The sequence below is a fragment of the Hyperolius riggenbachi genome, chromosome 2, assembly GCF_040937935.1.
Source record: "Hyperolius riggenbachi isolate aHypRig1 chromosome 2, aHypRig1.pri, whole genome shotgun sequence".
In the NCBI taxonomy this organism is placed as follows: domain Eukaryota; kingdom Metazoa; phylum Chordata; class Amphibia; order Anura; family Hyperoliidae; genus Hyperolius; species Hyperolius riggenbachi.
Genome location: NC_090647.1, coordinates 156764599 through 157052956, shown reverse-complemented (window position 1 = coordinate 157052956; position 288358 = coordinate 156764599). Strand labels below are relative to the sequence as shown.

General features: G+C 45.6%; 1 protein-coding gene across 3 annotated transcripts; it reads right to left on the bottom strand.

The window, feature by feature from the left end:
• Nucleotides 1-90481: 90481 nt before the first annotated feature.
• HTR2A (5-hydroxytryptamine receptor 2A) lies at nt 90482-288016 on the bottom strand. 3 transcript variants are annotated; one of them, XM_068265209.1, is made up of 8 exons: nt 287762-288016; nt 232516-232544; nt 232347-232426; nt 175247-175326; nt 170159-170386; nt 169046-169813; nt 130886-131086; nt 90482-91964 (listed from the first exon to the last, which is right to left on the bottom strand). In XM_068265209.1, the coding sequence occupies exons 6-8, from the start codon at nt 169497-169499 to the stop codon at nt 91165-91167; spliced, it is 1455 nt and encodes a 484-aa protein (XP_068121310.1). In that variant the 5' UTR covers nt 169500-169813; nt 170159-170386; nt 175247-175326; nt 232347-232426; nt 232516-232544; nt 287762-288016; the 3' UTR covers nt 90482-91164. The 3 variants fall into 3 exon arrangements, with proteins under 3 accessions (XP_068121310.1, XP_068121312.1, XP_068121311.1); XM_068265211.1 differs by having other exon boundaries at nt 170159-170344; XM_068265210.1 differs by lacking the exon at nt 232347-232426.
• Between the last annotated feature and the right edge of the window lie 342 nt (nt 288017-288358).

Here is a 288358-nt window from a genome sequence, read left to right as displayed (position 1 = left end):
GGGGGACTACAACGGCAAGATGACCATCTGGGGACTACAACGGCAAGATGACCATCTGGGGACTACAACGGCAAGATGACCATCGAGGGACTACAACGGCAAGAGGACCATGGAGGGACTACAAGGCCAAGATGACCATTGGGAGACTACTATGCCAAGATGACCATTGGGTGACTACAATGGCAAGATGACCATCGGGGGACTACAACAGCAAGATGACCGTTGAGGGACTACAACGGAAAGATCACCATCGGGGTCTACAACGGTAAGATGACCACCGAGGGACTACAACAGGAAGAGGCCAATCGAGGGACTACAATGGCAAGATGACCATTAGGGGACTACAATGGCAAGATGACCACCGGGGGACTACAAAGGTAAGATGACCATCGGGGACTACAACAGGAAGAGGCCCATCGAGGGACTACAATGGCAAGATTACCATTGGGGGACTACAATGTCAAGATGACCATCGGAACTACAATGGCAAGATGACCATCGAGGGACTACAACAGAAAGAGGTTCATCGAGGGTCTACAATGGCAAGATGACCATTGGGGGACTACAATGGCAAGATGACCATCGGAGGACTACAATTGCAAGATGACCATAGGGGGACTACCATGGCAAGATGACCATCGAGGGACTACAACGGCAAGATGACCATCGGAAGAATACAATGGTAAGATGACTATCGGGGACCACAATGGTAAAATGACCATCGAGGACTACAATGTCAAGATGACCATCGAGGGACAACAACAGGAAGAGTCCCATCGAGGGACTACAATGGCAAGATGACCATCAGCGACTACAACAGCAAGATGACCATTAAGGGGCTACAACGGCAAGATGATCACTGGGGGACTACAGCGGTAAAATGACCATCGGGGACTACAATGTCAAGATGACCATCGAGGGACAACAACAGGAAGAGTCCCATCGAGGGACTACAATGGCAAGATGACCATCAGCGACTACAACAGCAAGATGACCATTAAGGGGCTACAACGGCAAGATGATCACTGGGGGACTACAATGGTAAGATGACCATCAGGGAATAAAACGGGAAGATGACCATCGAAGGACTACAACAGGAAGAGGCCCATCGAGGGACTACAATGGCAAGATGACCATCAGGGGACTAGAATCGCAAGATGACAACTAGGGGACTAAAACGGTAAGATGACCATCGGGGGACTAAAATGGCAAAATGACCATCAGGGAACTACAACGGCAGGATGACCATCGGGGGACTACAACGGCAAGATGACTATCCAGGGACTACAATGGCAAGGTGACCACAGGGGACTATAACGGCAAGATGACCAGTGGGGGACTACAATGGCAAGATTACCATCAAGAGACTGCAATAGCAAGTGGCCCATCAAAGGAATACAACGGCAAGAGGCCAATCAGGGACTACAACGGCAAGATGACCATCGCGGGACTACAACAGCAAGAAGATGATCGAGGGACTACAATGGCAAGAGGTTCATCGAGGGAATACAATTGCAAGATGACCATCGAGGGACTACAACAGCAAAATGACCATCGAGGGACTACAACGGCAAGAGGCCCTTCGAGATACTACAATGGCAAAAGGCCCATTGGGGGACAACAACGGCAAGATGAACACTGGGAGACTACAACGGCAAGTTGACTATCGGGGACTACAACGTCAAGATGACCATCGAGGGACTACAACAGGAAGAGACCCATTGAGGGACTACAATGGCAAGATGACCATCGGGGACTACAACAGCAAGATGACCATCAAGGGACTACAATGACAAGATGACCACTGGGGGACTACAATGGTAAGATGAACATCAGTGACTAAAACGGCAAGATGACTATCGAAGGACTACAACAGTAATAGGCCCATCGAGGGACTACAATGGCAAGATGACCATCGGGGGACTACAATCGCAAGATGACAACTAGAACAGTAAGATGACCATCAGGGACTGCAACGGCAAGATGACCATCGAGGGACTACAACAGGAAGAGGTGCATCGAGGGACTAAAATGGCAAGATGACCATCGGGGGACTACAACTGCAAGATGACCAGCGGGGGACTACAATGGCAAGATGACCATCGAGAGACTACAATGGCAAGTGGCCCATCAAAGGAATACAACGGTAAGAGGCCCATCAGGGACTACAATGGCGAGATGACCATCGCGGGATTACAACAGCTAAATGATGATCGAGGGACTACAACGGCATGAGGTCAGTTGAGGGACTAAAATTGCAAGATGACCATCGGGGGACTACAACAGCAAAATGACCATCAATGAACTACAACGGCAAGAGACCCATCAAGAGACTACAATGGCAAGAGGCCCATTGGGGGACAACAACGGCAAGATGAAGACTGGGGGACTACAGCGGCAAGATTACCATCGGCGACTACAATGGCAAGATGACCTTCGAGGGACTACCACAGCAAGAGGCCCATCGAGGGACTACAATGGCAAGATGACCATCGGGGGACTAAAATGGCAAGATGACCATCGGGGGACTACAACTGCAAGATGACCAGCGGGGGACTACAATGGCAAGATGACCATCGAGAGACTACAATGGCAAGTGGCCCATCAAAGGAATACAACGGGAAGAGGCCCATCAGGGACTACAATGGCAAGATGACCATCGCGGGATTACAACAGCTAAATGATGATCGAGGGACTACAACGGCAAGAGGTCCGTTGAGGGACTAAAATTGCAAGATGACCATTGGGGGACTACAACAGCAAAATGACCATCAATGAACTACAACGGCAAGAGGCCCTTCAAGAGACTACAATGGCAAGAGGCCCATTGGGGGACAACAACGGCAAGATGAACACTGGGGGACTACAACGGCAAGATGGCCACCGGGGGACTACAGCGGTAAGATGACCATCTGGGACTACAATGTCAAGATGACCATCGAGGGACAACAACAGGAATAGGTCAATCGAGGGACTACAATGGCAAGATGACCATCAAGGGACTACAACGACAAGATGACCATTGGGGACTACAGCGGCAAGATGACCATTGAGGGACTACAACAGCAAGATGATGATCGATGGACTACAACGGCAAAATGACAACCAGGGACTACAACGGCAAGATGAACATCGGGGGACTACAACGGCAAGAATACAATTGAGGGACTACAACAGCAAGAGGCCCATTAAGGGACTACAACAGCAAGATAACTATTGGGGGACTACAACGGCAAGAATACCATTGAGGGACTACAACAGCAAGAGGCCCATCAAGGGACTACAATGGTAAGATGACAATTGGGGGACTACAACTGCAAGATGACCATCGAGGGACTACAACAGGAAGAGGCCCATTGAAAGACTACAATGGCAAGTGTAACGATCGGTGGGCACAGAGAGTGTCTGATTACCGGTGATCTGCAGTATCACCGGAAATACAGATATATACCAGATTATAAGTGATCTGCAGTCTCACCGATAATCCGATATACTAACTAACCTCTGTTCACCTGAGTAGAGTGTAGTGTTTGGTGTAACAGTAACACTTTGAGGACTAGGCCTCAGTGCAGCAAGGAGTACTGCACAGATTCCTTCCGCAGACCTGAGCTCTCCAAGGTGGGAGGAGTCAGACTGACAGTGGGAAGGATGTCTGAAAGTGACCCACAGGAGGAAGGGTCGCTAACAGAGCGAGGAACCGCCTCTAACGGTAAGGTCAGTTCTCGAGGTCGGACAAGCCAGGTCGTAAACACACGGACAGATAAAGTACAAGATCAGGAGACAAAGGTGGAGTCTAAGTACAGGCAGGGTTCGGCAACAGTGTATCAAATATCGAGGTACAGAATCAGGAGGCTAAGGCGGAGTCTAGGAACGAGCCGGGGGTCGGCAACAGAGTATCAGAAATATCGAGGTACAAGATCAGAGTTCAGAAGAGTAGTCAAAGCAGGCAAAAGTCATAACAGATAATCACAATCAAACTAGTACTATAGTGTGATGATTTGCTCAGCTGCCTGTGCAGGCAGCCAGCCTTTTGACCATTGTGTAGGTTTGCATGCTGCAGGACTCTGGAAAGAAGAGCTTCTGTCAGTTTTGCAGCTTGTGCTTGCAGAGGAATTTGCATACGTTGTCATGCAAATTGCCTGGCCACATTCATTGGAGGCGTGTACTATAAGTACTATGTCTTTCCCACAATGCTTCGCTGTTCATAAGGATTTCGTCCTATGTAACACTCCTGGTGGGGTGTCAGCCTTGCTCTCTGTTGAACATCAGCTTAGAGTAATTCCTGAATCTGCGCTAGGCAGATTTCCCTAGTGCAGTTAGGATTGTATTATCTGTATTGCCTGTTCTGTCTTGTCTTGCCTGTTGCCATTGTCCAGTCCCTATGGTGGTCGACAGGAAATGGTTCTGATCTCTGTTCTTGGAGTATAGCTGGTGCAGCGGTTGCTACCAGCTATCTCCTCTGTTCTGTCTCCTGGGATCGCGCTAGCTACTTTTCGCTAGCGCTGGGGATCCTTCTGTTCTGTCTCCTGGGATCGCACTAGCTACTTTTCGCTAGCGCTGGGGATCCTTCTGTTCTGTCTTCTGGGATCGCGCTAGCCACTTTTCGCTAGCGCTGGTGATCCTTCTGTTCTGCTACTCTGTACTTGGATCGCGCTAGCCACTTTTCGCTAGTGCTGTGGATCCTATCTCTTGCTTGTCCCTGTTTTCGTGTGTCTGTCTGCTACGCTTGCTGGAGGCTCGGTGAGATAACCGTTAAGCAAGCGCTCGCGTCCTCTGTTTCATGTTTGTCTGTTAATGGTTAGTTAGGCGTGCTTGTCTCTATTGTGCTTATCACGTGGAGACCGCGCATAACCACGTGCACTGTTGCGAATGAGTGCGGTGTTCGCGGTTAGCTAGCGTTTGTTATTTTCCGTATCTCCTCATTGTATTATTTGCTGTGCCTTTGCTAACCTCGTATTCTGTCCTGATCTGCCTTGTGTCTCGTCTGGCGATCGCACCTCTCGCGATCGCGTTCCTATTTCATATCTGCTGTTGTGTGTGTGTGTGCGGTCGCGGGGTGGCGACTGGATTGGCGCACACACATACAACCTGTCCCTTTGCTCATTCTCATTCGCAATCGCCTCTCTTGCGATTGCGTTCTGCGTTTCGTACAATTCCTGTCTGGCATTTGTGGAGGTACAGAGGATTGGTTCCTCTGCACTCCCCAGCGCCATCTGCCGACAGGAATTTTCCCTCTACGGGTGCGTAGCACCTTTTGCTGGGTTCCTGCAAATTATACGCTTGTGGAGGATTTCCGCCGTGTCAGCGCACGTGTTGTGCGCTGATCACGGGGAAAGTTCCACAATCGTTACATTTAGCTATCAACAGAATCTAGCTAAGTGTAGGATTACAGCTCCAGCTGGTCCCGGCACACTTGCGGATCTGACTACGGATCTGGGTGCTCCCACATATGTGATCGCACCCTAGACAAAGAGCAAGTGAACAACCAGCAGTATCTATACTCTAGGACCTTTCCAGGACCTCCCTAATTGCTGGTCCAATGAGAGCAGTGGAATTTGTCAGCTGACCCAGCTGGTCAGCCGACTCCCTTCTAACTGCTATTTAAACTCTGCCTCTGTGCTCGCGCGCGTGTAAGTCTGAATCTTGGTGGACTATCAGTCCCAGCCACACCAGTACTGTCATGCAATGTATCTAGAGCGGGGGCCGCCTCTGATCCGGATTCCGCCGTTACCAATGCGGACTCCGCCGTTACCAATGCGGATTCCGCCGCACTGCCTATGCGGCATGCGGCGTTTTTTCCGCGTTGTGACGCCATGCTGGACGCGGAAACAGCCGCCTCACCTCGAGAGACGGCGGCCTTTCCGCGTTTCCTTACAGTACCCCCCCCCCCCCCCCCCCGAGGAGTGGACTCCGGACAACCCCTACCAGGTTTCTCGGGATGTAAGGTATGAAACTCCCTCCTTAACTCGTCTGCATGCGTGCATGAACCCGGTACCCATTGTCTCTCCTCAATGCCGTACCCTTTCCAATGTACGAGGTACTGAACCGAGTTTTGTACCGTGCGGGAATCTAAAATCTTTTCCACTTCATATTCAGGTTAGGCATCTACTAACACAGGAGGAGGAGGAGTGGGACCCACCTGGACTGCGGGTTTAAGAAGTGATACGTGGAAGGACCTCACTCCCCGCATGCTGGTGGGAAGATCAACGGTATATGTGACCTCGTTGATCTTCCTAGCAACCGGGAATGGACCCACGAACCTGGGACCAAGTTTGTCAGAAGGTTGTCTCAGGGTCAAGTGACGTGTGGATACCCAGACCAAGTCCCCTGGTCGGAACCTCCACTCTACTGAGCGCTTTTTGTCAGCTTGACCCTTCTGACTCAGAAATGCCTTTTCTAGGTTACTTTTTACCGTCCCCCAAAGGTCCCTAAATGACTTTTGCCAGACCTCCAGGGCTGGGAACGGAGTGGAGGCCACAGGAAGTGGGGAGAACTTAGGTGATCTCCCCGTTACTACCTGGAAGGGAGAAAATTCAGAGGATGAGTTTTTTAAATTGTTCTGAGCAAACTCTGCGAAGGGCAAGAACCTGACCCAATCGTCTTGCGCCTCTGCAACATAGCACCTCAAGAACTGCTCTAAGGACTGGTTTATCCTCTCGGTCTGGCCATTAGTCTGAGGATGATATCCTGATGAAAATGATAGCTTTATTCCCATAAGCTGACAAAAAGCCTTCCAAAATCGGGAGACAAATTGGACTCCCCTATCAGAGACTATGTCTTCAGGAATGCCGTGCAACCGAAAGACATGCGTAATGAATAACTCGGCCAATTCCTGAGCCGAGGGGAGTCCTTTCAATGGCACAAAGTGGGCCATTTTGCTAAAGCGGTCAACTATGACCCAAATGACCGCCATGCCTTCGGATCTGGGAAGTTCACCCACAAAATCCATAGACAGGTGGGTCCATGGCTCACTCGGGGTGGGCAAAGGCTGCAGAGTGCCGACAGGTGCCAGCCGGGAGGGTTTGCTCCTGGCACATATCGCACACTCCCTCACATACTCCTTACAATCTGCTGCCAGAGAGGGCCACCAGGCACATCTGGCCACCAGATCCTGTGTTCTGGATGCCCAACGTTCTTATGCATATGAAACATCTCCAGTACCTGGAGACGAAAAGGCAGAGGGATAAATAGAACCCCTGCGGGCTTCCCTTCCGGGATGTCCTGCTGAAAGGGGATCAAAGTCTCCTTCCAATCCTCCCAAGTTCCAGTTGCTGCCAATATGAACCTCTGGGGAACAATGGTCTCGGGAACGGAGGGCTGTGCTGTCTCTGCCTCAAAACACCTGGATAACGCATCCGCCTTAACGTTCTTGCTACCTGGAGTGTACGTAATAATGAAACTAAACCTAGAGAAAAATAGCGACCATCGAGCCTGACGAGGGCTCTACCTCTTAGCCCCCTCAATGTACTCTAAGTTTTTGTGATCGGTGTAAACCGTGATGGTATGCTCAGCTCCCTCTAACCAATGTCGCCATTCCTCGAAAGCCAATTTAATAGCCAAAAGCTCCCTGTTGCCAATATCATAGTTCCTTTCTGCAGGGGAGAACCTCCGAGAAAAGTAAGCACACGGATGCATTCTACCCTGCAAACCTGACCGCTGAGACAGCACAGCCCCCACCCCAGCCTCCGAAGCATCCACCTCAACAATAAACGGAAAGGACGTATCCACATGTCTGAGGATGGGTGCTGAACAGAATAGGCTCTTCAGGGTGGCAAACGCCCGTACAGCCTCAGGAGACCAGTGAGTGGTATCTGCTCCTTTTTTAGTAAGACTGGTAAGGGGAGAGATGACCGTGGAGTACCCCTTAATAAATCTCCTATAATAATTGGCAAAACCGAGGAAACGTTGGAGGGACTTTAACCCAATGGCTAAGGCCACTCTAGAACTGCGGAGACCTTGGCGGGATCCATAGCCAGGCCCGTGGTGGAAATTATGTACCCCAGGAAGGAGACAGAAGTTACCTCAAAAATACATTTTTCAAGTTTGGCATACAAAGAGTTCTGCCTAAGCTGATTTAACACAAACCTCACATGGGTTCTATGTTCGGAGAGGTTGTTGGAGAAGATAAGAATGTCGTCAAGGTAGACTAGAACGAATCTCCCCAACACCTCTCTGAAGACCTCATTGATGAGTTCCTGGAAAACGGCCGGGGCATTACAAAGCCCGAAGGGCATTACCAGGTACTCATACTGCCCATCTGGAGTATTAAAGGCCGTTTTCCACTCATCGCCCTTTCTTATGCGTATGAGGTTGTACGCGCCCCGCAAATCCAGTTTGGAAAAGATCTTGGCACCAGTGATTTGAGTGAACAAATCGTCTATCAGAGGCAGCGGATAGCGATTTTTCACTGTAATTTTGTTAAGGCCGCGATAATCAATGCAGGGTCGCAGGCCTCCATCTTTCTTTTTAACAAAAAAGAACCCAGCACCAGCAGGAGACCGGGACGGGCGAATGAAACCTTTGGCCAAATTCTCACGGATATAATCCTGCATGGCCAATTTCTCGGGTCCCGACAAATTATACAAATGGCCCCGAGGGGGTACACAACCTGAACGGAGATCGATGGGACAGTCGAAAGGGCGATGTGGGGGCAGTTTGTCAGCTGCCTTGGGACAAAATACATCGGAAAATTCTGAGTACTGGTCTGGCACACCTCCCACCTGTATTCTTGTTTGCCCCAATGTTACCTTTCCCAAACACCATCGGGAACAATGAGGTGACCAGGAAGTTAGCTGACCCGTGGCCCAGTCTATTTGAGGTGAATGAGTTTGCAACCACGGCATACCTAGGATAATAGTGGAGGTGGACATCTGTAACACAAAAAACCGTAACTGTTCCCCATGTAATACCCCTATGGCGACTTTCACCTCCGGGGTCTGTGACAGTGGGCGCTCTCGTTGCAAAGGAGAATCGTCCACCGCTGTGACCAGAATGGGGAGACTTACTGGAGTGAGGGGAATACCCAACTCCTGAGCAAATTCAAGATTCATAAAGTTAGCCGCTGAGCCAGAATCAATAAATGCTTCAGTGGCTACTGACTTATTCTCCCATGTAATGGTACAGGGGAGAAGCAATTTCTTCTGTTTGAGGGGTGAACATTGTGTGCCTAGGGTGTCACCCCCCACTACTCCTAGGCAAAGTCGTTTCCCGACTTGTTAGGACAATTACGCACCCTATGCCCTGCCTCTGCACAGTATAGGCACAGTCGTTCCGTCATCCTCCGCCTTCGCTCCACCTGGGTCAGTCTTGATCGACCAATTTGTATTGGCTCAGGTGGAGGCAAGGCCGGAGAGGGCGAGACAGGCGGAGATGCTGTTACTGAGGATGCAGCGGATGTTGCTGCGTACGAAGTCACTCTGACACGGTGACTGCCCCTAGCCTGCCTCTGATGGCGTAGCCTGCGATCAACTCGAATGGCCGATGATATGGCCTCATCAACTGTCTTGGGCTTGGGTATGGTTAACATTAGATCGGAGACCTCCTCCGACAACCCAGACAAGAAGTAATCCATCAGGGCAAAGTTGTCAAATCTAGCGGTGACTGACCACCTACGGAATTCTGCCGCATAATCCTCGACCTAACCTCTGCCTTGCTGCAAAAGTTTGAGCTTCCGCTCCGAAGACGCAGCAAGGTCAGGGTCGTCATAAATTACGGCCATGGCCCTAAAGAATTCCTCTACCGAGGTCAGAGCAGTATCGGTAGGAGGCAGGTTATATGCCCATGACTGGTAGTCACCAGTCAGCAAAGTTTTGATAAAGGTGAACCGTTGGGTCTCAGTCCCCGAGGATCGGGGTCTCAACTCGAAGTACGATAACACTCTACTCCTAAAATTCCGGAAGTCAGACTTGTGGCCGGAAAATTTATCAGGTACAGGCATGCGAATGTCGTCACTAGGAGGGGATCGCACTGAATCAACTGACGTCTGGAGGGTACGCACTGAGCCTGATAGAGCATCGATTAAGGCTTTGTGCTGGCCCAGTGCTTGATGGATACTGTCTACCGAAGTGGCAAGCGCAGTCAGAGGATCAGCGCGTTCCATCTGTCTTTTGGTCTGGCGTTCTGTAACGATCGGTGGGCACAGAGAGTGTCCGATTACCGGTGATCTGCAGTATCACCGGAAATACAGATCTATACCAGATTATAAGTGATCTGCAGTCTCACCGATAATCCGATATACTAACTAACCTCTGTTCACCTGAGTAGAGTGTAGTGTTTGGTGTAACAGTAACACTTTGAGGACTAGGCCTCAGTGCAGCAAGGAGTACTGCACATATTCCTTCCGCAGACCTGAGCTCTCCAAGGCAGGAGGAGTCAGACTGACAGTGGGAAGGATGTCTGAAAGTAACCCACAGGAGGAAGGGTCGCTAACAGAGCGAGGAACCGCCTCTAACGGTAAGGTCGGTTCTCGAGGTCGGACAAGCCAGGTCGTAAACACACGGACAGATAAAGTACAAGATCAGGAGACAAAGGTGGAGTCTAAGTACAGGCAGGGTTCGGCAACAGGGTATCAGAAATATCGAGGTACAGAATCAGGAGGGTAAGGCGGAGTCTAGGAACGAGCCGGGGGTTGGCAACAGAGTATCAGAAATATCGAGGTACAAGATCAGAGTTCAGAAGAGTAGTCAAAGCAGGCAAAAGTCATAACAGATAATCACAATCAAACTAGTACTTTAGCTATCAACAGAATCTAGCTAAGTGTAGGATTACAGCTCCAGCTGGTCCCGGCACACTTACGGATCTGGGTGCTCCCACATATGTGATCGCACGCCAGACAAAGAGCAAGTGAACAACCAGCAGTATATATACTCTAGGACCTTTCCAGGACCTCCCTAATTGCTGGTCCAATGAGAGCAGTGGAATTTGTCAGCTGACCCAGCCGACTCCCTTCTAACTGCTATTTAAACTCTGCCTCTGTGCTCGCGCGCGTGTAAGTCTGAATCTTGGTGGACTATCAGTCCCAGCCACACCAGTATTGTCATGCAATGTATCTAGAGCGGGGGCCGCCTCTGATCCGGATTCCGCCGTTACCAATGCGGACTCCGCCGTTACCAATGCGGATTCCGCCGCACTGCCTATGCGGCATGCGGCGTTTTTTCCGCGTTGTGACGCCATGCTGGACGCGGAAACAGCCGCCTCACCTCGAAAGACGGCGGCCTTTCCGCGTTTCCTTACAGCAAGATAACCATCGGGGGACTACAACGGCAAGATGACCATTGGGAGACTACAACGGCAAGATTACCATCAAGGGACTACAATGTCAAGAGGCTTATTGGGAGACTACAATGGCAAGATGACAATCGGAGGACTACAACAGTAAGATGACCATCGGGGACTACAGTGGAAAGATGACCATCGTGTGACTACAACAGGAAGAGGCCCATCGAGGGATTACAAAGGCAAGATGACCATCGGGGGACTACAACGGCAAGATGACTACCTGGGGACTACAACGGCAAGATGACCATCGAAGGACTACAACAGGAAGAGGCCCGTCGAGGGACTTCAACGGCAAGATGACCATCGGGGGACTACAATGGCAAGATGACCACTGGGGGACTACAACAGCAAGATGACCGTTGAGGGACTACAACGGAAAGTTCACCATCGGGGACTGCAACTTTAAGATGACCATCGAGGGACTAACACAGGAAGAGGCCAATCGAAGGACTACAATGGCAAGATGACCATTAGGGGACTACAATGGCAAGATGACCACTGGGGGACTACAAAGGTAAGATTACCATCGGGGACTACAACGGCAAGATGACCATCGAGGGACTACAACAGGAAGAGGCCCATCGAGGGACTACAATGGCAAGATGACCATCGGGGACCACAATGGCAAGATGACCATCAGTGAACTACAATGGCAAGATGACCATCGAGGGACTACAACAGGAAGAGGCCCATCGAGGGTCTACAATGGCAAGATGACCATTGGGGGACTACAATGGCAAGATGACCATCGGGGGACTACAATTGCAAGATAACCATAGGGGGACTACCATGGCAAGATGACCATCGAGGGACTACAATGGCAAGATGATCATCGAGGGACTACAACAGGAAGAGGCCCATCGAGGGTCTACAATGGCAAGATGACCATTGGGGGACTACAATGGAAAGAGGCCCATCGAGAGACTACAATGGCAAAAGGCCCATCGTGGGACTACAACAGCAAGAGGCCCATCGAGAGACTACAATGGCAAGATGACCACTGGGGGACTGCAACGGCACGAGGCCCATCAGAGGACTGACACTGCAAGAGGCCAAACAGGGACTACAGTGACAAGAGACCCAACAGGGACTACAACGGCAAGAGGCCCACTGGAAGAATACAATGGTAAGAGGACCATGGAGGGACTACAACGGCAATATGACCATTTGGGGACTAAGACGGCAACAGTGTGTGGTTTCCTGGAGTTTGTACTCCATTCAACTAGTTAGGGTATTGTGATTGTAGATCTTTCAACTATTATAGGCAATAAAATGGGTGGGGGTAGGTTCCATAGAGAAGATTGGGTTTCTGTATTGGAAGATTCTTCTCTTGTTCAGTTCAGTTAGCATGGGGTGAATTATGCCAACATATACTAGGTTGGTGGGATGAAATGGCTCCCGTGGAGAGGGGTTTTAGCTGACAATTCAGCAGGGTAGGGACGATGCATCTAAGCTATTTGTCTACTACACCTTTCATTTGTCACACAAATCAATTACAATATATCTGCACCCAGAAGTGGTACTTTTGGTATATTTGTCAGGGGAAGTAGAAGATGTTGTGTGGGTCCAAGTCAGAAGTGAAATTGAGACCACATCTATAGCATACTGGTGGGTTGGGAGGTTTCCCTTAGGAGGGCAGATTTTTCCTAGAGTTTGTGTGCCTTTCAACTAGTTAGGGTATTGTCATAGTAGACCTTTCAACTATTATAGGCAATAAAAGGGGTGGGGGTAGGTTCCTTAGAGAAGATTATCTTTTACATTGGAAGATTCTTCTCATGTTCAGTTAGCATGGGGTGGGTTGACTACAACGGCAAGAGGACCATCGAGGGACTACAATGGCAAGAGGACCATCGGGAGACTACAACTGGAAGATGACCATTGAGGAACTACAATGGTAAGATGACCATCGGGGACTACAATGGCAAGATGACCATCGAGTGACTACAACAGGAAGAGGCCCATCCAGGGAATACAATGGCAAGATGACCATCGGGGGACTACAACGTCAAGAGGACCATCGACGGACTACAACATCAAGATGACCATCGAGAGACTACAATGGCAAGAGGCCCATTAGGGGACTACAACGGCAAGATGACCACTGGGGGACTACAACGGCAAGATGACCATCAAGGGACTACAATGGTAAGATGCCAATCGGGGGACTACAACAGCAAGATGACCATCGAGGTACTACAACAGGAAGAGGCCCATTTAAAGACTACAATGGCAAGATGACCATCGGGGGACTACAACAGCAAGATGACCATCAAGGGACTACAATGACAAGATGACCACTGGGGGACTACAATGGTAAGATGACCATCAGGGACTAAAACGGCAAGATGACCATCGAAGGACTACAACAGGAATAGGCCCATAGAGGGACTGCAATGGCAAGATGACCATCGGGGGATTACAATCGCAAGATGACAACCGGGGGACTACAACAGTAAGATGACCATCGGGGACTGCAACGGCAAGATGACCATCGAGGGACTACAACAGGAAGAGGTGCATCGAGGGACTACAATGGCAAGATGACCATCGGGGGACTAAAATGGCAAGATGACCATCGGGGGACTACAATGGCAAGATGACCAGCGGGGGACTACAACGGCAAGAATACCATCTGGGGTCTACAACAGCAAGATGCCCATCAAGGGACTACAATGGTAAGATGACAATCGGGGGACTACAACAGCAAGATGACCATCGGGGTCTACAATGGCAAGGTGACCACAGGGGACTATAACGGCAAGATGACCAGCGGGGGACTACAATGGCAAGATGACCATCAAGAGACTACAATGGCAAGTGGCCCATCAAAGGAATACAACGGCAAGAGGCCAATCGGGGACTACAATGGCAAGATGACCATCGCGGGACTGCAACAGCAAGAAGATGATCGAGGGACTATAACGGCAAGAGGTCCATCGAGGGAATACAATTGCAAGATGACCATCGGGGGACTACAACAGCAAAATGACCATCGAGGGACTACAACGGCAAGAGGCCCATTGAGAGACTACAAAGGCAAGAGGCCCATTGGGGGACAACAACGGCAAGATGAACACTGGGAGACTGCATTGGCAAGTTGACCATTGGGGACTACAACGTCAAGATGACCATCGAGGGACTACAAAAGGAGGAGACCCATCAAGGGACTACAATGGCAAGATGACCATCGGGGACTACAACAGCAAGATGACCATCAAGGGACTACAACGACAAGATGACCAATGGGGGACTACTACTGGGTAAGATGACCATCAGGGACTAAAACGGCAAGATGAACATCGAAGGACTACAACAGGAATAGGCCCATCTTGGGACTACAATGGCAAGATGACCATCGGGGGACTACAATCGCAAGATGACAACCGGGGGACTACAACAGTAAGATGACCATCGTGGACTACAACGACAAGATGACCATCGAGGGACTACAACAGGAAGAGGTGCATCGAGGGACTACAATGGCAAGATGACCATCGGGGGACTAAAATGGCAAGATGACCATCGGGGGACTACAACGGCAAGATGACCAGCGGGGGACTACAATGGCCAGGTGACCACAGGGAACTACAACAGCAAGATGACCAGCGGGGGACAACAATGGCAAGATGACCATCGAGAGACTACAATGGCAAGTGGCCAATCAAAGCAATACAACGGCAAGAGGCCCATCGGGGACTACAACGGCAAGATGACCATCGTGGGACTACAACAGCTACATGATGATCGAGGGACTACAACAGCAAGAGGTCTGTTGAGGGACTAAAATTGCAAGATGACCATCGGGGGACTACAACAGCAAAATGACCATCAAGGAACTACAACGGCAAGAGCATCAAGAGACTACAATGGAAAGAGGCCCATTGGGGGACAACAACGGCAAGATGAAGACTGGGGGACTACAGCAGCAAGATTACCATCGGCGACTACAATGGCAAGATGACCTTCGAGGGACTACCACAGCAAGAGGCCCATCGAGGGACTACAATGGCAAGATGACCATCGGGGGACTACAACGGCAAGATAACCATCGAGGGACTACAACAGGAAGAGGCACATCAAGGGACTACAATGGCAAGATGACCATCGGGGGACTACAATGTCAAGATGACCATCGGGGGACTACAATGGCAAGATGACTATTGGGGGACTACAATGGCAAGATGCCCATGGAAGGACTACAATAGCGAGAGGCCCATCGAGGGGCTACAATGGCATGAGGCCCATCGGGGACTACAATGGCAAGAAGTCCATCGAGGGACTACAACAGCAAGATGATCATCGAGGGACTACAACGGCAAGAGGCCCATCGAGGGACTACAATGGCAAGAGGCCCATTGAGAGACTACAATGGCAAGAGGCCCATTGGGGGACAACAACGGCAAGATGAACACTGGGAGACTACAATGGCAAGTTGACCATTGGGGACTACAACGTCAAGATGACCATCGAGGGACTACAAAAGGAAGAGACTCATCGAGGGACTACAATGGCAAGATGACCATCGGGGACTACAACAGCAAGACGACCATCAAGGGACTACAACGACAAGATGACCAATGGGGGACTACAATGGTAAGATGACCATCAGGGACTAAAACTGCAAGATGACCATCGAAGGACTACAACAGGAATAGGCCCATCGAGGGACTACAATGGCAAGATGACCATCGGGGGAGTACAATCGCAAGATGACAACCGGGGGACTACAACAGTAAGATGACCATCGGGGACTACAACGGCAAGATGACCATCGAGGGACTACAACAGGAAGAGGTGCATCGAGGGACTACAATGGCAAGATGACCATCTGGGGACTAAAATGGCAAGATGACCATCGGGGGACTACAACGGCAAGATGACCAGCGGGGGACTACAATGGCCAGGTGACCACAGGGAACTACAACAGCAAGATGACCAGCGGGGGACAACAATGGCAAGATGACCATCGAGAGACTACAATGGCAAGTGGCCAATCAAAGGAATACAACGGCAAGAGGCCCATCGGGGACTACAACGGCAAGATGACCATCGCGGGACTACAACAGCTAAATGATGATCGAGGGACTACAACGGCAAGAGGTCTGTTGAGGGACTAAAATTGCAAGATGACCATCGGGGGACTACAACAGCAAAATGACCATCAAGGAACTACAACGGCAAGAGGCCCATCAAGAGACTACAAGGGCAAGAGGCCCATTGGGGACAACAACGGCAAGATGAAGACTGGGGGACTACAGCGGCAAGATTACCATCGGCGACTACAATGGCAAGATGACCTTCGAGGGACTACCACAGCAAGAGGCCCATCGAGGGACTACAATGGCAAGATGAACATCGGGGGACTACAACGGCAAGATAACCATGGAGGGACTACAACAGGAAGAGGCACATCAAGGGACTACAACGTCAAGATGACCATCAAGGGACTACAAAAGGAAGAGACCCATCGAGGGACTACAATGGCAAGATGACCATCGGGGACTACAACTGCAAGATGACCATCAAGGGACTACAACGACAAGATGACCAATGGGGGACTACAATGGTAAGATGACCATCAGGGACTAAAACTGCAAGATGACCATCGAAGGACTACAACAGGAATAGGCCCATCGAGGGACTACAATGGCAAGATGACCATCGGGGGACTACAATCGCAAGATGACAACCGGGGGACTACAACAGTAAGATGACCATCGGGGACTACAACGGCAAGATGACCTTCGAGGGACTACAACAGGAAGAGGTGCATCGAGGGACTACAATGGCAAGATGACCATCGAGAGACTACAATGGCAAGTGGCCAATCAAAGAGTACAACGGCAAGAGGCCTATCGGGGACTACAACGGCAAGGTGACCATCACGGGACTACAACAGCTACATGATGATCGAGGGACTACAACAGCAAGAGGTCTGTTGAGGGACTACAATTGCAAGATGACCATCGGGGGACTACAACAGCAAAATGACCATCAAGGAACTACAATGGCAAGAGGCCCATCAAGAGACTACAATGGAAAGAGGCCCATTGGGGGACAACAATGGCAAGATGAAGACTGGGCGACTACAGCAGCAAGATTACCATCGGCGACTACAATGGCAAGATGACCTTCGAGGGACTACCACAGCAAGAGGCCCATCGAGGGACTACAATGGCAAGATGACCATCGGGGGACTACAACGGCAAGATAACCATCGAGGGACTACAACAGGAAGAGGCACATCGAGAGACTACAATGGCAAGAGGCCCATTGAGAGACTACAATGGCAAGAGGCCCATTGGGGGACAACAACGGCAAGATGAACACTGGGAGACTACAATGGCAAGTTGACCATTGGGGACTACAACGTCAAGATGACCATCGAGGGACTACAAAAGGAAGAGACCCATCGAGGGACTACAATGGCAAGATGACCATCGGGGACTACAACGACAAGATGACCAATGGGGGACTACAAGGGTAAGATGACCATCAGGGACTAAAACTGCAAGATGACCATCGAAGGACTACAACAGGAATAGGCCCATCGAGGGACTACAATGGCAAGATGACCATCGGGGGAGTACAATCGCAAGATGACAACCGGGGGACTACAACAGTAAGATGACCATCGGGGACTACAACGGCAAGATGACCATCGAGGGACTACAACAGGAAGAGGTGCATCGAGGGACTACAATGGCAAGATGACCATCGGGGGACTAAAATGGCAAGATGACCATCGGGGGACTACAACGGCAAGAGGCCCATCGGGGACTACAATGGCCAGGTGACCACAGGGAACTACAACAGCAAGATGACCAGCGGGGGACAACAATGGCAAGATGACCATCGAGAGACTACAATGGCAAGTGGCCAATCAAAGGAATACAACGGCAAGAGGCCCATCGGGGACTACAACGGCAAGATGACCATCGCGGGACTACAACAGCTAAATAATGATCGAGGGACTACAACGGCAAGAGGTCTGTTGAGGGACTAAAATTGCAAGATGACCATCAGGGGACTACAACAGCAAAATGACCATCAAGGAACTACAACGGCAAGAGGCCCATCAAGAGACTACAATGGCAAGAGGCCCATTGGGGACAACAACGGCAAGATGAAGACTGGGGGACTACAGCGGCAAGATTACCATCGGCGACTACAATGGCAAGATGACCTTCGAGGGACTACCACAGCAAGAGGCCCATCGAGGGACTACAATGGCAAGATGAACATCGGGGGACTACAACGGCAAGATAACCATGGAGGGACTACAACAGGAAGAGGCACATCAAGGGACTACAACGTCAAGATGACCATCGAGGGACTACAAAAGGAAGAGACCCATCGAGGGACTACAATGGCAAGATGACCATCGGGGACTACAACTGCAAGATGACCATCAAGGGACTACAACGACAAGATGACCAACGGGGGACTACAATGGTAAGATGACCATCAGGGACTAAAACTGCAAGATGACCATCGAAGGACTACAACAGGAATAGGCCCATCGAGGGTCTACAATGGCAAGATGACCATCGGGGGACTACAATCGCAAGATGACAACCGGGGGACTACAACAGTAAGATGACCATCGGGGACTACAACGGCAAGATGACCTTCGAGGGACTACAACAGGAAGAGGTGCATCGAGGGACTACAATGGCAAGATGACCATCGAGAGACTACAATGGCAAGTGGCCAATCAAAGGAATACAACGGCAAGAGGACCAACGTGGGACTACAACAGCTACATGATGATCGAGGGACTACAACAGCAAGAGGTCTGTTGAGGGACTAAAATTGCAAGATGACCATCGGGGGACTACAACAGCAAAATGACCATCAAGGAACTACAACGGCAAGAGGCCCATCAAGAGACTACAATGGAAAGAGGCCCATTGGGGGACAACAATGGCAAGATGAAGACTGGGGGACTACAGCAGCAAGATTACCATCGGCGACTACAATGGCAAGATGACCTTCGAGGGACTACCACAGCAAGAGGCCCATCGAGGGACTACAATGGCAAGATGACCATCGGGGGACTACAACGGCAAGATAACCATCGAGGGACTACAACAGGAAGAGGCACATCAAGGGACTACAATGGCAAGATGACCATCGGGGGACTACAATGTCAAGATGACCATCGGGGGACTACAATGGCAAGATGACTATTGGGGGACTACAATGGCAAGAGGCCCATGGAAGGACTACAATAGCGAGAGGCCCATCGAGGGGCTACAACGGCATGAGGCCCATCTGGGACTACAATGGCAAGAAGTCCATCGAGGGACTACAACAGCAAGATGACCATCGAGGGACTACAACGGCAAGAGGCCCATCGAGAGACTGCAATGGCAAGAGGCCCATTGAGAGACTACAATGGCAAGAGGCCCATTGGGGGACAACAACGGCAAGATGAACACTGGGAGACTACAATGGCAAGTTGACCATTGGGGACTACAACGTCAAGATGACCATCGAGGGACTACAAAAGGAAGAGACCCATCGAGGGACTACAATGGCAAGATGACCATCGGGGACTACAACAGCAAGATGACCATCAAGGGACTACAACGACAAGATGACCAATGGGGGACTACAATGGTAAGATGACCATCAGGGACTAAAACTGCAAGATGACCATCGAAGGACTACAACAGGAATAGGCCCATCGAGGGACTACAATGGCAAGATGACCATCGGGGGACTACAATCGCAAGATGTCAACCGGGGGACTACAATGGTAAGATGACCATCGGGGACTACAACGGCAAGATGACCATCAAGGGACTACAACAGGAAGAGGTGCATCGAGGGACTACAATGGCAAGATGACCATCGGGGGACTAAAATGGCAAGATGACCATCGGGGGACTACAACGGCAAGATGACCAGCGGGGGACTACAATGGCCAGGTGACCACAGGGAACTACAACAGCAAGATGACCAGCGGGGGACAACAATGGCAAGATGACCATCGAGAGACTACAATGGCAAGTGCCCAATCAAAGGAATACAACGGCAAGAGGCCCATCGGGGACTACAACGGCAAGATGACCATCGCGGGACTACAACAGCTAAATGATGATCGAGGGACTACAACGGCAAGAGGTCTGTTGAGGGACTAAAATTGCAAGATGACCATCGGGGACTACAACAGCAAAATGACCATCAAGGAACTACAACGGCAAGAGGCCCATTTAAGAGACTACAATGGCAAGAGGCCCATTGGGGACAACAATGGCAAGATGAAGACTGGGGGACTACAGCGGCAAGATTACCATCGGCGACTACAATGGCAAGATGACCTTCGAGGGACTACCACAGCAAGAGGCCCATCGAGGGACTACAATGGCAAGATGAACATCGGGGGACTACAACGGCAAGATAACCATCGAGGGACTACAACAGGAAGAGGCACATCAAGGGACTACAATGGCAAGATGACCATCGGGGGACTACAATGTCAAGATGACCATCGGGGGACTACAATGGCAAGATCACTATTGGGGGACTACAATGGCAAGAGGCCCATCGAAGGACTACAATAGCGAGAGGCCCATCGAGGGACTACAATGGCATGAGGCCCATCGGGGACTACAATGGCAAGAAGTCCATCGAGGGACTACAACAGCAAGATGACCATCAAAGGGACTACAACGGCAAGAGGCCCATCGAGAGACTACAATGGCAAGAGGCCCATTGGGGGACCACAACGGAAGGATGACCACTGGGGAACTACAATGGCAAGATGACCATCAGGGGAGGGACTACAATGGCAAGAGGCCCATCAGAGGACTGACACTGCAAGAGTTCCAACAGGGACTACAATGGCATGAGGCCCAACGGGGACTACAACGGCAAGAGGCCCACTGGTAGACTACAATGGTAAGAGGACCATCGAGGGACTACAATGGCAAGATGACTATTTTGGGACTAAGACGGCAAGAGTGTGTGGAGTTTGTACTCCATTCAACTAGTTAGGGTATTGCGATTGTAGATCTTTCAACTATTACAGGCAATAAAAGGGGGGGGAGGTAGGTTCCTTAGAGAAGATTGGGTTTCTGTATTGGAAGATTCTTCTCTTGTTCAGTTCAGTTAGCATGGGGTGAATTGTGCCAACATATACTAGGTTGGTGGGATGAAATGGCTCCTGGGGAGAGGGGTTTTAGCTGACAATTCAGCAGGGTAGGGACCATGCATCTAAGCTATTTGTCTACTGCACCTTTCATTTGTCACACAAATCAATTACAATATATCTGCAGCCAGAAGTGGTACTTTTGGTATATTTGTCAGGTCCATCGAGGGACTACAATGGCAAGAGGACCATCGAGGGACTACAATGCCAAGATGACTATCGGGGGACTTCAACGGTAAGATGACCATCGAGGAACTACAACGGCAAGATGACCATCGAGGGACTACAACAGGAAGAGGCCCATTGAGGGACTACAATGCCAAGATGACCATCGGGGGACTACAACGGTAAGATGACCATCAGGGACTACAATGGCAAGATGACCATTGAGTGATTACAACAGGAAGAGGCCCATCCAGGGACTACAATGGCAAGAGGACCATCGAGGGACTACAACGGCAATAGGCCCATCAGGGACTACAACGGCAAGATGACCATCAGGGGACTACAACAGCAAGATCATGATCAAGAGACTACAACGGCAAGAGGCCCATTGAGGGACTACAATGGCAAGATGACCATCGGAGGAATACAATGGCAAGATGACCATCGGAGGAATACAATGGCAAGATGACCATCGGGGGACTACAACGGCAAGATGACCACTGGGGGACTACAACGGTAAGATGACCATTGGGGACTACAACGGCAAGATGACTATCAAGGGACTACAACAGCAAGATGATGAACGATGGACTACAACGGCAAAATGACAACCGGGGTACATTCCTTAGAGAAGATTAGGGTTTTTTATTGGAAGATTCTTCTCTTGTTCAGTTAGCATGGAGGGGGTTGTGCCAACATATACTAGGTTGTTGGGATGAAATGGTTCCCGGGAAGGGTTTTTTTAGCTGACAATTCAGCAGGGTTGTACCATGCATCTATGCTATTTCTCTACTGCACCTTTCATTTGTCACACAAATCAATTACAATATATCTGCAGCCAGAAGTGGTACTCTTCTTGGTATGTTTGTCAGGGGAAGTAGAAGGCGTTGTGTGGGTCCAAGTCAGAAGTGAAATTGAGACCACATCTATAGCATACTGGTGGGGTGGGAAGTTTCCCTTAGGAGGGCACATTTTTCCTAGAGTTTGTATGCCTATCAACTAGTTAGGGTATTGTCGCAGTAGACCTTTTAACTATTATAGGCAATAAAAGGGGTGGGGGTAGGTTCCTTAGAGAAGATTATGTTTTACATAGGAAGATTCTTCTCTTGTTCAGTTAGCATGGGGTGGGTTGACTACAACGGCAAGATGACCATCGAGGGACTACAACGGCAAGATGATCATCGGGGGACTACAATTGCAAGAAGACCATCGAGGGACTACAACAGCAAGATGACCATCGAGGGACTACAATGGCAAGAGGCCCATTGGGGGACTACAACGGCAAGATGACCACTGGGGGACTACAACAGCAAGATGACCATCGGGGAGGGACTACAATGGCAAGAGGCCCATCAGAGGACTTACACGGCAAGAGGCACAGCAGGGACTACAATGGCAAGAGGCCCAACAGCGACTACAACGGCAAGAGGCTCACTGGAAGACTACAATGGTAAGAGGACCATCGAGGGACTACAATGTTTGGGGACTAAGACGGCAAGAGTGTGTGGTTTCCTGGAGTTAGTACTCCATTCAACTAGTTAAGGTATTGTGATTGTAGATCTTTCAACTATTATAAGCAATAAAGGGGTGGGGGTAGGTTCCTTAGAGAAGATTAGGTTTTTTATTGGAAGATTGTTCTCTTGTTCAGTTAGCATGGGGTGGGTTTTGCCAACATATACTAGGTTGGTGGGATGAAATGGTTCCCGGGAAGGGGATTTTTAGCTGACAATTCAGCAGGGTAGGGACCATGCATCTATGCTATTTTTCTACTGCACCTTTCATTTGTCACACAAATCAATTACAATATATGTAAACGAAAATAGAAATGAGAATTGGCTCTTGGGTGCATGAAAAGGACAGAAACTTTATTCATATATCAAACAATGTCAACCAGCATGAAAAATGTATATATACAATACAAATATCCCATAAAAATTCAAAACACCCCCATAAAAATTACTCCTCACAAACCCCGTAACATCTCAGGGGCTGCAGTCCCCCGTAAATGATATGTACATATTTTGTAATAACCTGCACCATGGAGATTTGGTAATAGTGCCACTCATGTAAATGAAACGGCCAGAGATTCAGCCCCGGCCTGTAATGAGCAATTCATAGCCAGCATCTACAAGCACAGCTCATGGATGATATTCCTGAAGCATGTAAAGGACACAAGGGAGCAAGTTGAGCAGCAGCATCCAGAAAAGCACATGTAAGCACAAGACCACACACTGAAGCTTGAAGCAGATGAACAGCATCTAAGCAAAGAAATGGCAAACAGTAAACATAGCCAATGATGTAGCCTAGTAATAGGCAGTAATCCCTGTAGGCAGACAGTCCTCCAGTTGCAACCTATGCATAGGTGAAGCAAAGCTGAGAAATCTCACAGGTGAAAGCAAGGCATGTGTGGCAGATGCAGTTAACAGTCCCCCAATCGCAGGGCATGTGCAGCCAGGCAAACGTGTGTGTGCTTAGAATGGTGTCCACCTCATAGTTACCATACTTCAGAAGCAAAGTTCATGTGGCAATCCAGGTACATGTTGAGCATCCCTTGTGCTGACAATCGGCTGGCTTGAGTGGCCTGTATATGCAAAGTCCATGGGACCAAAGAGGTGCAGGCTGGAGGGGATGTGGGAGTAAAAAGAACGCTGTCAGGAGAAGCCTGACATGTTTCGCCGCATCTAGCGGCCTTTTCAAAGGCAGACAGCGTGGAATCTACATGGACGCCATAATGGCGTCCATAAATGCTGAATGCGGCTGCGCAGCCGCATTCAGCATTTATGGACGCCATTATGGCGTCCATGTAGATTCCACGCTGTCTGCCTTTGAAAAGGCCGCTAGATGCGGCGAAACATGTCAGGCTTCTCCTGACAGCGTTCTTTTTACTCCCACATCCCCTCCAGCCTGCACCTCTTTGGTCCCATGGACTTTGCATATACAGGCCACTCAAGCCAGCCGATTGTCAGCACAAGGGATGCTCAACATGTACCTGGATTGCCACATGAACTTTGCTTCTGAAGTATGGTAACTATGAGGTGGACACCATTCTAAGCACACACACGTTTGCCTGGCTGCACATGCCCTGCGATTGGGGGACTGTTAACTGCATCTGCCACACATGCCTTGCTTTCACCTGTGAGATTTCTCAGCTTTGCTTCACCTATGCATAGGTTGCAACTGGAGGACTGTCTGCCTACAGGGATTACTGCCTATTACTAGGCTACATCATTGGCTATGTTTACTGTTTGCCATTTCTTTGCTTAGATGCTGTTCATCTGCTTCAAGCTTCAGTGTGTGGTCTTGTGCTTACATGTGCTTTTCTGGATGCTGCTGCTCAACTTGCTCCCTTGTGTCCTTTACATGCTTCAGGAATATCATCCATGAGCTGTGCTTGTAGATGCTGGCTATGAATTGCTCATTACAGGCCGGGGCTGAATCTCTGGCCGTTTCATTTACATGAGTGGCACTATTACCAAATCTCCATGGTGCAGGTTATTACAAAATATGTACATATCATTTACGGGGGACTGCAGCCCCTGAGATGTTACGGGGTTTGTGAGGAGTAATTTTTATGGGGGTGTTTTGAATTTTTATGGGATATTTGTATTGTATATATACATTTTTCATGCTGGTTGACATTGTTTGATATATGAATAAAGTTTCTGTCCTTTTCATGCACCCAAGAGCCAATTCTCATTTCTATTTTCGTTTACATGTATTTTGTTGGCATGTGCATGACGAGGACATTTATTATATCTTTTATGTCCATGGTATCACCATTTCATTTTTAGATCTATCATATCCCCATTTGACACTGCCCTACAATTGAGGCATTTGTTATATACCAATTACAATATATCTGCAGCCAGAAGTGGTACTCTTCTTGGTATGTTTGTCAGGTGAAGTAGAAGGCATTGTGTGGGTCCAAGTCAGAAGTGAAATTGAGACCACATCTATAGCATTCTGGTGGGGTGGGAGGTTTCCCTTAGGAGGGCAAATTTGTCTTAGAGTTTGTATGCCTATCAACTAGTTAGGGTATTGTCATAGTAGACCTTTCAACTATTATAGGCAATAAAAGGGGTGGGGGTAGGTTCCTTAGAGAAGATTGTGTTTTACATTGGAATATTCTTCTCTTGTTCAGTTAGCATGGGGTGAGTTGACTACAACAGCAAGATGACCATCGAGGGACTACAATGGCAAGAAGACCATCGAGGGACTACAACGGCAAGATGATCATCGGGGGACTACAATTGCAAGAAGACCATCGAGGGACTACAACAGCAAGATGACCATCGAGGGACTACAATGGCAAGAGGCCCATTGGGGGACTACAACGGCAAGATGACCACTGGGGGACTACAACGGCAATATGACAATTGGGGGCCTACAACGGCAAGAATATCATTGAGGGACTACAACAGCAAGAGGCTCATCAAGGGACTACAACGGTAAGATGACAATTGGAGGACTACAACAGCAAGATGACCATCGAGGGACTACAACAGCAAGAGGCCCATTGAAAGACTACAATGGCAAGATAACCATCGGGGGACTACAACGGTAAGCTGACCATCGAGGGACTACAACGGCAAGAGGACCATCGAGAGATTACAACGCCAAGATGACCATTGGGAGACTACAATGCCAAGATGACCATTGGTGGACTAGAATGGCAAGATGACCATCAGGGGACTACAACAGCAAGATGACCATTGAGGGTCTACAACAGCAGGAGGCCCATCAATAGACGACAATGGCAAGATGAACATCGGGGGACTACAACGGCAAGATTACCATTGGGGGACTACAACGGCAAGATGATTATCGAGGGACTACAAAGGCAAGAGGCCCGTCGAGGGACTACAATGGCTAGATTACCATTGGGGGACAACAATGGCAAGATGACCACCGGGGGACTACAACAGTAAGATAACCATCGGGGACTACAACGGCAAGATGACCATTGAGGGTCTACAACAGCTGGAGGCCCATCAATAGACGACAATGGCAAGATGAACATCGGGGGACTACAACGGCAAGATTACCATTGGGGGACTACAACGGCAAGATGATTATCGAGGGACTACAAAGGCAAGAGGCCCGTCGAGGGACTACAATGGCAAGATTACCACCGGGGTACTAAAACTGCAAGATGACCACCGGGGGACTAAAACTGTAAGAGTACCATCAGGGGACTACAATGCAAGATGACCATCGAGATACTACAACAGGAAGAGGCCCATTGAGGGACTACAATGGCAAGATGACCATCGGGGACTACAACAGCAAGATGATCATTGGGGGACTACAATGGCAAGATGACCATCGGGGGGCTACAACGGCAAGATGACCATCGGGGGACTACAACGGCAAGATGATCACCGGAGGACTACAACTGCAAAGAGGCCCATTGGTGGAATAAAATTTCAAGAGGCCGATCGGGGACTAACATGGCAAGATAACCTTCGGGGGACTACAACGGCAAGAGGCCCATCAGAGGACTGACATGGCAAGAAGCCCACTGGAGGACTACCATGGTAAGAGGACCATCAAGGGACTACAACGGCAAGAGGCCCATCGAGGGAATACAATGGCAAGATGACTATCGGCGGACTACAACGGCAAGATGACCACCAGGGGACTACAACGGCAAAATTACCATTGGAGGACTTCAACTGCAAGATGACCATCGAGGGACTACAGCGGCAAGAGGTCCATCAAGGGACTACAACGGTAAGATAACCATTTGGGGACTACAATGGCAAGATGACCATTGGAGGACTACAATGGTAAGATGACCATCGGGGGACTACAGTGGCAAGAGGACCATCGAGGGACTACAATGCCAAGGTGACCATTGGGAGACTACATTGGCAAGATGACCATTGGGGGACTACAATGACAAGATGACCACGGGAGGACTACAACAGTAAGATGACCATCAGGGACTACAATGACAAGATGACCATCGAGGGACTACAACAGGAAGAGGCCCATCAAGGGACTACAATGGCAAGATGACCATCGGGACTACAATGGCAAGATGACCATCGGGGAACTACAAAGGCAAGATGACCATTGATGGACTACAACAGCAAGAGGCCCATCAATGGACTACAATGGCAAGATGACCATCAGGGGACTACAATGCAAGATGACCATCGAGATACTACAACAGGAAGAGGCCCATTGAGGGTCTACAATGGCAAGATGACCATTGGGGACTACAACGGCAAGATGACCAATGGGGGACGACAATGGCAAGATGACCATCGAGGGACTACAACGGCAAGAGGCCCATCGAGGGACTACAATGGCAAGAGGTCTATCGGGGGACTGCAACGGCAAGATGACCACCGGGGGACTACAACTGCAAAGAGGCCCATCGGTGGATTAAAATTTCAAGAGGCCGAACGGGGACTAACATGGCAAGATAACCATCGGGGGACTACAACGGCAAGAGTCCCATCAGAGGACTGACATGGCAAGAGGCCCACAACGGCAAGAGGCCCACTGGAGGACTACAATGGTAAGAGGACCATCGAGAGACTACAATGGCAAGATGACCATTTGGGGACTAAGACGACAAGAGTGTGTGGTTTCCTGGAGTTTGTACTCCATTCAACTAGTTAGGGTATTGGGATTGTAGATCTTTCAACTATTATAGGCAATAAAAGGGGTGGGGGTAGGTTCCTTAGAGAAGATCGTTTTTTTTATTGGAAGATTCTTTTCTTCTTCAGTTAGCATGGAGTGGGTTGTGCCAACATATACTAGGTTAGTGGGATGAAATGGTTCCCAGGAAGGGGGGGGGGATTTAGCTGACAATTCAGCAGGGTAGGGACCATGCATCTATGCTATTTCTCTACTGCACCTTTCATTTGTCACACAAATCAATGACAATATATCTGCAGCCAGAAGTGATACTCTTCTTGGTATGTTTGTCAGGGGAAGTAGAAGGCGTTGTGTGGGTCCAAGTCAGAAGTGAAATTGAGACCACATCTATAGCATACTGGTGGGGTGGGAGGTTTCCCTTAGGAGGGCAAATTTTTCCTAGAGTTTGTATGCCTATCAACTAGTTAGGGTATTGTCACAGTAGACCTTTCAACTATTATAGGCAATTAAAGGGGTGGGGGTAGGTTCCTTAGAGAAGATTGTGTTTTACATTGGAAGATTCTTCTCTTGTTCAGTTAGCATGGGGTGGGTTGACTACAATGGCAAGATGACCATCGAGGGACTACAACGGTAAGAGGACCATCGGGGGACTACAATGGCAAGATGACCATCGAGGGACTACAACGGTAAGATGACCATCGGGGACTACAACAGCAAGATGACCATCGAGGGACTACAACGGTAAGAGGACCATCGGGGGACTACAATGGCAAGATGACCATCGAGGGACTACAACGGTAAGATGACCATCGGGGACTACAACAGCAAGATGACCATCGAGGGACTACAACGGTAAGAGGACCATCGGGGGACTACAATGGCAAGATGACCATCGAGGGACTACAACGGTAAGATGACCATCGGGGACTACAACAGCAAGATGACCATCGAGGGACTACAACGGTAAGATGACCATCAGGGACTCCAACAGCAAGGTGACCATCGAGGGACTTCAACAGCAAGATGACCATCGAGGGACTACAACAGGAAACGGCCAATCGGTGGATTAAAATTTCAAGAGGCTGATCGGGGACTAACATGGCAAGATAACCATTTGGGGACTACAATGGCAAGAGCCCCATCAGCGGACTGACATGGCAAGAGGCCCACAACGGCAAGAGGCCCACTGGAGGACTACAATGGCAAGATGACCATTTGGGGACTAAGACGGCAAGAGTGTGTGGTTTCCTGGAGTTTGTACTCCATTCAACTAGTTAGGGTATTGTGATTGTAGATCTTTCAACTATTATAGACAATAAAAGTGGTGGGGGTAGGTTCCTTAGAGAAGATCATTTTTTTTATTGGAAGAGTCTTCTCTTCTTCAGTTAGCATGGAGTGGGTTGAACCAACATATACTAGGTTGGTGGGATGAAATGGTTCCCGGGAAGGGGGGTTTTAGCTGACAATTCAGCAGGGTAGGGACCATGCATCTATGCTGTTTATCTACTGCACCTTTCATTTGTCACACAAATCAATGACAATATATCTGCAGCTAGAAGTGGTACTCTTCTTGGTATATTTGTCAGGGGAAGTAGAAGGCATTGTGTGGGTCCAAGTCAGAAGTGAAATTGAGACCACATCTATAGCATTCTGGTGGGGTGGGAGGTTTCCCTTAGGAGGGCAAATTTTTCCTAGAGTTTGTATGCCTATCAACTAGTTAGGGTATTGTCGCAGTAGACCTTTCAACTATTATAGGCAATTAAAGGGGTGGGGGTAGGTTCCTTAGAGAAGATTGTGTTTTACATTGGAAGATTCTTCTCTTGTTCAGTTAGCATGGGGTGGGTTGACTACAACGGCAAGATGACCATCGAGGGACTACAACGGTAAGAGGACAATCGGGGGACTACAATGGCAAGATGACCATCGAGGGACTACAACGGTAAGAGGACCATCGGGGGACTACAATGGCAAGATGACCATCGAGGGACTACAACGGTAAGATGACCATCGGGGACTACAACAGCAAGATGACCATCGAGGGACTACAACAGGAAAAGGCCAATCGAGGGACTACAATGGCAAGATGACCACCGGGGGACTACATTGGTAAGATGATCATTGGGGACTAAAACGGCAAGATGACCATCGAGGGACTACAACAGCAAGATGATGATCAATGGACTACAACGGCAAAATGACAACCGGGGACTACAACAGCAAGATGTTTTTCGTGAGACTACAACGGCAAGAGGCACATTGAGGGACTACGATGGCAAGATTACCATCAGAGGAATACAATGGCAAGATGATTATCGGGGACTACAACATCAAGATGACCATCGAGGGACTACAATGTGAAGAGGCCCATCGAGAGACTACAATGGCAAGAGGCCCATTGGGGACTACAATGGCAAGATGACCACTGGGGGACTACAACGGCAAGATGACCATCGGGGGACTACAGTAGTGATGGGCGAACACCTGGATGTTCGGGTTCGGGAAAGTTCGCCGAACATGGCCGAGATGTTCGGCATGTTCGGGCCGAACCCCGAACTTTCCGAACATCCAGCTTTTGGGGGCCATATGGGGTCGCAGGCATAAGGGGGGAGCATGCCCCGATCGCGGGGGGGGTCGGAAATTCCCCCCACCCCCTCCGCTAGCGCTCCCCCCTCTGCCCGCTTCCCCATTCAAAAGTTTAAGCAAAGTACCTGTAGTGGATGGCCTGGCAGTGGGCGGCACTGTGGAGTGAAGAGGAGGAGTCCGGAGAGTGACGAGTTGAGGGAGGCCGGGCAGCGGGCGTGAGGTCAGAGAAAGGGCGGAAGTACCACAAGGGTACTTCTGCTGAACCGCCCGCTGCCCGGCCTCCCTCAACTCGTCACTCTCCGGACTCCTCCTCCTCACTCCACAGTGCCGCCCACTGCCAGGCCATCCACTACAGGTACTTTGCTTAAACTTTTGAATGGGGAAGCGGGCAGAGGGGGGAGCGCTAGCGGAGGGGGTGGGGGGAATTTCCGACCCCCCCCGCGATCGGGACATGCTCCCCCCTTATGCCTGCGACCCCATAGGGGGGCAGTATTCGGCCGAACAGGGCCCTGTTCGGCCGAACAGGGGCCCTGTTCGGCCCTGTTCGGCGGCCATTAGAAGTTCGGGGCGAACCCGAACTTAAAAGGCCGAACACCATCAGGTGTTCGGCCGAACGCGAACATCACCCGAACAGGGTGATGTTCTGCAGAACCCGAACAGTGGCGAACACTGTTCGCCCAACACTAGACTACAGCGGCAAGAATACCATTGAGGGACTACAACAGCAAGAGGCCCATCAAGGGACTACAATGGTAATATGACAAGTGGGGGACTACAAAAGCAAGGTGACCATCGAGGTATTACAACAGGAAGAGGCCCATTGAAAGACTGCAATGGCAAGATGACCATCAGGGGACTACAACGGCAAGATGACCATCGAGGGACTACAACGGCAAGAGGACCATCGATGGACTACAATGCCAAGATGACCATTGGGGAACTACAACAGAAAGATGAGCATTGAGGGACTACAATGGTAAGATCACCATCAGGGACTACAATGGTAAGATGACCATCAGTGAGTACAACGGCAAGATGACCATCGAGGGACTACAACAGGAAAAGGTCCATCGAGGGACTACAATGGCAAGATGACCATCGGGGGACTACAATGGCAAGATGACCATCTGGGGACTACAATGGCAAGAGACCCATCAGAGGACTGACACGGCAAGAGGCCCAACCAGGACTACAATGGCAAGAGGCCCAACAGGGACTACAACAGCAAGGCCCACTGGAAGACAACAGTGGTAAGAGGACCATCGAGGGACTACAATGGCAAGATGATTATTTGGGGACTAAGACAGCAAGAGTGTGGTTTCCTGGAGTTTGTAGTCCATTCAACTAGTTAGGGTATTGTGATTGTAGAACTTTCAACTATTATAGGTAGAGATGACCCGAACGATTCCCCCGCGAACGGTTCCTGGCGAACTTTACGTGGTTCGTGTTCGCCGGCGAAGGCGAACTTTCGCGGAAGTTAGATTCGCCCCATAATGCTTCATTGAGCAAAACTTTGACCCTTTACAACACAGTCTGCAGGCACATTGTCACCAATCAGACTGCACTCACTCCTGGAGACTCCTGGAGACCCCCCCCCCTTATAAAAGGCAAGGTTCTCCTGTCGTTTTACTCAGACATCTGCCTACAGTAATTAGTTAAGGGACAGCTGCTGACAGACTCTGCTAGGGAGAGTTTAGTTAGGCTCTTGTAGCCTTTTTCCTAGCTGATTGTTATTCCTTATATTACCCTCACTCCCTTCTCCCGCTATCCCGAGGAGGGTATCGTCTTCCAGGGAATTGTAGCATTTCAAAAGCCAGCTTACATACCGTGGCTGGGAATAGAACCCAGGTCTGAGTGTGTGGTAGGTAACTCACTTAACCACTATACCCCCACCAACACTACATGCTGAAGCCAGCCTAGCATGTGCCATTATGATCAATCCTCGATAAAAATTAGCTTGCTTAAGGATTTGTAGCATGTCAAAAGCCAACTCACATTGGCTGGGAATAGAACCCAGGCCTACCGCTCTGTAGGTTGCTATCCTAACCAGGAGGGAGAGAGAGAGGAGGGGGGGAGGAGAGAGAGGGAGTGAGGAAGAGAGGGAGGTGAGAGAGGGAGTGAGGGAGGAGAGAGAGGGAGTGAGAGAGGGAGGAGGGAGAGAGGGAGTTAGGGAGAGGGAGAGAGGGAGGAGAGAGAGTGAGGGAGAGAGGGTGTTAGGGAGGAGGGAGAGAGGGAGGAGAGAGAATGAGGGAGTGAGTGAGGGAGAGAGGGTGTTAGGGAGGAGGGAGGAGAGAGAGTGAGAGAGAGAGAGAGAGAGGGAATTATGGAGGGAGAGAGGGAGGGAGAGAGGGAGTGAGAGAGGGAGAGATCTGCCAAAAAACTGTTTAGCAAGCAGGGATAGATGGCCAGCATCATTATTTAAATCCTTTTTACGGAATATCTTTATAGAGAATAAAAGCCTTGCTGAGAATCCCCTATGAAGAGATGGACTAGTCCAAAACCTGTCACTTCTGTCAGATTTCTACTACCTACTGTAAGTGACAGCAACATAGGAGAAAAGTAATTTATGGCTCATTTTACTCTGGGAATAAACATACTTCTTACTTGTCTATGTTTGCACATATTTTAAATTTTTTTCGCCATAGTGCCTCTTTAATATAGAACAGTGCCATTCAATTTATTTACATAAATACCTGATCGATGCAAATCTGCCACATTTCCAATCGGCAGGGGCACCCGTCAAGGCTTCCCCCTATCCCCGCTGCTATTTGCTCTCATCATGGAGCCATTGGCCCTTTTAATAAACCAACATGAAAACATATATGGGATTGAATTGGCAGGCAGGCAGCATAAGTTATGCATGTGTTAGGCTTGGTGGTATATTCTCCACAGTCAGTACGTGGTGTATATCCTGACGTGAAGGAGGTACGCACGCTAGCACAAGGAACCAGGATATCCCCAGTTTAGTGGAGGAGAGGACTGACTCCAACAGGAGATGTGGCGCACAGAGCAGGTGTAGATCCGAACAGCCACAAACAATCCTTCCACTATAGTGGCTCAGCGCAAGGTAGCGCTGAGCTCATAAACCAGAACTCAGAAAATCAGGACAGGAAACAGAATGAACGCTTGCTTAACTAGTCACTGCTTAAGTGACAGCAAGCGTCCATAACAAGACAGACTGGAATGAGGCAGCCAATGTGATTGCAGCGGTGGCGTGCCTCACAAGGACAGGACAGAATAGTCGGGAAATAGAGTCAAAGAAGGCAGACGTAATACACACAAATATACAATAGGTATGATTTCCTAGCGTATTACTATTACAGCTATCAATGAACTACAAATGACTAACTGACATATGTATATATCGGCGATAAACCGATATATGACATAAGCAAGGAACACTAACTAAGAACTGGAGCAGGACTAGGAAGGATTCGCTACTTCTACACAGAAGCGAGCGCAATCCACACAAGGCAACAGGAACAGGACTGACTAGCTAAGCACGGGTGATCATGATACGCGCAACCTACCAAAACGTGCTGAAAGCTGACTGACTGAACACAGGATATAAACAGTTCCTTTACGTATATATCAGTGACACTGATGTATTAACGTAACACGCATACAAGGAAAATAACAAACGTGCTAGTATGCATATATATCGGCGATTAACCAATATATGATGCAAGACCAGCAAAGTAACAAATACTGAAAAGCAGGAACGGAAACTAGAAGGACTCACTGCCTCTTACGCAGGAGAGCAGTGCAGTCCACAAACTAACATTAGAACTAGAAACACGATCTGGGGCCAAAGTGACAACAAGACAGGCTGGTGCTGCTGAGACTATGATAGCCCATGGAGCCCTGCAGGAAGCAGTCCTTTATACTGAGGTCATCCAATGGGAGCAGACATGCAGATTCCCACACAGGTGAATGAAAATCAATCACAGGCTGACAGCAGGAAAGGGCAGACAATGATATGCAGCCTGCCAGAAAAGGATTGCAGAAGGAATCAACACTCAGTGTGTTTGCCAGCAAAACTATGCGAGCAAAAGCATGCAAAGAAGTCAAAAACTGCTTGTCTTCAGTAAAACTGCAGCCAGCAGTACATGCTGCAGACGTCATCATAACAGTACCAACCCTTAAAGGCGGATATTAGACGCCTTTCAAAACTGACATTCCCAGCAAAACAATCTGACTGATAATTCATGATGGCCGGGACAGCCCGACAAGACCAAATTCCAGAATCAGTCACCACAAGACTGGACCCATCAGAACCAGAACCCACAAAACCATGCCCGTCAGTACTACAAGCCTCAGTGTGATACCCATCAGAACCGCGATTTCCAGAAAAAAGCCCCCCGAAACTCTCTGAGCGATACCCACCGCCTTCCAGGGACTGTCCAAAAATGCCAAAGCCTTTGCAATGCCCACCGGAACTGTCTTTACCAACACAAAACCCACTGTTGAACCAGTCCAAGGCACCAGGACAAGTTTCCTCAGAGATCTCCCAGAACACTTTGAAGTTCCATAGAGATCCCAAAAGGTCAGAACGCCCTTTAGGCTCACATGGAGAACTATCAAGAACCCCTATGGAACCTAGGGCAATTCCAGAGTCAGGGTTACAAGGACAAATATCAAGATCATGGCTTTCAGGGACCAAAACCATCTCTGGACATGCAGGCAGACTGGCAATATCAGAACATGTCTCCACTAGGGAAGCATCTGAGCATGCTAACACGTTAGACACACTTGGGCATTCTGGCACACGGAGCACATCTGGGCACACTGGCACAAGAGAAACTTCTGGGCATGTCAAGGAACTGCGGACCTCAGAGTCAGACAAGATAGTACCGAAACCAGGACTGGGCAAAAAAAAATCATCATGACTAGACTTCACAGTTACTGGATTCTCACTAAAAAATGCAGGATCAGCCTTAGATGTCACTGATTCTAGCAAAGTTATTAACAAATCATGTTCAGGGGCATTTGCAAGACAAGCCAAATCTTCTGATGTATGCACCGAACTAGACAGGTTTTCCATAGCTTCTTCTGGACTGGACTGGACAGAGACTCAACCAATACACTAGATTGGAGCTCATGAAGGGCTGCAGTATTGCAGCAACCCCCACTGAACTAGGCAAAACTGAGGAACTCACTGGACGGGAAGGGAACTCTGGAACTTCTGCCACACCGGCCAGAGAACCAGAATTTTCCAGGATACAGGGCTGGGTTTCAGGAACACTCATTAAACCGGACTGAAATTCTGAGATTTCTATTATTTTTTCCAGAGAGTTAGAATTATCCATGTTACAGGGCAAGACTTCTGAAACATTCAGAGGACAGGGCTGAAATTCCCTGGCTACTGTGATATCAGAGAGGGACTCAACATCAATAGCAAAATCAGACTGTGTACAGGGCAAGGTATCTAAAACGCTTGCTGACAAGGACAATGCTTCAATGGCTTCGGCTTCACTAAGCAGGGATTCATCAAGTTTTACTAGAGCAGACTGTAATTCCAAAACAGCTGCTAAACAAGTGAATATTACTGTAACACCCACTGAAGTAAGCAGAGCCTCTGAGTCTTCTGCTCGAGATCTTGAAGCATCTACAATACTGAGTGAAGCATAATACTCTGTAATTTCAGCTTCACTGGACAGAATCACTGAACAGTCCATATTGCAGGGCAGAACCATGGAAGCACCTGCAGGACAGCATAATGATTCTGTGAGCTGAGTTTCATTGGAAAGAATTGAACAATTCATGGTACAGGGTGAATTCACAGGAATATTTTCTGAACAAGGCAATAATTCTGTGATTTTAGGTTCACATGATAGATGCTCAGAACCATTCGTGGAACTAGAGCAAGGTACAGAAACAGGAGGATCAGGACACAGGGCTTGTGAATCTGAACCATAGCTTTTCAACTGTGAGATTGGAAAATTTAGATGCTGGGGTTCCAAGGCTAACAAACATGATTGCTGAGACTCAGGAACTGATGTAGTGCATCTATTGGTGTCTGCTGGATCAGATAGGAATTGATCTTTATCAACACAGGTAAAATCTACAGAAGTATTGGTTGAAGCAGACAATAATTCTTTGATTTCTGTTTCACTAAACAAAGACTCATGAGTATTGGCTAGACTGGACTCAGAAGCCAGCAAGACCTCTGGATCCTCTGCTGAGAAATTTGTGCAGGGCAAGGTTAAGGAAGTATCAGTAGCTTCTGTCTTACTGGCAAGTAACACTGAGTTATCCATGGTACAGGGTGGAATTACAGGAACATTTACTGGACAAGGCAGGAATTCAGGAACTTCAATTTCACACAAAAGGAGCTCTGAATCACTCGCTGAATCTGCCAGAGGTGCTGAAGCAGGTGGGTCAGAACGCCAAATTTGCGACTCTGGAGTCAAGTTCAATTGTGAAACTGGAAAACTCAGAGACAGAGGTTCTGAGGTCACCTGACTGGATTGCGGAGCCTCAGGAACCGAGGAAGTGGAACAATCTCCAACTGACAGTGTGCTTTTCCTGGTATCAACCGATTGAATCGCATAAAAATCATCCAAAATCTTTTCCCACACATCGATCAATGGAGCCACAAAGTCATACCCACACACACCAGTTTTTATTAGATTATAGGCAGACTTAATGCATACATTCAATACTGCTTCACTTTTAGCACTGAAGAAATGACAGAATAAACTTAAATCACTGTTCAGTTCACAGACAAGAGCTTCAATCTCCCATTTCTCAAATGGAGGATCCCATGCACACTTAACGACAGCTGAACATTCAGGCGGAACACAGTTCACAGGTGTGGTTGTGGCAGGTACATGTATTGGGTTATTTAGCAGGCGATTGGCAGATTTCTTATTCCAAAGAATCTCCAAAACCTGTAACAAGTGTTGAACTGTAGTATATGCAAATTTTCCTTGATGCACAAATAAGTTGATTTGCTCTATACTCTCTAATATGTCTTCATAATCATATTCAGACAATTCATTTAAACAAGAATTTTTATTCTCCCTGGCTAACAACGAAAGTTCATTCGTAGTTTCATAGGTCCATTTGACTCCCCTGAATGGTAACTGAATTTCATCATCTGCTAATGGCGGAGTCTCATTACAGATCTGATGCGCAGTCGCTAAGGGCAACGACTCTTCTGGTTGTGAACGTTTCCTGGAACGTTTACGCTTATTTCTATGTGAGACTTTAGACTTTGCTGCCTTAGGCGATTTATTCACAGATGAAGGAAAGTTATCAGTACAACTATCTGCTTGCTGATCATTTTTGCAAGCAGTTAAAGGAACAGCTGATTGACAAGCTGCCAGGAGTTCATTAAAAGGGTAAGGCAAATTAGTTTTGTGCAGCCAGTTATGGATCACAAACGCTAAAAATTCCAGCGGCCTCTCTTTCAAATTGGTATGATCCAGGACATCATAAGCCCACTGAAACATTTTCCCCTTAAACAAGATATAAACTAGCTGGGGTGCCCACGTTGAAACAGGAGTAGCTTGGAGCTTGGGATTGGCCAGAAACCTGGTACATTCAGAAAAAAACTAATTTTCTGTTTCAGAGTTAAGTTTCTCAAATTTCTTAAAGAAACGGGAACGATAACAAACAGTGTCATATTTGCTGAAGGTCTCCCCCACAATGGGGATTTGTAATGGGGCTATCATAATGTTAGGCTTGGTGGTATATTCTCCACAGTCAGTACATGGTGTATATCCTGACGTGAAGGAGGTACACACGCTAGCACAAGGAACCAGGATATCCCCAGTTTAGTGGAGGAGAGAACTGACTCCAACAGGAGATGTGGCGCACAGAGCAGGCGTAGATCCGAACAGCCACAAACAATTCTTCCACTATAGTGGCTCAGCGCAAGGTAGCGCTGAGCGCATAAACCAGAACTCAGAAGATCAGGACAGGTAACAGAATGAACGCTTGCTTAACTAGTCACTGCTTAAGTGACAGCAAGCATCCATAACAAGACAGACTGGAATGAGGAAGCCAATGCGATTGCAGCGGTAACGTGCCTCATAAGGACAGGACAGAATAGTCGGGAAATAGAGTCAAAGAAGGCAGACGTAATACACACAAATATACAATAGGTATAATTTCCTAGCGTATTACGATTACAGCTATCAATGAACTACAAATGACTAACTGACATATGTATATATCGGCGATAAACCGATATATGACATAAGCAAGGAACACTAACTAAGAACTGGAGCAGGACTAGGAAGGATTCGCTACTTCTACGCAGAAGCGAGCGCAATCCACACAAGGCAACAGGAACAGGACTGACTAGCTAAGCACGGGTGATCACGATACGCGCAACCTACCAAAACGTGCTGAAAGCTGACTGACTGAACACAGGATATAAACAGTTTGTGTACGTATATATCAGCGACACTGATGTATTAATGTAACACGAATACAAGGAAAATAACAAACGTGCTAGTATGCATATATATCGGCGATGAACCAATATATGATGCAAGACCAGCAAAGTAACAAATACTGAAAAGCAGGAACGGAAACTAGAAGGACTCACTGCCTCCTACGCAGGAGAGCAGTGCAGTCCACAAACTAACATTAGAACTAGAAACACGATCTGGGGCCAAAGTGACAACAAGACAGGCTGGTGCTGCTGAGACTATGATAGCCCATGGAGCCCTGCAGGAAGCAGTCCTTTATATTGAGGTCATCCAATGGGAGCAGACATGCAGATTCCCACACAGGTGAATGAAAATCAATCACAAGCTGACAGCAGGAAAGGGCAGACAATGATATGCAGCCTGCCAGAAAAGGATTGCAGAAGGAATCAACACTCAGTGTGTTTGCCAGCAAAACTATGCGAGCAAAAGCATGCAAGGAAGTCAAAAACTGCTTGTTTTCAGTAAAACTGCAGCCAGCAGTACATGCTGCAGACGTGATCATAACAGCATGTATGCCGACGACGGTATCCTAACTCTTACACACCCACATCCTTATCCAATTTAGCAGACATAGTTCTGACCTTTGAAGACATATCCAGACTAAAGATAAATAGCCTTAAATCCAAAGCACTAAATATTACTTTGCCCTTGGAAGTTGTGCATGACCTACAAAGCTCCTTTGAATTTAAATGGGAACCACATAAGTTGAAATACCTGGGTATTTTTCTGACTAATTCCTACAATACCCTTTTTGGGGCTAATTACCCCGCGCTGTTGGCAGGAATAACACAATCACTGGAATGCTGGAAGCGTTACGTGATTTCATGGCTGGGTCGGATAACAGCGATCAAAATGACCATACTACCAAAGCTCCTGTATGCATTCAGAGTATTGCCAATCCCTATACCCCGCCCTTTCCTCAAAAAAGTGCAAACAATTTTGCTTTCTTTTATCTGGGGAAGTTCTGGCCCCCGAGTTCCTCGGGAGACTCTATATAGATTGCGTTCGGATGGCGGTCTGGGGGTACCCAATTTATTAGCTTATTACAAGTCAGCCCAAATCGCACAATTAACTTTATGGCATGAAGAAAGGCATGTTCCATTATGTTGTGAAATAGAGAACTCTCTATGTACGCCAGTATCAACCCGCAACCTACTCTGGCTCACATCCGCCCAGTACAAAAATATCAAGAATTCAATATTAACGCACTCCTTACGGGTGTGGAGCCAGACTAAAACTAGGGATAAACTAATCTCTCCTCACCTACCACTCTTATCATTTTTAGGTCATCCAGATTTCCTTCCCAGATTACTCAGTGCATCCGCCTTTAACTGGTGGCAGTTAAATGGTCTAACAACAACTTACAGTTTAGTAAATGACGCAGCCCTTAAGTCTTTCTCCTCCCTCAAAGAACATAAACAAATACCAAATACAGAGCTCTTCCGCTTCCTTCAGATTTCTCACTTCATTAATAAGCACATTAGATCTTGCAAATCACTTCTTACTAGAACATGCTTTGAATATGTCTGCGCCATGAGCCCAGGTTCCCCATGTCTTATTTCACTACTATATAAAAATGCAATCTCACCCTCAAATTTGTCTAAACCACAATATATCTTAAGATGGGAGAAAGTACTTTTGAAATAGAAGAATTGCGGCACGTGTGGAGAGATACCCCTAGCCTTTCTATAAGCTCTTCTCTAGTGGAGACCCAGTATAAAGTACTCTTGCGATTGGTATCTGACTCCGGACTGTATCGAGAAATTTTGCCCAACAAATAAAGGGTTATGTTTTAGAGAATGCAGCCAACAGGGTACTTTTTTACACGTGTGGTGGTCTTGTCCAAGAGTGCGCAGATTCTGGATCAGAGTCTACCAAGTAATTTACACCACCATCCGAACGCAAGTGCTTAAGCTCCCAGAAGTAGCCCTCCTGGGAATAAAGCCCCCTGAACTCACAATATCCCAGCATAAACTATTATTGCATATATGCTTAGCCGCCCAAAAAGTGATAGCGGCCTCCTGGAAAACTCCATGGCTTCTTTTTGTTTCAAAATTTGTTATTGAATTTTTAAATTTTCATATTAAAGACAATACAAGAGATCATCAGTAGGAACCAGATGGAGCATACAAAAACACATAAGAGTGTACATTAACATTAAAGAGACTCCGTAACAAAAATTGCATCCTGTTTTTTATCATCCTACAAGTTCCAAAAGCTATTCTAATGTGTTCTTGCTTACTGCAGCACTTTCTACTATAACAGTCTCTGTAATAAATCAACCTATCTCTCTCTTGTCAGACTTGTCAGCCTGTGTCTGGAAGGCTGCCAAGTTCTTCAATGTTGTGGTTCTGTGATGCATCTGCCCCCTCTAAGCCCCTCTCTGCACACTGCCTGTGTATTATTTAGATTAGGACAGCTTCTCTCTTCTCTCTTATCTTTTACAAGCTGGATAAATCGTCCTCTGAGCTGGCTGGGCTTTCACATACTGAGGAATTACATACAGGCAGAGCTGTCTGCACTCTGCAGAAAGAAACAGCCTGACACTTCAGTGGAAGATAGCTGCAGGGGGAAAGAAAAACACAAATGATCTCTTGAGATTCAAAAGGAAGGCTGTATACAGCCTGCTTGTGTATGGATGTATTTTCTATGTGTGGACATACTGTACATCAACCTACTTCCTGTTTTGGTGGCCATTTTGTTTGTTTATAAACACATTTTTTAAAACTGTTTTTAACCACTTTTAATGCGGCGAGGAGCGGAGAAATTGTGACAGAGGGTAATAGGAGATGTCCCCTAACACACTGGTATGTTTACTTTTGTGCGATTTTAACAATACAGATTCTCTTTAACAGCAATACTCAACGGGGTAGGGATTGCAGAAAACAATGTAGGATGTGTCCCAAAGGGTTAAACCCAGCTTTCTGAGACATGCTTATTGGGTATCTGAGGGGGAAGACCTGGCAAGAGACCAGGAACACTTAGGGCCTCTGGGGCTCGTCATCCAGCGATGGACGAGCCACCGAGGAGGTCTCATATATTAGCTCTACAGGTAGAGAGAGGAGTAGGAACAAGAACCGAGAGAGAAAGGGAAAGAATCGAAGAGTAGAGAAGAAGGAGAAAAAAAAGGGGGAAGAAGAAAGAAAAAGTGAGTAGTGGGTAGTCCCGTCCTATAGCCTCGTTATCAAAGAACCATCCATTGATGCATGTTCGAGTTGAATCCAGGGGTCCCAAATCCGTTTGAATTTTTTAAGGGAGTCCTTTAGGATGCTAGTTAATTTTTCATTAATCATGAAGGAATTAAGTCTAGACTTTACTTCACTAATGCTGACTGAAGGTTTTTTCCAATTAGCGGCAATGGACATAGCCGCCGCGGAAAAGACAAAAGAAGCTAGCTTATTTTGAAGCAAAGTCAAAGATCCCACTTTCTCGTGGAGAAGAGCTTGCCAAGGGTCTTTTGGGATGGGTTTATGAAACATGGAAGAGAGAAGTCAGTAAACCTGACACCAAAATCTAGTGAGCCGTGGACAGGTCCACCAAATACAGTGGTGTGAAAAACGATTTGCCCCTTCCTGATTTCTTATTCTTTTGCATGTTTGTCACACTTAAATGTTTCTGCTCATCAAAAACCGTTAACTATTAGTCAAAGATAACATAGTTGAACACAAAATGCAGTTTTAAATGATGGTTTTTATTATTTAGTGAGAAAAAAACCTCCAAATCTGCATGGCCCTGTGTGAAAAAGTGATTGCCCCCCTTGTTAAAAAATAACTTAACTGTGGTTTATCACACCTGAGTTCAATTTCTGTAGTCACCCCCAGGCCTGATTACTGCCACACCTGTTTCAATCAAGAAATCACTTAAATAGGAACTATCTGACACAGAGAAGTAGACCAAAAGCACCTCAAAAGCTAGACATCATGCCAAGATCCAAAGAAATTCAAGAGCAAATGAGAACAAAAGTACTGTAATTGAGATCTATCAGTCTGGTAAAGGTTATAAAGCCATTTCTAAAGCTTTGGGACTCCAGCGAACCACAGTGAGTGCCATTATCCAAAATGGCAAAAACATGGAACAGTGATGAACCTTCCCAGGAGTGGCCGGCTGACCAATATTACCCCAAGAGCGCAGAGAAAACTCATCCGAGAGGCCACAAAAGACTCCAGGACAACATCTAAAGAACTGCAGGCCTCACTTGCCTCAAATAAGGTCAGTGTTCATGACTCCACTATAAGAAAGAGACTGGGCAAAAACGGCCTGCATGGCAGATATCCAAGGTGCAAACCACTTTTAAGCAAAAAGAACATCAAGGCTCGTCTCAATATTGCTAAAAAAACATCTCAATTATTGCCAAGACTTTTGGGAAAATACCTTATGGACCGACGAGACAAAAAGTTGAAGTTTTTGCAAGGTGCGTGTCCCGTTACATCTGGCGTAGAAGTAACACAGCATTTCAGCAAAAGAACATCATACCAACAGTAAAATATGGTGGTGGTAGTGTGATGGTCTGGGGTTGTTTTGCTGCTTCAGGACCTGGAAGGCTTGCTGTGATAGATGAAACCATGAATTCTACTGTCTACCAAAAAATCCTGAAGGAGAATGTCCGGCTATCTGTTTGTCAACTCAAGCTGAAGCGATCTTGGGTGCTGCAGCAGGACAATGACCCAAAACACACCAGCAAATCCACCTCTGAATGGCTGAAGAAAAACAAAATGAAGACTTTGGAGTGGCCTAGTCAAAGTCCTGACCTGAATCTTATTGATGTTGTGGCATGACCTTAAAAAGGCGGTTCATGCTAGAAAACCCTCAAATAAAGCTGAATTACAACAATTCTGCAAAGATGAGTGGGCCAAAATTCCTCCAGAGCGCTGTAAAAGACTTGTTGCAAGTTATCGCAAATGCTTGATTGCAGTTATTGCTGCTAAGGCTGGCCCAACCAGTTATTAGGTTCAGGGGGCAATTTCTTTTTCACACAGCTCCATGTAGGTTTTGAGTTTTTTTCCTCACTAAATAATAAAAACCATCATTTAAAACTGCATTTTGTGTTCAATTATGTTATCTTTGACTAATAGTTAACGTTTTTTGATGAGCAGAAACATTCAAGTGTGACAAACATGCAAAAGAATAAGAAATCAGGAAGGGGGCAAATACTTTTTCACACCACTGTATGTAACATGTCGCCTAAAGCCCTACAGCTACGGAAGCAGAAAGGGTTCGCGGAGGGGAACACTTTAGCTACTCTAGCAGGAACTAGATACCCCCGGGTCATCACTTTGTATGCTGCCTCGATTGTGTGTAGATTAGAGGAGCAGCTGGGCACTCTGCTCCAGATGCCCCAGCCAGTCCTCTCTATCCTTTGTGCCTGGCAGGTCTGCCTCCCATTTGGTAACATATGCATGGATGCAAGGGCGTTTAGGGTGGGTTAAGAAAGAGTAAAGTGTGGATATTAGTCCTTTGCAGTTGGGTCGATGTAGGCAGATGTTTTCAAATGGTGTAGTGTTGTATGGAGGGTCTATATTATGGATTAAAGAATGTATCCAGTGTTTAATCTGTAGATAGCGGAAAAATCCTTTGGCAGGGGCCTGGAAAGTTTCCTGTAGTGCAGGCCAGGAATAGATCCCCCTAGGGGTGAGAAGGTGCGTAACCTTATTAAGGCCCTTTTCGTCCCACCATTTGAATGCCAATGGGTTCTCAAGTCCCGGAGCAAAGAGAGGGTTGTTAGTAAGTGGTAGTAGAGGGAGATGAGATGATAGAAGATTAGCAGAGTGTCAGATCGAGTCCCAAACCTGCAAGCTATGTAGTAAGGGGGGGGGGAGGGAGGGGGGTCTCAGTTTGTGCGGTAACCAAAGGAGAGTGCTTGGGAGCTGAGGGGCGCTGTCAGGAATCTCGAGAAATTCCCACAGGGGGGTGTCCCGAGTTTGGAAAAGCTTAGTAAGCTGAGTAATGGTTGCTGCGCGATAGTAAGAGCTAACCTGAGGAACTCCGAGACCGCCATCTAATTTGTGGGCAAAGAGGGTGGATTTGTTAACTCTTGGGTGTTTGTGGCCCCAAATAAAGGATTGTATCCTGTTTTGAAAAATACGGAGGTAGTGGTTAGGGACTTTAACGGGGAGGGTGCGGAAGTAGTAAAGGAGCTTGGGTATAAAGGACATTTTAATTGAGTTAATCCTTCCTAACCAAGAGAGAGGGAATGTAGACCATTTGTCAGTAAGCGTAGTGAGGGATCTGAGTAGCTGGAGGTAATTAGCTGCAAAAAGTAAAGCATAGTTGGAAGTCAAAGTGATGCCTAAATACGGTAAGGACTGAACCCATTTCATGGGACAGGAGTCTCTGAGCTGCGTAGAGAGGTGCAGGGATAGAAATATACCCAAAGCTTTGGATTTGGTTATATTAATGCTCAAGCCAGAGACCCGAGCAAACGATTCAAAGGCTTGTAGGGCATTCAGGATGGAGATATGGGGCTGTGTCAGGAAAAGTAGGGTGTCATCAGCCAACATTAGTAATTTATGGGAGATGCCTGCTCTTTCGACCCCTCATATGTTAACATTGTCACGGAGGAGGCATGCAAAGGGTTCCAAGGCCAGGATAAACAATAAAGGGGAAAGTGGACACCCCTGACGCGTTCCCCGCTGTATCTGGAAAGGCGCCAAGCTGTGTTCCCAGAACCGCACCGAGGCAGTAGGGGAGGAATATAGGCCTCCGATCCAGTTCAGAAAAAAGGGGTCTAGACCTCCACTTACCCAGGGCATGTTTTAGGTAGTCCCATGAGAGGGTATCAAAAGCCTTGAAGATATCCAAGGAGAGGGCTATGCTTGGGATTTTCCGGGAATGTAGATAGTGGGTTAGGAGGACTGCACGTCTGGTGCTGTCCTCTGCCTGCCTGCCTGGGACAAATCCCACTTGGTCTCGATGGACCAAGTCTGGAAGGACTCTATTGAGGCTTGGCGCTAGTATTTTCCCCAGAAGTTTTAAGGTCAACATTAATGAGTGATATGGGACGGAATTGGTGAGTTTCATGACAGTCCTGATCCTCTTTAGGTATTATGGAGATATGTGCCGTCAACATGGAGCTAGGGGGGAGTGTGCCTTCCCGAATTTCATTATAACATTTGGTCAAGGTGGGGGCCAGGAGAGGTGCTAATTTTTCGTAATACTGAGCCGAAAAGCCGTCCGGGCCCGGTGTTTTGCTTGATTTCAGAGTCTTTATGGCGAGAAGGACCTCAGGAGTGGAAATAGGAGCACTAAGGACTGTCGCTGTGGATTGGTCCAACTTAGGTAAGGATATTTGGTCTAGGAACTCAGCTATCTGTCTATCAGTGGTAGCAAAAGGTTTAGCGTAAAGCTTGGAGAGGAATGTGGCAAACAAGAAGTCCACTATTTTACTGGGGTTCGCTGTGGCCTGGCCAGAGTTATCACGCACCTTTAGAATGGATGAGTGGAGAGGTTTATTTTTAAGCCGTTTGGCTAAAAGAGTCAGGGGCCTATTGGCATTATAATAGTAGAGCTGATTCCTCCAGCGTAATTGTTGCTCCACTTTATCCGTGAGGAGTAAGTCCAATTCGGTGCGGAGTTTATCTTTAATTATTCTGTTTATGCGAGAGGGAGATTACTTCCAGGTGAGTACTGCGCTCCCGAATTTGGCTGTAAGTTCAGAGATTTTATGGTTGCGTTTGCATTTTAATGTGCTGGTCATGCTAATTAGAGAACCCCTAATAGTGGCCTTGTGGACTCCCATAAAGTCAGGGAAGAGGAGACAGAGCCAGTGTTATCAGAAAAGTAATCAGAAATGTTGTCTTTTAGCTGATTGACAAGCTCTTCTTTAGAAAGCATGGAGTCATTGAGTCGCCAGTGGAATGTTTTAGAGCTTGGGAATGATAGTGAGCAGCAGAAGATTGAAATTGGTGAGTGGTCGGACCAGGGGGTGGCGTGTATTTTAGCTGCTGGCGCTAGATGTAAGAACTGCTGCTGGACAAAAATATGATCAATTCGACTAAAGCTGTCGTGGGCGTTTCAGTCAACGGTGAAATCCTTGGCAGTAGGGTGAAGTTCCCTACAAACATCCACGTAGCCATGCTTTTCAAGTAATGCCTTAATTCTTGCGCCATGTGGATCCGTGGCCTCCGGGGTGGAGCTGGGAGCAGTCTTCCTCTGTCTGTCTAGCTTGGGGTTAAGAGTGACGTTGGTGTCCCCAGCGATTACGATCTGTCCAGCTCCATGTTGTGTGAGGACTTGAAGAAAGTGTGAATAGAAATTAGATTGGTGGGCATTGGGGGCGTAATAAGATGCAAATGTTATTTCCCTGTCATATATCGAACCTGTCAGGATAAGGTACCTACCTGTGGGGTCCGCAATCTGTTTAGCGCATATGAATGGGAATTGTATCCTGAAGGCAATAAGAACACCTCTGACCAGTGTTGCTCGGATACCTCATTATCCTATTCGAGTTTGGTCGAATTCGGATAGTAAACTATCCGAATTCACTCGAAGTTCAATATCCGATGTAATCAAATATCCGATTTGACCTCGAATATCCGACGTCACTATCCGAGTCTGTATTCGAGTAAAATATTCGAGCTGGCCTTAAATAGCTTGTAAAACTTGTATTGGAGGTCAATGATGCATGAAACCACCTTTTTTTATAAAGAAAAACATCAAGTGATTATGTGGTGATGTAGTAGTTATAAAAAAGGTCTCAAAAATAGTAGATTAACTTCATGAAAAGTGTTTGCATAAGAAGGTGTGTCCAAAATGGTTGTTGTAACAGTCTTCATTTATGTCATCTTCATCTTCTTCTTCTATATCTTCTTCTTCTTCTTCTTCTTCTTCTATATCTTCTTCTTCTTCTTCTTCTTCTATATCTTCTTCTTCTTCTTCTTCTATATCTTCTTCTTCTTCTTCTTCTATATCTTCTTCTTCTTCTTCTTCTTCTATATCTTCTTCTTCTTCTTCTTCTTCTATATCTTCTTCTTCTTCTATATCTTCTTCTTCTATATCTTCTTCTTCTTCATCTTCTTCTATATCTTCTTCTTCTATATCTTCTTCATCTTCTTCTATATCTTCTTCTTCTATATATCTTCTTCTTCTTCATCTTTTTCTTCTTCTTCTATATCTTCTTCTTCTATATCTTCTTCTTCTATATCATCTTCTTCATCTTCTTCTATATCTTCTTCTTCTATATCTTCTTCATCTTCTTCTATATCTTCTTCTTCTTCTTCTTTTATATCTTCTTCTTCTATATCTTCTTCATCTTCTTCATCTTCTTCTTCTATATCTTCTTCATCTTCTTCATCTTCTTCTATATCTTCTTCTTCTTCTTCTTCTTCTTCTTCTATATCTTCTTCTTCTATATCTTCTTCTTCTTCCTCTTCTTCTATATCTTCTTTTTCTATATCTTCTTCATCTTCTTCTATATCTTCTTCTTCTATATCTTCTTCTTCTTCCTCTTCTTCTCTATCATTATATTATGTGTCTTGGTTTTCCTTTCTTTTGTAATATTTGTTTTTACTTCATTTGTGGAAATATTTTATTTTAATAACACCATAGTTATATTTGTGTTGATGGCATAATAGGTAGGTAGTGGCACATTGCAGGCCACAGCGCCTTTTTCTGTGTACCCTGGCGGTGGTAAAACACAGACATCAGCAGGAGGAGGAAGTAGTTGCAGGCTTGCAGCTATTCGTAGTGTGTGGTAATAGTCGGTCGGTACTTGGTAGGAGAGTGGGTGGGCAGGTGGCAGCAGAAAATAGTTCTTCTTTTGTTTTCCCTGGCAGTGGTAGCAGCACACAGACAGCAGAAGCTCAATGCAGCTACAGGAGGAGGAGTAATGTGTGTCAGGCAGTGTGATGTGACTGACATAATAGGCCCTGGTTCCTAGCAGTGGTACCAGGGCCGTAAATGAACATCATGCGGTTCCAGACAGCGGTCGTGAAGCCCACATTGTGTCCAATACACAATTGGGACAGCACAGTTTTCAACCCTGACACCTCTAAAATAATTTTAATTTTTTTTTCTTTTAAAATAATGCAGCTATTTGTGAGCGTAAATAGCTGGTGGCGCATGGGCAGCAGCACCTTGTAATGTGTTCCCTGGCAGTGGAAACACACAGACAGCAGGAGGCAATACAGCAGCAGGAAGCGTGAGGAGGATGAGTGTGTGTGGCAGACTGGCATTTGGCAGCAGGCAGGAGGGCAGGCAGCGAGACATAGTAGGCCCTGGGTCCTAGCGGTGGTTCCAGGGCCGTAAATACACAGCATGAGGTTCCAGACAGCGGTCGTGAAGCCCACATTGTGTTACAATTTTTTTTTTCAAATGGATGCAGCTATTTTTGAGCGTAATAGCTGTTGGCGCATGGGCAGCAGCACCTTGTAATGTGTTCCCTGGCAGTGGAGACACAGACAGCAGGAGGAAATACAGCAGCAGGCAGCGTGAGGAGGTTGAGTGTGTGGCAGACTGGCAGCAGGCAGGAGGGCAGGCAGCGAGACATAATAGGCCCGGGTTCCTAGCGGTGGTTCCAGGGCCGTAAATACACAGCATGAGGTTCCAGACAGCGGTCGTGAATCCCACATTGTATCCAATACACAATTGGGACAGCACAGTTTTCAACCCGGACACCTCTTAAATAATTACAATTTAAATTTTTATTTTTTTTTTCAAATTAATGCAGCTATTGTTGAGCGTAATAGCTTGTGGAGCAAGGGCAGCAGCACCTTGTAATGTGTTCCCTGGCAGTGGAGAGGAGACACAGACAGCAGGAGGAAATATAACAGCAGGCAGCGTGAGGAGGATAAGTGTGTGGCAGACTGGCATTTGGCAGCAGGCAGGAGGGCAGGCAGCGAGACATAGTAGGCCCTGGGTCCTAGCGGTGGTTCCAGGGCCTTAAATACACAGCATGAGGTTCCAGACAGTGGTCGTGAAGCCCACATTGTGTCCAATACACAATTGGGACAGCACAGTTTTTAACCCGGACACCTCTTAAATAATTACAATTTATTTATTTATTTATTTATTTTCAAATTAATGCAGCTATTGTTGAGCGTAATAGCTGGTGGCGCATGGGCAGCAGCACCTTGTAATGTGTTCCCTGGCAGTGGAGAGGAGACACAGACAGCAGTAGGAAATATAACAGCAGGCAGCGTGAGGAGGATAAGTGTGTGGCAGACTGGCATTTAGCAGCAGGCAGGAGGGCAGGCAGCGAGACATAGTAGGCCCTGGGTCCTAGCGGTGGATCCAGGGCCTTAAATACACAGCATGAGGTTCCAGACAGCGGTCGTGAAGCCCACATTGTGTCCAATACACAATTGGAATAGCACAGTTTTCAACCCGGACACCTCTTAAATAATTACAATTTTTTTTTTCAAATAAATGCAGCTATTGTTGAGCGTAATAGCTGGTGGCGCATGGGCAGCAGCACCTTGTAATGTGTTCCCTGGCAGTGGAGAGGAGACACAGACAGCAGGAGGAAATATAACAGCAGGCAGCGTGAGGAGGATAAGTGTGTGGCAGACTGGCATTTGGCAGCAGGCAGGAGGGCAGGCAGCGAGACATAGTAGGCCCTGGGACCTAGCGGTGGTTCCAGGGCCGTAAATACACAGCATGAGGTTCCAGACAGCGGTCGTGAAGCCCACATTGTGTCCAATACACAATTGGGACAGCACAGTTTTCAACCCGGACACCTCTAAATGAATTACAATTTTTTTTTTCAAATGGATGCAGCTATTTTTGAGCGTAATAGCTGTTGGCGCATGGGCAGCAGCACCTTGTAATGTGTTCCCTGGCAGTGGAGACACAGACAGCAGGAGGAAATACAGCAGCAGGCAGCGTGAGGAGGTTGAGTGTGTGGCAGACTGGCAGCAGGCAGGAGGGCAGGCAGCGAGACATAATAGGCCCGGGTTCCTAGCGGTGGTTCCAGGGCCGTAAATACACAGCATGAGGTTCCAGACAGCGGTCGTGAATCCCACATTGTATCCAATACACAATTGGGACAGCACAGTTTTCAACCCGGACACCTCTTAAATAATTACAATTTAAATTTTTATTTTTTTTTTCAAATTAATGCAGCTATTGTTGAGCGTAATAGCTTGTGGAGCAAGGGCAGCAGCACCTTGTAATGTGTTCCCTGGCAGTGGAGAGGAGACACAGACAGCAGGAGGAAATATAACAGCAGGCAGCGTGAGGAGGATAAGTGTGTGGCAGACTGGCATTTGGCAGCAGGCAGGAGGGCAGGCAGCGAGACATAGTAGGCCCTGGGTCCTAGCGGTGGTTCCAGGGCCTTAAATATACAGCATGAGGTTCCAGACAGTGGTCGTGAAACCCACATTGTGTCCAATACACAATTGGGACAGCACAGTTTTCAACCCGGACACCTCTTAAATAATTACAATTTATTTATTTATTTATTTATTTTCAAATTAATGCAGCTATTGTTGAGCGTAATAGCTGGTGGCGCATGGGCAGCAGCACCTTGTAATGTGTTCCCTGGCAGTGGAGAGGAGACACAGACAGCAGTAGGAAATATAACAGCAGGCAGCGTGAGGAGGATAAGTGTGTGGCAGACTGGCATTTAGCAGCAGGCAGGAGGGCAGGCAGCGAGACATAGTAGGCCCTGGGTCCTAGCGGTGGATCCAGGGCCTTAAATACACAGCATGAGGTTCCAGACAGTGGTCGTGAAACCCACATTGTGTCCAATACACAATTGGGACAGCACAGTTTTCAACCCGGACACCTCTTAAATAATTACAATTTATTTATTTATTTATTTATTTTCAAATTAATGCAGCTATTGTTGAGCGTAATAGCTGGTGGCGCATGGGCAGCAGCACCTTGTAATGTGTTCCCTGGCAGTGGAGAGGAGACACAGACAGCAGTAGGAAATATAACAGCAGGCAGCGTGAGGAGGATAAGTGTGTGGCAGACTGGCATTTAGCAGCAGGCAGGAGGGCAGGCAGCGAGACATAGTAGGCCCTGGGTCCTAGCGGTGGATCCAGGGCCTTAAATACACAGCATGAGGTTCCAGACAGCGGTCGTGAAGCCCACATTGTGTCCAATACACAATTGGAATAGCACAGTTTTCAACCCGGACACCTCTTAAATAATTAAAAAAAATTTTTTCAAATAAATGCAGCTATTGTTGAGCGTAATAGCTGGTGGCGCATGGGCAGCAGCACCTTGTAATGTGTTCCCTGGCAGTGGAGAGGAGACACAGACAGCAGGAGGAAATATAACAGCAGGCAGCGTGAGGAGGATAAGTGTGTGGCAGACTGGCATTTGGCAGCAGGCAGGAGGGCAGGCAGCGAGACATAGTAGGCCCTGGGACCTAGCGGTGGTTCCAGGGCCGTAAATACACAGCATGAGGTTCCAGACAGCGGTCGTGAAGCCCACATTGTGTCCAATACACAATTGGGACAGCAGTTTTCAACCCGGACACCTCTTAAATAATTACAATTTTTTTTTTCCAAAATTTATGCAGCTATTGTTGAGCGTAATAGCTGGTGGCGCATGAGCAGCAGCACCTTGTAATGTGTTCCCTGGCAGTGGAGACACAGACAGCAGGAGGAAATACAACAGCAGCAGCAGCAGCAGGTGTATGTGTGTGTGCCAGTCGTCACTTCATGTCCCCCTCTCGTCGACAACAGGGGCCATGAATTCGCCTTCCACCCAAGCCTGGTTCATTTTGAGAAACGTCAGTCTGTCCACAGACTTGTGAGACAGACGAGATCGCTTCTCAGTGACGACTCCACTGCCTGCACTGAAGCAACGCTCTGACAGTACGCTGGAAGGGGGGCAGGAGAGCACTTCCAGGGCGTACTGCGCAAGCTCGCTCCAGATCGACAGGTGCTGGACCCAATACTCCATGGGATCAACAGTGGCCACGCTGTCAAGCCCGCTGAAGGACCCCATGTAGTCAGCCACCATGCGGGTCAAGCGCTGCCTGTGACTGGAGAAGGATGCTGCTGCAGGCACCTCCTCTCTAGTCCTTGGCAGCTCTACACTCATGTAGAGCTCTTGGGTCAGAGACAGCAGGTCTGTGGTGCGCGTGCGCTTGCTGCTGGTGGATGCAGGCACCTGCTTCTGCCTCTGTGCTGGCTGGACAGTGGGGGTGGATGTCTGAGGGAAGGCTTCCTCCAAGCGCTCAACAAGGGACAGCTGCAAATCCCTCATTTGTTGCTCACGGTCTCCTCCTGCAGGCAGGAACTTGCTGAGCTTCCCCTTCAGACGTGGGTCTAGCATAATGCAGATCTAGATGTCCTCCCTCTTCATCTGGATCACCCTTGGGTCCTTGCGCAGGCACCTCAGCATGTGCGCTGCCATTGGGAAGAGTCTGGCCACGTCTGTTGGCACATCATCGGCATCCCCAGAGCCGAGAGTGCTGTACTCCTCTTCCTCTGCCCCCTCCACCTCATCCTCTCTCCACCCCCGCACCAGTCCAGCTGCGCTCTGCTTCTCCCCCTCATCAGCAGCAAGGTCAGGGACCTCCACCAACTCCAAGCCCTCCTCCTCAGAGGTGGCCTGTGAAGCTGCCTGCAGCTCCTGCTGGTCCAAGGATGCCGCTCCCTCTTCCACCAGTGCATACGGGGCCCTGTCCAGCACACACACCAAGGGGACCCACTCGCACACCATTGCATGGTCCCTGCTGACCATGTTGGTGGCCTGCAGGAAGGGTGCCAGGACTGAGCACACCTGCTGCATGTGCCCCCAGTCCTCTGTGGAGATGATGGATGGGAGGTTGGTGGCAGCACGCCCAGTTGCAGTGATGGAGGCAACTGTTGCACGTGCAAGGTACTGGCTGACAGCCTGCCTCTGTTCAACCAGACGCTTCAACATCGCCAGGGTGGAGTTCCAGCGAGTTGGAACATCGATCATGAGCCGGTGCTGTGGCAGGTGCAGCTCCTTCTGCACCTCTTCCAGGCTCGCTATGGCTGCAGGCGAGAGCCGGAAATGACGCACGACCTTCCTTGCTGCCTCAAGGAGTCAGTCCATCCCCTGGTAGGTCCACAGCAACTTTTGGACTACCAGGTTCAGAACGTGCGCTAGGCAGGGGATGTGGGTCAGGTCTCCCCTGCTGATGGCAGCAACCAGGTTTGCTCCATTGTCGGACACCACCTCTCCGACTCTGAGGCCTCTGGGGGTCAGCCAATTCCTCTCCTGCTCTCGGAGTTTGGCCAGGACGTGGTTCACCATCAGTTTGGTCTTCCCCAGGCTGACCAATTCCAGCAGCGCTTGGCAGTGGCGGGGCTTCACGCTGCTGCTGAGGCGCGGGGTTTGGGCTGGTGTGCCGGAGGATGGAAGCGGATCAGAGGAACCTGCTGCTGTTCCGCTGACCCTGCATAGTGGCACCACCCACTGCGTTGTTGGTGCTGCTGCTCTGACAGTGCCCAATGCTGCTCCCCCCTCCTCACCCCCTTCCACCAAGCTGACCCAATGCGCGGTGAAGGACAGATAGCGGCCTGTCCCAAACCGGCTGCTCCACGAGTCCATGGTGACATGGACCCGTTGACCCACCGCGTGCTCCAGCCCTCTCCCGACATTGGCCATCACAGAGCGGTGAAGTGCAGGGATTGCCGTGCGTGCAAAATAATGTCGGCTGGGGATTGGCCAATCGGGGGCTGCACACATCAGGAGCGCACGCATGTCGCTCCCCTCCTGCACAAGGGAATAAGGCAGGAGTTGGGAGCACATGGCCCGTGCCAGCAAGCCGTTCAGCTGACACACGTGACAGCTGCTGGGAGGCAGAACCCTGACTACCCCCTGGAAGGTGTTGCTGAGCAGGGTCTGGTGAGGCCTTTTGCTGGCACGGGAAGCAGTGGAGGGAGCAGAGGAGGCCACTGAGGACTGGTTGCCAGAACAGGCCTCAGTGTCGGCGGCAGGAGTTGCAGAGGGAGGAGGAGCAGTGTGTTGCTGACGCACTCCTGCTGCCGACGGCTTCGCAGTGGTGGTGGGTCTGCCACTGCCAGCTTCCTTCAACTTCACGAACTCCTCATGCTCGTGAAAGTGTTTCCCTGCAAGATGGTTGACCAGAGAGGTGGTGCCAAACGCAGAGGGCTCCTTCCCTCTGCTGAGCTGCTTGCGGCACTGGTTGCAGGTGGCATACTTGCACTCCAAATATGGAAGGGTGAAAAAATTCCATATTGGGGAGGTGAAGTTGCCCCTTCGGCTGGAAGGTGCTGCTGCCGCTGGTCTCCCTGTGGTGGTTGGGGGGGGGGTTCTTGGTTCGGCTGGTGGTGGCACTGGCAGAACTCGTCTCCTGATCAGCACGCTGTGTGGCCTGCATACCACGCCCACTTGTGATCCTGCCCATGCCCGCGATGCTGATCCTTGTAGCAAGGCCCGCAGACGCATCCTCCTCCTCAGAGCTGATGACATCCCCACTCCCAGGACCTGGCAACCAGTCTTTGTCCTTCACAGTGTCATCATCATCCTCCCCCCCCCACAAACATGTCCTGCTGGGATCCCCCAAACTCCCCTTCTGCATGCATGGGCGGATGGACAGTCACCACTGTCTGACTGTCCAAAGCATCATCCCCCAAAGTGCCCATGAGCATTCCTTCCTCCGCCAATTCTTCCGCAACAGCATTCCATAACCCCACTGCGCTTGGGGATAACAAGGTGCTGAGTGACAGGGTGCTGATGTCGCCCGCTGGGGCTGGAGAACTGCACTCCACCTCCTCCTCCTGCTCCCCAGGCAGTGCTGGTCGGCTGCTGCTGCTCTTGCGAACAGGAGTGGTGGCGGGGGTGAAGGACTCGGTTCCGGAGCTAATGGTGGCCTGCTCATCCACCATCAGTTCCACCACAGCGTCTGCGTCCTTCTCCTCAATAGGACGGCTATGACCTGGCGGTGGGAGGAACATCTGGGCCACACGCTGCTGCTGCTGCTGCTGTGTCTCTGCAGCGTGACTCCCAGCTGTTGGGTGGCCAAGGCGTCCACGGCCAGTGGCTAATGGCGGAATAGCCACTGGTGCAGACGCAGAACTGCGCATGGTGGTGGTGGCGCGGCTGCCACGCCCACGACCTCCTCTCTTGGCGCTGCCCTTGCTGCCCCTGCCCAAACCGCGGCTGCCAGTGCCAGACATCGTATATTTTTAATATTACACAGACGAGAAACAAAAAACTTATGTATGTAAACTGTAAAGGCGGATGGGACAAGTGGGGTACTTTAATGGGGTGGGACTGGTGGTGGTGGGTGTGTGAGGTGACGGACAGGTGTTGTACTCTACAGCAGAGATCGGTGTAGCGCTAACGAGAGAGTGCCCAGTGCGCACACAAAGACCCTAGCTGACGCTGACTGACGGTGTCCCTATACACAGACTACAGTACAGTATAGTCAGCTAATACACAATAGAAGTAATATAAACAATAGGACGGTTGTAGCACTAACGAGAGGGTGCGGACAGCGCAGATGTGCACTGCGCACACAAAGACCCTAGGTAACGCGGTGACGGACGGTCTCTATACACAGACTAGAGTACACTACAGTACTACTAACTAAACAATAGAAGAATCTAGCTAAATAATACAACAGGTGTGACTAGATTACAGAGAGCAGATACAGCAGGACAGGTATAGCAGTAAAGCTGGGCCTTGCTAACTACAAAATATGATAGTACAATAATCTATCTAACACAGAAGTAGTAGTACAGGAGTAGAGTAGGACAGGTGAGAGCATAGGTAAGGTAGAGACTAGAGCACAGAGCAGGGCAGGCTGCCTTGCCTAGGCACAGGGCTTAGCTGCTGGCTGCAGGCCTGCAGCAGCACCAGTGACAGTCTCTCTCCCTCCCTAGTCCCTAGTAATCACACAAACTAAACCGCCTAAAATACAATCTATCTACAATACAAAGCAATACAGTTGAATATCAAGTGTTGGAGTGTAAAAACGCTAGGTTTAGAACAATAGCAATGCACTTGCACACAGACAAAAAGCACTGGAGCAGTCTCTCAGTACTATCAGTCAGTAAATCGCAAGCAGGACGAGTGAGGCAAGATGGCGCCCACTATTTATAGAGGGGGGCTTGGCCAGGCTCCCCCTCTGTGATTGGCTGCAGTCAGAGGGCTGGGAGCCCTCTGATTTGCTTGTGAGGACTTGAGGTGACGTCTGTTGTGACGCTATCCGAGCTCGTGATGCTATCCGAGCTCGGATAGCTAGGATATCTCCGGATAGCTGCTTGCTATCCGAGTCCGCTCGGATAGCACAGCCCAGATAGCTAATACTATTCGAGCTCGGTATTCGAGCTCGAATAGTGAAAAAAGAGCTAGGATATCCGAGTAACTCGGATATCCTAGCTCAGATGAGCATCACTACCTCTGACTTTAGTGCGGGCACAGGCGAGGAAGACATTGGGAAAGTGTCTACTTAAATATTTGGGGCAGGTAGTTTGATCTAATCTAGTTTCCTGTAGACATATTACATCAGCTTGGCAAGATTTATAGTCGGTAAAAGCTTTAGAGCATTTGTGGGGTGATCCAAAACCCTGGACATTATGCGAAAATTGGAGGTTTAATATAGAGGAGGTGAATCAAATGAGAGGCCACAGGACAGGAGACCCACTGAGAAAGGAGGAAAGAAGGAAGGGAGGATAGAGAGCAAGAGGTAGAGTGGAAAAAGAGCAATGTATAGATAGGGAAGGGTCCTAGGACCCTAGATGTCAATACAACTGACCAGAAGTAGGACAGGTACCGAGTGGTTTCGATGAGAGATGAGTTCCAGATGGTGGGGAACCTTAGTAAGTACATCAGGGGAGCGTGCGTTGACCGACTGCTCTGCTGGCTAAATGGAAATTTAGAAATGCTATAGAAGCCGAGCAACTTTTCACCCAACAGGGGAGGGGGGGGGGGGGAGGAGAAGGAAAAGAAAAAAAAAGGAGGGGAGGGGGCTGAATCTGAGGTTGCCTCAGGGTTGCAAAGATTGTGACTCTCAAACTTAGCCAGCAAAGGAGTGGGAAAGATATATGTTGCTAAGAATAGTGATTATGCACACAATAAGTGGGGGCTTATCTGCTGCTCGGCCACGGCGAGTCACAAACTGGGCCCATAATGCCAAAATGTAAGAAAGAAGTCGAGTTCCGGGCATTGCGGATCACGTAATGAGGTGGCCCTGATCTGGGGCCAAAAAAAGCGTTCAGATAAGTGTCTCTAGCCAGGCAGCAGACATCCCGCACATTGACACCAAACAAAATGCTTCGTCAAAAATACACCCCTCAGTGAAATCAAAGCACATGTTTTGAAAATTGATATCTTAATGGAGGAACACCGTCAGTGAGGCGCTAGAGGAATATTAGTAAGGGAGGTCCACCTGCCCCACGGGGGCTGCAGTTATGGAAGATTCATGGGTTTATTCTAAGAAGCTCTCATGAAATCATAAGAGCTTGGCTGCAGGAGTTTAAGGTATGAGGCGCCTTGGTTCCACCTAGTGGAGATGAAAGGCCATGTCCTAGCTAAAAAGCCAATAGACTGGGCTGAGTTAAGCGCTGGATACAGGAGGAATTTGCATAGCACCAGAGGGCCGGTGGACCACCCACATTCCAGACATAGCACGACCTTAAAACATATGCTGGTCAGAGAAGTCGAGCCCGGGCAGTTGTATGATCCAGCATTATAGTTACACCCAAAAGGCGGAGTTTAAAAAAAGGGGAAGAAGGGGAGGGGGGTAGGATGGCTCGGGGGAGAGGGATAGGAGTGCCCAGTGACGGAAGGCCACGTGAGGTGGCCTTGGGGTATAGGCAGCAAATGGACCGGTAGAGGGGGGGGAGGGAAAGAGAGAGGGGACAGGTTTAGGATAGGTGCTAAATATATTAGTAAATATACATACAGTAGGGCAATATCAAAACCATACATTGAATCAATTAAGAGTTGAAAACAACTGAACAGTTAGAAATGGTGTATTGCAGTAAACAGCAATAAAAAGCGTGGTAGTCATGACCGGGGCTATGTTGGAGGAGCAAAGTCCGTTGTGCTCTCTGAACGGATGCTGATGCTTTTAGAGTTCCCATGTGGTCGTGAGTCGGGGCATACAGAGCAAGGGCGAGCCCATATAATAATGCTGGGTAGTTAGAGAGCCCACTGTGACGCAGCGTCTTGAGCTGAGGAAGCGCGCCAAAAGGGGAGTGTTCAGGTGGGAAAGGGGGAGCTCAAGGTATAATTCAAAATAAACTATCAAAATATGAAGGGAATAAACTGTTTGTGAAACTACAAGTGTCGTACAGTAATAAAACAAAGTCTTACCCAACGAGGTCAAAACGGCAAAGGGGGACCGCTGCTCCATGGTGGAAGCTGACAGTGTGTCGTAAGAGTAAAAAACTTTAACTTGGGGGAGACAAGTAGCTTAACCTTTGGCAAGGGTGATAACAGTGTAGGCGGTAGCAATAAACCTAGAACCTGAACCTGACAAGGAAGATCAGGGATCCGGTCCTGAAGATCGAAAGGTGGATCATGGGAGGTAGAAGCAGAGTGGTGGGATGAAGCCTCATGGTGGGCGCACATTGCGGGGACTTGAGCTGGGGTTCGATGGACTCCGAGTTGGTTGCGTTTGGCGCCAGGCTTCTTGCAGGGATGGAGATCTACGCGAAGCTTCGGCAGGGTGGGATCCACTGTTGTTGTTAGCCGGCAGAAGAAGATGGAGTTGCTCAAAGAGGATCTGTGCTTCTTCCGGAGTCGAGGCAGCATAAGTTTTCCCGGACACCGAAAAGATTAATTTGAAGGGGAACCCCCATTTATATTTAATGTCTTCATCGCTCTTCGTTTCTGAATGGTTACCGGGGCAAGATCCGCAAAGACCTGGTAAGAATGGCCTTGAAAGGTGAGCGGTTCCTTCTCTCTGGCGGGCCATCGGGTCGCTTAGGGCCAAGGGCCCGGTGGATCCTGTCAAATTCCAAGCGTTCTATTGGAATCTGTGGGGTCAGTTCCTGAAACAGCCCAGTAGCAGTGGAGGTGAGGTCCTCTATGGACTCTGGGAGACCACAGAGCCGCAAGTTGCCGCGCCGTGAGCAGTTTTCCGAATCTTCTAAACGGAGCTTAGCCTCAGCAAGTTCAGATTTGACCTCAGTAAGCTCTTTCTCATGAGCATTCACGATCGTGGTGTTCTTGTCCAGTTTATCCTCTAGGTCGCCAGTGCGGGAAGTGAGGTCCTTGATTTCCTTCCTCAGGTGGCTGGTAAGCTTGACCATGGCCGCGTACAATTCCTTATGTAGCAGGGCCTTAAAACGGTCCAACATCAAAGAATCTTTGGGGGTCCAGTGTTGCATCGGAGGATCTGTGGCCAGATTTTCTGGAGCGGGTGGATGGGCGGGAGGCAACTGTCGCATCAGAGCGAGAAGAAGCCGAGGACGCTATGGTTGATGGGCTGTGACGGCGCTTAGACTTCGTGGCTGGAGGGACGGGAGAACTCTCCCTGGAGGGTTGCGAGCTTTGACCCATCGGGGCACAGAGGTATCGGGGTGCTGTAGGTGGTAAAGAGAAGCCGAGTGAGTTGCCGGGGCAGCTGTGCTGGGTTAGCAAAAGCAGTCGGTCATGTGGACGGAGCTAAGAAGCGGCCATCTCCTTAGCGCGCCAGCCACGCCCCCCTCCCCTTTACTTCTTTTTAGCTCATTTAAAACTAAACTTAGCCATGCTCTCTGTTTCGAGAAGATGAAAGCCATTTTAGACGATTCCCTCCAACAATTTTAATAAGTGTGGAAACCGTATTTTACCTACTATTCACACTGGCTTCCAGCTTCACTTACCAATGTTTAATCCAATACACATACACTCCTGGGGCGGGGGGGGGGGGGACAATGGAGTAGCGAACGGCTCTTCTTTCCCTAATTCCCTTCTTTTCTATTCTTCCTTCCTTTAAATGGTTCTGTTCCATTTACCTAGCTACTCCTGCAGCTTTCAGCTAGGGGACTATACGAGTCTGGGTATACTTCTCCCCGGAATGAGCTAGTAATTTAGCTACTCCCAGACTATCTTATTGGAAATAGGGTACTTTTAGTGGAGAGCTATTGGGCCGCCAAACTGTGTGGTGGCTATCATTATATTGTTTTACTATTAGCTATCCGTTGACTTTTCGGAGGTGTCGGTGAATGATGCCTTGAGCCGCCGACACCCATGTTAATTTTATGTTAAATCTCTGGTGTTGCAGATTTCGATGTACCTTATGTATTGCACATTCTACTGCAGTTTTATATTTCATATATGTTTTGTATGGATTTGTTCACTTTCATATTGAAAACAATAAAACGATTGATAAAAAAAAATACCAGATCGATGCGACTTTATAACAATCAGTATTATATACGCAACCTTGCTTATGTAACAGCGATGCAAATAAATCAAATGTCACCTACAAAATAATCAGAATGCTAATGTAAACATGTGTCACACACAAAAGACCGAATCCGAAATATCCAACATATCACTTGTCACAACAATCAGTGATAAGTGCCTTACTACAACATTACACCAAAAAATAAACCAACAAGACTTTGCTTCAGTATATATCCAGATGCCACAAAGTACTGTACATACAGTATATGGTCAATTTTTAAGATCCTATATTTCAAAGAAGCAAACATAGTGATCCTAAATACAGTACACGTGCCACTATAAATCATATACAGTGCTTTGTGATTTGTAAACATTCCTCAAGTGTTATATACATTATACTTATTTGTGCATGTTTACCGTTACGTGCATGCACAAAGTGCTGGTGTGCTACACCTTATACTTATATGAGACTAGAGGCAATATGCTAAAGTGCATCTTACTAGTAAACATCAATTAAATTGATGTATGAAACAAACATCAAATAAGTGAAACATGCAAAATTGTGTACATATATTTCCATGTCTCAGTGTAATATACATTGAATAGATTTTAGTCACTGTAAAGTCTCAGTCACTGGATAATGATCAAGCAGCAATAACCTTGAACATGAGCTGTTCAGTATACCAATTATCATATAGTTTACCATAAATAAGCTCTATTGACCTTTCATCAATTGTTTTTGTCCTTACTCCTTAATTAATTGTATACAAACCACAAAGTAAGTCTCTCTGGATGTAGTTGGGTTGCTGCTCTTTTACACATTACAGCGGTTTAAAACCCCGGACATAATATTCAATAAAAACATGTTTTCCTACTTTTTATATGCCATATGGTTATCATATTTGCATTTGTGCATACGTATTAATATTCATTTATAAGTTATAGGTTCCCAAAAGTACAGTTTTTTGCTTTGTGAGCTGACTTTGCATTTTATTAAAAGGGAACTCCAGCCTAAACAAACATACTGTCATTAAGTTACATTGGTTATGTTAATTAAAATAGACAGGTAATATAATCTCTTACCAACCCTGTTTTAAAAGAACAGGCAAATGTTTGATTTCATGGTGGCAGCCATCTGCTGATTGGAGGGAAGGGACGGGGGCAGGGACCGGAGCTATGCAGGAGGCGGGGGAGCAGCTGAGACTGACACTACAGATGTAAACACAGCCTCACAGCATGGCTGTGATTTATGAGGGATTGCAGAGTGCAGGGGGACCTTAGTGGGGTTTGGGATAGCAACAGAGGCTGGGCTGTATAGGCAGATCCAGCCTCTGTATGCAGATAACATTCTTTAAACACACCTCGGGTTCTCTTTAAAAAGCACCTGAAGTGTACTTATAGTTAATGCTTACATTGCTATCTTTACTTACTAGCTGAAGGGCCTCCCCTCTACATTTCTGGGCCCAGACTGAGCAAACCTACTGCCCTCCCTGCATTGGAATCAGGTGAGTTACACAGACAGGCCGCCCTGATCTGCAGGTCTGCAATGTAATGCATAGTAAGAAATAGAGAGTTGACAGGCAAGATAGTGCCTGTGGATATAGTCCTTGTAACAATTTGCTATCTTACCCAAATGAAAGATACTGGGCGGGGCCAACCCTATTATTTAACTACACCTAAAAAATCTGAACACATATGGGTACTCAGGCCACCTTAATATGCAAATTATCAAAATTTTATTAATATAGGATCAAGGACAGTAATTACTCAATAAATCACATTAGGACAAACACACATAATTCATAATTAAAATTGCGTAAGCAAAGCTGTTATTTAGCCATCAATCAGCCGCTACAATGAATATATCCACATGATAATGCTTAGGGAAAAATCATCCATACATCACAAGCATGCCGCGCTTCCATACTGGTGCCATGCGCTATGGAAATTTGGTAAGTATATATATATATGGCGGAGGGCCCCCCTTCCCTTTCTATCTCCTTCTCCTGAAACCAGGGTTTCAAGTTCCCGTTGTAGTCCACTGTTCGTATGCAAATAGGTGAGCCTAGGGGCTAACAGGAATTCATTCCCCCATGAATGATGCAGTTCATATATTGATCAGTGAGGAGTAAAGGGTGGGTCTCACCATATAGTTTTACTAGCGTCCGTCCTGTCACCAGACTCCTGTGTGTCGTTTTGGATTCCACAGTGGGGTGGTTGGATAGATGATACACCGCATCTCGGCTCGTACTCCTCAATAGTTGTGGTGTCTTAATCCTAGCAGTCTAATTAGCTGCTGTGTTCCGACCGGACCTTATCTATCCAACCACCCCACTATATGGTGAGACCCACCCTTTACTCCTCACTGATCAATATATGAACTGCATCATTCATGGGGGAATGAATTCCTGTTAGCCCCTAGGCTCACCTATTTGCATACGAACAGTGGACTACAACGGGAACTTGAAACCCTGGTTTCAGGAGAAGGAGATAGAAAGGGAAGGGGGGCCCTCCGCCATATATATATATACTTACCAAATTTCCATAGCGCATGGCACCAGTATGGAAGCGCGGCATGCTTGTGATGTATGGATGATTTTTCCCTAAGCATTATCATGTGGATATATTCATTGTAGCGGCTGATTGATGGCTAAATAACAGCTTTGCTTACGCAATTTTAATTATGAATTATGTGTGTTTGTCCTAATGTGATTTATTGAGTAATTACTGTCCTTGATCCTATATTAATAAAATTTTGATAATTTGCATATTAAGGTAATGTAATGCATAGTGGCAGGCAGCGTGGCTTCAAGGGGCGGGGCAGCAGAAAGGGGACAGAGCAGGGGCGTAACTAGAAATCACTGGGCCTCAAAACTTTGGATGGGGCCCCTCTACACCCCCGCCCCTCTCGCTTTCTGCACAGGTAAGCTGAGAACCAATGTTATTCGATTGGCTAGTGCACACTTGAATGTGTTTTCCCCATGCAGATAAAAACTGACAGTGAACCACTGCACACATTTTCTCTATCAATTACATTACCTTCTCTGATAAAATGTGCATGTTTTCACACATACAGACACACATAAAACTGAATAGGGACTGTCTACAAGAACACTGAATAGGGACTCTTTACAAATCTTTGTTTGCAAAACTATGTAGGATTCCTTATCAGTGGCTGAGCAGATGCAGTCATTAGAACAACTGTGCAGAGAGCAGAAAGTTTTTTCTCTCCGTGCCCATAGTTGTCAGTCTCTCAGGACAGGGAAAATAAACTTCTCTCCCCATGGACCCCCCTGAGGCTTCTGGGCTCCCCTGCAGCTGTATCCCCTGCAGGGTCTATTGTTACACCCCTGGGGCAGAGGATTTGTTTTATTATTGCAGCTGGGGCTTGTGTGGCAGAGCCACTGTTCGGGCCCCCATATGGCGGTACAGGCTTTACCACTCTGATAGTAGCCCGGACTAGCTGTAATTTTCAAATAGAACATTTTATTTACTCACCATCTTCTCTAGGAGTAATCTCAAACGATTAGGCCATGGCCACAGAGCAGGGGTCTTGACTGTGACAAAGATGTCCCAAGCTTCAGAAAAGCATCAATGCACTTTTTCCAAATAGGAGGGTGAGGATTTAGCCAACATATAGACATTTATGGCAAGCAAATTAGTAAATAAAAACATTTGACAATTATGGCTAGTAACTAAAGATGGAGTTGTTGGCATAAGCTTTAACCCTCTGGGCGATACAAATATATATCCCAGGAGGTGGCGCAGCACTATTTTTTTAAATTTTTTATTTTTTAAATCATGTAGCGAGCCCAGGGCTCGCTACATGATAGCCGCAGCGCAGCGGCATCCCCCCACCCTAAGCAGGAAATCCCGTTCAGAACGGGATTTCCTGCTGGGCTTCCCCGGTCGCCATGGCCACGGGGCGGGATGACGTCACCGACGTCATGGACGTCGTGACGTCAGAGGGAGTCCCGATCCACCCCTCAGCGCTGCCTGGCACTGATTGGCCAGGCTGCGCAAGGGGTCGGGGAGGGAGGGGGCTGCGCGGCACGGCGAGCGGCGGCGGATCGGCGGCGAATGGCGGCGATCGGAAGTTACACGCAGCTAGCAAAGTGCTAGCTGCGTGTAACAAAAAAAAAATTATGCAAATCGGCCCACCAGGGCCTGAGAAATCCTCCTGCGCGATATACCCCGAGCTCAGCTCGGGATTATCGCTCAGGAGGTTAAAGAGTAACTATAACCCAGGAATTAACTTAATCCCAATCAGTAGCTGATACCCGCTTTTCCACAAGAAATCTTTACCTTCTTTCGAATAAATAATCAGGGGACTCTGTTTGGCTGATATTGTAGGATAACCTCTCCCACAGTGTGATGTCAGCACCTGTCTATGAACCTTGTTGCATTGTGAGAAATAACAGCTTTTTCCAACTGCCAAGTAAGCAGTATCTCCCTCATAGAACTCTCAGTAATGAACATAACATTCCATACTGATCACATGGCAAAACTAAAGATGTCACCACCAGTGATACATTTTAGAATGTTCAGAGAGAGGGAATATTTCACAATGGCCAAACACTGACTAAATAATCTATAAATGAATATTGTAAACAATATGCAATTTTATTCATTATGTTTTTTTCACTACTGTTCCTCTTTAACCGCTTCCCAACAACAGTTTTTTTCCCCCTTAAAAACCAGAGCAATTTTCACATCACACGCTATATATTGTCCTTTTTGCCACAAATTAGGCTTTCTTTGGGTAGTACCTTTTGCTAGGAATTATTTTATCTTATATGCATGGTGTCATTTTTTTTTAAGTGTTATATTTTTGTACCTATAGGGTAGCGATGTAAGGGGTTAAAATTAATAAATATGTATCTATATACAGTATATAATATGGCATGGGGGTGCAGTTTTACTTTTTGCCCACAAGATGGTGCTACACTGAATTGCCAAGTACAGTATTGTAAACAGTACTCGGAGGTAGTAAGTGTATGTGTTCACTTTTGGTTTTGTTAATCAAATGCTGGCGTCTCGCTGAAGCTGGATTTTTATTCATCACAGGCACTGTGATCTGGTTTGGGAACAAGCTGTTCCTTTCACAGTTCACTGAACGACGGGATTCTGTCAAAACGAACAGCAGCGGCGCGACGATCGGGAATGGTGAGGAAAAGAAACAAGTATTTACGCCCCTGGTGCTGAAGTGAGGTTTCCTGGGGCGTAGATACATGATACAGCAGTGGGAAAAGGTTAAACACACTTCAGCTGACCATGGTATATTCTTGGAAATCTGCAGCTTGAGGTAGTGCTATATCCATGGTGACCACAATTTTGATCTCTTTAAAGGAAATGGTACTTGTAAAAAACAATCTCTGCAATGCACAAATGACACATACAATGTCCACCACCTAATTAAGCTGTCACTATATATTTACACAAACATCCTTTACTTTCCAGTTCCATTTGCTCAGCTATCTCTCATTCCAAACTATAATGACAAAATAGATCAGTTCCAGGCGCTTCATTGTCACCTGTTTTTCTGAAACAAATGAACATGCTGTTTATTATGCCTCAAAAAGCCTTTCTACATCAATACTGTAGCTCCCTGCTGCTGCTTGTCATTATCAATAAGTGGGGTTGCAGTAAACTCTGCAAAATGAATGACTATTCTTTACGTCTCCATTCTTCCTGCCATACATTTTCCCATGCAATCAACAAAAAAGCTGCGAGCAAAGCAGTGCTTATTATGAATTATTACAGTTTGCACTGTGGAAGGTGTTCTGCTTAAGTAGCTCGTGCTTTTATGTTATGAATCAGGGCTGTTAGTAACCAGGGGATGCCATTTGTCTTTTATAATGTGGTGAACCACACAGCCTACTGGATGGATACCAGTATGTGTATAAAGAGGTGACTGTTAAATAGGCTTGCATTCACCCTGGATTTGATAGATATGCTCTTAGACAAATTCACTTCACAGAGAACATTTACCATCATTAATGGTCAGCAAATGTGCCCCTCTGTAAAGGATTTGCAACCACCTGGACTTCCTTTTTTGTCAAAGTTTAATTCAATTTGTGCTTTTAAAAACACATGTCCTAGTTCTGTTCCACCAGTGGTATAAATACAAAATATACTGTAAAATACAATGCCAGTACATAACATTTCTGAAGATCTCATTGTCTACTGTCATCCAGGGCCTGATACAAGGTCTATACAAGAATTGAAGGCATATTAATTAAACTGTGTGGTAATAAGGATAACGGTCGTTAAGTCATATGCATGATGAGTATAGAGTAATACATTGCATGTGATGTATTGAATTAGGCTCTACTCATTATGCGCAAGGGTCCTGTTACACTTGGTGCGATTTGCCTGCAGAAAAATAGCTTCCATATCGGCGTATCGCACCACACTATTATACGCAGCAAAGAAAGTTCATGTACGCTCTAAACCCCCGAAAACATACCAGACAGTGCAGGATCAGGTGAGCCAGACCATGGTATATAGATGACCAAGAAAGGGATCCGCAAACCAGGCCAGGTTGTAGTCTGTGGAATTTTCAAATAAACTTGTCAGCCTTTTTACTACAACCTGGCCTGGTTTGCGGATCCCTTTCTTTCTCACACTATTATACGCACTTTAGTATATGCGGCAGACTGCGTTAACTGGGAAATTGGAGTCAACCTGCATTCAAAAACTCTCACCCTTTGGTTACGTTGATATTGCTGGACAGGAAGCACATTATCTGCATCTGCACATGTGTGCTGTGCCGCAAATGCGCCAAAAATTCTAAACTTTCATGTTACCATTGACTTTGATTGCTTCCGGTGCTGTGTGAGATAATATACTGCAGCTTCTGCATCAGCTAAAGCACTTCTGGTGCATCGCAGGAAATGTAACATGTTCCATTGACTTTAATGGCCACTGTAATAAGGTGCATTAGGTTGAAGTCACGCAACACGGTAAATGTAAAAGGCGCCTGAGATTTTTTTGCTTGTTATTCTCATGACCACAGTTTAGTGACTATACATGCCCCTTGATGTGGAAAGGGGTTTCTGTTGTGGCCACCAGATAGAGCTCTTCTGCTGAGGATAGGCCTGGTTTTCCATTGCTGTGGATGGGAGAGCATACCTGTCAATAGAAAAATTCCCTGTGACAGTTGTGAGTATCAGAACACAGCTGTTTGTTCAGTAAAGTCTGTGGGTGGCTGTAGGAAGGTTGATAGATAACTCGGTAAGCACCAAATGATGCCATTTTCTTTTTTTCCTTTTTTTTTGTGGGCATATTGGGATTAGAGTAAGTATACATTACACACACACTTTATATTTTAGTTTGCAGTTGTATGAAAAATGCTTTTTTGTAACCATGGCAATTGTACTCCACTTGGTGTACTGAAAAGTACCCAAGTACTGCTTCCCCTGTTTGTGTAATAGGGGTAGTTCTAATGGTACTCATACACAATACAATAAAAACATTACATTTTCCAGTTTTTTGACCAAAATGATCGAATTGAAAAAGAAAAGAATATTTTTTTTCGATCAAGAGAAACAAACGATTATCCCATTTTTTCTATAAAAATCCAATCAGACATGTTGGAAAAATCTTTATATTCAATCTAACGGAATAGTCAAACTAAATTATCTGATTGAAAAAAAAAATGAAAAATTGTACCATATATGGGCACCTTAAGGATGATTTGCAGTTACATTTTTATTAATAAATATGCTTGATCTTCAGTTACGCATCTTTACAAGCCAGTATTCATTCTGAGTAGACATCTTATATTACCTTCTTTTACACTATAGATAAAATTTGGCTACAGTCAGACACAGAGGAAGCCCAACAAACAAAGGTTAATTTGCTGCAGGAAGGTTTGGCAATATGCATGCCATTGTATGGTTGTTGTAAAAAGGAACTGGTTTTAACCCCCTACAAAAAGACATCTGTTCCTTGCAGCGTTTCGCTTCCTTTTTTTATTCTCTGTAGAGCAAGTTATATGTGCTTGTAAATGGCAGTGGTAAATAGGGTAAAAACTCAAGCCAAATACTTTTTTTTGTTTTAATACTCTAATTCCCTATAAACTAAACAAGCCTCACCACACAGCTTCTCCAGAGTGCCTTGGCACTCTCAGCCTTAGTAGCAAGGGCTTATGGGAGCTCAGTCTGGGCAGGAGGAGGAGGACTTACTAGCCAGAGATTTCAGAGGCAGAGGGGAGGAGGGAGGAGAAGAGGGGAGTGAAGTTTTCACAGGCTGAGGGCTGGAGATGCAGATCAGCTTTCCTGTGTGTTATGTGACAAACAGAACATGACCGCTCTCATTGTATCACAGGAATAAATAATCATAAACTGTTGAAGCTGTTTGCAGCTAGATTTGCTGTGTAAACGATCTAAACTTTAGATAAGATATATAGACAAGTTACTTGTTATAGTTATTTTTCCATCTTGGATCCGCTTTAACCACTTCCCGACCGCCTAACGCACAGAGGCGGCCGGGAAGTGGAGCCCTGAAGGACCGGCTCACCCACAGAGGCGGCGGTCCTTCTAAGGGCATGGGCGGAGCGATCGAGTCATCCATGACGCGATCCTCCGCCGGCGCCTGTCACCGCTCGCCCGCCGCAACATCCCGCCGGCTATACGGAAGCGCCGGCGGGATGTTAACCCCGCGATCGCCGCATACAAAGTGTATAATACACTTTGTAATGTTTACAAAGTGTATTATACAGGCTGCCTCCTGCCCTGGTGGTCCCAGTGTCCGAGGGACCACCAGGGCAGGCTGCAGCCACCCTAGTCTGCACCCAAGCACACTGATTTCTCCCCCCCTGCCCCAGATCGCCCACAGCACCCATCAGACCCCCCCCTGCCCACCCCCCAGACCCCTGTTTGCACCCAATCACCCCCCTAATCACCCATCAATCACTCCCTGTCACTATCTGTCAACGCTATTTTTTTTTTATCCCCCCCCCTGCTCCCTGCCCCCTCCTGATCACCCCCCACCCCTCAGATTCTCCCCAGACCCCCCCCCCAGACCACCCCCCCTGTTTACTGTATGCATCTATCCCCCTGATCACCAGTCAATCACCTGTCAATCACCTGTCAATCACCTGTCAATCACCCGTCAATCACCCCCTGTCACTGCCACCCATCAATCAGCCCCTAACCTGCCCCTTGCGGGCAATCTGATCACCCCCCCCCCCACACCAATAGATCGCCCACATATCCGACATCAGATCACCTCCCAAATCCATTGTTTACATCTAGTCTCTCCTCTAAACACCCACTAATTACCCATCAATCACCCATCAATCACCCCCTATCACCACCTGTCACTGTTACCTATCAGATCAGACCCTAATCTGCCCCTTGCGGGCACCCAATCACCCGCCCACACGCTCAGATTGCCCTCAGACCCCCCCCCCCCCTTATCAATTCGCCAGTGCATTAATTACATCTGTCCTTCCCTGTAATAACCCACTGATCACCTGTCAATCACCTGCCAATCACCTATCACCTATCACCCATCAATCACCCCCTGTCACTGCCACCCAACAATCAGCCCCTAACCTGCCCCTTGCGGGCAATCTGATCACCCACCCACACCAATAGATCGCCCGCAGATCCGACATCAGATCACCACCCAAGCGCAGCGTTTACATCTATTCTCTCCTCTAAACACCCACTAATTACCCATCAATCACCCCCTATCACCACCTGTCACTGTTACCCATCAGATCAGACCCTAATCTGCCCCTTGCGGGCACCCAATCACCCGCCTACACGCTCAGATTGCCCTCAGACCCCCCTTATCAATTCGCCAGTGCAATATTTACATCTGTCCTTCCCTGTAATAACCCACTGATCACCTGTCAATCACCTGCCAATCACCTATCACCCATCAATCACCCCCTGTCACTGCCACCCATCAATCACCCCCTGTCACTGCCACCCATCAATCACCCGCTGTCACTGCCACCCATCAATCAGCCCCTAACCTGCCCCTTGCGGGCAAACTGATCACCCACCCACACCAATAGATCGCCCGCAGATCCGACATCAGATCACCACCCAAGGGCAGTGTTTCCATCTATTCTCTACCCTAAACACCCACTAATTACCCATCAATCACCCCCTGTCACTGCTACCTATCAGATTAGACCCCTATCTGCCCCTAGGGCACTCAATCACCCGCCCACACCCTCAGAATGCCCTCAGTCCCCAGCCCTGATCACCTCGCCAGTGCATTGCTTGCATCTATTCCCCCCTCTAATCACACCTTGAGACACCCATCAATCACCTCCTGTCACCCCCTAGCACACCTACCCATCAGATCAGGCCCCAATTTGCCCCGTGTGGGCTCCTGATCACTCGGCCGAACCCTCAGATCCCCCTCAGACCCCCTTCCGATCACCTCCCCAGTGCATTGATTGCATCTATTTTTCCCTCTAACCACCCCCTGAGACACCCATCAATCACCTCCTGTCACCCCCCTAGCACTCCTATCCATCAGATCAGGCCCAATACAACCTGTCATCTAAAAGGCCACCCTGCTTATGACCGGTTCCACAAAATTCGCCCCCTCATAGACCACCTGTCATCAAAATTTGCAGATGCTTATACCCCTGAACAGTCATTTTGAGACATTTGGTTTCCAGGCTACTCACGGTTTTGGGCCTGTAAAATGCCAGGGCGGTATAGGAACCCCACAAGTGACCCCATTTTAGAAAAAAAGACACCCCAAGGTATTCTGTTAGGTGTATGACGAGTTCATAGAAGATTTTATTTTTTGTCAAAAGTTAGCGGAAATTAATTTTTATTGGTTTTTTTTTCACAAAGTGTCATTTTTCACTAACTTGTGACAAAAAATAAAATCTTCTATGAACTCGCCATACACCTAACGGAATACCTTGGGGTGTCTTCTTTCTAAAATGGGGTCACTTGTGGGGTTCCTATACTGCCCTGGCATTTTAGGGGCCCTAAACCGCGAGGAGTAGTCTAGAAAACAAATGCTTCAAAATGATCTGTGAATAGGACGTTGGGCCCCTTAGCGCACCTAGGCTGCAAAAAAGTGTCACACATGTGGTACCGCCGTACTCAGGAAAAGTAGTATAATGTGTTTTGGGGTGTATTTTTACACAAACCCATGCTGGGTGGTGCAGTGGTCTGAATGGAAAAAAAGTGGCCGGTCCTTAAGGGGTAGAAAGCCCTAGGTCCTCAAGTGGTTAAGGACTAAACCACTAAACCCAGACATGTTCAAAAAACAAACAAAACAACCCTGACTTCTACATGTCCCATTACCTTGTTCAGGAAAATCCAGTTCCCATCTGACTGAACTGGGTAAATTTCATAAGATTCAATTATAAAATGACTTGTGCAGCATTTATTTATGTTGTGTTTATTTTCTAAATAAAGTTTAGATTCCTTTAAAGGAAAAAGGTATACTAACTAACAGATTGCAATTACATACCCCCTCCTGACAGTGCTACCATGCTGATCTGCTGGCTTCTGGACTATTTGAAGCACTATCATCAAACAGATTTGTGATGTTAGTTTTCTTCTCAGGTGGGTCTTAGGCTTTGAACTATCTACCTTATCCTCTAATGGAAAGCATTAGTGATTTGATCCTGTATCTCAAAGTAGGGCTATTACAGCTGTGAGCAGCTATGTGAGTAATAGGTTACCATTTCTAAATGGCTTTGCCATACCTTTGAAAAATAACGTAACAGTTCTTCAAATGAGTTCATGGCACAGATATGTCTAAGTGTTCTGAAAAGATGACACGTTGTTAAAAATAACTGCATTGATTTAATTTATAATATTGCTCAAAAATATACAATGCATTTTGCTGTACATAAATGAAACACAAATATGTTCTTTCGCATGAGAAACAACAAGAGATGAATTAGCCATTGAAAAAAAACAACAACACATTTTCATTTGCAGGGTCTTGTAGTAGTCCTACAGGTACATTCAGTTATCAAGTTTATGATAATTAACTTAAGATAAAGAGTACAGTATTTCTGTAAACCAGCAATATGTTCATACTGTGCTTGAAAGTTATGTTACTTATACTTGGATAAAGTACACCTGAAGTCTTGCAATATTGGCAGACATGGGGATCAAAGATAGAGGATGTTTAAAGGGAAGGTCCAAGCAAAAAAAAAAAATGAGTTTCACTTACCTGGGGCTTCTACCAGCCCCATACAGCCATCCTGTGCCCTCGTAGTCACTCATTGCTACTCCAGTCCCCCGCTGGCAGCTTTCTGACCTCGGAGGTCAGGGCCGAATTGCGTACATTTTTACACATTCCCGCTAGTGCAGGAACATTAACACATACATTTTTACGCGTTAGTGGTGCAACGCGTACATTTTTGTTCCTGCACTAGCTGGAATGCGTAAAAATGTATGCAATGTGGCCCTGACCTCCGAGGTCAGAAAGCTGCCAGCAGGGGACTGGAGCAGCAGTGAGTGACTACGAGGGCACAGGATGGCTACATGGAGCTGGTAGAAGCCCCAGGTAAGTGAAACTAATTTTTTTTTTTTGCTTGGACCTTCCCTTTAATGACATGCAATCAATTCTGGCATACATGCAAATTTAAAAAAGTGTAAGCAGCTTGAAACCTGACCGCCAGGGCTAACCTCTTCCACTGTCTTTTTTTTTTCCCGGCACTCCCACTGCAGCCACTAGGTACCCTTTCGGGTTTCTGCCTTTCCCTTGGTCTTAAAGGATAACCGATGGGACATGATGCGATAGATGTGTATGTACAGTGGCTAGCACACAAATAACTATGCTGTGTTCCTTTTTTTCTATCTCTGTCTGAAAGAGTTAAACATCAGGTATGTAAGTGGCAGTTCCTGTCCGAGTCAGGACTGGGTCAGACTACAGTGTGACCCTAACTGATAAGAAATTACAACTATAAAACACTTCCCTACCAGAAAATGGCTTCTGAGAGCAGGAAAGAGATATCTGAGAGGAGGAAGGAGATAAAAAGGGTCAATAGTTTATACATTTAAGCTCTAGCATACTTTAATGAATTTTTGATTGAGCAAAAACAATGAAACAGTAAGACCTTAAAAAGTAGATTTAAATATAAAATAAAACTGTGGAATATCTAAAAAATGAAGGACTATTGATACAATTGTTTATTTTATTAGTTTATTTTCACCTCGTCGGGAGTACTTTAACTTCTCTGCATGGCTTACTTGATGTGCGGAAGACCGAGAGATAGGCAGAGACCAAAGAGGACAGTGACTCCCAGTGGTTGCAGCAGGAACAGTGTGGAGACCCAACGGTGGAAAAGGTAAGCCCAGGCCGCACTGACTCCATGCTGAGCTGTGGGTCTGATACACCCACGGAGAGCATGAGCACTGGAGGGGGACCCTGGTGAAGCTGGAGGGAGGAAATCTCTCCCCCAATCCTACAGTTATGCCACTGCTGCATATAGTTTACAAGAAACTTTTATTAAAGCTTGTACTATTTGCATCTCATTGTAAATCTCTAATAACAAAATTAGTGAGCTGGACATAGCTCTACAATGTATTCTTTTACAGGACTTGTATGTTAAAAAGAACTACAACTTTGTTTGTAATATTAAAAGTTAATGATAATCAATATAATAACCTGAGTCAAGTGGAGCACAGGAATCTTGTTATATTTCTATTGAAATCTATGAAATGTTGCCGGTCAGACATATCAATAAACAGCTGTCTGCCTGTGATAATTAATTGTGTTCAGTAGACTTCTGATGTGTGAGGTTGCAGTTCTCAGCTTGCCCTTGACCTGCGCCCTGAATCAGTGAGTGAGGAGGTCCCTCAACAAGCTGTTCATAACACAGCTCCACCAGCAGTATAAAACCTTTGCACACAATCAAGTGTCTATGAAGCTATCACTTATCCAGCTAGTGATTTAACTAGTGATAGTAAATCATATTCAATCATCCAAGTGGCTAGTCAGCTCAAATGCATGCTGGGAACATTGACGCCTTGGGGTGTATTCACAAAAGTACGGTAAAGCTGCCATGCACAAGTCGCGCACAACAATTGTACTAATACTCCCGACAGCGAGGTAGCGCAGGTTGTGCCATTAGCATGACACACTATGCATATCAAGGTAATGCGCACTTTAACAGGGTACCATGCTATAGCTTGCATACTTTTCTGAATACACCCACTGCAGTGGCCAAACACAAGTCACACCAGTCTAAGTATACTATTTTCTAGTCCTTTGACTAATCAGTTACACCATGTATGAAGGGCTAGCCTGTTAACCCATTAGCAGCATCAACAGAGTTATCTAGTATGAGATAAGGCCACTGCTTTTGACCTCAGTGGGCAGAACTTGATGTGCTGTAAATTCTTAGAATGCTTTGATGTCTCTCTGCTAACAGAAAATATAGAAACTGAAAGCCCTCTGTTACTGTCTCACACTGCCCCTTAGTGACAAGTGGGCATAAATACACATTACAGCAGTACTAATTAGTAGCATGGCAATGTAACAAATAAGAAGTTAAAAAAGTGCTAAAATAAATTGGCATGGAGCACTTGCAAGCCTCTAAATAAATAAGCTGCTAAAGGGTTAACGGAAACAAAGCTGTGCCATGTGATTAACAGAAGTGGTCAATGGGAAGCTAAGAACACTTTTTAGGAGGTGCATGTGGTTGGGCCAGTTTCAAGCAGCATACATTTGCATAACATTTGCATGAAAGCTGGAATTAGTAGCTTCTCATTGACCATCTCCATTTCCTTTATTGCAGCAAGCTGATATGGAGATGAAAACCCTGAATATACTGAAGGAAACAACCTTTGGCGAGTCATTTAAAAAACAGTGATAAGTCACCACATTACACTTTACCCCACATCGCTGTACATCACGGCATATTACAACAAGATACTTTCGCCTATTTATAAAAGGATGACTGTTTATAAAGGATGATATTGATCAGTGTTTTCTGTCCTGCATCCAGCACAATTGCCTGAATTGGGGCACATAGTGATTCTCAGATAAGCAGTTAGGAAGAGGGAGAACATCCCACCCACTCAATGAAAACAGTGCCTGAGGGTGGTGACTGCCAGGGCATGAGCAAAGAAGGGAGCTGTCAAGGGTAAAAGCTGTCCCATGAAGAATATGTAATTGGGCACCAATAGGGTGTCAATTTGCATCTTTATCTATAGGAAACCAATGATGTTTTGTCCTGTAATATATGAAATTATATCTCTAACTCAGCTTTAAAAATAGGACCTTTGAGCCACCCATACACTATCCAACCACGACGGCACCAATCATTCCGCAATTGACCTATGGTCACATTACCACTATTATTGCGGGTCGATCGTTAAGAAACCCCCACTTATCCCGATCGTGTAATGTTGCCTGTGGGTTGAGCACAGGAGAACCACGGTGTCATGGTTAACCACAATTTTTGCCCAATTAGACATTTTTGCCTAACTGGCCAAAAATATTATACAGTGTATGGCCAGCTTTAAGTGCCTACAGATGCAACAAATAAGAGCAGTAACAGAAAACATGACATTTTCACATGGAGACAAACACGTAATAAGTTAGCCTTTAAGAACTGCATGCTTCCCCGCAAGGCATGGCTAGACCTAGTCTTAGAAGTCTTCTGGAAACCTACTCACACAGATCAGTCTCTTCAGCTTGAGTCTCTTCAGCTAATGGAACACAAGCAGTGGGATATTAGAGCTCAACTGGGCTGAGATATGACTGAAAGCACAGAATCAAAGGTTTGCAGCTGTCAAGACTGAGTCATTGTTAGCAAGCCGAAGCAAAAATGACAACTAATGATCAGATGAGAGAAGCAGAACACAATATAGATGTCTACTGTGCAGTGGACATGTCAGAAAATAATTTGTAGCAATATGGTGTTCATGCACACACATAGGTTATGTTCCCACTAGCGTTCAGGAGAGACGCCAAAGATTTGTGACCAATATTGTCTTTGGCATTTGAGTTAGCATTTTATCCTGTTTATATTGTGTTTGGTTTTTTTCTAGTATTTGCTGCAACTTGTTACATTTTAGGATTATGCCAGACATAGGCATGCATTGCTTTTCGACTATAAACCAGGTGTGTCAAGCTCAAATACAAAGCGGGCCAAAATATAACACTGGGACCAAGTTGCGGGCCAACTTTAATGTCTACTGGCCACCTTTCTTCCTTATAAAGTATCCTGGTGTCTAATGGCTCCCCTCCAACCCCTATACAGTTCCCCAGTGTCTAGTGCCCCCTCCCTCCCTTATACAGTTCCCTGGTGTCTAGTGGTCCCCTCCCTCCCCTATACAATTCCCTGGTGTTTAGTGCTTTCCCCCTTTCTCCCCCATATGGCTTCCCTGGTGTTCTAGTGCTTCACTTCCAATATAGCTGTCTTGGTGGTCTAGAGTGGGCCAAACACAATGCAAAGTGGAGAAACCACTCAGGGGCCAAATTTAATGGCTCCGAGGGCCCAATTTTGCCTGCCGGCCTGAGTTTAACAAGTATGCTATAAACATTTTTAAAACAAACAGCCCAGCAAATACTAGAACTGAACCTCAGCATGAACTCAGTTATTAAAATAAAAATGATATTGTCTGGCCCCACAAATGCTAAAAAAAAGCCTTTCGCAAATGGAACTTGTACAGCTGAAAGACCCAGCTCTCAAGAGCCAGCAACACAAACTACAACATGCAGTGGATGAAGCAACCATAGGAAGGCTGAGTGTGGGTCAGGACTAAGCTGATTTCCTGCACACTACATAAATGTAAACATGTATTTACCAGACATGTTTAACTTTTAAGCAACTTTGTTTTCTGCCCCCGGATACATCCTCTGTATTTTTGACTGTCATGACCCTGAGGTGATGGCTGCAATAAGGAAATTCTATACTACATACTGACAGATGGACTCCTCATCTAAGGTATTAAGGTGGCCATACACTGGCCCAATTCGCGGCCGTTTCGACAGCAGATTCGATCCTGGGATCGAATCTGCTGCCAATCGTTCGCGCTAAACGCACCCGCCCATCCGATTTCCTCCCGAAATCGGATCGGTCCGTCGATCGCGCCATGCGGGAAATTACCCTTGATCGCCCGCGGGTAGGGAGCGCGTCGCTAGCGGCGGCCGATTCGATCAGGTATACATTACCTGACGCTGGCTCCCGGGCGTCTTCTCCGCATCTTCTCAGCGCTGCACCCGCTCCATCCCGGCGCTTCCTGTCACTGCAGTGACCAGGAAGTTCAAATAGAGGGCGCTCTATTTGAACTTCCTGGTCACGGAGTGACACAGGAAGCGCCGGGATGGAGCGGGTGCACCGTGGAGAAGATGCGGAGAAGATGCCCGGGAGCCAGCGTCAGGTAATGTATGCGGGGGGGGGGGGGGGGGGGACAGGCGGCAGCGGCGGCTCCACAGATTGTGATCGGTTTCAGGCTGAAATCGATTCACAATCTGTTTGCAGTAAAGGCAGCCATACGATCCCTCTCTGATCAGATTCGATCAGATAGGGATCTGTCAGCTGGTCGATCTAATAGCAAATCGACCAGTGTATGGCTACCTTTAGTGTAGTTAAGGTATTGTCTACCATATCTGAAGCACAGGGAAGACAGATACACATGGGTTGTATATAGACATAGAAACTAGGCAGGAAGACAAGACTCTGCTGAGCTGCAGTAGTTGCGGTGTTGAGGATAACAAATTACTTTTTCAGTAGCATTGGAAGTAGGTGGTTAGGGTCAGGTGATTGGCTCTGTTCTCTGCTTTTCATCAGTGCTTAGGCTCTGTATATAGAGACACAGGCAGGTCAAATGATTTTAAAGTGTAACTGTTGGGCATAAAATCAAAAATCAATTATTTATTTTTATCTGGTAAATAAGTAATAAGGATGCTAACCAGTCAATCCAAAAGTTTAAATCACTATTACTTTTCTTGTTGATAAATTATTATTCCCCAGTTTACCTGACCTTATTTGGTACACACAAAATTTGGTAGACAAAAAGGAAGTTGCAGGGCATGCTGGGTTGTCCTTTTTTGCTTTTCTACTTCCCCTCAGACTTAACCACCCTGGCGTTCTGATTAAATCGCCAGGGTGGCTGCGGGAGGGTTTTTTTTAAATAAAAAAAAAACTATTTCATGCAGCCAACTGAAAGTTGGCTGCATGAAAGCCCACTAGAGGGCGCTCCGGAGGCGATCTTCCGATCGCCTCCGGCGCCCAGAATAAACAAGGAAGGCCGCAATGAGCGGCCTTCCTTGTTTTGCTTATATCGTCGCCATAGCGACGAGCGGAGTGACGTCATCGACGTCAGCCGACGTCCTGACGTCAGCCGCCTCCGATCCAGCCCTTAGCGCTGGCCGGAACTTTTTGTTCCGGCTGCGCAGGGCTCAGGCGGCTAGGGGGGCCCTCTTTCGCCGCTGCTCGCGGCGAATCGCCGCAGAGCGGCGGCTATCAGGCAGCACACGCGGCTGGCAAAGTGCCGGCTGCGTGTGCTGCACTTTATTTGATAAAAATCGGCCCAGCAGGGCCTGAGCGGCAGCCTCCGGCGGTGATGGACGAGCTGAGCTCGTCCAGACCGCTCAGGAGGTTAACTAATGCAGCCTGATTGGCTTAAGCATCTTTCCCTCCTGTTTTCCCCTCCCACACCTCTGTTCCTCTCTGATTGGCCAATATTTCTCATGCTGAGACAATGCACTTTCTATAGTGAAGGGTGGGCAAATCAGGCAGAGGAGAGTAAGGGAGGAGAGGACATCAGGATTGGCTTCAACATAGCCACACTTAAAATGGGAAATGCTAAGAAGTATTTTCTCTTTTTTCACTGTAGAAAAATCGCTAAAATCAAAACATGCACAGTGCAATACATATAATATGTAAGTAGAGTGAGTATTTATCTACTTACAGTATATATATGTGTGTGTGTGTGTGTGTGTGTGCGTGCGAGCGTGCGTGCGTGCGTGCGTGTGTGTGTGTTTTCTGAGATAGTATAGCTGACAAGTGCCAAATAAAAATCTATCTTTCTTTGACCGAGTGAAAGGTCCACTTTAATAAGGTAGGACCAATCGAACTTTTTTATTTATTTGTTTATTTTAATTTTTTATTTTGAATATTGTCTAGTACAATCTAATCATCATCAATACATATACTCCGGGCGCCTCCTTCTTCACCCTACTGATTAATCACCCCCTGCGTGGGGTTACCACTTCCGACGAGTGGACTCTTTTTTCTCTAGGAGCTGCGACCACTAACCAGACAAGGCCGAGCGGGGACGGTACTTCCTCGCATGCACAACAAGTGGTTGCCAGACTAGCAACCCAATTTTGTGAGTATAACAACTATACAACTACTGTTTTGATCCAAAATCCACATATCATACTACACCAGATTGGGCTCCCGGTTCTCCTCCCGTCCCTTTTTTTGTATCCTTCACCTGCTTATAGCTGACAAGTCATCTTTAAGGGCCCTTTTCCACTTGCAGTCGCTAGCGTTCACGCTGAACGCTAGCGATTGCTGAATCGCAATTACCGGCGATTCCCCGACGTTCACGGCCGCGATTTTGCTATGCTATGCACTGCATAGCAAAATCGCGGCAAATATCGCTCCGCCGCGCGTTCGCGTTCCCTTAAAAAGCGAATCGCGGTAGTGGAAATAACCTACCGCGATTCCTATGTTAAAAAGCAAACCGTAGCGATTGTAAAATCGCTAGTGGTTTGCGTTTTTGCGATTCAGCCAGCGCAAACGCGCTTGTGGAAAAGGGCCCTAAGGAACATCAGCTCACATGTCTTCCAGGCCACCACTCACAGGACAGGTAGACACATCTACCTCAAATCTGACGAAGCGGCCATAGCCACACTACACATTAGGTGAAGGTGATTGGAGTGGGGGATGGCAGGTGACGTCCCTTATCTTTTTGGTGAGCTCAGCTTGCCGTTCACTGCCTCCATTGAAATTTGATCTCTATTTTTTTCTGTTTAGGGATGGTCTCCCATCTACTTTGCTCTTTTTTTCTTTCTTCACAGCTTTATGTTTGCTTGGTTGGTTTTTCTCTCACATTAACATGGTCTGTAGTTTTTCTGCTATCTTGTTTCTTACAGGAGTCCTCTGAACTGACACTTTTTCAGACCTACTAACCTGCATTCCTTGTTTCACAGTTTGCACTTTATATATGTATAATATTTAAATATGTAAAGCTTGTATAGTCATTCATTAAATATTTTTATACACCAGACAAAGTAATTTATTCATGCATTGTTTCATGTCTTCTCATCAATAATATATTTTTAAATATATATTTTGCATGAAATAATTTTATGTATTATTTCCCCAGGACTTAACTATGGGATATTCTACTGCATATGAAATATAGGGCTGGATCCCCAAAGCCATGCTAACTCATACAACGCGTACTTTGGCGATTGTTATGCCGCGTGAATGCTCGCAATTGTTTGCAATAGCATGCGTAAAGTTTTATGCGTGATAAAAAAGCATATCATGCCCGTGCTAGGAATTAGCATGGCTTTGTGAATCAAGCCCATAATATTTATACTATTGTTATACAAATATCATTTGTATTTATGACCAATTTTTAAATGGTTATGTGCGTTTTCATTACATCATTTATTCAAATACAGCACTACAATTGTTTAGATTAAAGAGGAACTGTAGTGAAAATAACATAATAATTAAAAAATTCCTTTTCATTGTTTTTTTTTTTTTTTAATATTAACCACTTCCCTACTGAGGGTTTTTTACTCTTCTGGACCAGAGCAATTTTCACCTTTCAGCGCTCCTTCCATTCATTCGCCTATTACTAATTATCACAACAAAACAATTTTTATCTTTTTTTTTTACCAGCAATTAGTCTTCGGGCGGTGACGAGAACGCACGTGGGAGCGAGCGCGGGAGCGACCGAGAGCCAGCACAGCAGCAATCGCGGTGAGGGCTGAATATTTACGACCCTTTGTGGGAACTGAAGTCCTGCAGGGTGTAGATATACTGCTCCAGACAGGTTAAGTGGGTAATTTCTAAATTGTTCAGTCAGGGTTTGCCACTGTAAAATCTATCCTCATCCTGATTTACACTCTGAAAATTATCAATGGCAGCAACATCTTTAGGCCTGCAAGGTGTTGTCTGCAGACTTTTTGTTTACTGAGAGCTCTGAATCCAGTACAAAATACACTTGATCTCCCAGAATGTTGGGGGGGGGGGGGGGGATTCTGCATAGCTAATCAGCCTAGGCTAAACATCACTAGGAGGGCAACATTCACTATACAGCAATTTATAGCTATATGAAGTGTTTCTAATTGTGAAACCAGGAAAATTACTGTAAAAATCATTATCCTGAGTAATTGACTGCATTCTTCTATTTGTCACTACAGTGCCTCTGGTTGTGATGCTCTGAGAGGACCCTCTCCCTTTTTTTAATCATTAATTTAACACCTATCTTAGGGGCATCACAAGTTGAGGGGATAACAACATGTCTTCTAGCAGCTACCTGTTTTCTGAATGGTTGCTCTAATTATCTGTCAGACTTTTTCTTATTGGACAGCTGCATTAAATATGAAAATTAATACCATTATGTTGCAGAGGTGGCACACCTTACCCAAGGTCTGGGTGCCTTAACCTGTGGGTGCTGAGCCCAAGTATCCGGTATTTCAATGATCAAGTGAAGAGTCCAGGTTAGCACACCATTTTAAGATGCGAAATGCTTCAATTTATTGCTTCATAAGCACATGAACATGACAATTGTTTCAGGGCCACAGCGAGTCCCCTTCTTCAGATTGTTTGCACTATCTGCAGAAGGGGACCTGCTGTGGCCCTGAAAAAATTGTCATGTTCATGTGCTTATGAAGCAATACATTTAAAGGAATACTATTAGTACCCAAGTGTTCTAAAATGACAATGTACAAATAATGACTAAGTAGCTGTGTAAACATTTTCCTAATTTTCATATTAGATATCAGAGGCAAAAGCTTTAATTCATTGTGTATAGGATTTAACTCTATTGGGACAAATCATTTGCAAAGGAGTTTCTGCTTCAATGCACAACCAGTGTTGTTTTTTGCATATCAGACTACAGAGTATTTTTCCCTGAAAGCAAAAAAGGTATGAAAAGCTGTTGAGTCACTGACAATTAATGTTTAAAACAAATTCCATTTCCTCTGCTCTCTGCAGACAGCTCAGAAATACAGGCATCTTCTCAGAGCTCTCTCACACACAGTAATGGCCCGTACTCACGGGCTGCAGAAGTTGCCTGTCGCCAGCACACGTGAGCGTGTGGGCGACAGGCCGGCGACAGCTTCTCTCCAGGTCCCTCCGCGTACACACGCGGAAGAGGGACCAGCGGCGAGGCGGAAGCTGTCGCCGACGTTCCTCCTCCCCCCGCCGGAAGCTCCATATGATACAATGGAGGTTGCTGTCGCTAGTCCGCGTACTCACGCGGACTAGCGACAGTTGCGGGGGAGGTGCGGCGGCGACTGTCGCCATGCGATTGAAACTTTCAATCGCATGGCGACAAGAGCAGCGGGCGACAGTTCGGGGTGCGCGCGCGTGCGACGGCCCATACTCACGGGCGACCTGTCGCCGCAACACGCGCGCGCCGCGTGTTGAGGCGACAAAAGTCCCTCGTGAGTATGGGCCTTTACACACAGAGATAATGGCCCGTACTCACGGGCTGCAGAAGTTGCCTGTCGCCAGCACACGTGAGCGTGTGGGCGACAGGCCGGCGACAGCTTCTCTCCAGGTCCCTCCGCGTACACACGCGGAAGAGGGACCAGCGGCGAGGCGGAAGCTGTCGCCGACGTTCCTCCTCCCCCCGCCGGAAGCTCCATATGATACAATGGAGGTTGCTGTCGCTAGTCCGCGTACTCACGCGGACTAGCGACAGTTGCGGGGGAGGTGCGGCGGCGACTGTCGCCATGCGATTGAAACTTTCAATCGCATGGCGACAAGAGCGGCGGGTGACAGTTCGGGGGGTGCGCGCGTGCGACGGCCCATACTCACGGGCGACCTGTCGCCGCAACACGCGCGCGCCGCGTGTTGAGGCGACAAAAGTCCCTCGTGAGTATGGGCCTTAACAGTGAGGGAAATCCCCCCTCCCCTCATGGCTCACTCTCCGGTCACAAACTGAGCAGACTGCGGTCAGTTCAGAGTGAAAGGAATTTGTTACAGTAAACAAAAGAGATAAGCAAATGAAATGTATATATCATTATTTACCAGCACTTCAGGAACTCTCTCAAACTCAGGTTAAAAAACACATGTTCATCTATAGTATCCCTTTAAGCATTTTGCATCTTGAAATGGTGTGCTAACCTGGACTCTTCACTTGATCGTTAAATATGAAAATTAATTGCATAAGTGGCAGCATATTTCACCATTCACCTGTACTAGCAATGAAACATCCAGGAACAGGCGGGACTAGGGCTCTATATAACAGATCTATAGAGGAAATCTGATATGGGAGCTTATTCACAGGCAAACTGAAAAATATCAGACATAAACAAGTCTCCCAGTGTAAGATGTCGACCCCCCCCCCCCCCCCACACACACACACACACACTCCACCGCCAGTCATGCGTTCTGTGGTGGGCAAGCATGAGAAGCAGGGGATTACTTGTAAAATCATAAAGAAAAGTTAAGATATTAATCAGAGTGGGCAGTCTGGTAATTCCATGTACATTACTGCAATTACATTTTAAATAATAATAATTTTGTTTTCTGCAGCTTGACAACACATCACACCATCAATAATGTAAATTAAACAAATATAACCTGTTTTATTGAGTTTTCACTGTACCACATTGGCTGGCTTGGAGTAATTGCAAATTACTTTTTGTTCACTTCAATCACATATGCCTCGTTACAGTGCTACACAGTGCGGTGCCCGAATTAAGGTTATTGATTTATCGAAATTCTCTCAGCACACATTAGAGAACATAGAAAGCCACTCTGCTGAGTGGTGACACATCTTATGGATTGCTCAGGAAGGCCATCTGAATATTATAAACTTACCCAGACTTTCCTAACTTTTTTCATGCACCATATTTATTTCTTTAAATATACTGTAGATATTTAACCCTAGGGCTCATTTACACTGCACATGTTGTGTAGCAGTGCACACCACTTAGAAATGCTGCCTATGGTATTAATTAATGGACTGTGGTCCAATTCAATACAGCTGCACAAGGCTGTTAATTCAGTGACTCACAATGCTGGTAGCCTGACATTTTTTAGCATTTACTGTACTGCTCTGCACTGGTATGATAAGGTTCACAGTAAACAGGGCCGGTTCTAGACTTTTTGCTGCCTGTGGCAAACTTCTGAGGATGCGTCCCCCGATTTGGAATGATTGCACAGCACCCGACAATTTACTCTGCTTCATTTGATGTTCTCACATGACATGCTGCAGCTCAACACAATAGCACACTGGCTGGCTGTGAGTCTGTGACAAACAAACTGTCCACCCTTCATCAGGGCTAGTTCAAGTAACAAAATTAGCCTGGGGGCCCCCAACAGACACCCCCCCAACAAAAAGTGTCATTAGAGGCCCTTTGTTGCAGCCAAATTTTCCTCCTGGGCCCAAGAGCTGGCTGCTGACCCTCCTCCAATCACCTCCCAACTTAACAGACTCTGCAGAGTCCCTGGGGAGCAACAGTTAAGATGGGGGAGGGACACCTTGGGGGCCCCTACAGGCTCTGGGGCCCTGGGGCAATTGCCCATTTTTTCCTATGGTAGCTCCGGCCCTGCCCTCCATTCTGCCTCAGCCAGGACAGCAGTGTCACCTCCTCCCTTCTGCTGTGCAAGTCAAATGAAACACTTCTGCTCTCCTGCCTCCCCCCTCTCCTCACTCACTGTCGGTTTTCTCACACAGCACAACAAGCTGCTTTCCCCCAATGATGACCTCTTCCCTTCGCTCACTCTCCTCTCGCTTCTCCTCCTACTCTGAATGCATGCTGTTAGTGTAAACACACAGTACAAAATGCTGTCCCTGTAATCTCTGAGCCTGATGCAAATGTTTCACCTTGCTTCATGAGAGAATTGGCCCTGACAGTAAAATTCAACTGGTAGCAGTCTGGGAACACTTATAAGCCCCGTGCACCGCATTATAAAGCTTACAGTGTGAATAAGCCTTTTAGGGTACAGGGATCACCCTTATTAAAATTCACATGCGAATTGTGAATGTGCAAAAAATGGGTTCACTGCACACCTGATAAACGTCAATGGAGAATCGCACTTCTGCTACAATTTGCAAAACTGTATTTGCATTTTCACATGCGGGGAAAAAAACTTATATCTTGCAGCATGATGAGTATGATGAATGAGAATGATAAGTGTGAACCCTGCCTAAGTGTGACACACTATACTTGGTAAAGTTCAGTTGTACAATGAGTATACTGTAACAGCAAAGATGTCTTCTGTATTTCAGTTCTGTTATGTTTGATAGTTTCTCGTAATTAGTAGGGGTTCATATTAAAAGGTTGACAACAATTGTATTTTTTTCTGCAATATGCCCTTATTTGTGTGCAGAAGATGCTGACCCAGGATTCAATTTAAGCTCCATAGACAAGCTGGACTGGTATCAACATCAAGCTTAATGGGACATTTAAGTCAAAAATAAAAACCAGTTTAACTTACCTGGGGCTTCTTGCATTCTTGCAGCTCCCTGGATTCATCCTGTGCCCACAATGTGCTTCTGAGCCCCTCCAGCCAGCAGTGGCGACCCATGCAAAGCTGGCCCGTCGCTGCCAGTCGCTGACTACTGCGCAAGCGCGTCCCAGAGCTGCGTGCACACTGATCACGCTTCTACGGCTGGGAGTGCTCTACGTATGCACAGTAGCAATTTTCACATACTGCACATGTGCAGAACGCGACCAACCAATCCCGATGAGAAGGCACGTGGCTCAGAGGCGTGCATGCGCAGTAGCTGGCGACTGGCGGTGACTAGCCAGCTTTGTGGGGGTCGGCGCTGCTGGCCGGAGCGACTCAGAAGCATGTCATGGGCATAGAATGACTCCAGCAGGCTGCAAGAAGCCCCAGGTAAGTTAAAATGTTTTTTATTTTTTCACTTAAGACTTCCTTTAAAGGGAATATCTGAGCTGAAAAAAAAATGACAGCGACTTACCCGGGGCTTCCTCCAGCCCCTGGCAGCCGCTATGTCCCTCACCGCAGCTCCGCTCTCAGCCGCTCGCTCCTGGTCCCCGACGGTGCACAGGCCCACCTTGCCAGGTCGTCCTCTACTGTGCCTGCGAGAGTGCCTCTGTCAATCACTCACGTGGTATGGAGTGTACTGCACAGGCGTAGAACTACTGGCGCAGGTCGGCCTCTGCACCGTCGCCAGCAGCTGAGAGCGGAGCTGTGGCGAGGGACATAGTGGATGCCAGGGGCTGGAGGAAGCTGTGATTTTTTTTCCAGCTTGGATTACCTTTAAGCTTGGTCCTTGAGGCAACAATGCACTGTACAAGTATTGTACAGATGCATCCCATGGCAACATCTGAGTGACCATCTGTTTCTATGCAGAAGGGATGATGGCATGGTGCTCAATGAAGTGGCTTCAGGCAGGCAGGGTAAGGAGGGGAACTATGGGTTTGGGGTCTCAGCATTGAAAGATCTATCATGCATCTTTAAGCAAACTCAGGGGATGCCTGTACACATACTGGATTGCCAGGTGAGATGGCTTCAAACCCCCCCCCCCTCTCCCCCCCCCCCCCCCAGTGAGTTTGATCTAGTGTGTTTACATTGCTTTAGACATTACTGAAACCAATGACTCACAAAAGCCATTAGCCATATAAGGAAGAGAATTACGGCCCTCTTTTTAAGATTTAGTAGTGTAATAATAGGCCAGACTTCCTCTCCATCTTTTATCCCCTGTATGTATTCACCAATTGTTATAACTGCAGACTGAGGTTTCAATGAGAATTATAAAGTTATCCTACTTAATAAAATCCCTGGTTTATGCCTCTGTGCATGTGTGTACTGCCGCACTGTGCAGGCACAGGGCCGTGTGGCGTGGGGTTGTCGGGTGAGGGTGGTTGGCGGTTGTGCACTCGCTGGCACGTGGGGTGTGCATGACTGCGCCAGTGTACACAGTGTCCGGTATCTAATAGACTTAAATGACTAGTAGAGTATAATTATGCTTTAAAGAAGTACAGTACCTGGGAGCTAAATTATTACTACTGTTATGCGTTTCTATAGCACTGATGCTAGACTGAATATTTAATGTGACTGTCACTCAAAGGAGCTCACAATCTAACATTAGTCAGTGTCTAATGTTGTTACTATAACGTGGGGAGAGGAAGTCAACTAACCTATTACAGTGTATTGGGATGTGGGAGAAAACTGGGGTCCCTGGAGAAAACTCATACTAGAATGGTAGCACATACAAACTCCATAGTGTCCTGGGGAGCAGCTCTTGCAAAAAGGTTAAACCTAAGTAAAATAATCAGTAAAATATCTTGAACCTCCAGGTTATACAGATTAGAGACTTGAAATTTGCACTGTTAGGCCTTGTTCACATTGCGATCCGTTCGTGTGTTCGTCCGCGTTGGTTTTTTTTTGAGGCATCTTTTTTTTCAATTCCCGGCGCTTGGGTGGGCGATTCATTTTTGGGCTTAGCGGTTTTCTAAGCGTTTTTTCCAAGCTGTTCTGTAATTCACTGCCTGACGCAAATCAGGAAGTGAACTCTTTGACCCAAAAAAAAAAAATACAAAGTTTTTATTCTTAACAACGCGAGCACAATAACCTTAATGCGCTTTGTTTACGTGTTCGCCGATTTTCCTATACCTTCCATTGAGGCGGAATCACCTCGAAAATGGAACACGCACCCCTTTCCTAGCCGCCCCATGCACAACCCGCGCTGATATGAACCTTCTCATAGACATTCATTGGCCAAGCGGGCGGGGAGCGTTTTGAAAAAACGCAGGCGGGCGAAAAGAAAGCCGAAAACGCCTGCAGTGTGAACAAGCCCTTACTGTGCGTAAAAAACACACATGCCTGGTCATTTGTGGAGCTAGGCCGCTAACTTATTAGTAGTACTCGGAAAGTGATATTGGATTAAACTTGCAAAATGGCAGCAGGAACTTATCTGAAAATCAAAACAGACAGGCATAAAACAGTATTCAATAGATATGTTACAATGGAGTTATGACTTTATAGTCAAAACGTCACGGATACAAGGAGACTACCCAATAATGCGCAAACATAATCTAAACCTTCTGAACCATAGAAAAACTTTGTAAAAGAGACTTTAAAAATTGTGTACTTCTGAAAAATGAATCACTGCACTTTATGAATATGACAAACATAAATAATGATCCACTGTTCTTTAGTTGTGTTACCAAATTGGATTGTTTTGTGTGGAAACAATTTGTAGGTCATTGTTGCATTATTTTTAACCACTTTGTCCTCCTTGACGTATAAAAACGTCAAGGAGGACAGGCGCGCTCCCGCGCGCTCCCGCGGCCGATCGCGCGCGTGCACGCGCACTCCCGGCCGCGGAGTCGGTAGCCACGGAATCAATTTATCGGGCTATGGAGCCCGATCATTGATTCCTCTCCCCCGCTGAAAAAGCGACAGCTTCTCTCGGAAGCTTCGCTCTTTCTGAAGCTGTGTCTCTCTAAGCGTACATTGTACGCTTAGAGTGACGTCATGTAAAAAAAATCGAGATTGCCATCTTGTGGCCAAAAAGTAAAACTACAAGAAAATCCTCAAAAACATTACAATACACCAATCTTTCCCCAAATTAAACACTTTTATATCCCACCCTCCCAAAAATGCCCACATAAAATGTTTAATAAAAAAAAACAAAAAAAAACATTACTATAAAAAAAAAAAAAAACATAAATATTTACCTAAGGGTCTAAACTTTTTAAATATCAATGTAAAGATGAAATATTTCTCTCTCTTTTTTTTTATAAGCTTGTAAATAGTGATGTATGCAAAACGGAAAAAATGCTCTTTTATTTCCAAATAAAATATTGTCGCGATACATTGTGATAGGGACATAATTTAAATGGTGAAATAACCGTGACAAATGGGCAATAACAATACGTGGGTTTTAATTATGGAGGCATGTATTATTTTAAAACTATAATGGCCGAAAACTGACAAATAATGAATTTTTTCATTTCTTTTCTTATTCTTCCTGTTAAAATGCATTTACAGTAAAGTGGCTCTTAGCAAAATGTACCCCCCAAAGAAAGCCGAATTGGTGGCGGAAAAAACAAGATATAGATCAGTTCATTGTGATAAGTAGTGATAAAGTTATAGGCTAATGAATGGGAGGTGAACATTGCTCGGATGCATAAGCTGAAAACGACTGAGATGTTAAGTGGTTAATAAGCTTGAAAATGTACATCTCCACAGGCACAGTAGCTATTGGAAACCCCATGAATAGTTGTCCTATGCTAGAACAGACCATTTAAAGTGCTCATTCACAGTCAGATGCAGGGAATCGTTTTTTTTGAGGTACAATAAGACAATTGAGGCATTCCTCATATAAAAGCTTTTTATCTCATGTAATATAGTTTCCACAGTTTTCTGTCTTTGCAGTCAATTTTAAAATAAATATATGTATATGATATATTTCTACTTTTTCGAATAGGAACTCCTACTCTGATATCCATCATAATACTTGTAGTCTTCTTTTTTCTTTCTGTAGGCTCAAGTTGCAAACTTTGATCTTCTAGTCCATCCTGAATACAAAAGTGACAGTAGCCTCACACTTATAAACAGCTAATATTTTCATTCTGTGAACCTCCTCCAAGGTTCGAAGCTTTGTCCAAAGCAGGTAGTCCTATACTAACCAACGAGTAGTCATTTGTTTTAACTTTTCCCTCTTTCTTGAGGCTCTTCATTTGTGCAATTTGCAGTTGACTTGAGTTGTAAGCCAATGCAGGAATGGTGTTCACCAAAATCAACTGTAAAGGCTTCTTCTCTTCCCTGTACCGACACTGGATGTAACGGGAAAAAGCAGAGCGGTATGTTTGGTTGAAGAGTGTGTACACCAAGGGATTGACTGCTGAAGAAAGGTAGCCAATCCATACAAAGACTTTCAGCAGTTCTTCCATGATATGCTCATTGCAAGATTCCTTACAAAACACTGCCATCACATTTGTGATGAAGAATGGACACCACATAATCACAAAGAGGAAAAACACAATGCCCAAGACTTTAGATGCTTTCTGCTCATTGCTGATGGACTGCATAGTCTTCCTACCATACGGGGCTAGTTCCTTTTGCAGAGAACGCTGAAATAGCTTTTCTGAAGAAATAGAAGTTTGTGGGAGGAAGCTGAACAAAGCCAGTTTGCCTTTTGCCCCCAGATTATTAAAACATAGGTCTGCTTCCTTCTGAAGTGATCTTATTGTTAAAAAGTATGTGACCACCATTATGGTTAAAGGAATGAAAAATGCAACAAAGGAGCCAACAATGATAAAGTGTTCATCAGCCAAACAGCAGTTTTCTTGGTGGAACACTTTGCTGTCATCTTGTAGTCCAAACACAGGCACTGGCATGGATATACCTTAGAAAGAAAACAGGAAATGAGTTAGTGACTTGAGTAACTATTTTAATGCAGATAAATATAGATGTACTGTATAAACATATTACTGTTATGGAATTTGGTAAAAACTATTTCTTAGATTAGGCCACTGGTCTTCTGGAGATTATATATTGGGAGCTCAAGAGAAACATCTAAGTACAGGTGCAGCGACTCCTGGATGTACATATCTTTCACACTAGTTCAGCAAAACCAGCCCAGCCCTGCAGAGCTATACCAGAGGTCTAAATAAATCCAGAAAATCACCCACCTAGAAAAGCCAGGCCTTCATCAGGCTCGTAAAATCAGACCTAGAGTTCAGTTCCAAGCCAGTAGGGCTAGTTCAGGCAGCAATATCTAGCAAAGTCAGACCAGTAACCAGACAAGAAAATACCCAGGCCTATGACCTACTGGACAAAAAAAGGTCCAATAATAGCCTAACAAAGACATATACTGTGTCTTTTGCACACATTGGTAATACAGTACATACTATAATGTGTTACATACTTGTAGATTAATTGGCCTTCCAGTACTAGGTTGTGATATGGACTTTTGTACTATATGGGTATTTTTGCTTGTTTGGTCTTCATTTGCCTTGCCAGCAAGCTACTTAGGCTACATAGATCTCCATACAGCATAGAACCAAGAGTCACTGGTGTTCAGTAGACAGGGAGTTAGAAATGTGGTCATATGGACTGGATGTTCAAATAATGGTTAAGGGATAAAATAAGCTGCAAAGTTGATAAAAATACATTATATGAATCATCTGCTTTACTACACACAGTGCTAGGGTCTTGTGGATCTTAATACTTAAAGGGACACTTAAGCCAGAAAAAAAATGAGTTTTACTCACCTGGGGCTTCTACCAGCCCCCTGCAGCAGTCCTGTGCCCTCGCAGCCACTCACTAATCCTATGGTCCCCTGCTGTCAGCTAGTTTCATTTTTGCCGACAGGCCCGTCAGGACTGGCCACGCGTAGCTTTCTCCGCATTTCTGACTGTAATTAACACTATTGCGGGCCGCAATGCGTACATAAATACGCGTTGCCGCATTACGAATGCATAAATATGCGGCAACGCGTATTTTTGTACGCGTTGCGGCCCACAATAGCGCTAATTACAGTCAAGAATGCGGAAAAAGCTACGCGTGGCCAGTCCTGACGGGCCTGACGGCAAAAACGAAACTAGCTGGCAGCGGGGGACCAGAGGATTAGTGAGGGGCTGCGAGGGCACAGGACTGCTGCAGGGGGCTGGTAGAAGCCCCAGGTGAGTAAAACTCATTTTTTTTCTGACTTAAGGTTCACTTTAACAATATAAGGCTTCTTGCACACTGCAAGTGATTCCGATTCAGATTCCGCTTTTTAATCAGTTTTTACATCCGATTCCGATTCCGATTTGCAGTTTGCTCCCTGCACACTGCAAATCTTATTCTGAATCGGATGTAAGAACTGATTAAAAAGCGGAATCGGAATCGGAATCACTTGCAGTGTGCAAGAGGCCCAACAAACCTAATAGCAGGCAGGAAAATTACTTACGGTATATATGTGTACATTAACTGTGTATTGTGCTTTAATCAGATGCTTGATTAAAGTAATGCCAGATGGCATTACACAATAATCGTATCTTTGTTGGTATTCACTGGGTAAATCACGTCTACCAACTCCCACTCAGCACACATATTTGGATTAAACAAACATACAGATCGTTCACATGTTCATCTGTATGTGAGAAACGGAGCTGCCAAATGCTTGGTTCAAGCAACTAAATCTGACTTTTTACTGTTACCTTAGGAAGTATATTTACCATTTCATCAATAGCCATACAAGTTTGTACAGCTATAGCTGGATTTTAGTTTAAAGAAGTCGAATCATTTCCAGCTATTTGAGACTTTGTTATTAGATTAGACACGCCCACATATATAGAAATATACTTAATAGCAGAACTAGGTTCTTAACCAGTGATGCCCCAACATATAACTCTTCATAAAGGACCAACTTGAACTGTAGTCATTTTGCTATTTGACGATTTTCATAAATAGCAATTCAAGAAATATTTATTACAAATATTATAAATGATCTCCATATTGATAACATGAATTACAAATAAAAGTCAGTCAGACTCAGAATCAATATAGTGGCAAAATCTCCGCAACACTATCTGTTGTGTGTGCTAGGACAATAAAGTAGAGCAACAAGGAAAGAGGGATAAGTTCCTTTAATACAGCACCACACAAGTTATAGTATTCAAAGAAATAACACATTTATTATAACCATTAATTAATCACTATAGAACCATGATTAAAAACTAATAAAAATAAATCATGCTGCCTGTAATCATCATATCATGAATACAAATTGCTCAAATTGCTTTGTTGCTCAGACTCAGAATCAGATATGTGAGAAAACATTTTTGCATGGGATTACTATCATACAGCTTATGTATAAATACATGTTTTAGATATAGCTATATGAGAAAACGTCTTTGCATGAGACAGCTATTTACAGGGCCGATACAAGACTTTTTTGCTGCCTAAGGCAAACTTGTGAGGATACGCCCCACCCAGATTTGGAATGATCGCACAGCACCTGACAATTTACTCTGCTTCATTTAATGTTCTCACATGACATGCTGCAGCTCAACACAATCACACAGGCTGGCTGTGAGTCTGTGACAAACACACTCCATAAATAAACATAATGAGTAAATCATCCATAAAATGTTCTGAATCGGTTGTACTAAAGGATCTGCATCTCCCATGCTTGGCTTACAGGAATACTGATCTGAAAAAAAACTGATGAGATAAACTTTTGTATCTATCCTCCTTCTCCTAAAAATGACTTTCCTTTTGATAGCTCACAGTTTTATTGTATGTTTAAATCAATTCTTTTAGTTTTAAATGCTTCATTGTCTCTGCTCAATGACTCCGTTACTGAACTACAGAATACCCAGACAGCTTGGGGGGGGACCCAAAACCACAAGGAAAGTATAGGGGACTAAAAGAGACTGAAAAGCCCTCCTACTAAAAAGCAATGCTTATTGTGATTGGCTTTCCTAAAGCAGAGGGTATTTGCAATAATTCAGCTCTAAGCAAACATCTGTGGTTACCCACAATGCACCGCCACTGAGTATGCAAATTATCTCGTTATGCCCCTGTAGCCAGGCTTACATCCAGAACCGCTGGTGTATTGCAAGCCGATAGCTTTAAATTTTACAGAGCCACATCAACCCCACATGCAGACAGCCTGTTTCAGACTTTTGTTCCTCCTCAGTGCATGGCAGGGATTGATATGGCTCTATGGCAGGGCTTTTCAACCCTGTCCTCAAGTACCACCAACAGTGCATGTTTTGCAGAAAATCACAAACATGCACAGGTGAGGTAATTAGTGTCACAGCAGAGTTGATTAACTACCCCTGTGGATTTCCACAAAACATGCAGTGTTGGTGGGCCTTGAGGACAGGGTTGAAAAGTGCTGCTCTATGGGATAAGGCTCGGACCAGTACTACAGAATACCTAGTCAACTCGGGAGGACCCAAAACCACTAGGAAAATATGGGGGACTAAACGAGACCGAAAAGCCCTCCTACTTAAAAGCAATGCTCAGTGTGATTTGGCTTCTTAAAACAGAAGGTATTTGCGATAATTCAGCTTTAAGTGTACATCTGTGGCTACCCACAATGCACCACTACTGAATATGCAAATTCTCTCTTTATACACCTGAAGCCAGGCTTACATTAGGGGCATAAAGAGATAATTTGCATATTCAGTAGTGGTGCATTGTCATTGTGGATAACCATTAGCAGTACTAGTGTTATCAGTTAACATTAGGGAAAGTTACTGTATCAGGGTAGGGTTAATGGCACGGCATATAGTTGTTCTACCCTCTGACTGTTCCCAGTTCCTTATTCATTTGCTCTGAAAGGGAGATCAGTGCTGTTTTCCAGAAATGAGTGCTAATCTAGAAGTTGTAGGGACCACTAATTCTACTATTATGCTCCACACATCCAAGTCCAAGAGGATATGCTCCTAAGAAAGCTTTCCCTGTGCAACTTATTTTGTGATAAACCTGTCATGAGAAAGATATGGACACTACAATTACTGACCACATTCTAAAACATAATTATTATTATCAATCATTTATATAGCGGTGACATCTTCCGCAGCACTGTACCAAGTATATACCGTATTTTTCGGACCATAAGACGCTCTTGACCATAAGATGCACCTAGGTTAAGAGGACAAAAAACAGGGAAAAATATATACTAAACCTGGTGCATCCATGGTAAAGGGGCATCTTGTGGATTATGCCCTCATTGTACCTCACGCCTCCATGTACCTCTTGTGTCTCCCTGTGTCCTCCTCTGTCCCCCTTGTGTCCCCCATGTGTCCGCCTCTGTCCTCCTCTATGCCCCTTTGCGTCCCCCTGTGTCCTCTGTTTGTCTCCTGGTGTCCTCCTCTGCATGGGCACAGTACAGGGAGTCCCCGACATTGCGGCAAGTTGAAGGTTTGTATTAGCAGGTGTTCACAAGTCAGGAACTCGCTGCATTTGGACTATAAGACACAGTGACTTTTTTCCCCCAGAAAAAGTGAGTCTTATAATCCAAAAAATACAGTAGTATATAGTCTTGTCCTTTAGCTACCCCTCAGAGGGGCTCACAAGCTAATCCCATGATAGCATCCTGATTCATGCTGGTTATTTTTGCAGTATTTTTTCTAAATCCCTCACCAGGAACATTCATGTAAATAAATAACGTGTTTTCATTTTCCTCTAAATCCCCTGATCTGCATACTTGTCCCAGGTGAGTGTTAAAGCCAGAAGATCCACTGCATCCAGGAAATTAGTATTTTGAGTAGGAGGACAGCAATAGCAGCTTCCACATTGCTCTCAGGATAAGCCTATTTTAAACCATCTTTGGGCAAACATCAGTCAATCAGTGAATGCAATAAGCAGCATAAAGTGTGTTATTCCTTGCAAGCATAATAAGATATCAAGACATCAAAAGAAGATCAAGAACAAAGCTTCAGGGTTTCACAGTTGGAACATTAACAGTGTCTTCTAAGCTCCAATACCGCCTCTTCAAGCAAATTTTGGCAATTCTGAGTTCCTTGATTGCCTAAAATTAGCAGCCAAGTCAAATTACATACAAAATTTAAATGAGAAAAAAAATGTCAGTGCATTGTGCAGAAAATAGTTATATGAATTAAGATATACCATACACCAAACTAAATGCAATAAATCAGCCATCGAGACATTCAATGCATTACTGCCTAAATCCAAACTTTAAAATGCCTTATTCTTTATTTTTTATGTATCATTTTATTTTTTTTAAATATGTTCTATATCCATGATCTATTTTAGCTGTGTTTTTATTGTTCTCAACTCCCCTTTTATATTCTTTTCCTATTCATCCTCAGTGCAAATCTCAGCATCACACAACAGTCCTCAGAAGATCTCTCTTTCTCGTTATCTTTCCAAAATCACCTTTTTTTTCTCTCCCTTTGCTATCTTTATCAGTTTTCTCTTTCATGCGGCAGCAGACTAAGGCATGAGTCACGAATCATGGGGGAGGAGGGCTTCCGAAAGCACAAGATTTAGGTCATCTAGCGTAAGTAGCAAGGCAAAATCCCTGTGTAGTGGAGAACATAAGTGTTTCTTGAGTTCTGCTTAGAATAACAGCATTTTTCTTACATTTCTCTTTCCTCAAAATGTAGCTACCAATGAATGTCAGCAGCACGAGGGAACTGAAGTCCCATTTGTCACACAGCTCTTAGATACATTTTTAAACTGCTCTGCTGTACTAGATCAGATTATAGGCAATTTCATGCAGCATTGTAGGTTTTTTCAAACTACATTTTAGGATGTCTCTTTAATTTCTCATCAACAGTGTTTATTTTTAGCTTTCTGTGAGATCACTGAGTCAATGAAATAGCTATACGATGATCCCAGTGAGTTGTTTTGTTAGAGAAAACCTGAACTATAGGCTGCCATTTTCACTTCCTTTTTAAAAAATATTGGATCCAAGCCTGCATGGATTATTTGCTTTCAGTATTTTGCACTTATTATGATCCTTCCTTTTACATTTGGTGTTATGCAATTTGCACACGGCAAAATGGCTACCACACCATTACACACACAGTACAGTACATGCAGCAGACTGCATGGAGAGGGAAATTGGAGGCAACCTGCCTTCAAAAAGTCACACCCTTCAGGCACGTTTATACTGCTGGACAGAAAGTAGGTCATTTAATAATCTGCCTCTGCGCACCGGAATTGTGGCAAAAATACTAGTGACTTTCATTGCTTCCGGGGTAGTGCACGGTGTGCGATAAAGCAATGCAGCTTCGGCATCATCTAGAGCCTGTCAGTTGCCTCCTGGTAATTGTGTCATGTTCCATTGACTTTAATGGCCATTACGATGAGGTGCATTAGGTGGAAGCAACTCAACAAGGTAAGCGTAAAAGGTACTTAACCACCCTGGCGTTCTATTATTTGCGCCAGGGTGGATGCATAGCACTATTTTTTGAATATTTTTTTTTAAAATCATGTAGCTAGCCTAGCACTAGCTACATGATGCCCCCCTCCTTTCTGCATCCCTCCCACCCCTCCGATCGCCGCCGGCGCTATTACCCATAAGGAAATCCCGTTCTGAACGGGATTTCCTTTAGAGCTTCCCCCGTCGCCATGACGACGATTGCAATGACCCCCCTCAGCACTGCCCGGCACTGATTGGCCAGGCTGCGCAGTGGTCTCGGGGGGGGGGGGGGCGTCGTGTTACGCGGCTTGTAGTGGCACATCGGCGGCGATCGTCCGCAACATGCAGCAAGCAAAGTGCTTGCTGTGTGTTTTAAAAAAAATTATGAAAATCAGCCCAGCGGGGCCTGAGCGGCGCCCTCCGGGGGTCATGGACGAGCTGAGCTCGTCCATACCGCCAAGGAGGTTAAAGTAAAACAATCTATACCTCAACAGTCAGGCCAGCAGCATTTCTAAATTATGGGTCACAATAACTAAATATATATATTTTATACCTACATTTTACGGTGTCTTTGTGGAATCTCATGGCCCAGAAAAGGATCATAAGAGGGAGGGAAAATGGTTGCTGCTCCCGTCAGACTTACCTCACATAAAGAACTATGGTAAGAAGAGTGAGTGACAACTAGACAACACCCCTTTCAAACAGGAGGGGGAGTATATTGCAGTCAGATCATGTGACCTTTGCAAAGACACCATAAGAAAAAGTATTTAGAAATGTTTTTGTATGTTCTATTCTACACCAACACATATGTATTATCCTAAGCAGCATTCCCCAACTCTGTCATCAAGGCCCACCAACAGTGCATATTTTGTGGAAATCCAAAGAGGTAGTTAATCAGTTCTGCTGAGACACTAATTACCTCACCTGGGCATGTATGTGGCTTTCTGCAAAACATGTACTGTTGGTGGGCCTTGAGGACAGGGTTGGGGAACTGTGCTATACAGGGATGGTCAATGAGATTCATTTTTAAGCTGCATAAATTTGACCATCGATCCTATGCAGGAATTGCAGGGAGAAACGAGTATATTCACTTAACTGCGGTACTTAAATTAACCACTTAAGGACCGGGCTCTTTTCTTTTGATCTGTGCTGCGTGGGTTATTCAGCCCACAGCACAGATCGCGTTTGAGCCAGGGCGATCAGACTTCCCCCCTTTTTTCCCCACTAGGGGGATGTCCTGCAGGGGGGTCTGATCGCCGCCGGCTGCCTGCGTGTTGCGGGGGGGCTCCTCAAAGCCCCCCTCCGCAGCGTTTTCCGCCCTCCCTCTGTTTCCCTCCCTCCCCTCCGTCCCCTGGGCGGCGCAGGACGGCGATCCGTCCTGCACCGCCTCTTACACGCTTCAGCCTATCAGAATGCGGCGATCCCCGGCCAATCAGAGGCCGGGGATCACCGATCTCCTTTAGGGCCAGCGCCGTATGATGTAAACGTGTGTTTACAATTAGCCTGCGAGCCACGATCGGCGGCTCGCAGACTGTTCACGGAGACACCCTTCATGAACTGACATGGAAAGGTTTCCATGTAATTCCATTTATGACCAGCCGCCACCTATCGGCGTTAGGCGGTCGTTAAGTGGTTAATGGGCGTAAACAGTGGCGGCTCTAGCTTCAAATTTTTTTTGGGGAGGGGGCACAAAGGGGGCACAATGGCTGGCTGGAGGGGCCCACTTGGATAATCAAAATCAATGTTTGTATGGCAAGCTGTCGATATTTTTTGCCAAACTCAGGTGGTAAAATTAAGACTTACTAGTTCAGCAATGATAGGAACCAAATGTAAACATCACAAACAGAACTCAGATTTTTGAGCAGAGCAGATTGTCCAAATGATGAAGCTATTATTAAAGAAAAGTTACCGACAGATGTACTTGGCTAGTTTGCTTATATGCTTTAATCCTTACTTGATAGCAAGCTGCTCCTGTAGAGACAGATCACAGACAAATCATTCCAGCCTTCAGCCTGTTCCTAACCACTCTACAAGCAAGGGAAGGGGGAAGAGGCAGGAGGGAGAGAAACAATGGGCTTGATTCATCAAGCTGCACTGCTAAAGCAGCGCACCTTAATGTGAAGGAGTGGCCACTGTGCATGCCTTACATAGAAGTGCTCGCTGCCATGTAAGGAACATGCTTTCCATAGATAGGAGTGTGTCTTCTTATAAATAGTAACATAGCAGCGAGCGCTGTTATATTAGGCATGCATAGTGGCCGCTCCTTCACATTAAGGTGCGCTGCTTTAGCAGTGCAGCTTGATGAATTAAGCCCAATGTGTTTGTAGTTCTTTATCTTAGTAGCTAAACACTGCTGGTGTATAGAGCTTGTATTTTACAGACAGGAATTTTTGAATCAGGATTAATATCCTGATTCCAAATTTCTTGTCAGTAAAATACAAGCTCTAGTTCAGTGATGACTAACCTTGGCACTCCAGCTATGACAAAACTACAAATCCCATCATGCTTCTGCCTCCCCGAGTTATGCTTAGAGCTGTCAGAGTATTGAAATGCCTCATGGGACTTGTAGTTCCACCACAGCTGGTGTGCCAAGGTTAGCCATCACTGCTCTAGTTTATTGGCTAATTTAAAAGAAAAACAGTAACCTTTCAGCTTGTAAACCTTCTTCAGACTCTATTCCTGTTGACTGTTAGAATATACAATCAGAAGAAGGTAGAGATTTTTTTTTCAAATATTAGAGTTTAGATACATTAATTACAAGGGATCTTACAAGGATTGTGAGGCATGTATGGCAAATAGATAAGACTCTTGGTTAACTTTAACGCCTACATAAACTCAGGCTGATATGGAGAGTTTTTTTAAAGACCCTGTCCTGTTCAGTGTACGCTGTTGGAGCCTGGAAACAGTTAACTGTGTGTTACTGAGCAGGTAGGGCTGTCAGGCAACTTGTATTGTTTAAAAGGTAATAAATATGGCAGCCTCCATATTCTTCTCACTACAGTTGTCCCTTAAATTTTACAATTTTTTCGCAATAGTGGTCCTTTCAGGATTGCTTTAAACTCTGTACAGACATACAAGTGAACTGAGTTAATGATGGGATTGGCCAATGATCTTACTGGAGTGTGTAACAGAGTCACCTGTCCTCTAGGACTGACTAAAGTTTGGCTGCCCTGGAATCTTGTCTGATCACAATTATATTCTCTTACAGTGGAAAGCTTCCATTTCTCCTTGTTCCCATCTGTGTTGAAAATACACATTTAATAATGGGCACAGGCTTTTTTTTTTCATTTGAAAGAACACAGGAAATAGCTGGTAGTAGAATATCAGTAAATTAACCAATATTCTACTACCTAATTTATAGTTAGTGGTGACTATCCTTAACCCCCTTCCCTGGGTGGTGCCCAGGGCAGGATTTATGGAAAGGCCACAAAGGCTCGGGCCTTGGGCAGCTGCGGCCAAAGGGGGCACCTGGTCATGAAAGAGGGGTTGCTATGTATGAAAGAGGAGGCTGAAAATTGGCAGCAACACATGAAAAGGGAAACTGGTGCCCAAGGGAGCTGTTTATGCATGAGATGGTCTGCATATATGGATGTTACACATGGAAGAGGCGCCAGCACATGAAATGAGAGGGGTGGTGCTGCACATAAAAGAGGCACCACAATATACTTGGCCTAGGGGCACAAAAAGTATAAATCCGACCTTGTGGGTGCCTAACCTTAACCCCCTTCCCCCCCTCCCCCCCCCCCCCCCCTGGTGGGTGCCTAACCTTAACCTCCTATGTGGGCAACTAACTTTAACCTTCCCGACCTAAACCCCCTGGTGTCAAAATGCAAACTACGGCTACTAATAGCTTGCGCTTCATTTAGCTATTCTGCATTGGCTTGACTGACAGACAGATTAGATAGATTGCACTTTACACATCCATCTCCTATCTAATGCACACACCAGGTTTAAGAATAGAGATGGCCTGAACCTCCGATTTTCCGCAATAGTCTTCAATGGGGAGGCGAACTTGGAAAATTAGAAAAAATTATGGTGGCCAGAAAAGTGATGGAAAATATGTTTCAGGGCATCTACCACCTGGAGGGAGACATGGTTGACTGGGATACACGTCAAAAGTCCCAGCAAAAATTTAGTTTTCACACAAAGCAGTGTTTTAAGGGCAGAAATCACATTAAATGCTAAATTGCAGGCCTACACTACTGCATGTGTACACATCAATCAGAGAGTGTAATTCTCCCTCCTCCTCCTCCAGAGGAGGATCTTGTCTTCCAGGGATTTTTAGGATGTCAAAAGCATGCTCACATACATTGGCCAGGAATCAAACCCAGGTCAACTGCTTGGAGGGCAGCTATGCTCACCACTATACTACCAACACTACAGGCTTAAGCCAGCCTAGCTGGCCTGGGAAGGATGAAAAGCTAGGTGGCCATGCAACCATTCCTGCTAACCTAAAGCTTACTTGTGTCTTACAACACATTGGCTTAAAACTTTACCAAATCCAATACTCCAATATGGGGAAGCTTCTCTATTTGCTGTTTTTTTGTTTGTTTGTTTTTTAAGTGTGGTGTCACAGTTCACTCATCTCTTCAACTACAAGAAAGGCCCAGGAGTAGTCTTAGCTACCATAATATCTATGTTATGGCAGGGCCCTTATTACACTTTCTCTTACAGGGCTATGGAAACTATTTTGCCCATGCGATAAAGCGAGGTGCAAAAATGAAATCATGCCCAGCAGCGGTTTGGGTTATGGGCCCAGCACACTTTCGCTGCGCCACTGTGCAGTCTGCTTATGGCCACCATAGCCCCTTAAGAGAAAGTGTCATTAGGGCCTTGCTGTAACATAGATTGTAGTCAGGGCCGGATTTGAACATTCTACCACCCAAGGCCAACAATCAGCAGCCGCCCCATGAGCAACAGCATTCTAAACCTCTTTAGAGTGGAATGGAACTAAATTTTTTTAAACTACAGTATTGTACCTATTCTTACTTCTTAGGCACATAAGTAGATGTTTACCAGATATATATATATATATATATATATATATATATATATATATATATATATATATATATATATATATATATATATATATATATATATATACATACACTTTTTTTTTTTATTTAATATCTACCTGGCTGATTCCTCAATATGATTACAGCAGAGTGCTGAGCACATGCACGCTCACTTCTCCTCCCTAGTGATGCATCAGCCATATAAATGGACCTGATCTGTGTGGCTTTCCATTGGCCTGGACACCCTCACATTACAGTGACTGACAGAGTGGGCCAGTGGAAAGCTGTGCAGTTAGGATTTATTTATGTGGCGGATGTGTTGCTATGAAGGAGCAGGTGGGGAGGAGCAGGCCTTGAGAGCTTCCTCCCTCTGTCACACTTGGAAATCAGCAGGATAGTTATTAGTTTATATTGAGATATAAAGCCCATTTTGAATTTTTCCCCTTGCTGCAAGCCTACCCTCTCCGTCATAGGGCCCAAGTGCAGTACCACTACATGGCCTATGTCCGCCCCAGCTCTACTTACAGAAGAATACTAGAGGGTTGGGAAGTTCAGATTTACTTACATTGGGGTTTCTTCTAGCCCCCAGTAGTATATCAGTTCCAGCGTTGCAGTTCTGTTTCTCTACATTGTGCTGCTGTCTCTTCCAAAAGATACGGCTACTGTGCATGTGTGGGCCCATCTGCACACCTCCTCGATCTGTGTGTTCTGTACATGTGCAGTTTAATGCTGAGTACATACGGTGCGTTCCCGCACTTGATGTCCCGCTTGATTCCCGGCCGCTCGATTATTTCCGGGCATTTCCGATCACGTTTTGATGATTGCTAGGTCGATAGTCATGTAAAGTATGCCAAATCGACCTAACGATCTATCGAAACACGAATTGGACATGTCGGAAATAATCGAGCGTCTGGGAATCAGCAGGGCATCGAGTGCGGTAGCGCACCGTGTGTACCCAGCATAAGACTTTGTGAACTGCGATCTAGAGTTTGATCTAGGAGACATACAGATGGGCCCGCACATGTGCAGTAGTGCCAGACACTGGGTGACTTTCAAATCTCTTAGAGGGGCCAGTGGCAACCTGGAGGGGATTAGAATTACAGCTTGGAAGGGATCTGACAGACTCAGGGTGCTGGAAGAAGCCGCAGGAAAGTAAATATGATCCACCACCCCCCTTCCCTACAATTCACTTACAGAGAGCATTTGCTGCAGCCTTACCCTACCTCCTTACAGTCCCCTTCTATAACCTAAACTGGAAGGATTAGGAATCTGTCACACAACTGCAGCAGACATACAGCCAGTAAAGTCAGTCAAGTGAGATTGTCTGCATGTTATCTGAGGCAAAGATCAGCACTGAGCCCCCTGACAACTGCTTCCCCCTCCTACTTTCATCACGTCCAGTACAGAATTCAAGCACAGGCAGTTACAAATACATTCATGCCTACCCAACACGCACACAGAAGCAGCCAACAGCCAGGAAGTTGTATCGTTCCATTAGCAAAGTGTCCATCTCATCAGCAGCTGATAGGCCTGTCGCTGCACATCTGCTTCTGATCTCCCCCATGTGATGCTTCAGGGGGCGGGGAGCAGAAGCCGACGTACCAAACCAGCCAGACTGGAGGTAGCAGCAAGCATAGATACTGCTCTACACGTCTGTGCGCGTTTTTACAAGCTGACTGCCTGCATCCATGAAGGAACAAGTCTCCGTGTATATGAATTAGTCCCCGGGCTTCCAAGGCTACTCTGTGCCATCACAATGCCTGCTCGTTTCAGCAACTGCTCTGCCTCGCTGCTGCTGGGATCTTTCAACTCTCCCCCCTCCGCCAGCCACGTGTTTTCATGCCCAGCCAGCAAGCACGTCAGATCCGGTGTACCGACGAAATGAGCACAGACCCTCCAGCCTGCCCGCGGCCGCCCACTGCTATCTGCAATCACACAGGGCGGCTGCAAACTGAGAAGGTCTGGCTGTTGCTTGCAAAAAGCACTCTGGAGGAGTCAGGACTTAAAAGCTGGTGGTCTGCAATCGGCATGAATGATTAGCGCGGTTAGGCTCTTTGATCCTTTTTGCTGCTGTCACACTATACAAGTGCATACTGCCTCTCAGCCGCCCTAAACTAGGCTGATTTATCTGGCGCCCTAGGCCACAGCCTAGGTTGGCCTTGCCAGAAATCCAGCCCTGATTGTAGTGTAACTATTTCAACTAATGTACCCTTCTTAAACTTAAAGATTGTACACAAATGTAAGCAGACTGCAGAGTGGCGCAGCAGAAGTGTGCTGGGCCCATAACCCAGAGGTTGATGGATCGAAACCATCCTTTGCTAGGTGTACTTTATTTTTTTACACCTTGCTTTTGCTTTACCACATGGGCCAATTGGCGGCCATAGCCCCTTAAAGAGACTCTGTAACAAAATTTTTAAGCCTGATTTCTTCTGCCCTATAAGTTCCTATACCTGTACTAATGTGGCCTGTCTTACTGCAGCCTTTCCTACTTGCACTGTCTCTGTAATAAATCTTATCTCCTTTCCTCTGTCGTGTCTGTCGGGCCGAGGCTGGAATGTGTGGAATGTGCAGCACTGCTTGTCATTGGCAGAAGCTTTACACACCCCCTCCAAGCTCTGCACGAGTCACAAACAGTGGTGCTCAGCAGAGCTCGAATATTCGAGTAGCTCGAATATTCGAGCTCTTTTCCAGCTATTCGAGCTCGGTATTCGAGCTCCGAATAGCTGTAGCTATTCGAATGGGCTATTCGAGTACACTCGAATAGCCCATTCACTATTCGAGCTATTCGAGCAAAACGGCGCTATTCGAGCTCGGTACCGAGCTCGAATAGCGTCATAGCCCAGATTGATGTCCTTAGAGCCAATCAGAGGGCTCCCAGGCCCTCTGACGGCAGCCAATCACAGAGGGGGACCCTGGCCAGCCCCTACCCTATAAATAGCGGCCGCCATGTTCCGTTTCTCCGTGCTTGCCTGAGACTTGTACAGAGAGAGAGTTGCTCCTTTGTGCTTTGGCTTAGCAAGAGCTCTATTGTGGTCATTTACCTAGCGTTTTTGCTCACATACACCTCCTATACACACCTATATTGTTGTTAGTTAGTTAGACATTGTATTTTAGTTAGTAGCTTTTGTGTTACATAGAGACAGGCCAGCTGCTGCAGGCTTACAGCTTTAGGCCTCAGGGCCTTGCCTGTGTGGGCAGCTGTCCTCCTGTCCTCTGTTTATTTCTCTCTATTCTATACCAGTATTTCTGCTGTCCTTTACTACTGATTGTATTAGTATTGTAGTTATATACTGTAACTGTACTAGGACACTCACTGTCACTGTTCATAGGCTACTAGCTGCTCCTGCGTGTGTGCTCTCACTTTCTGTGTACACACTACACACACTCTATTTCCTTCTGATAACTGATTGATTATTGTAATTGATTATTGTAATTAGTTAGTTGTACTTACTGTTACTACTTACTGTACTAGGAGTCTAGGACACTCAGTCACTGTTCATAGGCTACTAGCTCCTGCGTGTGTGCACTCACTGTCTGTGTACACACTACACACACTCTATTTCCTTCTGATAACTGATTGATTATTGTAATTAGTTAGTTGTACTTACTGTTACTACTTACTGTACTAGGAGTCTAGGACACTCAGTCACTGTTCATAGGCTACTAGCTCCTGCGTGTGTGCACTCACTGTCTGTGTACACACACTACACACACTCTATTTCCTTCTGATAACTGATTGATTATTGTAATTAGTTAGTTGTACTTACTGTTACTACTTACTGTACTAGGAGTCTAGGACACTCAGTCACTGTTCATAGGCTACTAGCTCCTGCGTGTGTGCACTTACTGTCTGTGTACACACTACACACACTCTATTTCCTTCTGATAACTGATTGATTATTGTAATTAGTTAGTTGTTTGTACTTACTGTTACTACTTACTCTTACTGTACTAGGAGTCTAGGACACTCAGTCACTGTTCATAGGCTACTAGCTCCTGCGTGTGTGCACTCACTGTCTGTGTACACACACTACACACACTCTATTTCCTTCTGATAACTGATTGCTTATTGTAATTAGTTAGTTGTACTTACTGTTACTACTTACTCTTACTGTACTAGGAGTCTAGGACACTCAGTCACTGTTCATAGTCTACTAGCTCCTGCGTGTGTGCACTCACTGTCTGTGTACACACACTACACACACTCTATTTCCTTCTGATAACTGATTGATTATTGTAATTAGTTAGTTGTTTGTACTTACTGTTACTACTTACTCTTACTGTACTAGGAGTCTAGGACACTCAGTCACTGTTCATAGGCTACTAGCTCCTGCGTGTGTGCACTCACTTTCTGTGTACACACTACACACACTCTATTTCCTTCTGATAACTGATTGATTATTGTAATTGATTATTGTAATTAGTTAGTTGTACTTACTGTTACTACTTACTGTACTAGGAGTCTAGGACACTCAGTCACTGTTCATAGGCTACTAGCTCCTGCGTGTGTGCACTCACTGTCTGTGTACACACTACACACACTCTATTTCCTTCTGATAACTGATTGATTATTGTAATTAGTTAGTTGTACTTACTGTTACTACTTACTCTTACTGTACTAGGAGTCTAGGACACTCAGTCACTGTTCATAGGCTACTAGCTCCTGCGTGTGTGCACTCACTGTCTGTTACAAATACATTCATGCCTACCCAACACGCACACAGAAGCAGCCAACAGCCAGGAAGTTGTATCGTTCCATTAGCAAAGTGTCCATCTCATCAGCAGCTGATAGGCCTGTCGCTGCACATCTGCTTCTGATCTCCCCCATGTGATGCTTCAGGGGGCGGGGAGCAGAAGCCGACGTACCAAACCAGCCAGACTGGAGGTAGCAGCAAGCATAGATACTGCTCTACACGTCTGTGCGCGTTTTTACAAGCTGACTGCCTGCATCCATGAAGGAACAAGTCTCCGTGTATATGAATTAGTCCCCGGGCTTCCAAGGCTACTCTGTGCCATCACAATGCCTGCTCGTTTCAGCAACTGCTCTGCCTCGCTGCTGCTGGGATCTTTCAACTCTCCCCCCTCCGCCAGCCACGTGTTTTCATGCCCAGCCAGCAAGCACGTCAGATCCGGTGTACCGACGAAATGAGCACAGACCCTCCAGCCTGCCCGCGGCCGCCCACTGCTATCTGCAATCACACAGGGCGGCTGCAAACTGAGAAGGTCTGGCTGTTGCTTGCAAAAAGCACTCTGGAGGAGTCAGGACTTAAAAGCTGGTGGTCTGCAATCGGCATGAATGATTAGCGCGGTTAGGCTCTTTGATCCTTTTTGCTGCTGTCACACTATACAAGTGCATACTGCCTCTCAGCCGCCCTAAACTAGGCTGATTTATCTGGCGCCCTAGGCCACAGCCTAGGTTGGCCTTGCCAGAAATCCAGCCCTGATTGTAGTGTAACTATTTCAACTAATGTACCCTTCTTAAACTTAAAGATTGTACACAAATGTAAGCAGACTGCAGAGTGGCGCAGCAGAAGTGTGCTGGGCCCATAACCCAGAGGTTGATGGATCGAAACCATCCTTTGCTAGGTGTACTTTATTTTTTTACACCTTGCTTTTGCTTTACCACATGGGCCAATTGGCGGCCATAGCCCCTTAAAGAGACTCTGTAACAAAATTTTTAAGCCTGATTTCTTCTGCCCTATAAGTTCCTATACCTGTACTAATGTGGCCTGTCTTACTGCAGCCTTTCCTACTTGCACTGTCTCTGTAATAAATCTTATCTCCTTTCCTCTGTCGTGTCTGTCGGGCCGAGGCTGGAATGTGTGGAATGTGCAGCACTGCTTGTCATTGGCAGAAGCTTTACACACCCCCTCCAAGCTCTGCACGAGTCACAAACAGTGGTGCTCAGCAGAGCTCGAATATTCGAGTAGCTCGAATATTCGAGCTCTTTTCCAGCTATTCGAGCTCGGTATTCGAGCTCCGAATAGCTGTAGCTATTCGAATGGGCTATTCGAGTACACTCGAATAGCCCATTCACTATTCGAGCTATTCGAGCAAAACGGCGCTATTCGAGCTCGGTACCGAGCTCGAATAGCGTCATAGCCCAGATTGATGTCCTTAGAGCCAATCAGAGGGCTCCCAGGCCCTCTGACGGCAGCCAATCACAGAGGGGGACCCTGGCCAGCCCCTACCCTATAAATAGCGGCCGCCATGTTCCGTTTCTCCGTGCTTGCCTGAGACTTGTACAGAGAGAGAGTTGCTCCTTTGTGCTTTGGCTTAGCAAGAGCTCTATTGTGGTCATTTACCTAGCGTTTTTGCTCACATACACCTCCTATACACACCTATATTGTTGTTAGTTAGTTAGACATTGTATTTTAGTTAGTAGCTTTTGTGTTACATAGAGACAGGCCAGCTGCTGCAGGCTTACAGCTTTAGGCCTCAGGGCCTTGCCTGTGTGGGCAGCTGTCCTCCTGTCCTCTGTTTATTTCTCTCTATTCTATACCAGTATTTCTGCTGTCCTTTACTACTGATTGTATTAGTATTGTAGTTATATACTGTAACTGTACTAGGACACTCACTGTCACTGTTCATAGGCTACTAGCTGCTCCTGCGTGTGTGCTCTCACTTTCTGTGTACACACTACACACACTCTATTTCCTTCTGATAACTGATTGATTATTGTAATTGATTATTGTAATTAGTTAGTTGTACTTACTGTTACTACTTACTGTACTAGGAGTCTAGGACACTCAGTCACTGTTCATAGGCTACTAGCTCCTGCGTGTGTGCACTCACTGTCTGTGTACACACTACACACACTCTATTTCCTTCTGATAACTGATTGATTATTGTAATTAGTTAGTTGTACTTACTGTTACTACTTACTGTACTAGGAGTCTAGGACACTCAGTCACTGTTCATAGGCTACTAGCTCCTGCGTGTGTGCACTCACTGTCTGTGTACACACACTACACACACTCTATTTCCTTCTGATAACTGATTGATTATTGTAATTAGTTAGTTGTACTTACTGTTACTACTTACTGTACTAGGAGTCTAGGACACTCAGTCACTGTTCATAGGCTACTAGCTCCTGCGTGTGTGCACTTACTGTCTGTGTACACACTACACACACTCTATTTCCTTCTGATAACTGATTGATTATTGTAATTAGTTAGTTGTTTGTACTTACTGTTACTACTTACTCTTACTGTACTAGGAGTCTAGGACACTCAGTCACTGTTCATAGGCTACTAGCTCCTGCGTGTGTGCACTCACTGTCTGTGTACACACACTACACACACTCTATTTCCTTCTGATAACTGATTGCTTATTGTAATTAGTTAGTTGTACTTACTGTTACTACTTACTCTTACTGTACTAGGAGTCTAGGACACTCAGTCACTGTTCATAGTCTACTAGCTCCTGCGTGTGTGCACTCACTGTCTGTGTACACACACTACACACACTCTATTTCCTTCTGATAACTGATTGATTATTGTAATTAGTTAGTTGTTTGTACTTACTGTTACTACTTACTCTTACTGTACTAGGAGTCTAGGACACTCAGTCACTGTTCATAGGCTACTAGCTCCTGCGTGTGTGCACTCACTTTCTGTGTACACACTACACACACTCTATTTCCTTCTGATAACTGATTGATTATTGTAATTGATTATTGTAATTAGTTAGTTGTACTTACTGTTACTACTTACTGTACTAGGAGTCTAGGACACTCAGTCACTGTTCATAGGCTACTAGCTCCTGCGTGTGTGCACTCACTGTCTGTGTACACACTACACACACTCTATTTCCTTCTGATAACTGATTGATTATTGTAATTAGTTAGTTGTACTTACTGTTACTACTTACTCTTACTGTACTAGGAGTCTAGGACACTCAGTCACTGTTCATAGGCTACTAGCTCCTGCGTGTGTGCACTCACTGTCTGTGTACACACACTACACACACTCTATTTCCTTCTGATAACTGATTGATTATTGTAATTAGTTAGTTGTACTTACTGACTGTTACTACTTACTTACTTACTGTACTAGGGACACTCACTCAGTCACTGTTCATAGGCTAGCTCCTGCGCGTGTTTGCGCGTGCGTGCACTCACTGTCTGTAGTGTACACACACTAAATTTACTTGTGATTACTACTGATTATTGTAACTGCTAGTTGTACTTCCTGACTGTTACTACTTACTTACTGTACTAGGGACACTCACTCAGTCACCTCACCCACCAACCCACTCCATTAAAGTACCCCACTTTTCACCCGCCCTTTTAAAAAACTTTTGTCTATACGCCCAAAACATCGAAGATGTCTGGAAGTGGCAGCCAGCGCGGTTTGGGCAAGGGGAAGGGCAGCAAGGGAATCAGGAGGAGAGGGAGCAGCATTGTGGCAGGCCGCGGCCGCGCCACCATGCACAGTTCCGCAGCAGCAGCAGCAGCGTCAGTGGCTAACATTCCTCCCATAGCCACTGGCCGTGGACGCCTTGGGCGCCGCCCAGCAGGAGCATCTGCAACTCACGCTGCAGAGACACAGCAGCAGCAGCGTGTAGCACCTGCTCCGATTTTCCTCCAGCCGGGTCGGAAACGTCCCATTGAGGAAAAGCATGCAGACACTGTGGTGCAACTCATGACGGAGGATGAGCAGCCCGCCATCAGCTCTGCATCCGAGGCCTCCACCCTCACCACCACCACCACCCCTGTTCGCAGCAGCCGCCCAGCAGGGTCTGGGGAGGAGGCCAGTTCACCGTCACAAGTTGGCGACCTGTCACTCAGCAGTATTTTTACCCCAGGCACCATCAGGGTATTGTCTGCTGTTGTTGGCGATTTTGAGGAGGAGATGCTGATGGGCACTTTGGGTGATGAGGGATTGGACAGCAAGACTGTGGCGACAGTGAAGCAGCCCATCCATGCATCAGGAGAGGAGTTTGGGGGGTCATCATCCCAGCAGGACATGTTTCAGGAGGGGAGGATGATGATGACCCGGTGACAGACAGAGACTGGGTGCCACCACCTCCAGGGGATGTCGTCCTCAGCAGCTCTGAGGAGGAGGAGGAGAATGCTCTTGTGGGCCTTGCAAGGAGGCGCATCATTGCAAGCATTGGCAGCAGTAGGCAGGTCCCACAGCCTGCTGGTGTCTCAGGCTCAGCAGCAGCAGCAGCAGCATCTGCCAGTACCACCACCAGCCGCACCCAAGCCCCCCAAGACCCCCCCCAACCACCACAGGGAGACAGGCAGCAGCGCTTCCATGCCGTAGGGGGATGTTTCTGTCACCAATCTGGCGATATTTCACCATGCCCACTGTGTACAGCAAGTACGCCACTTGCAACCACTGTCAGCGGAAGTTGAGCAGAGGTGCAGACCCCTTAAAGTTCAGCACCAGCTCGCTCATCAACCACCTTGCTGCGAAACATTTCCACCAGCATGAGGAGTTCCAGAGGCTGAAGGCATCTGGTGCTGGCAGTGGCACCACACCCATCACTGCACAGCCTTCAGCAGCAGCAGCAACAGCAGCCACCCGCCCTCCTGCTCCTCCAGCAGCACCAGCAGGAGTGCGGAAACGCACTGCTCCTCCCCCCTCTGCAACTCCTGCCGCCGACACTGAGGCCTGTTCTGGCAGCCAGTCCTCAGTGGCCTCCTCCGCTGTGTCTGCTGATTCCCGTGCCAGCAAAAGGCCACGCCAGAGCCTTTTGAGCGAGTCCTTCCAGGGGGTGGTTAGGGCTCTGCCTCCCAGCAGCCGTCCCGTGCGGCAGCTGAACGGCTTGCTGGCACGGGCCATGTGCTCCCAACTCCTGCCGTACACGCTCGTGCAGGAGGGGAGCGACATTCGTGCGCTGCTTGCTTGCGCAGCCCCAGACTGGCAGCTCCCCAGCAGACACTTTTTCTCCCGCAAGGCCATTCCTGCACTGCACCGCTTTGTGATGGCCAATGTGGAGCGAGGGCTGGAGCACGCGGTTGGTGAAAGGGTCCACGTCACCATGGACTCCTGGAGCAGCCGCTTCGGGACAGGCCGCTACCTGTCCTTCACTGTCCACTGGGTCAGCTTGGTGGAAGGGGGTGAGGATGGGAGAGCAGCAGCGGGCACAGCAGCAGCAGCAACACAGTGGGTGGTGCCACCCCGCAGGGTCAGGGGAACTGCAGCAAGTTCCTCCGATCCTCTGCCATCCTCCGGCACACCTGGCCAAACCCCCCGCTTCAGCAGCAGCGTGAAGGCCCGCCACTGCCAAGCGCTGCTGCACTTGGTCAGCCTTGGGAAGACCAAGCTGACGGCAACCCATGTGTTGGCCAAACTCCAGGAGCAGGAGAGGATTTGGCTGACCCCCAGAGGCCTCAGAGTCGGAGAGGTGGTGGCCGACAATGGGGCCAATCTGGTTGCCGCAATAGACAGGGGAAACCTGACCCACATCCCCTGTCTTGCCCACGTGCTGAACCTGGTGGTGCAGAAGTTCTTGCGCACCTACCAGGGGATGGGCGAACTGCTGGAAACGGCAAGGAACGTTGTGCGTCACTTCCGGCGCTCGGCTGCAGCCTGTGCGAGCCTGGAAGACGTGCAAAAGGAGCTGGATCTGCCACGCCATCGGCTGATCCTTGACGTTCCGACTCGCTGGAACTCCACCCTGGCGATGTTGGAGCGTCTGGTTGAACAGAAGCACGCTGTCAACCAGTACCTTGCCCTGGCCACTGTTTCCGCCGCTCAGAGAAGGGACAAGACCAGCAACATCCCATCCATCGTCCCCGATGATGACTGGAGGCACATGCAGCAGGTGTGCTTAGTGCTGGCTCCCTTTCTGCAGGCCACTAACATGGTGAGCAGGGACCATGCTATGGTCTGCGAGTGGGTGCCCCTGGTTTGTCTGCTGAACAGGGCCCTCGATGCTTTGCTGGAACAGGGAGCGGCAGCCTTGGACCAGCAGGAGCGGCAAGCAGCTGCACAGTCCACCTCTGAGGGGGAGGAGGAGGAGGACTTGGTGGAGGTCCCTGACCTTGCTGGTGATGAGGGGGAGCAGCACAGTGCAGCTGAGTTGGTGCGGGGGTGGAGAGAGGATGAGGCTGACGAGGCAGAGGAGGAGGATGAGGACAGCAGCACTGCCGTCGATGTGCCAGCAGACGTGGCCCGCCTCTTCCCAATGGCAGCGCACATGCTGACGTGCCTGCGCAGAGACCCCAGGGTGATCCAGATGAAGCAGAGGGAGGACATCTGGATCAGCATGATGTTGGACCCACGCCTCAAGGGGAAGTTGAGCCAGTTCCTGCCGCCTGCAGGAGGAGACCCAGCGCAACAAATAAGGAGCTTGCAGCAGGCCCTTGTTGAGCGCTTGGAGGAAGCCTTCCCCCAGCCTTCCACCCCCACTGTCCAGCAGCCAGCACAGAGGCAGCAGCAGGTGCCTGCATCCAGCAGCAAGCGCCCCACAGACCTGCTGTCTCTCAGCCACGAGCTCTACAGGACTGTAGAGGCTCCGGCAGCAGTGACTAGAGAGGAGGTGCATGCAGCAGCATCCTCCACCGGTCACAGCCAGCGCCTGACCCGCATGGTGGCTGACTACATGGGGTCCTACAGCGGGCTTGACAGCGATGCCCCTGTTGATCCCATGGAGTATTGGGTCAAGCGCCTGGAGATCTGGAGCGAGCTGGCGCAGTACGCCCTGGAAGTGCTGTCCTGCCCCCCTTCCAGCGTGCTGTCCGAGCGCTGCTTCAGTGCAGCTGGTGGTGTGGTCACCGAGAAACGCTCACGTCTGTCTCACAAGTCTGTGGACAGACTGACGTTTCTCAAGATGAACCAGGCGTGGGTGGAAGGCGAGTTCCTGGCCCCTGTTGTCGGCGAGAGGGGGACATGAACTGGCTAAGAACCATCGTTAATGTGCCTTACCACCCTTTACCACCTCCTGGCTCCTGCTCACTAAGCCAGCCTGGTTCACTTTGACTATTACGTCGCCTGCAGCCACACATTTTACACCTACAGTGGGCTGCTGTGTACTGCCCTTCTGCTGTCTGTCTGTGTTTCCCACTGCCAGGGTACACAGATTTACCTTCTGCTGCCACTCTGCCACCAGCTATTACGTCAAACAATAGCTATATATCTGTGTAATTTGTTTTACAAACAAAACCAAAAAACCATTAAAAAAAAAAAAAGGTTTAATTTTTCTGAGGTGCCCGGGTTGAAAACTGTGTTGTCCCAGTTGTGTATTAGACACGATGTGGGCTGCACGACCGCTGTCTGGGACCTCCTGTTGTGTTCATTTACGGCCTGGTATCACCGCTAGGTACCAGGGCTATTATGTCACGCTGCCTGCCTGCTGCCACACTCACACTACTCCTCCATTCCTCCTGCTGCTGCTGTCTGTCTGTGTTTCCCACTGCCAGGGTACACAGAATTACCTTCTGCTGCCAGTCTGCCACCAGCTATTACGTCAAACAATAGCTGCACACATAATTACTCCTCCATTCCTCCTGCTGCTGCTGCTGTCTGTCTGTGTTTCCCACCGCCAGGGTACACAGATTTACCTTCTGCTGCCACTCTGCCACCAGCTATTACGTCAAAAAATAGCTATATCTGTGTAATTGGTTGTAAAAACAAAAAAAAAACAAAAAAAAAAAAAAAAGGTTTAATTTTTCTGAGGTGCCCGGGTTGAAAACTGTGTTGTCCCAGTTGTGTATTGGACACGATGTGGGCTGCACGACCGCTGTCTGGGACCTCCTGTTGTGTTCATTTACGGCCTGGTATCACCGCTAGGTACCAGGGCTATTATGTCACGCTGCCTGCCTGCTGCCACACTCACACTACTCCTCCATTCCTCCTGCTGCTGCTGTCTGTCTGTGTTTCCCACTGCCAGGGTACACAGAATTACCTTCTGCTGCCAGTCTGCCACCAGCTATTACGTCAAACAATAGCTGCACACATAATTACTCCTCCATTCCTCCTGCTGCTGCTGCTGTCTGTCTGTGTTTCCCAACGCCAGGGTACACAGATTTACCTTCTGCTGCCACTCTGCCACCAGCTATTACGTCAAAAAATAGCTATATCTGTGTAATTGGTTGTAAAACCAAAACTACAAAACCATTGCAAAAAAAAAGGTTTAATTTTTCTGAGGTGCCCGGGTTGAAAACTGTGTTGTCCCAGTTGTGTATTGGACACGATGTGGGCTGCACGACCGCTGTCTGGGACCTCCTGTTGTGTTCATTTACGGCCTGGTATCACCGCTAGGTACCAGGGCTATTATGTCACGCTGCCTGCCTGCGGCCACACTCACACTACTCCTCCATTCCTCCTGCTGCTGCTGTCTGTCTGTGTTTCCCACTGCCAGGGTACACAGAATTACCTTCTGCTGCCAGTCTGCCACCAGCTATTACGTCAAACAATAGCTGCACACATAATTACTCCTCCATTCCTCCTGCTGCTGCTGCTGCTGTCTGTCTGTGTTTCCCACCGCCAGGGTACACAGATTTACCTTCTGCTGCCACTCTGCCACCAGCTATTACGTCAAAAAATAGCTATATCTGTGTAATTGGTTGTAAAACCAAAACTACAAAACCATTACAAAAAAAAAGGTTTAATTTTTCTGAGGTGCCCGGGTTGAAAACTGTGTTGTCCCAGTTGTGTATTGGACACGATGTGGGCTGCACGACCGCTGTCTGGGACCTCCTGTTGTGTTCATTTACGGCCTGGTATCACCGCTAGGTACCAGGGCTATTATGTCACGCTGCCTGCCTGCTGCCACACTCACACTACTCCTCCATTCCTCCTGCTGCTGCTGTCTGTCTGTGTTTCCCACTGCCAGGGTACACAGAATTACCTTCTGCTGCCAGTCTGCCACCAGCTATTACGTCAAACAATAGCTGCACACATAATTACTCCTCCATTCCTCCTGCTGCTGCTGCTGTCTGTCTGTGTTTCCCACCGCCAGGGTACACAGATTTACCTTCTGCTGCCACTCTGCCACCAGCTATTACGTCAAAAAATAGCTATATCTGTGTAATTGGTTGTAAAAACAAAAAAAAAAAAAACAAAAAAAAAAGGTTTAATTTTTCTGAGGTGCCCGGGTTGAAAACTGTGTTGTCCCAGTTGTGTATTGGACACGATGTGGGCTGCACGACCGCTGTCTGGGACCTCCTGTTGTGTTCATTTACGGCCTGGTATCACCGCTAGGTACCAGGGCTATTATGTCACGCTGCCTACCTGCTGCCACACTCACACTACTCCTCCATTCCTCCTGCTGATGCTGCTGTCTGTCTGTGTTTCCCACTGCCAGGGTACACAGAATTAGCTTCTGCTGCCACTCTGCCACCAGCTATTACGTCAAACAATAGCTGCTCACATTACTCCTCCATTCCTCCTGCTGCTGCTGCTGTCTGTCTGTGTTTCCCACTGCCAGGGTACACAGATTTACCTTCTGCTGCCACTCTGCCACCAGCTATTACGTCAAACAATAGCTGCACACATAATTACTCCTCCATTCCTCCTGCTGCTGCTGCTGTCTGTCTGTGTTTCCCACTGCCAGGGTACACAGATTTACCTTCTGCTGCCACTCTGCCACCAGCTATTACGTCAAAAAATAGCTATATCTGTGTAATTTGTTGTAAAAACAAAACAAAAAAAAACAAAAAAAAAAAAGTTTAATTTTTCTGAGGTGCCCGGGTTGAAAACTGTGTTGTCCCAGTTGTGTATTGGACACAATGTGGGCTGCACGACCGCTGTCTGGGACCTCCTGCCTGCTGTGTTTATTTACAGCCCTGGTATCACCGCTAGGTACCAGGGCTATTATGTCACGCTGCCTGCCTCATTGACTGCCTGCTGCCACACACTCATCCTTCTCCTCCTGCTGCTGAATTTACCTCCTGCTGTCTGTGTGTTTCCACTGCCAGAGAGCACATACAATGGCGCTTCCAACATGCGTGCGCCACCAGCTATTTGTTACGCTCAAAAATAGCTGCATTTCTTTAAAAAAAAAAATTTGAAAAGAGAAATAAGTGAAGAAGAAGACGATATAGAAGAAGATGAAGAAGATGAAGAAGAAGAAGATGAAGAAGAAGAAGATGAAGAAGAAGAAGAAGAAGAAGAAGAAGAAGAAGAAGAAGAAGAAGAAGAAGAAGAAGAAGAAGAAGAAGAAGAAGAAGAAGAAGGAGAAGGAGAAGAAGATGAAGATGAAGAAGATGAAGAAGATGAAGAAGATGAAGATGAAGAAGATGAAGAAGAAGAAGATGAAGAAGAAGAAGATGAAGATGATGAAGAAGAAGAAGATGAAGAAGATGAAGAAGATGAAGATGAAGAAGATGAAGAAGATGAAGAAGAAGAAGAAGATGTTGAAGAAGAAGAAGAAGATGAAGAAGAAGAAGATGAAGAAGAAGAAGAAGATGAAGAAGATGAAGAAGATGAAGAAGAAGATGAAGAAGATGAAGAAGATGAAGAAGAAGAAGATGAAGAAGAAGAAGAAGATGAAGAAGATGAAGAAGATGAAGATGAAGAAGATGAAGAAGATGAAGAAGAAGAAGATGAAGAAGATGAAGAAGATGAAGAAGAAGATGAAGAAGATGAAGAAGAAGATGAAGAAGATGAAGAAGATGAAGAAGAAGAAGATGAAGAAGAAGATGAAGATGAAGAAGAAGAAGAAGATGAAGAAGATGAAGAAGATGAAGAAGAAGATGAAGAAGATGAAGAAGAAGATGAAGAAGATGAAGAAGATGAAGAAGAAGAAGATGAAGAAGAAGAAGAAGATGAAGAAGATGAAGAAGATGAAGATGAAGAAGATGAAGAAGATGAAGAAGAAGAAGATGAAGAAGATGAAGAAGATGAAGAAAAAGATGAAGAAGATGAAGAAGAAGATGAAGAAGATGATGAAGAAGAAGAAGACAATATAAAAGAAGAAGAAGATATAGAAGAAGATATAGAAGAAGAAGATATAGAAGAAGAAGATATAGAAGAAGAAGATATAGAAGATATAGAAGATAAAGAAGAAGAAGAAGAAGTATATACAGTACTGAACAAATTTCTGGACACAACTTCTCTTTTCAACTTTTTTTTTTTAAAGGAACATCCCCACATAATCACTTGCTGTTGTTACTTGGAAAAAAAGAGGTTTCTTGCATCATTCACCCTCAAAACAAGTGTTGGAAGCTATTTAAGGCCATTTCGAATAGTCAGCTCGAATAATGAGCTCGAATACCGACTCGAATAGTGAGCTGGAATTCCGAGGTCGAATCGAATAGTAAAAATTATTCGACTCGAATATTCGACTGACCTCGAATAATTTACTATTCGAATTCGACCTAACTCGAATTTTGAAAAGGGGTATTTGAGCACCACTGGTCACAAAGTAAGCTAGTTCTCAGCCTATGATACTGTGGTTAGAAGCCAGTCTTTTGTTTGTAAACACTGCCTAAAACTGTTCATCACAAACCAGGATTGCAGCAGGGAGTGGCAGAAACAGCACAGAGGGGCACAGGAGAAAATAAGGAGTAGAATGGTATGCTTTTTATTGTAAGAATATTAGAGTACAGATTCTCTTTAAGAGAAAGTGTCATTAGGGCCTTGCTGTAACATAGATAGTAATGTAACTATTTCAACTAATGTACCCTTCTTAAACTTAAAGATTGTATACAAATGTAAGCAGACTGCAGAGTGGCGCAGCAGAAGTGTGCTGGGCCCATAACCCAGAGGTTGATGGATCAAAACCATCCTCTGCTAGGCATGATTTCATTTTTGCACCTTGTTTTATCGCATGGGCAAAACTGTTTCCATAGCCCTGTAAGAGAAAGTGTAATAAGGGCCCTGCCATAACATAGATATTATGGTAGCTAAGACTACTCCTGGGCCTTTCTTGTAGTTGAAGAGATGAGTGAACTGTGACACCACACTTAAAAAAAAAAAAAAAAAAAAAAAAACAGCAAACAGAGAAGCTTCCCCATATTGGAGTATTGGATTTGGTAAAGTTTTAAGCCAATGTGTTGTAAGACACAAGTAAGCTTTAGGTTAGCAGGAATGGTTGCATGGCCACCTAGCTTTTCATCCTTCCCAGGCCTGCTAGGCTGGCTTCAGCCTGTAGTGTTGGTAGTATAGTGGTGAGCATAGCTGCCCTCCAAGCAGTTGACCTGGGTTCGATTCCTGGCCAATGTATGTGAGCGTGCTTTTGACATCTTACAAATCCCTGGAAGACAAGATCCTCCTCTGGAGGAGAAGGAGGGGGAAAGGGAAGCTGTTGTGGGGTGCTATATAAGGAATAACAATCAGCCAGGAGCAAGCTAACATGCCTACAAGAGCCTAACTAAGCTTCCCCTAGCAGAGTCTGTCAGCAGCTGTCCTTTCACTAATTACTGTAGGCAGACGAGTGAGTAAAACGGCCGGAGAACCTTGCCTTTTATAAGGTGGGGTGGGGCTCCTGGAGTGAGTGTAGTCTGATTGGTGACAATGTGCCTGCTGACTGTGATGTAGAGGGTCAAATTTGACCCTAATGGAGAATTATGGGGGCGAACCGAACTTCCGGGAAAGTTCGCCTTCGCCGGCAAAGGCGAACCACCCAAAGTTTGCCTGGAACCGTTCGGGCCATCTCTATTTAAGAAAGAAACAGATTTCTCATCAGTGATTATGGCAAAGAAGATACAATATCAGTCAGAGGATGGCTGCCTGTCACTGCTAAATCTCACTATAAAGCTGGCAGTGCTGCAAGGATTGTTTTCCTGCTTGTGGGGAAAATGAATGGTTGCTCATCAGTAGAAAATAAGAATTTGTGACAGCTAAGCATGCTCATTATCTCTCACAATAGCAGTGCGTCTCTGTCTGATTATGGCAAGCAGTTCCCAAATCAGTCTCCATGCCTGGGAATAGCAGCATGTATATAAAGCCACCTTTAGTTTTTGTTTTGTTTTTGTTTGTTTTTTGATCATGCCATCTGATACCTGCTAATTCAAGATTGAAATGTTTAAGATGTGGCTTTTCTCCTGTTGGACTCAAATCGCATATAGGTAGCCACTAGAGCAGTAGGCAGAAGCAGTAGGCAGAAGCAGTAGGCAGTAGCAGTGTTAGGGAGTCTCGCCTAAGCAGCGTTAGGGAGTCTCGCTCAAGAACTCCTACTCCTACTGAATAGGTGCTGGCTTATTGAACAGGAAGAACCGAGATTTGAACCCTGGTCTCCTGTGTCAGGCAGAGCCCTTAACCAGTACAAAAGCCAACCACTATATACACTGTATATACTGTCCACTATAGCCACTATATATACTGTATATACTATAGCCACTATATATACTGTATACTATCCAGCCACTATATACTGTATACAGCGCTGCAGAAGATCTCAGCACTATATAAATACTGAATAAATAAAAAAGGGTAATGATGTGTGGATTGCAGGACAGGTTATGAGGCATAAAGTTGTGTGTTGGTAAAGTTGGCTATGCATCATGGTATTACATTTAATTAAAGAAAAAATAAAAATCAACAGTAACTTAAATTCCTGTCTAGCATGTAATAAAACATTTCCCATTCCACAACCATCTTAGTGCATTTATAATAATGTTAAATAAAAGAACAGTGAGAACTGGCTTATTCTTTCAGGCAGGGCAGGGTGATAAGAGGTATACATAGCTTTTATAAAGCTGCAGTTCTGGCCACAGACATTTAATCTCAATTAGTCATCGGAGGAGGTGGGTTGGGTCAAGTCATCTGCAGTAAGGGGATACTGGATGCTGTCTACTTCAGACAAGACAGGTACTTTCAATGTATTTATAGAAAAACATTCAGATGTGCAATGTATGAAACTTTGCTATTTAATGCAAATTAGTTATCAAATACATTAAAAATAGGGAGCTGAACTACGACTTTAAAGAGGAACTTTAACCCAGGATTGACACCATCTTTCCCACGAGAAATCTTTACCTTTTCTCAAATAGAAAAGGTAAAGATTAGTATAGATGAGAGCGGGGGCGGCAGCCAGCGGAGATCTTCAATCAACTTCAGAAGATCACAAGATAGAGGATATTGGCGTGGGACCTTCTTCTGAGGATCACGAGCCGAATTTGGACCACGATCACGGGTGCATTCAGAAATGAATCCGTGATGGAGAGGCGATCACGAATTCGGAATTAGAGATGGCTCGAACGGTTCGCGTTCGCGGTGGACCGCAAACTAAATGCGAGTTCGACCCGCCCCCTATACATCACAGTCAGCAGACACATAGTAGCTAATCAGGCTACACTCCCTCCTGGAGCCCCCCCCCCCCATATAAAAGGCAGGCAGCATTGGCCATTTCACTCACTCATGTGGCTGCAGTAATTGGAGAAGGGAGAGCTTACTGCAGAGACATTAGGGAAAGCTTAGTTAGGCTCTTGTTAGGCTTGTTAGCTTGCTCCTTGCTGATACTTATTGCTAAAAAGCACCCCTCAACAGCTCTTTTGAGAGCTAATGTTGTTCTTGTGACCTTTTTTTTTTTGTGTGTGTGTCCCACAGACACTTGTTGCATATACAGCCCTGTCAGTCAGTCACAGCTGGCCTTTGGCCCCTTGGTAATTCCTACTGTGCCACTGCCAGGCCCAGCACATTCAGTGACTTCCTGTTCACGGTACCTGTGTGTGTGACAGCTGCACATTTGTAATACCAATCCCTGCATACCTGTTCAGTGCACCTACCTACATGACCACACACAGTGTTATATACCAGTCACTGCACCTGTTCACGGTACCTGTGTGTGTGACAGCTGAACATCTGTAATATCAATCACTGCATACCTGTTCAGTGCACCTACCTACGTGACCGCAGGCAGTGATATATACCAGTCACTGCACCTGTTCATGGTACCTGTGTGTGTGACAGCTGCAATTTGTAATACTAGTCACTGCATACCTGTTCACTGCACCTGTGTGACTGCACATTGTATTAGTCAAGTCAGTACATACGTTTCACTTCATTCCCCCCCAATATGGGCAAAACAGGCCGAGGCAGAGGCAGGCCACCCGGCAGGTTTGTTCGAGGTCGTGCGGTACAAAGTACAGTGTTCAGAAGGCACGTGCCATCAACCCCCAAGATTGTCAGGACGTAGTTGACTATTTAAGACAGAACGCCTTATCTTCCTCAGCTTCCGCACGGAACCGTGACATATCTTCCTTCTCCTGCTCTGATTCTGGCACTCCACTTAACACTCAGTGGGCTGCCATCACCAAAGTGCCATCATCCAAGGGTCAGCGGTGTGGAAATTTTTTTGTGTGTCTGCCTCAGATGAGAGCAATGCCATCTGTATTCTCTGCCACCAAAAATTGAGCCATGGAAAGACCAAGACCCGTGTAGGGACAACTTCCTTACGAAGGCACATGATGACAAAGCACAAACTGCAATGGGATGACCACCTGAGGAAAAGCAGCACACAAAAGCAAAGCCACACACCGCAGTGGAAGATATCAGGCCACAATTATTTCTCAAAAAAAGGTGATACCCAAACTGTACCGTGTTGTTGAAAGGCAAGTGGTGTAATCTCTGGCACACAGCATTGGGTCAAGGGTCCATCTGACCATGTGGTCTACAAAGCACGGTCAGGCCTGCCCAAAGACTAAGTCAGTCCCCACACACAGCATCTCTGCCTGCACGCCGTGTGACTGCCTGCCTCAAGACTAAATCGGCCCCACACAGCATCTCTGCCTGCAGGCCGCTTGACTTCCTTCTCCGCCACCACCAACAGGGTCCAGGAGTCCAGGCGGATTCTTGAATTTTTAAGACCGCTAACAAAACCAATAACAATTTTTTCTGGTGTGTGTACAGTGATGTGAAAAACTATTTGCCCCCTCCCTGATTTCTTATTCTTTTGCATGTTTGTCACACTTAAATGTTTCTGCTCATCAAAAAACGTTAACTATTAGTCAAAGATAACATAATTGAACACAAAATGCATTTTTAAATGATGGTTTTTATTATTTAGTGAGAAAAAAAACTCCAAACCTACATGGCCCTGTGTGAAAAACAAATTGCCCCCTGAACCTAATAACTGGTTGGGCCACCCTTAGCAGCAATAATTGCAATCAAGCATTTGCGATAACTTGCAACGAGTCTTTTATAGCTCTCTGGAGGAATTTTGGCCCACTCATCTTTGCAGAATTGTTGTAATTCAGTTTTATTTGAGAGTTTTCTAGCATGAACCGCCTTTTTAAGGTCATGCCACAACTTCTCAATAGGATTCAGGCGGGACTTTGACTAGGCCACTCCAAAGTCTTCATTTTGTTTTTCTTCAGCCATTCAGAGGTGGATTTGCTGGTGTGTTTTGGGTCATTGTCCTGCTGCAGCACCCAAGATCGCTTCAGCTTGAGTTGACGAACAGATGGCCGGACATTCTCCTTCAAGATTTTTTGGTAGACAGTAGAATTCATGGTTCCATCTATCACAGCAAGCCTTCCAGGTCCTGAAGCAGCAAAACAACCCCAGACCATCACACTACCACCACCATATTTTACTGTTGGTATGATGTTCTTTTGCTGAAATGCTGTGTTACTTCTACGCCAGATGTAATGGACACGCACCTTCCAAAAAGTTCAACTTTTGTCTTGTCGGTCCACAAGGTATTTTCCCAAAAGTCTTGGCAATCATTGAGATGTTTTTTAGCAAAATTGAGACGAGCCTTAATGATCTTTTTGCTTAAAAGTGGTTTGCGCCTTGGATATCTGCATGCAGGTCGTTTTTGCCCAGTCTCTTTCTTATGGTGGAGTCGTGAACACAGACCTTAATTGAGGCAAGTGAGGCCTGCAGTTTTTTAGATGTTGTCCTGGGGTCTTTTGTGGCCTCTCGGATGAGTTTTCTCTGCGCTCTTGGGGTAATTTTGGTCGGCCGGCCACTCCTGGGAAGGTTCATCACTGTTCCATGTTTTTGCCATTTGTGGATAATGGCTCTCACTGTGGTTCGCTGGAGTCCCAAAGCTTTAGAAATGGCTTTATAACCTTTACCAGACTGATAGATCTCAATTACTTTTGTTCTCATTTGTTCCTGAATTTCTTTGGATCTTGGCATGATTTCTAGCTTTTTAGGTGCTTTTGGTCTACTTCTCTGTGTCAGATAGCTCCTATTTAAGTGATTTCTTGATTGAAACAGGTGTGGCAGTAATCAGGCCTGGGGGTGACTACAGAAATTGAACTCAGGTGTGATAAACCACAGTTAAGTTATTTTTTAAACAAGGGGGAGGCAATCACTTTTTCACACAGGGCCATGTAGATTTGGAGGTTTTTTTTCTCACTAAATAATAAAATCCATCATTTAAAACTGCATTTTGTGTTCAATTATGTTAGTGACTAATAGTTAACGGTTTTTGATGATCAGAAACATTTAAGTGTGACAAACATGCAAAAGAATAAGAAATCAGGAAGGGGGGCAAACAGTTTTTCACATTACTGTACATGCCTGCCTAATTTTTATGGCTGCACTGCAGCTGCAACAACAAAACAAAAGGCATGTACATGTGTCAATTCCCCTTCGTGATCGTTACCTTGCCGCGGGTGAAGGGGCTTGCGTATCACAATGAAGCAATGACCGCCGACTATATGAGTGTGTCGGGAGGCACACCCAAGAAAATAAGGTCGTTGCTTCATTGTGGACAGATCCAATTCGATCAGCTGGACACTCAATCACTGTTGTTCTGTCATTCAGCTACCTCAGCCCGACCATATGGGCTTGAAAACTGTCATGGCCTGCACTCTCGCCATGGTGCGCATCAGTCCAGCACGGCCGTCCCTACACAAACAGCTGTTTGCGGTGCGTTACAAAGTGAGTTTGGTCTGTCAGTGTGAAGCAGTACACTAATTACACTACCTGATTTATGTATACACATGCAAGATGTTTTAAAGCACTTTAGGCCTCCAATTTAGCATTGCAATGTGATTTCTGCCCTTAAAACACTGCTGTGCGTCAAAGCCTGATTTTTCCCTGGAACTTTTGCCATGTATCCCACTCCGCCATGCCTCCCTCCAGGTGTTAGACCCCTTGAAACATCTTTTCCATCACTTTTGTGGCCAGCATAAATGTTTCTGGTTTTCAAAATTTGCATCCCCATTGAAGTCTATTGCGGTTCGCGAAAGTTTGCGCGAACCGAACTTTTGCGAAAGTTTGCGTTCAAGGTTTCGAGCCATCTCTATTCGGAATCTGCCCTCGTGATCAGGAACAGCAGCTTGTGATCACGAGTTACCCGTGGTCACGAGCTGATATACTGCTCCTTTATCAAGTTATGACAGTCTGACTGATTTCTGCCCTTTAGAGATTAAAACAAGACTCTGCGTCAGCTACATAATTTTTGGTGGGACTTTTGCCATGGATCCCCCTCCGGCATGCGACGGTCCAGGTGTTAGGCCCCATGAAACAACTTTTTCATCACTTTTGTAGCCAGAAAAAGTCTCCATAGGTTTTAAGATTTGCCTGCCCATTGAAGTCTATGGCGGATTGCATGTTCACAAACTTTTGCGGAAATTTGCGTTTGAAGTTCGCAAACCAAAAATTTGATGTTCAGGCCATTACTAATCCTGGATCCTGTCCAGTTTAGTTTTTGCTGCACTTTGTGAGGCATAAGTAAAATTATCCTTTCTGCATACGTACTGTTTGCATTGTTTGTCAGGTGGGCTTGCAGGCTTATCTTTATGGGCTTGCCAGCAGGTTTTGGGGGTGACTTTAATGTCTAGTTGCCAGGCTTGTTAACTTTTAAAATTTTCTTTTATAGGCTGAATGGTTGGTTAGCTGGGAGGATGGAGGCTACTGGGGTCCTTGTCCTTTCAATGTTTGGCCATGGGGTCACATCGCACAAAACTGTCGCATCCTGATGCAGAAGCAATGATAGTGCTATCACATTGATCGCAGTGTGCTGCGTCTCTTACTGATGCAGTAGCGCACTGCATGCATGTAAGACATGCACATTTACATGGGAAGTGAGGCATACTTAAATGGAACTGTATGCCTCACTGTATGGCCGCACCACACAAGGTGAAATGACACCTTTTGGCAATGTTACTGTGTAATTAAATATTTGCATTGCAACAGATTCAGCACAGTGTGTAAAGAGCCTTAAGTTTGATGGCCAGTCTTGACAGCTGATAGGTATGGTAGCTAGCTGATCTTCATACACAAAGATATGAGGGTGGGGTGAGCTGACTGAATGTCTGGTCTGCTAGTGAACATAAAGATATCTGTGATTGCAAATGGCTATAAATTGAAGAATCGTGGCTTGGCCCCCTTCTGTTGGCTACCTATCATGCCTTTCTGAAGTAAGGCAGGGTTCACATTTGTTCAAATTCTTGTACGATTTACAATTTATCACAACCGCTGCACATCTAATGAATTTCAATAGTATCACATTCTCTTTTGTGTGCATATTGTGTTTTCAAATCAGACGGCAGGTCTTTTTTCGTGTGTCATATGCGATCAATGTTTCAGAATCAGATTTTGATGTATTCACAAAGTACAAAGGGGGACAGAGTTCCTTTCCTATAGACCCCAGGGAGCATTCGGTAGAGCACAAGGGAGTCCACACGGTGGTGGAGCCTGGTATCATCTGTAAGGACCTGGATTCCCTGGGTGCAGTCCCTTGCCCCTGCTAAGCTTGGCTTCCCTCCACTCCACCAAGGAAAAGTCCATGGAGCCAGACCAAGGGACCAGCATGATGTAGCGGGGCCGACACAGAAGAGAGGCTGCTGACATGTGATGCCAGGGGGCCCTGCTGCCAAATTGAGGCAGGAAAGGGCTGCTGGCCAGAGTGGTGGGCCGGCAGATGTGGGACCAGGAGGCACGCTGGGGCAAGGACATTGGTGGTGGGCCTGGCTGCTTAGGGAACTGGGCCAGAGTTGACGACCTGGCATCCTTGGGGATCAGAGGTCCTGGAGCTGGTGGTAGCGGCAAAGACCTGCGACTGGGGGGGCTCCTGTGGTCCTGGCTCCTGCCTGGAGCAATGAGAAGCAGGGGAAGATGGAAGCCATCAATAAGACTGCCACGTTCCCTGTGGCTGGATGATGTCCTTTTCCCCCGGCTTGTGCTTTCAGTGCAAGTCAATGAGACTATAGAATATTGACATAAAATGTCTGTTATGTGCATTAAAGTTCATACATAAAGAGAATACAAGAATCACAAATGCAGAAAACGCTAGGACAAATGTGGACGCTCCCTTAGACCTGCATATGACTATGAAGGCCACAAGAAACTGCACATTCTGAAGTTAACCACTGAAAGCTTACAATCATATACGCAACATACAAATCCATTTCAAGCACAGCAAATCTCATCTGTGAAATCTTGCGTAATGTAAACTTTGCATTGTGTAATCAAATGTACACATTTTAACACAATATATGTGCACTTTCAAAGCCAGTGTTTCAAATATAAACCATATTGTTTATTATGTTTTCCCTTTCATGTTTCAGCACCATTGAAAAAAACTCCTGGAATGATATCTATAATGAATGCAATGTTTTCATCATTGTGCCTTGTTTGTTAACTGCATGTCGGAACATGAAAGATTTAGTTATGCACACAGGAAAATAAACAGTATGAAAGACTTATTGATCAAGAGTATTGAATTCAGTAGGGGCCATTAGTAAATGTACAGTTCAGCACAAATAAACCTCTTAATATCATGGAAAAGAACAAATGACAACCCTCCAATATGTATAGAGATGAAAGTACTAAAAAAAAAACATCCTACATATGTTGAAGAAAGCAACTGCTCCATTGGGAGCATAAAGCCATTTATGTTAGCTGTATCCTCTTATAAACTTAGCCATAAGCTGTGATAGTAGTCATACTTAATACAGTGCCGAGGCAGATGATGAGGCAGCATACATTATTAGTTATAATTTATTCAAATTAAAACTCACAGTTCTATATTTAAATGCACAGCAATATCACCATCACAAACAGTAAGGCCTCTTTCACATTGGGATGTTGCGTTTGTTCCGACATTAAGGTTGCATAACGTGCCCCTAATGCAACGCATTGATAGAATATCGTTATCGTCGCACAGTGATGGAACGAAAACGGTGCATGCGTTATTTGTAAAAAAACCCCAAAAAACCTTACTGAGCATGTGCAACACACATAACGCAGCAAATGTATTGCTAAACGCACAGCATGCAGCACTTTCTAAATATTGCTACACGTTACACACAACGCAACGTGTGCACTGTGAATGTCGCACAGACTTTGTATTGCTGTGCATTAGTCTGCGTTGGAACATTTTCTAACAAACAAACAAACAAACAAACAAACACAGAACATTTATATTGCGCTTTTCTCCTGGCGGACTCAAAGCGCCAGAGCTGCAGCCACTAGGACGCGCTCTATAGGCGGTAGCAGTGTTAGGGAGACTTGCCCAAGATCTCCTACTGAATAGGTGCTGGCTTACTGAACAGGCAGAGCCGAGATTCCAACCCTGGTCTCCTGTGTCAGAGGCAGAGCCCTTAACCATTACACTATCCAGCCACTTTACACTATCCAGCCACGATCCACACTATCGTCTAATCAAGTGGATCAGCCAAGGCTTGTAGTGGCAATCGACAATAAATGCCAAACAAACGTTTCTAACGTATGACTTTAACGTCCCACTGTGAAAGAGGCCTAAACCATCTTTATCCCATGATCATTTGAACTCTACAGGAAAAAAACTGGGCTAGAAAATAAACGAATGAAATAAATGCTTGTATATATATATCTTCCTTCTCCTAAAATGACTTTTTAATATACTGTATTCCAGTTTTATTTTATGTTTAAATCTACTGTTTAAGTTTTAACCGTTTTATTGTTTTTTCTCAATGACACATTCATTGAAGTATGTCAGAGCTAAAATTTGTGAACTATTGACCATTTTTATCTCTTTCCTGCTCTCAGAAGCCATTTTCTGCTAGTAAAGCATTTTATAGTTGGAATTTTTTTTATCAGTGAGGGTCACACTGTAGTCACTTCCTGTCTGAGTCAGGACTGAGTCAGCCACTTATACACCTGATATTTAACTCTTTCAGGCAGAGAAAGAAGAAAAGGAACACAGCATAGTTATTGTGTGCTAGGCACTGTACATGCCCATGTCTATCTCATCATGTCACATGTCACCTTATATTTATAAATATAAATGTACAGTCACATGAATGCTGTGCATTTGCAAATCTTCAGCCAATGTGATATATACATATCTAATCTTATATTAGATAACATCTTAATGTTCTTCTGTGGCATATCTGTCTTTGTTCCCTCGGGTAAAAGGGAAACGTAATAATCAGTAATTGCTCTCCCATTACCAACCGAAGCAGACCATAATATCGTACATTCCTCACCAGCATAATGAAGCAGTAATAGTAAAGGTATTAATAAAAGTTGTAGGAATAACATCCCTCAGGTCTGTGATATGTGTTAGGTAGCTGTTATTCTGTCACAGTTTGTCTTGATAATTAGGCTCCTATGCCTGAAATATGATAGCACTTACCCACAGATATCGTCCACACGGCAATTATTTTGGTGAACGCCTTGGTTCTTGAGTTGAAGCGGCTGTGATGGATAGGGTTTCGTATTGCAATATACCGATCCAGAGAAATTGCACAGAGGTGCATGATAGAAGCAGTGGAGAAGAGTACATCCAAATAAATCCACACAGGACACAGTTTCCTGTGCAAAGGCCATTCATAATCTGAGAGACAAGAGAATAGGTATACATTATTACAACTCTGTTTTTTGATAATTCAATAATCTAATAATTTTATTCTGAACACAAGATTAAAAAAAATGGTTAGGAACTTAGTAATAAGTAATAACTTTTGTGTCATAGGGCCTAATGCATAAAATTGCGGTAATACTGCGGTGCACAGACAGTGCACAGCAACATTGCCCTTACTTCCAGCAGCAAGTACCGCTAGTTACAGTATTAGCGCAACCTACAGTACTCAAGTAGCACAACTGTTGCTGTGCTAATGAGCATACTTGCTCGTTAGTATTGCATGTTACCGTAGCAACGATCACGCTACTATAGTACGCTACTAGAGTACAGCAGGTCGCACTAATAGCGTAATTTGCTGCTGGAAGTAAGGGTAATATTGCTGTGCGCTGTCTGTGCACAGCAGTATTAGCGCAATTTTTTGCATCAGGCCTAAAGTCCAGTAATTATGGGGCTAATTCATAAAACGTAGCTCATAAATGATCTCTCTATACTGGCATTCATCTAAAAAGGGGCAGGGAAATTTGGGAGCAGTGTGAAACCAAAAGGTGACTCACCGCGCTCTAGCAAACTTGTTTTTTTCAAAAAACTATTCCCCTACCTATAACTGTGTTGTCGCTGACGGGTGCCCAAATTATTTAGTGAGCACCGTTACAGCCTTAATGCACATTACAGCCTATGGTGGCACCCAATCGAAGGCGCAGCACCCAAATTACCTGCCTCGCTTACCCATTTCTCACTTTATTAAAAAAAAAAAAAAAATCCATTTTCAACTTTATTAACCTATTCCTTATTAATCTATTCCTAACTTACGTTGTTATTACTTTTCTTGTACTTTTTTGCATGCTTGGTATTTAAAGTACCCCTGACCTCGCTTTAAAATAGCATACTTTTAATGTTTTTTTTATTTACTGCTTTGACATAAATCACAGCACCTTCCTCTCCCTTTAGCGGGAGACACCTTCCCAGAGCGGGAGACACCTTCCTCTGTCTCACGCTCTGCTCAGCCAAAATATTTGACTTGAGTAGAACGTTGATGAAGGGCAGGGAGGAAATGTCAGTACTTCCTTCTCTTTGCCCTACATCAGGAACTAATAGCTATGTTAGTACACTATCATTCTGAGCTAAATTACCTCAAGACCGCACACAGTGCAGCTCCCCAGCGTGCTGTGCAGATAGGAACTAATAGCAGCGAGTGGAGGGGGCATTCCTGAAGACAGGCAGAGAGGCGATAGTACTGACACGTCCTCCTCACCCATCATCGAGCTCTGTATTAATGATGAGCAGAGCGGTGGACAGGAGGCGCCGGAGGGGGAGGATAGTGCTGTGACTCTTACGTCACAGCACAGCAAATAAATAAAGCATTAAAAACATTTCATTAAAAAACGAGGTCAGGGTACTTTAACCTCCTGCGGACCGACGCAGTATGATTCATACGTCCAGCAGGTGGTGCTGCAGCTCTGACTGGACGTAGAATCTACGTCACACTGAATCGCGTGTCCCCGCCGTTACCACCGATACCGCCTCTCTGCATCCGCCGCAATTCACTTGCTCTGTCATCTATAAGACGCTCTGTAAGCAGGTCAGGAGTCGCTTTCATTGGCTCCTGACAGTGTGATCACGGAGAGCCAATCACATTGGCTCCCATTGATAGACAGCGTCAGGAGCCAATGAAAGCAGCTCCTGACCGGCTGTCAGCATTCTGCCGTCATAGAGATGGCAGAGAGAGGAGCCTGTGGCAATGCGGCAGCGTCGTGATTGGCTGGAGCGGTGGATATTCGTTGGGAAGAGGTGTTCTACCGTACCAACAGTCTCTGGTCCTTAAGGGGGCAGAGACTGCTGGTACAGAAGTGGTTAAGTATACAGATAATTAAAAAAAACGAAATAAATATGTTAGAATATTAATGAGGATTATTTGAGGAAACTTTTGTGCATCACCTATAATGCTTTTGTTTTGTATTTTTTGGGGCTCAGACTTGTAAACAATCTGCCCATCTGTTTAGCTGGTTGTAGTTCTTTTGCTTTGTGCACTTCATTTGCTAACACCAAAAATGATGCATTCATTATAATTTTACACCAATTTGATCATCATTTACACCAATTTGATAATGTACACCATAATTTACATCAATCTGATAATTACAATTGGTTTTCGTGAAAAATCAAAAGTTTGTATTTGTTTTCGATTGATAAATTAGGAATGATTTTTTATTTAATTTTGAGACTGGGCATGTTGGAAAATTCAGACCAATTTTGATCTGGTTGTATTCAACCAGAAATAAATTGTATGTAACTATTCAGTACATACCAAACTTTATTTATACACTTTTTTCAGCAACCAATTTTTTCGGTGTTCTCGGTCTTTTATCCCGAACTTGCGGCAATCTCGAACATACTTGTGTGGTACCTCGAAGATTCTGATTGAAATTTCCAATCAATTGGAAAATTGGATCTGAATGCTCAAATCTAATCGAAATTAAAAAAATGATGGTGTGTGGCCAGAGAGAGAGAGAGAGAGAGAGACCTCCGAAAGGGATTTTGGCCATTTGAAGAGACTTTTGGAAGCATTTTAAGCCATTTTCAGGTAACTTCCGGTTTTCTATCTGGATATCCGAATCCGGCCGGATACTGGGGTCGGATATCCGATTCGGATCCAGACTGGAAAATTTTAAACTCGGATATCCGACCCGGATCGGATAGCTGGGTATCTGGATCCAAATTAGATCCAGATAGTGAAAAGTGGTATCCGAGCAGCACTGCTTAAACCGAGTTATTACCCATAATATGTCAAAGTGCCTCCCCTTCCATCACTCGCAGGCATAAGAGCATTCCTTTTGTGCAATCACAAAAGCAAAGAAGAATAAGAAACTGATTATCCACTTAGGCTGGATTCACAGTGAACCATTGCATAATGTACAAAATTATAATGAGTATGAACTGCAATGGAGACTGGCCATAGACTTTTATACAAAGGGCTTGATTCACAAAAGAGTGCTAACACTTAGCACGCCGTGCAAAGCTGCTTTGCACGTGTTATCATGCGTGTAAAGCTTTACGCGCGCAAACTAATGATTCGCGTGAAGTCAAAAGTTTGTGTGCGTAAAGTTTTGCGCGCATTACATCGTGTGCAAACCAGCTTAGCACGGGTGTGCTAAGCATACACTCTAATAGGTTAGCACACGAAGCGTCTTAGTTTTCACGTGCAAAGCGGAAATATCGCACATACAGCGTAACGCCGTACGCGCGATAAAAGTTAACACGAGAGCGATAAAACTTTGCACGTGCAACACGTGTGCAAAATGGCTTGCACGCATGTTTGCACGTGCAAAGCTTTTAGGCGTGAAAAAACTCAGTTATCACTGTTTTGTGAATCAAGCGTCAAGCCTGCATGCAGCGAGTTAGAATAACGTGATTAGTAACAACTCAGTACTGTGAACAGCCCCATAGAACTGAATGGGCCTAATACATTCATCTTCCCTCTTAACACCGCTTCCAAATGAACTTTGGTAATTCTCTATTCACTTTGTAAGCTTACTATGAAAACTTGCAGTCATATGTTCCATTTCTCAAGTGCTCTCCAGCATCCTCACTCATTCACCAAAAGATGGTTAGGTAGCAAAGTCAGTTGGGGACCAACATCCTGGTTGCATTAAGAATGTATCATTAATATTTCCTCTTTATTCTTAGGCGGGTATCCCAATTTATCTCCATGATAACTAATAGAGGAGCACAGGGAATCATTGGTTCAGGAGGTCTCTGTTCTGAATGTACTGTATATGTTACTAGTCATGTAATGTAAAATACCTGCAAGCTGGTAAAACATCCCTGTTAGAAAAACAGTACTACTGCGCCGGTGCAGTACGCTCCCAATGATGTGGGCGAGTTCACCCGAGGCACAGGTGCACGTCCACGCACGCGCAGAGGATGCCCACCCATTGCGGGTCGGCGATCCTTCAGGCTGGGTTCACATATAACATAGGGCTTGATTCACAAAACGGTGCTAACTGTTATCACGGCTGTTAGCACTGGTTTTCGTGCGTTTTTGCTTGAAAAACGGATATCGCGCGCAGAAATCCGTGTTCGTGCGTTAACGTTTGCATTCGGGTGATAACGCGAATTTATCCTGCGAACGCGAACGTTAACACGCTAAAAATTCACGTTAACGCACAAACGTGAATTTTTGCGCCAATAACCGTTATCACGCGAAATTTTGCGCAAAGCACTTTTCACAGCGTGCTAACAGTTAGCACCGTTTTGTGAATCAAGCCCATAGCGTGAAAGGCTGCGTTTTATGTCAAGTTTTATGTTAATGTTGTGTGCAGTTTTTGTGCGTGATGCGTTTGGCGTGTGGTTTAATGCGTTTGTGGTTCGCATACACAAAACGCACGCATTTTTATATTTCCATTTATGCAAATCACTTGGAAGACAACATGAAGCAGAAATACAGCAAAAAAAATATATATTTTTGGAAAAAAAACGCATATAAAAATGCATGGAAAAACTCATTATAACGCTATGCATCTTCATCACCATAGACTTTCATTATGTGCAATTTGGCAGCATTCCTGCATAATATGCAGCAAAACCAGCGTTTTTAAAAACGCAGGTTTGAAAACGCATATACGTTTTTATATGCATTTTTCCTGTGGCCCATAGACTTCCATTAGTGGCAAATACTCAGCGTTTTATGCAACGCTAGCATTTCTGCTATGTGTGCACCCAGCCTCAGAGGCTGCCAGCGGGACCCAGGAGAAGACTGGAGCTGTGGCGAGGGACACAAATGACTTCTAGGGGCTGGAAGAAGCCCCAGTTAAGTAAAGCTAAATTTATTTACTCACCTCAGAAGTCCTTTAAAGGAATCATCAGGGAAAAATTCAAAAAAATCAGCCTTAATCTAATCACCTGGGGCTTACTCCAGCCCCTTGCAGCCGACTGTCCCACGCTGACCGCTCCTCTCTACGCCGCTGTCTCAGGCTCCCCCCACCAGTGGTGTAGCTAAGGTGCTGTGGGCCCTGATGCAAGTTTTACAGTGGGGCCCCACAAGCACTTTATACATAACAATTGCCACTGCGCACCAAAGCCTGCCAATGGCAACTACAGTGTCAGAGGTGCAAGAAGGGAATGGGAAGTAGTTTGTTAGTGATTACCACTATTCACAGTATCTATAGAAGTGATAATTATGAGCACAGGACCAATAGAGAGCTAATACTGTAGTTGAGGGAGGGCCCTTCGGGGCCCCTCTGGCCCAAGGGCCCCGATGCGGTCGCTACCTCTGCACCCCCTATTGCTACGCCCCTGCCCCCCACGGTGCAGAGAATGACTTCGAGGTCCTCCTTACTGCGCCTGCGTGAAGCACCGCTGTCAATCATGTCCACATGTTCCGTGGTACATTGCGCAGGCGCAGAACTACTGCGCAGTGCGCTGCTGACAACGTGGCCATGACGGACAGTGGCGCTTCACGCAGGCACAGTAAGGACGACCTTGAGGAGTGGTCAACGTGGGACAGTCGGCTGCAAGGGGCTGGAGAAAGCCCCAGGTGAGTAACGCTGATTTTTTAATTTTTCCCTGATGATTCCTTTAAGTCAAATTTTCAGACATGAGAAGGAAGGCTTGCTGCGATGTTCCCTCATATTGCCCTCCCATAGCCAGAAACCCACTAGGAGCAATTTCTAATCGCTAGTGATTTGAAAAAGGTCTTACTAATGCAATGGTATGGGGGATTTTTATAAAATTACATTGCTCAAGTGGGATCACACCTATAGCATTACATTAGCAAGAGCTTTTCAAAGCACAAAGCACTCCAAAAATCGCTCCTTGTGGGTTTCTGGCCTTAGGTAAGCCACTGGGGTCAGGTGTATTTTATGGGACTCCTGCTGATTATACTGCTGCATATACTTATAGTGTACCTCCCAACTTTTTGAGATGAGAAAGAGGGACACTTAAGCCACGCCCCTGCCACATCCCTGATCACGCATACCATAAACATTTCATAAGAAAAATATGTTGTTTTATAATTCAACCCACACTGGTCCTTTCTATCCTGGTTAATTTTCCTTCACATTAACATTTTAAAATTAGTAATATATCAATTTAAAGGATGGGAATAAAGTTTAGAGTCAATCTAACACATTTTTTATGTAGAGAAATATATATATTTACATAGAACGAAGGACAAAATCCTGAAAGAGGGACAAATGAGGAAGAAAGAGGGACAGAGGGACATGGCTCCAAAAGAGGGACAGTTGGGAGCTATGTTATAGTAGGGATTAGATTGTGAGCCCTTCTGAAGGACAGTTAGTGACTAGACTACAGTATATACTTTGTAAAGTGATGCAGAAGATGTCAGCACTGCATAAATACTAAATAATAATAATATGCTTCATGGGCTTCCCTTTTACCTCTTTTGAAAGGAAAGTCTCTAATTTGGAAATAAACCCGCCTGTGTCTCTTTCCTCCACAGTTGTTGCTCTTTTAGAACTGATAAAGTATTTATCTTCTAAAAAGAATAATTATATTGTACTACTAAGCTTTGAAACATTTATATTGTTGCACCACTTATTTTCAAGTGTTAATACATAGGAGATTTAGTGGTGATATAAACCAAAAGTGTGATCTGAAAAGCAAAAGCTTAGTTCCTGGGGCAATTGTTATTTATTGTATTAAACAGTGTCCCTCTGTTTCATCTCAGAAGGTCATGCTATATACTGAAGAACAAGCATATATGTAACTGTTGGTCTGGCTGTTTCCTCATGTCTTTCCTCATTTGCGACCGCCAAGCTCCCAAATCCTGTCTTTAGCTGTGAATTACATTATTCACATAGGCTCACATATCTCTTATTTGCACATTAGGTCTGATAATTAATACTGTTTATAATCCAGGCCCTTCCTGTACACTCAGGGCTGGAATTGTACTCTTTACCACCCTAGGCCACTATCACCAGCTGCCCCCCTTCAGTATAGGTAGTCAGATGACCCCTCCCCCCCTCCAGTATAGCTAGCCAAATGACCGCTCCCCCTCCCCTCTAGTATAGGTAGCCTGATGACCCCCCAGTATAGGTATCCAGATGACTCCTCCCCCTTTCCCTCCAGTATAGGTAGCCAGATGACTCCCTTAATCCATTATTTTCCCACCCCCACTTTTCAGTGTAAGTAGCCAGCTCGTCTTCACACCACAGCAGCCATCTGTGTCACTCATTTCTCTGCTCCTCTCCAGTGCACAAGTCCATTGCCGCCGGCCACAATGAAAACGTGCACAGAGAGCAAGGTGGCTGCTGCACAGGCAGCTCGCCTGATCTCCCTGCCTTGCAGCATTTGCAAGCTTGCAAATGCTGCACCAGTTTAGCCTTCTGCTTTGGTGCCTTTCCTCCTGTGGTGCCCTAGGCCAAGGCCTAGGTGGCCTTGGCCTAAATCCGGCCCTGTGTATACTGTATGCCCAGATCATTCATTACAAATATTTAACTGGCTGTCCCACAGTTTCAACTGTTGTTTGCACTACTCAATGGAGAACATTCCATTTCATTATCCATGAGGTATTTGATGAACTGCTGCTCTTCTGCAGCCACTGTGTGACACAAGTATGCACAACTCAGTTATTTAGTGAATTGAGTGTGTTCATGTAGGATGAATTTAGCCAGTTGTGAGGTTCCCTTCTTCTTGGTTAATTTGTAGTCCTTATACAAGAAGGTGGACATTATTCTTTCAGGTACAAATAGAGTGTTTTGGACATACCTGTATATTGTATATTCAGGGAATATGGCAGAGCATCCTAAAACCAGGCTGCATCTGAAATGACTACCAAGAGAGGTGTACAGAACCCACTAGAGGCAAACAAAAACCTTGGACTTGATTCACTAAACCGTAATAAGACAAAAATCACATCTTATCAAAGTTATCATACGTTATCAAAGCTAACGCGCCTTATCAGAGTAGCATAGTGAGCGCTACGAACCCGCAGGGGCTCAGGGCAGGACGAGTGACAAGTGACAATTAGCAGGCATAAGTTCGTAGCGCTCGCTATGCTGCTCTGATAAGGCGTGTTAACTTTGATAATGTGTGATAACTTTGATGGCGTGTGATAACTTTGATAAGGGGTGATATTTGTCTTATCACGATTTAGTGAATCAAGACCCTTGTATTCAAAACAGATGTTAAACTATGCACTAGATCCCTAAATTTAGAATAAAAATGGAATGCAATCATGAAATAGCAAATGGGTGCAGTTAGCCATAAAGTAAACATACATTTTTTAGCAGAGAGAAGTGGCAGCAGTTCCCAAGACAGGCTGCGCCTGAATGCCAACAGCATAGGTGTGCAGAGCCTAATTATAAGCAAGATACACAACTTACATTCAAAACAGATACACCAAATTAACATTACTGGAGGATGTTAGCTTCCAGAAACAGTTTGCATCCAGAGAGTTCTGTACTGGAACCTTCCACCGCAATGAGGTCATATATTGTATCTGGTCTGTGATGTGATTTCCAGAATCTACTTCCCCTTCTAGTTACGAACCAAATATAGGAAAACCAATACAAATCCTCTTTGGAAGAACACCAAAGCACATCTCCTGCTTGGGGGGGGGGGGGGGGGGGACTCTGCCTCGCCTTCAGTCTCCAAGCGGCTATTGCCACTCGGGAGACTGTTAGACGGCGTGATCGCCGTCTATTTACATGTACAGCGCTGCGATCGGCAGCAGCGCTGTACTGGGGACAGCCGTGTCACACTGGGGGACAAGAGAGCGATCGGCTCTCATAGGCAGAAGCCTATGACAGCCGATCGCCATAATTGGCTGGTTGTGGGGAGGGAGGGGGGAGGGAGGGTAGATATTTAAAGAAACAGGTTTTCTTTTTTATAAAAAGAGTAACAATATTTATTAAAAAAAATAAACATGGGGGGAGCGATCAGACCCCACCAACAGAGAGCTCTGTTGGTGGGGAGAAAAGGGGGGGGGGGGATCACGTGTGTGCTGTGTTGTGCGGCCCTGCAGCTTAGCTTTAAAGCTGCAGTGGCCTATTTTACTAACAATGGCCTGGTCACTAGGGGGGTTTAGCACTGCGGTCCTCAAGAGGTTAAATCTACACATTTTATGTGTTAGGAAGGGATAGCATGCTATCATTTACAACAAAAAGATGGGGAGAGTATCTCAGCTCTGTCTCTCTAAGATATTCTCTGTGCCTGAATGAAATTAACCAGTAAAGATCATAAGCTTTAAAAGCTTTAAATTGACTATCCATAGAAGGCTCTTTCGCATGGGGCAACTAATCTGGCTTCTACATAAAAAAACCTTAAAAATGTGCTGAGTCTACAATACATCCAGAAAAGTTAACTTTCTCAAGTCACTTGGCCCCTGTTTTTTTTTTCAGATTTACTTTTCTAATAATTATTCCGTAGTGGAAACAATTTGAATGAAGATGGTCTGGGTACGATTTAACAAGGTTCTCAAGGGCTAAAGGACAATAAGGTTGGTTCACGAAACACATTGTACAACTGCCACATAGCACAACTTGTGTTGCCTTTCCCTACCAGTCGTCTCTGGCCACTTAAAGAGGAACTGTCGCGAAAATCTTAAAATTTGAAACACATACAAATAAGTTCTTCTTTAACCACTTGATGACCGCAGTGTTAAACCCCCTAAAGACCAGGCTCATTTTTGCAGCATGGGGCTGTGCAGGCTTTTCAGCGTCATTACTTCAATTACTAGGTAATGCCTAATGATGTTGATCCAGGGATTTTATCTGATTGCCATCTGGAGTCGGGAAGGAATTTTTCCCTTTAGGGGCTAATTGGACCATGCCTTGTAAGGGTTTTTTCGCCTTCCTCTGGATCAACAGGGATATGTGAGGGAGCAGGCTGGTGTTGTACTTTATACTGGTTGAACTCGATGGACGTATGTCTTTTTTCAACCAAAATAACTATGTAATATATGTAACTATATTACAGCTGACACCTAGGTAGGTGTACCACTGTGTGATTGGATGTGGCCGGCCACTGATTGGAGGAAAGTTGTATTTAAACCTGCAGAGTGCTCCCAGTCACCGTGATAAGCATCGCTGTGGCTAGTTGCTGGGTGTGCACTCACATTGTTGAATTACTGGATCTTGACCCTTGGCTTGTATTTGACCATTATTGTATGCTGTTATTAACCTTGCTTTGATTCCTGGATACTCTTGCCTGCTGCCTAGACCGAACTCTGCCTGTTACTGGATACTCTTGTCTGCCACCTGCACCGACCTCTGCCTGTTAACTGGACTGACTTCTGCTTGTTTACTGCACACTTTTGTCTACCGCCTGGACCGACCTTTGCCTGTTAACCGGATACTCTTGCATGCTACCTGGACTGATCATTGCATACTAGTGGACACTCTAAGTATACTTGGACTATCTTTACCTGTTGCTTGCATATCTTTGGATGCGGGCCTTGCATGAACTCTCTCATATATTGCCTGGATCCTTCACTGCCTGTGGTTAGCTCTCTCGCCTTGCAGCGCTGGGTCCCTGGTTCGAATCCCAGCCAGGGCACTATCTGCAAAGAGTTTGTATGTTATCTCCGTGTCTGTGTGGGTTTCCTCCGGGCACTCCGGTTTTCTCCCACATTCCAAAAACATACGGATAGGTTAATTGGCTCCCCCTAAAAAAATTGGCCCTAGACTACAGTACTTACACTACATAATATAGACATATGACAATGGTAGGGATTAGATTGTGAGCTCCTTTGAGGGACAGTTAGTGACAATATATATACGCTGTACAGCGCTGCGTAATATGTCGGCGCTATATAAATACTAAATAATAATAATAATAATAATAATAATACATCTGTCATTACTTACAATCAACGCTGAGGGCCTCATCCTCCTGAATCAAGGTAATAGCCCTGTGTGATACTTATGAACTATTAAACTGTGTTACTTGCCTCAGTGGGGTTCTGGTGGGTTATTATCCTCTCTACTTCAGTCTGTATGCCTTGCACGTTAAGACCTGGAGCTAACCGTAGTCCGGAGACAAATAACATGTCCTGTTCACGCGGGGGCTTGTCTATAGGTGAAGACCATGGGCTGGGTTTAGAGCCGTGGCAATAGATTGGGGCATAGAGACTGACTGCGGACATAACCTGTCAGGCCTTAGAGTATGTTATGCAAATAGTGTATTTTGCGTTATACTAGCAATACATTCATTGATATTTTTCACAATGTATGCTACATTATTTGCCTAAACACCGTTAAAATTGCTGTGTAGTGTATATACGGCAATTTCACCAGTGTTCGGGGAATCAAGGCCAATGGAACATTATAAGTGATCCTGTAAACCTGGTCTGCATTAATGTGAAAAATATCTTCGATCATTTGGTAAGAGTTTGTAATCCTTGCCTGTGTAATATCAGATTGCTGTGAGGTTTGCTGAAAAGTTAGCGAAATTCTGCAGTCTCACACATGTATCTGCTGCAAGAGCTGTTTTAATAAACTTCAAGGAGGAAAGGCAGGCACTCAGTACAAACTGCAGATGGGAATGATTCCGCTGAAAGGCAGTGTAGAGGAACTTCAGCATAAGCTACGTGCTCACGACAAATGGAGTTCAAATATTGTGACCACTTCATACAAAGAGAGAGCAAAAGATGTCTGGCACTGTAGCTTTAATGCGTCACAGCAAGTGTACAATGGATGTGCACGATTAGCCTCCGAAGAAGCAAGGCTCACCCCATTGCGAAACGGCTGTAAGGCCGTGCACCCACTGGCGCCCACAGCTGCCTCCCCACCTTCAGCAGAGCATGATAAGTACCATCACTTCCACGGACTCTGTCCTTATGTGTGTGTTTTTTGTGACATCCATTGTACACTTGCTGTGACGCATTAAAGCTACAGTGCCAGACATCTTTTGCGCTGTTTTAATAAAGTTTGGTAAAGCTGGATTTCCTAAACACAGTTCTCTCTTGCAGATATTTGTAGATGACTGCAAATTTAGCAAACCTTGCTGTAGTCCAGTTAGCAGTCCTTGCTGTTGAAGTCTAAATGAGTGTTTTTCAACTTTTTCAACCCAAGTACCCCCTATCACCAATTCAGCTCCAGCCAAGTACCCCCCCCCCCCCCCACACACACACACACACATAAAATATATATATATATATATATATATATATATATATATATATATATATATATATATATATATATATATATATTTATATATATATATATATATTTATATATATATATATATATATATATATATATATATATATATTTATACATATGTGTATACACACACACACACACACACACACACACACAGTGGCTTGCAAACGTATTCGGCCCCCTTGAAGTTTTCCACATTGTGTCATATTACTGCCACAAACATGAATCAATTCTATTGGAATTACACGTGATAGACCAATACAAAGTGGTGTACACGTGAGAAGTGGAACGGAAATCATACATGATTCCAAACATTTTTTTTACAAGTCAATAACTGCAAAGTGGGGTGTGCGTAATTATTCAGCCCCCTTTGATCTGAGTGCAGTCAGTTGCCCATAGACATTGCCTGATGAGTGCTAATGACTAAATAGAGTGCACCTGTGTGTAATATAATGTCAGTACAAATACAGCTGCTCTGTGATGGCCTCAGAGGTTTTCTAAGAGAATATTGAAAGCAACAACACCATAAAATCCAAAGAACACACCAGACAGGTCAGGTATAAAGTTATTGAGAAATTTAAAGCAGGCTTAGGCTACAAAAAAGTTTCCAAAGCCTTGAACATCCCACGGAGCACTGTTCAAGCAATCATTCAGAAATGGAAGGAGTATGGCACAACTGTAAACCTACCAAGACAAGGCCGTCCACCTAAACTCACAGGCCGAACAAGGAGAGCGCTGATCAGAAATGCAGTCAAGATGCCCATGGCGACTCTGAAACTAACACTGCACATCACTCTGAACACACCATCCCCACTGTCAAATATGGTGGTGGCAGCATCATGCTCTGGGGGTGCTTCTCTTCAGCAGGGACAGAGAAGCTGGTCAGAGTTGATGGGAAGATGGATGGAGCCAAATACAGGGCAATCTTGGAAGAAAACCTCTTGGAGTCTGCAAAAGACTTGAGACTGGGGCGGAGGTTCACCTTCCAGCAGGACAACAACCCTAAACATAAAGCCAGGGCAACAATGGAATGGTTTAAAACAAAACATATCCATGTGTTAGAATGGCCCAGTCAAAGTCCAGATCTAAATCCAATCGAGAATCTGTGGCAAGATCTGAAAACTGCTGTTCACAAACGCTGTCCATCTAATCTGACTGAGCTGGAGCTGTTTTGCAAAGAAGAATGGGCAAGGATTTCAGTCTCTAGATGTGCAAAGCTGGTAGAGGCATACCCTAAAAGACTGGCAGCTGTAATTCCAGTAAAAGGTGGTTCTATAAAGTATTGACTCAGGGGATGAATAATTATGCACACCCCACTTTGCAGTTATTTATTTGTAAAAAATGTTTGGAATCATGAATGATTTTCGTTCCACTTCTCCTGTGTACACCACTTTGTATTGGTCTTTCACGTAGCATTCCAATAAAATTGATTAATGTTTGTGGCAGTAATATGACAAAATGTGGAAAACCTCAAGGGGGCCAAATACTTTTGCAAGCCACTGTATATATACAGTGGCTTGCAAAAGTATTCGGCCCCCTTGAAGTTTTTATTGAGAAATTTAAAGCAGACTTAGGCTACAAAGAGATTTCCAAAGCATTGAACATCCCACGGAGCACTGTTCAAGCGATCATTTAGAAATGGAAGGAGTATGGCACTACTGTAAACCTACCAAGACAAGGCCTTCCACCTAAACTCACAGGCCAAACAAGGAGAGCACTGATCAGAAACGCAGTCAAGAGGCCCATGGTGATTCTGGACGAGCTGCAGAGATCTACAGTTCAGGTGGGGGAATTTGTCTATAGGACAGTCATGCACTGAACAAAGTTGGCCTTTATGAAAGAGTGGCAAGAAGAAAGCCATTGTTAACAGAAAAGCATAAGAAGTCCCGTTTGCAGTTTTCCACAAGCCATGTGGGGGACACAGCAAACATGTGAAGAAGGTGCTCTGGTCAGATGAGACCAAAATGGAACTTTTTGGCCAAAATGCAAAACGCTATGTGTGGCGGAAAACTAAAACTGCACATCACTCTGAACACACCATCCCCACTGTCAAATATGGTGGTGGCAGCATCATGCTCTGGGGGTGCTTCTCTTCAGCAGGGACAGGGAAGCTGGTCAGAGTTGATGGGAACAAGATGGATGGAGCCAAATACAGGGCAATCTTGGAAGAAAACCTCTTGGAGTCTGCAAAAGACTTGAGACTGGGGCGGAGGTTCACCTTCCAGCAGGACAACAACCCTAAACATAAAGCCAGGGCAACAATGGAATGGTTTAAATAAAACAAAACATATTCATGTGTAAGAATGGCCCAGTCAAAGCCCAGATCTAAATCCAATCAAGAATCTGTGGCAAGATCTGAAAACTGCTGTTCACAAACGCTGTCCATCTAATCTGACTGAGCTGGAGCTGTTTTGCAAAGAAGAATGGGCAAGGATTTCAGTCTCTAGATGTGCAGCTGGTAGAAACATACCCTAAAAGACTGGCAGCTGTAATTGCAGCAAAAAAGGTGGTTCTACAAAGTATTGACTCAGGGGCTGAATTATTACGCACACCCCACTTTGCAGTTATTTATGTGTAAACATTTTTTGGAATCATGTATGATTTTCGTTCCACTTCTCACGTGTACACCACTTTGTATTGGTCTTTCACATGGAATTCCAATAAATTTGATTCATGTTTGTGTCAGTAATGTGACAAAATGTGGAAATCTTCAAGGGGGTCAAATACTTTTGCAAGCCACTGTATGTATGTATATATCTATATATATATGTATATATATATGTATGTATATATATATATCCCCACCGCAGGTATTGGTACCCTCAGTATAGATAGATAGTCATGTATAGGCAGGGGAGCCTCTAGGCATAGGCAGTACAGGCCATTGCCTGGAGTGCCATTGGTCCTGGGGGTGCCATGTTGCTGGAATAAGCCATGCCCCCTGACAGAAGCCACACCCTCTGACTAAGCCCCGCCCCCATGGGTGTCCTGCTTAGCGTAAGTTACAGGCAGCTGCCACTGTGTCCTGTGCCTTGTACATCCTCCCCCCCCCCCTTTGTGCCTCCTTCTGTCCCTTTTGTGTCTCCTTCTGTCTCCTTGTGCCTCTTCCAGCCCCTTGTGCCATGTCTGACCCTGTTTGTCCTTCTGTCTCCCTTTATGACTCCTGTCTCCCTTTGTGCCTCCTTCTGTCTTCATGTGCCTCCTTCAGTCCCCCTGTGCCACCTCTGCCTCTTTTTGTCCCCCTGTGCCTCCTTATGTCCCCTTGTGCCTTTCTTTGTCCCCCTGTGCTACCTTTGCCCCCCTGTTCCTCCTTCAGTCCCACTCTGCCTCCTTCTGTCCTCATGTGCCTCCTTCTGTCTCCCTTTGTGCCTCATTCTGTCTCCATGTGCTACCTCTGCCCCCTGTGCCTTCCTCTGTCCCCTTGTGCCTCCTTCTGTGCCCCTTTGTGCCTTCTTCTGTCTCCCTGTGGCTTTGTCTGTCCCCCTCTGCCTCCTTCTGCCTCCCTGTGCCCCTGTACATCCCCCTCTGCCTTTTTCTGTCACCCTTTTGTGCCTCCTTCTGTCCCTCTTTGTGCATCCTTCTGTTCTCCTTTGTGCCTCCTACTGTCTCCCTGTGCCTCCTTTGTGTTTTTTCTTCCCCCCACCGTGCCTCCTTCTGCCGCTTTTTGTGCCTCCTTATTTCCTCCTGTGCCTCCTTTTGTCTCCCTTTGTGACTTAATCTGTCCCACATTGTGCCCCAATCTGTCCCCCATTGTGCCTCAATCTGTCCCCCTTTGTGCCTCCTTCTGTCCCTGTGTGCCTCCTTCACTCCCCCTGTGCTTTCTCCTGTCCTTTTTTGTGTCCCCTTCTGGCCCTCATGCCTTCTTCTGTCACCCTGTGTACCTCTTTCTGTCCTCCTGTGCCTCCCCCTGTCCTCCTTTGTGTCTTATTCTGTCCCCCATTGTGCCTCCTTTTGTTGCCCATGTGCCTCCTTGTGTCCCCCTGTGTGCCTCCTTCTGTTCCCTTGTGCCTCCTTAGTGACTTCTTCTGACCCTCATGCCTCCTTCTGTCCCCCTGTGCCTCCCTATTTCGCCCTGTGTGCCATATTCAGTCCCCCTGTGCCTCCTTCTGTCCCCCTTTGTGCCTCAAGAAAGTGGAGCCCTGCCTATGTGTATTTTCTGGTGAAACACTGCCCACATTGTGTAATTTCTCGTGAAACACTGCCGCATTATGATTATTTTATGGTGAAACATTGCCGCATTATGATTATTTTCGGGTGAACCGCTGCTGCAATACGATTATTTTTGGGTGAAACGCTGCTGCAATACGATTATTTTCTGGTGAAACGCTTCCGCAATACGTGTATTTTCTGGTGAAACACTGCTGCATTACTATTATTTTTGTTGAAACGCTGCTGCATTACGATTATTTTTGAGTGAAACGCTGACGCATTACGATTATTTTTTTTGGGGGGAGGGGCGCCACAGGTTTTCTCGCCTGGAGTGACAAAATGGCTAGAGGCACCCCTGTGTATAGGTGCCCTTAGTATAGCTAGGTATAGGTGCCCCCAGTATAGCTAGGTATAAGTACCCCAGTATAGCCAGGCATGGGTGGATGCCCACAGTATATCTAGGTATAGGTGTCCTCAGTATAGCTAGGCATGGGTGCCCCCAGTATAGCCAGGCATGGGTGCCCCCCAGTATAGCCAGGCATGGGCGCCCCCAAGTATAGCTATGTATAGGTGCCCCCAGTATAGCCAGGCATGGGTGCCCCACAGCGTAGCCAGGCATGGTAGCCCACAGTACAGCCTAGCATGGGTGCCCCCAGTATAGCCAGGCATGGTATAGGTGCCCCCAGTATAGACAGGCATAGGTGACCACAGTTTAGTCAGGCATGGGCGCCCTCAATATAGCCAGGAGGGGGACGCAGGGCAAAACGGGGAAGCATGCCAACACATAGCAGCGGGGAGGGGGGTCCACTACCCCCCTCACCTTGGGCTCCCCCGTCAACGCTTCCCCCTCCGATACTCATTAATAGCAGCAACGGCAGCGGCATGGTAAAAGGAATGCACACTTACTTCTGTGTTCCACGCCGGAGGTCTAATCTTCTCTGAGCCTGATGCTACTTCTTGATAAACAGGAAGTAGCATCATCACTGACACAGAAGGACCTCCAGCGTGGAACGCAGAGGTAAGTCCGCATCCTTTTACCATGCCGCCGCCGCTGCTGCTATTAATGAGTAACGGAGGGGGAAGCGCTGACGGGGGAGCCCAAGGTGAGGGGGGGAGTGGACTCCCCTCCCCGCTGCTATGTGTTGGCATGCTCCCCCATTTTGCACTGCGTCCCCTCCTGGTCTCGTGTTGAGAAACACCGTCTGTGGTCTCGTGTTGAGAAACACTGATCTAGATGACTCCAACATTTACCATCTAATAGCAGATCATTTTTAGAATTCTAGCTTTGATTTGTTGGATTACTTCTATTCTCCATCCTTCCACAATATGCTCCAGTCCTGAAGAGTCATAGTAAATCAGGCCTCTAGTTTCATTTATTTATACTGAAAGTTGCAAAAATTCAGCTTACATAAATCGTTAATTGATCCGATCGTATGTCTTCTAGACCAGTGTTTCTCAACATTTTATTGGTATGTACCCCTTTTAGAACCTTGTACGCACCAAGTACCCCCTAGCATAGTAAACATTATCACAAGTACCCCTTGACAAATATATATTTAATTGTAGTGCATGACATTTGGTCCTAAAATACTAATTTGATGTTTAAATAATATTTATCTTTTTTCTAAAACTCTGACTGTATTGTTCTTGGTTAAGTATATCAAGCCTGAGTACCCCCTGGAACCATCAGATGTACCCCCTGGAGTACGCGTACCACACGTTGAGAACCTAGGTTCTAGACAATCCTCTTTATGTGTACTTAATGGGATGGTGGTGCCCCTAAAGTGGTAAAACTTAGAAAAATATATATTTTTATTGCTACCTTGAGATAAGCCTGTTTTCTTACCCCTCAGCTCAGTCAATTTAACTCGTTGCTGGAATAGCAACCCGGGTTTGTGAAAACCCTTCTTCTTACTGTATTTCTTTAATTTACTATATATTGATATGGTACACTATATAAGGCACCTATCTTCTCTACGTGTGTCTCAAATTTTTGGGTACAGCCATCCTCCAAGCACCTGACCTCTCTCTTGGGGCTTGATTCACAAAGCCGTGATAACTCTTATCAAGGTCGCACTAGCATTTTGCGTGCGCTATAATGCGCGTAACGGTTTGCACGATATTGCAGCCGTTTTCTCTTGTAAACGGCTGCGATTTTGCGTGAACATTTGCTTTTGTGTGTGCAAAACATTACGCGTGTTATAGCTAGTGCGGCCGTGATGGTGGCATCTGGGAGCCCTCTTTAAGAAGGGGACCCCCAGATGCCCGTTCCCCCTCCTAGGAAAAATGAGTATGGGGTACAAAGTACTCCTTACCAATTTCCACAACGAGTTAAATGAAATAAAAACATAACCATGAGAAGAGTATTTTATTAATCTTAGCCAGAAATATTTACCTGTACCTTTAAAAAAATGTTCCCGCACCAATATCCTCGGAAAAGGTCCCACGCCAGTATCCTCTAATCTTGCGATCTTTTTTAAATTGATTGAAGATCTCTGCCGGAAGCCACCACACACGCCGCTCCCTGTGCACTACTCTCAGCTATGCTAAGTATAGCTGAGAGCACATCTTATGCGGACACTTTAACGCCAGCTCCCACTGCCCTCCCTGCCTACTGTCACCCACACCCACATGCTGGCACCCAGTGCACCCACCCTGGCCGCTGCCATCCACTGCAATCTGCAAAGTCTAATGCAGGTCGGCCGTGCCGCTGTGCTTTGCTATAAATGATGTATGCTAATGAGCTCTCTATTGGGACTTTTGCTTCTCATGTGAATGATGCTTATGAGGAATTGTCCAGAATGACTGCATATTGCAACCTGAGCTTGTGATTTTGAACACATAGGATTCTTTCTTCTATTGTGAAATGAATTCAGTTGTGTGTACAATTATGTGCCCCCTTGCAGGTCTGAATAATTGATCAACGTTTGTGTAGCTGGAAAGTGAGATGGCAAGTTTTGGATTAAACAGCACTGTTATTTTAATTGTGCTTTTGGCAATTCCCTAATATTTTTTTCACTGGCTAATAAAATTACATTTTGGTACACTGGAGGCTGGCAAAATAATTTGTGATGGTCTAGCGACATTTGTGTGCCAATCAGACAAAAAGGGCCTTAACGGTGACCAAATTGAGAATTTATTTGGTGATCCCTGCAATCTCCCTAACGTTGTCCTGTGGCATTTAGTAATGTACACATGTTGCCTAGCTCAGTGGCGTAGCTAAGGAGCTGTTGGCCCCGGTGCAAGTTTTACATGGGGCCCCCCCAAGCACTCTATACATAACAATTGATATGGCGCACCAAAACCTGCTAAGGACAACCACAGTGTCAGAGGTGCAAGAAGGGGATGGGGAACAGTTTGTTAAGGATTATTACTATTCAAAGCATCTATAGACATGATTATTACCAGCACAGGACCAACAGAGAGCTAATACTGTGATAGAGGGAGGACCCTTCGGGGCCCCTCTGGCCCAAGGGCCCCGATGCGGTCGCTACCTCTGCACCCCCTATTGCTACGCCCCTGGCCTAGCTGCAGCTCGGCTCCCAGTCCCCCAATGAGCACGAATCAGAGGAGCGTACAACCGAATCACTGCCATCATGTTTCTAACTGTCTTTAGAGGAGCTTATAATCTAATTCCAGCTGTCAACCATGTCATGGGAGTGGGAGGGTGGAGGTTTATTTTTTTTTGGGGGGGGGGGGGGTCAGGCGGCTGGTGCTAGCGGGCCTTGGGCGGTAAAAGGTACAAATCTGTCCCTGGCTATTGGTCTTGCTATTTATGCCCACAACTCTAGTTTTTTTTGCTAGCCTGATGCTGCTTCCAACAAGTGGTTCCATACAGAAGGGGTAATGCTTATTTTAATATTCTGGGGATTTACTTTATTCATTTTTCAGCATTAATTTCTGTTAAGATTTTAGCAAGACTTTATTTTTTCTATAGTTTTATTTAAGAAGATTACTACGAGTCCTGACACCGCTCTTAGTACAGAAGAGGCTATTTTTAATTTTATTCTATACAACAGAACTATTATATTTTTTTATGTACTAAAAAGATAAATGTTTGCTTAATGATAATGATAAAGGCCAGATCAGATGGAATAAACTGATGATATTTTTGTATATATGTTACGGCCAGAACCCGAAGTGTGGCCACTTCTAGTTCTGGCCAGCCACTTCGGGTTCTGGCCGGCCAATGTGCAAAGTGGTCGCAGCGCAGCGGCCAATGTTAGAAATGGAAAGTTTACATTTATTTTACAGCCGTCTCGCTGCGGCCAAATGTATTAAAAGTTGCTTAATTTAATTAAATATAGCCGGCGGCGATGTGATAGATGAAGCCGCCGGCTTTCGCACTGCCTCCTCCTCCTCTCCTCCTCCCCCCTGCCTCTCTCCTCTCCCCTGCCTCCTATACGACATACGGAGCAGCCGGGCGGGGACACGCGTGTCCCCGAGAGTCGTTCGTCGCGGCAGGGGAATCCTGCCGTTCCTGCAGAGCGGGCGCTGGCAGAAGCAATGTCTGCAGCCTCCCCCGCTCTGCTGCCCCTGCCGCGACGAACGACTCTCCCGGCGGCTCCGTATTGTATGGAAGGCAGGGACAAGGAGAGAGGCGGGGGGGGGAGAGAATCGGGGGGGAGGCAGTGCGAAAGCCGGCGGCTTCATCTATCACATCGCCGCCGGCTATATTTAATTAAATTTAAGCAACTTTTAATACATTTGGCCGCAGCGAGTCGGCCGTAAAATAAGTGTAGCTTTGCATTTCTAACATTGGCCGCTGCGCTGCGGCCACTTCGCAAATTGGCCGGCCAGAACCCGAAGTGGCCGGCCAGAACTAGAAGTGGCCACACTTCGGGTTCTGGCCGTAACATATATACTGTATGATAAGCTAATACATATATCAAAATCAAATACTGAGTGCCGTGATTCATTCCAAGATACCATTAATCTATAATTACTGTTATAGAAGTGTTCAGACCCCACTATGCCTGATTTATGACAGCAAAGATTTAAAAGGCAGGTTCTTGAGACCCTGATCAAAGAGTACATTTACCTGCTCCTTATCACCTACTTTCCCACTTCTCTCCATGTCCCTGTCCTGGCTTTCATCCTACCTCTCCAACCGCTCCTTCACGACCGCCTTCAATGAGTCCTCGTCCACCCCCAACCTTCTCTCGGTGGGAGTACCCCAAGGTTCGGTCCTTGGCCCCCTACTGTTCACCCTATACACATCCTCCATTGGCAAGGTTATCTCCTCCATGGGTTTTAACTATCATCTGTATGCAGATGACACCCAGATCTACCTCCACACCCCTGACATATCCACCACTACCATGGACAAGGTCTCCTCCTGCCTATCAGCCATCTCCTCCTGGATGTCCGCTAGGTTCCTGAAACTAAATCTAGACAAAACGGAATTTATGATCTTCCCACCCCGGCCATCCACGAACCTCCCAGATGTGCATGTCACTGTTAACCACACTACCATTCGCCCTACCTCTCAAGCCCGTTGTCTGAGTGTCACTATGGACTCCGCACTCTCCTTCACTTCCCACATCCAAAACCTCACAAAGTCCTGCAACTTCCACCTTCGTAACATCTGTAAGATTCACCCTTTCCTGACCTCTGCCACCACCAAACTCCTAATCCATGCCCTCATAATTTCCCGCCTTGACTACTGCAATGCCCTGCTGTCTGGTCTCCCTATGACCCGAATAGCCCCACTGCAGTCCATCATGAATGCGGCAGCCAGAATTATCCACTGCTCCCATCGCTCCACCACGGCAGATCCCCTCCTAGAATCCCTCCACTGGCTTCCTATCCAGTCCAGAATCAGATTCAAATACTGTGTCTGACCTACAAATCTGTCCACAAAACCTGTCCAACCTACATTTCCGATCTTACTCAGAGGTACACACCTAGCCGCTCACTCCGCTCTTCCAATGAACTTCGCCTAACCGCCCCCCGCATCACCCAGTCCCATGCACGCCTCCAGGACTTCTCAAGAGCTGCTCCAACACTATGGAACTCCCTACCTCCACCCATTAGGGCAGCCCCCTCCTTCAACATCTTCAAGAAAGCCCTCAAAACTCACCTTTTCACTCTGGCCTACTACCCCTCACAAGTGCTCTAAACCTACAGCTGAACTCTGGTCCCCTACCGTTCGTGTCCTTACCTCTCCCTCTAGATTGTAAGCCTTTGGGCAGGGTCCTCCTTTTGTGTCCTACCTGATCATGCACCTCCATTACTGTGCACCCATGCTATGCATCTGAGTGAACCTAACTTGCCTAATCTCCATGCTCCCATCCAGTGACTGACTAAGCATTACCTTGTACTCATACTGTGCTGTGTTATCTGGTTTTCTTGTATTCCTGTATTGCCATATTGCTGTATGTCACCCCTAAATATTGTCTGTAATTTAAATTAATGTTCAGCGCTGCGTAATATGTTGGCGCTTTATAAATACAATAAATAAATAAATGTGACTAGTCACTATATTCATTCTTACTGCTCTCCTATGCTAAGTCTGCCTATTCTAGAGCATCTCTGTTTATTGAGGCACTAATAGCAATAGTTACCTCTCATAGATGACAATACCAGTGGTTTGTAATGGGTACATATTATGTAATGGTAGAAGAGAGTAAGCTGGCACATGCATATCCTAATCATATAAAATAGCTTTATTTCATCCGGCTAGTTACATAAAAAAATTGCATAGATCAATATCATTGTATTCTCTTGCCTACCCTGGCTCTGATGGCTGTGGGGTGAAGTGGGGGACAGCGGTGCTGCCTAACGGACGTTTCGCTCCTTGAGCGTCTTCAGAGGCTTCTGCGCAGTATCATATAGTTTCATATAAACCATGCATCTACAGGCTATGAGGGGAACACCGTATCACCAGCCTTGCATACTTTTAGCATTCAAAATTATTAGTTCCATGTGTGGCAGACAGCTCACTCAGTCTTGCCTCCACATGGGTGGCTGGCCAATTAGCCCATCACTATTATCTGCTTTCCTATATCCCCATGATTTACTTCTTTTCCATTCCCTTTTAAGGTTAGACAGCACTTTTTATCGGTGGCCACTGGCCACCAGTATTGTTCCAAACTGATGCGTGGTCCTAATTCACGATCACATAAATTTTAACAGTGTTTACTCAAGCAACGTTATGGGTTTTGCGCAAGTAACACCACTCAAGTGATTTAAGTGAAGTATGCATTGCTAGTATGACATGCTTTATGCAAATAATGACTGGCGCTATTTGGGCAACACCCATTTATTTTGCATGTGTGAATACCGGCAAAAACTGGCCAACGTTACTGGTGGTTTGTGACTCAGGTCCTATGTGTGTTGAGGTATGCTCATGTTATAACACATACATAACACAGCAGACAATTTGCACATACTTTAAAACGTGCATGTTATTTTCATGGAAGCAGACAATTTGAGCACCTGCTGCTAGCGGACAAAATGAGCAACACCATTGACACCAATATAAAGTAGCGGCAAGCAATTGCGTGGGGGGAGGTTGTAGGTGACCTTTTAGTGACCTTGTACTCAAGAATACCTAGGTAAACATAGAGACCAGAAGCCCAATGGTGTAGTATTGTTAATAAATGGGAAGTTGTAAATACAGTATATAAAGCTTTACTCACAAGAATGGGTTGCAAATCCACCATATAAGCCAGTAGGAAATTAACCATGCCTGTTTAGTTTTCCAGGTCCTGACAGAAGCTGGATGGTCGCTCTCCTGGGTTTGTAGGTTTTAGGGAAAAAAACGATTACCTCCAAAGGAGGTTTGTCTGGATACTCGTAAGGATAGAGGCGCCCGAGTGTAAAAATATGGATGTAAAAATAAGAGCGCCCCTGACAGGCTATCAGAAGCCCCCATATCCTATTTCCTTTGCTACAAGGCACTGTGTATTGACCTGAGGAAGCGTGCTAGTACCCATGAAACGCGTTACCAATTCTGTGTTTTGAATACTTTTCCAGAACTACTGGTGCTTTTTCCATTAGGATAGGTAAGAGATTACCTCTCATTCTTATTTTAACTATTACAAGTTTATATATATTTTTACACTTGGGTACTTCCATCCATACAAGTATGTGGGGGGTGGTTAAGGATAGGAGTGAGGGTAGGTGGTTAAAGTTAGGCGTGAAGGGGGTGGTTAAGGTTAGGCGTGGAGGGAGGTAGTTAAGGTTAGGTGTGGGGAGGGGGTGGTTAAGGTTAGGCATCGTAATGGGAGGGTTCAGTGTGAGAATAGGCTTGTATATAGCTGTAGTAAAATATGGATATTTTTACCAATATTTTACTATCCTCATTGGCACTGAAATAGTAGAACATGAGTAAATTTACCGATATTCTACTATCAGCTTTTCGGGTGCGCAAATTTCCTCTTTGCCTTTTTGCACGTATGCATCTTCATAGCATGAACAATTGTTTTCATACACGTTATCAAGAATCATACTGAAGGAAGTGGGTTGGTATAATGTGGCATGTTACAATGCAGAGATGAGAACATGCCAATACAATTGTATGTGCAGTGCATTCACATGCAGCAACATTTTTACAGTTATTTACTTATTTACTTTCTGAAAGTGCTATGGAGCAGGTACACCTTGGATGAAATCTACATGCAAGCCCCAATAGCTTATAGAGGGTAAATAATACTATAGTATTGACGGAAGCTAATGTGCTTATAACATCTTCTCATCAATCAGTAAGCGAAAAAGTACTGAAAATGGGTGAAAAGATTACATCAAAGTTAATTTACTATGGAACAACATATTTTGAGTCATTGAGCTTGATTCACTAAAGCGTGCTAAGCTTAAAAGCTTTGCAAGTGCAAACTAGGGTGCTAAGTAGTTTGCACGGGCAAAGCTGTTACTGATCGTGTGCTGTTTGGTGCGCGCGAAACGTCGCACCGTCCGCGCGCAAAATACGCTTATCAGGCTAATTTGCACTCGGATGGTGCCATATTTTGCGTGCACCGGTGCGATGTTTTGCGCGCACCGCACAGGGCTTCAACTTTGCGCACGCAAGCTTTTGCATGCATAAAGTGCATTTGCACGTGCTAAGGGGCTTTTCACTGGCGTGCTAACACTTGCCACGCTTTAGTGAATCAAGCCTATTGTGTTTAAATAAGCCAAAAAGTTATTTTACTGATAAGATGAGAAAAAGTTTAGTCATGATGACACATCAGTCCCTAGATGTGTAAAAGCTAGCATCAAAGTACACCTATAACTTTTATTAAAAGTAACATTAGTAGGGGGTGCTACTCCAGACACTTCCCTGATCTACTGTGACCCCACCACTGACGTCTGGGACCCTCTTCACCTTCACGGCTCCTATCTGTGTACCAGCATGGGCATAATGCAGAGGCACCAGTGGGTTTGCGCCTGTACAGTAACATGCAGCCTCTTGTGCACAGAGAAAATGCCATGCATGAGCGGCTATGTGCTACTGCCCATGTGCAGGCCCTATTTTGCACCTGCACATTGCAGCCATGTTCATTCACAGAGAGGAGCGCAGCCACGAGCAATCTTTGACATTAAAGTTGAAGATTATTTAGAGAGTTCCCCCATAACGCAGACCATCCCCAGGCTTTCCCCTACTGAGGTATCTAACTTTATTTTTTTGTAAGTTACTTGCGTCCTTTAACCACTTGAGGACCCACCCTTTACCCCCCCTTAAAGAGGAACTCCAGTGAAAATAATGTAATAAAAAAAGTGCTTCATTTTTACAATAATTATGTATACATGATTTAGTCAGTGTTTGCTCATTGTAAAATCTTTCCTCTCCCAGATTCACATTCTGACTTGTATTACATGGTGACATTGTTACTGTGGGCAGATTATGGAGCTGTTTCTAGCTGGTCTGGCTTTAACAGACAGCTATTTCCTGTCTGAACATTGTTACATTGTGACAGTTTGCCCAGAGTACCGTACGGTACCAGAGCCTCTTGTGGGAGGGGTTTCAGCACAAAATCAGTCATACAGCGCCCCCTGATGGTCTGTTTGTGAAAATCATTATTTTTCTCATGTAAAAGTGGGTATCAGCTACTGATTGGGATAAAGTTCAATTCTTGGTCGGAGTTTCTCTTTAAGGACCAGCGCTGTTTTAGCTGATCTGTGCTGGGTGGGCTGTGCAGCCCCCAGCACAGATCAGGGTGCAGGCAGAGCGACCAGATCGCCCCCCTTTTTTCCCCACTAGGGGGATGATGTGCTGGGGGGGTCTGATCGCTCCTGCCTGCCTGGGTGTTGCGGGGGGGGGGGGGCACCTCAAAGCCCTCCGCAGCGAAATTCCCCCCCTCCCTCCCTTCCCCGGAGATCCGAGGCTGCACAGGAACGGATCTGTCCTGTGCAGCCTCTAACAGGCTCCTGCCTGTCATGTGACAGCGATCCCCGGCCGCTGATTGGCCGGGGATCGCTGATCTGGTACAACGCTGCTACTGTTATCAGCGTTGTAAAAATGTAAACAAAGCGGATTATTTCCGCTTGTGTTTACATTTAGCCTGCGAGCAGCGATCGGCGGCCCGCAGGCTATTGACGGAGCCTCGCGCGAGCGGCTGCTTCCTGATTAATTAGCCTGCAGCCGGCGACGCAAAACTGCGTCGCTGGTCCTGCAGCTGCCACTTTGCCGACGCGCGGTATGAGTGCGCGGTGGTTAAGAAACTATTGAGCTGTTAAGAAATAATGTTTTACATTCATTTTCTTGTTTTTTTCCTGCTCACATGCGTCTCTTGGGTAGCATGCTACAAAGCTGTCTTCTGTGGACCTATATTACAGCTAACACTTGAGCTCTAAAAATACAGTAAATCCTAGCTCCAGTCTGTCAGAAAAGAACTCAGTAGCACGTAAAATTCCCTGATGCCTTTAGCAAAAAACCCAAGTGATAGAAAAAGTGAACGTTTAAAAAATAATCATTGCCTGGCAGCCCTGCTGGTCTATTTGGCTGCAGTAGTGTCTGAATAACACCAGAAACAAGCATGCAGCTAATCTTTTCAGATCTGACAATAATGTCAGAAACACTTGATGTGATGCAGGCTTGTTCAGGGTCTGTGGCTAAGGCCTGGTGCACACCAAAACCCGCTAGCAGATCCGCAAAATGCTAGCAGATTTTGAAACGCTTTTTCTTATTTTTCTGTAGCGTTTCAGCTAGCATTTTGCAGTTTTGGGAAGCGTTTTTGGTGTAGTAGATTTCATATATTGTTACAGTAAAGCTATTACTGAACAGCTTCTGTAACAAAACCGCCTGCAAAACCGCCTGCAAAACCGCTCTGAACTGCCGTTTTTCAGAGCAGTTTGCGTTTTTCCTATACTTTACATTGGAGTATGCGTTTCTGAAAAAAACTCCTCCCACTCTGGTGTGCACCAGCCCATTGAAATACATTACCCAAGCATTTCCACATCCGCAAGCGGATCGAAAAACGCTGCCGAACCGCTCTGGTGTGCACTAGGCCTAAATGTATTAGAGGCAAAGGATCGGCAGGACAGCCAAAATGTCCCTTGCACCACAATGGCCAGAAACAACCTTAGTTGAGATTACAATTGTCCAAACTCCTACCTTTATTCCATGGTTACACACATGAGGTAGTCTTAGAGAGGGGAGCTGCCAGTCTCTTCATGTGCACAGACCACCTGATCCCTTTCCTCCCTCCCTCCGAGAGTTTAACTTTTTGTGGCCAGTACAGCAGTACTACAGCTGACCATAGTTTCATCTCCCTGTTTCTATGCAAAAATGCACCTAACCTTTACCATACTGTATTCTGTGTATCTAAATAAGGATTAAACAAAAGAGCACTGATGAATAGTTGTAATTGCAGACAGGGCAGTGTTGCACACAATGAAAAAAAAAGGTAATTGTAGCTGCAGTGCTGTCCATAATGTGATCGTTTCAGCAGAGGGAGGAGCAAACAATAGTCAGATTTTAAAAATGTGTGTTGCTTTTTCCTCTATGTATATATTTGTTTTTGTAATTTACTACTTTTTTATTTTTAGTTTGATTACTAGATCTCATTTTATATTAACCTGTTTAATGGTTAAGTTTAGTTATCTTATATTTCCTGTAGCAATATAACACATTGAGATACATATCTATATCAGATACTGTCACAGACTGACCAGCAGACATGTTCAGCAGACATGACCACTCTTAGCAGTTATGGTTCCTAAATGGCAAGCAAAGAATAATGATGAGAGGAAAAATAGCAAACTCTGAAAGTGAAGCTTTGCTAGTCAATACTTTCAACTGATGAACACATCTCAATGGTTAGTCTGGTTAGTGAAGTGTTGTATTTGCTTTTTCACTGAAGGATGTTTTTCAAGGTCAAGTACTGGTCTCTGCATGTAGGCTCAGAACTATTACCCAACAGTTATGTTGTGGTTTCAGTGAATGAACTAGACACAATTTATGTTTGAGCTCTCTTTAGATTTCTCTCCAATAACAAAGAACTTGCTAGCAGGGATGGCCAAAGACTGTTTGACTGTTGACTGTTCATATTTTACCGCAAATTTTCAAGCCCCCTTTCTTCTTTGCAAAAACAGCTCCAGCTCAGTCAGATTAGATGGACAGCGTTTGTGAACAGCAGTTTTCAGATCTTGCCACAGATTCTCGATTGGATTTAGATCTGGACTTTGACTGGGCCATTTTAACACATGGATATGTTTTGTTTTAAACCATTCCATTGTTGCCCTGGCTTTATGTTTAGGGTCATTGTCCTGCTGGAAGGTTAACCTCCGCCCCAGTCTCAAGTCTTTTGCAGTCTCCAAGAGGTTTTCTTCCAAGATTGCCCTGTATTTGGCTCCATCCATCTTCCCATCAACTCTGACCAGCTTCCCTGTCCCTGCTGAAGAAAAGCACCCCCAGAGCATGATGCTGCCACCACCATATTTGACAGTGGGGATGGTGTGTTCAGAGTGATGTGCAGTGTTAGTTTTCCACCACACATAGCGTATTGCATTTTGGCCAAAAAGTTCCATTTTGGTCTCATCTGACCAGAGCACCTTTTTCCACATGTTTACTGTGGCCCCCACATGGCTTGTGGCAAACTGACAACAGGGCTTCTTATGATTTTCTGTTAACAATGGCTTTCTTCTTGCTACTCTTCCATAAAGGCCAACTTTGTGCAGTGCACGACTAATAGTTGTCCTATAGACAAATTCCCCCACCTGAGCTGTAGATCTCTGCAGCTCATTCAGAGTCACCATGGGCATCTTGACTGCATTTCTGATCAGCGCTCTCCTTGTTCGGCCTGTGAGTTTAGGTGGACGGCCTTGTCTTGGTAGGTTTACAGTTGTGCCATACTCCTTCCATTTCTGAATGATCGCTTGAACAGTGCTCCGTGGGATGTTCAAGGCTTTGGAAATCTTTTTGTAGCCTAAGCTTGCTTAAAATTTCTCAATAACTTGATCCCTGACCTGTCTTGGACCTGTCTGGTGTGTTCTTTGGACTTCATGGTGTTGTTGCTCCCAATATTCTCTTAGACAACCTCTGAGGCCGTCACAGAGCAGCTGTATTTGTACTGACATTATATTACACACAGGTGCACTCAATTTAGTCATTAGCACTCATCAGGCAATGTCTATGGGCAACTGACTGCACTCAGACCCAAGGGGACTGAATAATTATGCACACCCCACTTTGCAGTTATTTATTTGTAAAAAAATGTTTGGAATCATGTATGATTTCCGTTCCACTTCTCACGTGTACACCACTTTGTGGAATTCCAATAAAATTGATTCATGTTTGTGGCAGTAATATGACAAAATGTGGAAAACTTCAAGGGGGCCGAATACTTTTGCAAACCACTGTAAGTGGTTAATAGCAAAGCCCCCATCCATGCCAGAATCACTAAATTTGCATATGTTAAAGAGAACAGTGGGAATAAGAGGAAAACATGATTTTCATAATGACCTTGCATTTTTCATGAAAATTGATTTTAAAGTCCTTCTGCTGCATCTATTGTCACACAGGGCAGGCCACCCCTGCCACAGCTTTTTTTTTGTTACCAGGGGACGCACACAGCATCATCAGAGGGACACACTGCGGGACGTGATTGTCAGGGGACAGGAAGAGTGCCGGCAAGGGAACCCCCACGCTAGCGACACTGCAGATGAGTAATAGTAATTACTGGACGAGCCTGACTCGTCCTTACCAATTCCAGCTATTTCTTATAGGACCAGTCAGGCTTGTCCTTAATGCTAAGAAGGTTAAATGAACCCCCAAATGCCACCATGAGTCCCCCCACAGGGCGTCAATGGCTCCACCTCCTCCGGGGCACCGGAGGTGGGAAAAAGCACCTCGTCCATGGACTGGACAAGGGCTCTTGGGGAGAGGGGAAAGCTTGACTGCCCATCTTCCAAGCCCCCCCCCCCCCCCTACCATGTACTTCATTTTTTTTTATTATTTTAACTTTAAATTTACTTTGACAAATATCTGCAAACATAACATGGTTTAATCATTAATGAATAGTAGTGAATATGGGTATCAAGAAAATCTACATTGGCCATTAAAATGCAAAACTTCTTTAAATGTGTACTTTCATAAGGCAAAAATCAGAGGCCACCTATACTACTTTAGAGGAGGAGGCATTCAGTGCTGATTTCTGCCGTACTCACTGAAAAATAAATATCCTATGATGATCACTTATACGAAGACTGATTGTGGAAAAGGTTACACAAGAAACATATATTAAGCATATACATTAATAACACAGCTTCTTTTACCGTCCACATAATGATTTGATTTGGGGGTATGTGGTCAATTTGATCTGAATTAATCTAGAACAGTTTTAGGCATAGGCAAACTAATCAGTTCCCTGGAACACTACTGGATGCATGGAAAAAACTCCCTTTTGTGTGAAATTATCATACATGGTGGTTTTATGATGGAAGAGCAGGGTTAAAGGTGTCGTGTAAATACAAAATATTGATGACCAATGATGACCCCTGATACTGACGATTCCCGTTGGTCTTTTGCAGCCCACTAGTCACCAGGCGGTGTAGAAGCGACCGAGTGGCAGCGATGGACGGCGGGACACGTATTACGTCACGGCGGTGATCTAAATGGGCGACGCGGATGTGGCGACTAGCCTAGAGAGAACGGAGAGTGTCCATTCTCATAGGCTTTCATTGGAAACATTGTCCGGTCTGGGAAAATGTGCCAAGTTGGGCCTCTGCTTTCCAGCTTGTGTTCGGCAGCAAGTGGATCAGTGTTTTTTTAACAAGAGGTGGATCCTATTTGTAACGTAGGATCTGTTTCCTGCAGTTAAGCGGAGCTTAAAAAACGTCCCGACCATGTACATTTTTTAGGCAAGTGTGAACTGTCCTTTACAGTTTGAGAACTGCATCTGGCCAAGTACTAATTTTTACTCTTTATATAATAGCTTATTTTGCCAATAATACCATTTATTACATCTCTCTCTCTCTCTATACTGTATATATATATTAGCAAGCTGCACTTGGTGTCTATACCACTAATTTACGTAGGTTCTGTTGGTTGTGGGGGTAGGATTCCAGGACTGTTATAGTATTATAACTGAGCACCCTTATTTATCATAATTATTTATCATCATTTACAAAAGTAAGCCTTTCCTAAGAAATGGATGAAACATCCATTCATCCATTGCGATGAGTAAAATATGGAGAGTTTGGGAAACAGCAAAAAGGAAAATTACTACAAACAACACAATGGATGAGACAAATATACTATACTAGCCGACCCGTGGCGTAGCATACGCCGCATAAGGGGGTAGCGGGCAGGAAGGGGGTATGGGGCAAAGCGGCGGGGAGGGGAGGTCGGACCCCCCCTCCTGCACCTGGGCCCCCTATGTGCGCTCTCCCTCCAGCTTAAGCTCAGCAGGACCCCCCCTCCCTCACCTGGGTCCCCCATGTGCGCTGCTCCTCCTGCTTAAGCTCAGCAGAAACCCCTTCCCTCCATCACCTGGTTTCCCCATGTGCGCTACCTCTCCAGCTTAAGCTCAGCAGAACCCCCCCTCCCTCACCTGGGTCCCCCATGTGCGCTCCCTCTCCAGCTTAAGCTCAGCAGGACCCCCCCTCCCTCACCTGGGTCCTCCATGTGCGCTCCCTCTCCAGCTTAAGCTCAGCAGAACCCCCCCCCTCACCTGGGTCCCCCATGTGCGCTTCCCCTGCAGCTTAAGCTCAGCAGGAACCCCCCCCCCACCTGGGTCCCCCCATATGTGCTCCCCCTCCAGCTTAATCTCAGCAGGACCCCCCCTCCCTCACCTGAGTCCCCCATGTGCGCTCCCCCTCCAGCTTAAGCTCAGCAGGAACCCGCTGCCTCACCTGGGTCCCCCATGTGCGCTCTGCCTCCAGCTTAAGCTCAGCAGAACACCCCCCTCACCTGGGTCCCCCATGTGCGTTCCCCCTGCAGCTTAAAGGGGAACTAAAGAGAGAGGTATATGGAGGCTGTCATGTTTATTTCCTTTTAGACAATACCAGTTGCCTGGCAGCCCTGCTGATCCTCTGCCTCTAATACTATTAGCCATAGCCCCTGAACAAGCATGCAGCAGATCAGGTGTTTCAGTGGTTCAGACTTATAAGTCTGATCTGACAAGACTAGCTGCATGCTTGTTTCTGGTTTTAATCAGATACTACTGCAGAGAAATAGACCAGCAGGGCTACCAGGCAACTGGTAGTGATTAAAAGGAAATAAACATGACAGCCTCCATATACCTCTCTCTTCAGTTCCCCTTTAAGCTCAGCAGCAGCAGCTGCTATTGGTAAGAGGGCGGGGATGACTCACCTCTTCCGCGTTCCAGCGTGCGTTCCACTGTTCCTGCAATGCCGCCCACTGTATTGTAAGTGGACGGCATTGCAGGAAGTGATGACAGTGGAACGCACGCTGGAACGCAGAAGAGGTGATTAATCCCCGCCCGCTGCCTCTTACTAATAGCGGTGGCTGCTGCTGAACTTAAGCTAGAGGGGGATCACAGATGGGTGACCCAGGTGAGAGAGGGGGGGTCCGACCCCCCTCCCCGCTACTGTGCCCAATACCCCCTTCCTGCCTGCTACCCCCTCCAGCTCGGCGGCAAGTCTAAGACCGCCCCTGGGGGCAGGGCGCTACTTCTTCTTCTTGCTTGGACCAGCCCCTTCTTCTTGCTTGGACTGGCCTTGGGGGCAGGGTGCTACTTCTTCTTCTTGCTTAAAGGTTGAGGCACTTACTCTATTATATATATAGATGCTGTGAGAGGCCTAAAGGTGCATACACACATGCAATTTTGGTTGACCAATCACTGACCAATTTAACCACCCACCTCCTTGTAGTGCGACAGACCTCGAATACTATGAACAGAATGTGTAGGTCAATTTTCATCCTACATAGAAGAGGTAAAACTGCACAATAATTAGGCAATTAAAATTGGATGCACATGCCAGGCCTTAGTGACTCGCCCACCTGCACGTAATTGGTGGAATTTCCCTGCTCTTCCTTTCCCGTTCATCTGTGTGAACCGGAAGAGACACACGCGTGGATTGGCGTCCAGAGATGACGTGGCATCTTCAATCATTTGCATTACAAGGAAGTACATGTATGCTTTACACTATAAAGAGGGACAGAAGTTGGGGCTTATTGTCCTAGAACAGTGATCTGCAAACTTGGCTCTCCAGCTGTTAAGGAACTACAAGTCCCACGATGCATTGCAGGAGTCTGACAGCCACAGTCATGATTCATAAAGGCAGATGCATTGCAGGACTTGTAGCTCCTTAACAGCTGGAGAGCCAAGTTTGCAGATCACTGTCCTAGAAGAAGCACCACTAAGTTGGGTGCGAAACGATTGTCGATGTCGACCTCTGTACATCTTGTTTATTCCTCTCTCTCCTATGTGGATGTTGTCACTGGCTTACTCTGTTCTAAAGATGTTCGATTAAAGTATTGGCTTTTTATATGGATGTGAGTTTCAACTCAGCCTCAATAAACCAGATAAAGCAGCGATGTGATTTTACTAGTTTATATTAAATTGATAGGTTTTCATAACTTATAGTGAAGACTCTTAACCTCTTGAGGACTGCAGTGCTAAACGTCCCTAGTGACCAGGCCATTTTCAGTAAAATGTGCCACTGCAGCTTTAAGACTAAGCTGCAGATCCGCACAACTCAGCACACAAGTGATTCCCCCCCCCCTCCTTTTCTCCCCACCAACAGAGCTCTCTGTTGGTGGGGTCTGATCGCCCCCAGATTGTTTATTTTTTTTTAAACAAATATTTTTGTTTCTGTTTTTATTGAAAAAAAGTATGTCCCTTTAACAATATTCCCTCCCTCCCCACAGCCAGCCAATTGTGCCGATCGGCTGTCATAGGCTTCTGCCTATGAGAGTCGATCGCTCTCCAGTGTCCCAGGGTGACAGCCGTGTCACACGGCTGTCCCCAGTACATCGCTGCTGCCGATCGCAGCGCTGTACACGTAAATAGTCTAACAGCTCGGAGACTGAAGGCGTGCGCGTGATCTCCTGCAAAACAGAGCCCGAGGACTTTACGCCAATCGGCGTTAGGTGGACCTGGAGCTGCCGCCGCGGCCACGCTCAATGGCGTGACGCGGTCGGCAAGAGGTTAACAAGGAAGTAAAGAAAACTATATTTTTTTGAGTTTTAGAGATCTATATCCAAAACTGGTTGAAAATGTAAGATTTTTCTCGCAATGGCCTTAACACATTTTAAATATGAAATCATCCAAATGATTGGTTAGTACATTGTATAACTTCTGTGTCTTATGTGACACTACCTACAGAAATGAAACAATTTAAGGACAGTCTACCAGCAGGGGGAGCTCTGGCGCTTCCTAACATCATTAGAATGACTTCTAACACACATTGGCACGTTTACATAACATGTTGGTGTATTTATGTGAGCTATAAATATATAAATACTTTCATATGTATAATTTTATACTAAAAAAGTTTTACTATTATGTAATGTCGTAATTAATATGTCAAATAAATTACATGTTGTTTATACTCATAATTTGAAGTAATAACTGGTTCCTTGGCAAAGCAAAAACTACAGAAAACTGATCAATTAGTATAGCTTCTATTGCTTCAATATTTGTCAAGCAATATAATGCATATTAAGCTGCAGTGTGAAAGTAAATTGGGTTTCCAGACACTGGATTCCCTAATGATCCCTGCTTGCACACAGTTTGACATCACTTTGACATTGCAAATTAACTTCCTGATGATATTGATTGCCCCAATTCCAAGCTGCGTACAAGCCGGAAGTAATATCACATTGACCATTTTCTAAGAATAACCAATCTACATGTCAAAACACAAAAGCATATTCACTTATTTGCCAAAGCTAGATCAAATCTTGGCAAATACACTATCTGTAGGGAGTTTGTATGTTCTCCACGTGTCTGCATTAATTTCCTCCAGGCATTCTGGTTTCCCCCCATTTCCAAAAACATACAGATAGGTTAATTGGCTTCCCCATTAAAGGGAACCAGAGAGGATGAAGAAAAGCTTTTATACATACCTGGGGCTTCCTCCAGCCCCATACGCCTGGATCGCTCCCACACCTCCATCCTCCACTGCCTGGATCCGCCGGTACCGGGTCCCGTCATTGCCGCGAGTCGGCCAATCGGCCGGCGGACGCGGCCAATTCTCCGCATCACAGGGGGCTCCCTCCATACAGGTACGCGTGTGGCTGCTTACTGCGCAGCTGCATGCGTACGGGTATGGAGGGAGCCCCTGTGATGCGGACAATTGGCCGCGTCCACCGGAAGTGACGGGCCCGGTACCGGCGGATCCAGGAAGCGGAGGATGGCGGCGTGGGAGCGATCCGGGCTTATGGGGCTGGAAGAAGCCCCAGGTATGTATAAAATCTTTTTTCTATTTTACCAAACCATTCCTCTCTGGTTTCCTTTAAAATAATAAGTTAATTGGCTTTAAAGTGAACCTGAAGTGAAAGGAATATTGAGGGATATAATACGTTTAATCATAGACCTTGAACAAGCATGCACACCAGATGTTTCTGACAAAAATCTGACAAGATTAGCAGGATGCTTGTTTCAGGTGTGTGATTCAGACACCACTGCAGCCAAAGAGATCAGCAGGACTGTCAGGTAACTGGTATTGTTGTAAAGCAAATCAATATGGCAGGCTCCATATTCCTCTTTAAAGAACAAGAGACACCCATGCTAACCTAGAAATAAAAAACACATATATAAGTAGATAAATACTACGTCTACTTACATAACAGATGTATTGTGCTATCCACGTAGTGATTCCTTTGAATTTTAGAAAGGAAAAGCAGAAATTCGTATTCTAGGCAGTGGCCATCTTGCCAAGCTAATGCTGACATTATATCCTCCCTGACTCTTGTTTCCCCCCCTCCCTTCTCTTGCTCATTGTGTATTGATTAGCTGCCCTCCTCCCAGAGTCTTTTATTTATTTACACATCCAATCACTGAGTCACCTCAGCCTTGCTTGTAAATACTAGTGATCAGCTAGGCAGGGAAATATATGGAAGAGGAGGAATATATTATAGATAAAAAGAACTCCCAGCATTCAAAAGAACTCCCAGCATTCAACTTTTTGGCACTGTTTGGCACTAGGGCAAGTGCTCCTAAAGTATGTGATAACTCTAAACCATAACAGCAGAACATTTTTGAATATAGGATTAGCATCTTTATCACTTAATACACTCAGACCAGTTGCTGTTGAAATTTGATTTTTATGGTGACAATACCACTTTAAAGGGATACTTAAAGGGGTTATGTGGATATTTTTAAGACTAGCTGCATGCTTGTTTCTGGTGTTATTCAGATACTACTGCAAAGAAATAGACCAGCAGGGCTGCCAGGCAACTGGTATTGATTAAAAGGAAATAAATATGGCAGCCTCCTTATACCTCTTACTTCAGTTCCCCTTTAACTGGCGGCGGGGAACGGAGGATCGTAGAGGACAGCGCAGAACAGGACAGCTGCAGGGGGCTGGTAGAAGTCCCCAGTGAGTGTCAGTTTTTGTTTTTAAAAATATCCACAGAACCCCTTTAAGAACAAAAAAAAAAAGCAGTTTTAACTTACCTGGGGCTTCTTGCAGTCTCCTGCAGTCATCCTGTGTCGGCAAGGCAGGCTGGTCGTGGCCAGTGGGAGGCTACTGCGCATGCATGGGCTCCCAAGCCACACATACCCTGATTGCGCTCTGGTCATTGAGAGTGTTCTAAGCATGTGCAGTAGTGATTTTCCCATCCAAGGCATACTGCAAAACACTGCCTGCCGGGTAGGGATGAGCAGGCGCATGGCTGGCCAGCTTTTAGGGGGTCGCCGCTGCTTCCTGGAGAGTCGTGCACGGATTGCACAGGCACAGGATGACTGTAGGGTGCTGCAAGAAGACCCAGGGGTGCAAGTTCCCGCATGATTGATTAGATCGTTTGGGAGATTGTACTTGTTAATGGGCAGCTTTAGACTAGAGCTTCTCTGAGGAACAGTTAGTGACATGACTAAATACACTATGTAAAATGGCTGCAGAAGATGTCGGCACTAAATAAATTTGGAATATTACTATTTATCTATGTCTGTCTTTATGTACCGGTTTCCTTTTATAAAGTAAAAAAAACAACAACAAAAAAGTAATTGAACTATGTATGGAAACAGTGTGATATTTGCAGATGCCGAGAAGCTGCTATAAGCAAACACTGGTAGTTTGTACTACTTACCATAAAGTATGTTTAACATGGAGATGGGCATGACCAGAAAGCCTATAAGCATGTCAGCGATGGCAAGGGACATAAGAAAATAATTAGTGGCATTCTGAAGCTTCTTCTCCAGAGACACAGCCATGATCACTAATATATTCCCAGCAATGGTGAGCACAATGACAGTGATTGTCAGCAGAGCTGGCCAGTTCTTCTCCAAGTTGAAAGAACTTCCTCCAGGAGCGAGATGAGTTGAGTTTTCCGAACCTTGGGTCCAGTTAAAATCATCTGATGTATCATTAGCTCCTCCTGCTCCGAGATCAGCGCTGTAGAATTTCCTGCCATGGCTCAGCTGGAACAGAGAGCTTCTGGTGATATTCACAAACTTCTCTTTGTCAAGAATATCCATATTTAAACCTGAGTCCTGCAGAGAAACGATCTGAAAGAACAGAAGGGGGTATCTTTTCTCCAGCATTGGTATGTGATTTTAATCCACAACAGACATATTCATAATAACTGGCCCTGAGTTCCACCGATGACTCCTTGGTACTTCTCCTTCGGACTTGGATTTTGTAAGATCCAGGGGCTCCTTCCCATACTTACACACTCTAACATCATTTTCTTCGACTCCTTTTAAATTCAGTCATCAGATTGCAGAGAAATCCAGTCGGAGATTCCAGAAAGTTATTTTGATGTTAAATGAAGTGACCATAAACTTTCCCATCAGTCACAGTCATCCCAAGCTATAATCTTTCTCTCTTCGTTTCGGTCTTGTACCTCCAGGAGTATCTGGGGAAAAAACAAGTGGCAGTTTAAGTTATTGCAGGATGACTGTATAATCTTTGTGACAGCGTTTCAATTCCAATATAGCTTTCTTTATGTGAATCTTTACAGCTGACATGTAATCAATAAGGGGAAAAAGTCATTAATAACTGATGGGTTGATATATCGCTCATCAGTTGTGAACACACTTTACAGCCTCCAGTGGACTTTAAATATTGATTTTGTTTAAGCACTGTACTTAACATCTGCGAAAGAGGCAGATTAACAAAAGACACAGCGCTAGGATAGCTAAGTGAATATCACCACTCCACTAAACAGAAAAGAACAAAGAGGATATAGTTGGTCACTTACAGTTGTTGAAGGATGAGAATTCCATGTCAGTTCTGCAGTCTGTCTCCTTAATATGCTCTGAGTATCCTCTGTGATTCTTCCAAACGATGTTATGCTTTTCACATGATCCTCTCAAATTGAAAGCAGTTCTTGCAATAAGGGACTTGTTTACCCTCTTCTGATCTGCTTAGCTCACTGGCTTTCCAACTATACATTGTAGAGAAAAACTACAGATGATCATCCAAATGCCTAGAGAAAAATAAATAAATATCCAATGTTGCTTTTAATTAAAACTCCCTTGGCAGCAAGCTCTTTTACCAGAAAGAGCAGTCTGTGCAATGAGATTACATAGTGAGTTTACCAGGAATGTCATGCCTTGCAGAGTGCCTGGTTCAGTCTCTCAGACCTCCCACTACAAGCCATGTCATAAACTGCTAGGAAGCAACAGCATGCAGATAACTGGCAATAATGATCCGTGAGCCCTCCTCAACCTGTCTCTTTTCATCGCAGTGCAACAATGGCTTGTCTTGTGGCGGAGAAATTTCAGCTCATAATAGACCCCCACAGTGCAATGACACATAAATATTCTGTACAAAGGTGATTTCCCTAATGCATTGCAATGTCTGTGTTATAACTGTGGTTTTTAGCTGTTTATAAAGTATGAATATTTATCTATTTGTCAGTCTTTCTCTCTGCCTATCTCAACCCATTCCCTGTGAAGCTTTCATTGTCTGTTTGGTGGATTTGTGCCAGATATCATTGTTATTGGTGACCTCTCTTTCTGATTACTATATAGAAGAATTTTTACTCCACTCTGATACTATGATTGATTTATACTGCATGCGTGGAGCTTTGGGATTTTTCAATCTAGGGTATTATTTTCCCTTTTTTGCTTGCACCATTTTGCACTATATATTTATAAATATTGTACAAGATTTTTGTAAGCTGTGCACACATGTATACCTTGTAGAGATTGCCTAATTATATTTAATTGCTGGATTCAGGGAGGGTACATTGTGAATTTTTGGTCCTCAAAAGGTTTAGCGCTGATCCTGGTGGATTAGTGGTGCATTTAAAAATCCATATTTATATTTTTTATGTGCATTTTTTTTCCCAAGATGAAGCTTATTGATTGGTTCTTGTGAGGGCCACACAGGCAACATAAGGGTTCCTTCACACTGAACACGTGGTGTGTTACATCACATTCCAATGCAAATATGAAAGCCTTAGAATGGGCAAAGAAACTTAGGCCCGGTTCACATTAGCGTTAAAAAACCGGATCGGAATGGATGCGAATGGATCCAAGGTTAACCTATGGATCCATTCACATCCATCCATTCCAATGGATCTGTTCCGCACAACGATCCGCTGAACGGACCGCAAGTTTCCTCCTGCAGCAATTTTTCGCTTAGCCCAGCGGAATGGAAACCGATTCTGAAGCCCTGCATTGGGGGCAATGAGAAAACGGAATGTGTCTTCACACTAGTGAAGAAACTGACCATTCTAAGGGGCAAAATCCACTTTGGAGGTGAAGGTATGGGGCGATATGGGGAAATGAAACGGAAGCAGCGGTAGGCAAACGGAGTGAAAACGGATCCGATCGACCAGTTTTCAAATCCGTTTTCAAGGAACCGTTTGCCATTTAACACAACTGTTAAATGGCCTATTGGCCTTCCACTCTTCCCCATTGCAGATTCGGATTATTAAGCCCACACACATACATTCAAAATAGCCATGGCCAGATTTTGTCACAGGATGAAGCTGAAAAACGGCTCACCCTGCATCTGCTGCAAGTCAAAAATGGCAGCTGAATTACCTCTTTTTCTTTTCTAATTTGAGTGCCCAAATTAGTCACTGAGTGCAGCTCTAGCATTAATTCTTATTACAGCCTATGGTGTCACCCAAATCATAGGCGCAGATATGCACCTAAATATGCTGTCTCCCCCCCCCCCCCCCCCCCACACACACACGCACATACACTCTTTTTACTGTTGGTAAAGAACTTGCTTTGGGCAATATACAGTATTATCCCAGTAAGCTCTCTCCTCCCTATTCAATTATACATTTCACCCCCTTAGAAATGATTCATCCAATCAAGAACTCTTCACCTGTTCAGAGCAGTAAAAAGTCTCTATCAACCAAGCCCCACCGGCTTCTTTAAACACCTGGGAGCCTCTCTTACTAAGGAGACCCCAAATGCCTGTATTTATTTACTTCAGGACCAAAGCAATTTTCACATATCAACACTGCTCCTATTCATTCGCCAATAACTTTACTACTAATAATCACACCTTAATGTGTGATTTTTTGATATATTTGATATATTGCTGGCCAGCTTCCCTGCGCCCTGCACACTTTCTTGGCAGTTGGACGGAGCAACTGCCATTCACTAAGTGCTTTTGAAAATAAACAAAATCCTGAGAATCCCCCATGAGGAAATGGCCTAGTCCAAAACATGTTGGTTCTGTCAGATTTTTACTACCGACTGTAAGGCCTGGTGCACACCAGAGGAGTTTTTCTGAGCGTTTTGAGTTTTTAAATTTGCTGCTAATATTATCCTATGTGTCTATGCACACTGGAGCAATGAGGTTTTGTAAAAAAAAACCCATAGCATTCCATTGGGAAGAGCTTTTGAAACCTCTAGTGCCCAAACGCTAGAGGTTTCAAAAGCTCCTCCCAATGTAATGCTATGGGGTTTTTTTTTTTACAAAACCTCATTGCTCCAGTGTGCATAGCTCAGTGCCTCTGTGACTGGTGTTCCCAGTCAGCGCTTACTTATACCCCCGACGGAGCTAATTAGAGGACTATTAACCAATAGTAAATCTCCTTAGTGGATGTGTCCAAAAGGGGCCATCACACCTGGGGCGCACATGAGTGACATCATGCACGTGTGTATTAGTGTCCTGGAAGTGGTGTGAGCCATATTAAAAGAGGGCAGTGTACCCTTAGTGAAATTTTTTTTTTTTTGCACCGCAAACGCATACAAAATAATGATATGCGAAATGTCATAGCTCATTTTACTCTGAAAGAAATGTACTTCTTATTTGTATGTGTTTACTTGTATTTTAAATTTTATGGTTTTCGCAATTGTGGTCCTTTAAATGTTACCACATATGTCTCTTGCAGTTTTGCTCAAACCTTCCCAAGTTTGATCATAATTTTGAAAACCACTTTTTTATGCTGGATTGAGTTTGTCTATACCTATTTTTTATGTGACATACTGTATGTCAAGCTTTAAGACCCACCAAAATGTATTCTATAACTCTTCACAGTTAAAATGATACCACACGTGGCTCATTTAGTAACAAACTGGTGGTGTACTCTCCAGAAATACACTGTAAGTATATATATATATATATATATATATATATATATATATATATATATATATATATATATATATATATATATATATATATACACATGTCCTGTGGCCATTAAGTGGTTTTTAAATAAGTATAGGGTAATTCTCATTGGCCAACTAGCAGACGAATGGGGAGCCCCAGCAGAAGCTTTAACCACTTGCCGACCAGTGGATTTTACACTGATCGGTGCTGCGTGGGCTCTACAGCCCGCAGCACCGATCAGGAGTCCAGCAGGGCGATCAGACTACCCCCCTTTTTTCCCCACTAGGGGGATGTCCTGCTGGGGGGGTCTGATCGCCGCCGGCCATCTGCGTTTTGCGGGGGGGGGGGCTTCTCAAAGCCCCCCTCCGCAGCCATTTCTGCCCTCCCGCTCCTTACCTCCCTCCCTCCCTCCCTCTGTAATGCGCAGGACGGAGTTCCGTCCTGCGCATTGTAGGATAGGCTTCAGCCTATCATATGCCGGCGATCCCCGGCCAATCAGAGGCCGGGGATCGCCGATCTGCCTGACGGCGCTGCTGCGCAGCAGCGCCGTATGATGTAAACAGCGGGGATTTCTTCCCCGCCTGTTTACATTTTGCCTGGAGAGCTGCGATCGGCGGCTCTCCGGCTGTTCACGGAGACACCCTCCGTGAACTGACATGGAAAGGCCGCTCGATCGAGCGGCCGTTTCCATGGTAACCCGCAGACGACCAGTTTACGCCAATCGGCGTTAGCTGGTCGTCAAGAGGTTAAAGATGCTTTTGCTGGGGCTACATGGTTAGACAAAGAAGAGGAGATCAGTGGGGAGTGACAATGCTGCAGGGCCTGGAATGCTTTGGTAGTGCCGGGTAAGTAATTGGAAGAGATCGAGGCATGTGCTTCCCCCGGGGAATGAGGTAGCAGTGCTGTGGTGCTGAAGGACAGTGCCATAGTACAAATACCTCGCTCCACATTGCTCAGCATCGCAGGACAGAGAAGCATTACTCAGGTGAATAGCTAGTATTCGCATGAGTTATGCTCTTTTTGCTCGGACATGGCTCAGCTGAAGCCAGCAATTAAATTTGACGGTAGATCCTGAGCGATGTGAGATAAGAAGCTTGCACGTTAGGAGCTTCTTATCACCTTGAATTGCATATGGCCCAAAGACTCTATAAAGAAAATGTATTGCATCTGCTTTGATTCAATTTACAAGTGCATTTCCATTGCAAACCAGTTGCTGCAGAGTGATGACTGCCTCCTGTTTATGGGTACGTTTATTCTCCATGTAGAGGCAACAGTAAGACATTTTGGAACAATGTATCATCATCGGTCATGTTTGGTGATTTATTTTATCTTGCGTAATCTGCTCAATTGTAGTAACGTAGCATAACTGTGATCACTGCAATCCTCATAAGCTCCTTTTGTGCCCAGAAGGGATGTCTGCTTCAAACTAGTTTGACAAAATACCCAATCCATGCTTTTGGACAGTGAAGAAACTCATGACTAGTAAATAATCTTCTGGCGTATTAGCAGGCATTAAGAAAGTATGTCACAGCAATACAGCAAGCTGAAGAGTTTTCTATTGTATACAAAGAGCAATAGATGCTTGTAACGTGTGTTTCTAATTACGGTAGATACACTTGCAAGTTATACCATTTGTAAACACACAACACTGACTTTAGAATGGCTTCTGAACTGTGACAGTTGTGCGTGCACAATGACTGTAGAACACTAAAATTACAGACTGAATAGCAGCAAGGTTATAATTGAATGGATTCTTAAGTACCTAATATAATAGAACAAGGATTGCCTTGAAACTGCTCTTCTTGATTAAAGTGGACCTGAACTCAGAACTTCTTCTCTGCTCTAAAAGATAAGCAACAGCATTATAACCTTTAAACAAAAACATTTCTTTGTTATTGGCTAGTGTTAGAAAAAAGGTTAGGTTATTGTAAAATATCAGTTACTGATAGTGTACTATCAGAATTAACTAGTAGGATATTGGTAATTTTACCGATATTCAGTAGCCACAGACCACACTACATGAGTTATGCTGCCCCACTTGGTAGGTGAAAGGATGTTATTTTTGCCAAGCTTGTTACTGACAGGACAGTGGGGAATGGGGACAGCATTTTTTACAAGACGGAGGTACTTTGATAGCCATAAATGTTGTAGGGATTGCTAGGGGGCAAATGAGAGGTGTTAAGGTGACCACACCCATTGTGCACGTATGATCAGGGATCACTACCACTTGGAGGAAGGAAATCCTGGAGAGGGCTGGAAGACATTTTCAATGAAGTAGTTAGAATGGGGTTTGCAAGGCATGACGTTCTTGTTTCCTTATAGTGTTTTTCTCTATTTTATAGTACTTTACTATCTTTCTATTCTATAGGTTCACTGAGGTTTGGTACACTGCAGAGGTGCAGAGAGATCTCGAAGTCTACACTGATCCGTACAATAGTTGTCACCATTTACAAAGCATATCAATAGAATCTGATCTGCAGCATGACCTGTGTTGACGAGTATAAGCATGGCCAGTCTCTTACTTACTTGTGAAACATAATTAAGGTAAGGTTTCAGTAAAGGGAAGTTACTATTTATTTAAGCAACATTTTAACTACATGGATGTTTTTTCTACACACAAACTTTGTCTAAACTATGTTTCTTGATAATTATGCAGAAACCTTATATTTCACTTTGTTCAGCAACGTGCATCACATCTTATTTTGTTTTTGCACATTTGTTTTCACTTTATTCATCATTTTTTAAAATTATGTGCACACCCCCCCACCCCCTTCCCCCTTTCCTCCCTCAGGCCTTTTAACTCCTGCTCCCTCATGCTGATTGATCTTCTGTGGTACCTAAGCCTGGCTGCTGAGATCTGCTTGAACCATACAGAACAGACTTCCTGTCTCAAAGTGAATACTGAGATGGGTGTACTTGTTGCATTTTGAAGAGTTATTTCATACGCAACCCATTAGTATGCAGTGCTCTTTGCAGACTGTAGCTTTCTCTTACCTTGTCTTTGTTGCTTTCTTCTATCAAGATTCCTCGGAAAGCTTGTCTAAGCTTTGTGTACATATTTTTATTACCTATTAAATGTTAACCTATGGCAATATTTTTGTTTCTACCTTAAACATGAATATGGCTAAACAAAGGGAGTAGCAAGATCTGAGGTCTTTAAAACCTGGTGGTGGAAATGTTTATGTCTGAGGATGGCTTGCTGGGTTTGGATACTTGCTCTTTACAGAATCACTGTGTTATTCATACATGTTATAATCTCTGGGTTGAATGTTTGTGGAGACAGCTTCACATTGCAGCAGGCTGTAAACCATATGTCAAAGCTCTATAAGGCTTGAAACCCACTAGCAGTGCTTTTCTAAGTGCTTGTGATTTGAAAAGCTCTTCCCCAATCTATACCTAACACTAATGGGCAGTTCCATAGGCGTCCATGCAAAACACTGCTATAACAGCAAATTCGAGCTCTGGAGTCACCCGATAAAATAATGGGTGCTGGGACCACCCACTATAGAAACTACCGTGGCGCTTGCTATTTTCATATTTATAGCCACTATATTTATAGCAGAAGTTTCTATAGTGGTAACACAGAACTGCTGTGAGAGAGGCACAGTTAGGCCCCGGTTACACTTAATCAGTTGGTACGCGGTTTTTTTTCTCTTCTCCGTAGCAGGACATTGTGAAAAAGATTTCTGTTAAAATGCGTTAAGTGTGAACTGTGCCATAGGAATACATGGGCAATACTTTGAAAATCAGTTGTCCTTTCTGTTATAACTGAGAGCAGCTGATTAAGTTTAAATGGGGCCTTAGGGAGAGGACTTTTGCATCCTTTGTACATTGTCCACCATAGACTGCTGACACCAGCTAGAAGTCTATGGGAATCGACTGCATGTTGGGATTTCATGCAGCGGGGAATCCAGTTTTTTTTTTTACGTGCATGAATTGCGGGCAGAAAAGGAATACACACATCACCATTGAAAAGCATTATGTGAGATTTTGCATTGCACTAAATTGCACATGCTTTCAACAAAGCCTCACTATTTACTCGTGGCTACAGTGCAAAGAATTATTAAAAAATACAAGATGTTCCACACTGTGGAAAATCTCAGAGGACATGGTCGGAAGCCAAAAGTGACACCTGTGCTGACCAGGAGCTTAGTGAAAGAGGTGAAAAAGAATCCAAGGATCACCACCAAGGCCATCCTGGTTAATATGGGCTCTGCTGATGACAATGTCTCAAAGCAGACAATCCAATGGACACTGCACACTGTTGGGTTCCATGGATGCAGACCAAGTAGGACACCACTTCTCCAGATAAGGCACACAAAATGATGAGCAAATGCTCATCTGGATGAAGAAGAAGACTTCTGGTCTTCTGTGTTATGGTCAGATGAAACAAAAATTAAATTGTTTAGTCACTATGATTTTTCTTTCATTTGGCGTAAAAAAGGAGAAGCCTTCAACCCAAAGCTATAGCCAATTTTGAAAGAGACTAGAAATCCCCCTTGTTGTAATAATAAAAACTAAACAATGAGCAAAAAATATATACAAGATGTAAGGAAAGTACAAAAAGTCTTTATTTTTTAAGTCAACCATAGTTTAAAAACAATTAAGAACAAGGCAGCCAGACCTGGGCCTTAGGCCCCTAATATTGCAATATTGAATGCAAACCCTGCATATCAGATAATAGTAATTTTCCTGTATGCGACTCACCCAGAGATCTCTGCAGCAAAAATATGTATAAAAATATACGACAGTGCCACAAAAAAGATTTGTATTCTTTCAACCCAAAGAACACCATCCCCACTGTCAAACATGGTGGTGGGAACCTAATGCTTTGGGGGTGTTTTTCAGCTAATGGACGAGGGAACCTAATCACAGTAAACGGCACCATGAAAAAAGAGCAATTCATGAGGATTCTCAATGACAACAACAGACAACAATTTTATGTGAATGGTGACAAACAAAACCACCGCTATTGGTCTGACACTAACCCACATTGGATAGTTCCCTCCAAGACTGTTGATGGTATGCACACATTTACTTCTGTTTAACAAACACCTTTCATATGGTTTTAGCTTTACAAGTACCTGACAGCAGTGCTTTTAGAATTTATACAACCGTCAAAGATGAGATCACCGGGAAATGAAATGAGACTCAGCATAAAGTCCTTTTAGATAGCTACACTTTCTAGATGGAGATTGGATGGGCTTCTTTACTGTGCTTTGTTAAGAGAATAATAGAAGAATTAACAAAAGCTAAAGAAAATTGTAAAATAAGAACCATAATGAACTGTGAAATATGGACCATTATGATAAGAATATCTACAGAGGCATTCTGTATGAGAGATAAGGCAGGCTGAATGTGCTATGCAGTAACCTATATATTTTTACATTTTTTTTTTACAAAGATAACTTTGCAATCAAAGCAGTGTATTTATATAGAGCTTCAGACACATTTAATTAATGCTAGCAAAAGCATGCAGATGTATGCTGTATGTTCATAAGATATGTGAGCTTGTTATCTACCAAGAGAGCAATGGTAGAAAGAGAGACCATAAAGTGTCAGGAACAGAGAAAAAGAGAAAGGCGACAGTAACCCCATGTGCCCTAAGGGATCCCATTGGTTAGTGTAATAACTAATGAGAAACCTCAGCAGCAAATTCAAAGATGTTTTTGCTGGGGTTCCCCAGTCAGTCAGCATAGAGTGTCAGCACTGAGGGCAGTGCGGCATGGGGGGTGTCAGGACATGGTGCTGTGGGTACTCTGGTGCCAGTAAGGGGCACAGTGGATGTACCCCTTTTTCTCGTTAGTTGTGAGTGGATTTTCCAATTTTCACTTGCTCTTTCCCTTAAGGGATCCAATTTCCCTAAGGAATCCCATTAGTTAGTGTAATAAAAAAAATTGTAACAAATTCAAATACTTTTCTGGGGTAGTCAGTGAGCCCAAAATGTCAGTGCTGAGCTCAGGAAATATTCATATTGGTCTGTTAAAGACCAATGAGGAGCCCCAGTACCCATTTAAAGACAGTCTGCCAGGGCTTGCTATACTTCGGTATAGTAAGTGCCGGAGGCAGGGATCAACTGTGCGACTTGTGTGCAAGTTCATTTATGATTTTCCATCAAGCTCCAGAGGATATTGGCTTGGGAACAATAATTAAAGGTAATTATTTAGGACTAACTAAGACTATTAAAGGACTTTTTTCGTGGTTGTATTATTTTTTCTAACTTTGTGAAAATGGGTAAGGGGTACATTAGTACTTCTGTACTCATTTCTCCTAAGAGGGAGGAGGCTTCTAGGGGAGAGGAAGAGCCTATTGTCCATGGTACTCCCTCCCAACCAGCACAAACGTCCTTCCTGATGCCTAACATAACCTAACTATTTTTCTTATTGTAACTTTAACTGTGCAGCACAGAGAGCTCCTGGTGACGGGAACGCGGCGGGTGCATGCGGCCAGGCCACGCATGCGCAGTAAGCCCCAACTGCCGAAGATACTGGGAGAATTTACGGAAGATCAAGGAGGCGGAGGGCGGCGCCAAGGGAGAGATCAGGCCGGAGGGGGCTAGAAGAAGCCCCAGGTATGTATGACTTTTTTTTGTTACAGCTCAGGTTTCCTTTAACATCATAATATATACTATACTAACAGTACAATAGAGTGCTTGAGATCATGTGGAGACTGAGAGTGAACCAAAAATGGTCGTGTAGCTTGTCAGTGCTTCTAAATTCACCAGAGAATGCTTATGAAAAAGAAAAAAAGAAAAAGAAATGGAATATTCTAGATTGGCCAAATTATAGTTGAGATCTAATTCCTATCAAAATATTATGGGCCTCTCAAACATCACACTGCTGAAAAAAATGTGCAGGGAGGAATGGGAAGAATTTCTTATAAACAATGTCAGAGACTGGTAAACATTTATAAGAAGTGGCTACATAATTGTTGTTTCTATCAAAGGGGCACTGCCATGTATCAGAACTAAGAGTTACTTTTTCCTCAAAACAAAATATCTGTAAAGTTTTGGTTGGGGGAATGATTGTGAAGTTTTAATATTTTTTTCTTTTATTATCTCAACTTTATCTTTTTTTCACTGTACAAGTGAAGATAAAATACTGATGCATCTATATTTGTACTTTTTTGAAAAAACGCTAGATTTATAAAAAATAAAATACAACGTCTGTTGCAACTTGCAATATAAAAATGAAGGCACAAACAGACCAGAAATTACATGAATGTTGCACAACACTTGATACATGTATAACAATTCTGCAAATGGTTTGTAATGTATCAGTCTATTGCTTCCTGTGATGTAAAAAAGAAAAACACCTATGAATAGGCAACTTTAGTTTCAAAATTAAATCCATATGGCAGCCTGTAAAGAGTCAATACTGTACATCTCACTCAGGGCCGGATTTGTACTTTTTACCGCCTAAGGCCACTGTCACCAGCCGCCCCCTTCGGTGTAGGTAACAAGATGACCCCTCCCCCTTCCCTCTAGTATAGGTAGCCTGATGACCCCTCCCCCCCAGTACAGGTAGCCAGATGACCCCTCCCCCTTTCCCTCCAGTATAGGTAGCCAGATGACTTCCTTAATCCCCCCCCCCCTTCAGTATGGGTAGCCACCTCGCCTTCACACCGCAGCAACCATCAGTGTCACTCATTTCTCCGCTCATCTCCAGTGCAGAAGCATCCACTTCCTTTCCGTCTTCAATGCTGCCCAAGTCCATAGCCGCTGGCCACAATGCAAACGTGCACAGAGAGCAAGATGGCTACTGCACAGGAGGCTAGCAGCAGAGTACCACAGTCAGGCATTCTCTTGATCTCTCTGCATGGCAGCAAATTCCAAGCTTGCAAATGCTGCACCAGTTTAGCCTGCTGCTTTGGTGCCCTTGCTCCTGTGGTGCCCTAGGCCATGGCCTAAGTGGCCTCAGCCGAAATCCAGCCCTGATCTCACTTAGGCCTAGTTCAAACTATAAAACGCAATCGCTAAGCACTTACCAATTGCGATTTTGCAAAGCGATTTTCAGAGCAACTTTCAAAAGAATGTGCGATTTTACTCCGAAATAGTACAGGCAGCATGTTTTTGATTATCAAAATCGAAACCCTGCACTGAGAACACCCTCATAGGGTGATACTGCTGAATTGCTTTGCCGATCACTGGCAATCAGCAAACTGAGCGCAATCGCTCACAATGTGAACCAGCCCTTAAAGTGTATACAAGCCAAAGCTCGGGTATAAAATCAAATACTTGCCTAAGAAGAGGGAAACCTCTGGATCCTAATGAATGAATGTCTTTTAGTCCCTAACGTGGCCTCTCCAAAGATTACTGTCATTTACGATTGGCTTTGCCAGAAGGGGTGCATGGCTCCAATCAGCTGGAGGGTCCATGAGTGGCAAAAGGAGACCATAGGACAGTGAGGGAAGCCTCAAAGCCTTATTAGGAACCATAGTCTACCTTCTCCTTAGGTAAGTATGTGTTTCTGAACCAGAGCTTTGGCTCTGGTTCTATTTAAGGTGAAAAAACAATTTTAAATAACTTCAGTCTGACCCAAAAATTGCTAAACAATAAAACATGCCCGGGTGGTGTCTGAAAGTTGTACATGGTGTTACATAATGTAACAGTACAATTTTTTATAGAAAGATGTAAGTGGTGTTACAGATATATAGGTATATAGGTAGGAAAGGGAAGGTTGTGAACAAGATCAGGGAAAAAAAGTTAGGATCTTCAGTAAACCAGGAAAAGTGGTAGCAAAGAGCTGCAGTCACTGGTGGGTATCTCTCTTGATTGTTAGGTACACCATAATGCAGTGACTTGTGCACAGATGCCACTTCAAACATAGACCCACACATGTACAGGCAGAAGAATGCAAAGTCAGCATGCATGTGTCGGCACAGGGCAGTAAGGCCACAAACACACATGCATATTTCTACCATGAGGACAACCAGCAATATATGTGCAGAGTTTTGAACTTCTCGTGTATCTACGCTCCCCACAATTTGTTTTGTACTATGTACAGCGCTACAGAAGGGGTTTGTGCTATATAAATAAATAAGAATAATATTAGCTTGATAATACATAAAGTTCATGAAGATGAAGAAGATGGGGTCCTGGAAGAGGAACCCAGAAGCCTTCCATCAACATAAAAGAGCAAGACATTTTTACAGTATTTGGTGAATGTTTTATTATTATTATTTTTTATTTATATAAAACTGTTTATCAATTATGACAGTTTCGACCAATGGCTACGTGATTTTAGGAAACCCCTGTACTCTGCCACATACACGGAATCGTATTGCTTTGTCATTGTAGTAATTGGATGGCACAATAAACCAATGCCCCTTAACCACTTGAGGACCTAGGGCTTTCTACCCCTTAAGGACCGGCCACTTTTTTTCCATTCAGACCACTGCAGCTTTCACGGTTTATTGCTCGCTCACAGTGGCGTACCTAGGGCATTTGACACCCGGTGCTGGGTATTAAAAAGACACCCCCCCCCCCCATTAAAAAAAAAAAAAAACAGCAAATGTGGCATGCTAAACGTGACACGGCGGGTAATGCCAGGTGTAGGCTCGCTCCCCCCCCTAAAGTTGTCCTTAGTATAGTATAGTGGCACCAGTATAGCTAACAAAAAATGGGTGCGGTTATAACATGCGGCGCGCATTGCGCGCCGCGGCGAAAAATGGGCGTGGCCATGACCGGATGAGGGCAGAGCTAACTAATTTAAAGTGAACCCGGGATAAGAGTGATATGGAGGCTGCCATATTCATTTTCTTTTAAACAATAGGCAGCCCTGCTGATCTATTTGGCTGCAGTAGTGAACTGAATTACACCAGAAACAAGCATGCAGCTAATCTTGTCAGTTCTGACAATATTGTCAGAAGCCCCTGACCTGCTGCTTGCTTATTCAGGGTCTATGGTTTAAAGAATTAGATGCAGAGGACCAGCACAGCAGCCAGGCAGCTGGTATTGCTTAAAAGGAGATAAATATTGCAGCCCAATATTATTCTCACCTCGGGTTCCCCTTAAAAGTGCAACACAAAGACAGTGGGCCTTTCCCCAGAAAATTCACATAATTGTTCAGGTTTTCTCAAGAAAATACACGTAATGTGAACAGATTTGACCAGAAAATAGTTCAATCATGTCGGCAGATTTGCCCAAAAAACACGTTCAATCATGTCGGCAGATTTGCCCAAAAAACACGTTCAATCATGTCGGCAGATTTGCCCAGAAAATACATGCAATCATGTCGGCAGATTTGCCCAGAAAATACATGCAATCATGTCGGCAGATTTGCCCAGAAAATACATGCAATCATGTCGGCAGATTTGCCCAGAAAATACATGCAATCATGTCGGCAGATTTGCCCAGAAAATACATGCAATCATGTCGGCAGATTTGCCCAGAAAATATATGCAATCATGTCGGCAGATTTGCCCAAAAAACACGTTCAATCATGTCGGCAGATTTGCCCAAAAAACACGTTCAATCATGTCGGCAGATTTGCCCAGAAAATACATGTAATCATGTCGGCAGATTTGCCCAGAAAATACATGCAATCATGTCGGCAGATTTGCCCAGAAAATACATGCAATCATGTCGGCAGATTTGCCCAGAAAATACATGCAATCATGTCGGCAGATTTGCCCAGAAAATACATGCAATCATGTCGGCAGATTTGCCCAGAAAATACATGCAATCATGTCGGCAGATTTGCCCAGAAAATACATGCAATCATGTCGGCAGATTTGCCCAGAAAATACATGCAATCATGTCGGCAGATTTGCCCAGAAAATACATGCAATCATGTCGGCAGATTTGCCCAGAAAATATATGCAATCATGTGGCAACCTGGCCAGAAAACACTTCAATCATGTAGCAGACCTGGCCAGAACAGTCGATACACCTGCTAATATAAATTAAATAAAAATTTACTCACCTGAAGCAGCAGCAGACCTCCTGTCCCGGCCTCCGTCCGGCGCGCAGCTCTCACGATCCTCTGCAGCCAGCAACTGAAACTCCCGCGGTGAGAGCAGGGCTACGGGAAAATGGCGCCCGAAGCCCTGCATTGCAGACTCAGTCTCCAGAGCAGGGCTTCGGACGCCATTTTACTGTAGCCCTGCTCTGCCGCTGTTGGAGCTGCGGGCTGCTGCTGTCAGTGAACTGACACAGCGTCTATTAGACGCCGAAAATCAGTTCACGCTGGGGGTGCTTGGACAATATTAGGGGGTGCTTCAGCACCCAAACCACCCCCCTGGCACCGCCACTGCCCCAGTATAGCTAGTATAGTTGCCCCAGTATAGCATAGTGGCCCCAGTATAGTTTAGTGTAGCATAGTGGCCCCAGTGTAGCATAGTGGTCCCAGTGTAGCATAGGTGCCCCCAGTGTAGCATAGTGGCCCCCAGTGTAGCATAGTGGCCCCCAGTGTAGCATAGTGGCCGCCAGTGTAGCATAGTGGCCGCCAGTGTAGCATAGTGGCCCCCAGTGTAGCATAGTGGCCCCCAGTGTAGCATAGGTGCCCCCAGTGTAGCATAGTGGCCCCCAGTGTAGCATAGTGGCCCCCAGTGTAGCATGGTGGCCCCCAGTGTAGCATGGTGGCCCCCAGTGTAGCATAGTGGCCCCCAGTGTAGCATAGTGGCCGCCAGTGTAGCATAGGTGCCCCCAGTGTAGCATAGTGGCCCCCAGTGTAGCATAGTGGCCCCCAGTGTAGCATAGTGGCCCCCAGTGTAGCATAGGTGCCCCCAGTGTAGCATAGTGGCCCCCGGTATGAGGGAAGCTTGGAAGGTGGGGTGGCGGGGTCCCCTCCTTCCGGCGCTTCCCCCTCCTAATTAGCAGCAGCCAGCAGCTTAGCGAAGCGGGCGGGGAGGACTTACTCACCTGCTCCAGGCGATGGCGCATAACGTCATCCTCACGTGACGCTGGTCTCTCTGTCGCTCACTGTGCTTCCGCAAATCAGGAAGCACAGTGGGCGGTGGAGAAGGTGGAGACCAGCGTCAGGTGACGATGACGCTATTTGCCATCGCCTGGAACGCAGGAAGTAGGTGAGTAAGTCTTCTCCGCCCGCTCCTGCCCGCTCATCAAGCTGCTGCTAATTAGGAGGGTGAAGCGCCAGAAGGAGGGGACCCAGGTGAGGGAGGTGGGGGGTCCGGCCCCCCTCCCCGCCGCTTTCCCCGCCACCCCTCCTTTCCGGGTTGCTTTCCCCCTCCTGTCCGGCCGGCACAGGCCTCTGTGGGGGCCTTGATGACACCCCCTGGGGCGCCCGACACCCGGTGCGGGGCGCCCCATGCCGCCCTATGGTAGGAACGCCACTGCTCGCTCATACAACCTACCACCTAAATGAATTTTGGCTCCTTTTCTTGTCACTAATAAAGCTTTCTTTTGGTGCTATTTGATTGCTCCTGCGATTTTTACTTTTTATTATATTCAGCAAAAAAGACATGAATTTTGGCAAAAAAATGATTTTTTTAACTTTCTGTGCTGACAGTTTTCAAATAAAGTAAAATTTCTGTATACATGCAGCGCGAAAAATGTGGACAAACATGTTTTTGATAAAAAAAAACCCATTCAGTGTATATTTATTGGTTTGGGTAAAAGTTATAGCGTTTACAAACTATGGTGCAAAAAGTGAATTTTCCCATTTTCAAGCATCTCTGACTTTTCTGACCCTCTGTCATGTTTCATGAGGGGCTAGAATTCCAGGATAGTATAAATACCCCCCAAATGACCCCATTTTGGAAAGAAGACATCCCAAAGTATTCACTGAGAGGCTGTGATGATCCGCTCAGCTGGCTGCACAGGCAGACAGCTGTTTGTCCATTCCTCTAGTCTGTGGGCTGCAGGTCTCTGGAACAGAGACCTGTCTTTTCATTGCAAGTTTCTGTTCTGTTCTCTTGCTGGGGAATTTGCATACATTCGTTATGCAAATCCTCTACCTGCCTTCTTTGATGACTGGCACTATAAGAGCTTTATGTTTCCCAGAAGGCTTTGCTGGTCATTTCCCTTCCATGCTCAGTTCCTGATGGACACTGCTGGAGTGTCAGCCATTGCTATCTAGTATAGTTAATTACTGGGGGTTGCTTTAGGCTCCCCTTCTAGCCCAGTCAGGTTGTATTATCTGTATTGCCTGTTCTGTCTTGTCTTGCCTGTTTGCCATTGTCCTGTCCCTATGGTGGTTGACAGGAAATGGTTCTGATCTATGTTCTTGGAGTATAGCTGGTGCAGCGGTTGCTACCAGCTATCTCTTCTGTTCTGTCTTCTGGGATCGCGCTAGCTACTTTGTGCTAGCGCTGGGGATCCTTCTGTTCTGTCTCCTGGGATCGCGCTAGCTACTTTGTGCGAGCGCTGGGGATCCTTCTGTTCTGTCTCCTGGGATCGCGCTAGCTACTTTGTGCGAGCGCTGGGGATCCTTCTGTTCTGTCTTGTCGGTCGCGATTGCGCTGTCACCAGCGGCGGTTGATAGCGAATCGTTCTGTCTTGCTGAGATCGCACTAGCCGCTAGCGTTAGCGGCTGTGGATCTTTCTGATCTGTGTTCCTGCTTGGATCACACTTGCTCTGCCTAGTTCTTGTTTTTCGTGTGTCTGTCTTGTCCGCTGCGCTTGCTACAGGCTCGGTGAGGTAACCGTTAAGCAAGCGCTCGCGTCTCCTGTTTCATGTTTGTCTGTTTATGGTTAGTTAGGCGTGCTTGTCTCTATTGTGCTTATCACGTGGAGATCGCGCATAACCGCGTGCACTGTTGCGAATGAGTGCGGTGTTCGCGGTTAGCTAGCGTTGTTATTTTCCATATCTCCTTATTGTATTTGCTGTGCCTTTGCTACTCTCGTATTCTATTCTGTTCTGCCTTGTGTCACGTCTCGCGATCGCACCTCTCGCGATCGCGTTCCTATTTCGTATCTGCTGTTGTGTGTGCGCGGTCGCGGAGTGGCGACTGGATTGGCGCACACACATACAACCTATCCCTTTTGCTCAATCTCATTCGCAATCGCCTCTCTTGCGATTGCGTTCTGCGCTTCGTACAATTCCTGTCTGGCACTTGTGGAGGTACAGAGGATTGGTTCCTCTGCACTCCCCAGCGCCATCTGCCGACAGGAATTTCCCTCTACAGGTGCGTAGCACCTTTTGCTGGGTTCCTGCAAATTTATACGCTTGTGGAGGATCTCCGCCGTGTCAGCGCACGCGTTTTGCGCTGATCACGGGGAAAGTTCCACAATCGTGACAGAATGACCAGCCTAACCCAAAACCCCAGTGTAGACGGAATTTCCGATTTGTACGATTTTGTCGAATATGGCTCTTGTACCTTTAAGAGATTTAAAAAACTTGAACCTGAATCAGCAGACGAATTTTTGTCTGAGTGTACGAAACTGTTAGCGAACCCTGAATTCCAATGCACCCCAGTGTCTACCTGGGCCCCCCAAATGGTCTACATTCTGTTGGGGGGCGAAATGTCAATGTGGGGTTATGATGTGTTAAATCATACCACCCTGAGTCAAAGACCCCTGGAATTCTTGGCCTTTTTAATTCACAATTGGCTGAGATTACCTCAATTACCATACCCCCTTAATGAGTTGTTGTCAGCAGCTCAATCAGCTGTTCCATCTACTCTTTCATCCACAAAGCAGCCATCCAAAGCCTCTAAGTCTAAACGTAAAAGATCTAGGAAGGCTTCCCAGCGGAAAGATCCGTTGCCCCTAGCAACCACAAATAAAGAGGTTATTTCTGTCAAGTCTGAAATGGGCAAAACCATGCAGTATGATAATGATGTTTATAATGCATCTGCTGATCAGTTTCCAGGTTTTTTGCCCCAATCCAAAGCTTATGTGGATCCTGCTATAGGTAGGATCGCACACTATATCAGGGCTGGTGCACACCAAAACCCGCTAGCAGATCCGCAAAATGCTAGCAGATTTTTAAACGCTTTTTTTTATTTTTATGAGGCGTTTTGCTAGCGTTTTGCGGATTGCTGCTGCGGTTTTCAGTATAGTAGATTTCATATATTGTTACAGTAAAGCTGTTACTGAACAGCTTCTGTAACAAAAACACCTGCAAAACCGCTCTGAAGTGCCGTTTTTCAGAGCGGTTTGCGTTTTTCCTATACTTAACATTGAGGCAGAAACGCATCCGAAATCCAAAAAATGCCTCACCCAGGCATTTTTCGTTTCTGCAAAACGCCTGCCGCTCTGGTGTGCACCACCCCATTGAGATACATTGACCAAGCAGATCCGCAGCCGCAAGCGGATCTGAAAACGCCCAAAAAGCCGCTCGGTGTGCACCAGCCCTTAAAGCAGTCAAAAAATCTGTACTCGTTCCTGATCCCCACCCATATGGAGATTATTTAGATACTGGGTTGTTCGAACCGCCATTTGCCTCATGGGAAATCGGGGCCTTGGTGGAGGAATTTGATTTGGATTGGAAAGCCTTTTGCGATTTTTACATCGCAAAAAGCGCGGATGTCCTGAACGATTGTCTTGACTCTGTGTGCCTTTTGATTGATTCTGATGAATGTGACAAGTGTGTTGTGGATCTGGTGATGTATGTGTGGCAGATCATTTTGGATGAATTACACACACACCAATTAATTGATCCCAATAAAGAGGTAAAAGATTCCCGTTCTGTTCCTGCTCCAGTTCCATCTGTAGACTGTGCGCACTATGATTGTTCATCCTTTGTTAAGTGTGCATGGGAGCCCCCGTTTGAGAAATGGGAGATCGAGCTCCTGGTCTATGAATTGGAATGTGATTGGAGATCGTTTTGCAATCAATACCGTTCTAAAAACGAAGCAGTTTTGTATGCGTGCATTGAGTCTGCGTGCACTTTAATCAAGACTGGTGAATGTATCTCTGACTTTGTGACTCCGCTGTTTGACGTGTGGAGAATGATTTTGGATGAACTACATGCGCTTCAATCTGCTAAAAACACATTGTCAGCGGACGATTGTTCCAATCCTCTGGATTTAAAGAAAGTGAGTTTTGAATGCATTCCCTTTCCCAAAGCAACTGAGTGTTTGAAGTCTGAGTGCAAGTCGTTCAGAGCAGTTGCTTGTGTGGAAGTTGAACCAGTGCGGTCTGATGTCGCCACCGCACGTATGGCTGCAAAAGGTCTGTGTGGTCCTGTGTCTAAGGAAGACAGATTTTTTCCCTCAGGATCTCTAAGATCGTCCGTTTGTGAGCCTGCCATGGGGAAAATTCCTAAGTTATACAACTTTAAGAAAATTATTGATGTGTCTAATAAAGTTTCTCCTGTTGTTGTCGCCACTTCTTTTGCAAATGAATCTATGTCTTATTCTGTTCGTACCTGTACAGGCCTGTTGCCTGATGACAGTTGCTCCAGTGTTTCTGTCCTAGATGCCTTGCAGTCTGCTCCGCAGATCGCGGAGGTTTGCGATATGGAAGCGTCAGTTTCGCAACCTAAAGCGATCGTGGATCCGCAAATTTTGCGTTCTGACTCCTCGGATTCGACCTTGTTAGCTGAATCTAAGAGTGAGACAGCGCTTCGGTTTTGCGAATCTGATGCTGAAGCTTCTTTGCCTTGTCCAGAGAAGCTTTCTCTGAACCTGCCCTGTACCATGAATGAAGGCATGATGTCCACTTGCATTGACATTTGCGAGTCTGATTCTGAAGAAAGTATTGACTCTCCACCCAGTACTCTGGATGAGTCAATATTGCCTTGTACAATATCTCCTGCCCTGCCCCTAGAGGCTCGTCTAGGTATTGCTGCTATTTTTACCTGTCTTTCTGCCGTTTTGGAGTTGCAAGCTAGTTTCATTACTACGCAGAGTTCTGGGTGCAGCGAGATTAAAGTTAGGGAGTCAGTGTGTGGTCCAGTGAATATTCCTGTACGTTCCACTCATGATGATGAAATTCAGTCTCAGTTTATGGTGGAACCTTCCCTGGGACATCTGCCCTGTTCTCAAAGTAAAGTTCCAGTTTTGCCCTGTAACATGGATAGTACAGAATCCTTCTTAGACAACTTGAAAAATGATGTTCCTGAGGTCTTGTTTGATGATCTGAAGGTCTCCGAGTTCCTCCCAAAGGGTGCAGAACTTGAAGGAGATGTCTCCTGCCCCCCAGGTCCTTCTGAGGTGTTGCCCACTTCAGTAGGCATTGCTGCCTTGCTGACTACTTTTGCAGCTCTTGTGGAGCTTCATTCATGTGTAGTCAATGATGATATTACAGTTACAGAAAATTCTGAATTTGAGTCTTCTTTTGAAAGACCAGTACCTGTGACCTTTACTCGTGATGATTTTCTGCCCGGTACTGGTTTTGGTCTTGTCGTGTCGGACTCTGAGGTTGGCAGTTCCCCGACATGTCCTGAGGTTTCTCCTGTACTAGTGTACCCCGATGTGCTCTGTGACCCAGAAAGCCCAAGTGTGCCTCGGTTACCAGCGTACTCAGATGCTTCCTCAGTGGAGACATGTTCTGATATAGCCTGCCTGCTTGCATGCCCAGAAGTGGTCCCTGAAAGTCCTGATCTTGATGGGTGTCCTGCTAATTTTGAGTCTGGAATGATCATAGGTTCCATAGGGGTTCTTGGTGGTTCTCCATGTGAGCCTGGTGAGCGTTCTGGCTTCTTGGGATCTCTGCGGAGCTTCAAGGCGTTCTGGGAGATTCCGGGAAAGGTTTTGCTTGGTGCCCTGAATACGATCAGCAATGGCTTTGGTGTTGTAAGGGACACTTCGAACAGGTATTGCGGCAGGTTTGGTATTCTTGGACGCTCCTTGGAAGGTGGTGGGTATTGTCTGGAGGGTGTCGATGGCTTCTTCTCTGGTGTCCACAGTCCTGATGGGTGTTACGCTGAGACTTGTAGTGCTGATGGGCATGTTTCGGTGGCTTCTGCTTCCGATGAGGTCGGTTTCGGATGGACTGACTCTGGAATTGGGCCTTGTCGGGCTGTCCTGACCTTCATGAGTCTTCAGTTAGAGTTTTGTGATGTTACCAGTCTTGAGGGATGTCTGGAATCCATCCCTAGAAGGGGGGGTACTGTGATGATCCGCTCAGCTGGCTGCACAGGCAGACAGCTGTTTGTCCATTCCTCTAGTCTGTGGGCTGCAGGTCTCTGGAACAGAGACCTGTCTTTTCATTGCAAGTTTCTGTTCTGTTCTCTTGCTGGGGAATTTGCATACATTCGTTATGCAAATCCTCTACCTGCCTTCTTTGATGACTGGCACTATAAGAGCTTTATGTTTCCCAGAAGGCTTTGCTGGTCATTTCCCTTCCATGCTCAGTTCCTGATGGACACTGCTGGAGTGTCAGCCATTGCTATCTAGTATAGTTAATTACTGGGGGTTGCTTTAGGCTCCCCTTCTAGCCCAGTCAGGTTGTATTATCTGTATTGCCTGTTCTGTCTTGTCTTGCCTGTTTGCCATTGTCCTGTCCCTATGGTGGTTGACAGGAAATGGTTCTGATCTATGTTCTTGGAGTATAGCTGGTGCAGCGGTTGCTACCAGCTATCTCTTCTGTTCTGTCTTCTGGGATCGCGCTAGCTACTTTGTGCTAGCGCTGGGGATCCTTCTGTTCTGTCTCCTGGGATCGCGCTAGCTACTTTGTGCGAGCGCTGGGGATCCTTCTGTTCTGTCTCCTGGGATCGCGCTAGCTACTTTGTGCGAGCGCTGGGGATCCTTCTGTTCTGTCTTGTCGGTCGCGATTGCGCTGTCACCAGCGGCGGTTGATAGCGAATCGTTCTGTCTTGCTGAGATCGCACTAGCCGCTAGCGTTAGCGGCTGTGGATCTTTCTGATCTGTGTTCCTGCTTGGATCACACTTGCTCTGCCTAGTTCTTGTTTTTCGTGTGTCTGTCTTGTCCGCTGCGCTTGCTACAGGCTCGGTGAGGTAACCGTTAAGCAAGCGCTCGCGTCCCCTGTTTCATGTTTGTCTGTTTATGGTTAGTTAGGCGTGCTTGTCTCTATTGTGCTTATCACGTGGAGATCGCGCATAACCGCGTGCACTGTTGCGAATGAGTGCGGTGTTCGCGGTTAGCTAGCGTTGTTATTTTCCATATCTCCTTATTGTATTTGCTGTGCCTTTGCTACTCTCGTATTCTATTCTGTTCTGCCTTGTGTCACGTCTCGCGATCGCACCTCTCGCGATCGCGTTCCTATTTCGTATCTGCTGTTGTGTGTGCGCGGTCGCGGAGTGGCGACTGGATTGGCGCACACACATACAACCTATCCCTTTTGCTCAATCTCATTCGCAATCGCCTCTCTTGCGATTGCGTTCTGCGCTTCGTACAATTCCTGTCTGGCACTTGTGGAGGTACAGAGGATTGGTTCCTCTGCACTCCCCAGCGCCATCTGCCGACAGGAATTTCCCTCTACAGGTGCGTAGCACCTTTTGCTGGGTTCCTGCAAATTTATACGCTTGTGGAGGATCTCCGCCGTGTCAGCGCACGCGTTTTGCGCTGATCACGGGGAAAGTTCCACAATCGTGACAGAGGCATAGTGAGTTCATAGAAGATATTATTTTTTTGTCACAAGTAAGCGGAAAATTACACTTTGTGAAAAAAAAAAAAAAAAGTTTCCATTTCTTCTAACTTGCGACAAAAAAAAATGAAATCTGCCACGGACTCACCATGCCCCTCTCTGAATACCTTGAAGTGTCTACTTTCCAAAATGGGGTCATTTGTGGGGTGTGTTTACTGTCCTGACATTTTGGGGGGTGCTAAATTGTAAGCACCCCTGTAAAGCCTAAAGGTGCTCATTGGACTTTGGACCCCTTAGCGCAGTTAGGCTGCAAAAAAGTGCCACACATGTGGTATTGCCGTACTCAGGAGAAGTAGTATAATGTGTTTTGGGGTGTATTTTTACACATACCCATGCTTGGTGGGAGAAATATCTCTGTAAATGACAATTTGTTAATTTGTTTTACACACAATTGTCCATTTACAGAGATCTTTCTCCCACTCAGCATGGGTATGTGTAAAAATACACCACAAAACACATTATACTACTTCTCCTGAGTACGGCGATACCACATGTGTGGCACTTTTTTGCACCCTAACTGCGCTAAAGGGCCCAAAGTCCAATGAGTACCTTTAGAATTTCACAGGTCATTTTGAGAAATTTCGTTTCAAGACTACTCCTCACGGTTTAGGGCCCCTAAAATGCCAGGGCAGTATAGGAACCCCACAAATGACCCCATTTTAGAAAGAAGACACCCCAAGGTATTCCGTTAGGAGTATGGTGAGTTCATAGAAGATTTTATTTTTTGTCAAAAGTTAGCGGAAAATGACACTTTGTGAAAAAACACAATTAAAATCAATTTCCGCTAACTTTTGACAAAAAATAAAATCTTCTATGAACTCACCATACTCCTAACGGAATACCTTGGGGTGTCTTCTTTCTAAAATGGGGTCATTTGTGGGGTTCCTATACTGCCCTGGCATTTTAGGGGCCCTAAACCGTGAGGAGTAGTCTTGAAACGAAATTTCTCAAAATGACCTGTGAAATTCTAAAGGTACTCATTGGACTTTGGGCCCTTTAGCGCAGTTAGGGTGCAAAAAAGTGCCACACATGTGGTATCGCCATACTCGGGAGAAGTAGTACAATGTGTTTTGGGGTGTATTTTTACACATACCCATGCTGAGTGGGAGAAATACCTCTGTAAATGGACAATTGTGTGTAAAAAAATCTAAAGATTGTCATTTACAGAGGTATTTCTCCCACCCAGCATGGGTATGTGTAAAAATACACCCCAAAACACATTATACTACTTCTCCCGAGTACGGCGATACCACATGTGTGGCACTTTTTTGCACCCTAACTGCACTAAGGGGCCCAAAGTCCAATGAGTACCTTTAGGATTTCACAGGTCATTTTTGTTTCAAGACTACTCCTCACGGTTTAGGGCCCCTAAAATGCCAGGGCAGTATAGGAACCCCACTAATGACCCCATTTTAGAAAGAAGACACCCCAAGGTATTCCGTTAGGAGTATGGTGAGTTCATAGAAGTTTTTATTTTTTTGTCACAAGTTAGCGGAAATTGATTTTAATAGTTTTTTTTCACAAAGTGTCATTTTCCGCTAACTTGTGACAAAAAATAAAATCTTCTATGAACTCACCATACTCCGTACAGAATACCTTTGGGTGTCTTCTTTCTAGAATGGGGTCATTTGTGGGGTTCCTATACTGCCCTGGCATTTTAGGGGCCCTAAACCGTGAGGAGTAGTCTTGAAACCAAATGTCGCAAAATGACCTGTGAAATCCTAAAGATACTCATTGGACTTTGGGCCCCTTAGCGTACTTAGGGTGTAAAAAAGTGCCACACATGTGGTACCGCCGTACTCAGGAGAAGTAGTATAATGCGTTTTGGGGTGTATTTTTACACATACCCATGCTAAGTGGGAGAAATATCTCTGTAAATGACAATTGTTTGATTTTTTTACACACAATTGTCCATTTACATAGAAATTTCTCCCATCCAGCATGGGTATGTGTAAAAATACACCCCAAAACACATTATACTACTTTTCCTGAGTACGGCGGTACCACATGTGTGACAATTTTTTGCAGCCTAGGTGCGCTAAGGGGCCCAACGTCCTATTCACAGGTCATTTTGAAGCATTTGTTTTCTAGACTACTCCTCGCGGTTTAGGGCCCCTAAAATGCCAGGGCAGTATAGGAACCCCACAAGTGACCCCATTTTAGAAAGAAGACACCCCAAGGTATTCCGTTAGGTGTATGGCGAGTTCATAGAAGATTTTATTTTTTGTCACAAGTTAGTGAAAAATGACACTTTGTGAAAAAAAAACCAATAAAAATTAATTTCCGCTAACTTTTGACAAAAAATAAAATCTTCTATGAACTCTATGACGGCGGGTTTGCGGGTGATCTAATGGTGTGGGTGGGTGATCAGATTGCCCGCAAGGGGCAGGTTAGGGGCTGATTGATGGGTGGCGGTGACAGGGGGTGATTGATGGGTGATAGGTGATTGGCAGGTGATTGACAGGTGATCAGTGGGTTATTACAGGGAAGAACAGATGTAATTAATGCACTGGTGAATTGATAAGGGGGGGTCAGAGGGCAATCTGAGCGTGTGGGCGGGTGATTGGGTGCCCGCAAGGGGCAGATTAGGGTCTGATCTGATAGGTAAAAGTGACAGGTGGTGATAGGGGGTGATTGATGGGTGATTGATGGGTAATTAGTGGGTGTTTAGAGGAGAGAATAGATGTAAACAATGGATTTGGGAGGTGATCTGATGTCGGATCTGCGGGCGATCTATTGGTGTGGGGGGGTGATCAGATTGCCCGCAAGTGGCAGGTTAGGGGCTGGCTGATGGGTGGCAGTGACAGGGGGTGATTGATGGGTGATTGACAGGTGATTGACAGGTGATCAGGGGGATAGATGCATACAGTAAACAGGGGGGGTGGTCTGGGGGGGGGGTCTGGGGAGAATCTGAGGGGTGGGGGGTGATCAGGAGGGGGCAGGGAGCAGGGTGGGGGATAAAAAAAAAATAGCGTTGACAGATAGTGACAGGGAGTGATTGATGGGTGATTAGGGGGGTGATTGGGTGCAAACAGGGGTCTGGGGGGTGGGCAGGGGGGGGTCGGATGGGTGCTGTGGGCGATCTGGGGCGGGGGGGGGGGAAAAATCAGTGTGCTTGGTGCAGACTAGGGTGGCTGCAGCCTGCCCTGGTGGTCCCTCGGACACTGGGACCACCAGGGCAGGAGACAGCCTGTATAATACACTTTGTAAACATTACAAAGTGTATTATACACTTTGTATGCGGCGATCGCGGGGTTAACATCCCGCCGGCGCTTCCGTATAGCCGGCGGGATGTTGCGGCGGGTGAGCGGCGCCAGGCGGAGGCGGAGGACCGCGTCACTGATGACGCGATCGCTCCGCCCATGCCCCTACAAGGACCGCCGCCAATTGTCAATACGGCGGTCCTTGCGGGGTGCACTTCCCGGCCGCCAATTGTACATACGGCGGTCGGGAAGTGGTTAATTAACCGGGATTCCAACAGATCTAAGGATTGACCATTTTTAACTGGGCTTTGTGGAAATGGCTTGGACACCCAACAATTCCAAGAGAACAATATTTTATGTGCCTAAAAGGGACTACGAGCAGTGCCTGTGGGTAAGCCTTTAAGCATACCCACAACTAATTAATTATATCCTCACACCTACCAGCATGATGTTTGTAATTATATCCCCCTGGGTTCCTTTTATTTCATTGCATTGTGCTAAATGGAGCTGCCGACACTGGGGAAAGTGTCCTCCTGTGTAATACAAGTAACTATGCATACCATTTTGAAGCTCTCTTTCTCCTCTTTCCAACGATATATAAACCGCCGCCCTACGCCTTTAAGTTTTCGTTAATCACGGCGGCCGCGATTTCGATCGCGAAAATAGCGAAAACTAAAAGGCATAGGGTGGCAGTTTAAATCGTTGGAAAGAGGAGAAAGAGAGCTTCAAAATGGTGTGCATCTTTCCATAGTTACTGCACTGCTCGGAGTCCCTTTAAATAATGTAAACTATTAGTCATCAGTTAACACATGCTTTCTGAATGTTTTAAATTAGTCCTTAAAGCGCAATAAAACCCTGCATTTCAACTTTGCTCTAAAACATTATTTACAGTATATTATATGCAACCAGCATTTTTTTTTTTACTAGACCAGCATTGGAAGGGTTACACACAGAGCTTTAAAGTTCCTGGAGAGAAATGCAGACGCATCCGAAGCTTACATAGATACATTTTGTTTACTTAAATGTATCTAAGTGTGGAATGTGACTCACTCTCTCTGACTGTGCAGGAGATAGATGACAGCCAAAGAGTGTGTAACATTTCTCACTTGTTACATTCTATTTAGTTAAATGTATCTATCTGAACTTCGGATGCCTCTGCATATCTCTCCACGGAACTTTAAACCTCTGTGTGTAACCCTTTCAATGCTGGTCTAGTAAAAAAAAAATGCTGGTTGCATATACTATGCTGTAAATAATGTTTTAGCGCAAAGTTGAAATGCAGGGTTATATTCCGCTTTAAGTCACTCTTGAGAAATGAATATGTGAAAAGCGGCCATGAATCATTAGATAATAAATGTGATAACATAAATAGGATTTTGCCCACATGTGGTAATTGAAAATGTAAGAAAAAGAAAATATCTTTTTGTGGGGTTTTCATTCAAATTAAGCCATTTGTAAACAATAAATAAAACAGGCATCAAAGCACTAAACACATGTATTGCTTAAAATCCACAGAGCTGAGAAAGAACAAAACCAGTCATATAATATTATTACTATATTTTACTATTGATAGTTGTATTTAATAATATCCTAGACAAACTGACAATCAATTACATAGGCATACCGAAAATTATTTCAAACCCATGTGGTCTGCTGAGATCCATGTCAAACTTTGCCTGAAATTGGATACGTTTATATTTGTCCCAAGTGTCAAATAATATAAGAGAGTTTAGCACTTCAGCATCCCCCAAGAACACAATTACAAATTCCGTTACTGAGCAAACTCCTATTGGGTAAGATGAAATAAAAGTGATAGGATTTTTTAAAATAGCAATAATAATGTTCTTTTCCTAGGGGGCGCAAGTGTTGTGACTAAAAAGTATGCAATCTTATAGGCACAAGAACATAAATGGGTTTTTACAAGAATATATATATATATATATATATATATATATATATATATATATATATATATATATATATATATATATATATATATATATACAGAGAAATCTTGAAGAATCATTGCTAAAGGAGATGATGAGTAATTAATCAATTTATTATAAAACCCAAAGATTAACACTTAACAGTTTTATATAGTTAATTAACATTTGGTAACGTTATGCATTAAATATTATATACAAATGATTACGCATGGATGTGAATGATTTCCGGTATGTAGCTTTGTGTGCATGGCGTCTATGATTTAGTGGTTCAGATGGATTTGTAACCAGCCATCTGTATGGAGATAGCACTTAGTGTGTCTGGGTGTTTTTTTAGACCAGCTTTTACTAGCTTTAGGGATTTATAAACGGAAACATGTATGCTTAAGCCATGTGTTTATAATATTATGGTCGTCTTAAAGATTGCATGGTTATTTCATTTCTGGCTCTATCAGGCATACAGAATGTGTCAGCTTAGTTAGGGAGAATTATATATCTCACCCTGTTGTCCTCACTAAATTTACCTCACAAGACCCCGAGAGCTGAGAGTGCTGCAGAGCACTACATGTGAAGCCTGTGTGTGAATGTGCGTACAGCACTGCATCTAAAGCGTGTATCTGAATGTGTGCACGTGTGTCGTCAGTATTATATCTCCAGGGCAGAGAGAAGCAGCACAGCACTGCATCTGAAGCCTGTGTGTGAATGTGCGACACGTGCACTGCGTGTACGTGTCACAGGCATTAAATCTCCAGGGCAGAGAGAAGCAGCACAGCACTGCATCTGAAGCGTGTATCTGAATGAGTGCACAAGTGTTGCGAGCATTGTATCTCCAGGGCAGAGAGAAGCAGCACACCGCTGCATGTGAAGCCTGTATCTGAATGTGTGCACGTGTGTTGCGAGCATTGTATTTCCAGGGCAGAGAGAAGCAGCACACCGCTGCATGTGAAGCCTGTATCTGAATGTGTGCACGTGTGTTGCGAGCATTGTATCTCCAGGGCAGAGAGAAGCAGCACACCGCTGCATGTGAAGCCTGTATCTGAATGTGTGCACGTGTGTTGCGAGCATTGTATCTCCAGGGCAGAGAGAAGCAGCACACCGCTGCATGTGAAGCCTGTATCTGAATGTGTGCACGTGTGTTGCGAGCATTGTATTTCCAGGGCAGAGAGAAGCAGCACACCACTGCATCTGAAGCATGTATCTGAATGTGTGCACGTACGTGTAGCGAGCATTGTATCTCCAAGGACAGAGAGAAGCTGTACATAGCTTGGGGCAAAAAGCTTCCATGGTGCTACTTGTATGATAAGTTTTACTGATTGGAATTCAGCATTAGTTCATTTCCAGATACAGAGTGGTTTTCTTAGCATTGGTTTACTTAAAAATGTTTTCATAGCATTTCAAGGACATTCTTTCAGAGTTTTGAATTAGTTCCTCTAAACTTTTTTTTTTGTTTTTAAGACTAAGTCCATTTGTTTTATTAAAGTAGACCTGACACAACCCCAGGTCACATATACAGAACATGATGCTACATACTTGGAGAGAATACCTATTGTGAACATGCTCAAAGAATTTTAAGCAGCTCCATAGACTGTGGATAACTTGAATCAAAGGAAATGGAGATGATCCCTTGAGCTTTCCTGTTGTCTAGAGGATGATTCATCAGATTAAAGGACAACTGAAGTGAGAAGAAAACGGAGGCTGCCATGTTTATTTCCTTTTAAACAATACCAGTTGCCTGGCAGCCCTGCTGAGTGCTGATCTACGTGGCTGCAGTAGTGACTGAGTAAACCCAGAAACAAGCTTGCAACTAATCTAGTCAGATCTGACAATAAAATGTCAGAAACACGTGATCTGCAAATGCTTGTTCAGGGTCTATGGCTAAAAGTATTAGAGAAAGTATTCAAAGGGGAAGCACTTCTTGCTGACACTGGTGGATTTACACCTGGCACTTAGCACTGATAGAAATTTGAATATTACTCTACTGGGTATAGTCTAAAGCACAAATATATTTATCATATATTGGTCATATCATCTGATATATGTAACTATATGCAACTAACAATCTCACTACTCATATATATTAACATTAACTCTTTCCACTCCTGTGTCAGACTATATCCCACATTGCCCTTTTCATGCTTGGTGGACATAGTTTGACACAGTAAAACTTCCTGTTGCTAGGTGGCGCTGTTGCAGAATAAAATCCGCCACAGTGCCATCCTATACAGATCAGAGTGTCAGACTATTTCTGATAATTTGATTGCTGCCGGCCATCTCTCTTGCATTTTTCCCCAACATAGGGGCGCCGCCGACGGATCTGGGCCAGCATGGTTTCTCCCTATGTGGATCAAATTGATGCACAAAGTCCAACACTTTGATCCCCTCCAGGAGCATGAAGCGCCGAGTAATAACGATATTATGCTGGTGTTTGTGCAAGTGGCAGAGCTACAGTGTGTGTGTGCTGGTGTAATGTCTGAAGCTCCCTTCCACACTGAGTAGCATGCATGCTCAGTGCTGCTGGAGGTAAAATACTAAATATCTTCACTTGCACACCTCTTACACTCCCCAAATTTTCAGGGTAGGGAGAGGACCCCCAGAACTACCTCTATACCAAATTGCAGCCCCCGAGCCCCGCTGGTTCAGGAGATAGATTACAGAAACTTATCTCGGGAACCAGTGGGTCTCGGGGGCTGCAATTTGGCATAGAGGTCGTTCTGGGGGTTCCCTCCCTACCCTGAAAATTTGGGGAGTGTAAGAGGTGTGGGAGCGGAGATATTTAGTATTTTACCACCAGCAGCATCATTCAATAGGAAATGTGGCCGCACAGTCTCCTACTGCGCATGCGGGGCAGCGCAAATCAGCAGGCAGCGTAATCAGACACAACACTGGCACTGGCCCTGACCTCCAATACTAAGTCACCCCCTCGCTATAGAGCAAGGAGGTACAGAGGCTCTGGATGGCTGTCACTAGTCCTTTTTCCAGATCACTCACTCCCCAGCACTCTGGACAAAATTAGGTGTTAGGGTTGTGGGTGCTCATCCAATAGATTGGAAATGATTAAGGCTTATGGTGCCCATACGCGGTGCAATAAAAATGTTCAATTTTCAGTTTATACAACCAAAATGATTGAATTAAATGAAAGTTTAAAAGAATCTTTTTTTTTTCGATCAAGAAAAACAAACGAATATCCAGTTTTTTCAATAAAAGTCCGATCGGACATGTTGGAAAAATCTTTATATTCGATCTAACAGAATTATTGAACTAAATTATTTCATCAAAAAAAATAATATGGGCACCATTAGTTGAACTTGTGGGCATGCACATGCCCAAGTTGCACTAATTTGTTAGTTACTTATAAGTTCTAGTATAAGTCTGCATGGCTAAGAAACACATCTGAGAAACAGAATATAAAATTTGCCTTCTGAAAACTGAAGGTACTTGTAACCGTGCAGCGTTCTGTGAGCGAGAACGATCTCCCACAATGTACCACTGTTGAACAGGCAAATCAACTCTTTGTTCCCCTAAAAGCCAGACACATCCAGAACTTCTGGTGTGCATTGTGCCTGTAGCCTATACTTTTTATAGAGCATCATTAATTCAACATGCATTTTTATGGCTCTATAAAACTTATAGGCGATAGGAACACTGTACACCAGCGGTTCTAGATTATTATATTTAGTATGGGATTTTTTAAAGGTAACATTTTAATTTCTTTTAGCCCTATAAAACCCTAGTGGTTCTGACACTGCATGATTTACCAGTAGCTGGGTACTCAAATGCAGGGGATTCAGAAACGATTCAAGTTTACAGAAAACCACAACAACCACAAATAATTGACATAAATCACAGTGTCTGACTAATAAAAGATTCACTCTGATATTTTTAAAGGGGCTAACATTTAGGGGCTAAAATTTAGGGGCTAAAATTTAGAATTCAAATTTATACACACAAATAAGATTTGTACATTTGTCATATTTTTTTTACTTACTATGTAGCTGTCACTTACAGCATGCATTACATAGATACATAATTAGTTAGTTTGGTTGGGGAAAAAAAAGAGATTTATCCATCAAGTCCAACCAGAAAAAAATAAATACACATAATAATAATAATAAAACACTCTCCTGAACCTGCACATATCCCAGTTGATCCAGGGAAGGTGAAAATCCTTACAAGGCCTGGGCCAATTAGCCTTAAAGGGGAAAAATTCCTTCACAACTCCAAATGGCAGACCTGGATCAACTCTTCCGGGAATTACCTAATAATTATAGCCGTGGATGCCCTTCAAATGAAAGCATCCAAGCTCTTTTTAAATGCAGATATAGGGCTTGATTCACAAAAGGGTGTTAACTGATAGTATGCAGTTAACACGTGAGGTGACTAACGTTTGCATGCAATATTGCACGCTAACTTTTGTTTAGCACGTGGGCGTAAACCTTTGCGCGTGCAAGGCTGCGGGTGCGTCACCTCGCGTGATATCTGCATAGCACGGCCTTGCTATCAGTTGACACTCTTTTGCGAATCAAGCCCATAGAGTTTGCCATAACTACTTCCTGAGGTAAAATGTTCCCAATTTTAACCACTCTCACTGTGAAGGACCCCTGCCATCTCTTAACTTCTTACTGACAGGCTTTGGACCAGTTAATCTACTCATAGGGATTAACTCTCACAATTTCTTTTATTTTCAAAGGCACTCCTTGAATAACAGTAGTACAGTCCAACTGCCATAGTGGATTGCACATGAGTAGGCAGGCTGGACAGCACCTCTGTGTAGCTCCTCTCAGGAAGTGCTTTACAAATAAACTTTTAGAACCCCTAGGAGCAGATGGATTGTCAATAAGAGTTTCAGAGTTGGTAGATCACGATACCTACTGTAAGTGACAGCTACGCAGTAAGTAAAAAAAAATGATGGTGCATTTACACTGGGACAAGTGTATGTATGTGTACATACAGTATGTATTTTAAATTTTCCAGTTTTTCACCATAATGCCCCTTTAAGCTGCGTACATGTGCTAGAATAAAGTAATCACAAGCATCCAGTGTGTGTTCAGTAGCCCCCTGATGTCGCCTTTAGATCTGGCATGGTGGATCTTTAGCGATCCCTGATGCCCAGGCAGCCCCAAATCACATTTTTCTCTCCACTCACCCCGCCCACGGGAAACTCAAGTGCTGCTTGTCGTGCCTCACACACCTTCACATTAACAGACTAGCAACACATCTGTACAGCATCAGGCTTCAAATTGTTGCCCATGAGATCAATGCCAATCCCTGATAGACAACAGTAGTTGTTGTACATGTGTATGAGGCATTAGGCTAAGTACACATGCTGGACTGAACTCTGACAAGGTGGCCGTTACTGACTGTCTCAGCCTAGAATCGTGCATGCATTCAAGAGCTTCCCAATGTCACCTAAAGATCCAGCATGATGACATCTTTAGCAACACTGATGCTTTACTGAACCGTGAGCATAGTTCTCTATCCTGCTCCTTTGTGCATCATCCCCAGAGCCAGTACATCCACAAGGCAAACCTAGGCAGTTGCCTAGGGCCTGGAGAGAGTCTAGGGGCCTGGTGGATGCTAGCCCCCACCAAACCTTACTAAAAAAAAGCCAGGTGACCATCAGCGGTGGGCAGAGATGGATTAACATGTAATGGGGCCCTATGCAAGGTAGTAGATCTTGTGGAGAGAGTAGAGTAGAGAGAAGTTATACAAGGTGGCAGGTGGGTGCCTAGACCCCCCCAGAACTCATAAGTATATACGAAGCTTTAGAATGAGGATTCAGATCATTATATCTAAATGCTCATTTATAACAAAGTCAGATGCATCCAACAGAACACTTTAATGTTTTTCAGTTGGTTATATCATGTCCACAAACTCAAGAAATGTAAGACTTGCTTTATACCATTGTGCTGCAACATAGATCTACGCAGCAGCAGTAATTCTTCTCTAATAATAATAATCTGAACATTTGTATAGCATTTTCTCCTGTCAGACTCAAAGCGCTCAAGAGCTGCAGCCGCTGGGACGAGCTCAGGAGGCCACCCTGCAGTGTTAGGGAGTCTTGCCTTGAACTCCCTACTGAATAGGTACAGACCCTAGCCAGGATTCGAACCCTGGTCTCCCATGTCTTAACCAGTACACTATCCAACCACTGCTAGTTACATGTTCTGTTTAGCATACCCTTTACTATTCAACATGTACTATATATTGCAGTGTTTGTCAAATCCCATCAAGGTTATCAGCTAAGTAATGCCTTTCAGTAGAAGAGATGGAGACAGAGGTCGGCACTACTGGGTCCATTGTTTATTTGTAAAGTGCTTCAATGCACTTAAGCGCTTTAAAAAAGGAAAATATACCCAGCAGTGCCAACCTCTGCCTCTATCTCATATACTGAAACATACTGCAGTATATTGATTGTTAGAGTGTGCATCAGGGCCGGATTTACCATAAGGCACTGTAGGCATGTACCTACTGGCGCCTGATGATGGAAAGGTGGCTTACTCCCCTTCCTGAGTGCCCCCTCTCTACTTCCCTATGCAGAGATCTGACCACCTTGATCTCCCTTCAGTCAGGGGCACCTCTAGCTACTTAATAGTGAGGTTCTTCTATCTACCTAATACTTGGGGGCACCACTAGCTACTTTATATTGAGGGTACTTCTGGCTACCTAATACTCTAACTACCTATGACCAGCAAGGGAAGTAAGGGAGAAGTGACAGCCAACACAGTTGCAGTGCAGTTCGGTGGGGGCTTGTAGGTTCATGGAGGGCAAAGCCTAGGGTGCCAGGACATGTGTGCCTATAGGCTCCTGTGAGGTAAATCAGGACCTGCCATCCACCAATGTGTCCCCAGTTGCCATAGTGCCACCATCTGTTCCTCTACTGTAAAATTAATACCTTGCAGCATGTAAGAAAACAAAGGGCAGTAAATATATGAAGCTGCATTCATTTTATCTGGAATAAAGATAAGGATTCCTGCAGGGTTAAATTCAGGTAAAATCAACGTAATCCCATTCAGTGCAACATCTATATATTGCAGAATGTTTCAAAAAACAAATTGAAGAGAAAGACTGCACTTGTAAGCAAGCAGAAATTGCTAACTGACACAAGAAACAGATTAATCTTCTAAATCCTTCCATGTAATTTGGAATGTACTAGTGTGTGTTTATTTGAAATCTATTTCTGTCCTTCATTCTGTAGATATAATTCACTACGAAATCTCATTATTAAAAAAAAAAAACTGTGGGGGTGTTATTGGATGTCCAGTACCTACAGACCAATCTCGTAACTCCATTTTAGTAGATAAATGCTTAAAGTGACTGTGAAGTAAACCTGAGTAAAACTGAGAATGTGATGATGAAGTACATACTCGGAGGATTCTAATAGTTAAAACTACTCAAGAAAATAGATTCTCTTCCAGAGTTATAACCAGGGGAAGTGCTACATTTGCTAAGAGCGCCAGGAGGAAGTCTCTTAGTGTGAGGAGGTAGTCCAGGCCATTTGACCTTTTCAACCTCCCTATTGGTCCCTTAATGTGATGACCTCATGGGCCAACAGGGAACCTCAAAAGCAGAGCTCATTTTAGGCTCAGTTCCTCTTACATTTGCTCTAATCTTTATCTTTATTTATAGTTAGCCCGTGCAGGTTTACAAAAGGGTCACTCTAAGTAAATTGGGCTACATGCATAAAAGTTGGATTTTCTGTATTAACATTCAGTTGAATAGATCTTATTTTATCCAGTAATCTAAAAACCAAGGGGTACTTTTTATGACAAATGTGTTGTAACACTAGACACATCTACAATGTGTTTTCTAGCATCTACTGTCACAAACTCTAGGATATTATTGTGATTGAGTTAAATAGCGCCATCATCTTCCATGGCACAAAGTAAAAAACAAACATGGGCACATAAAAATACATAAATAAATAGGTACATAAATATGCTCTGTTTACTTTATGCAGGGAGAAGGAAACAAAGAGAGCAAAACTAGGAATCTGTCCAAATTGAGCACCATTTTAACACCCAGGGTATCTCAATGGCACATTAAAAATTCATGTTAACAATGTGGCTCATTAATAAAAAAAACAAAAACTTTACCTTTTCTTTTCTTATTTAAAAGTTTACCAGAGGCTTTTATTGCACTACTTCTGCAGACGGCTGGGCCTGCCCGACTTCATAGCTAATGAGTACATAACTATTTTATTGCACACATTAGCAAATAGCAAACAAAGGCTTTCATCAGCTGGAGAGTAGTGGAGGTGCACTGTGCTTCAAAGAGTTTAGAGAAATCACACATGCTATCTTCACACCTGCCCCTAGATAGCACTGGGCAGCATGGTGGCGTAGTGGTTAGCGCTCTCACCTTGCAGCACTGGGTCCCCAGTTTGAATACCAGCCAGGTCAACATCTGCAAGGAGTTAGTATGTTCTGTGTGGGTTTCCTCTGGGCATTCAGTTTCCTCTCACACCCCCAAAAACATACAGATAAGTCAATTGGCTTCCCCCTAAATTGGCCCTAGGCTTTGATACATGCACTACACTAGACATACATAGACATATGACTATGTTAGGGACTAGATTGTGACCCCCTCTGAGGGATAGTTAGTGACAAGGCAATATACTCCGTACAGCGCTGCATAATATGTCGGTGTTATATAAATACTTAAATAAATAAATAAATAATTAAGGGCAGCTAGAAGAAGAGAGGGGAACTTGGCCGCTCCTATAGCTATTAGAAACCAGGAGCAACTGCAGGGGAAAACTAATTATGCTTGGTTCGCTTTAAAGGCAGCATGAGACACCCCAGTAAACACATGGACCATCCTGGCAAACCTACTTCCTGATAACCATTTAAGCTCTGTAGTCATACCTAGTATGAAAAAAGGATTATCAGATGTGAAAGTGGTATCACTTTTTTGTGTTACTCTATAAACCTTAAAGGGGAACTGAAGTTAGAGGTATACAGAGCCTGCAATATGTATTTCCTTTTAATCAATACCAGTTGCCTGGCAGCTCTGCTGGTCTATTTCAATGCAGTAGTATCCGGATAACACCAAAAACAAGCATGCAGCTAGTCTTGTCAGATCTGACTTTAAAGTCTGAACCACTGAAACACCTGATCTGCTGCATGCTTGTTCAGGGGCTATGGCTAATCAAATTAGAGGCAGAGGATCAGCAGGGCTGCCAGGCAACTGGTATTGCTTAAAAGGAAATAAACATGACAGCCTCCATATACCTCTCTCTTCAGTTCCCCTTTAAATAAGAGCTTAAACAATTCATGTTAATACTCTTGCTGTTTGCAGTTTATTGAAGTTATATCAGCAGAATGATTCCAGAATGTTCATGTAGTTTATTATACAGTCCTGTAAAGACACCAGCAGAAGTAGTGTCATATATACAGTATGATCACAGCTTCACATTCTCCACTTTTGTTTACTTAAAATCCATGCATGCTCACAAAAGGGGTTAATTCATAAAACCCTGGTAAAATAGCGGTGACAGTGCACAACAAATGTACCAGAATTTTTTACCACCTACGTAATGCACATATATTGCAATTTACATTATGTACATGAAGCATGTGCTGGTCTTATGCCACATGATGCTATTTGCCGGGGTTTTGGGAATTGACCCCAAGGTGCTATCCTTCAAGCTATGCTCACCACATCTGCACATATCACAAAATCCTGGAAAACCCTCACCAGTGAGCAGCACGACAGGCCACACCCACCTATGATGGTTTCTTCTGTAAGCATTTGGGTCACCTTTACCCTGATTTTTGTGGTGCATCACTGAGTAGGCAATGTTTGCCGGATTCAGCAAGGTGAGGCAAATATTTCACTAATACAAGTAGACACACAATTTTATTTTTGGACAGATAACTCGTGCCTTGAACCCAGGGTTATAAATATAAACTATTATGTCTCAGCTGCTTTTGACTCCATAGCCTCCTTACACATTAAAAACTCTGCACTGTTACATCACGCTCACTGGTTTAACAACTCTGTAAAGGAACTAAAGAAAGAGAAGTGCAGACTGGGACTACAATGGTTGAACACAGTGGCGTACCTAGGGTATTTGGCACCCGGTGCTCATTATCCACAGACACCCCCCCCCCCCCCCCCAATCAGGAAGACAATGTGCGGCGCGCTTAGCCGAAAAATGGGGCTACATTGTGCTGCTGCGCTGAAAAATGGGTGTGGTCATGGACCAAAATGTGGGTGTGGTCACAGGTGGAGACAAATTTACATGAACTTAGCAATGGTGGGACATTAGATTAGGACAGTGGTGGCGAACCTTTTGGAGGCTGAGTGCACAAACTGCAACCCAAAAGTCACTTATCTATCGCAAAGCGCCAACAGCAATTTAAACTAAATACAAACATTTTAACTCATACGTGAACATTATGGAAAATCCAAGTTGAAAATAAACTGTGAAGATAAACAATGTCATCCATCCTATTTCTGAAAAATGTATTGTTTTAGAAACCCCCTCCCCCCAGTTTTAATTTTCTGTTTTAAAAAGATAAAAAAGTAGGTTTAAGGCTATTGTCTCATATGATTATGATTCAGCTTTTCCCATAGTCTCACAGTTAGCAATCATGAGGCCCCCAACAAGACAAATCCAGCAATCATGAGGCCCCCCAACAAGTCAAATTCAGAAGTCTTGAGGCACCCAACAAATCATGAGGCCCCCAACAAGACAAATTCAGCAATCATGAGGCCACCAACAAGACAAATTCAGAAATCATGAGGCCACTAACAAGACAAATTCAGCAGTCATAAGGCACATAAATAGACAGCATTTCACATAAATGGGCAGAATGCCCCCTTAATATGGTAGACACCTCTCACCTGGCTTCTGAATTCTCCTCTACTGGCTGCTGTGCCTGGCTGGCAATACTGTTTTTGGCTGGATTGGGGATGATGTGTGGACTGAAAGGCCTGGCAGTGATGCTGTGGCCTGGCTGGCGGTGATGCTGTGGCCTGACTGGCGGTGATGCTGTGGCTGGGCTGGCTGGCGGTGATGCTGTGGCTGGACTGGCTGGCGGTGATGCTGTGGCTGGGCTGGCTGGCGGTGATGCTGTGGCTGTGCCTGGCTGGTTGAAGTAAATGCTGGCCTGACTGGGGGTGATGCTGTGGCCTTTTTGCCAGTGATTCTGGGCTGGTTGGCTGGTGGTGATGTTGGGCTGGCTGGCCTAGATAGTTTAGGTAGTGAGAGGTGCCCCCTAGTTTAGGTAGTGCCAGGAGCCAGTGTAGGTAGTATAGTAGTCCCCAGTACAGCTAGTATAGTGGCCCCCAGTATAGGTAGTATAGTGGTCCCCAGTATAGCTAGTATAGTGGGCCCCAGTATAGGTATTATAATGTCCCCAGTATAGCTAGCATAGTGGCCCCCAGTATAGCTAGTATAGTTTCCCCCAGCCAGTATAGCTAGTATAGTTTCCCCCAGCCAGTATAGCTAGTATAGTTGCCCCCAGCCAGTGTAGCTAGTATAGTTGCCCCCAGCCAGTATAGCTAGTATAGTTGCCCCCAGCCAGTATAGTTGCCCCCAGTAAGTATAGTTGCCCCCAGCCAGTATAGCTAGTAGTTGCCCCCAGCCAGTATAGTTGCCCCCAGTAAGTATAGCTAGTATAGTTGCCCCCAGCCAGTATAGCTAGTATAGTTGCCCCCAGCCAGTATAGCTAGTATAGTTGCCCCCAGTCAGTATAGTTGCCCCCAGTAAGTATAGTTGCCCCCAGCCAGTATAGCTAGTAGTTGCCCCCAGCCAGTATAGCTAGTATAGTTGCCCCCAGTAAGTATAGCTAGTATAGTTGCCCCCAGCCAGTATAGCTAGTATAGTTGCCCCCAGCCAGTATAGCTAGTATAGTTGCCCCCAGCCAGTATAGTTGCCCCCAGTAAGTATAGTTTCCCCCAGCCAGTATAGCTAGTAGTTGCCCCCAGCCAGTATAGTTGCCCCCAGCCAGTATAGCTAGTATAGTTGCCCCCAGTAAGTATAGCTAGTATAGTTGCCCCCGTAAGTATAGCTAGTATAGTTGCCCCCCCGCCAGTATAGCTAGTATAGTTGCCCCCAGTAAGTATAGCTAGTATAGTTGCCCCCAGTATAGCTAGTATAGTTGCCCCCAGGAGGGTGAAAGCAGCGCTAGAAGGAGGGGCTGTGGAGGCAGCGGTGGTGAGGGTGGAAATACCCCCCCCCTCCCTCACCTGGGACCCCTCCTTCTGCCTCTCTCCCCCTCCATAGCTAACTGTCGGGCAGTGCAGGGGCGGCCGGAGGCGTGCTAAAAGTTACTCACCTCATTTCCGCGTTCCAAGCGTGGAGCCGGAGCGCAGCGTCATGTCGTCACAGGTCTGTCTTCAACGCCGCCCACTGTGCTTCCGCTAATTAGAAAGCACAGTGGGCGGCGTTGAAGACAGACCTGTGACGACATGACGCTGCGCTCCGGCTCCACGCTTGGAACGCGGAAATGAAGTGAGTAACTCTTAGCACGCCTCCGGCCGCCCCTGCACTGCCCGACAGTTAGCTATGGAGGGGGAGAGAGGCAGAAGGAGGGGTCCCAGGTGAGGGAGGGGGGGGGAAATTTCCCCCCTCCCCACCGCTGCCTCCACAGCCCCTCCTTCTAGCGCTGCTTTCACCCTCCTGCTGTGCTGCTATGGGGGGTCGTGGTGACACCCCCCTGGGTGTCTGTCACCCGGTGCGCCACGCCCCCCTGCGCACTATGGTAGGGACGCCACTGGTTGAACAATCAAGGAACACTGCAAAAATGAATTACCTCGTACCTCCTGCAGATCTCCCAAGTCTAGTTAATGCCTTCATCACATCACGGTTGTACTACTGCAATGTTCTCTAATACAGGCTTTCCAAACAAAGACCTGCACCACCTGCAATTAGTACAGAAGGCCAATGCAAGGCTGTTTACAAGCCAACCCCGCCATTTTCACATAACACCAACCCTTTGCTCACTCCACTGGCTACCGATAAAATGGAAAGTCCTATTTGAAGTGAACCTGAACTCAAAACTTCCTCTCTGCTCTAAAAGATACACAAAAGCAAACAAATCCTAAAATAAATCTCCAGTGTTTCTACTTACTGCTTTCATGGAAGCAGACATATTGTTAACATCCTGTGCTTTCAAATGAGCTTATCGGCCATCTCTGTCATGGCAGTCAGGTGACACAGGAAGAAATCAAATTCCAACTTGTGATTAACCTCCCTGGCGGTAAGCCCGAGCTGAGCTCGGGCTATGCCGCGCAGGGGGAGATCTCAGCCCCTGGTGGGGCGATTTTTAATCTGTAAATTGCTGTGCGCGCAGCCAGCACTTTGCTAGCCGCGCGCACAGCTTGATCGCCGCCGCTCTGCGGCGATCGGCCGCACGCAGCGGCGAAAGAGGGCCCCCCCCCCCCGCCAGAGCCCTGCGCTGCCCGGACCAATGAGTTCCGGGCAGCGCTATGGGCTGGATCGGAGGTGTCTGACGTCAGGACGTCGGCTGACGTCCATGACGTCATCCCGATCGTCGCCATGGCGACAGGAGAAGCCAAACAGGGGAACGCGTTGTATACGCGTTCCCCTGTTTGCTATAGATGCCGGCGACGATCGCACTAGAGGGACACATGCGCCCTCTAGTGGTGTTTCATGTAGCTACCACTCTGGTAGCTTTACATGAAACAAAAAAAAAAAAGTTAAAAAAAAAGTTTTTTTTGCCAATTTGGCAAAAAAAATTAACCGCCAGGGAGGTTAAACAAAGATGAGGGGGAATTAGACAGGCTAAACTCTCTAAATACATACAGGGGGCATTTCTGTAGGTTTTCCTTCTGTCCTGTGCAAGAGTTCAGGTCCACCTTAATTTTGGCTTATTGACATTCAAAACCTTGCAAAATCTGGGCCCTGGATATCGGAAGGATTTGTTGCAACTGCTTTACACCCTCCACAATCTTAGATCAAAAGGATCTAATAACTTGGTCACCCCCAGAGTCCACCTGACAGAGCCTTTTGTCATGCTGCACCTACACTTTGGAACTCTCTGCCACACCCAATCAGGACATTTCCATCCCTGGAAGCATTTAAGTCCAAACTAAAAAGCCACCTGTTTAGTCTGGCATTTATGAACACCTGACTATTTCCTCTGTAACACAGTCCAGCCTGCAACCCTGTATTGATCTGAGACATATCAATGCGCTTTGAGTTCTATGAGAGAAAAGCTCTTTACAAATGTTTTTGTATTATTGTACAAACAATTTTATACCTTTTGTATTTTCAGTTATTTCCACATTAGGACAGCTGCATTCCATTTGACAGGTAATGTTATCTGAGCAGTTTCAAAATATTTAGAGGTCAGTGATGGAGCACACCTTTCTCTATTCCTGCAGGATGCTAGTTTATCCGTTTCCTTGATCTCATTTTATCTGAGGTGAAATTAAAGATAGCCTATTTAAATTGTGGTGATCCTGGAATACACAATGAGATGGAAAGATGAATAAATAATTACATTTTCCTGAGTAAACATTTTTTTCACTGAATTATTTCTCCATTTCCAAGATGTCCCTTATCAGTTCAGCTTCCCCAAAATACCTTATTAGACTGGTATATACAGTACGTGGAGTTATAATTCACCTGTCAAAATATATTAACGATACTGGCAACAATGACTCCAAGATAATTTATTTTAAGGTCAAAGCAACAATTATACACCGCAGGAATCTACTGTATATGACACACATTTCCATTTCAACGTCATGGCAGTAGAGTTTTTGTAGTGACAGTGGAATTTGGACGGAAAATCTAACGCCTCAAGGAAAGCGATATGCGAGCAGCAACAGCTACCCCACAGACACAGCCATTATCCTCCTGGCCCACAGCCACCTCCTACCCCACAGACACAGCCATTATCCTCCTGGCCCACAGCCACCTCCTACCCCACAGACACAGCCATTATCCTGCTGATCCACAGCCACCTCCTACCCCACAGCCACAGCCATTATCCTGCTGGTCCACACAGCCACCTCCTACCCCACAGACACAGCCATTATCCTGCTGATCCACAGCCACCTCCTACCCCACAGCCACAGCCATTATCCTGCTGGTCCACACAGCCAGCTTCTACCACACAGACACAGCCATTATCCTGCTGGTCCACAGCCACCTCCTATCCCACATACACAGCCATTACCCTGCTGGTCCACAGCCACCTCCTACCCCACAGACACAGCCATTGTCCTCCTGGCCCACAGCCACCACCTACCCCACAGACTCAGCCATTATCCCCCTGCCAACATCCATCTCCTACCCTACAGACACAGCCATTATCCTCCTAGCCCACAGCCACCTCCTACCCCACAGACACAGCCATTATCCTCCTGGCCCACAGCCACCTCCTACCCCACAGACACAGCCATTATCCTGCTGGTCCACAGCCACCTCCTACCCCACAGACACAGCCAATATCCTCCTGGTCCACAGCCACCTCCTATCCCACATACACAGTCATTATCCTCCTGCCAACATACACCTACCCCATAGACACAGCCATTATACTCCTAGCCCACAGCCACCTCCTACCCCACAGACACAGCCATTATCCTGCTGGTCCACAGCCACCTCCTACCCCACAGACACAGCCATTATCCTCCTGGCCCACAGCCACCTCCTACCCCACAGACACAGCCATTATCCTGCTGGTCCACAGCCACCTCCTACCCCACAAACACAGCCATTATCCTCCTGGCCCACAGCCACCTCCTATCCCACATACACAACCATTATCCCCCTGCCAACATACACCTACCCCATAGACACAGCCATTATCCTCCTAGCCCACAGCCACCTCCTACCCCACAGACACAGCCATTATCCTGCTGGTCCACAGCCACCTCCTACCCCACAGGCACAGCCATTATCCTCCTGGCCCACAGCCACCTCCTACCCCACAGACACAGCCATTATCCTGCTGGTCCACAGCCACCTCCTACCCCACAAACACAGCCATTATCCTCCTGGCCCACAGCCACCTCCTATCCCACTTACACAGCCATTAACCTGCTGGTCCACAGCCACCTCCTACCCCACAGACACAGCCATTATCCTCCTGGCCCACAGCCACCACCTACCCCACAGACTCAGCCATTATCCTCCTGCCAACATCCATCTCCTACCCTACAGACACAGCCATTATCCTCCTGCCAACATACACCTACCTCATAGACACAGCCATTATCCTCCTGGCCCACAGCCACCACCTACCCCACAGACTCAGCCATTATCCCTCTGCCAACATCCATCTCCTACCCTACAGACAAAGCCATTATCCTCCTGCCAACATACACCTACCCCATAGACACAGTCATTATCCGCCTGGTCCACAGCCATCTCCTACCCTACAGTTATCCTCCTGGCTTACAGTTACCTCCTACTCTACAGACAGCTGTAATCCTTTTGACACACAGCCAACTCCTTCCCTACACACAACTATTATCCTCTTGACCCACAGTTGCCTCCTACCCTACACACTCTGCCATTATCCTGACTGACAACTACCTCCTACCCTACACACACAGCCATTATCCTGACCCACCGCCCCTTCCTACTCTACAGACAGCTATCCACCTGGCCCACAGCCAACCCCTACCTTACAGAAACAGCTGTCTTTTAGCCAATATCTTCATGGCCAACAGCAAATTCCTAGTCCATAGTCACAGCCATAGCCATCCTTTAACATAGCCACAGACAATATATTCCTTGCTCACAGCCATTGTCCTTCTGGCCCACAGTCATCTCTTAGCCCATATACAGTAAAGAGCTATTATACTCCGGGTCCACAGCCACCACTTAGGCCATATCCAGAACCCATTATTTTCATGGTCACTTCCTAGGCTACAGCCACAGCTATCATTCTCCTGACTTCTTGCACTAATCTAGTACAGGTTGCATCTAGTGATAAAGAGGCAGTCAACCTGCAGGATAGTATAAAGAATGTATTAAATAGTATAGGATGGAGAATGCAACATCCCTTAAACAGGCAACCTGTAGCTAAAGTTGTTAGTGAATGTCTAATTGTTTTAACGATGAAATGTTTTACATTTAATTATTGTTATCTTATTTTAAAATGTTTGGAATTATCTATCCTACAGAGTTGTCTTCAGCATATTTGTATTTTAAGATTTTGTTCTTAGAGAATTGCGTGTTGTTTAGGGGTGTAAGCTGAACAAATATCACCATAAAGAACATTTTTACCATTTTTGCAGACCTGCTCTTTTCCAGAATTCTTGTATGACGTTCTGCTTGACATTTTCTTTCATTTTTCAATTCTGTGCTAAATGCCAATCTCATTCAAATCCAATGTTTGCATTCCTTGTAACTGTATAATTGTTAACAGCTTGCTGGGGTTATCCTCACACAACACATGCAGGAATAAAGCGTGCAGTTCATCCCTTCTCTAAAAGTATTATGAAAATGACACTCACACGGCCTAATGTGTCAAAGTTACAGAAATCTATGATTTGGGGAAAAAAAAAATAGTGTGGACTTACTTCACAAAAACTGGCTGAACTGCAAGATAAGGAATACTGTATACTGAACAGGAATATATAATGTTATTATGTTCTTTGCAATGGCTGCATAGATTGCCAGTTAACCACTTTACCCCCCCAGTGCTAAATTTCTCCGTCCCTCTGCGCACTGCTTCACCCCCAGGGACGGAGAAAGGCGCACTTGTTTGTTTACTGGCTGGGAGTGGGCGGGGACCTCGCGCGCACACTCCAGCCAGCCAGCACAGCAGGTGACTAATTGGATGTTAGGAACAAGCGTTCCTAAATCCAATTAGACGCGCCGATTGCGGACACAATGGGAGACTGCTTCAAACAGAAGCAGTCTCCATTGATAACAATTAAATGTAAACAAATGTGCAGCGCGCGATCGCGCGCCCCCGCGACCCGCGCGCGCGCGCACACACCCCCGCTCTGCAGTGCAATGATTGGTTATGGGGACCCCAGTCCCCAATAACCAATCATATCACTGAAAACAATCAATGGAAGCAGCGCTGCAAGGCACAAATAGCGCTGGTGCTTCAGGGGTAAAACCCCTCCGTTGTGAAGTGGTTGAATAGCCATCAATGCTACTACTTGTTAATGAAAACACCCACAGCATAAACATGTTCTGTGACAAAAATGCAAAAAAGTCAGCGAAGTGTTTATTAACCACTTCAGGCCCACAGTGCTAAACCCCCCTAAAGACCAGGCTATTTTTTGCTAAAAGGGCCACTGCAAGGCTTTAAGGCCAAGCTGCAGGGCCGCACAACACAGCACACGAGTGATCCCCCTCCCTTTTCCCCCCACCAACCTAGCTCTCTGTTGTTGGGGTCTGATCGCCCCCCAGTTGTTTATTATTTTTAAAATAAATACATATGTTGTCATATTCTGTAAAAAAAAAAACAATTTCTCCTGCCTCCTCCAGCCAGCCTATCACAGCAATTGGCTGTGATAGGCTTCAGCCTATCATTGCAGATCACTCTTTTGTGCCCCAGGGGGACAGCCGTGTCACACGGCTGTCCCCAGTACAGCGCTGCTGCCGATCGCAGCGCTGTACAGTCTCCCGAACAGCAATAGCTGCTCGGAGACTGAAGAGGGGGCGGAGCTCTGCACCCCAAGAGGGAGATGTGCGTGCATCCTGTGCGCGATCTCCTTCAGTAGCCGGCTCCAGGATCTGAGGCCAGTTGGTGTGGAGCGGTCTTAGAGTAGTTAAACATCCCTGCAAGCTCAGAAAGGGGGGGATTTATTTTTAAAATATGGTTTTATAAAGTGCCCCCCCCCCCTCCTGGGCCTTATTAACTCCTGGGCTTCTATGCAAGATGGGATTGGGCAGAAAGGTGGAGCCTAAAAGCAGGAGCAATACCCATTTACTTGGGCAGGGTAGCTATTTGGTCGAACTCTTATAAACCCCCCTGTCCTAAACTTTGGCATGAAAGTGCTTTTCACAAGGCATTTGTTTTCACCTCCTTTTATCCCTGGCAGAGTGTACCCCAGTGTTAAAGGACAATTGAAGTGAGAAGAATATGAAGGCTGCCATATGTATTTCCTTTTACAAAATACCAGTTGCCTGGCAGCCCTGCTGTTGGCTACAGGCAGAATGGATGTAGTTTGTCTAGGCTGAAAAAGAAACGTGGCATTAAATACCATCTACCTCATACCTGTGTAAGCTATTGCCACCCTGCTGGCATTGCATTTGCATGGCATGTCCAAGTTGGAGAAATCGAAAACACATGGTGTTTGTTAAACTATAGTTTTGTTTTAACTCGTTGGGCATAATTGCCTTCATATATTATTTTGTAACTTCAGCTGCTGTAGCTTGGTTTAAAGTAAACCTAAGACTAGGTTTGGGGGGCATTATACATACCTGGGGCTTCCTCCAGCCCCCTCCCATCCTCCTCCTCCTGGATAAGCTGTGTGCATGCTGACAAAAATCCAGTGCACTCCCTCCTTCCCCTGTCTGTATTATCGGTCAGCACAGATTATGCTGGTGTATGTGCATGGTGCGCGTGGATACATTGCGTTAGCTCCCTTGTGCGATTGGTATGATGCGCTATCTGTCCCAGGAGAGGACGCCAGGATGTGTGTTCCTAATCCCCAGATAGGTTTGATGCAATGAATGTTTGCAAGTCTGCACTATGCATGTTATAGGGCTAGAGTTAGGACACCTATGGGTACTTCTGCGCAGTGTAGGTCTCTAAGCAAGAGAATGCATTCCTTTGTGAACTAAGACCCCACCCCGGCTTTTAACTTAGCTGTAGGGATAACAATGGTGCGTGGATGAGTGAATCTGTGAATGCATTTGTTTGAATATTTGCATGCGAGTGTGCAAAGGGTTAATTTGTTTTTTACAACTTGAGACAACTTTGTACAATGAGACTAACAGAGTTACTGCCATGACCTGAGAAGACCGAGTAATCACAGGTATGTCTGTGTTATACTGTATGTTAATGTACTATATAGGGTTTGATAAATAATACTCTGGTAAAATTGTTGTGCGCAAATAGTGTATTTTAGAAATGTAACTTGCATTGCACACATAGTTCAATTTACGTAATGCACACGTGGCGTGTTAGTCATATAACACACATTTCGTAAATAGCATTAAATACATGAATTTTATATATAGTGCAAGTTGCGATGTGTGTGCATGCAGGGCCGGATTTAGGCCTAGGCCACCTAGGCCATGGCCTAGGGCACCACAGGAGCAAGGGCACCAAAGAAGCTGACTACTCTGATGCAGCATTTGCAAGCTTGCAAATGCTGCAATGCAGGGAGATCAGGTGGGCTTCTGACTACGAGTACTCTGCTGCCAGCTATCTGTGCAGTGGCCGCCATGCTCTCTGTGCACATTGGCATTGTGGCGGGCGGCTACGGACTTTGGCAGCATTGGAGATGGAGAGGAAGAGGAAGATTCTACACTGGAGATAAGCAGAGAAATGAGTGACACTGATGGCTGCTGCGGTGTTGAGGCAAGCTGTACTGAAAGGGGGGGGGGGGGGGGAAAGGAAGGGATTCAGGGAGTAATCTGGCTATCTATACTGGAGGGGGAGGAGAAGGGGTCATCAGGCTACTTATACTAAAGGGAAAGAGGGGTGGATCATCTGGCTACCTATTCTGGAGGGGGGGTCATCTGGCTACCTATACTGGAGGGAAGAGTCATCTTGCTACCTATACTGAAAGGGGGCGGCTGATGACATTGGCCTTGGGCGGTAAAAAGTACAAATCCGGCCCTGTGTGCATGACATTGATGACAACCACTAGTAAAATTTCCATGCACTCTTTGCACACAGCAACTTTACCAGGGTTTTGTAAATCTACTCCACAGAGCGGATTTGAGGACAATTCTGTTTTTTTCTGAGAAAGTAGAGATATCCTTGTGTTGCCAACTCATTAATTACTGACAGATTTAAGTTATACAGGTTTTTATACAGGAGATCATCTCGATTTTTTTTGTAAGGCTTCACGAAAGGCAATATCAAGTTCATTCTAGGGATAACTTCTACTGTGAAGTCGCTTCTTCAAAGCAGTTCCTTGAGCTACAAAGTCCTCCAATTCTGAATTGTTTCTCCTTAGGCGGAGGAATTTGCCATAAGGCAATGCTTTAGTAACATGATCAGGGTGGAAGCTATCCCTTCGCAATAGTGAATTGGTAGCCGTGGGTTTGCGGTGTCCCCTTGCCACTAGGCGAGAACCGCAAACCCGCAGCTCCAAATCAAGGAAGGCAATTTTGTCGGGGCCTATTTCAAACGTGAAGGCCATATTGACCTCGTTTAGATTGAGGTAATCTACAAATTGGGTAAATTTTAAGGGGGACCCAGACCAGAACACCAGGACGTTGTCCACATACCTGGACCATCTACTGATACAGCTTTTGTAGGGATTACGTCTGCTATAGACGCAATCCTCCTCCCAAGCTGCTAAGAATAAATTAGCGTATGTGCATGCGACCGGTGTTCTCATTGCGGTACACGAAACTTGCGTGTACCATACGCCGTCAAATTTAAACGCATTGTGGGTAAGAACAAAACGCAAACAGTCGCATATAAACGTTACGTGATCTTGGTCGGACCAAACCCGGTTTAAAAACCATTCGACCGCCTCTATGCCTGCATTGTGAGGTATGCGGCTATAGAGGCTTTCAATGTCGATGGACATTAGTAAGTCACCTGGGGACCATTCATAATTCTCAATTCCTTGAAGGACCTCTAGAGTGTCAGACATATGTGAAGGCACTAATTGTAAAAGAGGTCTCAGGAGATGGTCCAGGTAACGAGAAAGTCTCTCGGTGACGGAACCGACACCTGAGACAATCGGACGTCCTGGTGGTCTGGTCCGTGATTTGTGAATTTCGGGGAGACAGTACCACACTGGTTTTCGAGGAAATTCAGGAAGCAAATTAGTTGCTAAATTAGGGGTCAAAAAGCCCCTTTCAACCCCTTGCCTGAGGAGTCACCTCAATGCCCCTTGGTATTTGAAAGTAGGATCAAAACTGATTGATGCGTAGACTCGGGGGTCCCGCAGCTGCCGCATCGCCTCCTCCCTGTATTTGGTGGCCGACATGACAACTACGGAATCGCCCTTGTCCAATTTTTTTATTATTAAATCAGGACGATTTTTTAGCCATTTAAGAGCTCGAATTTCAGGCTTGGTAATATTTGGGGGCAACTTGGGATAGCAAAGTGCTTTCATTTCATTCTCTACTATGGTCTGGAAGTGATCCAGACTTGATCCAGTTTGTACCGTAAAGGGCTTGATAGATTTACAAGCCCTATACGGTTGTTTTAATTTAGGTAGGAGGATGGGCTGATTGAGAGGGGAGATGGGCTCAGGAACAGAGGTTAGGGAAGCAGGGATGGGCGGGGAAGGGGAAAGGGGAAGGGGTGGGTGGGATAGTTGGGAAGAAGGGGAAGGGGAAGAGGGGGTGGGATCGGTGGAAAAACAATCAGCCGTCATATTATCTAACTCCTCCTCAATTCTTGTTTCAAGTTCCATCTCATGTAGGATTGTTAAGATGTCCTGGTCTTCTTTTGACCATGTAAACTGGGTACTGAACCCCAAAGGGCTAATTTCATCGGCTTGGCTTTGAATACTTTTGCTGTTAAATGTCTGAGTCCCTTGCTTGTGAAACATTTGCTTTATAATCTCTTGTCGTATGTTCTTGTATAGGTCCACCTTAAATTGCGCAAAATTGAATTCCTGAACGAGTGAAAAATTGAGTCCCCTCTGAAGTAAGGGTATACATCCCTCTATCAGCTCCACATCTGAGAGGTTGATAACTTCCAAGTTTGGTGATATTTCCGTGATTACCGTCTCGGATAACGGCACCTGTTTTGGTCTCTCTATGTTACTCTTTTCCTTTTTGGCTTTCTTTTTGCCTCTTCCCCTCCTGACGCGCCTTCTTAAGGGGCCCCAGGTGTGTCTTTTGGTGGTCCCTTGGGAGTGGTAGGAACTTTCTGAACTGGCACTTCCTCGCCACTCGAATCTGAGTCGGTAGTCCAATACCCAGATGGTGGCTTACAGGGTGGAGTTTGCCCTCTAGGAAACGGTTTCCTTCTAAAAGTGGCTTGCCATGCGAAATATTTACCCAAAGCAAAGTCCTCTTTATCCCTAAGGAATTTTCGTAATTTTCTTTCTTTGATATTATTTTGCAAGGAAGTTAATTTTTTATCAATTTTCCCAACGGTTCCGGAAAACCTTTCAGGGTTCACCAGCGTTTTGTATTGCTGTTTAATCGTATCGATTTGCTTAGTAACATGGGCGTGTTCCTGTTGCGTTCTTTCTAGAACAATTCCTTGTAGTACTGCAGCATGAGTTAGATAAGCCTTCCGCCATTTTTCCACGAAAGCGGGGTCATCTTGATACTCAGATGGTTCCTCATATTTACGGAAACCGCTTGCAGAGATTTGATCATGTTTGTATTGCTTCAAAGTCTCCACTGTCCAGAACAACTTGACTTCCCTCTCGCATAGTCGGTCTAGTATGGTTTCTAATACCCGTGCACCCACCGCTTTGTTAGTTTTAGATGCTACTGACAGATTCTTAAAGAAATTTGTCAGATCCATCCTTCCTGAAGCGACTGTGTCGTCGTCTTCCTCAGTGATATCCTCCTGGATTTCTGCTTCCTCATCTATATCGATGGGATCCCCTCGGCTGGACATATTAGTGTGCTCAGGTGGTCAGTATAGACAGATCAGATCAAAGAGTGAAGGGTTGCCGGCACTACAGAGTCTCTAGCAGAGTCTCTTCCTCTTGCACCTGTTTGAATACACAAGATGTTTGCACATCACGATTTTTCTACAGATGATGATGTTTTGTACCTACCTTTTTGAATGTCACAATTTTTTGATATAACAATGGTGATTTTATTCACAATCAGAAACACCATTAAAACAGTCATTACTGCAGTGCCTGATTCAACTGTTTTTCTTTTTTGATGCTGATCCTATGTGTATGTTTTGCTTTTAGTCATGAGCACGCAGTATCTGTTATAATATCAAGGTGGCTTTTAGAACATCCATCCATCCATCCTTTTTCCCAGTAACACAGCTAGAGACTCTGTAGTGCCGGCAACCCTTCACTCTTTGATCTGATCCTGTCTTCAAAGGCCAAACATATTTTATTGTGTCCAATAGTGACTCAGTTTTCACATTTTTAAAATGTAAATGTTATTTATCTAAAGTTGGCTTCATTTTTATTCCAGAGACATTTGCAGTGTGTCAGTCAAGCAGGGCTTTGAAGTAATGTATCTTTCACAGAATATAAAACATAACCTTTCATTTTATATGTAGAAAGATCCAGTATAGCTGTGCTTGTGAAGGTTCAGAGCCAGGAAACTTTATTAGATAAATGTTACACCTTAACAATGAACGTGCTGCTGGGTATGCTTTCACTAGAAAAACATACACCATAGGGAGGTAATGGATATGTTTATGTATATTGGAGGTCAATATGAAGACCTGTCTAATGAACAACGTAAGTGATGAGGGAACATGAATGTGGATTTGAAGAGGAAGCCTTTTGACTATCATCACAAAAAAAGCATTGTGCATGAAGGAATAAATGAAATGTGGTTTTCTTGCTTATAATGGATCTCCGTAGCTATAATTAGTAGGATTCATACGACAGAGTGATTCATCAGAGAAATTAACTGTCACTGGCTGCATCAAGATAGAAATGTCTCTTCCTGTGTAGGATAAACTGACAGCTACCTCTTAAGGGTTTTGTTTTGCCTCACTCTGGAGATATATATATATATTTATTTTCCCCATCCTTATAATTCACTGAAATGAGTTATCTCTTGAAAACAAAGGACCACTATCATGAAAAACTGTAAAATTGAAAAAACATGTGTACACATGCATATATGAGGTATATTAAACAGTATGCAAATTTCAAAGCGCTTCAGCAATTGACCTCCTATATTACACCAGTTGGGTGTGCTATCACTTGGTTCAGCGACCACTTCACAGTAATTATATTATTAGTTTAAAGCGGTATAAAACTCTGACATAATATTTAACCACTTGAGGACCCACCCTTTACCCCCCCTTAAGGACCAGCGCTGTTTTAGGTGATCTGTGCTGGGTGGGCTGTACAGCCCCCAGCACAGATCAGGGTGCAGGCAGAGAGACCAGATCGCCCTCCTTTTTTCCCCACTAGGGGGATGATGTGCTGGGGGGGTCTGATCTCTCCTGCCTGATGGGTGTTGCGGGGGGGGGGCACCTCAAAGCCCCCCTCCGTGGCGACATTCTCCCCCTCCCTCTCCTATCTGTCTCCTCTGGGGATCGGGGCTGCACAGGACGCTATCCGTCCTGTGCAGCCAGTGACAGGCTGTCCCCTGTCACATGGCGGCGATCCCCGGCCGCTGATTGGCCGGGGATCGCCGATCTGCCTTACGGTGCTGCTGCGCAGCAGCGCCGTACAATGTAAACAAAGCGGATTATTTCCGCTTGTGTTTACATTTAGCCTGCGAGCTGCCATCGGCGGCCCGCAGGCTATTCACGAAGCCCCCCGCCGTGAATTGACAGGAAGCGAGCGCGAGCGGCTGCTTCCTGATTAATCAGCCTGCAGCTGGCGACGCAGTACTGCGTCGCTGGTCCTGCAGCTGCCACTTTGCCGACGCGCGGTATGAGTGCGCGGTCGGCAAGTGGTTAATAAAAACATGTTTTCCTATTTTTATATCTCATACAGTTATCATATTTGCTTTTGTGCATTAGTATTATTATTCATTTAGAAATTACAAGTTCCTAAAGTACAATTTTTTTTGCTCTGAGAGCTGACATTGCATTTTATTCATAACTGGTGTATTCATATTGTAATGTACCCAGAAATGCTTTCTAAGTATCTGTCTGTGTTCTGAAGTGTCTGAATTGCCAGAGAATGTTACATTCCTCACTTGACACAATTAAGTAAACACAAGATAATGTTATCTTCAGCTTCGGATGTGTCCAGCTTTCCCTGCAGGTAGCTTGTAACTCCTGTGTTTAACTAGTTGAATGCTGTTCTAGTAAAAAAAAATGGTGGTAGTATATAATATGCTGTAAATAATTTTTTAGAGCAAAGAATAAATGCTGGGTTTCAAACCACTTTAAGTACACATCCACATAAAAAGCAATTTCTGTATATATGCAATATGCCCAAAGAAGCTATGTCCAGCTTATATATTCAATCACTGTCCCCCACTGCAGGCTGCTTAGCAGATCTTCCATACATAGATATTAGAATCAAAAGGATCGATACCACCACACCATGTACACCCTTCAGGAAATAGACTCACCAAATTGTATTGACCACTGTTAGACTACCTTGATGCCTCAAGGGTCCGGGTGCCTTTTTGTCTCAAATCTCATTCACTTAAGTCCAAATCCGCCACATAACCTAAAAGTATTCTGATGTGGATACACACTGGGACAAACAATGGGACTGGAACACAGACCGTAAAAAAAGCCCCTCCTAAAATATAGCTTTTGATAAGTTTTATTAAAAATGTATTGGGCTACACAACCACCACCAAACATACAACGTGACGATGGGTGTAGATCCATAAACAGTTCAAATGGACCACAAACTGACACCTTGACAAATATATATCAGAGTGTCAGATGTATTTACATGATAGGGATATCAAAAAGTTAACCCCTTCGGAAAGCATCCAAATAATCTCAACGTAACAGAAATTACTTATAGTCCATATAAAAAAGGTGCATGAACTGATCTGAAACCCGCATTCAGGTGTACATACCGAGGTAATGGAGTCTGTAATAGTAACACCAAGAGGGATAAGCATCAATTCACCCCACTAACATACACATCACCCCTTTAAAATCAACATGTTTCAACATTAATATAATTTTTAGTCTTCATCAGGAAAATAAAAATGTGTAGTGCTCAACAGTGCATCATAACAGTGACATCGCGTACAGCCCAAGTCAGAGCCAACCTGATAATGGCTCACATATAAGTATATATAGAGGTACTCCACCCAAAAGTGATTAGTTAGTCACTCCCTTGTTAGTTCACACCTGGAATAGTTGTGATGCAATGGGGCACGACGGGGCAGGAATGGGAGGGGTTCAGAGAAGTAAACAAACATTATATGTGACTTCCTATCTACACAAATTATTCCCACATTCCTTTGAATATTAAACCGTGTATACACGCTGCCCTGAATGCTCCTCTCCATGCTATCACCGCTAACTTTCTGGTACGCCTAGCTAGAGGCAACGGGGAGAGCCCATATAAAAACTAAGTGTTTTTAACAGCATGGAGCATGTGAGTGCAATTTTAAAATAAAATTTTATGTTTTTTACTGGATTACGCTCTGATGGTTTTATTCATTAAAAGCGAAAAGTGCAAAAATGTAAAAAAACAAACAAACAATATTTTTATCACAAAAAAATTACCACGAACCTGGGAAAAAATAATATTTTTACCATAAAAATTCGCGAAAAGTGGGGAAATGCAAAAAATAAAAATTATTTTCAATGGCATTTTCACATGAAAATCAAATTTAACATTATTTTTGTGAAAATTCATGTGAAAAGAATATTGGCATTTTTGCTCATCACTGATTGATAGGAATTGGACCATTTCAATGTAACAAAAGACATCAACCATAAGATCTGAGCTGCTTTTTCACACAAATATTTGCTATAGTAAAAATGTTGTTTTTGCTGCAAAATTGACAATTTTGCCAAGCTCATCTCTGTTATGGATGCAAATTGCTTCCTATGTTGTATTCCTTTATCAAGAATTGGTAATACTGTCGCGTCCATTCACAATGACCAACCACCACTGGTTTTTAACTTAATTTTTATGACTGTTACAGGCAGGACACCCATAGACCTGAGATGGTGAAGAAATCATCCATGAAATTAAAGTAGTAACAGAGGAACATTAGCACTTAGTCCTCTGACCATAACTGGCTGGACATGGTTGCAGGAATATATTCCGGAACAGTTTTAGCATCTTTTTCCCACAAAGGGTAGTTTTTTTTGTGTGAAATTACTATGGGGTTATTTTAGACAGTTTAGATTCAAATGTTGTTTAACTAACACCTAGTTAATGCACACAGGCGTCTGTCATTTGAAACAACCTGTGCAGATAATTGTGGATAGCAGTTTAGGAATGATCGCTGTCCGGCTCCTAGCTGAGCAGTATGTACTGCTCTATGGACAGGATGGGGTAAAGCAACACATGGAAGCAGGCCATTCTGGTGTCCGGCGCACTAGTGCTACACTACCCGCCCTGTGCAAGAGTAATTCATGGATCTAGCTATCGCCAGACCCCAAGTTAAATCTCCCTTCAAGTTGCTACAACTCGGAGGGTGAATAGAATTTAACGCCACCGGGGATTTGAGCGGTAGTAGGGTGACCCATCACTCAGCTTACCCTGTGCCCAGCTCACCAGCTGCGGAATCATAGGTATGCAGACACATGTATAAGAACTTCCTTCAGGGGCCATCAACACTTATTGCATTGTATGCATGCAAGATTCTGCGTTTGTGGCAATTTTTATATGCAACATTTTTTTATATGCACTACAAATTTACTGTGATGAATATTATTTACATTAAAAATGACATTAACTTCCACATCACATAATTTTTCAAGCAAAATGCAACTTCTTGCATTCTCATTGACTTGCATTGAAACATGAATCGAACACGATAACAAGCAGACCTGCTGTCTGAATTTAAAAACAGAAAACATGCAAGTACAAAATCTCATATGAACACAAATAAAATGCAGTGCCATTGAAATATATTACATTTGGGGTAATCGTGTTTTAGGAAAAAGTGCAGCGTGAGCTCTGCTTTACAGTACCTGCACTGTACATAAAACATTGGGCAAGGGTGAAACTATTGTACAATAGGAAATATTGGCAGTGCTTCCAAATAAAAGCTGCACCCGTGTTGACCAGCTGCATAGATGTGCAGAGCCCACACACAGGCAGATTACACAACTTGCATTCAAAACAGATGCAGCAAAGGAGGACGTTGGCTTCAAGGGCAGCCTGTGCACAGATTGTTCAATACTAGACTCTTCTACAATGATGGCGTGCCCTCTCAGAAGGTAACAGTTAAAAACATAGTGGTTGTGGTAAAGTACAGAACCAAAATTGTTGTCTCAGTCCAAATATTTATGGACCTAACTGCATAAATCTATTTTCTGGTCTTGCATAAATTATCACAAAAGTGAATTGCTGTTCTTGTCTTCTGTCAAACATCATCCATGGCTAGATTCACTGCTCATTAAATATAACAGTTACTTCATGTACATGTATGTGGGTATAACGTTACGTAGACAAATAGACCAAATGAATCATTTTAATTATACCCCACTGATCCCAAAAAAATTCCACGGGCACACAATCAGGGGATGCGCATGACCAAGAGCCTCTATGTGCAACAGCTTGAGACTGAGTCACACACTTTATGAGGTTGAAAGCGGCATAGAGGATGGGACTGGGAGAACATCACGGGAGCTGATGGACTATAGAGAGATGGAAGAAGCCCCAGGTAAGTAAAAAATCCTTTTTTCCCCCAATCATCTCAGGTACAAGTTAAGTTATTCTTCATTTATGTTCCGATTATTTCTCATAGATTCCTTTACACAACCAATGCTAGTGATGTTCATTTTCCTATTCTATATTATGTACCTGATTTCCAGTTTCTGTATAATCTCACTTCTGTATTGCCTTACACAGTTTTGAAACAGTTCCAGCCCATGTTTGAATCAGATTTTTTTTTCTCTTTTGCAAAAGATGTTTAAATTTACTGGCCACGTTCCATCATCTCTCAAAATCCTGGCTGTAAAAACTGGACTTGCAAAAAATGTCTTCATTTACATATAGAGAAAACATTTCAATGATTCATACAATTGAGTGCCTTCTGTGTTAACCCTTTCCAATCAATTTTCATGATGACCTTTTCCCTGGTGTGCTGACTGAGGTGGTGGTGGTGGGGCGTGAGTGATCACGAAAAGGCTGCAGCCAATCTGGAGGGTTTCTATCTCCTCCTTCTAGAGGTGTCCAGCATCAGGGGATGGGGTGGGGCAAACCACTCCGCTGTAGCTCTGGCCGCTTCCACATGCGCCAGCGTAATTTTGTTATGGTGCTAGAGGGTATCCACATAGGGTAATGCCACGTCGGACTAGATCTGGCAATGGTGCCCCTAGTGACATGCTCAAATGTGCCCATGTAATATTTATATAGCGTGGCGTAGGATGGGGTCGGCATTGATCAAAATGTCGGACATAGACACTTTAATCTGAAGATTCGGCATTTATCTGGCAACAGCACCACCTAGTGGAAGTCATTTTTCCTGTCTCGGACTATATCCAACATTGGACCTGTGCAGGAAAACACCAAAGTTGGACAAAGTACAATATTGAATTAGAAGCGATAAAACTCAATAAGAGTTTTCATGTTGACTTCTTAGTGTGAATGGTTGCTCAGAGCCAATTTTATTTTTTTTTTCTTTTCCTCTTTGGGGTGGATTCACGTGCGATACGTAGTCGGCGTAAGTAACCGTGAATTTGCCACACACTGCCAATCTTACCAATGCCAAATTTGGCCCAATGACTCTGTGTATGTTGTGCTCACTTTTTATATAAAGGTTAAAAATTGGCATCATATACATACATACAGGTACAGTACCAGATGCGTGATGCATAGTAGAATCAAATATGGCAAGTAGTTTATATTTAATGAACGAATGCTGACTATTATAAATATTGGTTAGTAATACATTATAAATTGTAATGATACAGAGGCTCCCAGTCTATAAATAAGGTCTTTGAATAATATGCACACAGCTGGCCAACACATGTAGTAACATTCATTACATCTCTGTAGTGTAGTCACTTCCAGGATAATCCAATAGTCATTAATCATATTCACTGGTATTACTGGTTCCCCGGTATTAAAGAAAACCTGAGATAAAAGAAAGGGAAGGATTTATACTTACCTGGGGCTTCCTACAGCTACCTGTAGGCAGTGGGATCCCTCACCATATTCCCGGGTGCTCCGTTGTCCCACAATAATGGTCTTAGAAAACTGTGCATGTGCAGAATGCTACAAGAGCAGAATCGGGGGAAGTGCTCCAAGGACCATGCATGCGCAGTGGACTGTGACAGGACAATTTACCAAAGTTGACTGTGGGACAACAGAGTGGCCCTGGAAGGTGGCAAGGGAGCCTACGGCCGAAGGGGGTTGGAGGAAGCCCTAGGTAAGTATAAAACTTCTCTTGCTTTTATTTCAGGTACACTTTTAACGGAACCGCTATTGACGGCATTCTTCTAGGTGACTATGGTGTTGGTTCACTAAACTTCAGTAAAACTGTAATGTCCACATTCTTCTCCTTCCATGGCGAAAATGAAATAGGCAAATCATTTTAGCATGAAAGTAATCAAAAATCGATTAAAAACGTGTAAATCCATACAGAAGAAAATGATGAACAAATGAATGGTATAATATTTGGAACGAGTCAGCAAGTATGAGTGAGCACAAATTACTTTTTACTACCTTCAAATATACTGATTATTTCTACTAGAGCTCAGTTTCTTAAATCTATCCGTAATTCCCATCAAACACTGCATGGATAATGGGAATACACACACAGAAGGGCTGTAGATTTCTAGGATTGTGGCTTGGACCTGCCTGATTACTTGAGACTTAACACACTTTTAATTATGATTGGCCAATCACTGACCAATTGTACCACCTCCATGCAGTATGAGTGCTGATCTACACAATCTGCACATAGTATTCAATATCTGTTGACCCTCATACTACATGGAGATGGTAAAATTGGTCAGTGAATGGCCAATCACATTTGAAAGAGTGCACAGCTTTTTGCTCAGATTCTGGGTGGGCCTGTGGCTACTGGCTTCTCCTGACCTGGATGCTGCAAACTGGCCGGGGATATAGCTGTGGCTAAAATGAAATTCTCTCTCTCTCCTTTTTTCTCTCTTTTTGTTTCTCGCTTTTTATGTTTTTCTCCCCCCCCCCCCCTTTTTCCCATAGCCATAATCACAACATAAAGAGACCCTGTAACAACTCGCCCTTCCCCCGGGGATACTTACCTCCAGAGGGGGAAGCCTCAGTGTCCCGATGAGGCTCTCCCGTCCTCTGCAGCTTGGGGGAATCTAGCGTTGGCTCCTCCGAAAGTTCCTCGACAAGGCTTGACAAGGGTGCACAGGCATGAGTAATATTTACCTCTCCACGATCTTGCGCAGGTGCACTAGCGGCTCTTCGTTCGGGTAAGGCGGAAATAGCCAAACCCATCGTATCCGCTCTACTGCGCGGGCGCAAAGGACTCGTGCCTGAGCAGTAGAGTAGATGCAATTGGGTTAGGCTATTTCTGCCTTAACCCGAACAGAGAGCCGCTAGTGCGCCTGCGCAGGATCGTAGTAGGTAAATATTTAGCTGTCTGCTGTCCGGGGGCTGCAGCACTGGATTGCTGGGACACTGAAGGATGGGGGAAGCCTTGTTAGGATCCAGAGGCTTCCCTCTTCCGAGGTAAGTATCCCCCAGAGGGGTTTTTTTCATTACAGATTTTCTTTAAAGTGTACCTGAGATTAAAGAATAGGCTATATTTATACTCACCTGGGCCTTCTTCTAGGCCAATGAGGTCTGTGGGGTCCCTTGCCATACTCTGCCGCTGCTCTGTTCTGGGCTGGCAGTCGTGCTGGCAGAGCAACAGGCGGTATGCATGCGGCCCGAGCCATGCATGCGCTGAAGAGCATGGCTGGCCTGATAAACGGGCCAGATATTGGCAGAACGGAGTGGCTGGAGAGGATGGCGAGGGACTCCACAGACCTCATAGGGCTGGAGGAAGCCCCAGGTAAGTATAAATACAGCCTATTCTTTCATCTCAGGTTACCTTTAAAATCGTATTATATGGCACAATTGTGAATAAGTGACAAAGCCATTAGATAAGTCTGTATAGGTAAATAACATAGCATGATTAACATATATAACACATCAAACAAATCAAAGGACTTCCCAAGATACAATAGGCCAAATGCAATAAACAGCAGAGGCGTTACTGCAGCAATGCCTGCATTGCTATGGTAACATGTGGTGCTCTACAGCTGGTGGTAATGGTAAAAAAAAAAAATGGAAGTTTATTGCATCTGGTCCCTTTTTAAGTACCTAGCTTGTAATATACAGTATCTAGCATTAGGATAGAGGAACACTTGTACATATAATGTGGCAGTGTCCGGTGGTGAAATCATAGTGGCAAAAAGTGATTCAATTGATGGTAAAAATATGCAAGGAATAACTAAATGCAGAGCCTCTAACAAACTTACAATGCTGCACTAACAAATACAGGAAATCCTTAGTGTCACACATGTTAAATGCTGCAAAAAATATAATCCCAGGAAGATGGAGGGTCAGCCGCCCACAGTGAGAGTGAGAATGGTGTGCGAGAGTAAATGGTACATACTCTAAAGCAGGGGTAGGGAACCTATGGCTAGGGAGCCAGATGTGGCTCTTTTGATGGCTACATCTGGCTCATAGACAAATCAGTAGAGGTTGATTCACTAAGCTACAATGCACAAACAGCACCGCTTAGTGTGGCAGCGCAAGTAAAATTTTCTAAGTAGGCACACTACTGCTGTAGAATGCACTACTAACTTACTCACGCTCCCCCCAAAACTAAAAGCTGCTCCAATTGTCCCACTCCGGATCCTGTCAGGTCCAGTGACTTTGTAGGACAAGAACCCTACACTTTGATTGGCTCAACGCTAACATATATATAGCAAATAATTTGCCAGGAAGGAAGGTAAGGAAAGGTAAACAGGGGTAGGGATATGGAGGGGAGGTGGTGGTTAGTAATATGGGGAACACTAGGAATGTTTGGAAAGGCTAGATAACTCCTGTAATATAAGTCGATTCTCTTTTTGTGTCCCTACCCCCCCACCCCCCACCCTTCCTCCGCTTTTCTTGGTCAGGATACTTATTTTTTACTGAAACTGGATCTTTTATAGGCTCGTCCACTTGTTCCAATATAAATGATTGCTGCTACAGCAAATAGCAACAATGGTTCATATAAAGTTAGGAAAAAAAATTAACAAGCATGACCGTGTGTGTCATAGTAAAACATAAAGAGTTTTTCTTATTCTGGCATGGATAGTTAACCCCTACCGAGCTTATCAACTCCCTTGTGCCACCGACATTTTGCCTTAAAAGAACCCGAGGTGAGAGTATGGAGCCTGCCATATTTATTTCCTTGTAAACAATACCTGTTGCCTGGCTGTCTTGCTGATCTTCAGGTCAGTTGTGTTTTTTTCTTTTTTTTTTTTGTGTAGAACAAGTTGTGTTACTGAAGTTGGTAAACAAGAAGATGGCATTATCTCATATCTCTTTAAATAATCAAAATACATACTGTAATATGTTAGCAGTGTTACTTACATGATGCTTGTAGATTTATTTCTTTTGTCCTAAAATATTGAAACAGTACAGTTATCCTTTAACCTCAAGTTTGATCAGTAAAAAACAACAAACAAAAAAACTAACTTCTTTGTATTGTAGCAAAACCTTTGGTGAAATAAATGCTGAGACAATGTGACATTTTAAGTCCTGATATAAATAATTAAGTGCAGCCTAACATTTTACTAATTAGGTAAATCACCCACCACTGATGTGGCATCTGACTTGTCACCTTGAGGCAAACAGAATTTTATAGAATATTCAATGAATGATGGAACGGACTGCCAGATGTCACTCACAATAAATTCTCTCAGAACTGATTGAGACATTTAAAAACACACATCAAAGTCAATACTAAACTTTGTAAAAATACAAACATTGCAAGTAAAGATGAGCTAACTGATTCTAAAATCTCATATTTAATGCATGTTGGATCCAGATTTATAGATTGACACAAGGGAGATATAAATTAACTAACTTCAAAGTGAAGCTAAATGCTGAAACCAAAAAAATAAAATGTAAGCCAAGATGAGTAAGTTAATGGCTATAAATCATCACAATTATAAGTCTTCTGTATTCCTGTACAAAGCCTTAAAGGGAACCTAAACTGAGAAGGATATGAATTTTTCCTTTTAAAATAATACCAGTTCCCTGACTCTCCTGCTGATCCTGTGTCTCTAATACTATTAGCCACAGCCCCTCAACAAGCATGCAGATCAGGTGCTCTGACTGAAGTCAGACTGGATTAGCTGCATGCTTGTTTCAGGTCTTTGATTCAACCACTGCTGCAGTGAAAGAGATCAGCAGGACTGCCAGGCAACTGGTATGATTTAAAAGGAAACATCCATATCCCTCTCAGTTTAGGTTCCCTTTAAGTGCAAAGCTTCTAGGGATTGATTCACCAACTGCCAGTAACATTGCCATTTGCAAAGAGGTCATGGCAGTTTTACTGGTGTCCATGCAAGTATAGAAGTGAACGTTGCATAAATACAACAAAACAAATTTGAATACCATGCAAAGGCATAACATGCATTTGTGACGAATACTCTCCATTTGTCTATAAGTCATTTGTCCACAATCAGCACATATCCCAGAGTTCCCCTTTAACATAAGTTTAAACAATACCAGAAATTATATTGCAAGCCCTTCCAGATAATGTGGCTTGTTTACCAAACTCCCTTCACAGGAGAAGCCATAAACTCATAAATGACCTTGGTCAGTCTCTTGGCAGTTTAAATATGTGGATCAGAGAACTGAGATTAAAGCCATTAGCCTGGATACAGCTATAAACATGCCCTCCTAGTTGAACCCTTACCAACCTTTCCTCCATACATAACACAAAAGGTAGCCACTAATGACTCAATCTGTTTCATCCAATTTTACCAAATCTATGTAGTAGAAGGGTAAACTGAGTGAATACATTGAATGGATAATTTAGGCAGTCCCTTATATTACATAGAAATGGTGAGAGTGGATGAAAAAGATTGGATCATTAGTGGCTACCATAAGCCTCATCTCTCCAGGCAGAATATGACAGTATTACACTTTCCATGGTCAACACTACACCACAAAATGTAACCTTGTCAGAGATCAGAATCAGAATCAGAATTTCAGAATCAGAATCAGAATCAGAATTGACTTTATTCGCCAAGTACGACAGTTGTCGTGCCCGGAATTGGTTGTGGTACACATGGAATAGGCATTTCTTTACATGACAGACAGAACAAGAACAGACAGATGAGAAGAGGAAACCCCTATGTACTCTATAACCTGTTATGGCAAGCTTTTATTTGCTCGTCTACCTCTGTCTTACTCTTTACCTTTCTTACGTACCATATAAGCGCTTTGAGTCAGACAGGAGAAAAGGGCTATACAAATACTGCAATTATTATAGTGGACCTCCAGCGTAAATTAACCAGTTTACCACTAAGGAGTTTTTCTCCTTATGGTCCAGAGCAATTTTCATTTTCCATTAATTTGCCAATAAATGTATCACTACTTATCACATGGAAATAATTTATATCTTGTTTTTATTTTTTGTCACCAACTAGGCTTTCTTTGGGAGGTCCTTTTTTCAGTTTTCGGCCATTATAGTTTTAAAAATATAATGTGCTACTGTGGATAAAATCCACACATTTTATTTGCCCATTTGTCCCGGTTATTACAGCATTTAAATTATCTCTCAAGTACAATATATGTCGACAATATTTTTCAGCTTTGCTTTCGTTTACACATAAAACTAATATCAAATATTTTTTTTAAATGTCACTTTCTTTTATAATTATAAGTGGTTTTTTTTTTGTAACTTGGGAAGGGGGGAGGGGTTAATTAATGGGAGATTGTAGTTAATTTATGTATGTAGGTATAATTTTACTATTTGGCCACTTTATATTACTGGTACTGTGAACAGTAAACAGGAAATAGTGTATGGTTTTACTTTCAAGCAAACACAGAACATTTATATCGCGCTTTTCTCCTGGCGGACTCAAAGCGCCACAGCTGCAGCCACTAGGACGTGCTCTATACGCAGTCATAGTGTTAGGGAGACTTGCCCAAGGTCTCCTACTAAATAGGTGCTGGCTTACTGAACAGGCAGAGCCGAGAATCGAACCCAGGTTGCCTGTATCAGAGGCAGAGCCCTTAACCATTGCATTACCCAACCACCACTTTCTCAATGACCACCGGCATCTTAATGATGCTGGAGATCATTGAACAGAGGCACTTTGATCAGTGAATGGGAACATGTGTTCCTGTGACGTACCTCCAGAGTAGGATACCGTTGAGCTGAGAGCAGCTACCCTTGCAACTAGTCAACTGTTCACCCTGGAGTTGAAACAGGGATTCCCAGTAGACAAGGGGCAGGAGTGCTCGCGACACTGATGGCGTGGCGCCGAAACGCGTGACCAAGTTAGCGACGTGGCACTCCCGCGGACCAAGTCGGGTGGTGCAATGACTTGGTGATCCGAGGAACCTGTAAGTGAGGCAAGCAGAGAGGTTAGTTCCACCGGCGAAGGTCGGCAACAAGACAGGTCTTTGGACAGGCAGAGGGTCGGCAACAGGACAGGTTCTCAGACAAGCAGTGGTCGGCAACAGAGCGGGTAGTCGTACGGAGCAATAGTCGGCAACGGAGCGGGCAGTCAGACAAGCCAGGATCAGCATCCAAGAGGTTAACGGGCAGAACAAAGTTCACACACAGGAGTACACACAACAAGCTGCAATACTACAGCACTGGTTGCTTGCACTCTCCAGACTGAAATAGGCCGTTTGGCGCGAATGGCATGACGCATCACGCACGCACGCAAGCGTGCCCGCGCGCATGCGCAACGCGCCCGCAACCCGGAAATGCACATAACAGACCCCTAATGCGCACGCGCGTGCCGCGCTACGTCGACAGCCTTCGCCGCCAACGCTTGCGCCGCGCCACGCAACGCACATAGGCACTGAACGCCAGACCCCCATTCCTGGGACCCCGACGACCCCCGCCAGGATGTCTGCCGGCATTCGTGTGTACCAGCCGCCACGTCTGGACAGGTAACTGACCGTGACAATGCCCCCCCCCCCCAAGGAGCATCCTCCGGATGCCAACCGTAATTGGTTTACCCGGGAACTTGGCATAAAATTCCTTCAACAGTTCAGGTGCATGCATATTGAAAGCTGGTTCCCAGGTATTCTCTTCTGGGCCATAGCCCTTCCATTTTACCAAGAACTGTAAACGACTACCCCTCTTCCTTGAATCCAAGACTTGTTCCACCTCAAACTCCTCTTCACCATCCACCAGCACAGGAGGTGGAGGTGGAATGATTCGGTCAGAAAAGGGATCTTCCTCCACAGGTTTCAGTAAGGCTACATGAAAAACAGGATGAATTTTTAGATTCTGGGGTAACTCCAGTTCATAGGCCACCTGGCTGATCTTCTTTTTTACAGGAAATGGTCCAACGAACTTAGGCCCCAATTTTTTGGAAGGACATGACAATTTCAGGTTTGTCGTAGATAACCAGACTAGGTCTCCTATCTTGAAATCCATATTACCCCTCCTGTGACAATCCGCCTTCTTCTTGAATGATTCCTGGGCGGCTGACATGGTTTGTTGTAATAACTTATTGTTATCAGAGAAAAATTCAATTAATTCAGTAGCAGCAGGTACGGATGATTCTGATATGAGATTTGGCAAGAAAGACGGATGATAGCCATAATTGGCAAAGAATGGCGTCTGTTGAGTAGATGAATGAACCGAGTTATTGTATGCGAATTCAGCCAGCGGAAGAAGATGAACCCAGTTATCTTGAGAGCAGGTAGAAAAACATCTAAGGTACTGTTCAAGAGTCTGGTTGGTACGCTCGGTTTGCCCATTAGATTGTGGGTGATATGCAGAAGAAAAGTGCAGTTGGATGATCAGTAACTTACACAGGGCTCTCCAAAACTGTGAGGTGAATTGTGTACCCCTGTCTGAAATGATGTCTCCAGGAATCCCGTGTAGACGAATAATTTCTTTAATAAAGGTACGGGCAGTTGTCTGAGCTGACGGAGTGTTCTGCATAGGCACAAAATGTGCCATTTTCGATAAACGATCCACCACTACAAAAATGGTATTGTAGCTGTCGGAATTAGGTAGTTCGACAATAAAGTCCATAGATATGGAGAGCCATGGCCTCGATGGTACTGGAAGAGGGTTTAGAAGCCCCCAAGGTCTAAGTCTAGTTCCTTTGCAACGGTTACAGACCCGGCAAGACGTTACATAAGCTTTACAGTCTTTCCGTAATTCTGGCCACCAAAAATTCCGCCTAAGCAGTTCCTGCGTCTTGCTTACCCCGAAGTGGCCTGCCAACTCGTGATCGTGGCATAACTTAAGCACAGTTGATCGTAATTCCCTAGGGACAAAAATGTTTCCCTCCCATATCCAGAGACCATCCTTCTGTGATAGTGGTATCTTAATCTCTTCAGGATGAACAGGTACGGCCTGACGGATCTGGTTAACTAGTTCTGGCTGTAGCATCAAAAAATTTTGGCTAGACAACACTGTATCCATAACTGGTTGGACCTCATCATCAGGGAACATTTGTGACAAAGCGTCAGGTTTAGTGTTCTTAGATCCGGGTCGATAAGTAATATGAAATGTAAATCGAGTAAAGAAAAGAGCCCATCTGGCTTGCCTAGGATTCAGACGTCTGGCGGTCTTGAGGTACTCCAGATTCCGATGGTCGGTATAAATCAGTATTGGGTGAGTTGCTCCCTCTAGTAGATATCTCCACTCTTCTAGAGCATCCTTAATGGCCAATAGTTCCCTGTCTCCCACATCATAGTTCTTCTCAGACAGGGACAACTTCCGGGAATAAAATGCCACTGGGTGGAGCAACACTTTTGGACCCCTCCTTTGTGAAAGTACTGCCCCTACTGCGGTTTCGGATGCGTCCACTTCCAAGACAAAAGGTAAAGCTGGATCTGGATGTTTGAGTATCGGGGCAGAGGTAAAGTAAAGTTTCAATTTATCAAAGGCTTCCTGAGCTTCTCCAGTCCATTTGAAAGGTTTCTGTTGCTGAGTGAGTTGTGTAATTGGTAGGACTATGGCTGAAAAGTTTCTGATAAATCTACGGTAAAAGTTTGCGAATCCTATAAATCTTTGAACCGCTTTTCTATTCGTAGGAGCTGGGCAATCTAAAATAGCTTGAATCTTTTGAGGATCCATGATGAAGCCATTGGCAGAGATGATAAGCCCCAGAAACTGAATCGACTCCTGTTCAAACTGACCTTTTTCTGCCTTTACATAAAGTTGATGAATCCTAAGTCGTGCTAGGACCTGTGAAACTTGATGACGATGTATTTCTAAGGAAGGAGAGAAGATTAGGATGTCATCCAAATAAACGATGATGAATCGATCCAGAAAATCCTTTAACACGTCATTAATGAAATATTGGAAGGTTGCCGGAGCGTTGCACAGGCCGAAGGGCATAACTAGATACTCAAAATGTCCGTATCGGGACCTGAAAGCCGTCTTCCATTCATCTCCTGTTTTTATTCTTATCAAATTATACGCCCCTCTCAGATCGAGTTTTGTAAAAATCTTGGCTTCACGTAGCTTTTGAAATAACTCTGGAATCAATGGTAACGGGTAGCGATTCTTAATGGTGACTTTATTAAGCTCTCTATAATCAATGCACGGACGAAGTGTTTTATCTTTTTTCTCCACAAAGAAGATGCCTGCCCCTGCTGGTGAGGTTGATGGTTGGATAAATCCTTTTCTTAAGTTTTCTTCAATATACTGTTTCAACACTTTCTGTTCAGGCTCTGATAATGGAAACATCTTGCCAAACGGGACAGCTGCCCCAGGAATCAAATCAATTGGACAGTCATAGGGACGATGGGGAGGTAGCAGATCAGCCCCTTTTTCGTCAAACACATCCAAAAAATCGTGATATTGTTCCGGAATAAGTTGCTGCAAAGGTGAGATACACAGTAGAGATCCAGTGGAATTGCAGATTGTTTTAATACAATAATTTTCACAGTAAGGAGAAGAGAAACTAACTTCCCCAGTAATCCAATTGATCAATGGGTTATGTGCTTTTAACCACGGTAAACCCAAAATAATAGGGTACAGAGGAGAGGCCACTAGGTCAAACTTGAGTAACTCCCGATGATTCATCAGACTGAAGGTGTTGATCAATGTGGTTTCCAAGGTAACAGGCCCAGAACTGATCGATGATCCATCTGCCAAATGGATATGGAGTGGATCCTTACAGGATTGAATTGGGATTTGATGTTGAGTGGCAAATGAAATGTCCATGAAGCAGCTGCAGGCTCCTGAATCGATTATAGCGGTAATATTAAGGTTTCTTCCTGGAAGCTGTAACAAGATGGGAATAGAAAAATGGTTATTCTCGAAAGTAACCGAGGTAGAATATGATGTCTTATAAGTAGATTCCTTACCCAATGGTCGGACTGGACATGACTGGATAAAGTGTCCCGAGGCTCCGCAATAGAAACAAAGGTTATTTTGTCTTCTTCGTGCTCTTTCTTCGGTGGTTAAGGCTGACCGGATGACCCCTAACTGCATGGGTTCCGGCTGATCTGCAGAAGCAGCAACAGTAGGTGAAGCGGACGTCACAGGGGGTGCTGAAGTAGGAACAAAGAAAGACCGTGAGGATCCTGCTGTAGATCTTTCTAACTGTCTCTCCCGAAATCTCCGGTCAATCTGTAAGGCCGATATGATCAGCGCATCCAATGTTGCAGGTACTCCAACCCGTGCCAGTTCATCCTTAAGACTTTCCGATAATCCCAAACGATATTGGTGACGTAATGCAGACTCATTCCACTCCGTATCCGATGCCAAACAGCGGAATTCTGACGTGTACTCCTCTACCGTACGTCTACCCTGTCGTAGGTTACTCAAGGCTGTTTCTGCCGTTACACTGCGTTGTGGGTCGTCATAGAGAAGGGCCATGGCCGTAAAGAGTTCCGCAGTAGAATTCAAACAAGGATGCTTCTTATCCATTAGCTGATGAGCCCATGAGTGAGGTTCTCCAGATAACAGGGAGACAATAAATCCCACTTGAGTTTCTTCTGAAGCAAACGTGCGAGGTTGCAATGAAAAATATAGTTGACAAGAGTGTTGAAAAGCGCGGAACTTGCCACGGTTTCCAGAAAAACGTTCCGGGATCGGCACTTCCGGGGCATAAGTCAGAGGGGCTGGAGTTACATTGACCGGTGCTGATGCAGGGACGGGTTGAGCCACAGCAGGGGCAGGTAATTGCTGAATAGGAGTAGGATTTGCATTGGTCATAGCGTCGAGTTGTCCCTGAAGTCGTTGGTGTCCCGCTTGAAGCTCCTTAATAGCATCGGTTAATGTGGACATCTGGTTGCATAGGGTACTCAGGACGTTTGCTGCCTCAGTTGTATCCATTTTGTGGCTGTAGTATTCTGTGACGTACCTCCAGAGTAAGATACCGTTGAGCTGAGAGCAGCAACCCTTGCAACTAGTCAACTGTTCACCCTGGAGTTGAAACAGGGATTCCCAGTAGACAAGGGGCAGGAGTGCTCGCGACACTGATGGCGTGGCGCCGAAACGCGTGACCAAGTTAGCGACGTGGCACTCCCGCGAACCAAGTCGGGTGGTGCAATGACTTGGTGATCCGAGGAACCTGTAAGTGAGGCAAGCAGAGAGGTTAGTTCCACCGGCGAAGGTCGGCAACAAGACAGGTCTTTGGACAGGCAGAGGGTCGGCAACAGGACAGGTTCTCAGACAAGCAGTGGTCGGCAACAGAGCGGGTAGTCGTACGGAGCAATAGTCGGCAACGGAGCGGGCAGTCAGACAAGCCAGGATCAGCATCCAAGAGGTTAACGGGCAGAACAAAGTTCACACACAGGAGTACACACAACAAGCTGCAATACTACAGCACTGGTCGCTTGCACTCTCCAGACTGAAATAGGCCGTTTGGCGCGAATGGCATGACGCGTCACGCACGCACGTGCACACGCAAGCGTGCCCGCGCGCATGCGCAACGCGCCCGCAACCCGGAAATGCACATAACAGACCCCTAATGCACGCGCGCGTGCCGCGCTACGTCGACAGCCTTCGCCGCCAACGCTTGCGCCACGCCACGCAACGCACATAGGCACTGAACGCCAGACCCCCATTCCTGGGACCCCGACGACCCCCGCCAGGATGTCTGCCGGCATTCGTGTGTACCAGCCGCCACGTCTGGACAGGTAACTGACCGTGACAGTTCCTATTCGCCGATCAGTCTAGTAATGGGCGTCAACATGAACACGTGCGGGAGTGCGCGAGAGCGCACGCATCTGCGAATGCTGCAAGGTACGTACATCCACATAGATAACAATAGATAACTTATGTCTCTGCTCCTAATGTTTTATTTATTAGCTGTACTACACATACAAATCATTATCATAATTTTTTTTCCGCTTCAGTGTTTCTTTAAAGGGAATGTCCAAGCAAAATAAAAAAATGAGTTTCACTTACCTGGGGCTTCTACCAGCCCCATGCAGCCATCCTGTGCCCTCGTAGTCACTCACTGCTGCTCCAGTTCCCCGCTGGCAGCTTGCCGACCTAGGAGGTCGGCGGGCCGCATTCCGTACATTTTTACGCATCCCCGCTAGTGCAGGAACATTAACACATACATTTTATGCATTACTGGTTCAATGCGTAAAAATTTACGCATTGAACCAGTAACGCGTAAAATTGTATGTGTTAATGTTCCTGCACTAGCGGGAATGCGTAAAAATGTACGCAATGCGGCCCGCCGACCTCTGAGGTCGGCAAGCTGCCAGCGGGGGACTGAAGCATCAGTGAGTGACTACGAGGGCACAGGATGGCTGCATGGGGCTGGTAGAAGCCCCAGGTAAGTGAAACTCATTTTTTTATTTTGCTTGAACCTTCCCTTTAAAGTATACAAAATATTTAGCATTTTTTGTAGTCACATTCACTGTGTTACACTAGTTTGTAATTTTTACATTGAAAATAGTAATAACAGACAGTAATTACAGCAATAATAATTCTTACATAAGCATTCCAATCACCACCTGTGCAGACCAGCAAAGCTTATTTATAAACTGTTTTTTATTACAGGTATTTTAGGATGAAAGCAGAAGAAGCGCTGCTGTGCTTGAGCCGACCGCCCACTCACACTGAAGAGAGAGGAATGTAAACACAAGAGAGATTTTAGGATTTCAGTTAAAGCTAGTGGAAAATGGAAAATGCTATATCCTGTCCTGTACCGAGGGATCACTTATCTTTTAATTATCAAGGCAATCAAGCAGGGATTAGATAAAGAGACCTCCTTACACATTTAAGAGCTACCCATAAAATGTAGGTTTCATTGCAAATTATGATTGTTAAATCATTTTTTACAGAAAAACATAGTGTATGAAAGGAAATGATTTACTAATTTACTTACCTGGGGCTTCTTCCAGCCCCCTCAAGTCTTCCTAGTCCATTGCCATCATGCCGCTCTCAGCCGTTCCTCCGGTGTCCTCCTTCACTTCTGGATGCGCAGCCCTGTGCTACTTCTACTCCAGCACGTCCCCATGTCCGGGAGCGCTCTGTGCTTGCGCAGTAAGTAAGAAGTGCTACTACGTATGCACAGAATGTCCCCAGCTGCTGGATAGCATCGGACGTGCGCAGCCAGCGCCATGCATGTGCAGTGGAAGAGTCGGCATGGATTACGAAGGGAGACAGTGGAGTCACAGCGAGGGAGCAGGTAAGTAAATTGACATTTTTTTCCACTTTGGGTTAACTTTAACTGAGTATACAAGCTATTGGCCTCAATTCACTAAGATCATGCTGGAGATAATAAGGCAAGAGAAAACTTACCTCCACACAGTAAGAGAGTTATCTTATCTCTTTATTCCTTACGTTACTTCTTCTGTAGTTAATTTACCTCCTCTGTAGTTAAGTTACCTCCTCTGTAGTTAAGTTACCTCCTCTGCAGTTATTTTCACACTCAGTTAATGAACAGCCTGTCTTTAACGCTGGAGTTATTTTAAGGATTAAAGAGTTAACTTAAAGACAGAAGAGTTAACTTTAGGTTTGCCTGAGGTAAAATGTTTCCTTAACCTCCTGGGCCGATTTGCATAATTTTTTTTTGTTACAAGCAGCTAGCACTTTGCTAGCTGCTTGTAACTTTCGCCGCAATCCGCCGCGCCGAGTCGCTCCCCCTCGCCCCAGACCCCTGCGCTGCCTGGCCAATCAGTGCCAGGCAGTGTTGAGGGGCGGATCGGGATTCCCTATGACGTCCCGACGTCCATGACGTCGGTGACATCATCCCGCCATGGCGACCGGGGAAGCCCTGCAGGAAATCCCATTCTGCCAAAGGCGATCGGAGTGGGTGGGGGGATGCCGCCGCTCAGCGGCTATCATGTAGCGAGCCCTAGGCTCGCTACATGATTTAAAAAAATGAAAAAAAAACCTCCTGCGCTGTCTCCTTGCCGGAGGAATTGAAGCGGCAAGGAGGTTAATACTACATGCCTTAGCACCATGGTAAAAACTCTAGAAGAGTTATTAAAGACAGGAGATAAGCTTAGTGAATTGAGGCCAATGTATATTTTGTCAGAGAGAGAATAGAATGCTTTACACACTCAATAAGCCTTTTTATGATTTACTCACATATAGAAAAGAATGTTCCACACACAATGAGAGTCAAAAACTGCTAAAATGGATGATGGATGGACTTCATGCCTTTACTAGTCACACACAGCTACTATAGAAAGAGAAGTAAAATTAACAAGTGGGCGCAGGAGAGTAAAAATAAACCTTTATATGCCTCCAATTTGACCCACTTTCTTTTAACCACTTGCCGATCGCACGCTTATACCGTGCGTCGGCAAAGTGGCAGCTGCAGGACCAGCGACGCAGTACTGCGTCGCCAGCTGCAGGCTGATTAATCAGGAAGCAGCCGCTCGCGCGAGCGGCTGCTTCCTGTCAAATCACGGCGGGGGGCTCCGTGAATAGCCTGCGGGCCGCCGATGGCGGCTCGCAGGCTAAATGTAAACACAAGCGGAAATAATCCGCTCTGTTTACATTGTACGGCGCTGCTGTGCAGCAGCGCCGTAAGGCAGATCGGCGATCCCCGGCCAATCAGCGGCCGGGGATCGCCGCCATGTGACAGAGGACGTCCTGTCACTGGCTGCACAGGACGGATAGCGTCCTGTGCAGCCCGGATCACTGGGGGGGACAGGTAGGAGAGGGAGGGGGAGGGAATGTCGCCGCAGAGGGGGGCTTTGAGGTGCCCCCCCCCCCGCAACATGCCACCAGCAGGAGCGATCAGACCGCCCCTGCACATCATCCCCATAGGGGGAAAAAAAGGGGGCGATCTGATCGCTCTGCGTGCCCGCTGATCTGTGCTGGGGGCTGCAGAGCCCACCCAGCACAGATCCCATCAAACAGCGCTGGTCCTTAAGGGGGGGTAAAGGGTGGGTCCTCAAGTGGTTAAATATATGTTTCTAGTTCTTCCTGAAATAACATTTGCAGGGAAAGTTTCCTGTGCCACCTGCCACAACTAAACTAGCTATCAACTAACTGTTTCTTAAATTAACTAGTTTAACTATGGCCTGACCGCGTTTAAATTAAACCATCTGTTTTCCTTATAGCTTACCCAACAAACCAGAATCATTAGCCAATATACGGCACTTCCATCTTCATTTTCTTACAAACAATGCCAGTTGCATGGCAAGCTGGGCATTAGGGTTTAGTTGCTATTTAGTCACACACCTTCAGCAAGCATGCAGCCAGAGGACTCAGACCAGAGCCAAAGCATCTGATCTGCATGCTTATTCTGGGCCAGTGACTTAGGGCCCATTCACACTTGAAAGCTCAAAACGTTTTGCAAGAGTGATTTTTCAGCGGAAAAATCACTGAACACTGCGGCAATTTTTCCGCAATCGCGTTTAGCGCTTCAATAGCACTGAAACGTGATCACCGGGAAATCACCTGAAAATGGTGCAGGCTACGCGTTTGCGTTTTGCGATTTTGAGCGATTTGCGGGGATTAGCGCAAATCACCTAAGTAAGAACGGGCCCATAGGGTTTTATTACACTAGCGCTTTCAAAAGCGATAGCATTTGAGCGTTTTACCAAAATCGCTGGCAAAACGCTCTAGTGTGAATGGGCCCTTATAGTATATTAGACCCGACGCAAAGCTAACTAAGGTTAGCACTAAGATACAACATCTCACAAAAATTTGTACACTTCTCACATTTTTGTAAATATTTTATTATACTTTTTCATGGGACTGAAGATAAAATACAGTGTAAAGTAGTCAGTGTACAGCTTGTATAACAGTGTAAATTTGCTGTCCCATAATAAATGGCGTGACGTGCATTTCCACTAAAGGAAATAGTGCGAGTAACCTCCTGTTACTTGCGCTATTTCCACAGCTTGCTTTAAATGTAATACGGTACACGCTATTAGCCGGGGAGCGCGCGTATGAACAGGAGCGCACACTATGCTGCGGGTAATGCAGCATAGAAAACGCTATTACCTTAAGCCTCCTTCCAGCATATAAGGAGTGCTCATCTCCTCCTGCCCTGAACCCCTGCTGGTCCAATCACTATAGAGGATGTGATCCCAACACTCTGATTGGCCCAATAGGCTGCCTGTCACTGGACAAGCAGCCTATTGGGCCAATCAGAGTATATATAAATATATACTGTGTATATATATATATATATATATATATATATATATACAGTACAGACCAAAAGTTTGGACACACCTTCTCATTCAAAGCGTTTTCTTTATTTTCATGACTATGAACAGTGTAGATTCAAACTGAAGACATCCAAACTATGAATTAACACATGTGGAAGTATAGTACATAACCAAAAAGTGTGAAACAACTAAAAAATATGTCATATTCTAGGTTCTTCAAAGTAGCCACCTTTTGCTTTGATTACTGCTTTGCACACTCTTGGCATTCTCTTGATGAGCTTCAAGAGGTAGTCACCATAAATGGTCTTCCAACAGTCTTGAAGGAGTTCCCAGAGATGCTAAGCACTTGTTGGCCCTTTTGCCTTCACTCTGCGGTCCAGCTCATCCCAAACCATCTCAATTGGGTTCAGGTCTGGTGACTGTGGAGGCCAGGTCATCTGGCGCAGCACCCCATCACTCTCCTTCCTGGTCAAATAGCCCTTACACAGCCTGGAGGTGTGTTTGGGGTCATTGTCATGTTGAAAAATAAATGATGGTCCAACTAAATGCAAACCGAATGGAATAGCATGCCGCTGCAAGATGCTGGTTCAGTATGCATTCAATTTTGAATAAACCCCCAACAGTGTCACCAGCAAATCACCCCCACACCATCACACCTCCTCCTCCATGCTTCACGGTGATACCAAGGCATGTAGAGACCATCCGTTCACCTTTTCTGCGTTGCACAAAGACAAGGTGGTTGGATCCAAAAATCTCAAAGTTGGACTCATCAGACCAAAGCACAGATTTCCACTGGTCTAATGTCCATTACTTGTGTTCTTTAGCCCAAACAAGTCTCTTCTGCTTGTTGTCTGTCCTTAGCAGTGGTTTTCTAGCAGATATTCTACCATGAAGGCCTGATTCACACAGTCTCCTCTTAACAGTTGTTCTAGAGATGTGTCTGCTGCTAGAACTCTGTGTGGCATTGACCTGGTCTCTAATCTGACCTGCTGTTAACCTGCAATTTCTGACGCTGGTGACTCGGATGAACTTATTCTCTGCAGCAGAGGTGACTCTTGGTCTTCCTTTCCTCGGGCGGTCCGCATGTGAGCCAGTTTCTTTGTAGCGTTTGATGGTTTTTGAGACTGCACTTGGGTACACTTTCAAAGTTTTGCCAATTTTTCGGACTGACTGACCTTCATTTCATAAAGTAATGATGGCCACTAGTTTTTCTTTACTTTGCTGCTTTTTTCTTGCTGTAATACAAATTCTAACAGTCTATTCAGTAGGACTATCAGCTGTGTATCCACCTGACTTCTCCACAACGCAACTGATGGTCCCAACCCCATTTATAAGGCAAGAAATCCCACTTATTAAACCTGAAAGGGCACACCTGTGAAGTGAAAACCATTTCAGGCTACTACCTCTTGAAGCTCATCAAAGGAATGCCAAGAGTGTGCACAGCTGTAATCAAAGCAAAAGGTGGCTACTTTGGAGAACCTAGAATATGACATGTTTCAGTTGTTTCACACTTTTTGGTTATGTACTATACGTCCACATGTGTTAATTCATAGTTTGGATGCCTTCACTGTGAATCTACAATGTTCATAGTCATGAAAATAAAGAAAACTCTTTGAATGAGAAGGTGTGTCCAAACTTTTGGTCTGTATTTGTTACAAAGTCCGACATGACAAAAGTACAATCACCATGTGCACGGCCTGCACACTGCAATTCTAAGGTTGCTTCATGATTATGTATGCCCCATTGTTTCTAACTTTTTTGAGATGGTGGTAATATATTAATTCCCACTTTTTTTTAAATCTCTGTGTGTGTTCACTGAAATTCTCACCTTATACCTTCTAAAAGAAACTCTAGATATTAGATTAATCCAAGCCCCTGATCTTGAGACCATTTATGTGTACCCCCACTGCAATTTGAATAGACTGCTTGGATTAATATGATAAATACTAATTTACCGCTTTTTAAGCTTACATATCAGGTTAGATCTCAATTTACTAATTTTGATAAAGTATGGAATGTCTGGGTAGAATCATCTGATTTGGTTATTCCTCATTTAGACATTACTGCCATGCAACAGGAGGACCTTCATTTATGACACTGCTGTTAATTATATTATACTCATGACATTTGTTGTGAATTTACTTTTATACAGTGTGCATATTAAACTGTTTTGTCATTCTTTGTACCTTCTTTGATGGAAATTGTGACTTTACTGAATTGTGAGCCTATTATATAATATGATATCCCCTGGATTGCTTGGTTTGCTAGGGGGAGTGTTTTCTTGTTTTTAAAACAAAAAAAAAAAATGTATTTAAAAGAAAAAAAAATAGACTGCTAATGCAAAGTTAACAAAGGAGTGCAAGCTAGATCAATACGCATTCATTAAATTAGGAAACATCTTTGATTCTTTGACTCACCTCATTGCCACCTTGCCTTAGACTGCTAATACCATATCTTGTCTGCAAGGTTTATTTAAACATGAGAGAATACTGGATATGATTGTCAATAGATAATATTTATTCATAGGGGTTCAAGGCCAGTGGAGTTTGATTTGTAACATCTGGCGATCCTGATTATAGGCATGAGTGCAAAAAGTCCTGAGGGTGTATTAGCTGGCTTATCAAATGACATTTGTATTCTGCATGTCAGATTTCAGTATTAGCATTTCATGGCGTGGGCCTGTGCTGCAAGGTCAGCATTAAAAAGCCAACAGCTCAACAATCAACATATGAAAGTTTGCCTACAAATGAAACTACATTTCTGGAATTACTGCTGCAGTTAGAAGCGTGAGTCTGGCTCTGTTGTGCTAATATTCTGAACAGTGGCGTAGCTAAGAAGCTGTGGGCCCCAGTGCAAGTTTCGCATTGGGGGCCCCCCAAGCATGCTACAGATAACAACCGATACAAACACACCAAAACCAATCAAGGATTGTGTCAGAGGGGCAAGAAGGGAAACTGTTAATAATCACTGCTATTAAAATTAACTATAGAAGTGAATATTACCAGCACAGGACCAATAAAGAGCTAATACTGTGTTTGAGGGGTAGGCCCCTCAGGGCCCCTCTAGCCCAAGGGCCCTGATGCGGTCACTACCTCTGCACCCCCTATTGCTACACCACTGATTCTGCTTTTTTTTTATAGGTCTATGAAATAAATAACTTTGCTATATACAGGTGCTGAGGAACTAATGTTGGAGAATGTAAGTGATCAAGTAAACCCAGAGTGGATTTAAAAAATAAGTTTATCAGGCGGCATAAGTTTACTGGGTATCAGCGGCGTTGCTAGGATCCTAAAAGATCCGGGGCACTTTTGGGCACTCCAGCCAAAAAATGGGTGTGACCATGCACTGGAATGTGGGCGTGGTCATGGGTGGAGCCAAACTTACATGAATTTAACAGCGCTCTGAGTAGGCCTGTCCAGCAAAATGTTGGATGAATCCCCCCCCCCCCCCCCCCTCTCCATTAATACAAAAAAAATGTAGCATATCACATACACTGTCACTTAAAAATAATTAGGCAAAGTTACCTGGCTTCTTTGATGGCGGGTCTGGCCTGCTGCATTCCCTGGTCTGGTCAGGCCTACTAGCATTCCCGGACTTTCTAGTGGCCCCTCTCCCATGCTCCCACGGGCCTCCCATTGAGGCATCACAACTTCCAGCATGCCCCATAGAAGAACCACTGCTCCCCGCATGCCCCCATAAAGGCATCACAGCACCTAGCATACCCCCCATTGCTGTGTGCTGTGGTGTCATGCTGGGTGGTATGGTGGCTCTGTGGGGCATGCTGGGTACTGTAGTGCCATGCTGGGTGCTGTGGTGCCATGATAGGTTCTGGAGTGCCTCTGTGGGGCATGCTGGGTACTGTGTGGTGTCATGATGGGTGCTGTGGTGGCTCTACTCTGCCTGGGGGACATCCAGGGCACCTGAAAATAGATCAGGGGCACGTGCCACTAATCTTTGGGGCTAGCAACGCCCCTGCTGGGTATGAATTTTTACTGCTCTTAGAGCCTTTTTGTTCTGTAAGTGGGGCTAACTGTAGTAGAAGTGCAATTAAGAAATAAGCAGGACTGCTGCTTCTCTACACATTTTAGCTCTAAAACGCTTTAAATTGTTTATTATTACTGATATAATAAAGGTAATAATAATAGTAATAATCATATTTCTATAAAACTTTTCTCTTGTCGGACTCAAAGTGCTTGAGAGCTGCAGCCACTAATCCCATAGAAACACTGTGAGCGCATTCTGAGAGCTTTTCTGACCTTTAGCGCTGTCTGAGCATTTTTAAAAAAACTGTTCCTATTGACTTGCATCAAAAGCACTGTAAAATTGTGGTAAATATGCAGCGATCGTGGTTTTTCAAAGAATCACGATTGCTGTAATTTTACCACGATTTTAATGCAAGTCAATGGGAGCGTTTAAAAAAAAACAAAAACGATCAAACAGCACTAAAGGTCGGAAAAGCACTCAGAAAGCGCTCACAGTGTGTCTACAGGCTAAGGGCTGGTTCACACTACAAGCGCTTTTGTAAGCGCCAGCATTTTGAATAGAACTTGTTAATGTAATGCTATGGGCTTGATTCACTAAAGAATGCTAAGTGTTAGCACGGCAGTGAAAACCCGCTTTGCACGTGCTAACTTGCACGTAAGCACTTCATGTGCAAAGCACCGTGATCTGCAGTGACTTCACGTGATAATGATACTTAGCATGCAAAGTGACTGCAGATCATGCGAATGCTAAGTATATCTTTAATTTTTACTGTATATATTTAATTATGCGGCGCGCATAAGACTGTATGCGCGACACATCACAGTACTGCGCATGTTACTGTAAGCACCATTTATAATTACATCATTAAACTCTATTTTACTGAGAGGGTGAAGCGCCATTCATTTTAATGGCATACCACACTTTGCACGTGATGCGTAGTGTCATTCGTGCCCAGTGTGCAACGCTGTACGCATGCTAAAATAGCACGCAAACTGCAAAAGCTTTGCAGTGCAAACTACTCAGCACCCTAGTTTGCACGTGCAAAGCCTTTTCACGTGATAATTGCGTTATCACTCTTTAGTGAATCGAGCCCTATGTGTGTATTCTCACTTTTTAAAAGATTACACATAGCATTATGTTCGCAAAGTACTTTTCAAATTGATGAAGCTTAGGATTCAGACCCTGGTCTCCTGTGTCAAAGGTGGTGTCTATAACCAGTACACTAACCAGCCACCCCCTCATGCAAGGAACTTACCATACCTGACTATATTCACATAGTAAGGAAGAGAGTCTGAGCACTGGATGAAAAACTGCAGGTTTTCATCCCACAGCACAGCACAAAGCAATGCATACAGAGCTCAACGGTTGTTTCACTAGTGCCTCATCAGAGATATCATGTTTTCAGGACTATACCTTGTCCCAAAATAAAAACCTGCAGTATTTCATTCAGTGCCCATGCTTTCCTGCTCACTATTTGACTATTTATGTGCAAACTGCTTATGGTTCCATGGGCACAGATTACACATACATATGAAATTGCTACCGAGAAACTTGGGCACAGGATACAGCCAGTATATTATTATTATTATTATTAAGTATTTATATAGCACCAACATATTACACAGCACTGTACAATGTATACTGTATATATATATATATATATATATATATATCTTGTCACTAACTGTCCCTCAAAGGAGCTCACAATCTAATCCCTACCATTGCCATAGGTCTATATTATGTAGTGTAAGTACTGTAGTCTAGGGCCAATTTTAGGGGAGCCAATTAACTTATCTGTATGTTTTTGGAATGTGGGAGGAAACCGGAGTGCCCAGAGGAAACCCACACAGACACAGAGAGAACATACAAACTCTTTGCAAATAGTGCCCTGGCCAGGATTTGAACCAGGGACTCAGCGCTGCAAGGCAAGAGAGCTAACCACTACGCCACCGTGCTGCCCGGTATATGGCTTTTCTTGCTCCTGCACAAGTCCCGGTGGTGTTAATTACTATTCCCCCTCTAGGTTCACGTGGAGAGTGGAGAATGATGTAATTCGGCTTCCAGCTATTGCTGGAGGCCAAATTATATTGTTTTAAAAGTAACTTCAGCTCTGTCTTCTGATGGCGCCAAAGTTACTCACTGATTGCCGCTATGGCCGTAATTCCTATTATGGTCAATGGTGGCGCCAGCTGCACCCAAATCTCCTGCGCTTTTATTACAGCGCTTGCAGATTACTGCCTATTGTATCCATTAAACTATGGACTGTTTAATGGATTTACACCATCCGCTTCCATGTAGTGGTGATGTCTTTCTGCCTTGATAAATGAATCTACTATATGTCCAGTTGCAGTATTTGTACAAGATACCTATGCTGCTTGTCAGCACAGTAAACTGATGTAAAATACTGTAACAGTTCAATGCGGTGCACACTGAGGCCGGCAGGCAGGCAATCGGACTGCTAAATTTTACATTTTTCAGTGGTAGCTTTAATGCTGGGAATACATGATGAGTTTTTTCGGCAGATTTACTGTCTGATAGATATTCAGATCATTTTTCTGAACGATTTCCATTAACTTTTGTGAAAGAATTGATTGAAACAATTGAAATCTGATCGGACCTGTCGGAAATGATCTATCGAGCCATCTCTGCCAAGAAACTCATTGGGCTTGATTCACTAACCGGCGCTAAGTGTTATTAGTGTTAGTAAAAAAGAGTTTTCCGGCGCTAAGCCGGTTAGTGTGCCTTATCTGAGGTTAGTGTGCCTTATCTGAGTTAGTGTGCCTTATCTGAGTTAGTGTGCCTTATCGAGGTTAGTGTGCCTTATCTGAGTTAGTGTGCCTTATCTGAGTTAGTGTGCCTTATCTGAGGTTAGTGTGCCTTATCTGAGTAGGTGTACCTTATCTGAGTTAGTGTGCCTTATCTGAGTTAGTGTACCTTATCTGAGTTAGTGTACCTTATCTGAGTTAGTGTGCCTTATCTGAGGTTAGTGTGACTTATCTGAATTAGTGTGCCTTATCTGAGTTAGTGTGCCTTATCTGAACTTAGTGCCCCTTAAGTAGCTTTGTGCATGTAACGCTCGGTGAAGCACAGAGAGATCTGATTACCGGTGACCTGCAGCGTCACGGGGAATACAGACGTATACCAGATTATATGTGATCTGCAGTATCACCGATAATCCAATATACCAGCTAACCTCTGTTCACCGGAGTAGAGTGTAGTGTTTAGGTGTAACAGTAACACTTAGAGGACTAGGCCTCAGTACAGTAAGACGTACTGTACAGATTACTTCCGCAACCCTGAGCTCTCCAAGACGGGAGGAGTCAGACTGCAAGCAGGAAGTATCTTCTGAAAGTCACCCTCAGGCGGAAGGGTTACCAACAGAACGAAGAACCTCCTCCAATGATGAGGTCGGTTCTCGAGGTCGGACAAGCCAGGTCGTACACACACAGACAGATAAAGTACAAGATCGAGAGGCAGAGACGGAGTCAAAGTACAGGCAGGGTTCGGCAACGGGGTATCAGATATATCGGGGTACAGAATCAGGAGGCAGAAACAGAGTCTAGGAGCGAGCCGGGGTTCGGCAACGGTGTATCAGAAATAACGAGGTACAAGATCAAAGTTCAGAAGAGTAGTCAAGGCAGGCAAGAAGTCATAACAAATAATCACAATCAAACTAGTACTTTAAGCTATCAACAAATCTAGCTTTAGTGTAGGATTACAGCTCCAGCTGGTCCCGGCACACTAACGGATCTGACTAACGGATCTGGGTGCTCCCACGTATGTGAACGCAACGCCAGACACCAGAGAAGTGAACTGCCGGCAGTATATATACTCAATCGTGACCCCCAGCACCTCCCTGATTGCTGGACCAATGGGGAGCGGAATCAGGGTCAGCTGACCAGCCTGGTCAGCTGACTCCCCTCAGACTATCATAAATCTTCCTTGAGTGCGCGCGCGCGCGTCACTCTAAACACTGAGGGACTACGAGTCCCAGCCCTGCTCTGTGGTGCAGCGGAGAGATGTGCACCAGCCGCCGCGTCTAACGCGGCGGCTTCTTCGCGTTCCGTCCGCCTCTCCACGGGGACAGCCGCCTCACGCTGGGAGGAGGCGGCTGCCTCCCCGTGTGAGCGGGCACTGCACGCGGGAAGAGCCGCCGACCGCTGGCTCATGGCGGCGGCTCTTCCACGCTTCCTCACAGTACCCCCCCCCCAAGGAGTGGACTCCGGACAGCTCCCACCAGGTTTCTCGGGATGTAAGGCATGAAACTCCCTCCTTAACTCGTCCGCATGCATGCGGTTCCCAGGTACCCATTGCCTCTCCTCAATGCCATACCCTTTCCAGTGTACGAGATACTGTACCGAGTTCTGTACAGTACGTGAATCAATTATCTTCTCCACCTCGTATTCAGGTTGGGCATCTACCAACACAGGAGGGGGAGGAGTGGGACCCACCTGGACCGCTGGTTTAAGAAGGGAAACATGGAAAGACCTTACCCCCCGCATGCTAGTGGGAAGTTCGACAGTATAAGTGACATTGTTGATCTTTTTGGTTATTGGGAATGGACCCACAAACCTGGGACCAAGCTTACTAGAAGGTTGTTTTAGGGCCAAGTGACGTGTGGACACCCAGACCGGGTCTCCTGGTCGGAATCTCCACTCCACCGACCGTCTCTTGTCGGCTTGACCCTTCTGACTCAAAAAAGCCTTCTCCAGGTTATTTCTTACTGTCCCCCACAGGTCCTTGAATGACCTTTGCCAGACCTCCAGGGCTGGGAATGGAGTGGAAGCTATAGGCAATGGGGAAAATTTGGGTGATCTTCCCGTCACTACTTGAAAAGGAGAAAAACCGGAGGACGAGTTTTTTAAATTATTTTGGGCAAATTCTGCAAACGGCAGAAATCTGACCCAATCGTCCTGTGCTTCAGCTACATAACACCTTAAGAACTGTTCTAACGATTGATTTATTCTCTCAGTCTGGCCGTTGGTCTGTGGGTGATAGCCAGACGAGAAAGACAATTTTATGTCCATGAGCTGGCAAAAAGCTTTCCAAAAACGTGAGACGAATTGGACTCCCCTGTCTGAGACTATGTCTTCGGGAATACCGTGCAAACGAAAAACATGCGTGATAAACAACTCGGCCAGTTCTCGAGCGGAGGGGAGTCCTTTCAAAGGTACAAAATGGGCCATCTTGCTAAATCGGTCGACCACGACCCAAATGACCGTCATCCCCTCAGATCTGGGAAGCTCGCCCACAAAATCCATGGACAGGTGGGTCCACGGTTCAGTCGGGGTGGGCAATGACTGCAAGGTACCGACAGGTGCCAGTCGGGAGGGTTTACTCCTGGCACATGTCACACACTCCTTCACATATTCCTTGCAATCTGCTGCCAAGGAAGGCCACCAGGCGCATCTGGCTACTAAATCCTGTGTTCTGGATGCCCCAGGATGTCCCGCATTCTTATGTGTATGGAACATCTCTAGAACCTGAAGGCGAAACGGCAGAGGAACGAACAGAACCCCTGCGGGCTTCCCTTCTGGGATGTCCTGTTGAAAGGGAATCAGCGTCTCCGCCCAATCCTCCCAGGTTCCAGTGGCTGCCAGTATCAACCTCTGAGGAATAATGGTCTCTGGAACGGAGGGCTGTGCTGTCTCTGACTCAAAGCATCTGGACAAGGCATCTGCCTTAACATTCTTGCTTCCCGGGGTGTATGTAATGATAAACGTGAACCTGGAGAAGAATAGCGACCATCGAGCCTGACGAGGGCTCAATCTCTTAGCCCCCTCGATGTATTCTAAGTTCTTATGATCGGTGTAAACCGTGATGGTATGCTCAGCTCCTTCTAACCAGTGTCGCCATTCCTCGAAAGCTAATTTGATGGCTAGGAGCTCCCTATTACCAATATCATAATTCCTCTCTGCAGGGGAAAACCTGCGAGAGAAGTAAGCGCATGGGTGCATTCTACCCTGCAAGCCTGACCGCTGAGACAGCACAGCCCCCACCCCTACCTCCGAAGCATCCACCTCCACAATGAACGGGAAGGATGTATCCACATGTCTGAGGATGGGTGCTGAACAGAATAGGCCCTTCAGAGTGGAAAAAGCATGTAAAGCCTCAGGAGACCAGTGAGTTGTATCTGCCCCTTTCTTGGTGAGACTCGTAAGGGGAGAAATGACCGTGGAGTACCCCTTTATAAATCGTCTATAATAATTGGCAAAGCCAAGAAAGCGCTGAAGAGATTTCAACCCCACCGGCTGTGGCCACTCCAGCACAGCCGAGACCTTGGCAGGATCCATCGACAGGCCTGTGGTGGAAATTATATACCCCAAGAAGGCGACAGATGTTACTTCAAAGATGCATTTTTCAAGTTTTGCATATAAAGAGTTCTGCCTTAACAGATTCAAAACAAACCTCACATGGTCTCTATGTTCAGAGAGGTTGTTGGAGAAGATGAGAATATCATCAAGATAGACCAAAACAAACTTCCCCAACACCTCTCTGAATACTTCGTTAATGAGTTCCTGAAAGACGGCCGGGGCATTACACAGCCCGAAGGGCATCACCAGGTACTCATAATGCCCGTCTGGTGTATTAAAGGCCGTCTTCCACTCATCGCCCTTTCTTATGCGTATCAGGTTATACGCGCCCCGCAAATCTAATTTAGAAAAGATTTTAGCGTCTGTAATTTGTGTGAATAAATCGTCTATCAGTGGCAAGGGATAGCGATTTTTGACTGTAATCTTGTTAAGGCCGCGATAATCGATGCAGGGTCGCAGGCCTCCGTCTTTTTTCTTAACAAAAAAGAAACCAGCTCCAGCAGGTGACCGGGACGGCCGAATGAAACCTTTGGCCAAGTTTTCACGGATATAATCCTGCATGGCTACCTTTTCGGGTCCCGACAGATTGTACAAATGACCCCGGGGAGGTACACATCCCGAACGGAGGTCAATGGGACAATCGAAAGGGCGATGTGGGGGCAACTTGTCTGCTGCTTTGGGACAGAACACGTCGGAATACTCGGAGTACTGGTCGGGTACCCCTTCTACCTGAACTTTGGTTTGTCCCAGGGTCAATTTTCCCAAACACTGTTGAAAACAACGAGGTGACCAAGTGGTTAGCTGACCTGTGGCCCAGTCTATTTGAGGTGAGTGGAGTTGCAACCATGGCATGCCTAGGATGATAGTGGAGGTTGACATGTGCAATACAAAAAATGATAATTGTTCCCCATGTAGTACCCCGATGGTGACCTTCACCTCCGGAGTCTGAGACAGTGCATGATTCCGTTGTAGCGGGGAATCGTCTACTGCCGTGACCTGAATGGGGGGACTCACAGGAGTGAGGGGAATACCCAACTCTTGTGCGAACTCAAAATTCATAAAATTGGCCGCTGAGCCTGAGTCAATAAATGCCTCAGTGGCCATAGACTTATTTTCCCATGTAACCGTACAAGGGAGCAAAAATTTCTTTTCCTTAAGGGGTGCAATTTGTGTACCTAGGGTGTCACCCCCCACTACTCCTAGGCAAACTCGTTTCCCGACCTGTTAGGGCAGTTTCGTACCCTATGCCCTGCTGCTGCACAGTACAGGCACAGCTGTTCTGTCATTCTCCGCCTTCGCTCCACCTGGGTCAGTCTCGACCGACCAATCTGCATTGGTTCGGGCGGCGGTAAAGCCGGGGAGGGTGAGACAGGCGGAGAAGGTGTTACTAGAGGTGTAGCGGACGGTGCCGCGTACGATGTCACCCTGACACGGTGACTGCCTCTAGCCTGCCTCTGATGGCGCAACCTGCGGTCCACTCGAATGGCCGATGATATGGCCTCATCAACTGTCTTGGGCTCGGGTACCGTCAACATTAGATCGGAAACCTCTTCCGACAACCCAGACAGGAAGTAGTCCATGAGGGCAAAATTATCAAATCTTGAGGTGACTGACCACCTACGGAACTCTGCCGCATAATCCTCGACTGACCCTCTGCCTTGCCGTAAGAGTTTGAGCTTCCGCTCTGAGGATGCGGCAAGGTCAGGGTCGTCGTAGATTATGGCCATGGCCTTAAAAAATTCCTCCACTGAGGTCAAAGCAATATCGGTAGTGGGCAGGTTGTAAGCCCACGACTGGGAGTCTCCAGTCAACAAAGTTTTAATGAAAATGACCCGTTGGGTCTCAGTCCCCGAGGATCGGGGCCTTAATTCAAAATATGACAACACTCTACTCCTGAAATTCCGGAAGTCAGACTTGTGGCCGGAAAATTTATCAGGGACAGGCATGCGGATGTCGTCACTAGGAGGGGATCGCACTGAATCAACTGATGTCTGGAGGGTTCTCACAGAGCCTGATAAAGCATCAATTAAGGCTTTGTGCTGGCCTAATGCTTGATGAATGCTATCCACCGAAGTGGCAAGCGCAGTCAGAGGATCAGTGCGTTCCATCAGTATTTTTGGGTCTGGCGTTCTGTAACGCTCGGTGAAGCACAGAGAGATCTGATTACCGGTGACCTGCAGCGTCACGGGGAATACAGACGTATACCAGATTATATGTGATCTGCAGTATCACCGATAATCCAATATACCAGCTAACCTCTGTTCACCGGAGTAGAGTGTAGTGTTTAGGTGTAACAGTAACACTTAGAGGACTAGGCCTCAGTACAGTAAGACGTACTGTACAGATTACTTCCGCAACCCTGAGCTCTCCAAGACGGGAGGAGTCAGACTGCAAGCAGGAAGTATCTTCTGAAAGTCACCCTCAGGCGGAAGGGTTACCAACAGAACGAAGAACCTCCTCCAATGATGAGGTCGGTTCTCGAGGTCGGACAAGCCAGGTCGTACACACACAGACAGATAAAGTACAAGATCGAGAGGCAGAGACGGAGTCAAAGTACAGGCAGGGTTCGGCAACGGGGTATCAGATATATCGGGGTACAGAATCAGGAGGCAGAAACAGAGTCTAGGAGCGAGCCGGGGTTCGGCAACGGTGTATCAGAAATAACGAGGTACAAGATCAAAGTTCAGAAGAGTAGTCAAGGCAGGCAAGAAGTCATAACAAATAATCACAATCAAACTAGTACTTTAAGCTATCAACAAATCTAGCTTTAGTGTAGGATTACAGCTCCAGCTGGTCCCGGCACACTAACGGATCTGACTAACGGATCTGGGTGCTCCCACGTATGTGAACGCAACGCCAGACACCAGAGAAGTGAACTGCCGGCAGTATATATACTCAATCGTGACCCCCAGCACCTCCCTGATTGCTGGACCAATGGGGAGCGGAATCAGGGTCAGCTGACCAGCCTGGTCAGCTGACTCCCCTCAGACTATCATAAATCTTCCTTGAGTGCGCGCGCGCGCGTCACTCTAAACACTGAGGGACTACGAGTCCCAGCCCTGCTCTGTGGTGCAGCGGAGAGATGTGCACCAGCCGCCGCGTCTAACGCGGCGGCTTCTTCGCGTTCCGTCCGCCTCTCCACGGGGACAGCCGCCTCACGCTGGGAGGAGGCGGCTGCCTCCCCGTGTGAGCGGGCACTGCACGCGGGAAGAGCCGCCGACCGCTGGCTCATGGCGGTGGCTCTTCCACGCTTCCTCACAGTGCACACTAAAAGATGCACAAAGCTACAGCATGCACTGCACCATGCACAGCGCGCACAGCTCACACAGCGTAATGCGCCAATCTTTGTGCGTGGTGCGACGATAACATCGCACCCGCTATACTGTATATGATGCGCATTAGGTTGCATCCTATGCAACCTTAAGGTGGCATCATGTACAGTATAGCGCAGCCTTTCTCAACCTTTCTACCCTGGAGGAACCCTGCAAATAACTTTAGGATCTCAAGGAACCCCTGCAAACAATTTTTTGATCTCGAGGAACCACTGCATTTATTTTGCAGGAGGCATGGTCTTTAAAAGTATGTGTGGCTGTTTATTTCACTACCCCTATTACACTACCACTCATTATACTGTCTCCTGACCCCCCAATTTAGTGCTTCTTGTTGAAGTATCACCTATTATAATGTGCTCTATTATACTTCCCCCACGATGGGGGAAAATGCCAAGGAACCCTTGCAGAGTAATCGAGGAACCCTGCTTGAGAAAGCCTGGCATAGCGGGTGCGATGTGATCGTCGCAGTGCGCGATCGGTGCAGTGCGCGATGTAGCTTTGTGCATCGTTTAGTGTGCACAAAGCTACTTAAGGGGCACTAAGTTCAGCTAAGTCACACTAACCTCAGATAAGGCACACTAACTCAGATAAGGCAAACTAACCTCAGATAACAACAATAACAATAACAATAATATTTATATAGCGCTTTTCTCCCTGGGGACTCAAAGCGCTGTGACCCTGCAATTATGCAGTCTCAAAGGCTCGGGAAAAGAGGTGAGTTTTTAGCCTTTTTTTAAAGCTGTCCAGAGAAGGAGCCTCTCGTACTGATTGTGGAAGTGAGTTCCATAGAGTAGGGGCTGCGTAGGAAAAGGCCCGAGCACCAAATGTTAAGTGTATCCTGGGAATAACCAGCTTCATCTTGTTGGCAGAGCGGAGGGTGCGTGAAGGGGCATAAAGTTCCAATAGATCCGCTATGTATTTGGGTCCCATGTGGTGTAGAGCCTTGAATGTCAGCAGGCAGATCTTAAAATTGATTCTCCATTTTACTGCCAACCAGTGAAGAGTTTGCAGTACTGGGGTGATGTGTGAGCTGCGGGGGGCATTGGCTAGGAGTCTGGCTGCAGCATTCTGTACTAGCTGTAAGGGGCGCAGAGCCTTATCTGTAGATCCGATGAACAGGGCGTTGCAGTAGTCTAGGCGGGAGGATACAAATGCGTGAACCAGGGCAGGTAGGTCTTCAGCTGGGATAAGGTGTTTGATTTTCGCTATATTTCTTAGATGGAAGAAGGAAGACTTGACGACAGCTGATACCTGCTGTCTGAGTTTTAGATTTCCATCCAGGATCACCCCAAGGTTTCGCACAGAGTCTTTATACTGTACAGTATCTCCCCCAATTGCTAGTTTGAGGTGGTGAGCGTTTTGAACTTTATCCATCATGTGTGGACCACCAACACCTCTGTTTTGTCAGAGTTCAGCCTCAGCCAGCTGGTGTTCATCCAATTTTGTAAATCCACTAGACACGCATTTATGGATGCTGATGGGTCTTGGGTGCCAGGCTTGAAGGACAGATACAGTTGTGTGTCATCTGCATAACAATGGTATCCTAGGCCATAGTTCTGGATTATTTTGCCCAGTGGGAGCATGTAGGCTGCAAAGAGTAATGGTGATAGTACAGAACCCTGTGGAACTCCATAGGCAAGTGGCACTGGATTAGAGTAGTGTGTGCCTAGACATACTTGCTGTGTCCTGCCAGATAGGAAGGTCTGAAACCATCTAAGAACAGCACCCCTTAGGCCACAGTAATTCTTCAGTCGCTGGATAAGAATTTCATGATCCACAGTATCAAATGCTGCTGACAAGTCAAGAAGAATCAGAATTGAGCAATCACCCTTGTCCCTTGCAGTAAGTAGATCATTCATTACTCGGACTAATGCTGTTTCAGTGCTGTGCCTTTTCCTGAATCCTGACTGAAAAGTATCAAAGATGTTGTTATCTGTAAGCCTGGCTTCTAGCTGGTTGGCGACTGCTTTCTCGATAACTTTTGAGAGGAATGGTAAGTTCGCCACAGGTCTGTAGTTGGTTACAGAATCAGGATCTAGTGATGGTTTCTTCAGGAGGGGTTTTATGATTGCTTTCTTTAGTTCTTCTGGGAAAAGACCATTTTGCAAGGAGCACTGAGTGATTTTGTGAAGTGCTGGCCTGATCAGCTCTGGGCACTGCATTAAGGATCCAGTTGGGCCAGGATCTAGGTCACAGGTAGTGGGGCGGAGACTTTGAATGAGAGGCACACTAACCTCAGATAAGGTTAGCGCTGTAGTTTATGCATACTAAGTGATAAGGCACACTAACCTGCTTAGCGCCGGTTAGTGAATTAAGCCCATTGTGTTTTCCCAGCATTAGCTTTTATCCACGTATTCTGTGATGCTGTACAAAGTAAGAACAAACATGGGGTACATAATAATACAGACAATGGTATATACCAAATATAGATACTGGTACAAAATACAGAATTGGTAATTACAGTGACAATTATAACATGATGAATGAAATGTATAACAGATTGCAAGCTACAAAATGAATAACAAATTCCAAGAAACTAAACGATGAGAGAGCCCTGCCATTGCAAGCTTACAATCTAAATATAAAATATTGTGTTTTATAGAGATTTACTAACACTGGATATTTGTCAATAAAATCTGACCTGCAGTTTATCATGTACTGGTAGACACAACTAAATAAGGCAGGGCTCACATTTTTTAATTTTTAAATGATGTTTGCAGTTTTATAGTTAGATACTTTGGGCTTTATTCACTAAGACAAATAGCATGCCTTATCAAAGTTAGCATGCCTTATCAAAGTTAACATGCCTTATCAGAGTAGCATAGCGAACTTATTCCTGCTAATTGGCAATGACGAGAGCTCCACTCGTCCTGCCCTGAGCCCCTGCGGGTTCGTAGCACTCGCTATGCTACTCTGATAAGGTGTGTTAACTTTGATAAGGCATGCTATTTGTCTCATGCTGGGAATACACGGTACGTTTCTGTACCATGTATCGAGCCGCTGGCTCGATTATGGCGCGTCCCCGCCCACCCGGATCAATTCCCGCTCGTCCCCGCGGGTGGCTTCTTATCTTCCGCTTCGTTTATTCTATTGTCCTGCCCGCCGGTTTCGAGCACGGTATCGATCCGGCGGGGTATCGGACACATCGGAAATTATCAATCGAGCCATCAGCGGCTCGATTGATATAAAAAAAACGTACCGTGTAACCCCAGCATTAGTGAATCAAGCTCATTGTCATGTAACTTAACTTCATTGGTATTCACTGAAAAAAAAAATAACAATGAAAATTTGTATACAAACAATGAAAAATGATAAAGAGTACTAGAAAGTTTAAACTAAAAAGCCTCAAAATCACAAATGTAAATACTTGCATGTGGAAAATTGCATGCAGAATTTGCAATGACAAGCGTGAATGTCCCCTAAGTACAAACAGGTCTCAGAATTCATTTCTACAAGGTAAAAGAAGATGTAAATTTATAAAAACTGATTGTTTAAATTATGCAACATTTGATTACATGAATGTTTGTAAAACACAACCATTCCCCAAATTAAGAACTTCCTATATATACTGTATGACTTTGTATACTTATGCAAGCTGAAACAATGACTTAATTTAACAGAAGCTAGCATATCTATTTCTCAGATAAGGAACAATATGGGTGGGGCACTCAAAAACAAATAGGTTGTATCACTACCTATGTAAAGAATATGTGTGTAACGAAGTAAGAGATCCACCCAAAGAGATATTGCAGTATGCTCTTGTTATCATTAGCAATATACTATATATGTTCAGTGGCAACACCGTATTGACACACAATATCTTGATAAAGCAAGTAGTACATACAAATGAACTCAAATAGGAGAAAACATACCTTGCATAAATATTCACAGATACATTGTGCAGTGTGTGTGTGTGTGTGTGTCTGTGTTCGCGCGTGTGTGTGTGCGTGGTGTGGTGGGAATAGGATGGGGAAGGGGATGGGGAGTGGACAAAATAGTTTTATTGTGAATTAAAAATGATTCAAACCAAAGGATGAAAGAAGAAAACATTTTACTTGAAAGAACAGACTACTAAAAAAAATATGCTTTACTGCCCTTCCTGGTGATGCATAATACTGCCAAACTTAACATTTAGGCATACTACATAAAATATCATCACCATCTACAGTGCTGCCCATAAATATTCATACCCCTGGCAGTCCGCTCCTGCCCACGTGGCAGTGATTGACAGCACCGCTCGCGCAGGTGCAGTACAGATTACATGAATGGGGACCGGGATGGACCTGCGGCGAACGGCTGCGGGCAGAGCTGCGGCGAGGGACGTTCTGGGAGCTTGGAGCTGGAGGAAGCCCCCGGTAAGTACCACTTATTTTAGCTTATTTGCCCTGATGACTCCTCTAAAGTTACTTTTATTCAACCAGCAAGTAATTTTTAGATGGGAAATGACATAGGTGTCACCAGTGGCGTTGTTAAGGAGGTGTGGGCCCCAATGCAAGTTTTACAATTGGGCCCCCCCAAGCACTCTATACATAACAATTGATATGGCGCACCAAAATCTGCCAATGGCAACTACAGTGTCAGAGGTGCAAGAAGGGGATGGGGAACAGTTTGTTAATGATTACCACTATTCAAAGTATCTATAGAAGTGATTATTATGAGCACAGGACCAATAGAGAGCTAATACTGAAGTTGAAGGAGGGCCCTTCAGGGCCCCTCTGGCCCAAGGGCCCCGATGCGGTGACTACCTCTGCAACCCCTATTGCTACGCCCCTGTGTGTCACCCAAAATATAATAAGACGATGTACAAGAGGCATTATTGTGGAAAAAAAGAACATTCCTCAGCTTTTATTTACATTTGAGCAAAAAGTGTCCAGTCCGAAATTATTCTTACCCTTCTCAATAATCAATAGAAAAGCATTTATTAGCTATTACAGCAATCAAACGCTTCCTATAATCGCAGATCAGCTTTTTGCATGTCCCACAGGTATTTTTGCCCATTCATCTTTAGCAATCAGCTCTAAATCTTTCAGGTTGGAGTGTCTTCTTGCCATCACCCTGATCTTTAGCTCCCTCCACAGATTCCCAATTGGATTCAAGTCAGGACTCTGGCTGGGCCACTCCAAAACATTAAAGTTGTTGTCTGCTAACCATTTCTTCACCACTTTTGCTGTGTGTTTTGGGTCATGCTGAAATGTCCACTGGTGCCCAATGCCAAGTTTCTATGCAGAAGGCCTGATGTTGTCGTTGAGAATCCTCATGTATTGCATGGTGCTATTTACTGTGATTAAGTTCCCTTGTCCATTGGCTGAAAAAACACCCACAAAGCATTAGGTTCCCACTACCATGTTTGACAGTGGGGATGGTGTTCTTTGGGTTGAAGGCTTCTCCTTTTTTACGCCAAATGAAGGAAACATCATTGTGACCGAACAATTCAATTTTTGTTTCATTTGACGATAACACAGAAGACCAGATGTCTTCTTCTTTGTCCAGATGAGCATTTGCAAAGGCCAAGTGAGCTTTTGTTTGCCTTATCTGGAGAAGTGGCATCCTCCTTGGTCTGCATCTGTGAAACACAGCAGTGTGCAGTGTCCGTTGGATTGCCTGCCTTGCGACACTGCCACCAGCAAAGCCCAGATTCACTAGGATGGCCTTGGTGGTGATCCTTGGATTCTTTTTCACCTCTCTCACTATACTCCTGGCCAGCACAGGTGTCACTTTTGGCTTCCAGCCACGTCCTCTGAGATTTTACACGGTGCAGAACATCTTGCATTCTTTAATAATACTTTGCACTGTAGCCACTGGAACTTAAAAACATTTAGAAATGGCATTGTAGCCCTTTACTGACTTGTGAGCAGCCACAATGCTCAGCCGCAGGTCCTCACTGAGCTCCTTTGTCTTAGCCATGACTGTCCACAAACCAACTGCAGAGAGCTGCTTTTTTTCTCCCGTTGAGTTGATTAAAAGAGCTGTTCCCAATTAATCAGGGTAATTAGGATGCTTTAGAACAGCTTGGACTATTTGGAATGGTATAGAACTTTGGATTTTTCCTCAGACTGTGACAGTTTGTGAAGGCTATGAATAATTTTGGACTGGACACTTTTTGCTCAAATGTAAATAAAAGCTGGGAAATGTTTTTTTCCCACAATAATGCCTTTTGTACAGTGTTATTGGGCATGATTTACAAAAGCGTGCTAAAGCATAGCACGACCGTGAAGGTTTGCACGTGTAAAGATTTATGTGTGCGTGCTAACGGCTGTCCCGCGCACTTTGCCGCGTTAGTGCATGTAAATCTTTACGCGCGCAAACCTTCACGCGCATTACATTGCACGTTAAACGCATAGCATGGTAATGCTGTGCTTTAGCACGCTTTTGTGAATCAAGCCCATTATCTTTTGGGAGACACCTATGTCATTTCCCATCAAAAAATTACTTGCTGGTTGAATAAAAGTAACTTTAAGTCAAAATTTTCCAGGGGAATGAATAATTATGGGCAGCACTGCACATATAAGCAGTGTTCAGAAAACTGTTAATACACCAAAGTGCAGTATCCACATAGCAGAACCACACTATAAATTCAGATGCAATGCATTTGCTCCATTGTTTGTGTACCCAGGCTGTAATGAATACACAGGAGGGAGACAAAAATATGAAAACACCAGGCAAAAGACATATACTGTATTACCTTGACCAATATGGCATAAGACCACTTTTGGCATTCAGAACTGTTTGCAGTCTCCTTTGAATGGATAACATAGAGGTCCTGTATATTTTCCAGGGGGATCTTGCACATATTTCTTGCAAAATATTGGCAAGTTCATTGATGATTAAGGTGGATAGCGTGCTTAAACAATTGTCTCCAACACTGACCACACAGGCTCAAAAATATGGACGTGGAGCAACTGTGGCGGGCCATGGCAGATATGGAATGTCATCTTGCTCATTCTATACCTGTGTAAATATCTGTAAAATTGCCATGCGCTGACTAGGCACAGCAACTCCACCACAATTCAATGAATCTACCCCATAGTGTATACTGTACATGTATATGTATACGCATATTTTAATGGAATCCTGAGGCCAGGGAAAAAATGATATACTTATCTGGGACTTCTTTCAGCCCCTCAGAGTCTATAACGTCCCTTTGTTTCTTTTCAGTAGTGTTGGGCGAACATCTAGATGTTCGGGTTCGGGCCGAACAGGCCGAGCATGGCCGCGATGTTCGGGTGTTCGAGCCGAACTCCGAACATAATGGAATTCAATGGGGACCCGAACTTTCGTGTTTTTTAAAGCCTCCTTACATGCTACATACCCCAAATTTACAGGGTATGTGCACCTTGGGAGTGGGTACAAGAGGAAAATTTTTTTAGCAAAAAGAGCTTATAGTTTTTGAGAAAATCGACTTTAAAGTTTCAAAGGGAAAACTGTCTACCAGTTCACCCCCAAGGGTTTTTACTCTAACGGACCAGAGCAATTTTCACTTGTCAGTGCTCCTCCCTTTTATTCCCTAATAACTTTATTACTACTTATCACAAGAAAATGATCTATACCTCGTTTTTTTCGTCACCAATTAGGCTTTCTGTGGGTAGTACATTTTGCTAAGAATTTTTTTTATCCTAAATGCGTTTTAATGGGAAAAAAACAAAAAAAATGAAAAAAAATTATTATTTCTCAGTTTTCAGCCATTATAGTTTTAAAATTAAACATTCTTGTGTGGTTAAAACAAACACCGTTTATTTGCCCAGTTGTCCCGATTATTAAACCGTTTAATTTATGTCCCTATCACAATGTATGGCGACAATATATTATTTTGAAATATAGGTGTTATTTTTCAGTTTTTTTTTTTTTGTTCTGGGCATAATTACCAGCCCCTATACAATAAATTAAAATTAATTTTCCCCCATAAAATATAGATTAAAAAAAGCTGTTTATTTATTTATTTTAAGCTGATTTTAATTTACAAGTGTTTTTTTTTTGGGGGGGGGGGGGTGTTATTTTATTGATTTTATTAATAGTGTGTATGTACTTGTGTATATATATGTGTAATATACTTTTTGGCCACAAGATGGCGGTAGTGAACACTCTCCCGTATAGGAAGTGATCACTTTTTTTTTTTTTTTTACTCTTTATTAAACTGTAACATTTCCTGTTTTTATGAATGGACGCAGCCGCTGTTTGCGGTCGCGTCCATTCACTCCAGGCAGTGCGATTGGGTAGAGGACTGATCGGTCCTCTTCCCCAATCACTCAGCACGGGATCCCGACGGTAATGGCGGCGGTAGCGGCGCGCACACGAGCGGAGCGGCGGCGGGAACGCGCGACGTATTAAAACGTCATGTTGCCATTAACAGGCAAAAGCATGACGTTTTAATACGATACATTGCCATTAAATGGTTAAATGCGGGAAATGTCTGTTTTCTTTGCACAGGTAACATGCTTTTTGTCGGCATGCAGTCATAAATGTAATACAGATGATCTTTATGTGTTCATTAGCTCTAGTAAGGATGCAGAAATTGGGATAACTAATCATAGTTTCTAACAGTTGCCTAAACCCAGCAGCTGCATTATTTGTTTGGTAATAGAATATACCTGGTGTTTTAGGAACAGTTTTTGTATATAACACTAGAGATAGTTAATGAGATGGTTATAGTTTAAACTGCAAATTGTATGTTAATATTAAGTAAACTTGAAGAGGAACTGTAACCAAGGATTGAACTTCATCCCAATCAGTAGCTGATACCCGCTTTCCAATTTTCTTGTCTGCCAGCAGTGAAGATGATCATGTGCAGGCCCGTTCGGATGCAAATGTCCGTGTTATCGTGCACAAACTTTAGTTATTGTGCGGGCATTATACTTTGTGTGCACAAAGTTGCACGCGCTGCACTTCGCGTGTTAACAGCATAGCACGGTCGTGCTACCAGTTAGCACTCTTCTGTGAATCAACCCTAATGTGTTAACCTTCTTATGTTCTGAATATATCAATATATTAGTGTGGCGGCAAACTAACAGAGTATTACAGCCAGTGGTAATATAACTTTTTTTTTCTTCTGCGTCAGGTTTGCTTTAAGTTTCACCAGTGAAAAAAATCGAATCTGAATGTTAGTAGGTGCAGGGGTTTGGGCTGCCCTAGGCACCTCTGACCTATAATGCCCTCCCCTCCCCCCCAAAAGGACATTGGTGGCGGCAAAAATGGGTGTGGCCACAAAATTCAGTGGGCAATGTCCATAACATGCAGAGGACGGTCAGGGACATGACTATGTACTCTGTAAAACGCTGCAGAAGATATCAGGGCATTTTGATGGGAGTTGCATTTTGATCTGAGTGAGTCCCAGCTCTCAGTATGGGTGATAATTAAAAACAGAAGATTTTCCCGGCCCTAAGCAGTTTACCCCAAAATACAAATAATGTGGCCACAACATAAACATCATGTGGCATCATTCCCCAAAATACACATACTGAGGCAGCGTTCCCTACAAAATAAACATAATACTGCAGCATTCCCACAAAATACACATAATGTAATGTGGCAGCATTTCCACAAAATAAAAATAGTGTGGCAGCGTTAACCCACAAAATACCGATAATGTCGCATTTCCCTAAAATAATGGTGCAGTGTATCCCCCAAACTAAACACAATGTGGCAGTGTATCCCCATATACACACAATGTTGCAGTGTATCCCCCAAAATACACACAATGTGCCTCTTTTGTCCCCCTGTGCCATCTCTGTTCCCACTGTGTGTCACCTCTGTTCTCCCTAGCCTAGGTAGCCAGGCATAGGTGTCCTAGTATAAGTAGCCAGGCATAGGGGCTCCAGTATAGGTAGCCAGGCATAGGGGCTCCAGTATAGGTATCCAGGCATAGGTGCACCCAGTACAGGTAGCCAGGCATAGGTGTCCCCAGTATAGGTAGCCAGATATAGTAAGGTGCCCTAGTATATGTAGCCAGGCATAGGTAGGTGTCCCAGTATAGGTAGCTAGGCATAGGTAGATAGCTAGGCATAGGTAGGTGCCCCAGTATAGGTAGTTTGGCATAGGTAGCTGTCCCAGTATAGGTAGCTAGGTATAGGTAAATGTCCCAGTATAGGTAGCTAGGCATAGGTAGAATCCACAGTATAGGTAGCTAGGCATAGGTAGGTGCCCCAGTACAGGTAGGTGTCCCAGTATAGGTAGCAATGCATGGGTAGGAGCCCCAGTATAGGTAGCTATGCATAGGTAGGATCCCCAGTATAGGTAGCTAGAGATAGATAGGTGGCACAGTATAGGCAGCAGGCATAGGTAGGTGCCCCAGTAGGTAGCTATGTGCAGGTAGGTGTTTCAGTATAGGTAGCTCAGCATAGATAGGTGGCACAGTATAGGTAGGTAGGTGCCCCAGAACAGGTAGCTACGCATAGTTAGGTGCCCCAGTATAGGTAGCTAGGCATAAGTAGGCACCCAATATAGATAGCTAGGCATGGGTAGGTGTCCCAGTATAGGTAGCTAGGCATAGGTAAATTTCACAGTATAGGAAACTAGCTAGGTAGGTGTCAAAGTATACGTAGCTAGGCATAGGTAGGTGCCCCAGTATAGGTAGCTGGTGCCCCAGTATAGGTAGCTAGCCAGGCATAGGTAGGTACCCCAGTATAGGTAGCTAGGCATAGGTAGGAGTCCAAGTATAAGTAGCTAGGCATAGGTAGGTGCCCCAGTATAGGTAGCTAGCCAGGCATAGGTAGGTACCCCAGTATAGGTAGCTAGGCATAGGCAGGTGTCCAAGTATAGGTAGCTAGGCATAAGTAGGTACCCCAGTATAGGTAGCTAGCCAGGCATAGGTAGGTACGCCAGTATAGGTAGTTAGGCATAGGTAGGTGCCCCAGTATAGGTAGCTAGCCAGACATAGGTAGATACCCCAGTACAGGTAGCCAGGCATAGGACGGTGCCCCAGTATAGGTAGCTAGCAAGGCATAGGTAGGTTCCTCAGTATAGGTAGGTAGGTAGACAGGCGGGCATAAGGGCCGTAGCGGTGCAGTGGTGGGAGGAGCGTGCTGAGCAGAGTGGGGAATGAGAGACTCACGCCGCCAGGACTCAATCGACTTGTACTTCTGGTTCCTACATTCCAAACGCATGAACCGGAAGCCTAATTGGGGGCCGTTGCCTAATTTGCTGCCTTGCTGGAAATACGGAGCTGGGTGCTGGCCATGGCAGAACATGTTAACTCACCTATATTGCCACCTCTCTCCAATGTGCTGCACGCTGCTTTTCATCTTCTCGACACTTCTGTGTTTATGGTGGAATTTGGGGCAGTGTGCAGTACATACATTAGAGGTCACAGCATAGATAAATTAACAGAGGATGGCAATGTAATGTAGTATGGGTGAATGGAGCAGCAAATATGCTGGCATAGGCACATGTTCAAGCTGTTACAGGAGAGTAGGTCACACTTTGTCAAGTAGCGTCTGTGTTATACCACTTCTGCCAAAAAGTACCAAAAAAATCAATTTGCTGTCTAAAGTACACTATTTTGCCAAAAGTATGTGACAGCCGTCCTTTATACACACACAGGGCCGGGACAAGGTCCTCCAGCACCAAAGGCTGAGACACCAAAGTCGCTCCACCATCCCTCCCACCCCAGCCATCACACACTGATTGCTATTAGACTAAAAGGCACCCCAGAGCTCCCAACACCGTAATCTCTAGTTATCTAGCTCGCAGTCACTGCCACGTATCCCATTTTCTTATTTCTCTCTGCTTCAAACACATTAGGGGAATGATAGCTGAGTGAGTGGAGTGGCCCCTCCTACACTGCACCCCGAGGCCGGAGCATCTCTCGCCTCTGTCTTGGCCCGGCCCTGTACACACATGAACCTGACTGACAAACCATTCTTCATCTATAGGCTTCAATGTGGAGTTGGCCCACCATTTACAGCACTGATGGCTTCAACTCTTCTGGGAAAGCTTTCTAAAAGGTAAAGAGGTGTGTTTATGGAAATGTATGACCATTCTCCAAGAAAAGTCAGGCACTGATTTTGGAAAAGAAGGCACTGCTCACAGTCTCCACTATGATTCATCTCTAAGGTGTTATGTCTGATTGAGGTCAGAGCTCTAAGTAGGTCAGTTAACCTTCTCCACACCAAACTCCCTCATCCATACCTTTATTGATCTAGATCAGCCTTTCTTAACCTTTTTACTTCGGAGGAACCCTGCAAATAACTTGTGGATTTCAAGGAACACCTGCAAACAATTTTTGATCTTGAGGAATACCCTGCATTTATTTTTCAGGAGGCATGGTCTTTAAAAGTAGGCGAGACTGTTAATTTCACCACCTCCTATTACACTGCTACTCATTATACTGTGCTCATAATGATTATACAGACCCAAAATTTAGTTATTTTTACAGTACCCCCTATTATAATGTGCTCTATTATACTTCCACTATGATAGGGTAAAATGCAAAGGAACCCCTGCAGAGAGTCCAAGGAACCCCGGTGTTCCAGGGAACCCTGGTTGAGAAAACCTGATCTAGATTTCTGCATTGGTTTGCAGTCTTGTTGGAATGGGAAGGGGCAGGGGCGTAACTAGAAATCACTGGGCCCCCCTGCGAATATTTGGATGCCCCCCCCCCCCCCATAGGTGCCAAATAATCGTAATGGGGCAGCGTTTCACTGTAAATTAATTGTAAAGTGGGCAGCATTTTACCAGACAATCGTAATGTGGGCCAGAAAATCGTAATGTGGGCAGAGTTCACCAGAAAATCGTAATGTGGGCCTTTAGAAAATCATAATGTGGGCAGAGTTCACCAGAAAATCGTAATGTGGGCACCAGTCACCAGAAAATTGTAACGTGGACAGCATTCACCAGACAATCGTAATGTGGGCAGCGTTCACCAGAAAATCATAATGTGGGCAGAGTTCACCAGAAAATCATAATGTGGGCAGAGTTCACCAGAAAATCGTAATGTGGGCACCAGTCACCAGAAAATTGTAACGTGGACAGCATTCACCAGACAATCGTAATGTGGGCAGCGTTCACCAGAATATCGTAATGTGGGACAGAAAATCGTAATGTGGGCAGAGTTCACCAGAAAATCGCAATGTGGGCAGCAGTCACCAGAAAATCGCCATGTGGGCAGCAGTCACCAGAAAATCGCCATGTGGGCAGCAGTCACCAGAAAATCGCAATGTGGGCATCAGTCACCAGAAAATCCTAATGTGGGCAGCAGTCACCAGAATATCGTAATGTGGGCAGCAGTCACCAGAAAATCCTAATGTGGGCAGCAGTCAGTCACCAGAATATCATAATGTGGGCAGCACACACCAGAAAATCCTAATGTGGGCAGCAGTCACCAGAAAATCCTTATGTGGGCAGCAGTCACCAGAAAATCGCAATGTGGGCAGCAGTCACCAGAAAATCGCAATGTGGGCAACAGTCACCAGAAAATCGCAATGTGGGCAGCAGTCACCAGAAAATCCTAATGTGGGCAGCATACACCAGAAAATCGTAATGTGGGCAGCAGACACCTGAAAATCGTAATGTGGGCAGCAGACACCTGAAAATCGTAATGTGGGCAGCAGACACCTGAAAATCGCAATGTGGGCAGCAGTGACCAGAAAATCGTAACGTGGGCAGCAGACACCTGAAAATCACAATGTGGGCAGCAGACACCAGAAAATCGTAATGTGGGCAGCAGACACCTGAAAATCGTAATGTGGGCAGCATACACCAGAAAATCGTAATGTGGGCAGCAGACACCAGAAAATCGCAATGTGGGCAGCAGACACCTGAAAATCGTAATGTGGGCAGCAGACACCAGAAAATCATAATATGGGCAGCAGACACCTGAAAATCGTAATGTGGGCAGCAGACACCAGAAAATCGTAATGTGGGCAGCAGACACCTGAAAATCGTAATGTGGGCAGCAGGCACCTGAAAATCGTAATGTGGGCAGCAGACACCTGAAAATCGCAATGTGGGCAGCAGACACCTGAAAATCGCAATGTGGGCAGCAGACACTTGAAAATCGTAATGTGGGCAGCAGACACCTGAAAATCACAATGTGGGCAGCAGACACCTGAAAATCGTAATGTGGGCAGCAGACACCTGAAAATCATAATGTGGGCAGCAGACACCTGAAAATCGTAATGTGGGCAGCAGACACCAGAAAATCGCAATGTGGGCAGCAGTGACCAGAAAATTGTAATGTGGGCAGCAGACACCTGAAAATCACAATGTGGGCAGCAGACACCAGAAAATCGTAATGTGGGCAGCAGACACCAGAAAATCGCAATGTGGGCAGCAGACACCAGAAAATCATAATGTGGGCAGCAGACACCTGAAAATCGTAATGTTAGCAGCAGACACCTGAAAATCGTAATGTGGGCAGCAGGCACCTGAAAATCGTAATGTGGACAGCAGACACCTGAAAATCGCAATGTGGGCAGCAGTGACCAGAAAATCGTAATGTGGGCAGCAGACACCAGAAAATCCTAATGTGGGCAGCAGTCACCAGAAAATCGCAATGTGGGCAGCAGTGACCAGAAAATCGTAATGTGGGCAGCAGACACCAGAAAATCGCAATGTGGGCAGCAAACACCTGAAAATCGCAATGTGGGCAGCAGACACCTGAAAATCGTAATGTGGGCAGCAGACACCTGAAAATCACAATGTGGGCAGCAGACACCTGAAAATCGTAATGTGGGCAGCAGACACCTGAAAATCGTAATGTGGGCAGCAGACACCTGAAAATCGTAATGTGGGCAGCAGACACTAGAGTTGGGCCGAACCTCCGATTTTAGGTTCGCGAACCTGGTTCGCGAACTTCCGCGGAAGGTTCGGTTCGCGTTAAAGTTCGCGAACCGCAATAGACTTCAATGGGGATGCGAACTTTGAAAAAAAAAATAATTATGCTGGCCACAAAAGTGATGGAAAAGATGTTTCAAGGGGTCTAACACCTGGAGGGGTCATGGCAGAGTGGGATACATGCCAAAAGTCCCCGGGAAAAATCTGGATTTGACGCAAAGCAGCGTTTTAAGGGCAGAAATCACATTGAATGCTAAATGACAGGCCTAAAGTGCTTTCAAACATCTTGCATGTGTATACATCAATCAGGTAGTGTAATTAAGGTACTGCTTCACACTGACACACCAAACTCACCGTGTAACGCAGCGCAAACAGCTGTTTGTGTAGTGACGGCCGTGCTGGACTGGTGCGCACCATGGCGAGAGTGCAGGTTTTGGTGGCTTTACAGCCCATATGGTCGCCTGGCTGATGTAGCTGAATGACAGAACAGTGACTGTCCAGCTGATCAAATTTGGTCTGACCACAATGAGGCAACGACCTTATTATCGTGGGTGTGCCCCCCGAGACACTCATCTAGGCGCCGGTCATTGCTTCATTGTGATACGCAAACCCCTTCACCACGGCAAGGTAATGATCACGAAGGGGAATGGGCGCATGTACATGCCTTTTCTTTTGTTGTTGCAGCTGCCCGCAGTGCAGCCAGAAAAATTAGGCAGTCATGTACACGCACCAGAAAAATTATTACAGCGGCAAATTCAGCAATCCGCCTGGAGTCCCGGACCCTGTTGGTGGTGGCGGAGAAGGTAGTCAAGCGGCCTGCAGGCAGACATGCTGTGTGGAGGGACTGGGAGCGACTTAGTCTTCTTGGGGCAGGCCAGGCAGCCAGTCACACGGCGTGCAGGCAGAGATGCTGTGTGTGCGGGGACTGACTTAGTCTTGGGGCGGGCAGCAGCCCTCCGGGATGCATGCCTCATTCATTTTGATAAAGGTGAGGTACTTAACACTTTTGTGACTTAGGCGACTTCTCTTCTCTGTGACAATGCCTCCAGCTGCGCTGAAGGTCCTTTCTGACAGGACGCTTGCGGCAGGGCAGGAGAGAAGTTGGATGGCAAATTGGGACAGCTCTGGCCACAGGTCAAGCCTGCGCACCCAGTAGTTCAAGGGTTCCTCATCGCTGTTCACAGCAGTGTCTACATCCACACTTAAGGCCAGGTAGTCGGCTACCTGCCGTTCCAGGCGTTGGTGGAGGGTGGATCAGGAAGGGCTACGGCGAGGCGTTGGACTAAAGAACGTCCGCATGTCCGACATCACCATGAGATCGCTGGAGCGTCCTGTCTTTGACTGCGTCGACACGGGAGGAGGATTAGTGGCAGTGGTACCTTGCTGGCGTTGTGCCGTCACATCACCCTTAAAGGCATTGTAAAGCATAGTTGACAGCTGGTTCTGCATGTGCTGCATCCTTTCCACCTTCCGGTGAGTTGGTAACAGGTCCGCCACTTTGTGCCTGTACCGAGGGTCTAGTAGTGTGGCCACCCAGTACAGCTCATTCCCCTTGAGGTTTTTTATACGGGGGTCCCTCAACAGGCAGGACAGCATAAAAGACGACATCTGCAGTACCCTCCATCTCCTCTTGCTCTTCCTCAGTGACGTCAGGTAAGTCAACCTCCTCCCCCCAGCCGCTTACAATACCACGGGAAGGTTGAGCAGCACAAGCCCCTTGCGATGCCTGCTGAGGTTGTTCTCCTGCCGCTGTCCCCTCCTCCTCCTCCTCCTCCCCCAAAGAAACACCTTGCTCATCATCCTCTGAGTCTGACTCGTCTTCTGCACACTACTTCTCTTCTTCCTCCTCCTCCCCCCTCTGTGCTGCCGCAGGTGTTGAGGAAACAGCTGGGTCTGATGAAAATTGGTCCCATGCCTGTTCCTGCCGTAACGGTTCCTGGTCACGCTCATTCACAGCTTCATCCGCCACTCTACGCACAGCACTCTCCAAGAAGTAAGCGTAGGGAATTAAGTCGCTGATGGTGCCCTCACTGCGGCTCACCAGGTTGGTCACCTCCTCAAATGGCCGCATGAGCCTGCATGCATTTTCCATCAGTGTCCAGTTGTCGGGCCAGAACATCCCCATCTTCCCAGACTGTTTCATTCTACTGTAGTTGTAGAGGTAGTGGGTCACGGCTTTCTTCTGTTCTAGCAGGCGGGAGAACATGAGCAGGGTCGAGTTCCAGCGAGTCGGGCTATCGCAAATGAGTCGTCTCACCGGCATGTTGTTTTTGCGCTGAATTTCCGCAAAGCGTGCCATGGCTGTGTAAGACCGCCTCAAATGCCCACAGAACTTCCTGGCCTGCTTCAGGACATTCGCTAAGCCAGGGTACTTTGCCACAAATCTTTGAACCACTAGATTCATGACATGTGCCATGCAGGGTATGTGTGTCAGCTTCCCCATATGCAAAGCGGCAAGCAGATTGCTGCCGTTGTCGCACACCTTGTTGCCTATCTCCAGGTGGTGCGGGGTCAGCCACTCATCCACCTGTTTCTTAAGAGCAGCCAGGAGAGCTGCTCCAGTGTGACTCTCCGCTTTGAGACAAGACATGTCTAAGATGGCGTGACAGCGTCGTACCTGGCATGCAGCATAGGCTCTGCGGAGCTGGGGCTGTGTAGCTGGAGAGGAGAACTGCCACTCAGCCAAGGAGGAGGAGGACAGCGAAGAGCATGTAGCAGGAGGAGAGGAGGTGGCAGGAGGCCTGCCTGCAAGCCGTGGAGGTGGCACAATTTGGTCCGTTGCGCCCTGCTTGCCATCGTTCACCACCAGGTTCACCCAATGGGCTGTGTAGGTAATGTAGCGGCCCTGCCCGTGCTTGGCAGACCAGGCATCCGTGGTCAGGTGTACCCTTGACCCAACACTCTTCGCAAGAGATGACACCACTTGCCTCTCAACTTCACGGTGCAGTTGGAGTATGGCCTTTCTCGAAAAATAAGTGCGGCCTGGCATCTTCCACTGCGGTGTTCCGATGGCCACAAATTTACGGAAGGCCTCAGAGTCCACCAGCCGGTATGGTAACAGCTGCCGAGCTAACAGTTCCGCCACGCCAGCTGTCAGACGCCGGGCAAGGGGGTGACTGGCCGAAATTGGCTTCTTCCGCTCAAACATTTCCTTCACGGACACCTGACTGCTGCTGTGGGCAGAGGAGCAGGAACCGCTCAAGGGCAGAGGCGGAGTGGAGGAGGGTGCCTGTGAAGGTGGAAGGGAGAAAGCGGCAGAAGCAGATAATGCACCTGATGGAGGAGGAAGAGGAGAAGGAGGGTGGCTTTGCTTTTGTGTGCTGCTGCTGCTTTTGCTCAGGTGGCCATCCCATTGCTGTTTGTGCCTTTTCTCCAGGTGCCTTCGTAAGGCACTTGTCCCTACGTGAGTGTTGGCCTTTCCACGGCTCAATTTTTGTTGGCAGAGCGAACAGATGGCTTTGGTCCGATCTGAGGCACACACATTAAAAAATTTCCACACCGCTGAGCCACCCTGGGATGTGGGCACTATGGGGACCTCAGCAGCTGATGCTGAAGGGCAAGTTGGCTGGCTGTACATAGGTGGCGATACATGGTGCCGGACTCTGCCACCAGCTGTTTCTGACGAAGAGCTTCCCCAGCTTCTTTCAGCAACTTCTCTCCTCCTACTACTCTCTGACTCCCCCTCTGAACTGTCCCCCTCTTCATCTCCTCTATTGGGAACATACAGAGGATCCCTATTACCGTCATCATCGTAGTCATCCTGCCCAGCTTCGCTTGCCTCAGACAAATCCAAACTTGCACCATCAGTAGGTCCTTCATCCTTCTGACACGTTACATCCATAGTGTTGCCGCGTAACTCAGACATATGAGCTGGTGAAAATTCACCTGGCTGTAACAACAATGGCTGTGCATCAGTGATTTCAACACTAAATAATTCTTGCGAAGTGTCAAATGCAGCGGAAGTGGTGCTAGTAGTAGCGCTGGTGGCTGAGCAAGATGAGGTGTTCTGTGTCGCTAAATACTCAACCACGTCCTGACAATCTTGGGAGGTGATGGGACGTGCCTTCTTCCGAGCACTGTACTGTGGGCCAGGTCCACACGAAATTACATTTACACGACCTCGCGCAGACCTGCCGGGTGGCCTTCCTCTGGCTCTGGCACTACCTATTCCTCTACCTGTTTTGTCCATATCGGGTATGCACGGAGTGTTATATCACACTGCGTGCACTCACGTAGGTAGGTGGGTTCACTTAACTGCACAGGTATGCGCACTGATGCGGTGGGTTCACTGAACAGAACAGGTATACAGTGGCGGGTTCACAGAACAGGTATGCAGTGGCGGGTCCACTGAACAGAACAGGTATGCAGTGGTGGGTTCACTAAACAGAACAGGTATACAGTGGCGGGTTCACTAATCAGAACAGGTATACAGTGGCGGGTTCACAGAACAGGTATGCAGTGGCAGGTTCACTGAACACAACAGGTATGCAGTGGCGGGTTCACTGAACAGGTATACAGTGGCGGGTCCACTGAACAGAACAGGTATGCAGTGGCGGGTTCACTAAACAGAACAGGTATACAGTGGCGGGTTCACTAAACAGAACAGGTATACAGTGGCGGGTTCACTAAACAGAACAGGTATACAGTGGCGGGTTCACAGAACAGGTATGCAGTGGCGGGTTCACTGAACAGGTATACAGTGGCGGGTCCACTGAACAGAACAGGTATGCAGTGGCAGGTTCACTAAACAGAACAGGTATACAGTGGCGGGTTCACTAAACAGAACAGGTATACAGTGGCGGGTTCACTAAACAGAACAGGTATACAGTGGCGGGTTCACAGAACAGGTATGCAGTGGCAGGTTCACTGAACACAACAGGTATGCAGTGGCGGGTTCACTGAACAGGTATACAGTGGCGGGTCCACTGAACAGAACAGGTATGCAGTGGCGGGTTCACTAAACAGAACAGGTATACAGTGGCGGGTTCACTAAACAGAACAGGTATACAGTGGCGGGTTCACAGAACAGGTATGCAGTGGCAGGTTCACTGAACACAACAGGTATGCAGTGGCGGTTTCACTGAACAGGTATACAGTGGCGGGTCCACTGAACAGAACAGGTATGCAGTGGCGGGTTCACTAAACAGAACAGGTATACAGTGGCGGGTTCACTAAACAGAACAGGTATACAGTGGCGGGTTCACAGAACAGGTATGCAGTGGCAGGTTCACTGAACACAACAGGTATGCAGTGGCGGGTTCACTGAACAGGTATACAGTGGCGGGTCCACTGAACAGAACAGGTATGCAGTGGCGGGTTCACTAAACAGAACAGGTATACAGTGGCTGGTTCACTAAACAGAACAGGTATACAGTGGCGGGTTCACTAAACAGAACAGGTATACAGTGGCGGGTTCACAGAACAGGTATGCAGTGGCAGGTTCACTGAACACAACAGGTATGCAGTGGCGGGTTCACTGAACAGGTATACAGTGGCGGGTCCACTGAACAGAACAGGTATGCAGTGGCGGGTTCACTAAACAGAACAGGTATACAGTGGCGGGTTCACTAAACAGAACAGGTATACAGTGGCGGGTTCACAGAACAGGTATGCAGTGGCAGGTTCACTGAACACAACAGGTATGCAGTGGCGGGTTCACTGAACAGGTATACAGTGGCGGGTCCACTGAACAGAACAGGTATGCAGTGGCGGGTTCACTAAACAGAACAGGTATGCAGTGGCGGGTTCACTAAACAGAACAGGTATACAGTGGCGGGTTCACTAAACAGAACAGGTATACAGTGGCGGGTTCACAGAACAGGTATGCAGTGGCAGGTTCACTGAACACAACAGGTATGCAGTGGCGGGTTCACTGAACAGGTATACAGTGGCGGGTCCACTGAACAGAACAGGTATGCAGTGGCGGGTTCACTGAACAGGTATGCAGTGGTGGGTTCACAGAACAGGTATGCAGTGGTGGGTTCACAGCACAGGTATGCAGTGGTGGGTTCAATGAACAGGTATACAGTGGCGGGTCCACTGAACAGAACAGGTATGCAGTGGCAGGTTCACTGAACAGGTATGCAGTGGTGGGTTCACAGCACAGGTATGCAGTGGTGGGTTCACAGCACAGGTATGCAGTGGTGGGTTCACAGAACAGGTATGCAGCCAGACAGGAACAAGTTAAGCCTAACTAATCTTTCCCTGAGAGACAGTCTGCAGCAGCTCGCCCTACTCTCACTAACGCAGGCAGCACACGAGTGACCGTAATGGCCGCCGCTGCCTGCCTTATATAAGGGGGGGTGGGGCTCCAGGGGCTAGTGTAGCCTAATTGGCTACACTGGGCCTGCTGACTGTGATGTAGAGGGTCAAAGTTGACCCTCCATGTGCATAATGGGGCGAACCGAACTTCCGCAAAGGTTCGCCTGCGGGACGCGAACGCGAACCACGGAAGTTCGCATGGAACCGTTCGCAGGCGAACTGTTCGGCCCAACTCTAGCAGACACCTGAAAATCGCAATGTGGGCAGCAGTGACCAGAAAATCGTAATGTGGGCAGCAGACACCTGAAAATCACAATGTGGGCAGCAGACACCAGAAAATCGTAATGTGGGCAGCAGACACCAGAAAATCGCAATGTGGGCAGCAGACACCAGAAAATCGCAATGTGGGCAGCAGACACCAGAAAATCATAATGTGGGCAGCAGACACCTGAAAATTGTAATGTGGGCAGCAGTCACCAGAAAATCCTAATGTGGGCAGCAGTCACCAGAAAATCCTAATGTGGGCAGCATACACCAGAAAATCGTAATGTGGGCAGCAGACACCAGAAAATCGCAATGTGGGCAGCAGACACCTGAAAATCGTAATGTGGGCAGCAGACACCAGAAAATCATAATATGGGCAGCAGACACCTGAAAATCGTAATGTGGGCAGCAGACACCAGAAAATCATAATATGGGCAGCAGACACCTGAAAATCGTAATGTGGGCAGCAGACACCTGAAAATCGTAATGTGGGCAGCAGACACCTGAAAATCGTAATGTGGGCAGCAGACACCTGAAAATCGTAATGTGGGCAGCAAGCACCTGAAAATCGTAATGTGGGCAGCAGACACCTGAAAATCGCAATGTGGGCAGCAGACACCTGAAAATCGCAATGTGGGCAGCAGACACCTGAAAATCGTAATGTGGGCAGCAGACACCTGAAAATCACAATGTGGGCAGCAGACACCTGAAAATCGTAATGTGGGCAGCAGACACCTGAAAATCGTAATGTGGGCAGCAGACACCTGAAAATCGTAATGTGGGCAGCAGTGACCAGAAAATCGTAATGTGGGCAGCAGACACCTGAAAATCACAATGTGGGCAGCAGACACCAGAAAATCGTAATGTGGGCAGCAGACACCAGAAAATCGCAATGTGGGCAGCAGACACCAGAAAATCATAATGTGGGCAGCAGACACCTGAAAATCGTAATGTGGGCAGCAGACACCTGAAAATCGTAATGTGGGCAGCAGGCACCTGAAAATCGTAATGTGGGCAGCAGACACCTGAAAATCGCAATGTGAGCAGCAGACACCTGAAAATCGTAATGTGGGCAGCAGACACCTGAAAATCACAATGTGGGCAGCAGACACCTGAAAATCGTAATGTGGGCAGCAGACACCTGAAAATCGTAATGTGGGCAGCAGACACCTGAAAATCGTAATGTGGGCAGCAGTGACCAGAAAATCGTAATGTGGGCAGCAGACACCTGAAAATCACAATGTGGGCAGCAGACACCTGAAAATCACAATGTGGGCAGCAGACACCAGAAAATCGTAATGTGGGCAGCAGACACCAGAAAATCGCAATGTGGGCAGCAGACACCAGAAAATCATAATGTGGGCAGCAGACACCTGAAAATCGTAATGTGGGCAGCAGACACCAGAAAATCGTAATGTGGGCAGCAGGCACCTGAAAATCGTAATGTGGGCAGCAGACACCTGAAAATCGCAATGTGGGCAGCAGACACCTGAAAATCGTAATGTGGGCAGCAGACACCTGAAAATCGTAATGTGGGCATCAGACACCAGAAAATCGCAATGTGGGCAGCAGTGACCAGAAAAACGTAATGTGGGCAGCAGGCACCTGAAATTCCTAATGTGGGCAGCAGTCACCAGAAAATCGCAATGTGGGCAGCAGTGACCAGAAAATCGTAATGTGGGCAGCAGACACCAGAAAATCGCAATGTGGGCAGCAGACACCTGAAAATCGCAATGTGGGCAGCAGACACCTGAAAATCGTAATGTGGGCAGCAGACACCTGAAAATCGTAATGTGGGCAGCAGACACCTGAAAATCGCAATGTGGGCAGCAGTGACCAGAAAATCGTAATGTGGGCAGCAGACACCTGAAAATCACAATGTGGGCAGCAGACACCAGAAAATCGTAATGTGGGCAGCAGACACCAGAAAATCGCAATGTGGGCAGCAGACATCAGAAAATCATAATGTGGGCAGCAGACACCTGAAAATTGTAATGTGGGCAGCAGGCACCTGAAAATCCCCCTGCAGAATTTCAGAGCGGCCCCCCCCCCCCCCCCCCGGGGCCCGCTCGTGGCCGGTTTTTGGGGGCTGGAGGGGTGGCAGCATGAGGGGAAAGACTTGCCCACAGTCGGCGGGGAGAGGGGAAGTTCCCCCCTCTCCCTCACCTCGGGGCTCTCCCCTCTGCGCCCCCCTCCAGCTAGTGAATGTGTGTGGGCAGCGGTCACCAGAAAATCGCAATGTGGGCAGCAGTCACCAGAAAATCGCAATGTGGGCAACAGTCACCAGAAAATCGCAATGTGGGCAGCAGTCACCAGAAAATCCTAATGTGGGCAGCATACACCAGAAAATCGTAATGTGGGCAGCAGACACCAGAAAATCGCAATGTGGGCAGCAGACACCTGAAAATCGTAATGTGGGCAGCAGACACCAGAAAATCATAATATGGTCAGCAGACACCTGAAAATCGTAATGTGGGCAGCAGACACCTGAAAATCGTAATGTGGGCAGCAGACACCTGAAAATCGTAATGTGGGCAGCAGTGACCAGAAAATCGTAATGTGGGCAGCAGACACCTGAAAATCACAATGTGGGCAGCAGACACCAGAAAATCGTAATGTGGGCAGCAGACACCAAAAAATCGCAATGTGGGCAGCAGACACCAGAAAATCATAATGTGGGCAGCAGACACCTGAAAATCGTAATGTGGGCAGCAGACACCTGAAAATCGTAATGTGGGCAGCAGGCACCTGAAAATCGTAATGTGGGCAGCAGACACCTGAAAATCGCAATGTGGGCAGCAGACACCTGAAAATCGTAATGTGGGCAGCAGACACCTGAAAATCGTAATGTGGGCAGCAGACACCAGAAAATCGCAATGTGGGCAGCAGACACCAGAAAATCGCAATGTGGGCAGCAGTGACCAGAAAAACGTAATGTGGGCAGCAGACACCAGAAATTCCTAATGTGGGCAGCAGTCACCAGAAAATCGCAATGTGGGCAGCAGTGACCAGAAAATCGTAATGTGGGCAGCAGACACCAGAAAATCGCAATGTGGGCAGCAGACACCAGAAAATCGCAATGTGGGCAGCAGACACCTGAAAATCGCAATGTGGGCAGCAGACACCTGAAAATCGTAATGTGGGCAGCAGACACCTGAAAATCGTAATGTGGGCAGCAGACACCTGAAAATCGCAATGTGGGCAGCAGTGACCAGAAAATCGTAATGTGGGCAGCAGACACCTGAAAATCACAATGTGGGCAGCAGACACCAGAAAATCGTAATGTGGGCAGCAGACACCAGAAAATCGCAATGTGGGCAGCAGACATCAGAAAATCATAATGTGGGCAGCAGACACCTGAAAATTGTAATGTGGGCAGCAAGCACCTGAAAATCCCCCTGCAGAATTTCAGAGCGCCCCCCCCCCCCCCCCCCGGGGCCCGCTCGTGGCCGGTTTTTGGGGGCTGGAGGGGTGGCAGCATGAGGGGAAAGACTTGCCCACAGTCGGCGGGGAGAGGGGAAGTTCCCCCCTCTCCCTCACCTCGGGGCTCTCCCCTCTGCGCCCCCCTCCAGCTAGTGAATGTGTGTGGGCAGCGGTCACCAGAAAATCGCAATGTGGGCAGCAGTCACCAGAAAATCGCAATGTGGGCAACAGTCACCAGAAAATCGCAATGTGGGAAGCAGTCACCAGAAAATCCTAATGTGGGCAGCATACACCAGAAAATCGTAATGTGGGCAGCAGACACCAGAAAATCGCAATGTGGGCAGCAGACACCTGAAAATCGTAATGTGGGCAGCAGACACCAGAAAATCATAATATGGGCAGCAGACACCTGAAAATCATAATGTGGGCAGCAGACACCTGAAAATCGTAATGTGGGCAGCAGACACCTGAAAATCGTAATGTGGGCAGCAGGCACCTGAAAATCGTAATGTGGGCAGCAGACACCTGAAAATCGCAATGTGGGCAGCAGACACCTGAAAATCGCAATGTGGGCAGCAGACACCTGAAAATCGTAATGTGGGCAGCAGACACCTGAAAATCACAATGTGGGCAGCAGACACCTGAAAATCGTAATGTGGGCAGCAGACACCTGAAAATCGTAATGTGGGCAGCAGACACCTGAAAATCGTAATGTGGGCAGCAGACACCTGAAAATCGCAATGTGGGCAGCAGTGACCAGAAAATCGTAATGTGGGCAGCAGACACCTGAAAATCACAATGTGGGCAGCAGACACCAGAAAATCGTAATGTGGGCAGCAGACACCAGAAAATCGCAATGTGGGCAGCAGACACCAGAAAATCATAATGTGGGCAGCAGACACCTGAAAATCGTAATGTGGGCAGCAGACACCTGAAAATCGTAATGTGGGCAGCAGGCACCTGAAAATCGTAATGTGGGCAGCAGACACCTGAAAATCGCAATGTGGGCAGCAGACACCTGAAAATCGTAATGTGGGCAGCAGACACCTGAAAATCGTAATGTGGGCAGCAGACACCAGAAAATCGCAATGTGGGCAGCAGTGACCAGAAAATCGTAATGTGGGCAGCAGACACCAGAAAATCCTAATGTGGGCAGCAGTCACCAGAAAATCGCAATGTGGGCAGCAGTGACCAGAAAATCGTAATGTGGGCAGCAGACACCAGAAAATCGCAATGTGGGCAGCAGACACCTGAAAATCGCAATGTGGGCAGCAGACACCTGAAAATCGTAATGTGGGCAGCAGACACCTGAAAATCACAATGTGGGCAGCAGACACCTGAAAATCGTAATGTGGGCAGCAGACACCTGAAAATCGTAATGTGGGCAGCAGACACCTGAAAATCGCAATGTGGGCAGCAGTGACCAGAAAATCGTAATGTGGGCAGCAGACACCTGAAAATTACAATGTGGGCAGCAGACACCAGAAAATCGTAATGTGGGCAGCAGACACCAGAAAATCGCAATGTGGGCAGCAGACACCAGAAAATCATAATGTGGGCAGCAGACACCTGAAAATTGTAATGTGGGCAGCAGGCACCTGAAAATCCCCCTGCAGAATTTCAGAGCGGGCCCCCCCCCCCCCCCCGGGGCCCGCTCGTGGCCGGTTTTTGGGGGCTGGAGGGGTGGCAGCATGAGGGGAAAGACTTGCCCACAGTCGGCGGGGAGAGGGGAAGTTCCCCCCTCTCCCTCACCTCGGGGCTCTCCCCTCTGCGCCCCCTCCAGGTAGTGAATGTGTGTGGGCAGCGGGCAGCAGCGGCGGCGGGATACATACCTTCTTCCTTGCGTTCCATCGCCGCCTTCTCGCTCTAGCGGCTGACGTCACTTCCGGAAGCGGAAGTGACGTCAGCCGCTAGAGCGAAAAGGCGGCGATGGAACGCAAGGAAGAAGGTATGTATCCCGCCGCCGCTGCTGCCCGCTGCCCACACACATTCACTAGCTGGAGGGGGGCGCAGAGGGGAGAGCCCCGAGGTGAGGGAGAGGGGGGAACTTCCCCTCTCCCCGCCGACTGTGGGCAAGGCTTTCCCCTCATGCTGCCACCCCTCCAGCCCCCAAAAAACGGCCCCGAGCGGGCCCCAGGGGGGGGGCAGGCCCCCCCCGCGGGCGCAGGCGCTGCAGGGCCTATTGTTACGCCCCTGGGAAGGGGCCATCCCCAAACTGTTCCAACGAAGTTGGTAGCATGAAATTGTCCAGTAGGTCTTGGTATTCTGAAGCATTCATAGTTTCTTTCACTGGAACTAAGGGGAAAGGCTCAACCCCTGAAAATAACCTCAGACCTATTACCCCCTCCACCAAATTTACACTTGGCACAATGCACAATGGCCTCGATTCATAAAAGTGCTGTCGGGAAGGTAACGTCGAGCGGGGAAACACCGCTGTCGGTATTTCCGCCTTCAGGGTGGTAATTCATAAAAATTTTGCTACTTGTGACAGGCGTGCGGAGATATTCCGCTGTAGGCAGGCGTTAGGCTGTCGGGAGACATGCGGAAACAGGAGAAGCAGACGGAGTCCCTCCGTGCGGTGTTCTCTCTGCAGCTGCTTGAGAGGTCTGTCCCATTCACTGCACTGTATTCCGCACGCTTCTCGCCACATCAGAGGTAGCGGTAATACCCGTCCGCATACCGCTACCTCTAATCTTTATGAATTGACATTTGTTACTTTTGCTATGATAATCACCGCGCAAGGCGGTGATTTACCACTCTGCTCGCGAAAGTCGGCTTTTCATGCGGAAAAAGCCTTTATGAATACAGATTTTGCTGTGTGGTCGGTAAAGTGAGCAGTTTTCAGCATTTCCGAATGCGGGAATGCTTTATGAATCGAGGCCATAGTCAGGCTCTTTACACTGGTAATGCGCATGTTACCTAGGTAATGCAAGCTGCAATATTTGCACAGTGTGCATTATGTACTTGGCTTAGTAAGTATTGATAAAATTGCCATGTCTACCTGTGCACCGGTATTTTAATAACCTTTAGGGTCCTTTTATACATGTGCACTATCGTAGCCATTAAGTTGCACTGCTCATTATGCTGCTGTTGGACTGGAAAGAAAAACACACAACTTCCGTTGCACTTTTGGGAGTCACAGAGTAACGTACAGCAGCTCACACTGCAGGCAGTGTGGCATGTCTCATTGACTTTAATGGCCACTGCGACGAGCTGTGGCAGGGAAAAGTACCGTTACCTGAAGCAGGAAGTTTAAAAGGGCCCTTAGTGATTCAACCTCTAAGTGACTTCTAATAGAAGATGGCTACATCAAAACCGTTTTATTTATACTTATATACTTATGCACTGAAAACTTTAAAAAATGTTTTTTTTATAAGTATTACAATTATTTTGCCAAATTGGGGAATATTTATCATAGGTCAGTGTGTACAATGCTTTAATTTTAAACAAAAGAGCGTTAAATACTTCTACAAGAACCTCTATACGCTGTATGTACTGTCATTAGATTTGATGACTTTCACACACACACACACACATATATATATATATACTGTATATAATTGATTTATAAAGCGCCAACATATTCCGTGGCACCACTGTACACAGTAGAAAACGAACATGGGGTACATAATTATACAGGCAATAGTAAACATTAAAGAGAACCTGTACTGAGTAAAAATATTTAAAATAAACACATGAGGTAACTTCAAATGAACATTGCATAGTTACCTTGCCATCAGTTCCTCTCAGAAGCTCGCCATTTTCTTCTGACAATAATCCCATCCAGTTCTGACAATATTTTGTCAGATCTGAAATATATCAGTTGCTGTCAGTAAAATATCAGTTGCTGTCAGTTATAGCTGAGAGGAAAACGGATGTACCAGGCAATGTCCATGTTTCCCTATGGCTCAAGTGGGCGATGTTACAGTTTAACTGTGTGCTGACCAGGAAGCTGTTATGGGGTAACGGCCATTTTCAAAATGGAGGACGGAAAATTCCCTTGATCACATTGAACAAACAGGACGCGGGACAGGAGAAAGACACTGAGGAGTAGACTACATGGAAGGTAAGTATGACTTGTGTATGCCTATTTTGACTTTTATTTTCAGTACAGGTTTTCTTTAATATACAAAATACAGAATTGTTAACAAAATACAGAATCAATACAAAATACAGAATTGTAATGACAGTGACAAAAGTAATATGGTGAATAAAATGTATAATGAATTCCAAAACACAGCAGGGAGAGAGAGAGCCCTGCCCTTGTAAGCTTTTTTTTTTTATCAATCACCTTTTTATTGAAAGCAAGAAAGATATCAAACATAA

What these genes read in the sequence shown, in the direction of transcription:
- HTR2A (XM_068265209.1), bottom strand. Translation starts at nt 169,499, where the DNA reads ATGCTGGAGAAAAGATACCCCCTTCTGTTCTTTCAGATCGTTTCTCTG. An exon ending in CATGTTAAACATACTTTATG is followed by an intron (nt 131,087 to 169,045) that starts GTAAGTAGTACA and finishes CTTGTCTCTCAG; the next exon opens with ATTATGAATGGCCTTTGCAC. An exon ending in CGTGTGGACGATATCTGTGG is followed by an intron (nt 91,965 to 130,885) that starts GTAAGTGCTATC and finishes TTTCTTTCTAAG; the next exon opens with GTATATCCATGCCAGTGCCT.